General features: G+C 41.0%; 7 protein-coding genes and 2 pseudogenes across 14 annotated transcripts; 4 read left to right on the top strand and 5 right to left on the bottom strand.

Annotated features, from left to right (window-relative positions):
- Nucleotides 1-1,900: 1,900 nt before the first annotated feature.
- On the bottom strand, nt 1,901-35,805 carry PHTF1 (putative homeodomain transcription factor 1). 4 transcript variants are annotated; one of them, XM_080915752.1, is made up of 19 exons: nt 35,450-35,805; nt 35,085-35,159; nt 34,442-34,498; nt 25,181-25,250; nt 23,998-24,156; nt 21,187-21,343; nt 19,564-19,698; nt 18,371-18,530; nt 15,914-16,087; nt 15,716-15,805; nt 13,097-13,318; nt 10,812-10,940; nt 9,801-10,073; nt 8,912-9,043; nt 8,359-8,445; nt 5,783-5,938; nt 4,922-5,017; nt 3,595-3,720; nt 1,901-2,332 (listed from the first exon to the last, which is right to left on the bottom strand). In XM_080915752.1, the coding sequence occupies exons 2-19, from the start codon at nt 35,127-35,129 to the stop codon at nt 2,312-2,314; spliced, it is 2,289 nt and encodes a 762-aa protein (XP_080771878.1). In that variant the 5' UTR covers nt 35,130-35,159; nt 35,450-35,805; the 3' UTR covers nt 1,901-2,311. The 4 variants fall into 4 exon arrangements, with proteins under 4 accessions (XP_080771878.1, XP_080771880.1, XP_080771881.1 ...); XM_080915754.1 differs by lacking the exon at nt 8,912-9,043; XM_080915755.1 differs by lacking the exon at nt 19,564-19,698.
- Nucleotides 35,806-41,178: 5,373 nt separating this feature from the next.
- Nucleotides 41,179-82,474, bottom strand: RSBN1 (round spermatid basic protein 1; the record flags this gene model as incomplete). The annotated part of the gene is made up of 7 exons (XM_080916500.1): nt 41,179-41,905; nt 42,469-42,577; nt 44,209-44,376; nt 48,362-48,504; nt 49,441-49,578; nt 68,566-69,239; nt 81,772-82,474. The coding sequence occupies 7 exons, from the start codon at nt 82,472-82,474 to the stop codon at nt 41,453-41,455; spliced, it is 2,388 nt and encodes a 795-aa protein (XP_080772626.1). The 3' UTR covers nt 41,179-41,452.
- Nucleotides 82,475-84,901: 2,427 nt separating this feature from the next.
- Nucleotides 84,902-136,971, bottom strand: PTPN22 (protein tyrosine phosphatase non-receptor type 22; the record flags this gene model as incomplete). 2 transcript variants are annotated; one of them, XM_080916502.1, is made up of 21 exons in its annotated part: nt 136,870-136,971; nt 122,994-123,102; nt 122,657-122,733; nt 122,442-122,537; nt 122,006-122,044; nt 120,817-120,888; nt 120,656-120,715; nt 119,754-119,896; nt 119,136-119,202; nt 117,844-117,921; nt 115,138-115,224; nt 111,983-112,059; nt 111,047-111,861; nt 106,217-106,300; nt 105,959-106,080; nt 104,042-104,069; nt 99,423-99,500; nt 98,797-98,903; nt 97,304-97,334; nt 87,483-87,560; nt 84,902-84,966 (listed from the first exon to the last, which is right to left on the bottom strand). In XM_080916502.1, the coding sequence occupies exons 1-21, from the start codon at nt 136,954-136,956 to the stop codon at nt 84,902-84,904; spliced, it is 2,400 nt and encodes a 799-aa protein (XP_080772628.1). In that variant the 5' UTR covers nt 136,957-136,971. The 2 variants fall into 2 exon arrangements, with proteins under 2 accessions (XP_080772628.1, XP_080772629.1); XM_080916503.1 differs by having other exon boundaries at nt 105,959-106,077.
- Nucleotides 136,972-156,747: 19,776 nt separating this feature from the next.
- On the bottom strand, nt 156,748-161,825 carry BCL2L15 (BCL2 like 15; the record flags this gene model as incomplete). The annotated part of the gene is made up of 4 exons (XM_080916510.1): nt 156,748-156,765; nt 158,490-158,714; nt 161,203-161,324; nt 161,690-161,825. 4 exons carry the CDS (start codon nt 161,823-161,825, stop codon nt 156,748-156,750), a joined length of 501 nt encoding a protein of 166 aa, XP_080772636.1.
- A 1,468-nt stretch (nt 161,826-163,293) lies between these two features.
- LOC308420478 (large ribosomal subunit protein eL36-like) lies at nt 163,294-163,603 on the top strand (annotated as a pseudogene). The gene has a single exon. The product of its transcript is annotated as a large ribosomal subunit protein eL36-like (transcript).
- Nucleotides 163,604-164,488: 885 nt separating this feature from the next.
- LOC308420477 (histone H3.3A-like) lies at nt 164,489-164,995 on the top strand (annotated as a pseudogene). The gene has a single exon. The product of its transcript is annotated as a histone H3.3A-like (transcript).
- An 8,174-nt stretch (nt 164,996-173,169) lies between these two features.
- AP4B1 (adaptor related protein complex 4 subunit beta 1) lies at nt 173,170-185,260 on the bottom strand. Its single transcript, XM_080916501.1, has 11 exons — nt 185,073-185,260; nt 184,802-184,991; nt 182,606-182,830; nt 182,027-182,157; nt 181,525-181,672; nt 179,641-180,137; nt 178,088-178,171; nt 177,334-177,437; nt 175,411-175,618; nt 174,878-175,159; nt 173,170-174,519 (listed from the first exon to the last, which is right to left on the bottom strand). The coding sequence occupies exons 2-11, from the start codon at nt 184,912-184,914 to the stop codon at nt 174,092-174,094; spliced, it is 2,220 nt and encodes a 739-aa protein (XP_080772627.1). The 5' UTR covers nt 184,915-184,991; nt 185,073-185,260; the 3' UTR covers nt 173,170-174,091.
- Nucleotides 185,261-185,543: 283 nt separating this feature from the next.
- On the top strand, nt 185,544-254,142 carry HIPK1 (homeodomain interacting protein kinase 1). Of its 2 annotated transcripts, XM_080916505.1 has the most exons (18): nt 185,544-185,956; nt 186,661-186,826; nt 187,463-187,645; nt 217,254-218,331; nt 224,364-224,487; nt 228,729-228,848; nt 229,377-229,463; nt 231,569-231,753; nt 232,015-232,177; nt 233,899-234,124; nt 238,594-238,715; nt 240,359-240,493; nt 243,098-243,240; nt 243,585-243,767; nt 244,455-244,658; nt 246,596-246,834; nt 248,530-248,660; nt 249,546-254,142. In XM_080916505.1, exons 1-18 carry the CDS (start codon nt 185,768-185,770, stop codon nt 250,032-250,034), a joined length of 4,167 nt encoding a protein of 1,388 aa, XP_080772631.1. In that variant the 5' UTR covers nt 185,544-185,767; the 3' UTR covers nt 250,035-254,142. The 2 variants fall into 2 exon arrangements, with proteins under 2 accessions (XP_080772631.1, XP_080772630.1); XM_080916504.1 differs by lacking the exons at nt 217,254-218,331; nt 224,364-224,487; nt 228,729-228,848; ... (10 more) ...; nt 248,530-248,660; nt 249,546-254,142 and adding an exon at nt 191,566-193,403.
- A 1,867-nt stretch (nt 254,143-256,009) lies between these two features.
- OLFML3 (olfactomedin like 3) lies at nt 256,010-258,524 on the top strand. The gene is made up of 3 exons (XM_080916509.1): nt 256,010-256,134; nt 256,722-257,007; nt 257,304-258,524. The coding sequence occupies exons 1-3, from the start codon at nt 256,021-256,023 to the stop codon at nt 258,122-258,124; spliced, it is 1,221 nt and encodes a 406-aa protein (XP_080772635.1). The 5' UTR covers nt 256,010-256,020; the 3' UTR covers nt 258,125-258,524.
- Nucleotides 258,525-282,103: the final 23,579 nt, after the last annotated feature.

The following is a 282,103-nucleotide window of genomic DNA, read 5'->3' as shown; positions in this document are numbered from 1 at the left end:
TTTATTTTATTTATGAGTACACTGTAGCTGTCTTCAGACACACCAGAAGAGGGCATCAGATCCCATTACAGATGGCTGTGAGCCACCATGTGGTTGCTGGGAATTGAACTCAGAACCTCTGGAAGAGCAGTCAGTGCTCTTAATCACTGAGCCATCTCTCCAGCCCAGCCTAAAATTTTATATTCAACAAAACTATCTTTTGTATGTAGTATAGGCTTAGAAATATTTCAGCAGAATAAGTTTAAATGCCTATTCTGTTACTCAGTTTTTAAACAAATATTAAAACGGCAAATGCATGACAAGTGATTGCGAAGTTGACAAATAATAGTTGTCTTTTATGTAAGTTTGCCTACCTAAAACGTAAGCCTTTCACACACTACCAAAACCATAGTCCAAACTAACCCTCAGGGGAAAGCACTAGAGTTCACTATAAAGTTTCCAAGTAAAACCAGCACCAGCGTTTCACAGTTCAACTCTGCAAAACTTAATCTTAAATTTGAGACAATTGTTCCTTTAGGAACATGGCAGCTAGGGTTTCTGTGAGCCATCTGTTGAAGCTGAAGTTGTCTATAGAACATCTCCCTGAGGAATCACAGCTCCTAAGCTGGAAAGATGGCTCAGCAGGTGAGAGCACTTTCTACGCAATAATGAACAGTTTACATCCCAGTTGCCACACAACCAGTCAGCTCTGGGGTGAGGTTGGGGTTGTGATGGAGGATCATTGGCTTCCAGCCTGGTCAAAAGAACATGAGCCCTAGAAACAGGGGACCCTGCCTCAAATAAATCAGCAGAGAACACCAAACTTGCTTTGCTGACCTCTATGCATGCACAACCCCCTATACAAACATGTGAACACACACACCAATGCAACTTTTTGTTTAAAAAAAAAAATGCACTTGGGATGGGTGAGAATGTTTGCTGATCCACAACCTGTACTTGTCTGTGTCTTCACAGCTATGAATCTTAACAGATTTTTTAGAGGATATTAGATAATGATATTTACAGAGGAATTAACTATTAAGTAATGCTTTACTCTCAGTAAAGCATTACAACCCTGTTAGGTAGTAGTTATACTTACTTAACAAATGAGAAATTCAAGACACTTGAACAGAGAAAGATCTACACAATCTGTAGACTTGGGAAGTTCATCTAAGTTCCTCAGTTTTCCTGCATAGAGAATATGTAACCCAGGCTGGAGGGGTGGCTCAGAGGTTCACAGTACATGCAGAAGGCCTGAGTTCAGTTCCTAGACAACATGGCAGTCTGTAACTTCCGTGTCAGGAGATCAATGCCCTTTTCTGGCCTCAGGCACCAGACATACACATGGTACACAAGTATATACACAGGCAAAACAATCATACATATAAAAAAAAGTAAAACCAATTCCATGATAACTGTAGTACATGAGATAACCAAGTTCTACAAATCTTACCATTACGGTGTTCATGCTTCCAGTCTTCCTCAAGAAGTTCTTCAAAGCAGGGACTTCAAATTCTTGGTGAGCAAGAATGCCAATGTCTCCTTTAACCGAGGCATGCATGCTGGGTCACTAGCAAGTAAAGCTACATCCATGGTACACTGAGGACCTGAAGTTATACTAGAGGCTGGATCGATGTCACTGCACAGCAGGCAAACCATTAGAGAGCCCGTGCCATCTGCTGGGAATGCTGGAAACTCATGAACATGCGTGACTCACAACAACTGTATTTACAGGCTTAACTCAAAATCATAAATTTTCTCCAAAAATGAACAGAAATTTGTTTCAAAAGTTATTGCATTCCTCCACCCTCACTGCAAAAAAAAAAAAAAAAAAAACCCTACAAACTGAAATTCTCTAGTAAAGTTCTTTTATTTGGATTCAACCTAAAATAGTTTCTCTCTTTAATAGAGAAATCCCCAATCCATAGACTATAATAGAAAAGTACTGCATTTGCATATTTCCAATAAAAGATAGTTGCTTCATGCTTTGGACATCTACCATGTTACCCAAAAGACTATTTACAGTAAATATAACTAGCACAGTACTGGAGGCTCCAAGGTAAATGTCCTGACTCAGTAAACAGTCCGAGTCTCGGCGAGGGAGGCTTTAGTTTGTTGACTATTCACATTGCTTGAGAACCATGAAAGTGCAGGTTTTTAACACATGCCCAGGGAAAGGATGTGCCGAAACTCCATTCGCTAGACTGGGCTGAGTAGAGAGGCTTATGCATGTAAGCCTGCAGGTGGGGTCACTGGTTTCTGTGAGCCATCTTTGTCCTCAGTGGGTAAGCAGTGACACCAGCCAGAAAAGAATCCAGGCACACATCTCAGCTCAGGACTTAATTTTCCACAGCTAAGAAAAGAAAATCGCCCAAAACAAACCAGTTAGCTTAGGACAAATAGGTGGGGTTTAAGTGTATATCCATATGACTATCAACTAAAAAAAACACTGTTTTATTAAAATTTATTATAAAAATGTGCAAATAAAATACATCACACAGCAAGGTTAGCAGATGCAGAGTCTACATCTCAGTGACTTTCTGTATCCTGAACTGTGGTGTGTCACACTGAACTGCACACTTTCACTAGCAGATTTATTTTTATTTTATGTAAATGTTTTGCCTGCATGTGTGTGTACTACATGCATGCCTGACCAGAGACAGATCCCTTGGGATAGAAGTCATGGATGGTATTGAACCAACAAGTGGATACCAAAAACTGAACCCAGGTCCCCTGCAAAAGCAACAAGTGCTCTTAACTGCTGAGCCGTCACTCTAGTTCCCTAAATTGCACTTTTATGCAATTATCTACCACACATACACAAGATCATTACAGAGTTAACACTAGAAGACCCTGATGTCCTTTCACGTTCTTCTCCTCCATCGCTTGTATCTACCTTCTGTTTTCCTTCCTGTGCATTACACTGTGTCCACACATCTGCCTGTTTACACATGTCCGTGTATATATTTTAGGCTAGTAACCACATGGGATAGAAAACATGCAGGGTTTTTTCTTTCTGAGATTGTGTAACCTCACTTAATATCACACAATCTATGTCCACCCATTTTCCTCCAGATTTTGCAATTTCACTTTTCTGAAGCTCAATAGTATTTCATTTTATATGTGGACCAGATCTCCATTATCCATCCATCTGTTCCACTTCTTTGCCATAGTGACTAAAGCAGCAACAAACCTGAGGTCTAAGTATCTCTGGTAGTGAAGGGGTTCTCTGGGTATGTGCCCAGGACTAAAATAGCTGGGCCAGATGACAGTTCTGTTTTTAATTTTTTGAGGAACTTTCAAACCTATTTCTATAAGAACACTTTATATAGGAAGAAATAATTCTGACAATTAAAGGAGAAAAAATTAAATACTTCCAGATCAAAAGTGGTACCTACTGTTAATGTTTTGCAGGTTTTCAGTCATTCCTGTATTTTCCCAGGTCACAGTAACATGTTCACCCATACCATGCAACTGACATGAAATTCAAAATTGAACTTTCAGTTTGATCAAAAGTTAGGTCCTTTAGTTTTATAAAATGAGGACAGCTAAGCTGAGAAGCCGGTGCCCACACAGCATCAAAGACTAACACCACACAGCAGTGCTGATACTTACTCTTATGTTGAATCCTAGAAGATCGCTTATAACTCCAGAGACAGCAGAAAGGATGACTACTCTTGTGATGTTGTAGATTAAGGGGTTCATGGTCAGTCCATAGAGTCTAAATGGTGTGTCCAGCTCCTACAAGGATGAAAAACTGAAGTGAACTATGGCTTCCCAACAGTCAGCATGACTTCATGCTGGTTTCTGAGGATGCTAATTTATGGCCCTTCCTTAATATCCCAGAACTACTTAAAAAAAAAAAAAAAATCTGTGAGGGACTCACCAGCCATTCCACCGCCTAACCTTCTTAAAGTGAAAGGGAGCAATAAGTCTTTCATACTTTTTGTAAAACGTGGCGCCTTTAATCCTAGCAGTTGGGGATCAGAGACAGGCAGTTTTGTGAGTTCAAGGCTACCCTGGACTACACAGTGAATGTATATGTAGTTATACCCTCAAAAAAAAAAAAAAAGAGTAACCATCAGACCCGAGATTATAAAACTGAAAATTCTTTCCCATTAATCCAAAACCATCATGCCAGTGTTCAGAACCTATATATATAGAGAGAGCCTAGCACTGATTGGATATCTTTTCTAAGTAGTAAAACATGAATTTAATGACTTAATTCAAAACAAGCTTAATTTACTTCATCTATCTTGCATAAAAACATTGACCTGTCAGCAGCCAAAGCCTGGGCCCTGTAGAGAGAGACAGATTGGCCTTTTGTCTCTGTAGATGAATATCTGGTACAAAGACCTAGCAGCCTTACAGAGGTCAGAGATAAGAGGCTGAAGGCCTTGGGCTCAGCATAAAAGGCAGCCTGCTGAAGACTCCAGAGCCTCAGGACCCCCAGCCTAAGCAACTTCCTGAGAGAGACAGCAGCAGCTTCTGAGCCCAGTGGCACTAGTGATGAGGACACCAATGACAGGAGACAGTCATGGGTCCAGGGAGCATAAGGCTTGAATATCTGTACCTCCAGCATCATTTCAGCCCTGGGATGTATAGGGATGACACAACTGTCAGGAAGCTTGGCTGTGCTGATGATTCCTTAGCAGGTCTAAGCACTAGCACCCAGACAAAACCCTGTCCGTGGGCCAACACAGGTCTTCTTTTCCATAGTCAGGAATATCCTCAAGAATGAGCCAGTGATCTTCCAGAAGAAACAAGTTCTCTTTCTAACTAGGCAGCCTACCATGGTAGAGGAAGCCACTGTCCCAACCTTGCTTCTGGAAGCTTCTGGAAGCTTCTGACAGCTCTGGCCTGCCCAGCCATGACTTCACCTGCCCTGTGTTTTTCTAAGAACCAACTCACACTGCAGAGTGTGCAGGTGAGACCCGCTTACCTTTAATAACTTTGTGGACAGCTTCAATACATTGTTTACTAGAGTGAGCTGTTCTTTCTTATTTGGCTTTTTTTCCATTTTAAGATATAAATTAATCTAAGAGAAAGAAAGAAGAGGATGGTATATTTTACAGAAAAAAAAAAATACACATTGCATAGAACCTGGCAGATTTTGAGGGTCGTCTTTTCCAGTAAAATATGTCTAGGATTTACAGCCTCAACAGCTATGGGCACACCCTATTCCCCCATCACTTACCCCTTTGGTTAAGAAAAGCTACTTTCAAAAAATGAGAAAAGAAAACAATCACAGATAAAAAAATTTATCAAAATAATAAATAATTCTAGTTGTAACATAACCAGCATACAAATTCCTTGAATTCAAACACTATGTCTCACTCTTACCACTCTCCCCCAAGGAATGTAGTATCTTCAAGATGCATTTATGAATAGAGAAACATTAATTCCTTATTTTCCCCCATAGGAACAATTATCCACTATGACTCTAAGGGCAAAATATAATAAAAAACAAATGATCTCAAGTGTGTTTACTTAATGTTTATGGAAAACTTGAACTTAAAATCAAAACTGACATAGAAAATGCATTATTATCATTCCATATTCACAAGAAACATCTGTCAATCTTGGTGTGTGTTTAGATGTTCCCTTAGTAACAAAAACAACAAAAACCACCTTTTAGTATAACAAAGTGCTTTCAGCCCATTAGTAATTCACTCTCCCAGTCCTAGGCAGAAGACAGAGGTGTTATACTCATCTTAGAGTAAAAGGATGTGAGGTCACAGTAAGTGACTCAGCCCCAGTCCGCAGCATCAACCCCACAGCAGCTGATGAGACCCATCAATACCTGTTCGGTGAGCAGGATAGAAACATTGCTGTATTTCTTGTTGGTTTCTGACCCCAGTGAGGCCAGGCGAAGCAAGAAAAGCAGCAAGGCGGTTTCCCAGATCAAGAACTCCCAGTTGTAAGCATCATTCAGGAATGTCTTGTGACCTTGAAGAACCTATCAAAGGACCACAAAAAGTTCAATAGCTGTCTATTTTTAATTAATCATTTTATTCCTTTACATTTCAAATGATATTCCCCCTTCCCAGTTACCCCTCCACAGTCCCCCCATTCCCCCATGAGGGTGCTCCTCCACCTACTCTCAATACATTCTCAATAGTTGTCTTAATATCACCAAATTATTCCTGTGTCAATTTTAAAACATTGCCAGCAATCTACAGTTTCCTAAAGGACAAGAGCTGAACGTTCATAAGGTATTGTTTACTTACTTAGCTATTATGTATTTCTCCAAGTTCCCTGTATTTTCCCTGTTCATGGAAGACTGCGGGGCTCTCCAAGGAGCAAGGTAAGCAACAAGGAATTCTGGCTCCCAGTTACCAGTGTTCCCAGGCACAAGGAGACCACTGCTGCTCTAACTCCGCCTGTATAGGGCCCTGAAGGCCTGGCTGAACGCCATGTTAGGATTCAGCTAAGAGCTAAGCAGTCCTACTGCAGACCTACTGTGTGTCTTAAGGTTTTACTTTAAAACTTACTGACTTAAAAGAACTTCACTCAAGAAAGTCTAAGACAGGCTATTTTTTGAGAAACTAAAGAACCCTTGAGGAATCCAAATGCAGACCTTATAATATGCAGGAAGTCACCAAGCAGCTGCCCCCTTTTTCCCTTCCCTCCTGACTAACTCTTTGGCCTCATAGGACCCTGTGAGTTTCCACTAACACCAGCCTTGGTTTGAAATGATCCCCTGGGCTGCAATGACCCTTCTTCTCCAAAACCTGTCACCAGTATCTCAGCTTCTTAACCCTGATTTCTGAAAGTGCAAATCTTTAGCTTAGACTGGGTAGGGGTCACAGTGGTCAAGTAGCTATAACCAGGATGAGGAAAATCCCTACAGATAGCAGCTACTGAGCCCTTCAGAAAGACAATCCTTACACAGTTCCACAAATCACAGCATTATCACAGCCTACACAATAAAATCACTCTGACTTTCAAGACATAGAAAAAGGGTTTTTTTTGTTTTGTTTTGTTTTTTAAGCATCAGTGAGACCAACAGCAACTTCACAAGATAAAATATGGAAATCCAAAAACAACAGAGCTCAGTGTGGTGGTACAGGCCTATAATCAAAGGCAGGTGGATCTCTGTGAGATCAAGACCAGCCTAAGCTGCTGAGGGAGTTTCAGACCAGCAAGGCCTAAATAATGAGATCTTTCTCAAAGAAGAGAAAGAAGTGGGTAACAGACCCCAGCAGTACTGAAAAGAAAACACAACAGCCGGCAGCCTAGGGTTCTATTCCCACAGAACAATATTCTTCAAAACATACATAAAGTAACAATTTCATCTTGGGTCTTAAATATGTTTAAATGTGAAATAAAAGATGACACAAGGAACAGGTAAGTGACATAAAGTGTACTAAGATCTTGCAGTGGTTGAGAGCGCTGAGTGCTCTTTTAGAGGACAGGGTTTCATTCACAGCACCACAGAGCAGCTCACCACTGTCTGTAATTCCAGTTTCAAGGGTTCTAATGCCCTCTCTGAGACTCCAGAGCTGATATACAAATACTCATATACATAAAATAAATCTTTTTTTTAATCCTGTCATTACCAAGGAAGCTATAAATTAGACTTAACTAAACCAACCATTTCATTAGACTTCACACTTAGCTCATTTCTGAGGTCACCCACTCAGACAATATTAACAAATGTATAAGTAAACAGAAAACTAAATGGAATATTAATAAAAAGATAATGGCAGAAAAGAAAAATGGGTGAGCCAAATAGGAAGCTGCAGTATTTGTAGTTATAGTAATTATTATACATCTAAATAAGTAAAGCACTCCAAAACTAAGACTATGAAGTTAGATAAGAAACAGGTAACCATGGGCTGGCAAGATGGCTTACTTGCTACTAAGCCTGGGGACCCACACAACCCAGGCTATATATCTATGTATAAAACTATATGTAGTTAAGGATGGCCTTCTTGATCCTCCTGCCTTCCTCTTTCAACTGCTGGGATTACAGCCATTTACCACCATTGAGGCTATCCTGGGTTACATCATGAGATTTTATCTCAAGCAAACAAAATTTAAAGCAAAACTTGGCAACAAACAACTTCATAACTGTGATGGGCTTAAGTGTGCTGGCATCAAGAGAAAAAGCAACCCAAACTGATCATGTGACTTGTGCAATTCAATTACAACCCCAGAGAACACTGGTCTCAGCAACAGCAAACACAATCCAAAGTGCTAACGGCAAATTTAATAAAACTGGGCAATGCCAGGGAATAAAGGAAGCCTCTGCCCATTTCAAAAGACTGAGAACTGTCAGGTCTGTTCTCTGATCACTCTGAACACAGTTGAGCACACAGCCACCAGCTATGAAACAGGGTGGACACTTCCATTACAACAGGTAGGAAACTTTACCTGTGCACAACAAATGAAAGCAATTGAAAGTGTCAGCAAGAAGACGGAGGACACAACCACGTCCACGGAGCGCTGTGGACCCCGCCTCTGTGGAGGAAGACATACGTTAACAGTTTAGGATATGGTCAGTCAGCAGCTTCATACCCTTAGCTTTGAGCTGTAGTACATGTGTGTGAAAAGAAGCCTGTGTGAGAAATCTCTGATGTGGCATTTTAAAATACTTTAGGTATCAATCTGAAACACTAACAGCCTTATTTTTCAAATTAAGAGTTTGATTCATTAACGTATTTTCAGCTAGGATCTTTCCCAGTCAGAAAAGCATGTGATCCATAGCTCTCTGTCCTGGACAACAGATCTTCCTTCCTCTCCCTTTGTACATTTACAGCTGTCTTTCCAGAACACCGTCTCATATGGCATCCAACAAGTCTGCTCAGCTACTGAATCATTTCCAGTGACCAGGAATCCTTGCCTACTTAGCAACTGTGGCCAGAATCATCAACGTATATGTCTTCCATAGCCCTACAATATACCATAGTTATTGAAAATGGCTCACCTTTAGATAGGAGCGCAGCGATAACCATATTTTAATGTTCTCCACCTTTTTAAGTCTGAAATGAGGTATTTCATATTTCCTGGCTTTCCTGGCAGAAGTAATATGGCTGAAGAGTTTTGCAAATAAAAATCTCTAAAGGAAATTAAAAACATCACAAATGTGCATGTGTCTAGGTACACATTCAGTAACGATCAGTAGTATTCCTGGGATATTTAAAGTGTTAAACAAAATCAAAATCTTATCCACTGGTTCCTCAGAACAGCCATGATCACTTCAAAGCCCAAAGACAGTGAAGCAGGTCTTCTCAATATGGCACATTCACAATGCATGCAAGGAACATCCTTGGGAACTTTTAATGCATCCTCAACATCCACACCTCTAATGCTTACATTCCATAATGTGTAATTCCACTCAAAATTATATTCCTTCTTGCATATCCCCAAGATAGTAAATCCATAACTCAACAGACTTTAGTCCATTTCTTTACTTGGCCTATGTTTTTTTTTTTTAACAAAAACATGACTTTGCCCCTGTATATGCTACAGATAAAATACAAAGTCCTGATGGTGAGCAGTCAGCAACCCACACCCAAACTCATGCGAGCAACTCCCTGGGGGTCTTTAAAAAAATTTAAAAAACAGAAAGACTTGAGGAGAAGACAGGGTTCTACAGACGTGGAAGGACAGACAGGAGGGGGTAATGGGTGAATCGATCAAAATAATACATATATGAAATGCCAAAGAACAGGAAAATATTTAAATATGTTAAAGATTTCAGATTATAATGTGTTTTTTCAAATAGCCAGCCACATGAACATTAAATGCACAAGTCTCAAAGTCCAAGAAAGAAAACAATTCAGTGGAGCGGCAAACGGACGCTGTGCACTCACCTGCTTGTATGTTCTCTCTGCCACACACATCATGAAAAAAAACATCCACGTAAGACACAATCTTTCAAAAAAATTAATTATAGACAAAATGACAACAGGTGTGACAGGCGGCGCACCACAGAAGAGGGTCAGGACCTCCTCTGCTGAAATGGACTTAAGTTGGTCAAAGCTCTTCTCTCGGAAAAGGCGATATAAAAACGGGAAAAGTGCTAAGCCAATGGTGACTGCATTTCCCAGCATCTGATAGCCGACGCCTTGCTCATACGCATTCACCTGCAACCCAATTTAACATCTGCATCAGTACTGCACAGGAGAAGGGAGCTACCAAAAGTATCTACAAAATTCTATTTAGAACATTAAAGATTAATCTTAAAACAAATACACATAAAACAGAGACTAGGCTTGGCATTAGGGCTGAGCATGTGGGAGCTGTGACTTCAATTTCTAGAGTCAAAGCAGGGGACCATGTGAACAGACTCATGACTTGCTACAAACTAGGATTCTGTCTAAGAAATGGCTTCAGGGCAAACCTGAAATCTGATGGTACAAAGTGTCAAGTAGAAGTTACAAGTTGTTTTAGTTAGGGTTACTAGTACTGTGATGAAACTGCCAAGACCCTAAGCAACTTGGGGAGGAGGTTTATTGCAGCTTACACTTAGAGGTAACAGTTTATCACTGAGGGAAGTCAGGTCAGGAACTCAAACAAGACAGGAAGCTGATGCAGAGGCCATGGAGGAGTGCTGCTTACTAGCTTGTTCCTTAAGGCTTACTCAGCCTGTGTTGTTACAGAACCCAGGACTACCACCACATGGCCTCACCCACAATGGGCTGGACTCTCCCCCCATCAGTCACTAATTAAGAAAATACCCTCCAGGCTTGCCTGAAGCCTGACTTCATTTTCTCAATTGCAGTCCCTCCTCTCAAATGTCTTTAGTCTGTGTCAAGTTGGTGTAAAACTGGCCATTGCACAAGTGTCAGACAGCTGTCTGTGAGGGCAGAAGCACACCTTACCCTGCTCATGATGATGCCGCTTATCTCTAACACTGACATATCCATCTTTTTACACTCGTTTCCTTCCCAGATTATTGCACTAACTCGCTCAGAGGCAGGACTTGAATTCTGGAGCCAGAATAAATGGTTCTAGGGAGAAAGAAAAATATAAAACTGTTGCCATCCACTCCATCTTTCCTCAGTTTTTCTCTCCTTCTGTCCCGGTCCCTGACTCAGTGTTCAGTTTCATCATACGTTCATTCTCTATCTCAAAGCCCAACACTCTAAGAGGCACTTGTGTAGTGGTCTCATCAGGACAGCTAGGGCCTAGAATATACAAGGTCACTGCCTTTATGAAATTATGAAGGGTACACGGTGTGCTGGCATGGTATTAAGGAAAGGACCTCTAGAACCACAGACCCCAGTGGGAGTAGCAGGAAGAGGGGAAAGGGGGCCTAAAGTCTTAGAAGCAACACAAATATGGGGGCCTTAAGGTTGCTGAAGTGCACAGATGATCCAAAGCCAGAATTGACAGTCACCATGACAACAACCCCAAACTCCTCTGCTGACCCTGTCTTACTGATAAGTATCACCTGGGGTGCTTTTTCTCCAAGTGGTCCTCACCACACCCTTGAGCCAATTTTGCTCTGAAATCAGAGATTGTATCATCAATATCATTGTATCCACAAACTAAAGTGATGGTTCTAGAACAGGAACATAAGGTATGTAGCTTCTAGAAAGGGAGTTACTTCTTTTTCTGCCATGTGAAGATGCCAAGCATATTTATGAAGAGCCTGCTGCAGAACAGGCTTGAAGGACATGGCTCATCACAGCAGCACATGCCTGTTGTCTTAGTATTCTGGAGGCTGAGGCAAGAGGCTAGCAAAGTTTCAGATCAAACTGGGGTATATAGCAGATGTCAGGCTAGCCTGAGCTATAGGGCAAAAAGGATACATTGCCTTGCTATCTATGAGCTTAGAGACTACTGAAGGGAACATAATTAAAGTCACTGGACAGCAAGCTGAGAAAAGAGGAGTACTTGAGGAGTCAAGGATTCCAAATGAACCCAGCACTCCAGCCAAGACCTGCTGAGGATGATGAAAAAGACTGAGCCCAAAGCAACAGTCCAGAGGTACACACAGGCTGTGCTTCAAACAGCAGGAGGGCGGCAGCTGCACACATGCAGCAAGCAAACAGCAGCAAATAACTGCTCCTCAGCAGCACAAACATTAACCCCAAACCATGTCTTCATGTGCAGTCAATCAAAGACCCTACCCACTGCTGTCCGAAAGGTGATTTGGAAACAGACAAAAAATAAAAACTAAAGAATTACTAGCCACCCAAACAACTGCCATGAAAACCAACTGCCAAGCTCTCTACCCACCATCACTGGGGACACACAGGTGCCAGCTTCAGCAGAGATGTGCTGGCACCTGAGGATGTTTACTCTTGTCATGCATTGCACTAGCTCCTCCACAGGATTCCTAAAACTGTCTTAGCATGTAACTAATGATTTTTAAGAACTCTACAGATATAGAATAAGTCAAATATCTTCTAAGGAATCTATGATTCTAGGCTAAAACAAACCTGAGATCAGTGTCACTTGATTTATGCTCACCAGAGGCACAAGCAATACCATTTCTGCATAATTTTTATGAAATAAAGTTCAAGAAATCATAAAAGAAAAGAAAGAGCAAAGATTATTTTAAGGAAAATGAGCCAAGTATCAGGGAGAGAAATTCAGGTCAAGGCAACTGCAGAGTGTTGACAAGTTCTCCTGTCTTACAAGCTATGCTCAATTCCCCCCCCCCCTAAACTGGGGTAACAACAGTGCCTTTATACGATTGCTGCAAAGCTAGATAACATGATACTTGGCTGACAAACGACAAATTGATAAGGATCAACTATCTGTTTTAGTTCTGTTTCTGTTGCCATGGTAAAACACTGATGAAAACCAACTCAGGAAGTAAAAGGTTTATCTCATGTTAAAACTCCCACGTCACAGACTATCACTGAGGAAAGCTAGGACAGGAACTCACATCACAGAACCACAGAGAAATGCTATTTGCTGGCTTGCTCAGATACCTTTCTTATATAGCCCAAACCTACCTGCCTAGGGATGGCACAGCTCACAGTACCCTTCCACATCAAGGATAAATCAACATAAAAATCCCACAGACATGTCCACACGCCAATCTGGTCAAGGCGATTCCTCAATTAGAAGTTCCCTCTTCTGGGGGACTGTAATTTTTGTTAAATTGGAAAACACTAACTAGCACACCATTTTAATCACTGTTCTCATGTACCTGCTGAAAAACATCTTCTTTGGGGTCCCGTTTGGTCCCTGAATGAAGGGTATTTACATGAGCCCCTTCACTGTCACTGGTGACAGATGACCGGCACTCTGGGCCATGGAGAAGGTCATCCCATAACATATCCTCGGTCTCTGAGTCATGTCGGGTGCTTTCTGAGTCTCTTCTTGACAAGTTAATGCTCCGAGAGCCACCGCTCATACCAGACCTAGAACCCTTTTAAGTAAAACAAAAAGGACAAAATACATAACAATTATACATAAAACACAGAACAAAGTATCCATGGTAATTGCTGGCAAGCTTTCATAAGTTGATCATCATGTATTTAATTCCCAAGGTTTCATATAATAAACACAATAATGCATGTTTAAATGTTTAAATGCATTTTAATGTTTAGATGTCAAACTCCAATGACCCTAATATTATGACTAATTTTTGGCTGTCAGCTTGATTTACATGTAGAATCAACTAAAACCTATGCTTCTGGGCACTCCAGTATTTAAAGCAGGAAGACCCAACCTAAATCTGGGCCACGCAATCTGATGGTAGCTTTTTGCCTGTTTGCCTTAATTCTCACTATCCAATCAATCCATCTATCCTGTTGCTACAGCTGGTCTTAAATCTAACTTCAGGATTCCAGCACAAACTGAAGACCAGAAGCCCTCCAACAATCCTTCAGATCCAGCACCAAAATGGAACTGCTGAGACATCCAGACATGTAGATGGAACGAACACCAGATCCTCAGCCTTTCTGTCAAGAACAGACATTGACAGACTATTCAAACCACAGCATGTGAGCTATGCTAATAAACCCCCTATATAATGCACACATACAAACATATATCTACATATACATGCATGTATGTGTGCATGCTATCAGTTCTGTTCCTTTGTAGAAATCTAATATGCCTGGCAAAGCAGGACTTTTAACTTCCCTCTAAGTAGCTACTACAAAACATTCAACTATTCAACTTAGGTGTGCTATGTGCTGAGCACACCTGACACACCTGAGGATCTGCCCAAATGGCCTGGCTAAACGTTTTGAGACACTGTGAGCTTGACTAGAGAGCTAGTTTTGGCCAGGTCCCAGCCTGGACATGTGCAAACAAAGATAACCAGTCACAGGAAAGATGTGCAATACCTCAGCAGTACAAACAGAAATATGAAACTTGCCCCAGAACCCCAACTGCCTGGGGGTGAAACAAAGGAAAACCACACCATTATGCTCACCTAATTCAAATGTGTTCAATATGCCCTGCACCCTTACAATCAGATTCTACTGTTCTGTCTTTCAGAAGTCCTTCTACTAAAGTCTGTCTTCAGAAGTATCAAGTCCACATAAGGTAAAACTTTATATGCCAAATAAGTTTTGCTTTTGTTGTTGTTTGTGTTTTGGTTTGTTTTTGGAGACAGGGTTTCTCTTTGAAACCCTGTCTGTCTGGAAACTCACTGTGTAGACCAAGCTGGCCTGGAACTCATAGAAATTCAACTGCCTCTGCTGGGGTTAAAGGCGTGCACCACCACACCCAGCTCTCAGTGAGTAATAAGTAACCATACCACTTAAGAACCTGGATGATTAAGTGATTAAGTCACTTGTTCTTGCAGAGATGATAGAGGCTGGATTCCCAGGACCCACGTGGCAGCTCCTAACACTAGCTCCAAGAGATCTGATGCTTTCTAAAGACATCTGCAGGCATATGGTATAAAGTCATACATATGAACAAAATGCTCATACATATAAATAGATCTTTTAAAAATCTTTATTATTTATTATATATAAGTACACTGTAGCTGTCTTCAGACACACCAGAAGAGGGCATCAGATTTTATTATTGATGGTTGTGAGTCGCCGTGTAGTTGCTGGGAATTGAACTCAGGACTCTGGAAGAGCAGTCAGTGCTCTTAACCACTGAGTCATCTCTTCAGCCCAAATAATTCTTTTTTAAAAATTAAAACCTCATTCTGTCTCCTCTCCTCTCCCTCTGTGTGTGTGTATGACACATGCATGAGTGACCAAATCACTGTTGCTGACATTACAAGTATGTGCCACCATGACCAGACTTTTCTTTTTAACATAGATTCTGGGGATTAAAAATTCAGATCCCATGCTTTTGAGGCAAGAATCTTACCAACTGAGCCATTCCATGCCCAAAGCAATCACCTTCTGAGCATCATCTGTGATACTTTTTTACCCTAAAGATTTATTTATATGTATACGTGTTTTGCCTACATATATGTATATGCAACATATGCATGCCTGGTGCCCTAATGCCTACAGAGATCAAATGAGGGCAACAGATCCCTGGAATTGGAGTTTTGAGTGATTGTGAGCTACCATGTGGGTGCTAAGAATCAAACCCAGGTCCCCTGAAGGAGGAGTAAGTGCTCTTAACCACTGAGATATCTATCCAGCCCATCTTGGTACTTTGAAGGTTAAAGAAAAAAAAAAAAAAGAACCCACTTCCTGTCTAGAAGTGAGCAATCATCTCAAATTGAGCCAACAGAACTAAAAGCAAACTATACAAATGTCAGAGAAGCACAAGAAAGGAATAGATGAAGCCATTTTACACAAGAAGACACCTCAAATTCTGCTCTTGCCAGAGGGTGCTTTACCTGGCTGAAGGCTGCAGATTCAAATTCTGATTCAGCCAGACTATCTGAATCCCGAACTATATGACACCACCTTGTCGTGGTTTTCTTTACCTGCCAAAATCAAACCAACAAACAACAGGAAAGCATGTAAATATCTTGCTACTACTCAGTATTTTTGGAGTTACCTTCCACACTTTTGTAGACAAAAATGAAAATTACCTGAGAATTTAGGTGCCTTGAAAGTATTGATTTTCTATTCTTAACTTCACAACCATTGTCACTTGATGCCCCTTCCACACTCCTACGCAATAATATCATCTGGGTCCGTGCTTCACCATCCTCCTCACTTGACAGATCGTCTGAAATCCCATTACCCAAACGCCTATAAGCCTCCTACAAAGAAAACAACAGTATCTCACAAGGGACAGCACAAAATACTCCAGCAAGTTGCCCATTTAAAAGTAAAATTCACAGAAAAGTTACCAAGAGATGAAAAGAAATGAAACTCAAACTACCCAGTCTATATATTACTTGATCTCAACATTTTTTAAATATTTCAAAATTAAGAAAACTGTGCACTTAAAACTCAAACTCAGCAGTCCAAACACTGAGGCAGTGTGAGGACAGTTACAATGCAGGCTCAGGTCAGCTCTGCGCCTGAATCACATCTGCTTACTAGCTATGCAGCCTTGGGCCAATTTATTACCTCTCTTGAGGCTCAGTTTCCTCATCTGAAAAGTCATGACAACAGAAGTACCTACCTCACAGAGCTGGGTAGACAAGGCAGGCAGTTTGTACTTGTAAGGCGCTGAAAGCAATGTACACTGTCTGAATGTAGTAAGGGTTAACGAACCATAGGATGCTAGGAGAGGAAGGCGGACGAGTGGAGGGACAGGATAAATATCTCAAAGGATGTGTGGGGAAAGTATATGGGAACGTTTTATAAGCACCTTAAAATAATAACCAAATTTATTGATATGACTGAAATTTAAAGGAGTTGCCTTCATGAGGATGTTCATACACCACCCAGAAGCCATAGACTCTCATTAAAGAGCTCAATGTTGGGTTTGATATACCTCCCTTCAAGTTGTTCGAAGTTGTGGGGAGCTCCCCCAGAGATCCCCACAATAATGCATGCTATTGCTACTACTCTTAGTTGCACACTGGAACTTGATGACTAGACCCTACTACTAAAGAAAACACACACTTCGTTCACAGGACTTGGAGAAATCAAGCTGGTACTCCTGGAAGCTTTTCCTTGCTGGCTAGCTCATAGAAGCAGATGTTGGGTAAGATTCCATGAAAGAAAAGTCATCAACAGACTTGCCCAGCTGTGAACCCTGTGACAATAACAATTGGTCTTACAAGGTTTGCTATTGATGCAATATGGGCATGTTATGGGAGTAACCTACTACTTTCTGATTAAATTTAAAGCCCATTCCATGGAAGAGAACTCTTTCCTGGTACTATACATGTATGGCCAAAATTCCATAGTTGGGGAGCTCCTAGGCCCTAGAGGTACACATACAATTATTGTTTTGCTAAGTGGAAACAGTATCAAACTGCCTTCTAGGTATTTATCTTTGCACCCTCGATGAGTACAGCTGCCAGGCTCATCAGAGAAGCTTCTTCCGATGGACATGTTAGTACAGATTCACTGCTGGTCAGAGTACAGAGTAAGTATCTATGGAACATACAGTCATAAATGGAGCATCTATATCACACAACCCTCTCAAGAATCAAGGAACAGTACTCAAGAGAGGGCAGAAGAGTCTTAAGAGCCAGAGGTCAGAGAGAACTGCTATAAAACAATGTCTTCTGGCATGACATGACTGATAACTCACAAACAGCTGTGGCACCAGCATAAGCTCAAAACAGCCAACTCTCTAGCACGTGTGAACGAGGGATTCCCAAGGCCCTGCTCCTAGCTGAAGCCCTTCTGGAAAATGATGGCTGCTGGGGAAAAAAGAGACTGTCTCCTTTAGGTTTTGGTCCCTAGTATGTTACCAACACGCCAGTGAACAGCCTTTCACCCATGTTCATACTGGCAGCACTAAACAGATTCAGTGGGTTACAAAAGAAAAAGGGGGAGGGAGACAATGAAGATGTTATGAAGCTAGAAGGGTAATGGGGTGAAGGGGTCCAGTGGAGGGGAAGGAGTTCAATATACTCAATATACACTGTATATTCACATCAAATCTTCAAAGAATAAATACTGTATTTTAAAAAGTTTTAAAAATCTAGAAATAAATCTTAATAAGTATTAGATTAAATATGTCAGCTCAAGAAAAAAATGTTTCAAAACTACAAAAAAAAAAGTGTAGTTTTAGACATAGAACAAACCATCTCCACTGGACCTAGAAGTTTCCCAAACTCTTACTAAACTGATCACTGTCTCTGGAAAAAGCAAGGTTCCTCCACACTGTCTGTGTCCTTTCAACCTGCCCACCCATCATGAAGGCTGCTGAGTAGCAGAATTAGTGTGTGCTCATCTTAGAGCATGAGCTCCAATCTGCTTGTAGTATTTCCTTGTTCATAACCAGTGGCTTTACTTACTTACGGTTTGTTGACAAACTTACACCTACAGGTATTTAGTTTATGTCTCTACACAGTCTCAGAACAGAAAAATTTTACCTAGGACAAAAAAAGACCCTGTTAGGCCCATCTAGATCTTACCCTACGGCACTTTTCTCCATCCGAAACCTTCGCTTTCTCTCTTGCTTGCCACATTCTGATCTCTGGTCGACCCTGTCTCTTCTTAATGATAGGATGGAAACAGCCTGAGTCATTGTCAGTTTCAGTCCCTTTGTTAGATACTAATTTCACCCTTTTAATCCTATTTTTTAAAAAAGAAAAAAAGTTACTAATTACTTTTATTAGAACAATATCTTTCATGAAATCACTTTTTTCTATTGAGTACAGCCTATTACTCTGAATGTCTAGAAAACAAAGAAATCCTATTGTTCAGGTCTCTAACTTAGGAACAGGATATTCACTCACTCACGGGATGACTCTGCAGTGTAATGCCCACTCCTATCTCAGACTGCCCATCACCACACTCCACAGTGCTGCCCTCCTCTCCCCACTGTCTATGCTTCAACTATGTCAGACTTTCACCCAGAATGCACTCCATCTGCTAAACTATGTAAACATCTGCCAAGCTACATTCCAGAATGCAATAATCCAGAACCAGTTTTTTTTTTCCCTGAGACTCACATTCCTACAACTCCCTGTGTGACTACGATAATCACCTAGGACATGGACCACACAATATCCAGCATAACTCAAACACTTCACCAAGAGGAGTAAATGCATCTTTAGAACAATGTGTGAACATACTTCACCTTCAAATAAGAGCTTTATTTTTTAATTCACCATCCTTAATATAGGGGGAAAGTGCCTGAGTCATCACACTGGTACTCTCACGACCTGCATAACTACAAGTGAGTTATAGTTTGTCTTTAATCTATCTGCTTGTGTCTATCCTATGGCCCATCAACACCAGGCTCCTTGCCACATCTCATTCCTCATGGGCATCAGCTCTACAAGCCTCCATCTTTTAAAATTCTCCTTTCTGTCAAAATGTAAGCTTAGGCCTGTAACCTTTCAGAGGGCTTTTTGTAACTGTGGCCTTAAAAGCCATTAAAATCAAATGCAATAAGTGTTGAGAATAGATAACAAGGTTTTATAGATAACATGAAAGATTTAGAGATAATAGTTTCAGTACACAAGTCTTCCTAGAACCCTTAAAAATCAAGCTATAATACTAAGCTCACACTATTTACATCTATGGCCCAATTATGTTACAGACCCCACAAATCCTAAGGTGAATACAAAATAAAGTAAAAAGTCCAATATAAGACTCCCACCTGTTGCCAAAGAGAGTCCCCCAAAAACCACCGACACTGGGTGCAGACTCAAGAGTCTCTACTGCTCTGACTTGATCAGGGGAGTTATTTCCATTATCTCGGTTCCCATCACCATTTACAGTTTTTCGTAATTTTCTACAAAAAATATTTCAATAATCATAGATTATTTGGAATAGTATCTCTTCAGAACATTATGCTAACACACTATTCCCTGGAATCAAACATAGTTAGCTTCATACACCAAGGACAAATAACTATAGGACATTTCTGATTAAACACAGATTCAAAAGCAAAGTCCTGTGTTACTATTTTGTTCAGCCATTAAAAAAAAAAAAAAATGGAACTGCTGTCCAGAACAGGACCAGAAAAGAGTTAACGTGGGGACACCTTCTGCACCAGACAGACAGATCACACTTCTCCGTCCACCCTGTAGCACGTTGAATCAGGAAACAACCAATGACAGCACCCATCGTCTCTCACTGACACTACCTGGTTAAATGACTGGCCTGAGTTACAGACACCGCCTCTAATCCCAACGAGACACAGTGCAATGACCAGTTTCCTTAGAAAATACTAAGTTTATAAGGAATCTCAATTTAAAAGCCATGTTTTGAAAATAACACTGAAAAATAAATGTGTTAAACTTCACTGACCCAAATGCCACTGTCTCATTTATTACTTGCCTATGTAAACAAATCTAGAAATAGTCTGAGGAAAGAGAAAACCACTTTTGGAAAATAAACACTGAATCTACTAAGAAAACATCAACACTCCAAACACCACATATACCACACAATCAACAGAAACTTAACAGAATTAAGATCTAAGCAAATCAAAGAAATCAATTATGTACTTTTTACTTGAGTTTGGCTAGGGGTTGTTGTCTTTGAGACAGGATCTTACTATGTAAGCATGTTGGCCTGGAACTCATTACACAGACCAGACTGGTCTAAAAGCTGAAGCAATGGGCTAGCTTTCCATGGGCTAGGTAGGATACAGCATGTCCTATGGGGCCAGTTCTCAATTACACACTTATGAGAAAGAGGTCAAAATGTTGGTAGCTCTAACCCGGTGTACAGAAATCCTTTATTCATAGTGAATTTTCATAAGTATTACAGAGTTTGGTTGTTGCTATTGTTGTTGTTGGTGGTGGTGATGGTGGTAGTGGTTTGGGGTTTTCTTGTTCTTTTGGTTTATTGGATTTTGATGAGACAAGAAAGGTCTCTTAATGTATAGTCTGGCTGTCCTGGAATTCTGTATAGACCAGGTTGGCCTTGAACACACTGTCTCCCAAATGTTGGGATTAAAGGTACCTATCACCACACTGTTTTTCTTTCCCTTCCACTCTGCCCTGCTCTATTCTCTCTTTTAGGGGATGGTTCAGATTGAACCTAGCTCATAAGAGGCAAGTGCCCTACACTGACCTATATACCCCAGCCAGAGAATGCTTTTTAAAACCATTATTGAAAAGTAGTAATTTTCCTTTTGAACCCTACTGTGCCAAGGGCCACATAAAACTAAGCCAAGTTCTTAGCAACAGGAGACAGTGAGACAACTGTCATTTCTAAGTCAAACACACAACAAAGAAGAACGCACTCCACTCCACTCCAGCGCTCACCTTACCTCCTTCTCCGACTCCCATTGCTTCCTGATGGCCTTGTCATCTGAGTTGACACAATCTGACAGTGGACAGTTCCCATGAGCAGCATAAGGCACAAGGGTCCAAGCACCTCACTCACACTCACAATAGGCATCATGAGATATAAGACGATCGCTGTGACTGCAGAGGATGGAAAGGAAAGCAGTTGTGCACTCCAGAAAAGCACACTCTAGGAACTGTGCGTGCTTCCACAAGTTGTCCTTTCTCAAAGAACTCATAAAAGTAAAGAATTTCCTACATTAGACTTCAAGGTAAGTAAGAAATAACCTACTGGAAATATTTTGCAAACTAGAAGCATGAAAATCCAGACATCCCTAGAGGGTTTCCACCACAGAACAACCAGATGTCATGTACAGCAGACAGTTTGGGGTGTTTTAAGACTCATTTTAATTTATGTGTAAAAGAGTCTGTGTGCTCCATGAACAGTGTCAGATCCTTTGCAGCCAGAGTTATAGGTAGTCATGAGCTGCCCAACACTGAGTGCTGGGAAACAAACTAGGTCCTATGCAAGACCAGCAAATGCTCTTAACTTCTGAGTCATCTGTCCAGCCTTCAAAAAAGACAGTTGTGAACTATTGTTCACTCAAATGAAAATTATTCCCAAGGCCAGAGAGTATATCTGGAAAGCAACTACTGAAGCTTTGACTCAACTACCATACAGCATTGCTTCTTTTCATTATATATTATACACAATATAAGATTTCAAAACTAAAAATAAAAAATAAAAATGAAATGATACCCATAAACTATTTTATAGTTCTTCTTAATTTTAATGTATGATAACTCTCATCTTATATAAACAGTCACTGGTAGAGAAAAGTTAGTACTAACCCAATGAACCAAGATCCTTGTTGGATAAATCTTCAACAAATGCTGACAAAGGCTGAATTTCAAAGGGAACGAAAACCCCAACATAATAACAAGAGTATTCATGAACTACATCCCTGCTGATTTCTGAATATGAAATATTCTGTATAGACTTTAGAAAGCAAGCACGTTCCTATACAAAATGAAATTGTATTCAGGCATTCTTTTAATCTGTTATCCTGTGATTTAACCTCTATTCTGACAGATATGTCTCATGCTGGTTTTGCTTTGGTTTGATTATTGCTTAATTAGGTTTTAGGCCTGCTGTTTGGGTTTCTCCACTCAGTTTACTGTGACTTTCTTCAGCATGCTCTTCAGCCAAACCTCATACTTTCCCTCCTATTCCTGCATCATCTTTCTCTCATCCCTAACACCACCCTCTTTTTACTTCTTAATCATAACCATCCACAGATTTAACAATTCCTCCCTGTGCCTGGAGGGGAGAGAAAAGAAGTCTTAATGGGAGAAGGTGATAGAATACATGTGATATCAAAGTGGGGGAGATAAGCTTTTGTGCAGTAGGGGAGATGGGAGCTGAGGGAAGAGATAGGAGAGGGGATGTGGTGATGGTGGTTAAACCAAAACTAAGTCTGCCTGTGCACCAGTGTCTGGCCCCAGACCCAGCCAATAAAGGCAGCAATGGCTGCACTCAGTGGGTTTTAAGAACAAAAAGAAGAAGAAATTAAATTAGATGAGGTAAGCATTGGAAAGGATCCATGGGGAGTTGGAAGGAGGGAGAGATATGATCAAACTTACAAAATTCTCAAATAAATAAATTTATATAAATAATTTAAATAATTTATATGTGTGTATGCTCAAGATTTAAAGGCATAAAACTAAACATGCTCAACTATTTCATTAGTATTCAGTTGGCTTTCATTTATAATACATTGTAAAATTATATGCATGTATACACACCCACCAAAGAATTATTTTAAAACAAATTTATTTCTGACTTTATTTTCTTTACCTTGGTTTTGTTTGTTTAGTGTTTTTGTTTTGTTTTGAAGACAGGTTTCACCATGTAACTATAACTGGCTTAGAACTTGCTATACAGACCAGTCTGTCCATAAACTCAGAGACCCACCTGCTCTTCCTCCTATATGATGAGATTAAAGGTGGGGGCCACTGTGCCCAGCTAAACAACCTTAATTAATTTGTTTATTTTGTATGAGTGTTTTGGCTGCATGTATTTGGCACACGTATGCCTGCTGCCCGCAGACATGGAAACAGTTGTGAGCTGCCAATTGGGTGCTGGGAATTGAACTGTACCCTTAACCATTGAGCCAACTCCCCATCCCTTCTTTCTGAGTTATTACCAGTAAATGTTTGATTTCTATACTTATTTTATATACCTATATATCTAGTGTGGTGGCTAGTTGTATATCAACTTGACACAAGCTGGAGTTATCTGAAAGAAGGGAACCTCAATTAATTAAGAAAATGTCCCCATACGATCCTGCTGTAAGGCATAATCTTAATTACTGATAGGGGAGAGTCCAGTCCATTGTGGGTGGTACCATCATTGGACTGATGGTCCTGGGTTCTATAATAAAGCAGGCCATGCGGAGCAAGCCAGTAAGCAGTACCCCTCCACAGCTTCTGCATCAGCTCCTGCCTGTTTGAGTTTCTGTCCTAATTTCCTTCAATAATGGACTACACTGTGGAAGTGTAAACCAAACCCTTTCCTCTCCGACTTGCTTTTGGTCAGGTTATTTCATCATAGCAATAGCAACTCTAAGATATCTAGGGTAGCATAAAAAAAAAATGTCTTAAGGAAGAAAGCATTGCAAGTAGGAAGGTTTAAAGCTCTGCTTTAAAGACCCAAATGAGATGGGATGGTATGGTAAGCCCCTATTGTGTTCAGAGAAAAGTAATCATCATAATTTATTCCATGCTCAAGTTACCTTGCATGAGGTAAAGTAGCAGCAACCAAACAAAGATTCTGAGAGAGGTAACCTGAATCCACCAACTGCTGAACAACGGGAAAAACACCACTCGAACAAGCCCCTTCCGAGTGAGCGATGTCCATGGAATCTCAGGCTTGGCTTTGGCAAATGTTGAGCCTTTAAGCAGTCAATAAACAAAAAGTAAACATTTATTTAAAATGCATAAGAAACATGTCCATGTGCTGTACAGATGGCCACTTGTCATTACATTAGAAATGGGAGTGGGGTAAAAATCAACACATGACCAGGTCAGCTAAGATGCTGGCAAGACTTCTGAGATGGTCTCACCTCAGGCACAAGGACAGATCCTCAAAGCCAGTCAGGCTCACCTGAATGGCAAACAATACATTCCTCTTAAAGATACATCAGTAGTCTCCAAGTTCAGCTTCATTTTATCTCGAAGACCATGCTATCTACATGACCACAATGCATTAAAGCAAAAGAAGAGCAAAAACTTTAGTGATGATGGAAAATGTTACTTTTGGAAACAACTATGCCAACAATATGAAATACACTTAACACTATTCTACAGTACTAGAATGAAATAACATGGTAACAAACTAGGTAAAGTGAACTAGCCTGAAATCCCAGTACTTGGGAAACTGAGGTTTGATAATTGAGCTTGAAGCTTAAAAAAAAAAGAGGGAGAAAGAAAGAACAATCAAGAAGGGAGTTGAAGGAGGAAAGAAAAACAGAAGGAAGGAAAGGTGTGGGGAGAATATCAGTTTAGTTTCTGTTGCTGTGATGGAGCACTAACCAACAGCAACTTGGGAGTAGAAGAGTTCAATTCTCCTTATACTGAGGAAAGCTAAAAAGGAATTCAGGGAAGGAACCTGGAGGCAGGAATAGAAGGTGAGACCATGGAGAAGTAAATGTACTGCTTACTGTCTTGCTCCATGGCTTCCTCAGCCTGCTTATACAACCTGCCCAGGGGTGGCATCTCTCAAGTGAATTGGGCATTCCCACATCAATCATTAATCAGAAAATACCCCAAGGGCATGCCCACAAGCCAATTTGATTAAGATGAAGTTCCTCAATTGAGGTTTCCTTTTCTCAGGTAACTCTAGTTTGTTAAGTTGGGAGAGGAAAAAGAGAATACATGATATGTATATTAAAAAACAAAATAAATCTCCCCACTCACCTCTGATTAAGTCAACATCAATCAAGTCTGGTTTTATATGGCCCATTTTTTTTGGTTTGTTTTTGAAACCCTATAATAAAACAAAACAAAAACAGAAATAAGCCAAGAAAACATAGTTCTTTTAAGAGTAAAAGATAAAACTTCTTTCTTTTGATGTGGTGACAGCCAAGCCTGTGAGGTGCATGAGAGGTACTGCTTCTGTCTGTCTCCTAACCTGAGCACTCTTTACAGAGTCCTATTCCTTGGGGAAACTCAAACCATGCACTATAATTACCTTCTCTGTGTGCACAGTGTGGTCTGTTTTTAATTTATCAAAGTATAGCTTAAAAATGTAGGGCTTCATAACAGGATAGTTAAAGCTTGGCTACAAAAATCACTAAGTGTCAATACCCAAAGTGTTTTTTTCTGGAGTCTCAAGGACTCCTCCAAAATTCTCCTTGCTTGAGAGTCACAGGCAGGACAAATCTGGGTGGGAGTTTGCAGATTAAGCTAAAGAACTTTATCATCTTGCTTTGTAGTGAACATTCACTCCCCCTGGAGCCTCTTCAATACATTTTATCCAAGGTAATATCCCAAGTTTCCATCTTGAGGGCACTGTTGTCTTTTAAGATACTAGGGGATTGAGGTCTAACCTTTCTGCATACAAACTCCACCCAATTTCTATTTTCAGGCCCAGAGTTCATCTTTGTCTCAGACAAAACCAGATGCCTCCACAGTCTCAGACTCTCAGGAAACCTATGGGTAAGCTAACTGCCCACTCAGCATTCTTCTGAGACCCAAATACTCCTGAAATTTATATCTAAGAGGGTCCTCTTACATCCTATTTCTTAATATTGTGATGTATCCATTTAATAAAATCCCTTTATGCATACACTTTATATAATTTAGCCATGAACATCTTTTCAGAGAACAAAAAACAAAACTTTTCTAGGACTTGGTCTTCTATTATTTCATATTAAAGTAGCTTAATCAACAATGTCATTCAATGTAAGAATTCTATAGTAGTTGTAACCTCAAGTTTTCCATGGTTCACTGTTACTTCAAAGACGTGACATTTCCTGGTTTTCTAGGTTTTTAGAAGAACAACTGAGAATCTGAAAGTTACAATAACCTTGCCATATAGTAAGTATATATCTATGAAATTTTCTTCTGATATCATTCCAAACGTTTGGTTTCTCAAACACTTGTTGCTATTAATTTTTTAGGAGATAAGTTTTAGGTAAAATGATGGTTCAGTAGGTAAAGCATTTGCCACTATAGTGGGAGGACCTGATGATTCTCATCCCTAGAACCCATGAAAAGCCAGACCCATACAGCACCATTATAACTCCAGCACTCCTGTGGTGAGGTAGGAGGCAGAAACTAGAGAATCCTCAACTTACAGACCAGGTGCAGGGCATACAAATGCCTAACAAGAAACCGTGTCTCAAACAAACTGAAAAGCAAGGGCTGATAAAGTTGTCCACAAACATGCTGTGGCACAGAGTCCACACTCACACAAATACCTGTGTACCATGTGTGTCATATATACATTAGAATGACAGGGGAAGTGGGAAGATGGCAGGTCTTGCAGAAATGGCTCAGAGGTCAAGAGTACTTGCTGCTCTTTCAGGCAATCAGGCTTTAGCTCCCAGCACATACATGGCAGCTCACAACCATCCACTACTCCAATTCCAAATCCAGCATTCTCTTGTAGTCTCCTGGGACAGGCACTGCATGCGTGTCATTTATAGACATATTCAGGCATGACACTTGTCTTAGTTAAAGTTCTACTGCTGTGAATAGACTCCATGACCATAACAACGCTTAAAAAGAAAACCATTTAACTGGGGCTGGCTTAGAGTTTCAGAGGTTTAGTCTGTTATTGTCATGGTGGTGTGCAGACAGATATGGTACTGGAGAAAGAGCTGAGAGTTCTACATCTTTATCTGAAGGCAGCAGAAAATGAATGAGACACACTTCCTCCAACAAAGCCACACCTACTCCAACAAGACCACACCTCCTAAGAGTTGCATTCTCTATAAGCCTGTTGGGGCCATTTTTATTCAAACCACAATACTCATATACAAAATAAAACTTTAAAAGTGAGAGAAAGTTGAATTTTAATTTCATGCTCAACCATCAAAGTTAGTATAAAAGGTTTAAAAAGTTAGTATAAAAGCATGTTTGCTCTGCAAGCAAGATGACCTGAGTTTGAATCTTCAGGTCCTACATAAAAAGCTAGGCATTGGCTACAGGTGCCTGTAACCCCAGCATTAGGAGAGAGGCAGATTTACATAGCTCAATAGCCAAGGTCTATATAACAAGGTTCCAATGCAATGAGAGATCTTCTCTCAAGATTATAAGCCAGAAAATGAGAGCAAGACACCTAAATTCCTGCTAGGAACTCCTAATGCACACACAGGGACACAAAATACCCACACAGCTAAAGAAACCAAAACCCAGAGATGAAACCAAGTTAGCCTCAGTCTTAATCATTACATATCCTGTGTCTCGATACATGGAACCAAATGCATTCCACAGCAAAGAGGAGGAGGTATTGTTAAAGATGAAACAATATGGCTTGACCTTGAAAGCTTTAAGAATAAACCCTGGGAACTGTATGTGATTTCCTCATTTCCACACAGTCTCTATGTAGGTAAGACTGCAGGAAAGGAGACATTCCTACACTCTGCCTGTGTAGAAGCCTGCACCTCTGCAGTCTCCTTCCACAGAAAGCCCTAACAAAACTGTAGTACCATGTCACTAGTTTGAAAGCACCTTACAAAAGCCCTGGGCATGTTACTGCAATCGAGACCAAACCCCTTATATACCACCTAAAGGACAGAACAAAACACTGACAAACTACCACCTCATGGATGGACTGTATATGTAAACGTGAATAAAAGAAACAAGTGAAGCTCTGTAATCCCTCCTATCTAGTTCCCAATGTGCTGAATTTTCATTTTATTGTCACTGAAAGAATAAACCTACAATAAAGTCCAGGACAAAAGAGGAAGCAACCTTTGACTTCTGAAATGCTTCCCCATGAACTTAACAATTTTTCACCTGCTAGTGGTGATATTTCGGGGTAGGGGTTAGGAGGTGGAAACTTTAGGAGGTAGGGCCTTAATGTAGTAAGTCAGTCTCTGGTGATGTGCCACTGAAGGTTATACCTGCTCCCAAGTTCCTTCCTCACTCACTGCTTCCTGTCCACAAGGTGAGCCCTCTCCTACTCATGTTCCTGTTTCCATGATGTTGGATCTTACAAGGAGCCCAGAAAATGGAGCCAAGAGCCCATGAACAAAATAAGTCATTCCTCTTTTTGTTGCTTTATCAGAAATGGTGTTAGAGAAATGAGAAAATAAGAGGGAACACTGTCATGACAAAAGCAATGGCATGTGAAATATAGCACAATGAGGATTTTAGAACCCACATCTAACTCAACTCACATTTACTACAACACAATGAGAACTTGTATAACACCTAGAAACACATAAATCATACATTTAACTTTTAAGAGACCATAAAACAACTTTCAGTTTTCCATGCCAACCAACAGTTTCTGCATTCTCAGTTCTTTATATCTTTGCTTACCAGAGTTGGTCTTTTTAATTTAGCTATTTGTCTTAGTCAGGGTTTCTATTCCTGCACAAAACATGATGACCAAGAAGCAAGTTGGGGAGAAAAGGGTTTATTTAACTTACACTTCCACATTGCTGTTTACCACCAATGTGGTAAACATTCTGCAGGACTGGAACTCAAGCAGGTCAGGAAGCAGAAGCTGACACAGAGTCCATGGAGGGATGTCACTTACTGGCTTGCTTCCCCTGGCTTGCTCAGCCTGCTTTCTTACAGAACCCAGGTCTACCAGCCCAGGGATGGCACTACCTACAAAGGGCTGGGCCCTCCCCCCCTTAATCACTAGTTGAGAAAATGCCTTACAGCTGGATTTCATGGAGGCATTTCCTCAAAGGAGGCTCTTTTCTCTGTGGTAACTCCAGTTTGTGTCAAGTTGACACAAAACCAGCCAGTACACTATTCTATCAGGGGAAATGGTGGATCTTACTGTGATTTTAATATGTACTTCCCTGATGACTAATGAAAAGCACCTTGTGCCCAACAAATTTATTTAGTCTTTGCTAAAATGTCTGTTAAGAGACCTTAACCATTATCTCAGTTAGGCTTTTTCTTAGTTCTTTGTATAAATGATTTGAAAATATGTTTATATTTTCCAAAAATGTAGCTTTGCCTCCTCCCTCATATCCGTTGAGATGGGGTCTTATTGTGTTGTCCACAATAGCCTCTAACTCCTAGACATAAGCCATTCTCTTGCCTTACTAAGCCTCCCAAGTAATTGCAACTGAAACAACAGGTGTATGTGACTGTGCCCTTTCTTTCATTAAATGATATGTTTAGGTAAAAGCTTTTAATTTTTCTAAAATCCAATGGATCATTTTTCTTTATTACTATGCCTGTGTATACTGAGGTGCCCCAGCCAGAGTTGGGAATAAGGAGGATACTCTGCAAAAGCTCTTTTATTCCTTCCCACCTTGTGTGTCCCAGGGATTGAACTCAGATTGTCAGTCTTGTCAGCAAAGCACCTTGACTATCTGAGTCAGCTCCTTGACTCTATTTAAGGACTGTTGACACTATGCAAGTCCTCTCCATGAAGCCCAGCTGGTCTTGAACTTACAATCCTCCTGCCTTAAGTGCTTAAATTTCAGGCATGCATCACTATATTTTTTTCCATATGTGTTTATAAAAAGCCTCTACCCATTTAAAGGTGACAAGATTTCCTACCATTCCTCCTAAAAAATTGCAGTTTAATTTCTTATACTTAAATCTATAATCCATTTTTGTATTGTATAAAGAATAAAAGATCATTTTTATATTTTATACCCAACTGTTTTGGCACCATATACTAAAAAGGCTAACTCTGTCCTAGTTACTTTCTGTTGTCAACTTGACACTACAGGTGCCTAGAGTCATCTGAGGAAGTCTCACCCGAAGGACTGGCCAGTGAGCCAATGATCTGTGGCCCTGTCTTACCTTATATGGGAGGGTCCAGTCAACTGTAGGTTGTGCCATTCCTAGGCAAGTGGGCCTGAAGCTTTATAAGAGAGCTAGCTGTACACAATGGGCCTGTGAGCCAGCCAGTGAGCAAGGAGCAGTGTTCCTCACAGCTCCTGCTTTATGTTCCTGTGCTGACTTCCCTCAGTGATGATCTCAAAGTGTAAACCAAATAAACCTTCTCTTCTTCATATTGCTTTTGTTCAATGTTTTTATCACAAGAGAAAAAAACTACGATGATGAACATCTTTGTTAAAAATAAATTTATGACAGACCATAGTTTACACCTCTTCCTATCATCACTGTCAAGGCTCAGTGAGGCAGGAGGATTATGAATTCAAAGGCAGCTGAAACTACCTAAAGAGGCCTGCCTGGATTACATAATAAGACTCTTGTCTCAAAAGATGAAAATCACATAGTGGTTCACAACCATCTGTAACCCCAGCTCCAAGGGAGCCAATGCTTTCTCCTGGCCTTCCTGGGCATCAGGCACACAGACATTCAAGTGGGCAAAACAGCCGCACATATAAATAAGTAAATAAATAAGCAAGCAAACAAATAAATAAATAAGTTCTAAGAATTTTTTAATTAAACAAAGAGGTAGGAATTTATTTCTACATTTTTCTTTTCTGTTCCATCGATTTATCAATCATGCTGATACAACATCATTTCCCTATTTTGTTTACTATAAATTCATACTAAATTTTAACATCAAACTATATAAGCCTTCCAATTTTTACTTTTTAAAAAAAGATTTATTTATTTATTACATGTAAGTACACTGTAGCTGTCTTCAGATAAACCAAAAGAGGGCATCAGATCTCATTACAGATGATTGTGAGCCACCATGTGGTTGCTGGTATTTGAACTCAAGACCTCTGGAAGAGCAGTTAGTAATCTTAACCACTGAGCCATCTCTCCAGCCCCCAAATTTGACTTTTTGAAGTTTATTTTTAATATTCCACATTCTTTACAATCCATAAAAATTTCAGAGCCAGCTTATTAGTTCCTACCAAAAAGGGGTGGATAGAATCCCAAAGGCATATTATTAAAATATACAAGAAGAAAACTAATGTTTTAACAATAAAGAATAATCTTCTAGATCATGAATGGGCTCTGCTGCTCAATTTATCTGAACCCTTTCTAACATTTCAGAGAAACAATGTATAGATTCAGCATGTAAGCATTACATTTTCCATACAAAACTCATGCCTAAAATTTTTTATTTTTTATATTGATTAGAATTTGTTTTAAGATTTTAAGATTCATTTATCTGTATGTGTGTGTAAGGGTATGTGCAGGCCTCAAGAGAGCATGAGATCTCTGGGGCTAGAGTTACAGGCATTGTTTACTGGACTTCTCATGGGAGTAATAAGAACCCTAACTCCAGGTCTCCCCAGAGCAAACTTAACTGCTGAGTTATCTCTCCAGCCCACTTCTTTGGTTTTTCTGATATAGGATCTTACTGTCTACAGCACAAGCTGGCCTCCTCCTGCCTTTGCCTCTCAAATGCTGGAATATTTTCTTAATTTTGCTTGCAGATTGTCATAGCTAATACTTAGAAACTCAAGTGATTCTTGTGTACTGATCTTATATCCAAAGACCTTGCCAAACTTACCTGTTAGTAATTTGTATAGGTTTCCTAGAATTTTCTAAGTGTGGTTAGGTCAATAATAAAGACAACTTCCATTTCTCTCCTGTCTTGGTGTCTTTTCATTCTTTTGCTTGCCTTATAGCACAGGCTAGGATCCATGATTACATAAAAGTATGGAAATCAGTATTCTTGCTTTTTTCCTGACTATGGGGAGAGTAATTTTTACCCATTAAGGGTGACATTTGCTGTAGGCTTTTTTCTAGCGTTTAATAAGTTGAGGAACCTACTTTCAACTCTTATTTCATCGTTATAAATTTTACAAATGCACAGAATTTTGTCAAGTGTTTTTACTGCATCTATTAAAATCATATGGTTTGATTCTTTATTCCATTAGACACATTAATTTACTTCAAATTAATTTATTTCAAATGTTAAAATTAATCTTGTACGGGAGTGTAGTATTGTACACTTTTAATCCAGAACCTAGGAGTCAAAGACAGGATTACTGCAAATGTGAGGCCAGGCTGGTCAAATTATTGAGTTCCAAGCTAGCCAGGACTACAGTGAGACCTGTCTAAAATCCCACATAAAAGAAAAAGGTACATTCTTATGTAAACTGTATTCAACCACAGTAGATAAATCATTCTGTTTGTTGCTAAAATGCTGGTGTTAATATTTTGGTAAGAATTTTCACTTAGCTATGTTCACAGTTTGCTTTCTCACATCTAAGGAGTTTAGATGTCTTGGTAATCCTAGCACAGGAGGCTGGGAGGAGTGTCATACAGTGGACAGCAGCCCACACCACTCCGGCTGCATAGAAGCACCTCAGCTCACATCCTTACTCACACACAGCTTTCTCTCAATTCTCTTCAGAACATAAGTTCTGAGTAAAACTCATTTTCGGGTTTCCACTCTGTCCACACGCTTCCACTGCAGTCACACTGGGATGCTTGTTGTCTTTAAACAAGTCCTATACTTCTGTTAATACTTTTCCCTTGTGTTCAACATCTTCCAAAACCCAGAAATTTAGTAAGAGTTTACCAAAGAGTTCTTGCCATTTTTCCCATCTGAGATTAATGTATCTTGTTTTTAAAGTTGTTTTAATTTTTAGATTATTTTATGTATCAAAAGAGGGTGTTAGATTAGATTGTCTTATGTGTCATGGGTGTTTTGTCTGCATGTATGTACGTGTACCATTCAAATACTTCCATGCCCACAGAGGTCAAAAGGGGTTGTCAGGTCCCCTAGAACTGGAGTTATAAATGGTTGTGGGCCACCACATGGTGCTAGGGACAGAACCCAGTCCTCTGGAAGAGTAGCTAAGTGCTCTTAACCACTTCTCCAGTACCTTTTAAACATCTTAAACTATACTTTCATAAATGCACTTTAAACATTTTTTAACATTTATTTTTTTGTTTGGTTTTTTAATCAAAAAAGTATATTTAGAAAAAAAATCTTAGTTTTCTCCCTCTATTCTCAACATGAAGGCAGGAACTGCTTTTTTTTTTTTTTAGGACACTCTAAAAAAAAATTTAAGGTCTGTTTTTTCATACAATATATTTTTACCATATTCTTTCTTCTCCTCCAACTCTTCCCAGATCCTACCCCACCTACCCAACTTCCTGTGCTTCCTCTAAAAAAGAACTGCAAACCACACACATGTAAAAGCTCAAAGAGTCTGTCTTATGTTGGCCTCACTATTCCTGTGCTTAAGACCTGCCCTGCAGTTTGCCAACATTCTTACTACTTACTCCTGCAACACATTAGCTGTGACATTGCCACTAAAGAAATAGGTAACCACCCGAACAGAAAACAATGGAGGGGCAGATTCTGCAGAGCAACAACAGGGGAACAAGATTCTCCCAGAGCAGACACAGATAAACACCCCTGCCCTTGAGCTCTAGGCATACACACTGGCTAACAAGGAACTCAACTCGGATAGGGTGCACTAAAAGGCATATGTTAAGAGGCTTGGAAATAAGAGGTGAGAAAATCTAAAGGACAACAGGAGGTTTCTTATTCTTATTCTGCAGCAGGAAGTAAAATCCTTTTAAAGACTAGGAAACAAAAACTCAGACAAAACACATGGATCTTTAGGGATCACAAGGCAATATCTAATTTCCCAGTCCAGCCATTCCTATTACACTATTGCTATGGCTTAGCAGATCACAGAAGGATACATGCATATTTGGCCCAATATAATTTTATTTGGCTTGCATAGTGGCTATGATTATGAGAAGGAGAAGGACAAAGAAGACAGAGAAGAGAAAGAAGAGAGAAAGAAGATAACTACCCCTTAAAAATTTAACATTTCTTTGTTAAATGTGCTTATTTTCAGCCTCTTTCCAATAAAGGCCTGGCAATACTGGATCTGAACTGTCACATGGTAAAAAATTGACCAGAAATAAGAAGCCACGTTCCCATTTCCCTGGGACATTTGCTGCTGAGGCCACATAACAACTGTCCTCTATCATTACCCATGCACTGCTTTTTTCTTATAAAATTCAAAGGGTACAAGAATGCATACCTGGTGGGTAAATGCATATTTTAAAGAAGTATGATCCTCTCTTCTCTTTAAAGCAGTAACAAAGCTAGAATCAAAGAAATCAATTTACCTTAATCTGAGTCTGTTCGATTGACTTTTCCCATATCTGCTGATCATATGCTCCAATCTGAAATAAGGAGCAGGCTATTTAAATGATGCAAAGGCAACCCTCACAAAGTCATGAATCTATTAAACATGGTGTCTGGAAAGTGGGTTTCTTACATAGTAAGTTCATACTCCCCAGGGATATTTCCAAAAAAAAAAAAAAAAAAGACTGAATAAAAAAAAAGTAAAAAGAGCAACACCCCAAATATTTTACACTAAAGATCACCTAAAATTCCCCTCCCTAAAGAAAACATCAATAGGAATATCAGAGAGAAAGAAGTAAGGAACAGCTCAATCAGATGATAGTAGCAATCTGAGCCATGCAGATAAGGATTTCGTTCTTGTCTTTATAAAAAAAATAAATAAAAGACTGATAATTTGCAAAGCATTGTAGTAGTTCATGCATGCTGCAGAGAGAAAGGTACATACAGCTCACTTCCTGGAACCTAAAACTGGATTTATAATGACTTTGCATATCATTTTTTACAGTTATGTTGAGATATTATATAAGAACATGTGATATTACCAAACTTAAGGACAGTTAACAATATTCTTTAATGGAGTTTTTGCAGGAAGTATGGTTTACAAATAAAAACTACTGTTGTTACCTTCTTCTGATACCATGATATAGCATCTCTCTCATTTGAGGCCATCTGTGTCTCCAGCCAGAGAGTGAGATCTCACTGAAAACGAAGGAAATGTGTCGATAAGTCCAGTTGTTTTAGGTCACTGTCCCGTTTGGGGTACGGCTTAAAATCTGCCTCTCCCGGTCTCTCCATGAGCTGCTCTTTCTTGAGGTGTTCGCCAGGAAGGGGAGCGGGAGCGGGGGGGTGGGGGGGGGTTGAAGGGAGAAATGGACGCAGCAACTGAGAAAACTGAGAAGCCTCTGCACCATTCAGTACAAGTGTGGATGCAGGGACAGCAAGTACCCGAGCTGGCCTCCCGCGCCCTCCGCCTCCCGCGGCCGGTTCACCTGGTGCCCGCTGCCAGGCAGGCTGCGGGCCGGGCCCCCGCTCCTCAGTGACCCCCGCCGGACCGAGAGGCCGGGGGCGAGGCGGCCGGACAAGCAGGCCGCATCTTCCCCTAGAGGCCCGGCCGTTACCATGGAGACCACGGCGGCCAGCCCAGCCCCGGAGGCAGCCCGCCGCCTGGCGCCCCAAGGAGCGCAGCCTGCAGCGACAGACGCCCGACCTAGACGGCCACAGAACTGGCCATGAGAGAAGCCAGGAGCCAACTGGGAAATGAGCAGAAGGAGGCGGGAAGGGTGCCTTCGCCTGCCACCTCGGCACCCGCAAGGGCTGGGTGCCCGGCTGGAAGGCAGCAGGCCGCCCCGGGCCGGAGCGGCGGCGCGCGTCGTCCGTGAGGGACCGGCCGCGGCTCCACAGGCTCAGGATGCGATCAGCCGCTTCCGCCTTCCGGCTCCGCCCCCGGCCGCCTTCCCGCCGCTCTGGCTGCTCCGAGGCAGAAGCGACAGCCGCCTCGCGTGTGACCCTGGACGCTCAACGGAAAGTCACCTCAGAAACGACCCTCCCAGTACCCGTCAATCCCCAGGAGGCTGGCCCCGATGTTCCAGAGGTTCCTGTGCGGGTCTGTAGCATTTGGCGTCGTGTTTACTTCATATTCTTGTCTCCTTTGGGTGGACGAACTCACAAACTAGTGCGGGACACGAGCCTTCCGCACGAGTTCTCCGTTCTTGTTGGATGGACAGATGTTGGTGAATTTGCACGGCCTGGAACGTGGACAGGCGGCTGTGCCCTAGCGGTTCCTCCCTCGGCTCTCAGCAGCTCTGGGACAAAGGCTTTCTGCTGCCCACACAAGACTAAGGGGATGCACAGGGCTCGGACCGCACTGGGACTTTCCCCAAATCGAAGAAAATGCCTGGTTTTAGTGATTCAAAAAGAGGTCCGGAGAAAGGGCAACTGCTTTCTAACGTAAATATATAAATGTATACCCACGGGGTTTCTAAACCGTTCTTTTCTCATACATTGTGTGCGCCCTTAGTGGCTTGTTTCCAGGGGCCACTGTCTTCAACTTAAAGCTTAGTCCTTTCTTGCCCTAGGCATTTAGTTGATGCAGTCCCCAGCGTATAGGCATTTTATAAGCCATAAAAAGACCGCGTCAAATGAAAGTTATCCATACTTTAATACGAATTAAATGTAACACCCATAGGAATAATTTTCAAAAAATTACTTCACCCATATATTGGCAATGGTCCCCACTGCTTTTACCTCTTAACCGTTAAGGCTTAACAGTCTCCTCAGTACTGCTGAACAGTGTAACTCAAGGCAACGACTAATTTTGGCAAATGACAAAAAAAATTACTTTACGACCTAAATTTAACACTAATAATGAAAGCATTTGACTTCGTTGCCGAACACAAAGGTCTTTTTCTGGGCTGTGGATAGTGCTTTCAGGAATAAAACAGTCACAAATTGTTTTCCAGGAACCCTGTTAAAATTTTTCAGTGTTTTATTAGGATGCTACTCTGTAAGACATTCAGGCCCCAGCTCCCAGAAATGACCTGCCTTTTTAGGAAACTGATTTAAACAAGTCCATTTCCTCAGCTGTTTTCTGGAGATAATTACTTCCCTCCTATCTATGAGAACTAATGGACTACACTGAGACACCTTGGAAGACCTAAATGCTGTCAGAACAGGCACTTAAACTACAGAGTTGACGCAAAACTTAATGCATCGCATACTCAATCCACATCTGAAAAGTAAGCACCATCTTCATTATTACGCCGTGAGTTTCCACAAGGCTAAGGCTGCTCTGAGGACACATAACCAATCTAAGCAGCTGTATGGACAACTATCACTAACTGGGTATCTCTGACCCTTTCTTTGGGAAAGAAAAGGCCAAGGTTTTCTTCAAAGGCTTAAAAATAAACTAGTACAAAGAAGAAGGTGGGCAGATGTGGAGGGCAGGGAAGGGAGAGGACTACTACTCAACAAACGGGGTGCAGGCAATGAGAACTCCCATGTGCAATTCATTTTGAAACATCAGTAAAGGACAAATCAGACTTTGTTTATTAAAAAAATACTTTACAGGAAAAAAAAAAAACCCTATGCATTCCATTGTCCTACTTTACAAGGAAATAGCTTAACAATTTAACACACTCAGACAGCTACAAAAAAGCACTGTGTTAAAAGAATTATTATTCACACAAATTTAGATTTAAGACTATTCATTAAAAACCTTTTTAAACACTTGTTAATGTCAATAAACAAACTAAGGCCACACAAACGCAAATAGTCCGCCAGGCAAATTAAACATTTCATCTATATGCAAAGACCTCTTAGATAAATTAAAGCCACAGGAAAAAAGTCTTAGCTGCCAATCAAAATGAAGTTTAGTCACAGAAAACACTATTACATGAAAATTTACAGCGTGTGATAGCAGTACATAAGTATTTCTTCAGAGAGAATTGAAAAGTGCTATATTTTAAGAGACAATGGTCTCAACTACATGCACAAGTGGATCCTAAAAAATTTATGAAGATTTTTTAAAATGGAAGGCCATAATATTTATGGATACTTGCTTTTAAAGCAACAGACTTCCAGGATGAGGGTAAGTCCTTTATGCACTTAAGAAAAACACTGGTGCTGTGTATCTCCTCTACTTGCATGACCAGTAAATAACAGCTACAAACTGTCTTGAAAACACAAAACTTAGCACAAATGTGAACCTCTGGCATGTGCTACTGAAAGGATGAAACAGATTTACTAGAAAAACACAAATCAGTAATCCTAATTATTCTTAATAGATGCAAATAAATTTAAAAGGCAAATATGGATGAAAATATAATGGGCTAATGTAAATGACAAAGGATATATTCACTAGGAACATATTTTTGTGGATTTTGGAGTCTTGTTCTATATTAAATTTCCTTCTAGACAATATTTATACAGGGAAAAAAAGCAATAAGCAAAGGTTTCTCAAGTCATTAGGCGAGATCTTTTTATGCCTGTTAAGACTGATACGAGCTTGTAATATTTGTGAGCTAACAGTCCAACTGTTCTGAGGGTGCAGGGCACTTTCCAAAGCCTTACAGTAAAAACAACATACCAGCAAAACTTGTAAGTACTAAATAAGCAAAGCACAATTAAGCCTAAGAGTTCATTTCTCAAGAGTTAAACTTTGGAAGAGGGAACCAATATACAGGTTATTATTGCTTTATGAATTTGGGACATCTCAGAATTGTAACTCTTAACTCCTATCCTATCCTGATTATTATACAATGACCTCTGGGATAGGGGAAGACGTTTATCCTTCTTAATGGTTACCATAAAATCATTCTTTTGCTGCTAGGAATATTAATTTATTAGGTCCTTTCGATTAGCATATTTTTAAAATATCCCTCTGATCAACAAAGTACTAAAACTTATAGCCACATTCTGCAAGTAATTTCAAGGGTTGGCACAACAGATAACATACCAGAAAGGAAGATCAGCCTCAATTTCAGTTACAACTTCACTGCCATCGCTACTTGACAAATCAGAGGATACCAGACTGTTCCATGCCTCACTCCACCAACCAAATAGTTTAATGATTTAGAAAAGTTGCGATCATTTGTATCACTCAACTAGGACACAGTTTTGAAAGCAGCAAGAAACTCAAAGCTTCTGCTTTTATATTCGTCAGTCTTTAAAGCATGCTATCAAAATCTAATACTCACATAGGACATTCAGGGTTTCCAGATACATTACTAGCTAAATGTTTCTTTCCATTCTATTGCAATCTAATATACAATGACTTCATTAGTACATGATTTTCAACATTTTCATATTCTTTTAATATGTTTATACTGGAGGTGAGGGTAGAATGTTTTGTAAAAGGAGAATGGAGCTTTGCGTTTGATTGTAGGTCTTTGCAGATCCGCTGGTTCCTGAGTGATTACACAGTGCTGGCTGTCAGGAGACAGTCTCCTTGTTTATTAGTAATGACCAGCTTAGATGACAGGATGGCATCTGCTGGATGGCAAGTGGGAGATGGGGAAATCGGATCTTGGAAGACAAGAAAAACAAAATAAAACCTTTTGCGTTAACAACTTTTTCTCTTCGTGATTATTTTTAAAAGCAAATGTTGCCTGAGAAGAATTTTTCTTTGCACAGCCTGGTAAAGCTCTATGAAATTCTTCTGGACAGAAAAAATAAAAATAAGAAATAACCCAAACCCATTTATTTTGTGATATACCCCTTTTCTCCACAAAATAACAACAACAACAAAAAAAATACCCTCAAAAGTCCCTTAAAAACTAGTTTGATAAACTAGAATTTACCCTAGAATTTATACACAGGATTTAAAAACACCCCTGTAATAATCACATTACCTTTCATACCATTCTAATTACCTTATTTACAAATATAACTAAAAGCAACATCACTTCCAATTCATAAATGGTTTACATTGAAGTGTTTCCCTATTTTATTTGTCTTCATCCTTTGTAACAGAGAATACATACATATACATATATATAAGGAATAATACAGATTCTAACTAATCACTGTAGTATTTGCTGATGGTTACTTTTCTATCGGTTTACACAGTGACCTCTATACTTTGCTATTATGCATTTAACTACACAACAATATTGCACAAAGTAATATTTATATAAGATTTAACCTATTTCAGATTATTTTAGAGAAAATTCATATTTGATATTTCCAAAGATGCAGCTAAGTTTCCATGATGACAGACATAATAAAGCAGCATCTCTTTCTTTTGCCTATGTTAATGCAAATATTTCAAATCTCACCATCCAGAAAAAAAAAAAAATCAAATTGCACTGTAACCAGGTAGATACAAGAATCTGGTCTTAGGTGTGGAGAGTACTCTTCCTTTAGTAAACAAAAGGCCTACTGAGTTGTTAACTAAGAGAAAGTACAATGCATAGCACATGAACATTCCAAAATAAGAAAGACCACACTACTTGGATGAAGGAGGCCTGTTTGAAAAGGGGAAAACAAATATCCAGACACTAAGTTTCAGCCTACCTAAAACTCTAGGATGGAAGTCTAATGCCTGTTATTAGAAAATAGCAACATGGAATAACAGTGAACAAAACCCAGGTATTAGCCAGATAAAACTATAAAGTGTTTCAAAAGTAGATGCCAAGTCACAAGAACAGTTTCTCCTAAGTTTGATGCTCAACAATGGCAGCCCTCATCAGTAAGACTGGTGCAATTCTCTAACTTTGATATGAGGATACTAGGAAGCAGAACAGGTCAACATTATCTCTTTTGCTCAAAATAGCCATATAGTTACCATATATCCTATAAAAGATTAATGAACCATGGATAATGAATAACCAATCTTTAGATTTTTGTTATCTTTAGAGTTTTGTTTAATTGAAATATTCACTGGGTTTTAAATAACAGACACAAGGACAGCCTGGATCAGAAAGTGCTGTGCTTCCTCTTTTGCTAAAAACCAGAAAGCCACTCAGTTTTCTTTAGATAGCATGTCTTCTTTGTAGTTAGAACTAAACAACTCACTTGTCCATGTACCAGATTCGGGAGCCTTTCCTGAAACCAATACCATTCTACTGTGGAAAATAATGAGGTGCCATGAAGACACAAGTACTAAACCATAAATCTGCTTTCTGCCACATAAAGCAAATATGGCAAGAGACAAGAAAAGATAAAACCAAGGGAAGTAAATACCAAGTAAGAACCTGCTATTCCAGAGAATTCTTGTTTTGATTTGAAGAAGAGATTGAATTGTAACCTCACACCTTAAAACAGAAAATAGCAGCAGACCCACTATTACATACTGTACTAACGGGATAAGATACAACTCTTAGCTTTGCATAATCTGTGTAAAAAAGATATGCTTGACATTTGTGGAATGTCATTTCTCTTTATAGAATTATAGGCAAGATTTCTCCAATAAAACTTAACTTAAGCCCGTTATAAAACTATAACTTCACATCAAAATTTAAAAAAGTTAAAAACTGTGTTTGAATATATACATATCACACAGGAGTGCTTGGATGTGCCTGCAGACTGTGTTGCTGGTCAGAGTCCAGTCTGCTCTCCACCTTGAAAACTGGAATAGGCTGAGTCTTCAGATCCTGTAGATGAAGTTCTGATGGAGGTGGGAAAGATGATGAAGCAGTTGTCAAAAGCTGCATCTCTGTGCATCTCTCCTCAGATTCAGTTTTTATTCTCACACACTGGGAGTCAACTTCTAAACCACAGTCCATGTTGGAATTGCTCTCTGTGTTTTGAGAGGTTTCCACAACAGGGTGATATTGTTTAAGCCTTATATGCCAGGCTAAGCTGCATACTGCTGACACTGTTTTGAACTGATGGATGACATTTCTAGGGATGAAGTAGATATCATTGTCGCAAAGCTGAATTCTAGCATAGCGAATGCCTTCTCGCCTCATTTGGTTTAGTTTTGCTTCATCCACCCACTGTACACACTAAAAAGAAAGGCAAAAAATTACATAAAGCCTTAAAACATAACAATTCAAATAAAATATTCCAATACAGAAATGGAAAAAGAATGGTAAACTATGTTTAAACAACTCAAAGTTAAACAGTTTGAGAGAACACAATAATTGCTGGAAAACCTTTTTCACATATTTTACCCTTCTTAGTCATAAAAGATTGTCAATGGCCTATGGAATCAGTACATCCTTGAAAATGCAGCTAAATATCAGTATCTTTACCACACATAAAGGCAGCATTTAATCTTTTCCCTCATATCTGACATTTTGCAGTTGAAGCCACAGTACAGTGAGGTTACCAAGTAAAATTGCATAATGCCAGAAGTAAACAGCTGTGTCCTTCTTAACCATCTTAGGCACACCCTCCATCTTAAAGACTTTGAACTCTAGCACCATCCTCTAACACACAGAGAATTTAATACAAATAAAGTTCAATTTACTGTCCATGAAACCAATTATAAAATACCTAATAAAATGAATCTAGATGCAGCTCCCAATATCTCACTCAAAGAGTAATGAGAACCTGAGACTATTACCTGAGAAACTGGAGGTTCGTGAAGGTCTAACTGAAGTCTCTGTACAACATCAGTAAAATCCTCAGCATGAAAACAAATCACATCTTTGGTTATGCGAGGCTGATCACTCCTAATATTAATAAAACAAATTTAGGGACTAGCATCACAATGGAAGATGACAATTTCAGTTTTCCTGTTTCTAGAATGTTATCATTAGCAAATAAGTAAATAAAATGCCTATCTCCTAAGGAATAAGATTGTACTTCCGTCATATTCAGTTTTCAAAAAGTAAAAGCAAATCAATTAAATGTTTTTTAAACAAAAATCAAACTGGAGAGATGGCTCAGCAATTACAAACACCAGCTGCTCTTCCAGAGGACCTGGGTTCAATTTCTAGCACTCATATGGCAGCTCCCAACTGTAACTCCAGTTCCAGGGGTTCTGGCACCCTCACAGAGATATATGCAGGAAAAATACCAATGCACATAAAGATAAATCTTTTTTACTAAAAATCAGTTAAGTTGTTAGAAACTGAAACAATAATGGCTAATATGCGTAGTTTTTGCTAGCCTTGCAGCAACCTTCCATCCTAGTGCACACCCACAATCCCAGCAACTTGGGAGGCTGAGGCCAAGAAGAGCATCTTTACTTTGAGAGACCAGCCTGACCTTGACCAACTAGTTCAAGGCTAAGTATATAGGGAGACCCTGAATTAGAAGATTTTTTTTTTTTTTTTTTTTTTAGTTTTATTCTAAATGAGATGCATTTGCTGTAATTTTATGGGGCTTTGAGCTTTGTTATTATAAAACCAGGCTCCAAGGGAGTGTAAAATGGCCACTACAGAAAAGAGTACAGCAGCCACTCAAAATAATACAATAGAAGTGCCATAGAATCCAGCAACTATAATGGGCATTGAACCTAAGGATGCAAAGAGATATCTACATATCTATGTTAACAAAAAGCCAAACACAGAAGTAACCCAAACACTTATTTAGTGAACTAATCTATGTATATGTCTGTGTGCATATGCAAAATGAACAACTCTTGGCTTAAAAGGAAATAAAGTCTGAGACTTGCTGTAACACAGGGAGACTCTGAGGGATATTATAATAATAGAAACGGCTTAGTCAGAAAAAGAAACTGGAACTGCCAAGATGCTTCAGTGAGTAATAGTGCTTGCTACCAAGCCAGAGTTCAATCCCCAAGACCCAGGTTAAGAGAGGCAACTCCTGGAAGTTGTCTAATCTCTACACAATTGCTATGGCACATACTTCACACTCACAAAAGAATAAGTGTAATAAAAATAATTCCCTTTTGCCAACCATGATTAATTTTTATTACATTTATACATTTATATTTGTGTATGTACATGTACATATATGTACATATACCAGTGTGTGGTCAGGTCTAGCAGCAAGCACCTTTAATCCACTAGGATTACTTTTTTTAAAAGGGGAAGAGTGGAGAGAGTATGTTTCCATTTCTATGAGACAGAAATGGCAAGAGAATGCAGAGTGATGGTTCCCAGGACCTAGGGATGAGAGGAAAGTGAACTGTGGGACAGCAAGTTTCAGTTTGGCAAGAAAAACATTCTAGAGCACCGTTTCATCACAGTGCAGTTACACTTACACCATTAAAATGTTTAGATGATAAACCATGTCATATGTATTTCACAATTTTAAAATTGGTCCCTGATCTTTTAAACAAAATCCACATTTTCTTACACATTACATAACCCTATATTTGGTTCCTTGAACTTACCATTCACCGAACTGTACAGCCTTCAAAACCCCAACAGCAGCCGTGCTCTGCCAGTCAAACCCCTGACCTACATGATCAGCATGTGCTCTTGTCCTGTCTTCAAAGAGAACTTCTCGGGGTTCACTTGTCCGAGGTAGGTACTGGAGATTTTTTATTTCATTCATTGATCTATAGTTGATTTGGTTGTAAAACAAATGAAAGTATGAGGAAATGAACAAGTAAAGTAAAAGGGCAGATCTGCTACAACATCAGCTTATTAAATGAGTGCAATGACTTTGGTCATTAGCACTGAACATACTATTAGACTAGACTATTCAATAAGGAGTCAACAGGGAAAGGGCAATGGACCTTGGAGAAGATTAGGTCAAAGGAGGGCAGAGGCACCCGAATAGTATGGACAAAACCTAACTGAAACTGAGAAATAATGACTGGTTGTTGGAGGAGAATGGCCCCTACAGCCTCATATATTTGAATGTCTGGTCCTTAGTTGGTGAAACTGATTTGGGAAGGACTAGAAGGGGTAGCCTTGTTGGAGAAGGTGTCACAGGAGGGTTCAAAAGTCTACCCCTTGGCCAGTTTCTCTAGCTCTCTGCCTCTAACCTGCAAATCAGGAATGTACATAAAGATGTAATGCATTCCTCTCTCGATTTTCCTCACAGTTCCTGAGTTTTCATCAGGCATCAGATCATTCTCTATGTGATCTGAACTAGAGATAAGAGCTGGATGAGTCTGGAAATTATAGTAGGCTCATTCCAACTCTTAAAACATTCAAAACTAGTTCAAAAAGAGGTATAAACCAATGCCTGCTAAAACATGGATTCTAATTAACGGTATGAAAAGAAACCTGCTTAGGAATCCTTTGGAAAATTTCCTAGCTCATAAAAATGTTTCTTCTATTAAATATATCAAGTATGATGCCTAGAACTTCTAGAACATCTAACAAACATAAGCTAACATGAGCATAAAAGCCCAGGCAAAAAGAATGATTAGCAGAGAATGGAAATGATCTGGCTCTCTGAAGCTAGTATTTAGCTACTGACCATATGGTACCGAGAGATAAACCTTCCTTCCCAGACTTCTTGAAATATGGAGTAATACTTTTTTTAATCTCATTAATCACACTTGAGTCAAAATTCTTTATACCCATAACCATTCTCTTAAAATTTCAGCTGAAAGGAAGGAAGAAGGGAAGGAGGGAGGGAAGGAAGGCAAAGGGAGGAACAAACCTTTTCACATTGACTTTGCCATCAGAATAGCATAACTCTGGATAACTGGGAATCCCACTTAATGCCTGATTTTGTACCTACTCACTCTAATGTGAAGCCTGTCTACTGCCAGGCTGAATAAGATATATAGAGAGAGAATCTCCAATAAGTGCAAAGATGTACTCAAAGTATGAAGAAGTCGCCAAAGAATAACAAATTCCTACAGATAGCATACCGACAACCAAAATTCATGATGACATTTAAAAATTCAAAGGTTAGAAGATAGAATGTAAGGTGTGTATTTCCAAATAAAACCACAGAGGTCTGTACTGTTATTGACTAAAGGCACTTAGAAACTGAAGAGACTATCAGCGGTTAAGAGCAGTGCCTGCTCTTCCAGAGGACCTGAGTTCAATTTCTAACAACTGTCTGTAACTCCAATTCCAGGGGACCTGACACCCCCACACATGTGAATCCAAGCAAAACACTAATGCACATAAAATTTTTAAATTAAATAAATATATATTTAAAAGCTATTAATATATAAACATTTATATAAAATATATAAATATATATAAATAAAAGTTGGACGGTGGTGGCACACTCCTTTAATCCTAGCAATTGAAAGGCAGAGGATCTCTGAGTTCAAGCCCAGCATGGTTGGTCTATAGTTCCAGGAAAGACGAGGCTACATAAAGAAACTGTCTCAAAAACAAAAAAGGAAAAAAACAAACAAAAAGAAAAGAAAGAAAGAAATGGCACTTAAAACAGGAACGTTCTTCTGTGAATAGAGACAAGACAATGAGGGGGAGGGAAAGAAAAGATGGGAGGAGGCAGGGAACAGCACTGACCAGGAGAGATAAAGCATGTGAAAACTTCCAGAAATAAAAACAAACAAGAATCAATAAAGGGGCCCATCCAATGACAATAGTTGGAAAGTGCATCTCCATACTCCAACTAAATTATCAATTAAATTTAATAACAGGAAAAAGAAATATTCAGAATATGCTGACTCAGTAACATCCTCCTTTCTTAGAATAATTCTTGAAAATGTGTTTGAGAAAGTAAAGGAAATAAACCTAGGAAAATAGCCACTAGTTGATGGAATACAGCATTAGCTGGTAAGTCTTAGATTTATAGAGCTTTCCATGCTAAGCTGAACACTAATCTCCAAAGGTGCTCATGATATAAATAGTATATACAAGAAAGCTTAAAGTTCATCCTATAGTCCAGAGAAACAGTAGTCACTAGAGGTTAGCAGAAGGGGATAAAGAGACAGGAAAATGGAAACTACAGAATTAGAGAAGAATAATTTTACAGGGAGATTACAAGAGTAAATTCAGCTAGATAAAATATTCTAGAAGACTATTCTATAGTATAGTAAAGCAAGTTACAAAATTTACATATGCTTCAAAGTAACTAGAAGATTTTCATCATTAAGAAATATGAAATGTTTGAGGGAATGGAAATGCTAATTCCTCTAATTTGACCACTGTACATACATTTTAGACATGTATCAAATCACATTGAACCTCATAATACTTACAATTATTATCAGTTTATTAAAAATAAAACCAATTGATAGTGTTATAGAGATCTCATGATGGAGGAAAGATGGCTGAAGAGAAGAATGCTTGCTATGTAAGCATGAAGACTGAGTTCATGTAACCCAGTGCTATGAGGGTGAAGAAAGGAGGATCACTGGAGTTTGCGGGCCACTATCCACTTTGTTCACTGAGACCCTGCCTCAAAAAATAAGATCTCGGAAAGTAATCAATAAAACAGGGCATTAAATATCCTCCTGTCACCAATGCTCATGGCACACATGCATGCACCCACAAATACAGGTACAAATACCATACACATACAACACACATATAAAGAGAGAGAGAAAAAAAGGAAATACATGCTGAGCAAGTATTCTATCAACTGACTCACATCCCCAAATCTCACATAGTTTTTAATCAAGGTTTTCATGGATCATCTTAAGTTCCTAAAGCTATTTTATGCTTAGGAAGCACTGTCCTATGAGTTTTAAGTTAAAGTTGAAACTAATCCATTAAAACTCAACTGCTTCTTTTTTAAATTATTTATTTTGAGACAAGATCTCAATATATAGACTCAATAGCATGAAACTTACTATGTAGACCAGGGTGGTCTGCCTCTGGAGTTCTTGGATTACAGGTATACAACACCATGCTCAGCTTAATTTTAAACTGCTATTCCCATTTTCAGTCTCATTGAACAGCATTTTCAAAAATGAAATCTACATTCGCTTTGTGTATGTGAAAGAGAAAGAAGCATATGACTTACCACAGCTTTATGCAATAGCAAAATAGTACATGCTTCCCTCAGCAAACCATGTTTCCTACTGTGTCATAAGTACAATCCCCAATCTCAAGGAGTTCAAAATTTATTAGGAAACTAAAATAGTAAAAAGATCATCAAGGAACCATGTTGTAAGAAACAGAACTAATTAGCATGTTCTAGGCTCCACAAAGATGATTCTAAGTAAGTTTGGAAGCTTTACTAAAAACCTCTAAGGCAAAGAGGAAGGTGGGAAAAAGGGTATTCCAAAGAAAAAGAACAGTTCAAGAGCAAAAAGCAATGGAAAAAAAATAGTTTGGAAATTCAATTTAGTAGCTAGGAGAGACTGAAAGCTGACTCAGTTTTATTGTAAGTTCTGTATAGACCACAGTAAGAAGAATTTGATAGTTTATCCTGCAGAAAGTTATAAGATACAAGTTTTAAGAAAAATCAATTTTTCAGGATACTACTGACCATGTAATAGGTTATCTGAACTAGGCAACTGACAACTTAAAATTTTACCTAAAGGAACGCTTCAAAAATCTAGACAAGTTTCAAAACCATGCTCAGGTATCAATCATTTTTATAAAGCATCTATTAAAGAAAGCAGTTTTGCTTATTTGAGGAAAATAAATGTTTACCGTCGTCTTTTGAAGGGTGACTTTGGCATATCTGCTGTAGGGATCATCTGCTCTCCTGGTCTCACCCACATTATAGGCCCATCATCGCTCTGAGACCTACATTGTAGTTGGAGGCTGGAAAGTGTACCCCAGGGCAAAGTCATCTAGAAACCAAAGAAATTAAGTTACATTTCAAAGATTTTAGACTGTTTACAGATTACCTCCCATCCAAAAAAACTACTAAAAGCCATTTCACATGTTGTATGTGAAGAAATAAAAGCCATATTACAGAGTAACATATTTTTTAAAAAACTAAAATATTCAATAATAATACTTTGCTAAACATTTCTACACAAACTACTGTATAAAATTTAGTTTTTTTAATTTTTATTTTTATAAAACAACCTTATTTTACAAAACAAGGAAAAATGTACAGATTTTAAACATTTTTTGCTTAAAATTATACATTTTTGTCAGTACTTTTTTTTCAGATTTTAACATAATTTTTACATAAAACTATATGAATATATTTTTTAGTCAGTACTTGATTTTTTTCAAGGTTTGATTGTATGCCTTGAAAACTTAATAGTTACAATGAGCTAAAGTACATGTAAAACAAAATGTAACATGGAAATAGTTAAAGTTTTCTTGTTTTGTAAATATTTTGTTTTGTTTTGTTTTGTTTTCTTTATTTCTTGGACTTCATACAGTCTGTGAGTTGTTTCTGGGGGAGTGCAAGCCTCTGGGGTTAGCATCCCACTATCAGTGACTGCATATTATGTCTGTTCTTTTGTGACTGGGTTATCTCACTCAGGATGATATTCTCTAGATGCAGCCATTTTCTTAAGAATTTGGTTAAGTCATTGTTTCTGGTGGCTGAGTAGTATTCCACTGTGTATATGTACCACAATTTTTGTATCCATTCATCTTCTGAGGGACATCTGGGTTCCTTCCAGCTTCTGGCTATTATAAATAGAGCCGCTATGAACATTGTGGTGATAAAATTTAATTTTAGTAAGCAAAATTAATTTAATACTCTAACTGAAAGTATCTACTGAAATAATACAGAAAAAAGGTTAATAGTCTAAAGAAATACTCACTTTCAGAAATGGTGATTCTTCTAACATATCTAGGAACTCTGGGAAATAATCACCAACTTCTTCATCTACTGCTCCAACAAGACTTATCTGCCGCATAGGACCTGCTCGGTAGGTACCACAGCAATATGTCCTGTTGACCTGAGATACAATGAAAGAGAGGGAAAAAGGTTAAAGTTCACTATAAAGAAGGAGAACTAAAAATTGTTTTTAGTAAACACTATTTCGAAAAGACAGAATAAGCAATAAAACTGGCAAGGCACAGGGGAGAAACTGCCATAGCCACAGCAATCCTGCATGTCCATTATATATTCCTTAACTTAACTTTCACTTTAAGGCGGATACCAAGCTAGCGTACTACCTTAAATTTACTTAATTCAACAGCACCCAATTGACAAACAGCTCAAAAAAAACATAGATATCTAGGCTAATTGATGTGACATGAATAAAAATAAAGTACCTCTTCCTGTTTGAAAAGAGAAAGAAAACCTGAAGGGAAGATAAGATGGAGGGAGGAAAGAAAGGCAGAGGGAACATGAGTATAACAAAGTTCATTTTCATTCACACTTAAAGACTTTTTGCCTTATCAGGACCTTCACAACTTAAAAGGTTCACACTTCTGTTGAGTACTAATACTGTCTCCAAAAAAAAAAAAAAAAAAAGCCAAAAAGTAATATTGTTCAATTTTTACTGAGTTAAACGGTTACTGGCATAACCGTAATCAAGTAAATAAACATGCTATAAAAATTCTAGTTCTAGATTTTGAGGCTATAATGTTTAGTCTATTTGGAAAACTATAAGAATACCCATTTTCATCTCTTTACTTAAACTAAAGTAGGCCTCTGGCTTTCCCTTAACTATACTTATTTCTGAGTCTCAGCCCCTTCTTGTTTTCAGTTTCTTCCAGATCTAGCTTAGACATCAAGGTTTACCCCTCACTGGTATTCTATCCTACCTTGCACCTGCTGCCTGCAAGCCCCAACCATGAAGCATTCAAACCATCAGTTCACCTCACAACATTCCCAATCAGGAGCCAACAAACGCCTCATCCCTTAAGTCCAACTATACTTGAGAATCTTACCAACTTGCCACCCGATGTATCCAGACATACAAACCTCTTCCACATAAGAAAACTATTTCAATAATATCTGTCTCTAGTTCCTGTGTTTATCAATTCACCTCACTTTTTGTTGACTTTTCATGTCACTGCAACCCCCAAACAAACCAGTAATGACCTCCTACAGACAAATCAGAAATGTTTTCTAGTCATCTGTTGTCTTAGCTTCCTTCCAGGCACCTTCCTCTAGTTTCAGAGTTGGCCTATTTCTCATTCAACATATTATCTATGGCTGTTTTAAATTATAATGCAACGTTATTACACCTGCCCTGCTACGTTCTGTATCTAACTCTCTAAATGAAGATAGTTCCTCTGAGTCAAATCTCTAAGTACACTGTCTTTCAGTCAGGCTGCAGACATTCAAACACAGTGCCTAAAACACATTCTCTTCTAAGCTTTCTTTCCACTCCTAAACCTGTATGTTTATTGTTGTGATACTTATGTATTTGCTCACAAGACAATGCTAATAATCATTTTCTCAATTCCCTTACTAGAAATTTATAAGCCTTTTCCTCAACCTTTAAATAACAAATTTTATTGCTCTAAGTAGTGCCTTAATGCAAGAAATAATTTCTTTTCTAATTGCAAAAGATCTCAAAAATCACTGTCCTTACATGAGAGTTCCCCATGAACCATCTTACATAGTGCCTAACTAAGGATCTCCTAAAGAAAAAATACTTTTACCATTCAGCTTCCCCTTTCTAAATGTTTCAAGTAGTTCCATTAAGCTTAAAATCTTCATGGCTGACCAAGTTCCTTCTGATCTATTATTCCAAAAGAATTATATGATTTGCCACATTTTAACACACATACTTTAATCTTTGTTCACTTCCAATTTTTACATGTTGTTATTGTTGACCATTATAATTTTAACTTAACCATCTAGGTAACTAAATAGGTCAATGAGAAGACATAGCTAAACATGTTTCCATGTAAAGAAATCAAGTCTATGGAAAATACAGGTCTTAGGCAAGTTGGATTTGAAGTTATAACTAGATTAAAATAATAGTAACAATAAGGGTTTGGGAATATAGTTCAGACAGAGCATTTGACTAGCATATGTGAGATCCTTTGTTCAATCCCAGCATTTAACAACAAAAAATTAAAGACATTCCATCCTCCTTGCCCAGACAGATCTTATACATCCTCCATCAGGGTCTTTCTATACAGATGAGTCTGCCTGGTCTTCCCCTCAATGCACCCTCTGCAAACCCCAATATCTAGACCTGGCTGCATATCAAACACTGCAGCCTAGTCTGGCCCCCAGGTTCTCATCAGGATATAAATATTCCACTCACACACACACCCGCTAGGGCCCTTCATAAGGCATGTTCAAACCTGTCTGCCAAGCCAGAGCCTGTACATCTTGCACCAAGGTGTTGCCAGGTAAATCCACCTGATCCTCCCCCACTATACATACTTTTCCCAAACCCCAGATTTACCCCAAATCCAGACTTGGACCAGGACATACATCCTGGATACCCCCCCAAACCCCTTTGTGCACTTGACTTCATCCTACCTAATCCATAACCAACCTTTAGAACCAACCTGACCTACGATACAAACCTCGTGTGCTGCTCCAACCTGCTCTGTCCTTACCACAGAACAAAGACGTCCACATGCCCAGATCTCACAGCAAAAATACAAACAATTTGAAAGATCAAGACAGTATTCCTTTCCTCCCACTAAAATCCACCTGTCCTATAGAAATGTTTACCAATGAAAATTTCTTAGATAAACACCAGGACTCAGAATTTAAAAGACCAATTTTAAATTTCAAAATATTCAAGGATTTAAAGAAGAGAAAAAGAAACAACTCAGTGAACTTAAAAAGAAAATAAATGCCTGAGTGATACCCAAGAAAACACAATATTGTGCTCAAAGCACTAGCTGGAACAATGAGCCAAGAAAATGAAATTAAAGAAAGGCAAACAGAAAAAAAGGAATCTACTCCATTTGCTGATGACATGACAGGAGACATAAGAGAACCTAAAATTTCTACCAGAAAACTTCTAGAAATAACTGTCATTTCAGCAATGTGGCAGGATGAATAATCAACCTTCAAAAATTAATAGCTCTTCATAATAAACATACAGAAAAAAAGATCATGGACACACTCCCATTCACAACAAAGAAATGAAAATATCTAGGAATAAACCTAACAAGGAAGTACAGAACCTATACAATGTAAACTTTAAACCTGTGAAGGAAAAGTAGAGAAAAATACAAAAAAACAGAAAGATACTCCATGCTCATAGGTTGGTAAAATTAATACTATGGAAATAAACATCCTATCAAAAGCCATTTACAAATTTAATATAATCCCATCAAAATCCCTGTCTCATTCTTCATAAAAACTTGGAAAACTGCTAAAATTAAATGAGATCGCAAAGGACTCTAGATCGCCAAGACAATCCTAAGCAAAAAGAACAATGCTAGAGGGCTTACCATTCTAAGACCTCAAGATATATTACAAAGCTATAGTAATAAAAACAGCATGGTATTGGCACACAAACAGATATGAAAATGAATGGAACAAAACCAAAGATCCAAACATGAGGATATATATCTACAATCATCTGATATTCAACAACACTGTCAAAAACTTATATTGGAGAAAATACAGTATCTTCAATGAATGGTGCTGGGAATACTAGATGTCTACATGTTTTCAATTAAGTTAGATCTGTAGCTATCAACTTGCACAAAACTAGCTCCAAATGAATTAAAGAAGTAATGTGAAACCTGAAGTACTAACACTGCTACAAGAAAATACAGGCAGCACCGGATAAGACATAGGTATAAGGAAGAACTCTCTAAAATGATCTGCCCAGAAACTGAGACCAACAATTGACATATAGGACCTCTTAAAATTAAAAATCTGCATAACTAAAGAAACAATCGAATGAAGAGAAACCTTACAAAATGAAAAAGTATGTTGCCAGCTGAACTAAAAAATAAAACAGAATAAAAAGAAAAGACCCATTTAAAAAGGTGTCTTGGGATCTCTGAACAGAGTTCTTAAAAGAATTTTAAAAAATGACTTAAAAAAAATCTCAAAAAATGTTCATTGTCCCTAACAGTTAAGAAAATACAAATCAAAACTTTATAGACTTTTTCTTACCCTAGTCAGCATGGCAAATGTCAACACAACAACCAGCAACAAATGCTAGAGAGAGACTATGAGAAAGAGGGAACCCTCATTCATAGTTGGTGGGATTGCAAACTAGCAGCCACTCTAGTAATCAGTTTGTAGAATCTGCAAATACTAAAACTGAGTTTATCATATGACCTGGCTGTAACACTCTTTATTATATATCTCAAAGACTAGACACCCTAGACCACAGATACATGCTTAGACACACTCATTGTCACTCTGTTCACAATAGTTAAGAATGGAAACTACTTAAACATCCCTCCACTAATGAATGGATAATGCAAATGTGGTACATATACACTATGGAATACTCTTCAGCTGTAAAGAAAAGTGCAATATGATTCATGTTATGTGTGTGTAAATGGATAGAAATAGAAAAGGTATATGAGTGAGGACACCCAGACCCAGTAAGATAGTGTCTCTCTTCTGTGGTTCCTAATTCAAATGTTCAGATATATGTACTATGGTAGTCTGAATAAGAATGGCCCCTATATGTAAATTGTCCTGAAGCTGTTTGTATTTTAATGTTAATCCCACCTCCCCAAGAAGGGCTGCCTAGTCACATGACTCCAACTGAATCTTCCCATTTTAATTAGTAAAATAAAGGAAAGCCAGTGACTGGATGGGGCCAGGGAGGTAGAGAGGGCTGAGAGGTAAGAGGAGGTCAGAGGATGGAGGGGTAAGGTCGTGGTGACAAGGAGTTTCCTAAGTACCAACTAGACCCAGGTGATAATGATTGGTGTTAAAAAGCTATGAACATTAAGGATTTTACAGGTCTAATATCTCATATAGAAGGGCAGTTTGTATCTTTGTCTATCTGATGCAATCTTGTTGTGTAGAGGGTTTGTGGGTTGAGAGTTGAATATATAAACCTGTATGAAAAGCTGTAGAGTTGTGATTGTGTTGAATTTTGGAGTAAACGAACATCTGGGTCGGAGGCGAAAGGCAGGCAGAGTAAGACCGCCAAGGGAAGGGATGCGTGGTCAGAGTTGGGCCTCGGAGGCTTGGACCAAGTGGGGCCTGAGGAGTTAGACCTCAGGGCCAATAAAGAGGTAAAGTTATTTTATTTTTTAATATTTACTGCAACACCTATAGGCTCATATACTTGAACGCTCAGCCATCAGAGAGTGGCCCTACTTGGAAGTAATTAGGAGGAATGGCCTTGTTGGAGGAAGTGTGTCCCTGGGGATAGGCTCTGAGTTTTCAAAAGTCCATTCTAAGCCCAGAGGTTCTCTTCCTGCTGCCTGACGATCGAGACTAAAAACTCCCAACAACTTCTCAAGTACCATGAATGCCTGCATGCTTTCATGCTCCCCACTATGGTAAGAATAAAATTCTGAAACTATAAGAAAGCCATGCTTTCTTTTAGAAGAGTTGCTGTGGCCATGGTGGCCATGGTGTCTCTTTACAACAATAGAACACAGACTAAGACACATACATAACCTCAAGTAACTACAGAAGCCAGGAAAATAAAACTTGGAGAAAAGACAATAGAGCTCTGAATACCAGGATAAAAATGATTTGAAGGGGGAAATGGGAAAAAGTGCTTTAATTAGGGACAGGAAGAAAGATAAATACAGGAGGGAGAAGGGTGTGATGGTTTGCATATGCTTGGCCCAGGAAGTGGCACTAGTAGAAGGTGTGGCCTTGTTGGAGGAAGTGTGTCACTCTGGGGATGGGCTTGGAGACACTCCTCCTAGCTGCCTGAGAATGCTCAGTCTGTTTCTGGCTTCCTTTGGATGAAGATGTATAACTCTCAGCTCCTCCTGCACCATGCCTGCCTGGATGCTGCCATGTTTCTGCCTTAATACTGGACTGAACCTCTGAACCTATAAGCCAGTCTCAATTAAATATTTTTATTTAAAAGACTTGCCTTGGTCATGGTGTCTTTTCACAGCAATAAAACCCTAACTAAGACAAAGGGTAAAATAGCAGAAAGGATGTCTAGAAAACTCATAAACCATTATCTATGTGCCTAAAATTACAAATAATATATATGTGCTAATATATATGTATAATAATATACAATTCTATTAATATATATTATACTAATATATGGATGATAATATACAATACTATTAATAGATATTATACTAATATACACATTTATATATGTTTACATATATAGTTTAAATTAAAATTACCATGTGGGTTGACAATGCTGCTTCCAAGAGCCATAAACTAGTAATAAAACCCCAAATATCAGGCAAGACCCCTTCTGAATTGCTGGTCAGCGCTGTCTAAAAGATTCCTAAAACATTATAGGCTATTGTTGCTGCCCTTAGTTGCCTTCTAGAGGTAGAAGATAAATTCTTATGGCTAAGCATCATGTACTTTAGGCATAGGTCCTAGAGAATCAGAGATCCACCTTACCTGAAAGCCTTCTTCATGTGACTAGAAGGCTCCATAGAAAACTGATTCCAAAGGAGGGAAGCAACAAACAGTCCTACCCAATTATGACCCTATGAACTACAATAACCAGTATGGCCCAATATCCATAAGTGTGCAAAAGTGGCACACATATCTTATCAGTAACCATCAACTGTAGACTTAGATTTCCTAAAACTTATTTTAAATAAGAATTTTTAAATATTTTAACCCCCTTTTAGCCCATCATCCAAAGATAGGGGAGAAAATGTGGTAAATTGGACTAGGGAATGTAGACCTATTTAGAAGTAAAGTTGTCCCTTGGGTGATTTCATTCTCCATTTGTCAGGATTCCAGTAGTTCAGTTCAGTAGTGTCCGTATAACAAACACAAATCAGCAGCAGTGGCACAATACAGCAGAAACTGCCAGGCTGCCACTTAATGGCATGATACAGCAGCGCAACCAGGACCAGCCAGGCCACCAGATGTTCTCTGCTATGCCTCTCTCAATGAAGTGAAGATCAGCAAAGATGAAGATAGATGGGAGACCAATAAAGCGTTACAAAGCTAGCTGTGTAAGTGCCCCATCATTGTCCACTGGGTCCTACTTACACTTTCTCCAAACACTACATGTCCTCCCATAGATCTTGCCTCAGCAAAATACCGTGTGAGTCAGCCTCACCACGTAAGTCTGTATCAGCAAAAGACCATGTGAGTCTATATCACCTCACATACCCAGAAACTTCCACAGCAATCCTCTCTAGTTCGAATTAAGGCCTGTTCAAAAAGAGGAAAATTATGCCTCGTAATAGACACCTAGCCAACTTTATGGGGCTAATGAAAGCATGGATCATGGAAAATCTACAATAGCCATTTTACTAAACCAGCATAAACCCTAAATGCATCCTAAATATCTTTATTCTTATTCTTACAGATAAAAATAAGTCTTGTTCCTTGTCAACAAAATGTCTCCTTGCAACAGATGGAGAACATTATAGAAAACCATAACCAATTAAAATGCAGAGAATAAGTGTCAATGTGGTGCTCAGCTCCAACTGCTACATCAACAGCACAACACCAGGGAAGAAAAGAACAGGAAGTTTGCTGTGATAATGTACCTCCTAGAAATGTCAAAGACAATACACCTATGAAATATTACTAACATGGCTACCTAAGACCTGAACAAGAACAACACTAATAGCTAGGCTAACATGGAAGGAGCAAATCTAATCCCTACACCAGAGGAGTAAAAGGCAACAAAGAATACTGACAGCAGGAGAAAACTACTTTCCCTTCACACACACAAGAAAAGGAAAAGGAAAAGGGAAAGGAAAAGGAAAGAAAAGAAAAGGAAAAGGAAAAAGGAAAGGAAAAGGAAAAGGAAAGGAAAGAAAAGGAAAAGGAAAAAGAAAAGGAAAAGGAAAGGAAAAAGGAAAGGAAAAGGAAAGGAAAGGAAAGGAAAGGAAAGGAAAGGAAAGGAAAGGAAAGGAAAAAAGAAAATGACTTTCCAAGGTAAAGTCTTCTCTGTAATGGGGATGTGACACCCATTTCAGACACCTATGCAGGCATCAGGCACACACAATGGCACATATACATACAGGTAAAGCCACTGGCATTATCTAGACAGTCTAATTTTACAGTTACTAAGACTTAAAAAAAAACTATAGAGAAACAAAGGTACAAAAATTAAAGAGTTACAAATATCTGAAAAAGTAAGTAAATGAACTATCAAACTAAAAGACAGCTGAGATGGGAGGATCACACAGAAAAAGGGGAAAAACAGAGCAAATAAACCACATGGAGAAGACAACTACAATAACTTAAGAATAGCACTTTAAACAATGGCCAAGAATATTAGGTTTGAGAAAAGAAGAAATATTACCCAGAATGCATCTTTACTAAAACACTAGTTTAAGAAGTTAACCAATGATTGATAAAGAAAAAATTAGAAGCTGATAATTTAGACCAGACATTGACAAACTCTAACAGACCAAACCCAGGACTGCCAAACTGGACAGGAAAACATCCTACCCATTCATTTCTACTTACACACAATGGCAGAATTAAAGCAGCAAGTACTTGAGAGAGAGGCAGATACTATGCAGTCTTTTGTATTAAAAGTTTATACACCCAATTTATTTTTTTAAGTTTATTTATATGAGTACACTATAGTTGCCTCCAGACACACCAAAAGAAGAATCAGATCCAATTACAGATGGTTGTGAACCACCATGTGGTTGCTGGGAATTAAACTCAGACCTCTGGAAGAACAGTCAGTGCTCTTAAACATCTGAGCCATCTCTCCAGCCCCTATACACCCCAATTTAAATAAAGGCAGTATGCTCCTAAAATACTATGCAGTTCTCAATTAAAAAAAAAAAAAATTACCAGCTGGGCATGGTGGTGTATGCTTTTAGTTCCAAACACTGAAGACAGAGGCAGATAGATCTCTGAGGGCAAAGCCAGCCTATTCTACAGTGAGTTCTAGAATAGCCTGGGCTACATAGAAAAACCCTCTCAAAAACCAAAAAACAAAGTTTACCTACCCCACATTAAAGCACTCACAGGAGAAAACAAGTAACATGTCTAAATATAAAGTCTATTATTCACTGCAGTGTATCTGAAATATAACATGCCTCACGTAAATATTTGTTGAATTTATGTATATTAAGGGTAGAAACACAGTAATCAAACATTATACTCTGGGTAAGAGAAAGAAAAAAGAAGAGCTATTGATCAACACTGTCACTTACATTAAAAAGTCTAATAAATGCAAATTTTTGTCAGTTATTTAAATAATTAGTAACACAAGCCAGACTGTGAACAGCATTTATAAGCACAGTAACATGTACGAACTGAGGGAATCTGATGCCAAAAAGCAAACCACTAATTATTCCTAAGTATTCTGTCTTTCTTGTTTTTAGTGAGAATTTCCTGGGCATATGGCCAGTGAGCTAGGATCCCTGGTAACTAAGTATACCCTGTGGTTAAATTATAGCCAATAGGATGGCAAGCTAAAAATGCAGTTTTCATAAGGAACCATCTTGCCTTTCATTTCCTCGTTCTTTGCTAGCAGAACCCTGTGTGCTACAGAGCCAGGCCCATCCAAGCATAAATGAAACTTAAAGACAGAGAACCAGGATCCTGAATAACGTAAAGCAATGTTGCTAAACTTCAGACTATCACAGAGGAAAAACATTCTTTCCTAGCCACCATATTTGGATTCTTTGTTATGGTCATTTTGGTAGCTCAGATGACACTGGCATATTATAGCCTGACCTGAACATAAGGGGAAAAAAAGAAAAAAAAAATCTACCACTACACTACACCCAAAAGAGAGTAATTATGATTAGATACTTGCAAACCAAACAAATGAGAAGTACAAGTTAAAAGTACATTTTAATTATTGATAAAAGATTAAAAGAGAACACAACAGTCTCCAAATACTTTGATGACTGTTTGTCCCCCACAGGGTGCTGAAAAGCTCAGTCTTAGTGTGGTGCTGCTGACACATGGTAGAGCACAGTGGGAGATAATTAGGACACTGGGCATCACCTCAGAAGGTTGACACACAGAACACAGAACATTCCTAAGAGTCTGTTAAAAATGAGCTGGTACCTAGCTCTTCTGAACCCCTCTGCTACATGGTCACTGATCACACTCACCCAGAACAGAACCAAATGTATGTCAGTGACATGCCCTTGAATGCCCAGAACACTGAACTAAAATCTTTGTCTTTACAATGTACCTGACTTTTGCTCGTTTGTGATAGCAACAGAAAACAGACTAAGAATTTTAAGGAAGTAGACTTATATAATCTTAAACAAGAATAAGAATTATAAAAAAAAAAAAAACCCAAACCATTCATTCACTATAAATTTCTATTATATGCCAGGACTGTCCTCAATAGATTCAGCAAGCCAAATCTATTCCTGACTCTTTAAAGCTTAGTCTAGTGGGGAAAGACATAAACAAAACATTGAATTGTAAACTGTGAGGTCTTCAAAATAGAAAATGGAACACTATGATACAGAGTATAAAATGTCTTTTAAAGTAACCTTAAGCTAAAATCTGAGAACAAGCTTACAGAGGGAGAAAAATCTAAGAACTACTAACACTAGCTCTGAGTTTGTGGCCAGCCTGATCTACAGAGTAAGTTCAAGGACAGTCGGGGATACACAGAGAAATCCTGTCTCGAATGAATGAATGAATGAATGAATGAGAGAGAGAGAGAGAGAGGAAGGAGGGAGGAAGGGAGACAGACAGACAGACAGACCAACCAACCGACCAACCGATCCATTAGGTTTAAAGGAAAAGAAAGACTCCCAATCTGCCTCTGTCTTTGTTTTAGAGTTACTAAACAAACTCTAGGTAGTCTTACTGTATTTTCATGCTGGCCTCAAACTCTAGAGCTCAAGAGACCTTACCTCAACGTTCCACATAGCTAGAAGGATAATGTGTGTGTCTTCACAGCAAGCCATACTTGCCTCTGTCAAGTTTTTAAGGCAGAGTCTCATGTAACCCAAGATGTCCTAGAACTCACACTATGTAGTTGAAAATGACCTTGAGTTTGTGGTCCTCCTGCCTCTACCTCCCTATACTGAGATTCTAGGAATATACCACCATATCTGGTTTACAATGCTGGCATCCAATCCAGGGTATTTTTATTTGTTTATAAAGTTCAGAGAAACAAGGGAAAGAGAGCAGTTAGAAGATTTCTATAATATTCCAAGTAAGAAATTGCTCAAAGGCAGTGAACTAATTTTAAAAGAAGGAAAATATAATATACATACATATATACATATACATAATATACATATATATATACATATGCTTATGTATGTGTATATGTATGTATATGGGTGTGTGTGGGTGTGTGTGTGTGTAAGGTATCTAGACGATTAAACTAGCAGGACTTAGAGAAAGACTGCATCTGACAGGAAACAGGAAAATGTATCACGGATTACTACTAACTAGATAAAAAATATTACTCATTCTCTTTTCTGGAAGGAGTTTGGATAGGAAGGTGGTACCTGTTTTGGACACCACGAATTTAAAGCATGGGACAGGTAGAACAAATAACCCAAAGACGTACAGCTCTAAATTCCCAGAATCTATAAATATTATCTTATCAAAAAAGGGAGCTTTGCAAGTATGAATAAATAAGGCTATTGAGATGGATTATACAAATAGACACCAAAGATAATTCCACACTTCTTCATCTCTCTTCCACAGCTATGTCTGAAGAGAAAGATATATCATATTCTAACTCCCTGGCAAAATGTAATGGTTCTTTGCTAGAAATTAAAAGCCCCAGAGTAAAAACACTGATATTTAGAGCTCTACTCACAATGCTGTGGAGTCCCTACTGAGTCACAAACTGGTAAATCCCACATATGTGACTGCAGGACTTCTGACCAGTTTTATGGTAACTCTTGTTTAAATATGAACAGAACACCAATCACTTTTGAAGAAACCTATAATATAAATAAAACACTAAGACAAACAGAATATGTAGTGACAAAACATAAAAGAAAATCTGATTAACTTAATAATTAAGATAATTTCACCCATGACAAAGTAACAAAATGATTTTAAAAGCAACAGCAAACAAGAATGAAACTTTTCCAATTCAACCCATTTATCTAAAATTCATCTACAATAGAAAAAGGAAACAGCAGAACAAAAAGAAAATATACATAATTTTAAAAAGGGGAGGGGTGAGTAGAGGACCAACCTTAGCCCAAGGGATGAAAATCAGCCACAGCAATATAACAAAATATAACAATATAACAAAAAAGCACCCACTCAAAAATGAAAATTAAGGCCAAAATGTTGTTCCAAGGGTAAAGGCATTTGCCACCAGGCCTAATGGGTTGATGAGTTCAATGCCCAGGACCCACTCAGTAGTAGGAAAAAATCTCTAAGTTGTCCTTTAACCTACACATGTGCCTGCTATGTATGTGTATATGCAAGTAATCGTGGTAATAAAAGTGAGATTACAAAATTAAGTAAAGTAGACCATCAGTTGGGAAAACTACATACAAAAAAAATTTCTGAAGAACAGGAGGTGGTGGAGGAGGAAGAGGACTGATTATCAACCTCAAAGGAGTTTTTAAATAATTTTGTACTACATAGATGTTAGACAAGATCATGTCTCAGTTTACAATGTTATGAAAATCTAAGACTGCGGGGGCTGGAGAGATGGCTCAGTGGTTAAGAGCACTGACTGCTCTTCCAGAGGTTCTGAGTTCAATTCCCAGCAACCACATGGTGGCTCACAACCATCTGTAATGGGATCTGATGCCCTCTTCTGGTATGTCTGAAGAAAGGTGTATTCATATATGTAAATAAATATTTTTAAAAAAAAAGTAAAAAAAAAAAAGAAAATCTAAGACTGTACCTACTTGTCAAATGAAAAGAATTACAGTAATAATATAGAACATGTGATGCAAAACAATGCCTCTTAAAATTTCCCCGATTACAGGGATTGAGTCATCTGGGGCATGTATCTCAGACTTACTCCAGAGTTAATGAACAGGAAGCTACAAAGGAATCTGAGATCATGACATGTATTTCCAATGAAAGCAATAAGCTGAGTTCTATCATGTCCTAAAGCATATTACAGCACAGTGGGTGGAGGAAGAAACAGGTCAGCTGTAGTACAAGGAGGTAAGGAAGAGAGCAGAGGAGAACAAAGTAAAGCTGCCAGGAAAGCAGAAGACAATGGCGACAGGGAAAACCACCTTAGTGTCAGGAGAGAACAGTGTGGAAATTAATCACACTTAGCATGCACTCATGTTTGTTATAGCCACCAAATATTAACCAACAGCCTCTCTATGCACACATGGCTCTTGTCTACATACACATGGTTCTTTACGTTACACACGCAACATTGCGGTTAACCTATAACATTTCTGAGAGCTAAGTCCCACTGTGTATCCAATACACACAACTTCTAAAACTACCCACCCATTTATACTCAGAACAACACCAAGCTTGAAATGTATCATCATACTAAAAACCCTGCATATGAGGGATGAATTGTTCCATAAAACTTGTACTTCAGGGAAAAGCCTATTTAAGCTGATTGTTTAAAAAACACAAGGGAAGGGCTGGAGAGATGGCTCAGTGGTTAAGAACACTGACTGCTCTTCCAGAGGTCCTGAGTTCAATTCCCAGCAACCACACGGTGGCTCAAAACCATCTGTAATGGAATCTGATGTCTTCTACTAGTGTTTCTTAAAAAAAGAAAAAACAGCTACAGTGTACTCATATGAATAAAATTTTTTAAATCTTAAAAAAAAAAAAAACTTAAAAGAAAACAGCCTATAAGTGGGTCCTAGCTTGACCCAATATACTAACTAAAAAATATAAAAGTAATCGAAACTCTTAACTATTCCTGTATGAAACAAGCCTACAGTTTACTTCATGAGTTAAAGTTCCCAGGGGAGAAAAGATGAGGTGCCTGAGGTTAGGTTAAAGATTCTAAAAGGCTTATTAACTGGTAATTCTGTTGATTGTGACAATCTGGAATGCTGGAGTTCCCAAACCACCTAGGGATAGCTTCAACCTACTTAATAACCACTTATGCCCACCTGTTTAGCCTACTATCCTCATCATTCACCAGATACACCCCACCTGGAATGTGCTTTTCATATTGACAGACTTCTGCTAGAGGACACAATTCTAAAGCAGTGCTTAGTGAATCAGCATATGCATAATAATCATCTCAGGAACCTTCAGACATCCAGATTCTAATTTGGAAGATCTCAGTAAAAGCAAGAGCATGCATTTGTAGCATACACTATGGTGTTGCCAAAAATACTCAAGCATATTTTGATAGCAAAGTTCTAAGGAAACACTACAATTTACAATACTTAAGATCCACTACCATTATCCCAGCATTTGCAAAGCACTAGTCTTTATGATGTTTCCAATTAAATTTCTGACTTGTAAGCCTAACACTTTTCCATCTTCATCTTACTTGATCCATCACATGCTATGTAATTTTTTTATTTATTCACTTTACATCCCCATCGCTGTACCCCCACACACAGTCCTGCCCCCAACCCCTCCTCTTCTCCTCTGAGAGGGTGGAGGACCCCCTTGGTATCCCCCAACCCTGGCACATCAAGTTCATGCAGGGCTAGGACTTCTCCCAAGGCCAGACAAGACAGCCGAGTTAGGGAGAATGGATTCCACAGACAGGCTACAGCTTTAGGAAGAGTCCCCACTCCAGTTGTTCAGGACCCACATCCGCTACATAGTGTTGGGGGCCTAGGTCCAGCCCATGTACGCTCTTTGGTTGGTTGTTCAGTCTCTCAGAGTCCCCAAGGGTCCAGGTTAGTTCTCTGAAGTTCCCACCCCCTTTGGGGCCTTCAATCCTTCCCCCAACTCTTCCATAAGTCCCAAAGCTCCATCCTATGTTTGGCTCTGAGTCTCTGCATCTGTCTGAGTCAGCTGCTGAGTAGAACCTCTCAGAGGACAGACAGCCAAGCTGGGCTTCTGTCTACAAGCATAATGTGTAATTCTTTTATGTGTGTATGAGTGTATCTGCAAGTGTGATATGCATGCCTGTGTGTGCGCAAAGGCTGTAGAAGGACATCAGATCAACGAGCTGGAGTTACAGTGTTTGCAAGACCCCCAGCTAGTTAAACGGGTGATAGGATCCAAACCGCAGGCCTCATGAGTACAAAGCACCTGTTTCTAACCACTGTGCCATCCCATCTGCTGGCTATATTGTATTTTTATCATCCCATTGCTGTTAAAATCTAGGAAACATATCCTTGTCTGCCTTCATTTTGGGGTCTCTTCCCAAATTCTCACACTTCCACACAGGTATACTACACCTCTCTATTCACCTCTTCTCCATTCCACCATCATCTCTAGTTTGCCTATGTGTTAAATTAACCCAAACCCTGCTTTTTCCAACCTTAGATCCACATATTCAGCTACTAAGAAATCTTTCTATAAATAAGCTCAAATACACACCTCCAATTCAAAATATCTCCAACAGCCAGGACTTGCTAGCTCCACAGAAAAACACCTGTGCAGTACACACACAGTCTTGGTTTCTATCTCTAGCACTAAAGATAGGGTGAGTGTTAGAAGTACACCAAACAATCTCTTAAGTACCACAGCACCCACCTTCCCACCTCCTCAGCTTTTGTAAACCCTATAATGGCCTTCCTTATCTCCGACTCCTATTTTAAGCCACATCTTAAAACTGGTTCTCTTTCACTAACCCCAGCTAGCCTCCACTTAATAATTCTTCAAATCTCATTCTTTTCTCCAAAACTGTTATCAGTTTGGATATGGAACTTTTCTGATCTAGTTACTATAGTAACCTAATCAGTTTTCTTATTTCCAAATTCACTTTCTCCCACATTTTCATTCTCTACCTTACCATTTAATCTTTACAAGTATAATTTGTTGGTACTCCCCCTATGAAAAGTGACTAATAATGCCCCATTACCTTTAGAAAAAGTGTTTTAGTATATCATATAGCACTTTTCACACCCTTGACTACCTCTCAGTCTTATTCTCTCTCCCTCTCCTCTCACTCTAACCACTCTTTAACAACCAGAGGGTCTCTTTGCTTCACCATGCTATTTGCAGCTCTCCAAATGTGGCACATTCTCAAGACTGTATATTTTCACAGGCTAAAACTCCTTCTGTTTAACAATGACCATACTAAGTGTGATCATTTGCTTATGTTCGGCCCAGGGAGTGGCACTATTAGAAGGTGTGGCCCTGTTGGAGCAGGTGTGTCACTGTGGACATGGGCTATAAGACCTCATCCTAGCTGTCTGGATGTCAGTATTCTGCTAGAAGCCTTCAGCACCATGCTTGCCTGGATGCTGCCATGTTGATAATGAACTGAACCTGTAAGCCAGCCCCAATTAGATGTTGTTCTTTATAAGACTTGCCTTGGTCATGGTGTCTGTTCACAGCAGTAAAACCCTAGCTAAGACACCAAGTTAAGTACTGATCTGCTCTTAAGAGCCTCCTTAAGCATAGCATGCTTTTAAAATATTCCTTCTCAACACCAAACCTACTCCTTCAACAACAGGGTTTTTCCCTGTGCACACCTCTGTTCTTAAACTGTTTTATAATTGCCACTTTACTCACCTCTCTACTGGGCTAAATCCACCAGTTAGTCCTTTTAAAAGCTGAGTGCCCAGTACCTGGTAGGTGTTCAACAAAAGCTGAAACCTATCTTGAAATACAGTCATGAACAACTATTATGGCTACATGTTTAAACTGTGAACAAAACAATTTTTTTTTAAAAAACCCACCAATTTTACTTGACTTTATAGCTTGACAGAAGTTCCTAAGACAACAGAACACAGATTTCCAAAATACCCCATGTGCTCACTTAATTCCAGGTATCTATGCATATTTGTTTTTAAAAATATTAAAAACAAAGTTCCTCTGACTTTATACTGAAATACAATTTTAGCTTCATAACCACAATGTTAAGACAAACAGAAGCAGCAATCTCTTTCCCAGCGGTCACATTAAGCAGTCAGATGGCCTCAGCTTTTATCCTGCCTCTTCTACTTGCTGACTGTTTGACTGGATAACAGATGAACAGTATCTTCAATGGCAGCAGAAACAAACTGCTTACCTACCTCCTGGTTGTTTCAAATACTCTTGATATGAACATTTCCACAAGCCATGAACAAATGTAAACTGATGTGTTCACATCCATCAAAGATTTTACAAATGCAAATCTCAAGGTTCTTGGACTAATCAAAACTTAAGTTACTGGAGCATAACCACAAGATCCAGTCTTCAATCTCTTACATGACTAAAGCAGTAAGATCCAATTCTATAATAATCTAACATAGTCCTTAAGGGTACTTACTTTATAAACCACAAAGTAAAACTCAAGGTAAGTTGTTGGTACAGTCATTTAAATATCAGCTCCATCTTAAAAATTAATTGGAAGACAAAAATCAGCAGGGAATACCATTTTGAGATGTCTTATTTAGTCAGAGTATTGTCTGTTGACATACAAACTCAATCTATAGACTAAAGTGAAAGTTTAAAGTCACCTTTACAAAACCTTATCTCTCCCCAAATTTCTGGCTTATTTTTTTTAGACACACTTCCTGGTCTGTCAGAATAGAAAATTTATTTCATTTCTCTAATCTAAAAAAGTGATGGAACATGTAAATCCCACTCTCAGCACTACCTTCGCCAACTACAGACTAGCGTTGTTTTCTTGTCTCTTTTTCAGTATTTATCAAAGTAGGATTCTTTAACTTTCAAAGGGAAAAACTCCTTTAAAAAAGAAAAAGAAAGGAAAATCTACTACAAAAGTCAGTACTTTGGTACCTGATTGCAGTAACAAGGCCAAAATCCAAGACGAAGCCCTTTATTGCACATGGAGTTCCAACATCTTGGGCAGACTCATCTTGCGACCTCTCCAGATTAGCTGCTCCTGCTCTCTCTACTGCAGAGAGAACTTCAATTAGAGAAATTCTTAAGTCCATAAATCTAAATTGGATACTCCCCTCATTGGAGGCAAGAATGGTAAGATTAACTAAAAAAATCCAAGTTAGAAGAGGGTTCAGGTGTCTAAGCAGCTTGAACCCACTATAATGGAAGCAGCTGAGAGTCGGATTGTGTAACTTCATTTACCTCAAAAAAATGTAAGGGAAAGAATGGCAGTAAATCACTATAAAACCTGAAAAGCAGATTATATAAATCTTTAAAATGTGAAATAGTCTCCACTAAACTTCCGCGATACCTATAGTATAAACCTAGCACTGTCCATTCGTATTTACAATCTGAGAAAAGCAAACAAAGAAACAAAAACAAAAACGTTTAAAAACCTTCAGATTCGTTAATGTTCTTTTTAATGCTCTACAACAATTCCATTGAAAGGAACACTTGGCTAAAAATGGCTAGACAGGAACGTTTCCCTGCTGACTTAAGCCTAACTGCCCAAGCAAGGCTTCAATCAGAAAATGTCTTGACCTACAACAGTGCACAGGCAAAAGGAGCAGAGGCAATGGCGGTCTCTCCAGTCACAAGTCACACAAATGGGGTGGATCTCTGGGGTAAGACTGCCAACAAGTTACTGAAAGAACTAACGCAAAACCTGGTAAATAAATAAGCCAACACCCTTCCACTTTCTACCCTAGTGTCAGAGTCTTCACTGATGCTATCCCGAGGCCACTGTGTCTCCATCATGCACTCTACTCTTTAGTTCTACCCAGATGTAAAGCCTGGATGCATGTTCAATCTTACCTCCATAAACTCATAATCATGTATAAAGCACTTCTTCAAGCAAGTACAAGTCCCACACCAAAGTCTCACCAGTTAGGGATTACAATGTAAAGAAAAGACAGTTTAAAGTACTTTTATTATAAGGACTTTTTATAATGTATGCAGGTGTGTTATACAACACAATGAAGTCAATACTGTTGAGATACTGTATTTACTATCCAATTGAACAATAATTTTACCTTACCTGAGTATGAAAATTTGAAATGGTGGTTGTTTCAATATCTTTCTTGCCCAAAATTTCCATTTTCACTGGAGTGTTGGGAAAATTAAAAGCAAAGTAGTCCAGGAAGTCTGGGAGATAAGCAGCCGCTCCATGCACTATTGCTAAAGCATAGTAGGCAGCGTTTTTCTCATTTTCACTGAATGTCAAAGCAAGAAACTCCTCAGAAAATCTCTCCATCTCCATTGGAGACAAAAATGAGAGTTCGTCCATGTATGCATGAAGGACAAGAGCACCTCCATTGGACTGGTGTTCTTCGTGAATAAAGTTGCTAAATTTAGTACCTGTTTTTAAGAAATTTCTGCGAATAGAATGTTCTTGGTGCGTTGTAAAAGGTGTCTGTACTCCCTGGGGCACCCGATATTCTTGCATGCCCAAATTTAATCTGCACAGTTGTTCATCCTTCAAATACCTGAAGGACTCCTTATTAACTCCTGAAGTGCTATTTAGCTGTCCTTGGGTGAGAATTTCTTTGCTGATGCGGGTCAGGCCAGCACACACGGTTTGTACTTCCTTATTGTACATTTTAAGGCGTCTTCCTCTCATGTCTTCTCGGTGTTTCTTTTTCTTTTTCTTCTTTATTTTCTTCAAGACAAAATCATCAGCTCTCTGGGTTTTACCATTTTCATCTGCTGTTTCTGGCCACAATAATTAAAAATAAGTTAGTTGCTAGGACCAGTGTCAATATACACGTGTCTTAAGGTATCTATCTGATCTAAAATTAAAAACCCTCTCCTTAATTTCTGAGAATATTATTACAACTTTTATCATTAGAAATAAAAAATGATACAAAATCTTAAAATATTGTAATATTCTAAGTCAAAGATTATACTAAAAACAAAAACAAAAAACCTGGTAACAAGATACTGGTAGAACTAAAGCTGAATGGTATGTAACATTTACTTCATATATGCAAGGCCATGGACAACACACACCCCAGCAACATATACAATACACACATACACACACACACAGAGAGAGAGAGAGAGAGAGAGAGAGAGAGAGAGAGAGAGAGAGAGAGAAGAAGATACCTTTCATAGGACTTGTAATAAAGATAAAAGATGGAACTAGTGTATGCTATGCCATATGAAGTATCTGTTTAGTTACTCACATAAATTTTGAATTAAAGTTTGGTGTTTCACATTTTCCTGTCAGTCTATTTATTTGTATAGTACACACAGTTGAGCCAAAAAAAATTAAGCCATAAAACAATATTTTACCTATAAATGGGTTTTAAAAGCAGTGTTGTCTTGCAGTGGTAGGGTAGAGGAAGAAGCCACTCAACTATAGGACACAGAGACTGATGACCCAGATGGCCACTCCCACTCCCACATCCCTTTCACCTTGCTTTCTACTCTGCACAAGTATTCTTGTTCCTCCCTTTCTGCCTTGCTACATTTTTGTCACCCCTTTCTCCTACTGTGTCTCTTAAAAGTGGTCATTACTTTTCTTCAGGAAAGTCTGAGACTTTACAATATCCTCTGGGCCTGGGTGGTAGCACACAGCTGTTCTTCAAGTGTCTGTGGGACTGACAAAAGAGGAAGAACTGCAAGTTAGTCTGGCTCTAAGGCAAGGCTGTCTCAACAAGGACCTGGAATAGAAGCCCTTTTCTTCTTCTCATGGGAAAAAGTAAAAGAAAGGTAACACACACACACAGCAAGACATCAAAAAGAAATCCCAGAGGCAAACCCCAGCAAATGGGGACAAATTACTTGACCAAGTTTACTCTGCACACAGCATTTCACTGACACCCGATCTGAGGAAGTCACTCTCTACAGTGTTTTATGGAGGAGCAAAGCAAATATAGAGTGCTCACTAAAGCACTCACCAAAGGTCACAGATAGAAAATCTTTAGACCCCAAAATCTTATTTAAAAAAAAAAACTGATATTCACAAATGACCATTTGGTGATTGTACTGCAAACCTTGAATATATGTATAAACTCCAGATCCAGAAAAAACAATTCTAAGTCAAAGTTATCTGAGATATGATTGGAACATCTACAAAGATAGCCATAACAGGATCTTTTAAAGAACAAAAGAAAAATCCTCTACGCTGCCTAATATGGAGATTAAATTCTGATAGCTACATACTACATGCATACATTATTAAGCCGTTATAAAAAGTAGAGTAGAGAAACTGACATAGCTTCCCCATCTAACAGAGAATACGAATTAATGCTGCACTTCCCAACACAGCACTTCCCATTCCAGAGTCTACATACTACATACTTAACTTTCCACCTTCCTTCTAAACTGGAAGTAATCTGAGGTCAAGAGTATACACTACCTTTTATTCCAGAGCACTTACCATTTTTTATTTAACACTCGCCCACTTGAATTTATTACAAACATACATACCATGTGCTAGGTGCACTCCAACATTAGCTACAGTGTTGACTACAGCACAGACACAGTCTTCTCTACTCTTCTGGATCAGATAAACTAGCTGGAGGAGACCAAGCAGCTAAGTACTAACAAGCAGTAGATGGTGAACAAAGGCCAGTCTGGATTTTAGGGCATCTCTTTTCAGAGGTGAAATTTAGAATGAGTTTTAAATAATAAGAGATCTGGGTATTTGAAGAGCTAGGAGTGAGTGAATTTCTAAAGAGAAGCAAAAGATCTAGAGTTGGGGAAACTGCTTTATCTATGTATGCACTATATACATAATACAGAAAAATATCTGGAGGCATGTGTGCTAAGGTATCACTGGTAGTTAGCAATGGTAGCAGATTAAAAATGTCTCTCTTCTGCCTGGCTATAGTTTCCAATTTCTATAGTAAGCAAATTAAAGTTATAATTTCAAAACTGACTCAAGTTTTAAATAGTTGGCATGAATTGACAATGGCAGTATAGAAAGATATCTTTTGTTTAGTAGTGAGAAAATAGACTTGTCAAAAAAATCTTTGAAATTAAATAACAATTATAGCCCTAACCTTTAAACTTAGCCTAGCATTTACTATAGAGAATTTATCTACCAAGCAATAATATTTCCAACAAAAGTAATTCCGTTAACATAGATACCTACTTATAAAGAACTTATTTGGCATAAAACATAATAAAGATTTTATATAAAACCATTCTGAATGACCATATTCTACAACAATTACAAAATCTAAATAAAGTATTTTAAAATGCAAGTATGTGAACAACATATGAGGTGTTTAAAACTTGTGTTAAAACAACAACAAACCAGGCATGGAAATCACCCTTGTGATCTCTGCATTCAAGAGGCACAAGCAGAGAAAGTCAAAATGAGAAGTGGCCTCAAAAAAAAAAAAAAAAAAAGATGGGAGAAGGACAAACAATAAAAACACAATAAAAAGACTTCATTTATAATGTAACTATAATAACATATAAAATCAGATTGCTTATACTGGCAACTAAAAATAAACCAATTTCACTCTACATAGAACTATATCATAGTTAATTAGAACACCCAAATCATTTATATCTTTTACCAACATAAATACTTTTCCTAATAGCAAATCAGTAATTTAGGCAGTTTTTCTAAGGAATAAATGTCATTCAACATAAAGGTTAAACCAACTCAAAAATATTCATCTAATTGCCCCTCCTACTAAATCCTATAGTAATTCCAAGGGGAAGGGGAGAACATCTCTGAAAATATCAGGTTTTAAGTTTCAGAAGGAATCTTCAAAGGAGGTATAGGAAAAATGAATTATAACCTAGACCTGCCACTGAAATTAAGACTGAGAAGAAAGTGCCCCAACTGTTATTTTCTACATTACTATTTGCCTATCGTGATATTTCTGCATGGCCAAGTCTCTGACGGTTTTAACCCAGAACACTTACAGGAAAACTAAAAAAATATAACAGCCTCAAAAAAAAAAAGAAGAAGAAAATAAAATGGACTTTAAATTAATTATAATCTCACAAATTTCAATCTATCTACTAGCTAATCCTGTTTTTCAAATGTAAACTCTTTTTCTCAGGCTAGGATACAGAAAGCTTGCCTTTCTTTGTGTACAAATTTGAGACCATTCATCTACGTGCTAATGAGTTTATATGAACAAACAAAATCTTAAATCGCACGGTGGCAGCTAGCTAGTGGCCTAGGCATTCATCCATCCACTGTTGGTTATCACACAAGTTGGCCACTGTTGCTGTATGAAAAAATGCCAACTGCCTTGCTTTGAGTAAAAAAACATTATTTAAAAGTTAATGTCTACAAAAGAAGGGGGGGTAATGAAATGCCTAAAGGCTTCATGATCTTTCTGGTACATTGGTTTACTTTTCCCACAGAAAATGTATTCAGGAAGTCTCTTTCTGAGTTAGTTCTCCATAATGTAAGAGTAAAAACTTACTGTCATCAGTTTCGTTGTTGGCTTTTATTATTATTGTTACTGTGCATATGTGCATGGGTGCCTCTGTGGAGGGCAGAGGACAACTCTGTGGAAGTTGTCTCCTTCCACCTTTCTCTGTGTTCTAGGGATCTAACTCAAGTCACCGTATCCTTTCCCCAATGAGGGATCTTGCTTGCCTGTCAACATTGGTCTCTTTCCCTGTCTTCTTGTATTGTTTTAGTTTTGCAGTGACAACAAATAAACCTGCCCTGTCTTGTACATGCTAGGCAGGTGTTCCAGCCTTCACATCATTGGTTCTTAACAACAAAGAACCAACGTACACTCACCTATATTAAGGAAAGCTTTTACATATCAGACTGAAAGTTGACATATAGAAAACTTGTGGTACTACAGAGAAAGACAGGGACACTGACCTTAGAAACAAATTGCTGGCTCTTTTTTAAGGTCATCACAACTACACTTAGAATACATGAAAAAGTCCTCAAATTAGCTAACATCATCTATTATCAAATAGCCTAGTTTCCTTAATATCATACCAGTCTAGTTTTCATTAGTGCAAAAAATTAGCATAAGGGGTAGGATGTACCGCATTGGTAGAGTGCTTGTCTAGTATTCATAAAGTTCTGGGTTTAGTTCCCAGTACTGTCGTGGGCACATGTTCATGTGTGCAAGCACACAATATACATGCATACACTTGAACTATTCCTTAGGAAATATGGAACCTTCGGTTCCTAAATATCATGGTAGATAAGCAAAAGCAAACAATAGTTTATAACATATTAATCATTAAAAAAAAAAGAACTAAAACATTCTAAAACTTATGGGTTTTTTTTTTTCTTTTTCCTTTGGAGGTAGGGCTTTGCTAGTTTTTAAATTCAAGATCCTCTTACCTCAGTCTCTCAGAAGTAATGGAGGAATAAATTATTTTTGCTTCTCTTGTGGGCAGTTAATAGTTTTATATAAAACCTGATATAAATAGAAAACCAAAAAGGTGCTCCTTTTGAAGCCAAGTTTTTGGAAATTACTGGTTTTAACATTATACACACATACTCTTTATATTTTTTTAAAAAAATAGCTAGTTAAGTAGAAACCCTTTTCTACAATTTCCTAAAACTACACTTTTTTTTTTCATTAGGAGCTTTCTTGAAAAAGGTTCTATTTACCCTGAACTGCCTTCAACCTATCAGGTGGTTCAGAATGGCCTTGAATTTATGATCCTCTTACCTTTGCCTGCTGGATGCTACCACTGCAGAGTTACACGAACACACTCAACCTGAAACATGTTGGGTTGTTTTGTTTGGTTTGGTTTGCTATACAAACTTCCCATATACCCCATTAACAGTTCCCATGCCAAAGTCGCAACGCACAGTTGCTGCCACGAACACTGACATGTCATCACCCAGTAGTCACAGTCTGACTGTGCTTCACTCTTGGTACTGTACATTCTTGTTTGGACAAACATAAGTGATATGGGCTCACCATTACAATATTATACAGGGCAGCTTAATGGCCCTAAAATTCCTGTAATCTGACTATTCTAAAGTGCTCCCCATCCTAATTACTACCAACCACTGATTTTTCTCACTGTCTTCATTGGTTTGTCTTTTTCAGTGTTACATAACTGGAATCATATTCTTAGACTAGGGTTTTTTTATTGCAATATTGATGCACTTATGGTTACTCCATTACTTTTCAGAACTCAGTAGTTTATTTTTTAGAGCTGTGTAATATTCCATGTGGATGTAGCATAGTTTGTCCATTTATCTACTGAAAAACAACTAAGTTGTTTCTAACTTTTGGCAATTATAAAGTTGCTACAAATTTCTATGCAGATATAAGTTTGCAAATCCTTTGGGTAAATAACAAATCATATGTAAGCTGCCATCACAGAGCATGTTCCGCTTCTTAAACACTGCCAAACTGTCTTCTGAAGAAGTCTACTATTTTGCACTGCCACAATAAATAAGGTAACCTGGCTTTTTGCAAAATAGTATTTCTGTACTTCAGTGCTTCTGAGTGATAAAATAGGGGAATGGAGACAATAGTATTTCCCTATAAAAATGTACAGAATAAATGAAAAGCAAATGTAAAATGTTTGGCATAACCCTAAAATATAACAAATAATAAATGTTAATTTTCACTCCCAAATGGTGGAAATCTAAGTGCAGAATGTGCTATTTAGGAACAGGCAATAGTTCTATTGGTGAAGTACTCTTTATACAAATCCCCAACCTTAAAAAAAATAAAAATAAAAAATAAAAAACCAAGCCAACCATAGTGGCAAGTGCTTGAAATCCCAACAATGAGGAGGATCCCTGAAGCTCTCTGGCCATAAGGTTAAATAGATAAGCCCCAAGTCCTAGTAAGACTGTCTCAAAAACAAAGCAGAAGGTTCATGAAGAATGAATGACTCCTAAGACAGACGTCTGGCCTCCACAGAATACCAGCAGTACATACACATTGCAAGCAAAACCTGGGCATTTATGTTCTGCCTTAATCCAGAACTCCAGAAGGAATGGAGAGAATATGTGGGGTCAAAGCTAGCCTGGGGTCAATAACCTGCCACAAAGCAAAAACAAAGTGGCCCCCCCAACCCGCTCAGGTTAGACTGAAATGACTATCTCATTGTGACTGCTCATTAGTCTCTGGACAAACTCAGAAATTCCCTTAAGCCTTTATTTTCTTACCTTAAAATATTATTAACAGTGTTTACTGTTAAGAGTTATTGCTAAGATTAAGCAAAAGAATAAATCTTTCAACACAGGTCTGACATACAAGTCTTTATCTTATTGTAATCATAATTAATAAAAGGGTTAGATAATGTGCCTTGAAATACTTGTCAAAAACTCTGGAATGTCAGATTAAAACTAGAAATTACTGTCCCAGAGTATGATATAGTATATCATAGTAAAACATGAAAGGGGAGAAAATTGACTCACAAGATGTCTATTAGAATCTTACTATCTCATTTTAATCCAACAATTCAGTTCAGTAGACAAAGAAACTCTTTTTCACATTAGGTTACAAAGCTAGCAGCTAACAGTCAAACTTCAGATTCATCTAACTCTAAAACTCAGATTCTTCCACTACAATACCGTACACACTTTCTTCCTTTCTGTCTCTTCTATAAGCTTCTCTCTCCCTAAACATTCTGGCAGATTATTAACTAAGTTACACTTAATGGACTTCAGATGCTAGCCTATATGAATTTCCAGTAAAGAAAGTATTATTGTATTCACAAACATAGTGCCCTTTACAAACTGGGTGATCACAAAGTCAGCATTATGTTATATGAACGTTTTCTTGCCTTACGGACAAGAATTTTTTCCTTTCTGGTGGTTAGGGAATAACAGTTTCTGAAATTTCTGATAAATTTTATTCTCAATATAATCACAATAATTCTCCATCCCTATCACAAAATCAATCAAGTATTTCTATCAATATCTCTTTCTACTTTCTGAGATAGGGCCCTACTACAGCTAGCGATCCTCAGCCTCCCAAATGCTGTGATCTCACAAATCTGCCATCACACCCAGTATCTTATCACAAAACACTTCCACATGATAACGGTTAGGAAGGGGTCAAAAGTGATAAACAGAAAAGCTGACTTTAAAGACTCTCAAAAGAGCAACCCTCTAAGTTTAATGACAATGGAGTTAAGAGCTAGGCAAGCATCTTCTGATTCTTTCTTTAATATATTAAGATCATAGTTACCAACCAAGAACAATTAAAAAGAAACTATTACTTTTGATGAACTATCTTTGATCTACGCCTTATGAAGGATAACAAAGGAGAGAAAGAAATTATGATCAAAGGATACAAGTAGTTACTTAGGTAGATTGAAGCATACTGCTTATAAGATACAGCAAACATTTCATATTTCTTCACAAACATCAGTCTCAGTGTGCACAGCAGAGAGAGCAAACTGTACCCTGAGGTGTTTGATTTTTCTTCAGAGTCTAATATTCAGTTATACCCATTAGAATATTTCAAACATGTTACCTCAACTCTGAAAATCATTTTACTTTCAATTTTGGAGCAAGTATTTACATAGCAAACTTTTCTTTTAACTATTTATGAGCAATGCCAGGTGTCTGAAGTAGTAATATCTGAAACTATCCCATACTTGAATTTGGATGGAGTACCGTTGGGGTGATATGCAGGAACATGTCTCTTAGTCATGGTCCAGGTCTCAAGTCAGAGGTTGCCAACTTTCTCTGTAAAGCACACAGCAGGCTTTGTAGAGCACATGGTCTCTGCCTCAACTACTCCTAATCTGATACTATAATGCAAAATACTATACAGACAATATATAAATGAACAGTTGTGTTCCAATTGGACACAGAATTTACATATCACACCGTTTTTGTATATTATGAGGATTTTTCCACAATCTAATAAAACGTGAAAACCAATCTTACCAACTTTTAAAATAAGAGGCAGGAGAAGTGATTTTTGTTTTATTTTGAGACAATGTCTCAAGGTCCCAAGCTGGCTTCAAGTGAGCATGTGGGAAAGGATGACCCTAAAACCTGACCCTTCTTACCTCCACCTTCCAGGTGCTGAGATTACAGCCAGTACTACCACAGCCAGTTTGGGGCTATGCTGGGGACTGGACTTGCATTGGGAGGCAGACTCTCTACCAACATTTCTGGCTGGGAACTTGCTATGTAACCCATGCTAGCTGGAAAGCTCCAGTCTCCCTGCCTCCTCACCAGTTATACTGGTTAGCTCTGTCAACTTGAAATGTCTGGGGAAAAGGAACCTCAATTGAGAAAAAGCCTCCATCAGATTGAAAGTCTGTGGGATATCTTTTTGATTAATGATGATGTGAGTGGGCCCAGGCAATGGCAAATCTGGGCAGGTGCTCCTGTGTGGATTAAGAGGACAAAGAGAATGATCTATGAGAAGCTAGCTAGCAGTGCTCTTTCGACATCTTTGATTCAGTCCCTGCCTTCAGGTTCCTGACTACCTGTCATGATGGACTGAAACCTGTGAAATCACTCTTCCCTTCTTATGTTGCTTTTGGTCATGATGTTTATCACAGTAATAGAAAGCAACCCAGGACATCAGCTGCAGGAGGGATTTTTATAAAGCTGCAAGGGCAATTCAATGCAAGGAGAGTAAGTTTCCAATTAAAGATGTCATAGTGACTATTTTCCTAAAGAACACATCCCATTCAAAAAAAAACCAACCACAACATAATCTCGCACCTCTATGAAATTAGCTCAAATGGACCACAGATTTAAACAAACAAAAACTGAAATTATAAATCAAAAAAATTGAAATTATAAAGGGAGAATGAAACTCAAAGATGATTCATTAAAGAAAGAATCAAAAAAATTGCTGGTTGTATTATATAAGACATCTTATTAAAATGAGGAAAAAGCAAGCAACAGACTATATTAAAGTATTTACAAACCAAACAATGGATAAAGAAATTGTACCTGTAATATAAAAATAATTCTCAACTTAAAAAAATTATTAAAGTATTTTTTAAAAACAATATGATTAGAAAATTAGCACCAAAAAAACAAGAACAAACAAAAACCACAAGGAACAAATTTTACCCATGAGACTCTATAAATGACAAGAAAAGTTGGTTAATATTACTAGCCATGAGACCATAAAATAATCAATCACCTCACAGCTACTGAAACTGCTAAAATAAAAAGTTACAACACCAGATACTGACAAGAAAGTAAAAAAAATTAAAAAACGAAAGAATTATTGAGTCATTGATGGGAAAGCAAAGCGCACACTTAGAAAAGCAGCATGGTAACATGGTAAAAATAAATAAATAGACAAGTTGTAAACATATGCTTAACTAATAAAAACATTTCCCAAAGAAGTAAAAATTTGCTTCCAAACAAAATGGAACAGGAACTTTATTTCTAATAGCCCCAAACCAGACACCAAAATTCCTTAAATGCAAGAATCACTGTATACACCCTTGCTGAGAATACTATCCAGCAATGGAAAAGTGAGAGCCATTGACATATATACCACATGGACTATCTCGGAGACACCAGGCTAAAAGACCTGAACACATAATATTCTCAAATGACAAAATTATAAAGCTAGAGACAGACTCGCGGTTGTTGTTGGTTAGAAACAGAAGAGAGGGTAGGGAAACAGTGCCTAAGGCTATGAAGGGAAAGTCCATGAGATGTTTCTAGAGAGTCTTGTGCCTTGTTTACAATGGTGGTTACACAAATCTACGTATGATAAAATGGCACAGAAACACACACATGTACGTCAGTTTCCTGGTGTTAGTATTATACAATAGTTATGTAAGATATAACCACTGAAGTAAACTGGAAAAGGAAAGGGGCTTCTCTGTGGTATTTTCTATGAATCTATAATTATTTCAAAGTAAATTAGACGTTCCTAAAAAAATCTTAGAATAAGCAAAAGGACAAGATTCATTTGTAAACAGCAATCTACTTTATTAGAGGTGTTTACGGGAACAAGCACAGTAATAAATAAATAAATAAAGCTAGTTTTAACTACCTACCATGAGCCAAGCATTATTTTAAATGATTTCCATACAGTGCCCCCATAATCCCTATAAACAACCATATGAATGAAAAACCACAACCTCATTGTACAAACAGGAAAACTGGGGCTAAAAAGGGCCAAATTTTTGATCCTGATCACACAGTAAGTACTAGAACCAAAATTCACTTCTAGAGCCATGTCTTCTGAACCTGAAAATAAAAATAAAAGTGTTTTTTTTTAACAAGTGTTGGCCCAACTATGCAAAAAGCTTAAACTAAACAATATAACACAGCTTGTTTTATGCAGAAGCTTCAGTGTGGTTCAGATATCCAGACCACTATAGTACAGGTTTCCTCAAATACACCTGACCAGAGGGCCCAATTTCCCCCAGAATATGTATACCCTGGGTATACAATCCAATTATCTCTAAATCAGAAGTGAAATTGTTCAAATAGCCTGGTTTTAACCTATTTCTCTTCTTCCTGTACTGGCAAAAAGCTGTACAGTCCAATGTAGTAGCCGTGAGCTGTGTGTAACATGTTACACATTACAATAAAATAAAATTTCAGTCTCTCAGTCACAAAGCCACATTATAAATCTGTTTAAGTGCCACATATGGCTACCATATTAAACAACACAGATATAGAACATTTACATCATCTGAGAAAATTCTATTCATCAGCATTAGAGAATTGGTTTGGTTTGATTTTAAAAGAACATGGGGCCTGTCTACTCTTCCCAGGCGAACACTGAATTACTACACGTGTCAGCACCACCCTCCCCCATAAAGGGGAACTGAGAAATCTCGGATGATTTCTAGTTAGCTTACTGCCTGCTGCTAGAATGAGAATTATCAAGGCACAGGGAGAAGGCAAGCAAAGGAGTGGAGAAAAGGAAGCATGGGAAAGCAAAGCCAGGCAGACCAGGAGTAAAGCCTGAACTAGCATTTAGGAGTCTGGGTTCTATGCCATGGACACCAGTATTCTCTCCTATGGCACAAATTTAAAAGAAATGATTATTCAAATTCCCCTGTAGCTGTGTATGGACACACACCAGGGAGTGTGGGAATAAGGATAAAAATATGAGCTACTACAATATGCAATTATTTTGGATATTGGCAAACCGGTCAGTTTGCTAGTTATACTCCTGAAGATGGTATCTGGATACCACCAAAGAAAAATATAGATGCAGTTCTGTCCAGTGGAAAAATAAAAACCTATTATTTGCACCTAAACACATAATACACACACACACACACACACACACACACACACACACACACAAACTGGTTAGTACTATGACTAAATATATGAGAAGAATCCAAGACACTCAAAATTTTAGATTCAAAGACTAGTTCACTAACATGTTAATAACTGGAATAACCCAATATTAAAAACCATATTAGTGTTGTTAGTCTATTACTAAGATTATGAATATTACATGTTATAAATATATACAAAGTATAAAAACTGCATAAACAAAAGCATACTTCATTTTTTCCATAAAGAATATAAATACATGCTACAAGTATCTGGCAATAGAAGGCACCAATTTTACAACCTAATTCCTTTCAAACGCACACTTAATTAATGCTACCTTTTCTGTGTGAAATACCTTTAAAGACTGCTGGAACTGCAGAGATTCTCAAACAGTGCTCTGGAATTATAACATGTTACTAGAACCTGCATTTGCATCCTATTGTACGCTTCCTTCCCTTCGGAGATATGGTTGGTCTACTTCCTAGCATTCAAAGGGTGATAAAACCTTCCTCGAATCAACTCTATACTATACTAACAATTACAAGGGCTAATATTGTAAATATATATATGATTTTTACCACGTCTGGCTGGAAAAGAAACACCGTAAATGATTTTTTTAACCTCGCCGAGGCTAAGGCAACCAGTGAGTTGTGTAACCTCTTTGAGAATTCAAACTCAGAGCTCAGAGTCAAACCTGTAAATATGCTGGTACAGGGAATGAGAAAACTAAAGACTTCCAAGAAAGAGAACAAGAAGGGACTTTCAGTGACAAGTCTCTACTTCAGAAAGGCAGGTTTTAGTACCCCACCTACTAATCCGATGCCAAGCACCGCGCGGCGCGGAAACCCTACAGAATTTGAAAATAAATGTAGCAAAGGCTCCGGGGGACTGCAAACAGGGATGGAAACTGACAGCTCGGCCTCAGAGAGAAGCCTCAAGTAGGTCAAACTGTGGCAACCGCCTGCAATCCCGAGTCCACTTCAGTGGGCTCAGGGGAGTAGAGCGGCGTCTTTCAGTCCTAAAGGGGCGGGATATGGGCACTGAGACCTACAGCTCGAGCCCCAGCGGTTCGCTTGCTCTCACCTCTCTTGGGGGCCTTGATCAGAGGTACCCCTCCACTCCTCTCGCCGTTTTCCTGCTTGTCCTTGTGCTTGAGATCGCCCGGAACGCAGGCGCCGGGGTCACCATCGGAGCCGCGGTGGTGATGGTGCTTGTGCCGCTCCTTGTGGCCCTTAAGCTTGGGCCCGGCCGCACTCACCGTCAGGGGCGAGAAGGTGAAGAGGGCCGAGGTGCCTGGGGCCGGGAGCGGGGCAGCGACAGCGGGCCCAGCGGGTGCCAAAGACGGTGGCGGCGGAGGCGGCAGGAGCAGAGGTTCAACAGGGCCCGGGACGGTTGGGGCGGCATTCGTTGAAGGCAGCGGCCCGGGATGTTGGCGGCTACGACGCCGCCGATGAGGGGGAGCGAGAGGGGGGTCCTGGCTCGGCCGCCCCCGCTTCTCCTGAGAACCCCCGCTGCTCACCCGGCGCTGCCGCTTCACTCCCCGCGGCGAAACCCCAACATGGGGCTTCTCCTTCCCCTCTTTGTCCGGCTCCTCCTGCGCCGCCACCGCCCGTACTACGCGAACCGCTCCGACCTGCGCAGCCATTTCACCCACAAACACACATTTAAATGGCCCGACCGCCCCCCCGTCCGCGGTTCGCGCAAGCGCCACTCGCGCTTGGCCCGCTGGGCATTGGAGTCTCTCCCCCGCCCTCCACTGATCGGTCGTTCTCGTGGACCTGAACATGCCGGAAACGGCAGTTCCGGCACCTCTCTGCAGACCTCGCCAACCGAGCTTCTATTGTAAAGCACCCTGGACGCGCAAAGCCTTACGGGAGTTGTAGTTCCACCGCCCCCCGTGTTTGCTTTCTCCCCCCCCCCCACCCCGCCACCCCTCCCCCCTCCTTGCTCTCTGAGTGGAGGAGCGGAGGCGAGCGTGCGCCTAGACACGCTTCGGGGTGCGACGCAACTGCCGCCCGCCGGCGAGTTGCCGCCAACCGCCCTAACGGCCCAAACAATGTTAATAGCTTTCGGAGTCTGGCGGTGAGTTCAGACGCTCCATTTCCAGTGTTCCTCCTTTATCTTACCCGGAGGTGGTTTCCATAGTGACTTTTCAATTTCGTATTTCTCCCATTGCCTTTGTGAGGTAAAAGAATCTCCAGCCTTTACTCTTGACAAACGAGGAGAAAAAGAATTTCGGAATATGTAAAACGATTATTTCGCTGTAGAGTATTGTAAAGCTGCTATTCAGAAAATTTAGAAAGCATTTTCTACAGCATTGCCGTGGTAACAGCTACAGGCTAAAGGCAGGTGCAAATATTGCCTTAGGACTTCCCTGAGCGCAGCTCCGCCTTGCCAGAGTCACTCTTCCCTCCAGTTCTTGGAAAGGTAGAATCCAGCATTTTTGTTGAACATAGGGCCATAGGTTTTTTGTTTTTTTTTTTTAATGTCACGATAGAAATTTTTGCTTTTCAAACCATAAATATAAATTTGCAAATGTGAAAAGCGCTGTCAACATGACACTGATAGCTAGGAGATGGTGTTAACTCAGAAATCCATTTTGAGTTTCATTACTTTAGCTTTTTACCTCGAATTGCATTTAAGTCCTTGAGAAAGGTATTTGGAAATAACTGTCTACAATGATGTACTCTGCATATAAAAAGCACTGTGGTTTAACACCACTAGGTCCCAGAGAAGTAACTTAGGCTGAGGGAACTGCAATAAAAGTTATCGTTTAAAATCAACACCTACTGGGTATACATTGTACTACAATAAACAAGTAACAACACCGGTCTATTTGCCCTAGCATTGGGTTTCCTAAAGAAAAATATTAAAGAACAAGTAACACTGTTATTAGGTCATATTTTCATAAGTAAAGGCATTAATTAAACTGATAGGGAAAGTAAAGAGAACCCTTTAAAGTAATAAAGATCCATTAACTTACTTACTAGGTAAAACTAGATTTAAAATATAATTTATTTAGGAAAATCCATAGTCATACAGAAATACATTTTCAAATCACCAGTACCTTTACATGGTTGTGAAATAAATTGCACATGTTTATATATAGGGCCTTTTCTATGAAGCACTATCAAAAAAAAGAAAAGAAAGAAAGAGAGAAAAATAATTTTAAAGTGCCAAACAAAAAGTAACTGCTGTTGATTTTTTTTTCTAGAATTGGTAAGTGAAATAGCGAGTTGAACACCTCATTATAGCACACAAAAGTGATCTCTGCCACTATTTGTACAACGTCTTAAAATCATCTTTTCTTTTACACATTTGGGAAGATAAAGGAGATACACTCCGTTTAGACAAAACTAACATCCAGGAATGGTCATCTTCACCAGCAATGCTGTAAGCACAAAGTAAGTATTTTGTTTTTAAGTAAAACCTTTAGTCAGTCATGACGGAGCACTCCTGTGAAATGCCAGCGATCTGCAGCTTCAAGTAGGAGGATCATTAGTTTGAGGCCAGCTTGGGGCTGCACAGCAAGACCTGTCTATTTTTTAAGTTACTTTTAATATTAAGGCAGTACATAAATTTGGTTGAAGGGATGGAGAGATGGCTCTGGTGGTCAATTAAGTGCACTTAACTACTTTTGCAGAAGACCCTGGTTCAGTTCCCAGAACCCACATAGCAACTCACAACCTAAAATTCCAATTCAAGGGATTTAACTCCCTCTTCTGGCCTCGATGGGCACTACACATAGGTGTAGGTCCATACATATACATGTCAAAACATTTGTATACATAAAAATATTAAAGAGAATGTTAGTTAAGATCAAATTCTTACAAGCCTATTGACATTAATGTTTATGCTGGGCTTATGTGCCTGTTATCCCAGCCCTCCAAAGGCTGTGACAGGAGAAAACTCCATTTCAAAATAAAAATTGATATTTATAGAAAATGTATATATAGAAGGTAAAATATAACTTTCAAAAATGAAAAATATATACACTTTGAAACATAAACTGAAGTACAAACTTTATCGGAAGTTCCCAATAAAATAGAAGGAATATGAAAATACATGGTTGTTGGAAGTTTTCCACACATGCTTTTCTTCTAAAGACTATTGACACAATATATCATTATTGATATTTTTATTAAAGCAGGATTCTAGTAGATTTATTTGTGGGTACAATTTCAACAAATATTCTTATAAATCCAGAGGTATGTTAAACATTCCAAGTTGATGGTGGGTTCCTTGGTCCTTTCGGTTTTGAAAAACGATTTCCAAAACCTGGAGACAAAAATAAAACTGAATGAAAATAGGTACTTTTACACAAAAATGAATACTTGAATTTTAGAATATAGCATTTAAAAAGTTAAGCACCATCTTTGATTAATTTAGTAATATACGGTTAGGGCATTATAGTAATTCAAGTTTAAATGAAAATAAAACATTGTTTTTGTTGTACTGGGAATGGAAGTACTGGCCTTGCATATGCTAGGAGAGTATCCTGCCACTGGGCCACACCTCCAACCCAAATACTACTAATATTTAAACTTAGAGCACTTACAGATTAACCATTCGTAATACCTGTATGGAGAACGCTAGTTATAGGGGCCTGTAATAATTGAGCACCGTTCATCTGTTTCATTCACCCACTGGTCACAAAACAAATTTCCCTTGTATAAAGTTAAGCAATAGTATGTATGTGGTATGGTTAAATCTAGTTCTGTGTCTATGTAGCCACAGAAATTGCTGAGTTTACTAAAACATTATGTTTTCAAACTTAGAAGTATAAAATAATCCTGAAAAGAAATGGTTCTATATTAGTTATAATTACTTTTCTTCCTGAAATGTAACTTCCCCTGCCTCCACAAAGAAGAATAAGAAAATCTTTCATATAAAATAAAAGCTATTACTGGGTGTTTCCAAAAGAATTTCAGGACGAGGACATTTATTCTTTGTCACCAGCCATATAGGTCTTGATTGTGGTAGATTCTCAAAGCATCTTACACTGAGCAATTTTGGTGCCTTAGATTTTTTTAATGAAGGGTTTGAAAGAGGGAGAACAGAAAATTAAAAACTCAAAGATCTTTCTAATAATTTTATCACCTTCCCTCGTAACTGCTGATATTTATGACTAAATTTACATCTAAAAACAAAACTACAGTAAGCCAGGAATGGTGGCAACTACCTATAATCCAAACACACAGGAGGTTAAACCAGGAGGACTACAAGTTCAAGGCCAGCAGGGCAAGCACTGCAAGATTCTCATATATACATGTATATACATACACATACAAATACACACATACACATACAAATACACACAGACACACACAAATACACACATAAACATACAGACACACACCTATATGCCAGAACTGGAAGAAACCTCTGATATTTAACTAGTAATTTTAAATGTACAGAGTCTAGTTTGTATAAATTTTATTCCTTTGATAATAAAGAGAAGGAAAATATTTAAATGAAGTAATTACACACTGAAATCATCTCGGTACAGGTACCTTAACTATAGCCAATATAGTGTGCAGAGGTGTGTAGACCTGCTATATTCTCACTTAGAACAGCTACAGTTTCAGATACCTATAGCTGGTCTTATTCACTAACTAGTTTGTAGTACTTTAGAACAGTTGACCACTACTGTTTTCTGCATATGGGTTAGTTCAGGAAAAAAAAAAAAAAAAAAACCTGAACCACATGCTTTTTTATTTTTCCAACTTGGGGGTTGCTGTTTTGAAACAGAAGCCCAGCCTGACCCTGAACTAATGATCCTCCTGCCTCAGCCTTCCATGTGCTGGGATTACAGGTGTGCTCCATCTAAGGCAACTTAAATATTTTAAGTAACATATTCTTACAATTTTTAAAAAATTAAAATATGTTTAAAGTTCTTTGAAGTATACAAACCTTTGAAATCTAGACATGTTTGAGAAGAAACAACATGGCTACAGCTAAGATTTTATTCCAGGCCATACAATATGAAGGCAGAGAGGATCCAGACACCACTCAAGTGATTTAAAGAAGGGAGCAGAACACTTTTGTAGCCAAGGCAAAGTTGTATGTGTGTGTTTCATGGTTTACACAATGTTCTGTCTGAATGCTTTAAACTAATTTCATACAAATTCTAACCTTTTTCTGGTTTTGTAAAGGAGGGTTTCTTCTGTGTAGCCATGGCTGTCCTAGAACTCGCTCTATAGTCCACCATGGCCTCAAATTCAGAGATCTGCCTGCCTCTGCCTCCCAAGTGCTGGGATTAAAGGCCTGCACCGCCATCCAAGCAAAGCTTAATGTTTTCAAAGTGACCACTGAAGCATGGAGTAAGTGAAATGCAAACCAAGTTTGGTAGATGAAGAAATAGAGCATTTATAGTAAACATGTTCTCAAAATGAGATAAGGACTATAATAACAAAGGCTGATCTCTCAGTTTCTGCTTCTTCCTTTGAAATAAAATTATATTCGGGCAATCTGCCTAGCAGCATTACATTTTTCTAATCTCTCCTACAATTTTAAATTTTATTTAAATAAAAATTAAATGTATTTAAATTTTTTATAAAAACAATTCCTTCTGTGTGTTTTGATGTTTTGCCATCATGTATGTTTGGCCTTGCAATCCCTGTGGAGGCCAGAAAAGGCATCAGCTTCTCTGAAACTGGAGTTACAGATGCTGTGAATGCTCAGAATTGAACCTGGGTCCTCTGGAAGAATACCCAGTGCTCTTAACCACTGAGTCATCTCTCCAGACCCAGATCATATATATTTTTAGCTCTGCTATAAAATAATAAACATACCAAAATTCAGAAAGGAGCTGGAATTTTTTGGCTGAACACACTCTGTAGGCTTGCTTGGTGAGGAAGAAGTACAAACACCTGTAATCAGAGGACAGCATATGTAGGGTAAACACTGACAAGAGATTTAGGTGACCATTTATTTGCTTGAATGATTATTGAAATTAAGCATTTCCTCCAGAACAACACTCCAAAATAAATACATCAGTATCATAATAAAAGTATTCAAATGGTTGAAATGATATTTTTATACTATAATTATGATATGGGAGGGGGAAAGGTCTCAGTCTGCAGGCATAAACTCACTAGATATCCCATACTGGCCTTAAACTGGTGGTTCTCTTCCTACCTCAGCATCCCAACTCCTGGGACTACAGACCTGAACAATGGACCAAGCAAGATTCATTTTCTTTGCAAACAGATTATATAGCAATACTCAAAACCCAGAAAATAATATATCACAAATCCACTACGTTAGGACTCACATTTGGCTTTGGAGTTTATCTTCATCCTCTGATAAGTCATACTATGCTTCCCATGTCTCACATTAATTCCTCTATGGCAAACTGAGGTTTTTCTTATATATCCCTCAACTCCTAAATCTCCTTTACTTTCCGGCCATTTTTCCTCCTACATGATTCTAAGTTAGGGCCATCGTCTCTCAAAGGCATTGTTATATTTCCTGGTTCACTATAGTATTTACTATGTGTAGGCCTAAAAAACATACATATATTCCTACCACCTTAATATGTGCATATATCAGTTCTTGCCCATTCTTAAAAGAAATTATGTACACAATTTTGTCTATAATTAATATGTGCATGGTCTTACAGGAATAAAGAATTCTCAAGTTTATATAAACTTTCTCAGAAACAGCTTATAAGAGAAATTACTGCCTACTTTTTTTTTGTTCTTAACATTTCAAAACATGATTCGAGAACTGCATATATGTGTTTACACATATGTACTATTAAGCTTCTAAAAACATCTAAAACATTTCCTTTCTGGAAGATACCTGAGTATGAATCTCTAGAATACATAGCAGATTTTAGTCAGTTCCAATTAAATGCACACTTACTAAATACTGTGTGTCAAGAACCAGGCAAGGAACTGAGAACAGACATAACCCCAGCTAGATGAAGGTAGGGTTGTACAAGGATGTCAGTAATCTCTACATGAGCTGAGAGAAAGTATCTGTCCCAAAGAGGAACACTCATTCATTCATTCTCCCCCTCCCCCTTTTCTTTCCTTCAACGAAGGCAGAAAAGATCAGAAAATACATATGAGAGAGAACTAATAACTTACCTGTGGCTTGTTATTCATGCTGCCTGCTCAACATGTATTTGCCGTATAAAACAACTTAAATGTGTCCTTTACATCCTCCCCAATTTTCAGTTTCCACACATCAAGTGCAACTATTTTTATACTTGTGGGACAATGAAATGACTAATAACTTGGGCTGAGTTCCATTATTAGTATGTTGGCATGGGTCACACCAGATGTGTGTAAGTCTGATCTCACTACTAGGTAATCAGTGGCCACATGTAACTATGTGGCTAAATATAAGGCACATGTCATGCCTAATTGGAATGTTAAATATCTTAAGAATTTTTTTCAGGCAGGGGCAAATGAACCAGCCAACATCTGGCCAATTTACACTAGTCATCAGGCTGTTGCTTCAGCAACCAGGAAAGGGCTCATTTTTCCCATCATATGCTTGAAACCACAAGGTAAAATATCTGCCTATGAGTAAGTTTATAAAGTAAAACAAAACTGGGGCTAGAGAGATGGCTCAGTGGCAAAAAGCTTGTGGAGCAAGCATGAGAAACTGAGTTCAGACTGCACCCAGCTAAAAAGCCAGGAATGGCAGTCATGTGGCAGTCATCCCAGCATGTGGGAAATGAAGATAGTAGGCTCCCTGGTGCTTGCTGGTCTAGCCCCTTAATAAGCTCTCAACTCAGTGAGAGACCCTGTCTGAAAAAACAAGATACATGGTTAAGGAAGGTGCCTGACATCAACCTCTGGCCACATTTGTGCATACGTGTGTGCACACAGGCATGCACACATACATAAGGATGAAGCAAAGCTCTGTGAAATGAGGGGTAGCTACTTTATGAGTTACTTGACTTCTTAATTGTGAGACAATAATAAATGCTTCTGTTGTGATCCAGTTACCCTAAATGGGATTTCTCTCACTTGTAACTGTAGTATTTCTGAACAACTGAAATTACCCACTAGGGCTCAACTGGTTAAAGAGTGTTCTGTGTAAGTCTGAGAACCTGAGTTTGTTCCTTGGAACTCATGTAGAGGTAGAAGGAGACACCAACTCTACAACACTGTCCTCTGAACTCCATATGCAAGTTGAGACTCACGCCCCAATCATACACACACACACACAAACACACAAAATAACAAAATTTGTTTGAAATTTTTCCCACTAAAAGTAGGCATCACTGGTCAACATGGTTGACAACTTCCACTCTTGTCACTTATAATCTACCCTCCACATAAAGCCACCAGGATAAAATAGTGTATAACGTCTCTGTGCTCAACCCTCTTCTGGTTGCACTTAACTCTCTTTAACAAGACCAGTAAGGGCGTCACTACTACTCTTCCATCCTTCCAGCCTCACCTTCCCTCGTTTCATTCTTTCCCAATGAGTCTTGTTTTCTTTAATAAACCTATCGAAATGTTATTGTTTATGTGCTTCATTTCTGAATTCCTCATTAGACTTGAGTTGCACATAATCCTAGAAGCTATATTATCTCTGTTGACCGCAGTAAATGAGGCGCTTCCCACCATGTCTAAATAACAGGCATTTGACAAATATTCATAGAAAGAAAGCAGAGCAAAACACTAGCTCAAAAATAGCAGATAAAAATGCCATTTTCATTAAGAACTTAACTGCAGACTACTAAGATATTCAGACTGGGAATGAACATAGGTCACCGGAAGGGGTTGGGACATGTATACAAGTCTACGCTAATGACTGCGTAAGGGGCAGTTTGAAAGCTCAATGCTGGAGTAGGAGATCTGGGCAGCCAGGGAGCAGAGAGATCTCTGCGGAGTTCGCACGGAAAGCACACCCCCGCCCTGCCTGATCCAGGGACCAAGGACACAGCATTGGAACCTCTGCTTCCACCTGGCTGCGGCGACCTCAGGGCACAGAACAGGGCTCGGCCCATCTGCCACATGGACCAGCAGTTCCTAAAGTGTTAAAGACTGGTGAGTAGGAGATCTAGGCAGCCAGGGAACAGAGAGATCTCTGCGGAGTGTGCACAGAAAGCACACCCCCCACCCTGCCTGATCCACGGACCAGGAACACAGCTTTGGAACTTCTGTTTCCACCCGGCAATGCTCGGTTGCAGAACAGGGCTCGGCCCATCTGCCACCTGGACCAGTGGAGATCCAGGGACACAGACCAGATACAAGGGAAAGGCAAGAACATATCACTGACAACAAAATGGCAAGAGGAAAGCGAAAGAGTATATCCCAAGGAAACCAAGACAACCTGGCAACACCAGAACCCAGCTCTACCATAACAGCAAACATTGGAATGCCAAACACTCCAGAAAAAGAAGACACAGACCTGAAATCATACCTCAAGACGCTGATAGAGATACTTAAACAAGAAAGGGAGGAAAAGCAAAAAGAATCAGAAGCTTTTAAAGAGGAAACAAGAAAAACACTCAAAGAACTCAAAGAACTAGAGGAAAACAGAACCAAAGAGACAAAGGAATGGTAAAAAGAATTTAAAACGGAAATTGACACAATAAAGAAAACACTAAAAGAGATAACCTTAGAGGTAGAACACCTAAAAAAGAAATCAGGAGTCACAGAAGCAAGCATTTCCTATAGACTACAAGAGATGGAAGAGAGAATCTCAGGGGCAGAAGACAACATTGTAAACATAGACAAAACAGCCAGAGAAGATGCAAAAAACAAAAAGCTCCTAACCCAAAATGTCCAGGAAATCCAGGATGCAATGAGAAGACCGAACCTAAGAATAATAGGAATAGAAGAGGGAGAAGAATATCAACTAAGAGGTACAGTAAATATCTTCAACAAAATCGTAGAAGAAAACTTCCCTACCCTTAAGAATAAGATGACCACGAGCATAAAAGAAGCCTACAGAACTCCAAATAGGTTGGACCAGAAAAGAAATACCTCCCAACACATAATAGTCAAAACACCAAGTGCCCAAAGCAAAGAAAGAATACTAAAAGCAATAAGGGAAAAAGGTCAAGTAACATATAAAGGCAGACCAATCAGAATCACACCTGATTTCTCAACAGAATCTATGAAAGCTAGAAGAGCCTGGACAGACACCATGCACACCCTAAGAGAGCACAAGTGCCAGCCCAAGCTGCTATACCCAGCAAAACTATCAATCACCATAGATGGAGAGATGAAGATATTTCAAGACAAATCTAAATTTACACAATATCTGACCACAAACCCAGCACTACAACGAATTATAGGCGGAAAACCCAATACAATGAGGGAAAATACATCCTAGTAAAAACAAGAAATCTCCTAAACAAGAAAACCAAAAGAAGAAAAAGACACAGACACAACTCAACCCACAAAAGCAATAATAGCAGGAAACAGAAACAACTATTCCTTGATATCTATTAACATAAATGGACTCAACTCCCCAATAAAGAGACATAGGCTATCAGACTTGATACATAAACAAAATCCAGCCTTTTGCTGCATACAGGAAACTCATCTCAGAGAAAGAGACAGACACTATCTCAGAATAAAAGGGTGGGAAAAAAACTTCCAAGCAAGTGGCCCCAAGAAGCAAGCTGCAGTGGCCATTCTAATATCAAATAAAGTAAATTTCCAACCAAAAGTTATCAAAAAAGATAAGGAAGGACACTTTTTACTCATTACCGGGGAAATCTGTCAGGAGGAACTCTCAATCCTTAACATATATGCCCCAAATAAAAAAGCACCCACATTCATAAAAGAAACCCTACTAAAGCTCAAAAAATACATTTCACCCCACATAATAATAGTGGGAGACTTTAACACCCCACTCTCACCAATGGACAGATCAGGGAAACAGAAACTGAACAAGGACACTGCAAAACTAGCAGAGACTTTGAACCAACTGGAATAAATAGATATCTACAGAACATATCATCCTAAAGTAAAAGCACACACCTTCTTCTCATCACCCCATGGCACCTTCTCAAAAATTGACCACATAATTGGACACAGAACAATCCTCAATCGATATAAGGAGATTGAAAAACTCCCATGCATCCTCTCAGATCACCATGGTCTACGGCTGGTCTTTAACAACAACAAAGACAACAAAAAGCCCACATACACATGGAAACTAAACAACGCTCTGTTAAATGATAGCAGGGTCAAAGAAGAAATAAATAAAGAAATTAAGGATTTTCTAGAATTCAACGAAAATGAAAACACAACATACCCAAACCTATGGGATGCGATGAAAGCAGTACTGAGAGGAAAACTCATAGCCCTAAGTGCTTCCAAAAAGAAACTGGAGAGAACATACATCAGCAACTTGACAGCACAGCTAAAAGCCCTAGAACAAAAGGAAGCAGATACATCCAAGAAGAGTAGACGGCAAGAAATAATCAAAATTAGGGCAGAAATAGACCAAATAGAAACAAAAAGAACCATTGAAAAAATCAACAAAACAAAGAGTTGGTTCTTTGAGAAAATCAACAAGATCGATAAACCCCTAGCCAGACTAACTAGATGGCAAAGAGAGAGTATACAAATTAACAAAATCAGAAAGGAAAGTGAAGACATAACAACTGAAACTGAGGAAATTCAAGAAATCATCAGATCCTACTACAAAAACTTATACTACACAAAATTGGAAAATCTGGTGGAAATGAACGAATTCCTAGAAAGATACAAGATCCTAAAGTTAAACCGGGACCAAGTAAACCATCTAAATAATCCCATAACACCTAAAGAAATAGAAGAAGTCATCAAAAGCCTCCCAACCAAAAAAAGCCCAGGTCCAGACGGGTTCAATGCAGAATTTTATCAGACATTTATTGCGTATATAACACCAATACTCTCCAAACTATTCGACAAGATAGAATTAGATGGAATACTACCTAACTCATTTTTTGAGGCTACAATAACCCTCGTACCTAAACCACACAAAGATCCTACAAGGAAAGAGAACTTCAGACCAATCTCACTTATGAACATTGATGCAAAAATACTCAACAAAATTCTTGCAAACCGAATCCAAGAACACATCAAAACAATCATTCACCATGACTAAGTAGGCTTCTTCTCTGGGATGCAGGGATGGTTTAATATAAGGAAATCCATCAATGTAATCCATCATATAAACAAACTCAAAGACCAAAATCACATGGTCATCTCACTAGATGCTGAGAAAGCATTTGACAAAATTCAACACCCCTTCATGTTAAAAGTCCTGGAAAGAACAGGAATCCAAGGTCCATACCTAAACATAATAAAAGCAATATACAGCAAACCAACAGCCAATATCAAACTTAACGGTGGGAAACTTGAAGCAATCCCACTAAAATCAGGGACTCGACAAGGCTGCCCACTCTCCCCCTACCTATTCAACATAGTACTGGAAGTCCTGGCTGAAGCAATTAGACAGCAAAAGGAGATTAAGGGGATACAAATCAGAAAGGAAGAGATAAAAACATCACTCTTTGCAGATGACATGATAGTGTACTTAAGTGACTCCAAAAATTCCACCAGAGAACTCCTACAGCTGATAAGTTCAGCAAAGTGGCTGGATACAAAATTAACTCAAACAAATCAGTAGCCTTCCTATACTCAAAGGACAAACATGTGGAGAAAGAAATTAGGGAAAAGGTACCCTTCACAATCGTCCCAAAAACTATGAAATACCTTGGTGTGACTCTAACTAAGCAAGTGAAGGACCTGTATGACAAGAACTTCAAACCTCTAAAAAAGGAAATTGTGGATGATCTCAGAAAATGGAAAGATCTCCCATGCTCATGGATTGGAAAGATCAACATTTTAAAAATGGCCATCCTACCAAAAGCAATCTACAGATTCAATGCAATCCCCATCAAAATTCCAACCCAGTTCTTCATTGAGTTGGAAAGATCAATGTGTAATTTCATATGGAACAACAAAAGACCTAGAATAGCGAAATCCATCCTCAACAACAAGAAAACATCTGCGGGAATAATCAAGCTATATTACAAGGCAATTGTGCTGAAAACTGCATGATACTGGTACAGAAATAGGCATATGGATCAATGGAATAGAATAGAAGATCCAGAAATGAGGCCTCACGTATATGGTCACCTGATTTTTGACAAAGGAGCCATAAACATTCAGTGGAAAAAGGACAGCCTATTCAACAAATGGTGCTGGCCCAACTGGCACTCAGCATGCAGAAGAATGAAAATAGACCCTTTCTTATCCTCTTGTACAAAGCTCAAGTGTAAGTGGATCAAAGATGTCCACATTAAACCAGATACACTGAAACTATTAGATGAGAAAGTAAGGAAAACCTTAGAACACATAGGCACAGGAGAAAATTTTCTGAACAAAACACCAATGGCTCAAGCTCTAAGGTCAAAAATTAACAAATGGGACTTAATGAGATTGCAATGTTTCTGTAAGGCTAAGGACATTGTCAAGAAAACAAAACGGCAGCCAACAGAATGGGAAAAGATCTTTACCAACTCCACATCAGATAGAGGTCTAATATCCAAGGTATACAAAGAACTCAAAAAGCTAGACACCAGAGAATCAAATAACCCTATTAAAAAATGGGGTACAGAGCTAAACAAAACGTTCTCAGTTGAGGAATATCAAATGGCTGAGAAACATCTGAGGAAGTGCTCGAGATCCTTAGCCATCAGGGAAATGCAAATCAAAACAACCCTGAGATTCCACCTCACACCAGTCAGATTGGCCAAGATCCAAAACTCAGATGACAACAGATGCTGGCGAGGCTGCAGAGAAAGAGGAACACTTCTCCACTGTTGGTGGGGTTGTAAACTAATACAACCACTCTGGAAATCAGTCTGGCGATTCGTCAGAAAATTGGACATAGTACCACCTGAAGACCCAGCTATTCCACTTCTGGGCATATACCCCAGAGACACTTTAATACACAACAAAGATATATGCACCACAATCTTCATAGCAGCTCTATTTATAATAGCCAGAAGCTGGAAAGAACCCAGATGTCCTTCAGTAGATGAATGGATACAAAAATTGTGGTACATTTACACAATGGAATACTACTCAGCCACCAGAAACAGTGACTTAACCAAATTCTTAAGAAAATGGCTGCATCTAGAGAATATCATCCTGAGTGAGATAACCCAGTCACAAAAGAACAGACATAATATGCAGTCACTGATAGTGGGATGCTAACCCCAGAGGCTCGCACTGCCCCAGAAACAACTCACAGACTGTATCAAGTCCAAGAAAAAAAGAAAACAAAACAAAACAAACAAAAAAAAGTCATGCTCAATCCTTACCAACCAAGAACACATTGACAAATTCCGGGTTGCACCCTGTATGACATGTACTGTTTGCTCATTGTAAAAAAAAAAAAAAAAAAAAAAAAAAAATCTTTACACACCAAGAAAACTTTGACTATTTCCAGGTTGCATCTTGTTTTACATGTACTTTATGCTCATTGTAACTAGTGGGATCTTGATCACACTATCAAACCTTTAAAAAAAAAAAAAAGTACTGACAAAAATGTATTGTATACTTTTATGCAAAAAATGCTTAAAGTCTGTACATTTATCGTTGTTTTTTAAAATAAAGTTGTCAAAAAAAAAAGGCCCAGTTTCCCACCATATCCCAAAGATCTGCCAATATAAATCTACCTGAAGTTACTGCTTCTTTAATATCCCCCAAATCTTACTAGATCTAGAGAAAAAAAGGAGTGATTCTTAAGCTAATCAAATGAACCTTTGGCTGACTACCCAGGTCAGTCACTCATTTGTTTTTTATCTACATAATTGTTCCTGTTACTGTAATTTCCTTTTGAAATGTTAAAATTCTTCTTGACTATATCTTGGGAGAGAATGTTTGTCTCCTAACCATCCTTCAGCTACCAAGGTGAGGGATCCTTTCAGAGGTCAGGTGTGATGCTAATACAGCCAGATAGATTGGGTACCTGGAGTTTGGGGAATTAGAGGAGAGTAGGAGGGTAAAGTTATGGTCCACCTGCGGTTTTGCTTTCAGAAAGTTTCCATAGGGTTCTTTGTCCCTCCCCATTGTACTAATATCTTCCTGATTAACCAAGTGGATAGAATTTCTAAGAGTCACATCCTGTTTTATAGAGCTTGTAATTGTAAATAGGATGTCTAAGAGAATTTCCAAAAGTTTAAAGAAGCTGTGGGTTTTTATTTTTATTACAGTACAGCACAATAGTACACAACAGACTTTTAACTCCTGGTAATACTTGTGAAAATGAAAATGTTTCATTAAATCCACACATTTGGTTCACAATATGCTTTGCTGTTACTGTTTTCAAAGAAAACACATCTAAGGTTATTCTGTTAGGAGTTTTAAATAGCATCTTTATATCTAAGCACCTTGGAATGGGTAGGAAATACCAAACATTGCGTTAGTTACTCCTCTGCTGTAAACAGCACCCGTACCTAACGTTAGGCGGTGGAGCCCAGCACGCCGAGGCCTGGGTGACCCACAGGCCCTTTCTGAAGCTCTGTTTGGGAATGCTATTGTTAACCTTTTTCTTAGGCTGATACTTAAAATTGTGTAACTTTACATTTTTTAGATACAGTCTCAAAAAAATTAAGTACAAATGAGCTTACTTTTTTTCATATTTCGGAAGATCTTCAAACTCTGTGAAAGCAGAGAGAGGAGAAAGTTAATGTTTTTCCTGTAAGTTTCAAAATGCCTTAGTCAACTAGAAATACAGACTTAACAGGATTGGTTTCCTTGATAATTGCCATGAAACTGCAATTATTTTTCCATCTTGCACCCTAATTCAATACAAAGCCACCATTTGATCCTGTCTTGCTATTTTACCATGTGTATTCTAGTATGTACCTAGAGAGTGCTGTCAAAATGCCAGGGGTAAGGATGACAAGCCTTCACTCCCTCTACTGGGAGCATTCAAAACTGGCAACAACCTCTGAAGGTTGCTTCGCTTTTCAGTCACGGACTTTCCGCCCAGTTTTATTTTACAGTTATGAATTTCTAGAATTCGTCATATGTTAGACGCACTCTGACTGTGGTACTGGCTGTGGGCATCCTCCTCTCCAGTCTGGTCTTTCTCTTTGACTCTCCTCCACTAGGCAGACATTTTGTTTTGTTCAGTGGGCTGCTGTATCTTCTTCCTCACTGCCTCTGGACTGTTATGGTTACAAAGGCCCTTCGTGCTCCAGTTACAATACTAGCTTAACAAAAAGTTCCCTTGTAACTTAGGGTTTTTAAAAATAGTTATTGTTGAGTCATTTGGGGAGCTGTTTTTTTTATTTTTATGTTTTAAAAGTTTTTAGATTAATTTATTATTTTATGTGTATAGATGTTTTACCTGAATGTATATCTGTGTACCATGTATATGCCCAGTGCCAAGGAGACAAGAGCACATCAGATCGTCTGGAATCAGGGCTAAAGACAGTTAAGATCCGCCATGTAGATGCTGGGACTTGAAATCAGGCTCTCTGAAAGGTCGGTTGGTGCTCTTAATCTCTGAACCATCTCTGCAGTTCCTTTTTAGTGGTTTCATGTGTATGTACACATTTTAGCATTTAAATCTTTTAACTATCTACACATTATCCCAATGTAGATATGATCTGTAGATCCTAAACTTTTTCTACCAACATTTTTTTGGGGGGGGGGAGACACGGTCTCATGTATCCCAGCCTAATTTTAAACTTCTGATACTCCTGCCTCCACCTCTCACATATTGTGATATGGGTATTACAGGCATGCACCACCATACCTAGGTCAGACTCCAGGCTTCAGGCATGCTTCAGGCAGTCTGCTAACTGAGCTACATTCTTAACCCACTAACAATTATGAAATAATCCAAGCATATCCCTTGATTTGAGAAACTTCATAATGTAATATATATATACATATATACCTTAACCTTCTCTGCATGTAATACATTTATTTTCATATACTCACACGTAACTATAATTACTCTCGTTCAGTACGTATATTTGCTTTTTACTAATTTTGACTGTGTGAGAGCAAAACTCAGTTTGGTAAATATGCTTAACCTAATTTTCTGTTTCAATGCTGTGGAGAGAAAACCAGGACAACTCTGGGATGTTTTCTCAATCTCTTGTCTTACCTTGCTCCTTGTGAAATTTTTTCCTGGGGTCTTCAAGGTTTGTTTAGAAGATGTGGAGTTCTCTGTGGTTTCAGAATAGGAAGTTCTCGTGGGTTGAGCCTGTATACCTTAACAAAAAAGAAAAGGAAAGAAAAAGGTTTTGTTATGTAGTTTCTTAAGCCAGTGATTTAAATATAGGTGTAGATTCAGATATGGCCTATATGTTTGGACTCTTTTTATTATATATTATAGGCTTTAGAATTCATTCTTTTATTTAATCATTCTTTACACCTTTGCGTGTAGAACTTTCTGTATTTAACGTTGTTGGGGTTTTTGTTTGTTTCTTTTGTTTTAGTTTGCTTTGGTTTGTTTTTTAGACTGGGCCTCATTGTGTAGCCCTGGCTTGCCTGCCACTCACAGACATCTGACTCTGCCTCCCAGCAAACCACCATACTCAGCCTCGGCTTTGCTCTTATGAGACAGGGTCTCACAAAGCTTAGGCTGTCCTTAAACTATGTGGCTATCAATGGCCTTGGATCCCCAACCCTCTTGTATCTGCCTCTCAAGTGCTGAGATCACGTGCATGAACTAACATACTTATCTTATTTTAAGCCTTCTGACACTTCATTTTATAAATGCCAACTTACAGTCCTCATCAGCAAGGAAGAAGGACTCCAGAGTCCTTTCTGGGAGTGGAGGCGGAGGAGAACCATCCTGGTGTCGATCTGTAAAAACAAAAGTTAAGTATAGAACAAAGCAAGGAAATACACCAATAAAAGTCAGGATAGGATCTCTTTTGTGTCTCTGTAATTTTTGCTGTTTGTTCATTTTGTCCCGCCACCTCTGTCTTGGTTACTTTTCCTGAAAAGAGCACATACCAGTGTCTAAGAGGCAGAAGGATGGAAAGTTTAAGGCCAGCCTGGCTGCTTCCTGGCTCAACTTGTCTCAAAAAAAAAGAAAGAAAGGAAGAAAGAAAGAAAGAAAGAAAGAAAGAAAGAAAGAAAGAAAGAAAGAAAGAAAGAAAGAAAGAAAGAAAAAGTACTATTTGTTTTTATATATCCTGCCTTTCCTAATATCTGGAAGACATTTAATGACAGTTATTTGGTGACACTGTATTAAATGTATTATCTCAATTTTCACACACACACACACACACACACACACACATCAACAAAGAGGTTATATGAACCACATTTTATAAATGAGAAAATCAACAATTTAAACAATTTAAAGAATATGCATTTTTACAGGTTTGTTTATTTAGTGGATATGAGTGCCTTGCCTGTGTTTGAATGGTATGGAACATCATAGGTTCATAAACTTGCACTCTTAGTCCCCAGTTAATGAACTGTTTGGGATGGATTAGGAGCAATTAGTATTGTTGGAGAAGATATGACTTTGTTGGAGGTGATGTGTCACTAGGGCTAGGATTCAAGGTTTCAAAAGCCCAAGCCAGGGCCAATAAGTCAGTCTCTCTCCTTCCTTCCTTCCCTCCCTCCCTCTCTCCCTCCCTCCCTCTCTCCTTTCCTCCCTCCCTCCCTCCCTCCCTCCTTCCCTCCCTCCCTCTCTCTCTCTCTCTCTCTCTCTCTCTCTCTCTCTCTCTCCCTCTCTCCCTCTCTCTCTCTCTTTCTTCTTTTCCTCCCCTTCCCCTCCCTCCCTCTGTCTCTCTGTCTCCTTTTCCTTCCCCCCACTCCCGTCTGCTGCCTGTGGATCAGGATGTATATCTCATCTACTGCTCTAGTCCCTTGTGTGTGGCCATGCTCCCAGCATGCTTCCACCGTGATAATGAGACTAACCTTCTACACTGATAAGTAAGCCCCCAGTCAAATGCTCTCTTGTATAAGAGTTGCCTTGGTTATGATGGCTCTTCACAACAATAGAACAGTAACTAAGACAACCTGATGTTTGCAAAAGTCAGAAGAGGATACCAGACCCCCTGGACATGGAGTTATGGTTTGTTATGAACCACCATGTGGGTACTGAGAACCACATCTGGGACCTCTGGAAGAACAGTGCTCTCACCCACTAAGCCATCCATCTCCACAGCCCCAAACACATGCATTTTTGTTGTTTTATTGAAGCAGAGTCTTACTCTATAATAAAGGGTAACCTTGAATTTCCAGCAGTTCTGCCTCAGCTTCCTAAGTGCTGGGGTTATAGATGTGAGCCACCATGCCTCTCTCAGAAAATTAGTTTGCTTTTTGAGACTGAGATTCAGAATATAGCCCCTTATGGCTAGGAATTTGCTATATAGGCTAGGTTAGCCTTGAGCTCACAGAGATCTACCTGACTTTGCCTCCTAAGTGCTGAGATTAAAGGCATATACCATCATGCCCAGCCCTCAGAAAGTACATTCTTTAATTAAGGTTCTATATTGTGGTAATTCTTAGCAGATTGGTGGTTTCAAATCATATGCTCCAAAAGCTCATGCTTTTTAATATCACATATACATATATTTTGAGTAATTATGATAATATGAATAAATATGCTAATGAAACTGCAGACTATGCTAATGAATGCAAAGTACCTATGTATTCCCAGTAGCTGTTACCCAGTTTTGTTCAGCGTATAATATAAGCAAACTCAGGAAAAGGAAGAGCAATAACAAGTTTTTTAAGAGTGGATACAGTTAAGAGCACTGGTTGCTCTTCCAGAGGAAGTAGGTTCAGTTCCCAGCACCCACATGGCATCTTACAATCATCTGTAACTACAGACCAGGGGCTTTGACACCGACTTCTGGCTTTCTTGAGCACCATACATGTGATGCACAGCCATAAATGCGGGCAAACACTCGCGATACAAAATAAAGCAAAGAGAATTTATTAAGTGCTAGACATAATTATTTAGAATTACTCTGTTAACAATAGTAAAAGAATCTATAAACTGAAAATGTTATTAGTTTCTAAATTACATTTCTTTTTTAAAGACTACTTCATGTATTTTATGTGTGAGTGTTCTGTCTGCATGTATGCCTGCACGCCAGAAGAGGGCATCAGATCCCATTATAGAAGGTTATGAAAGGCCTTTCTCTTTCATAACAGTACTGTCTTGGAACTAACTTTGTAGACCAGGCTGGCCTTGAATTTGCAGAGATCCTCCTGCCTCAGACTCCCAAATGCTGGGATTAAAGATGTGTGCCACCATGACTGGCTTATTAAAATTCTTTTAAGACAAATTATATAAAACATCAAAATTATAATATGATGAGATATCATAATATATTTCAACAGATGTATGTATCCTATAATAAATCAAGTTAAACATGTTTACTCACACACTTACCATTTAAAGTGAAATATTAGAAGTGTTTTTTTACAACCTTTAGAAATAAATTGTAAGCTTCGACTAGTCTCTGAGCTATGCAGCAGTGTGCTAGGTCTGCTTACTCCAGTGGTAACTCTGCCAGTGGTCAACTTTACCAGTCTCTCTTCTCCATCTGGCAACCACTATACTTTCTTCTTCTGTGAGTTCAACTTTGTTATAGACAACCTATGACCAAAATCATGAAATACTTGCCACCTATGACCAAGATCATGAAGTACTTGCCTCTCTGTGCCTTTCTTATTTCATTTAACGCAGCCATCTCCATTTCTACCCATGTTGCCAGCCACAACAGAACTGCAACCTTTCTTGCTGAATGACATCACATCTTCTAAGCCGTGAATAAGTTGATGGCATATAGACCGTGATTCTTAATTATTACAGATAGTGTTCTGTGAGTATGTAAGTACAAGTGTCTGTCTGTCTATATGTTCTTTGCAGATATACTCAATAGTAGGACTTCGGGTTCATGTGGTAATTTTTTGAAAAGCTTCCATAATGTTTTTCTTTTCCTCCTTTCTTTTCTTCACCTTTTCTTCCTTTCTATCCCTCAAATATTTTTGAGATAAGGTCTTAAAGTATATACCAGGTTAGCCTCAAAGTAATAATTCTCCCCATCCATTGATGAGATTTAGAATCAACACGGAAATGAACTTTTTGGCATGTCTCTGAGGAAGTTTCTTGATTGTTAGTTGGAAGGAAAGACTATACCATGGGCTGGGATCCAAAACTGAACAAAAAGGGGAAAGGGAACTGAGCACCAGCCACTCCCCACCCCCCACCCCTGGTTGGGCATGTGAACTTCTTCATGCCTGTTACCATGCCTAGCTAGACTGCACAATCGATAGTCTACACCATCATGAGAGACTGTACGTGACTATGGTAACTTAAATGAAATGGACCTTAGAGTCCCAGAGACAGTGGCACTATGTGGAGCTATGGCCTTGTTGGAATAGGTGTGGCTTTAGGGGAAGAAGTGGTCTCATATCCTATTTTAAAAAATGGGGTACAGAGCTAAATGAAGAATTCTCAACTGAGGAATATCGAATGGCTGAGAAACACCTAAAGAAATGCTCAACATCCCTATTCCTCAGGGAGATGCCCTAACTGTGGTGTGCTTGTCAGATGCATAATATACAAAGTTCTGTAAATTAAAGGCAAAAGTTGTTGCCTTTGCTGTGTGCAGCCATCCATTTAGAATAATTTCACTTGACTGTTCTTACTTTTGTTTCCATGTGGTTTTTGGGTGTTGGGGTGGGAAGGTATTTGTTTTGGTTTAATGTCTTGTTCAAAAAAGTTCTCACCAATTCCAAAGTCCTTAAGTTTTTCTTCTGGTCATTTTATAGTGTCAGGTCTTATGACAAAATTTTTAGAAAATGCTGAGTAGTTTTTGCAACTGGTGAGCAGTAGGACCCATGGTACCCACCTTTGCTATAAATGTGGGTACCATATTTTTACAGAGTCGTTTGTTGAAAATACTGTCCTTTCCCCATGTATATTCATTTCACTTTTGTCCAAAGTCAGTTGGCTATAGAAGCACATGTGGGTTTCCTTCTGAGATATTTATTCTGGTCTCTGTTTTCTATATATCTTTTTATGTTGTTATCTCGACATTCTGGTTTCTCTGGATTGTGTAGTTGGAAGTCAGGTAGTGTAGTAGTTTTCTGCTTTTTTGTTTGTTTGTTTTGTTTTACACAAGATTGTTTTGACTATTTGAATTTTAAAATATTCCATCTGAAATAATGTATTCTTTTAAAAAGAATCTTGTCTTTACTTTGCCCACAACAAAATGAACATTGTTAGTTTAGGAAAGCCAAAAATAAATCAAGATAGCAGAAGCTATTACAGGAACCATGAATCCTCCTAACATGAATTATTAACGAGCAGTTCTTACAACACAAGTCCTGAGGACTACATGTCATCTAAAGTCAAGAGAAATCTTTACCTGATTTGGGACTTCGGAGTTTCACATCCTAAATGGGAAAAAAGTGAAAGAATAATATGTACAAACATAATACAAGCTCAAAGCAATAAATAACACTTTTTAAAATTATAGTTCATATAACTATCATGACAGCAGGATTTCTCAACCCGTGTCTGTGTTGAATTATAAAAAGGAATCCTTAACTCTTACAGTGACTTTCATAGTTTTTTATCATATGGAAATTTGTTCTAAACTTATCTCCTTCTGAATTATTTTTCATAATTTAGAACATTGCCCTAAAATTTATTTGGAGATAAGTTGTTGAAATTATAATTACTTTATAATACTGAAAAGGGCTAATTGTTCTTTGCTATGTGAGTTAATCAAAAGACCATTATGTGTGTGCATACTATTAATAGTAATTGTAACAACATTATGTTAACATTGTAATTTTCCAGCATTACAATTATAGGAGCTAGTTTTTAATTCAGTACTGGGATTAAACCAAGAGTCTTACAGTGCTAGACAAATGCTTAACACTAAGCCACACCCATAGCCTTGTAGGAACTTCTAAATGACTGATTCATTTTCTGATCTCTGAAACCAATGTATATACTTATATAGTTGGTTCAAAGAATATATAAATTATCAGGAACACAGATTTTTCTTCTAGAATGAGAAAACATTATTCTAAGTGGCTCATCTTAAGTAATATGTGTATATCATTAAAAGTTGCTGTTTGTGAGTTTGACAAATACAGAGATGGATATTCACAGTTAACCATTGGACTGAGCACGGGGCGCCAAATGGAGAAGTTAGAGAAAGGACTGAAGGAGCTGTAGAGGTTTTTGACCCCATAGGAAGAACAACAATATCAACCAACCAGAGCCCCCAGGGCTCCTAGGGACTAAAACAGCAACCAAAGAGTATACATGGAGGGACCCATGGTTCCAGCTGCATACGTAGCAGAGGATGGCCTTGTCAGTCACCAATGAGAAGAGAGACCCTTGGTCCTGTGAAGGCTCAATACCCTAGCATAGGGGAATGCCAGGGCGGGGAGGTGGAAGAGAGTGGATGGATGGTTGGGGAGCACCCTCATAGAGGCCGGGGGGGGGGGGTGAGATAGGGGATTTGTGGAGGAAAAACCGGGAAAGGGGATAACATTTGAAATGTAAATAAAAAATGTCCAATAAAAGGGAAAAAGTTGTGGTTTGTGATTTTACTGCTAAGATTGATCAGTCCATGAAGTGGCTGCAGTGAATAATCCATCTGGTTATGAAGCACTTGATTACTTTTGCCTTGAATAATCCATCTGGTTATGAAGCACTTGATTACTTTTGCCTTAACTATCTTTTAGGAATCATCTTGAATGTTTTCTCTCTCACTGGACTATTCTGACTACTTTGAACCTGAAAAGGCTTCCATGTCCTTTGAATTTCTGTATGTTTCACATATCATGGGTATATAATCTTGATGTAATAAACATAAAGATTCATATACACATCCTGAACTTCCAACGTAAGTTTCTAAAGAGTAAAAAATGAGCCTCATACATCTTTCCTATCTCCTGTATCCTCTAGCATGTTGTTTTATTTTAGGGTCTATTTAATAATTATTGAATGGCAGCTGTCAAAATGAAGAGAAGGGTCTGGAGAGTTAGCACAGCAGTTAGAGCACTTGCTGCTCTGGCAGGGGACCTGGGCTCAGTTCCCAGCACTCACATGGTGGCTCACAACCATCCCCAACTCCAGTTCCAGAAGATCCCATCCCCTCTTTTGACTTCTGCAGACACAAGATACACATGCCGTACACAGGCATACATACAGGCAAAATGATCTTACACCTAAAATAAAATAAATATGTCTAAAAATTTAAATGTATAGAATAAAACTATAGCCTGTTGAATACAAATGAGTTGAGTCAGGAAAAGCTACAAACCTGGCTTGGTGTAAAGCCCACAGAGTCGTGGCTCTTAGATTCAGATGTTCCGCTGCTTTCCAGCAACGTTTCAAGTTTTACCACCAGAGGTAAGGGTTCGGTAACACATGCTGAGGGCTCTCCTGCCAGAAAGGAAATACGGCCAGTTCTTAGGAAGGTTATTTTTAAGGAAGACAGACAGATGCTCAGCGGCAGCACACAGAGCGCTGAGGGGCCGGAGAAGGGACATACACTTCATACTTACTGAACTGTACTCACCAGCTTCCTCGGCCACAATAAAAGACTCCGGTGTCCGTTCGGGGAGTGGCGGGGGGATTTCATCATCTGTCCTGGGAGAAGTAGCTATCCAAGTAACAGAAATGTAATCGCAATTTTTGATGAGAATAAAGGAGATCCTTACATTCTGACCTAATCTTGAATGTAAATCTAACAGATTTGTATTTGCTTGCTCTAGGAAAAAGAATTAGTCTATGGGAAAATTTTTTATTCTTTGAAATTCTTTACTGGATTTAAAGGTTTAAGTGTACCCACACATTTTGAGTTGCTGTTGGCATGGCTTGGATTATCTTCTACATTACTCTTTTCTTTTGTTTTTCATTGAATTCACAATAGGACATTTTCATCAGCTAAACATTCATTTTAATGCAGGAGATATTTTTAAAAATCCTTCTTTGCTGGTTAGTGGTGGCACGTGCCTTTAATCCCAGTACTTGAAAAGCATAGACGGGTTGATTGGTTCTCTGAGTTTCTGGCCATCCTGATCTACAAAGTGAGTTCTAGGGCTACACAGAGAAGCCCTGTCTTAAAAAACAAAATATCTTTAAAAAGAAGAAAAAATATAGATGTTTGTTACAGAAGTAGACATAGTTTATCAAGAAAGAGGGAGAAACTTCTGGGAATGGAAGTGAATTAGAGATCTGGGGCAGGGTTTTACATCTAATAATACTCACTTTGTGAACATCTAACATGCCATTATAAGAAACTGCCACCAGATGGCAGACATGTCAATTTTGTTACAATATGAAAATAATGTGTTATTTTTGATACTCTAAGAAGTTTAAAGGAATATGGCTATTTACAAAAAGGAAATATCAGATGCTGACGGGGCTCAGTGGATAAAGATACTTGCTGCTACCAAGCCTGAAAACCTGAGCTAAATCCCAAGAATCTCATGATAGGATGAGAAACCTCACCCTTGCAAGTCACCTCAGACCTACACACACACACACACACACACACACACACACACACTTACATTTTAATGATTAAATTGCAAAAGAATTGAGACAAAGAAGAACCTTTTTAGAGCTATATAAAAAATTTTGGGAATAGAGGCTGAGCAACTGGTGGGTGGGAGACCTGGGCTGCCAGGGAGCAGAGAGATCTCTGCGGAGTGCACACGGAAAGTGCACACCCTAACTTGCCCTGCCCTGCCCTGCCTGATCCAGCGATTGGGAACAGAAAATTAGAACTTCTGTTTCCACCTGGAGGCGACTTCAGGACGCAGAGCCGAGCCTGGCCCATCTGCCACCCGGAATGGCGGCTCATAGAGGCTGAGCAACTGGTGGGTGGGAGACCTGGGCTGCCGGGGAGCAGAGAGAAATCTGCGGAGTGCACACGGAAAGTGCACACCCTACCTTGCCCTGCCCTGCCTTGCCCGATCCGGCAACCAGAAACAGAACGTTGGAACTTCTGCTCACACCCGACGACTCTGAGGCATAAAACAGGGCTCGGCCCATCTGACACCTGGACCAGTGGAGAACCAGGGACACAAACCAGATACAAGGGAAAGGCAAGAACATATCACTGACAACAAAATGGCAAGAGGAAAGAGAAAGAGTATATCCCAAGGAAACCAAGACAATCTAGCAACACCAGAACCCAGCTCTCCCATAACAGCAAACATCGGAATTCCAAACACTCCAGAAAAAGAAGGCACAGACCTGAAATCATACCTCAAGATGCTGATAGAGATAGTTAAACAAGAAAGGGAGAAAAAGCAAAAAGATTCAGAAGCTTTTAAAGAAGAAACAAGAAAAACACTCAAAGAACTCAAAGAACTAGAGGAAAACAGAACCAAAGAAATAAAGGAATGGAAGAGGGAAATTAAAACAGAAATTGACACAATAAAGAAAACGCTAAAAGAGATAACCCTAGAGTCAGAACACCAAAAAAAGAAATCAGGAGTCACAGAAGCAAGCATTTCCAATAGATTACAAGAGATCGAAGAGAGAATCTCAGGGGCAGAAGACAACATTGCAAACATAGACAAAACGGCCAGAGAAGATGCAAAAAACAAAAAGCTCCTAACCCAAAATGTCCAGGAAATCCAAGACACAATGAGAAGACCGAACCTAAGGATAATAGGAATAGAAGAGGGAGAAGAATATCAACTAAGAGGCACAGTAAATATCTTCAACAAAATCATAGAAGAAAACTTCCCTACCCTCAAGAATGAGATGACCACGAGCATAAAAGAAGCCTTCAGAACTCCAAATAGGTTGGACCAGAAAAGAAATACCTCCCAACACATAATAGTAAAAACATCAAGCACCCAAAGTAAAGAAAGAATACTAAAAGCAGTAAGGGAAAAAGGTCAGGTAACATATAAAGGCAGACCAATCAGACTCACACCCGATTTCTCAACAGAGACTATGAAAGCTAGAAGAGCCTGGACAGACATCATGCACTCCTTAAGAGAGCACAAGTGCCAGCCCAAGCTGCTATACCCAGCAAAACTATCAATCACCATAGATGGAGAGACAAAGATATTTCAAGACAAATCAAAATTCACACAATATCTGACCACAAACCCAGCACTACAACAAATTATAGGTGGAAAACCCAATACAATGAGGGAAAATACAGCCTAGTAAAAACAAGAAAACTCCTAAACAAGAAAACTAAAAGAAGAAAAAAACACAGACACAACTCAACCCAAAAAAGCAATAATGGCAGGAAACAGAAACAACTATTCCTTGATATCTATTAACATAAATGGTCTCAACTCCCCAATAAAGAGACATAGACTATCAGATTGGATACATAAACAAAATCCAGCCTTTTGCTGCACACAGGAAACTCATCACAGAGACAGAGACAGACACTATCTCAGAGTAAAAGGGTGGGATAGTTGGATGCTAACCCCAGAGGCTTGCACTCCCCCAGAAACAACTCACAGACTGTATGAAGTCCAAAAAATAAAGAAAACAAAACAAAACAAAAAAAAATATTTACAAAACAAGAAAACTTTAACTATTTCCATGTTACATTTTGTTTTACATGTACTTTAGCTCATTGTAACTATTAAGTTTTCAAGGCATACAATCAAACCTTGAAAAAAATCAAGTACTGACTAAAAAATATATTCATATAGTTTTTGTAAAAATTATGTTAAAATCTGAAAAAAAGTACTGACAAAAAATGTATAATTTTAAGCAAAAAATGTTTAAAATCTGTACATTTATCTTTGTTTTGTAAAATAAAGTTGTTTAAAAAAAAAGAAAAAAGGAAAATAAACAGAGGTAGAGGAAGAAAAAAAATTTTGGGGGAGCTGGAGAGATGGCTCAGTGGTTAAGAGCACTGACTGCTCTTCCAGAGGTCCTGAGTTCAATTCCCAGCAACCACATGGTGACTCACAACCATCTGTAATGGGATCTGATGCCCTCTTATAGTGTGTCTGAAGACAGCAACAGTGTACTCACATACATAAATATAGGAGGATCTGATGCCCTTTCTGGTGTGTCTGAAGACAGTGACAGTGTTGTCACATATTTAAAACAAATAATTGTTTTAAAAATCTTTTTTGCAGCAAATACCTTTTATCTATCAAACTTGCTGGATTTTAATAGCACATATTTATCATCAAGAGTTTAAAGTCATCGTTGTTAATGTAGAGAATCTGAGGGCCATTTTGGGGTACATGAGACACTGTCAGAGAAAGAAAAAAAAAAAAACTAAAACTAAACTAGGAAAAAATAAAAGCACTTAGGGCTGAGGAGAAAGCTTAGTGGGTAAGAATGTTTGTTGCATAAGGATGAACACCTGACTCAGACCTCAGCATCCACATACAAAGCCTGAGTACAGCCCAGCACTGAAGGAGAAGGGGTAGAGACAAGGGCTTGCTAGTCGTCAGCCTAGGGTAAGACAGTGAGACGCATGCTCTGAGTTCATTGAGATTACATCATACAGTCAAAAGGTAGAGAGTGATAGAGAAATTCATGTGAGATTGTAATTTGGCCTACACATGTATACCTACACGTGTAGGTATCTCGAGATATGCCTAAGAGAATTAAACTTGCTCTTTGCTTCCTTCATCTTCAACATCAAATTATTAGGGCTGCAGATTCAACTTAAATACCTCCCTGCCTGCCAAGCATGAGGCACTAAGGTCAATCAATCCACTTTACTAAAAAAAAAAAAAAAAAAGGCAAAGAGAAATTCTATAATAATCTCTAATAGTACGTTCACTATTACTTTCTGACTACTCAGTTAAAACAGTATATTTGATATGTAAAAAAATCTAGCATTATAAGAGATAAATCTAAAAGTTGTGTTAAAACAGTTTTAAAAAGTCACACAATACTACACACATTCTCATCTACTTAGACAATGGAAACATGCAAGAAGTCAGGCCCTTTCCTTCCCACTCCTACAGGAAAATAGTTCAGTGCTGAGCAGTGTGTTCAGCTCGTTACAGGTACGTTAAGTGTGTAACAGATGCGTCTGTGACTGCCGAGTGCTGCTGATGCGTTTACCCTCTGTACTTGGGAAGCTCCTTCTGCATGTTAAAGGTAGATTATGGGCTTTTGACAAACAAGTCTGGAATGAGGATTGGCCATGTTTGAAGCCTTCCTGTTGGCACAGATGGGTCCCCAGACCTGACTGCCTCTACTGCTGTCAATTTATTTAGTACATCACCAAAACTCTTCCAGAACTTATTTCTTTGAGAAGGAGGGGGAGAGGAGGAAGAGGACGACGAGGGTGAGGACGAGGAGGAAGAACAGAAGAGCTAGGTTGAGAAGAAACCAAAATACTTAATGGAACCCAGGCAACGTCCAAAATAAACAAATTAAAAAAAAAAATTACCTTCTGATGTCTCATGGTTTAATGGGGAAAAGCTGGTCAGAGTGCGCGTGCACGCCATTAAGGAATCTTGTGGGTTGCTATAAGAAAAAGAGGTTGTAGACGAGTCTGGCAACAGAGCGCCAGGAGAAGTGGCTCCATCTTGTTTTTCAGGCAGATCAAAAGACATCTTCGAATCAGCACTATTTGGAGGAGACGATGAAAAATAAGGATCTTCCGCTAAAGACATGCACAAGTGCATTCTCAAAGCACCGGGGCTGTGCTGCGGTGCGCAAGATGCATCACACGCCGGGCGTTCACAGGCACGCGGCAGTGGATAATCCAGTTCTTCTGAAGAAGCGTGGGCCACTCTTGGCCCCTGCAGCTCCCTGAGACAACGCATATGCAGCTGAGATCCCAAGCATAAAGAACCATCTTCCACAGCCAGCTCAATTGTTTCTCTCTGCTGAATCAGTTCAAAGGGAGTTGATTTGGTCCGTGTTACTGGCTCCTTTGAATTGTGACACCTGCCAGCTGTGCTTATGGGCAGAGCACTGGAACAGGACCCAAACAACATGGAACCGAAATCCAGACTTTGATACTTCTGAAGGGGCTCTCCCACGACCAGAGGAGCCCTTGCCTGCCCGTTCCTGGTTATGACAGCCTTGTTGTTACACTCGCAGTTTAGCTCTAAACGGTCGAAAGAAGGGCTTGATTTAGCTGAGTGCAAAACCAACTCTTCCTTGGCACTTATCTTAGGAGTCCTAAGGCCAAAAGAAGCCGCCTCAGCCCCTTGTTTATTCTGCTGGTTTGTCATTTTTGCATCTCTCACCAAGGCGCTGAAACAAAAGGAGAGGATGATGATGCCATACAGAAAAAAGGGGTCTCTTCCAGTAGCACAGCAACCGGAACATGAGATTACAGCCTTTAGGCACAATTAGATAAGAGAAATTTACTCACTTTTCTGGAAAACCCAGAGGACAAGAGTCAGCTTCTATCGTGAGGTTTTGTTCAGGAATTGAACATTCTGCTTGAATCTTCAAAAGAAACGTCGGAGTTACTTTCTTTGTTCCTTTGGTTTGTTTTGTCTTGTTTTTCATGAAGCAATGTCAATGAAATGTCTTAGCATTTGGAAGACTGCGAAGTAATACCCACCCTCCCCCTCTCGCCCCCCATCCCCCACAAGGCACAGGGAGCATCACTGGAAAGGGAACAGAAAGAACCAGGAAAAGTGGATTGAAACTGTATTCTGGACATGACAAGACGAATTCATTCATAGAGTCAAGCAGCGCTCTCGCCTGTACAAGACCTCCACAAAACCAAGCCAGTCGACACTCAAACATGGAAGGGGGGTGGGCTCCATATGCCCACTCTTGACTGAGTTGTTACGTCAGTTGATGGCTTCTGGGGAAGGGAGAATCAGGCTTTGTTAAGGGTGTAGCCCCTGGTAGGTCAACCTCACTCCAGCGGTTGGCCCGACACCCATGAGTGAGAACAGCACAAATTAGAGTTGGTGGGTAATTTTTTTAAGAAGAGGGCATGAAGTTAGGAAGAGGTAGTGAGATGGGTGGTAGTTCTGGGAAAAATTAGGGGAGAAGCCAGGGTAAAATGATCAAAATACACTGTAATAAATTCTTAAAGAATTAATAAAAATATTGTGTTAAATATAAATCAATGTTGACTTAGCTTGAGTTGATATAAAATAAATGACATACTTGTTTTATAAAGAAAGATCCCAAATGAATAATGTAACTTTACACTTTAAGGAACTAAGTGGTAGGGGAGACTAAAATCAACCTCAAACTTAACAACAACAAGGAAATATGAAAGATTAAAGCAGAGATAAAAGACAGACATAGAGAATAAGAAAAATGAATAAAGTGTTCAAATTCAAAAGATCAACAAAATTGATTAGGCTTTAGCCACACTAAGAAAAAAAATCAAATTTTTAATCAAATGTAAAAATGTAGGAACTGGATTAATAGTATATTTGGTAAAATACTTAAGCTCAATTCTCAGAATAGGCCCCTCAATAAACAAACAAACACGGCAGAGTATAACACACCTGAAATCCCAGTGCTAGAGAGGTGGAGACAGAGGACCCTTGATGCCTGCTGGTAGCTGGCCTCGCCCACTCAGTGACCTGAAGCCCGGTAAGAGACTATCTCAAAACAAGGTTTGTGGGTCCTGAGGGATGACACCTGAAGTTGACCTCCGACCTTCACATGCATACATGTGCTTATGTACATTAACATGCTCACATATCTACGCATGCGCACTCATAACAAGATGAAAATGGAGATATTACTAACAATCTATGGAAGCAAAATAATTAAAGTACTATAAAAAACTGCATAGAAGTACCACATGTATTGCATACTAACGACCTGAACAACCTAGATAGATATCTTGGAGATATCTTGGAGATACTCACCATACAAAAACTGGTTAAGGACCAAATAGTAACTCTAAATAGAAATTTAACTAGTAAGGCAATTGAATCAATAATGGAAACTAAAGAGTCCCTCCCTGAGCTCAGTCCCCAAGAGCAAGGTGGAGGGCAGATAGGTAATTGTTGGCAAGCAACAGCTCGATGTCAGTAAGAGCATAGGAGAACAGCATTTACATACTGTTGGTGGAAGTGTGAACTAGTGTAGGTGTTATGAAAAATCAGTATGGTGGTTCCTCAAAGAGTTAAAGACAGAACTACCATACAATGTATCAGGTCAACTCCCGGCATTTATAGGGGAAATGAAATAAATGTAGTGTACTTATGTTTAGTGTGGCATTATTCACAATGAACAAATGATGGTGTCCACCTAGGTGTCCATCCATAGATGACTGGATAGAGGAAATGTGGCATGTGTTCTCAGTGGAATATTATTTCCCCCTTGAAAAAGAAGGAAATAATGGCCTGGGAGAGGGCCTGTGATGAAACATCAAGAAAGCTCATAAGAGCTAAGTATGATGGGTCTATAATCCCAGTACTAAAGGTGGGAACAGGTAGGTTTATCCAGGGGAGGGAGGGCTTGCTGGCTAGTCAAAATAAAGAGCTCTTATTTCAGTGAGACACAAATCTCAGAAACAGAGGAAAACATCCTGATGTTGACCTCTGTTTCCTATGGGCATCTTCAGTAGTAAGTGCACACACACGTGTGAATATCTATTACACATATACACAGACACAGTGACAGGTATGGTCACATTTGCACATACACACCTATATACACACATACACAGTGCCAGGTGTGCTCTCTCTCTCTCTCTTTCTCTCTCTCTCTCTCTCTCCCTCTCTCTCTCTCTCTCACACACACACACACACACACACACACACACACACACAGTGCCAGGCATGGGGATACAGGCCTGTAATTTTAGCTTAGGAGGCTCAGTTCAAGGTCAGTCTGAACAACTTAACAAAACCCTGTCTCAAAATGTAGAAGCTGAGAAATAGATCTGGTGGTGCATCTCAGTGCTAAAGCAATTGTCTGGTATTCACTAGGATCTATGTTCAATACAGAGTATCGTTTTAAAATGATATTTTGTTATTTTTGACAACTGCGATGAACCTGGAGGACATTGTGCTAAGCTAAATAAACTAAACACATAGAAGCATAGAGTAGAATGGTAGGATCAGGGAGTAAGAGGAGGGAAATTTTAAAACACTGTTGATCAACAGACACAAAATAGATAAAAATAGTAATTCAGGAGATTTACTATAAAATACAATGACCATAGTTAATAATGATGTGTTGTGCATTAGACAACTGTATAGAATATAGGTCTTAAATTATAAGTAAATAAAATAATGAATGTTAGTTATCTTGACTTAGTTCGCACATATAGTTACCTTAAAACATCATAATTCGCTATATATATTGGTTTTTGAGACAGTGTTTCTCTGTGTAGCCTTGGCTATCCTGGCTCTCTTTGTAGACCAGGCTGGCTTTGAACTCACAATATATTTAATTTTGTTTTGTTTTGTTTTGTTTTTGTTCTTTGAGACAAGGACTGAAATTCCAATTCAGCTGTGACTATACATAAATCTGACAAATAATCTGAGAGCCTTTGGACACAAAAATGTGGGTAAAAATAGTATGTAATTTCAACGTTACCTCTCTTCCAAGGTGGTTATCAGAGATAATATCCATGTGCCTCTTAAACAGCTCTAACACAGCATTGTAGACCAGCTCATATTGTTCCTGAAGAGCATCACAAGCCCGGCAAATGAAGAAAATCAAAACATCAGGTGAATTACAGAAGCATATTTCAAAATGGAATCTATCAACATTCATCACTAAACAGGAACAGTGCCTTCTGCTGTGTGCCCTATGGCAGATGCGTACAGACTTTTAGGCTACGAGATGTACTTACTTTACATTAACTCTAGCTAACACAGGATTTTATGGCACGCTTCTTTCTTATGCTACCTCTGCTTTTTAAACTTATCTTTCACCTCTCTGTTTTCTTTCCTAGCATTTTTAATGTGTATGTTATCCTAGGTGTATTCTTAATAAATCACCTGTATTTATGGAAGAATTATTAAGTAGTGGTCAGTGTATGAAATGATAGCTTCATTATGTTTTCTCTCACTTGCCCTTCACAATGGCTCCATGAAATAGAAAGGTTATTACATCCCTTTCCATTCAGCTGGTCCAAGGCCGTTCAAGTACTTCCTGGCACATGGCTTAAAAACTGAATTGCCTGACTTAGTTTAGTGTATTCAGATCAAGTTGCTGACATTTTGTAGTAGCAAAGATACAAAAGAAAAGTAAACCTCCGTGGCTACAAACAGATTCAATGCAGAGAAATGAGACATCTACTCTTGCCGTGTGTCACAAAGATTATGGTTTTTTGTACTTCATTTTGGCCCTCTTTTTTTTTTTTTCCTGAAGCACTTTCTCTGAGACTTTACAACCCTATTTAAATAAAGTACATTTTAAAGATATTTTTAGTAAGGGAATAATGCAGTATCTATATCACCCGGCATAGTCTTGGAATGCTATTTTTTTTTTTTTTAAGACAGAAAAAAGTAGCCAGCCATTGTGATTTACTTCTATAACCCCAGCACTCAGGAAGCTGAGGCAGGGGATTGCTGCCACTTCAAGGCCAGCCTAGTCCTCAGTGGTGAATTCTAAGCTAGATGGGGGTATGAAAGTCAGACCTTGTCAGAGAGAGGGAGAGGGGGAGAAAGAGAGATGGGGGGGGGGGGAGACAAAGGCAGAGACATAGAAACAGAGAGACAGAGACACAGAGACAGATAGAGTCAGATACTATGAATGAAAATGGGACTCAAACAGAAAACACCATTTGGCTACACTGCCGTTTTGCAGTGATGGAAGAATCAGCTACAACTATTAGATTCATTTAGCTAGTCATTAACAACACTAGATATGAGGATTTCTCCAGTTACTTTCAAATTCCTAAAACTAGGCCATAGAGAGATGGGATTTTCTAAAATAGGGTGTTGTCTATGAATTTAACATTGAATTCATATAACAAGGCTGTGTGCTCTCTGCTGTGCCTGTGTATTTATAAACACTGCCTTTCTTCCAAACCAGCTAAGGCTTCCACTTCACATAAACTTTCCCCTCATAGGTTGAATATAGAAAACACCTACAGACAACATATGAAAAATTATTTTTTTCCACGACCTATTCATGGAAAACCTGTGTGGGCCAAACAGATGCTTTTGTATTAATAGCTTTTCAGTTTTTCCCTTTACTCACAACTTGAACATTAAAATATCAAAACTGCCACTGGGAACTGCTTTATCTCTAAACTTATGTGCAAGTTCATTTATAAGGGACTTAAAGCACTTCAGGATCTTTCTACTTAAGCATTCCTTAAAAAAAAAAATACACAAAATGCCTTGCACATAATTAGTATCAATAAAAAGCTGGATGAATGAGTGGATAAATTAAGTTCCATCTTAAAGATATATAAATGTATGTGTACATTTGAGGGAAATTACTGTATAAATATTCGTGAAACTAATATGATAGGCAATGAGAGATTTGGGTTTGGAAGAAAAAGGAAGAATATTCTTAGTAAAATGAACAAGTGTGGTCAATCCAGGGTGGGTTCAAAGGGGGTAGGACATACTAATGGTTAGTTGTAGTTGTGTTTTTAAAGTGTGTCTGTAGACAAGGGACTGTAGAGAAATGGTAACAGTAGCCACCCCCATATGAGGCATGTGTTTGTTCCGACTTCAGTTTTTATTGCTTCCTAACGGGAATTAAATCACCTCTTGAAGTAGAGATAATGGATCACTAATTTTTTTTTCTGGCTTCAGAGAAGGATTCATAACTACAAAATTTGAAGTTAACTTATGACATTAGCTAGTTCTGTCTTTTTTTTTTAAGAATTTTTGTTCTGGGGATTTTTCTACTTAGAATGCTTTCTTGTGTGACAACTGCATGTACACACACACACACACACACACACACACACTTGTGCACACACGGGTGCCAGAAGTTGATGTTGAGTGTCTCTCAATTACTTTCCATCATTTTTATTTTTTATTGCCTATTTTATGTATTTACATTTCAAATGTAGCTAGTTCTTTCTAATGAGTCAAATTCATTGGGTTGTTTTTTCAGTTTCCTTTGTAAGCAAGAAATAGTATTAGAGACAGTGAAGTGTGAGGGGAGAGAAATCGGACCCAGGACAGGGGCTACAGGAAAAACACTGAGATATTCAGAGTTAGGGCAAAACACATAGTAAGTTAGTCTTACTCATGTACACTCAACAGCTTTCAGATGTCTCCCCACAAACTCAGACATGCAGCAAGACTCAGACACGTTCACCACAGTTTGTACCTGAGTTTGAACTAGTGAAGGCCTCTGTGTTCGCATTTCCTGGATCAAATTAAAAACACTGAAGTTCCTAGGAATTATCTGCCAAACCAAAGAGAAAACATATATTATTTTTATTTTTTGCTAACAAATCATGCCACTTTCTCATAGTCTTTTGCTCCTAGGATACCTATTCTTCTAAGATAGGATAACACCAAGAAAAGAATGTTTTGCCTTCTCTTATTCCCTCCCTCTCTGGATTTTTCTTTCTGACAGCGCTTCTCATAGATCAAGCTAGCCTTAAACTTGCTATGTAGCCAAGGATGACTTTCAACTTCCTCCACCTTCCAAGTGCAAGGATTGCAGGCATCTGCCAGCATAACCATTTTCCAGATGTACATAGACAGATCAAACATAAAGCTTGGTGCATTGTTATCCAACCATTCCACCAACTAAACTATATTCCTAGCCCCAAGAATGCACTACAAAGTATGTGTTTTATTTTATGTGTATGAATGTTTGCATATATATGCACCACTTTAGTGTCTGGTGCCCACAAGGGGTAGAAGAGGGCATTGGACCCCTGTACCCAGAGTCATTGATGACTGAAAACTGATATGTGGGTGCTGGGAACCAAATGTCTGCAAGGGCAGCAAGTGCTCTTAGCCTCTGAGCCGTATCTCCAGCCCCAAGAATGCATTTTGAAAACCAATGCAGTTACTTATCATTTTCACCATGATTTAGAGCAGTGGCTCTCAACCTTCCTACTGCTATGACCCTTAAATGCAGTTCCTCATGTTGTGGTGACCTCAACCACAAAATAAATTTCATTACTACTTCATAACTGTAACTTTGCTATTATCAATTGTAATATCTGGGTTTTTCTTATGGATTTAGGTGATCCTTGTGAAAGGGTCATTAGACCCCCACCCAGAGAGGTCCTGACCCACAGGTTGAAAACCACTGATTTAGATGCTTGTGTTGTCTCTAGAAAAGACTGATTGGTGTAATTCAGAACAATTTTTCACAGCAATGGTTCTCGAACTTTAGCATTTCCCAGAATCACCCAGAGCTTGCTGGCTCACTCCCCCAAATATTCTAGATTCATCAGTAAGGTAGAAGTCCATCGTTTATCTTTCTAACACATTCTCAGATAATGTTGGCCCCAGAACTACCAACTGAGGAACTAAGTCAATTATATGACAGAGTAGATTTACAAGTGACCCACTTCATAACATAAGATGAGTTGTGAAGATGTTCTGAAAAGTGGGAACTTCTGCAACCCAGATGCATGCAGCAAGAAAATAGAAACTCACCCCATCTTTCAGCAACATCCATGTATAATCAACAGCACAAATGACACCTGTCCTTCCGCATCCAGCACTGAAACGGAAGATCAGAGCTTGTGTGTGACAGGGATAACAAACAAGGGTTGGAAATCCCAGAGCAGATTTGAGGAGAGAGAAAATGAAACTTCAAATCCTACCATGTCCTAGAACCTGTTTTGTCGTGCCACCGTGGACCTAAGACAGCTACTGGAAGCTTCTCACAAGAGTTCCCAGAACCAATTCTCCTAAGTAACTTAAGGGAAAGTTTAGGTCCAGCAAATGTCTCAGTGAGTAAAAACTCTTGATGCTTTACCTGAAGATCTGAGTTCAAGCCCCAGAACCCACTTGGTGGAAAGAGACAACCTCCCCAAAGTTTGCTTGCATCTCCACATGTAAGCTGTGACCCATGCACATGGGTACACAGTATGTGCATACAAACACACAATAAAAATGTAAAGGCACCAGTTGGATTTATCATAGATTGTTTCAACTACTGACTTTCTCTTTGAATTGCATCTTAGCCAGATCCTCAACTTTTTTTTTCTGTTTCTGTTGTTGCTGTGTTTGTTTTTGTTCACAGTAGAGGTTTCATTCACAGCATCTTACCTGCAATGAATGCATATAGGAACACAGTCATCTTCCTGGTAACAATGCATATCCCAGATGAGATGAAGAATAGGGTCTATAGATGAAGGCACATCATGGTCTGGCCAATTCTTATAATGAAACTGGTAAATAATTCGAGTTTCCTATTTTTTTAAAAAAATAATAATTAACCAGAGTAAGAAAAGAACTCGGGGTTAGGATCCCACCTCATTCTCCCAAAAGAGTAATCTGATTAAGCACTACCTATAACCTTTTCATTTTTTTCCACTTTCCTCTTTATAGCTCTCAAGCCTTATGAAATATGAGGATGTTTTCCATTGTCTTATCCCTAACACCCCACTCACACAAGAGGAAGTAGATATGATAATAGTCCAAACCAAATCTTTCTCAAATTAGATTATCCCAAATAGAACACAGACATGTTGATATATTGAATCCCCTCGCCTTTTAGCAAGGCAAAGTAGAGTCTAAAACATCAAGTTGGTCCCTAGAGTCTAACCACTGTTCATATAACCTCTATTCATATTACAAATATCAATTTTTATGTACGCCACAGTGCGAAACAGATTAGGGGGAGAGTCTCTTATGAATATGAAGACTTACTCAAGACATCAAAGGCCCTGACTCTGCCCATGGATCCATGTCCAGCCTGAGTCACACACTCACGCGCACACACGCGCACACACACACACACACACACACACACACACACCTGTGTTCTGACTCTCCCCACCGCTCTATTCTCAACCTGAGTCTCTCTCTCTCTCTCTCTCTCTCTCTCTCTCTCTCTCTCTCTCTCTCTCTCTCTCTCACATACACACACACACACACACACACACACACACACACAATTACCTGTCTCATCACATCTCTTCAGTTTATTATCCCTGCTCTATACTTACACTACTGAACTTGGCTTTCAGAGTCCTGATTTTATAATCAGATTTCTTTTGTTCAGTTTCCTAAAGAGAAGATAAGATTGTTAGCAATTTAAAAGGCATGCTTTCTAAAAAGTAGATCCTGGAGGCCTTGCTTAGCCATAATAGAAACACATTATACTCACACAGGATATAGAGAAGGGGCCAAATTGCAGCTGTGTTTCTCCTGGCTCAGCCCAATAACGTTCACACTTTTTCTGTTGCATAAAAGAGAAGGTAATGGTTTCCCACTGTATAGCCTAATCCCTCCTACAAAATGAAGCCCACTCCCTCATTCAGAAGCAGCTCTGTGTTCTTCATCTTAGGTTAGGCACAGCTAACTGCCTTGGACTTCAGCTCCAGCAGCATAATAGGGAATCTCCAAAGGATAAAAGACAGACATTAAAGGATTAAAGACTTCCTAGAGCCTGAAAAAGTAGATAGTCATTGTTGACCTATTTTCAGCATCCAACCCAAAAAGAAAGAAAGAAGAAGAAGAAGAAGAAGAAGAGAAAAGAAAAGAAGGAAATAAATCTGAAATTGTTACTAAAACTGCTGCACCAGTCCAGTTAAGTGCCAGATTCCCTCGACTGGGATGAGAATTCCCAACTCAAAGTGGCAGCGGTAGATGAGAACATCAATGAATTCACATGTTTAGGTTTAAATTTTCTAATACCACATTTAAAAATGAATATTGGTGAAATATATTTTAGCCCAATATGCCAAAATATTTAACATCTAACCCAGTGTACTATGATAGTACATATTTGCTTACCCTGTTATTTTAATAAAGATTAAAATCCTATGTATATTTTATACATATCACACACCTTAACTAGAATACTAAATTTTCACTGGAAATATTCTGATTTATAATAAATCAAGTTAACATTTGAAAAAATTTCACATACCCCCCCCAAAAAATAAAGTTTTCAATAGTGTAAGTAAGGGTTCATTTTTAGTTTTAAACCAATTAAAATAAAACTATCGACTCCTTCTACCGTGTAGGGGCTTGATGGCTACATGTGGCAGTGCAGCCCAGGGTGAGTCTCTGATGGGCAGCTAAAGCATCTGATTATCAGAAAGGAATGGGATTCTTTTCTCCCTTCCTTTCTTTAACTGTATAGCACAGGAGCCATGAGGAGAAATGAATAAAAGAGATTCTCAGAGGTGAAACCTTGTGGATCATGTGGTATGGTATGGTATGTTTTTCTCAAATACACAGAAGCCACGCTCTGTCACAAAATGCCCTCTGCCCCCTGCCCTCCCACCCCCACCATCACCTTTCCCCCCCCCCTTTATATTTAGGACAACCAGTACTAGGAAGCAACTCACCTTTCCCATTTCAAACTCCATACATGCCATGACGATGACCTAGGGGCAGGAAACAGAAATATAAGCGTGTGGACAGAGCTAGAGAGGACAGTCCTGCATGAATCCCAGAGCCAGAAAGTACTAAGTCTTGTTTCTCTGCTGGCTTTGCCTTTTAACCCATAAAGAAATCCCGAGGACTTAAGAACCGCTCTTACTCTTCCTGCTTTTGCCCCTGCTTCCCTGTTCCCTAGTCAGCTCAGTTCTTGCAACCAAGAGAGCCTGTGGGGCCAGCTTTCGTTCACATGAACAAGAGTTCACCGTAAAATTGATAAAAGATACCTGTGCTCTGAAATTTCATCAAAGAACAGAGCTGCTTTTAACAGCAGGTAAACCTGCTCAGCTTCTCCCTGGCATCCTGCCTTCTCTACTGAAGTACCACAAGCAATTATGCACTCACCAGGACACGGTATTCCCAGATCATCCTCCAGAAGTCCAGGAGAGTTGTAGGTAAAGGACCCTGGGTGGCAATATAAGCCCTGGGTCCATAGACACCCTAAAGGGGAAGAGAAATCACCTGAGGTGACTGCAGACAGCACTCTTCTCCCTAGCCTCCTCCCCATCCCGTTTCAAGTGCTCAGAAAAACACAGGATGTTTTTACTTCCTCAGTCTACCTTAATAAAGCTGGCGTTAATGTAACCGGAATCCTCATCTGAAGTTAACAGAGACAGCTCTACCAGGCTGTGATCATCTAAGAACACGAGAGAAAGAGATGGTGTAACTGAGAAGTCTTACATAAAAGGGTAAGTCAGGTCTCAAGAAAAGTGGCCGTTACAAGTATTTGATACGTGAACAAGTCATCGAATGAATGAATGTTCTTTTACAGTCATGAATAGTATGATTACTTTGTCAGTGCCATATTCCAAGATTAAGAACAAATACTTGGTTAAAAAGTGGAGAAGAGTTAAAATTAGGAGGAAGTACAAGTGTCCAGGAAGAAATGGAACTTACAGGGCAAAATGTCCTTGTATCTGTTTTTCTTGATATTCTTGGGCCTCTGAGCCACAGTTGAAGGATATATTTTATCTGCCTTGTACTTGGTAGATTGCCTTTTCAGCTTCTGTAATACAATTTTCCCAAATATTATTTCCCAAGAATAATGTTCCCAAAGACACAGGTAAGGCATTTAGGAAAATAGCTCACTTGAAAGCAGGAGTACCTGAGTTTGACTCCCAGAACCCACATAAAAGCCATGTGTGGGCTAGGAATGGTGGCACATGCATTTGGCAGGCATAGGCAGACAGATCTTTGCAAGCCTGAGCCTATCTGGTCTACATAGTGAGTTCTGTGCCAGTCCAAAAAAAAAAAAAGAAAGTCCCTCAAAAATATAAATAAGTAAATAAATAAATAATTTAAAAGCCAGGTGTAGTGACTCAAACTTGCAATGCCGGTGCTGGGGAGCTTAGAGGCAGGTGGATTCCTAGGGCTGGTAGGCCAGCCAGCTTAGCTTAATTGGGAAGCCCCAGATCACAAGACAAGGTAGATGACTCTTGAGGAAAGACATCTGATGTTGCCCGATGGCTCCCATAAATTTGCATGCACAACCAAATACACATGTGCACCCCATTCAGGGAGATACACACGTGCACATATGTAAGGAGCTAAGAAGCCATCCATTTTTCACACATTCCACCTCAACCCTTGTAGCATTCTCTGGGTCTCTCAGTTCTTCCAGGATAGGAAATAATGACACAGTTTAGTGACTTTGGAGAAGTGAAGCTCACACTGCAGCTGAGTCACAGTGAAAACCTACATCTGAAACTGCTAAATATTCAAGAAACCAAATAATGTCTAAAAGTGAGCTATGTGCTCCACCCAAGGAATAGACACCAAAGTATGACTTACTTCCTTTGTAGGGTCTATTCAATGTCAACAAGAAAATTATTAAGTTCCATTCACTTTTTTAAATTTCGAATCATTTGTTTTCTAAGTAGAAATGCAACTTAAGTTAGATAGACTGTTTATAACTGTCAAAAATTTCAGAGATTTCAGTTCCAATGCATTTTTATGTGACTCAAACCTTAAGCCTACCCTTCCTGCAAGTTATAATCTAACTAGAATCATATTCTTTAGGTAAAATATGATCTGAAACAGGCAGGGCTGTCTTAATATTATTGGACAAGAATCCTCAGTTGTTCCTTAAAATTATTCCCATTTATAGACGTAAATTCGAGGTCAGAAATTATATAGTAATTTCTCTTTGGCTACTTGTCTGGAACTGATGTAATCCAAAATTTCATCTCCTTTGCAAGTAAAAGAAGATAAACAAATATGTGTACAAGGTCTGAATTTTGTGAGACCTAACCAGTACCTCTGACAGTGAATGAAATGTTTACTGAATTAAGATGATCTGCATTATTTCCCCACTATTTAACCATCATCCCAGGCGGAGTATTAGTTGCTTTCTGGGGCTAGATCCCTCATCATCAGCAGGTTTTCATTCTCTTTAACTTCTGTTTTGAAATCTCTTCTTCCGTTGGCCCTCATTTATGCACATCTTCTAGTTCCTACACTTTCTTTGACTCATTATGCTGGCTGGTTTTATGGCAACTTGACACACAAGCTAGAGTAACTGAAGGGAGGGAGGCCTGGTTAAGAACGTGCCTCCATAAGGTCCAGCTGTAGGGCATTTTATTAATTAGTGATTGATGGGCGAGAGCCCAGCCTTCAGTAGGTGGTGCCATCTCTCGGCTGGCAAGTCCTGGGTTCTATTTAAAAAAACAAAACAGGCTGAGCAAGACATGAGGAGCAAGCCAGTCAACAGCACCCCTCCATGACCTCTGCATCAGCTTCTGCCTCCAGATTCTGGCCCTGTTTGAGCTCCTGTCCTGACTTTCTTCAGTGATGGACTATGATGTGGAAGTGTAAACTGAGTAAACCCTTTTCTCCCCACTTGTTTTTGGTCATGGTGTTTCAGCACAGCCATAATAACCCTAGATAGGACACACATCATTCTCACGTACCCTTATTTTTTATTGGTTCTTTGTTCTCTAGCAAAGAACTACCCAACACTCAAATCTTTGGCACTCTTCTCTTGATATATCCCTACCCCCCGCCCCGCTAGCCATAAACCCTTATAGAGGGTGTATAAGTATTTACTGATCTGCCAAAATTTTTATTATATTTTCAGCATCAGTTGGATACATTGCAAATTTCTGTATTTCAATTCCAAATTACCAAGCAGAACCTAGATATTTTCATTTCAATATCTTATTGCAGCCTCACACTTGGGACATCCGAAACTAAAAGCATCATTATCCCGCTTGTAATGCCAATGGAACTATCTTTATTCCCAGCCATCCCTCACTGGCAAACAGACACTTTAGGTTCCTCCCTTCCCACAATTCCCAGCTCAAATACATTTAGCAAGTTCAGTTGAGTTTCTTCCCATGCAAGCTCTGCATCCGCTTTCCTTCCTGCTATGGTTGGGATATGTTGTTTAAGTTAAGGCTCCAGTGTTTAAGTCTTGCTTGCCAGCTGATCAGCTTTGATGAGATAGATTCTGAAGGCTCTGATCTAACTGATGGATTAAACCCTTGATGGGTTCAGAATACGATTGCATTATTGGGAGGAGGGTCCTAACTTAATGAAATAAGTCACAATGTCATATCCTGGAAAGATTTATCTTGTTCCTATCCCCTTCTGATGGTCTATGTCTCTTTGTCTTTGGGGATCCATGAGGTAAGCAGCTATGTGCCACTACACCCCCACTGTTATGATGATCTGCCTCTTCACAGGCCTACAGCAATGGGGCCAAGCAACTATGGAGTGAAACGGTGAGTCAAAACAACTCTTTCCTCCTTCAAATCTATGATGTGTCATCACAGTGGGAGAAAGCCCTCTAGACACACTGAGCTCAGTTCAGACTCTTTCCCTTCAAGCTTCACCCCCTATGATTTCTCCTCATCTTCACATCATTCTTCCTTTATTCTAATTTATTACGTATAATTATGTCAATTAATTCAATTTATGCTTTGTTAACCTTTTCAATGCTGCTTAAAGTGACTTCAATAAATCATTTTTACCACTGGGAAAGTAAGTTCCAAACTCTGCAGGTAAGGGTCTCCTGAGCTAGAATCACGTTCACTTTCCCGAATTTCCCACTGATTCCCAGTTAAGTCTCTAAAGATGGCTTCTGGATTCTTTCAAGTTCTCACAAGCCGGTGTCATCATGTGCTATATGACGTCTCGAAACTAGGATGTTCGTTGGGCTACTCATAAGTGTTATGCATCCTTGGCACTGCTTTTTCATCTCACACCCATAGCTATGATCTACTTTTAACCCACAGAGTGAATAATAAGTTTCTTATCTCAAATGAGAGCAGTAACAACCAAAACTCAAGAGGGCTGTTATTACTGTTACTTAATTTATACAACTTATACATCAGTAATAAGGACATACAGTTTTGTGCAGGGGTTTTCTTGAGGAGACTTATTAAGTGGTTTTTAAAAAGAATGAGGAAAGAGGAACTCAATAATGATTATGATAGGCATATCCCGGCCCTCAGGAGGAGGCAGAAGCAGGAGATTGATCTCTGAGTTCAGGGCCAGACTAATCTACATAGAAAGTTTCAGGTCAGCCACTGCTACACAGACTCTACATACAGCAATGGAATCAATGGCACAGAGAGGAGAGAGGCAGAAAAGAGGTGCTGGTGATAGAAAATTTTGATCCACAATTATCCGAATTCATCATGAGGATTCAAAATTGGCTCAGAGGGTCAGGTATAGTGACTCACACCTTTAACTGAAGCACTCAGGAGGCAAGACAGGTGGGTCTCTCTAATTTGGAGGCCAACTTGGTCTACATGCTCAGTTCTGAACCAGCCAGGGCTACATAAAGACCCTGGTTTAAAAAAAAGATGGCTCAGGGAATTTGATGACTAAGTCAGTCTTCAATGAGATGGGGAGAAAGTGGAGAGCACAGGTAAAAATTCAGAACACTACTATTAAATATATAGACTTTAATTAAAGTAATATTCTCCAAATAAAGTAACATTAAGTTACTATAACAACCAGTATATCAGAATATAGTCGGGGATTTGGAATAGAGCAGCTGCTCTGTGCTTGTTTCTTATGGACATGAGCTATGAGTATCTGTTGCTGTCTTCAGACACACCGGAAGAGGGCATGGATTCCATTATAGGTGGTTGTGAGCCACCAGTGGTTTCTGGGAATTGAACTCAGAACCTCTGGACGAGCAGTCAGTGCTCTTAACCGAACTCTCCATCCCCCAACTATTCTTTTGTTTCTAGGTTTGAGAAGACACAAGAAACCTGCTGGATCCTGACCAGGAACACAGGAAGTTCTTGAATCCTGGTTGTGCATCATGGTTTGAATTCCTTTGATTTCAGAGATTGACTTTTCGGGAGATGGAGATGCTAAATGGTACATTTTTACACTCAGGTGGCTATGCTAATGGACTAGCTTGGGAATTTAGTTAAGAACATAACACAGACACCTGGAACACCATGAAATACCATGGTGGGTTGTTGTATTAAATATCAAATTGATTTGGCTTTTCCTCTTATTGGCCCCCTGCGGTCACACTCCAAGCCACTCCAGTGCTGAGCCGAGCACACACACATTCAGTCCCCACACCACTAGGCGCTACTGCAGTCTCTAAGAACTCAGGCACGGTTTACTCCACAGCCCCTTGTTGTTTCTAACCCCTTCAAGCAGGCTTACAAATTAAATTCTCAATCCACAAACCCTCTATACAATAAGATTACATCCAATGGACAAAGATACAAACTGTCCTTCCATATGAAATAAAAGACCTATAGAAACCTTTAAAATATTCATATCTACCTATCACCAGTTAAGTCCACCTGGATCTAGATCCTCTTTCTCCAGCTTCACCTTGATTCCTCCCCCAATATCTATTTCCCTCCTCTATTGGTTTCCTAACCATTTCACCGCCTACCTCTCCACTGTGCAGTCATGTGTCACCTTAACATCAACCCACAGTGGGTTAATGAGATGGATAAACATGGTAAAGAGGGCTGATAGCTGAATTTAGTCTCTGGGATCTACGTGATGGAAGGAGGGAAGTGACCCGAACATTATCCCCTCACCTCCACACGCCAGCCTGTTCCTGCCCCAATAAATATAATTTAAAACTTTCAAAAGTGTTTCCCTGGTGTTTCACCTATTTCTCATTTCTCTCTGCTCTTATCCTCCTTCAGAATAGTTGGCTTTTCTATTCCTGCAGTTTTATAGTTGCTGAAAAGTGTCCCCAAACAATTCTTTCTAGAAGTTTCCAGAGTCAGTGCCTCCTCTTGGTTATACTAACTTTGCTCTCCTTCACTCTGCTCTGCTGTGGAATGCTCTGGAGGAGAATGTTGTAGGCAAAGCCTTGGGGTTTATTGGTTTTGGTTTTTGAAAGTCATTCTTGGGGCAAGATGCCACAGATAAAGATTAAGTATGCTAGTAATGGATGCTTGTTTGGTTTTCCCTGTGACCTTCAGAATGGCTTTTTCTTTTGGTACTCCTGGAGTCATCTGACTGATGACGGAGGAGGAGGGTACCCGGCTCCGTGTGACACAGGAAATACCTACAGAACTGTTAACTTAGGAAGTGTGAAAGACTTTAAGTTTTTTTTCCCTTGACGTCTACCTGTGGTCAGACCACCTTTGAATCCTCCTTTTAAGTCTTCTTCTCTTCCTGCTAACGACGAAGCACCCAGGCCCTCTCAGAGAACACAACAGGGCAAAAACCCTGATAAACTCCAACAGAAACAAAGGAACTCTGGAGAAAGAAGCAAAGGGTATGGGTGTATGCAGGACTGTTAAGGGCTGGGCTGAAGTTTAGGATGAAGGAATAGGTCAGAGGTCAACGTGTTTCTCTGCCAGCCACTAGGCAAGGGCTGTCAGTCCCTTGATGAGGCATCAAGAGAAACTGATAAAAGAGCATCTGGGAGAATAAGGTGAGGCCATCAGCCTATGGCCCTGACACAGGGTTGGACACACTAGGCTATGTGTGATCGACTAACAGTGAGCTCCTATTGTCTTTAGACTCAGTCCATTTCCTTTCAGGAAACGAGAACGGTATGGAGACCTCGCTCACAGAGTCCATGAGCGAAGATTGAGTCCTATGCATGTTTTTCTCAAATACTGGTAAATAAATTAGGTCCCTTCCTAAAGGAAACAAAGAACATAAGTCACAAGACGGTAGTATCTGTGGCGTCAAACAGGATGCTACAGCAGCAAACAGAGCATTCTGAGCAGCTCTTTCCACCACAACGCCTGTTCGATTGAGAGATTTTAATGTGACTCGAGATATACAGGCATAAAGAAAAGACATGATGAAACACTGATAACCAACTGCAAACTTAGTTTTTAAATTCATTGATGTATACCAGTAGTTCTCAACCTCCCTAATGCTATGACCCATAAATACAGTTTAATACCTCATGCCATGGGCCCCTAACAATAAAATTATTTTCATTGCTACTTTATAATTATAATATTGCTACTGTTATGAATCATGACATAAATACCTGTGTTTTCCGATAGTCTTAGGTAACCCTGTGAAAAGGCCCTTTTCTTTATGACTATTAAAAATCTGAATCTTACAGTTAGGCATTTTTTAGATAAGTCTTCATAAGTGGTAAAACTATAAGGAAATTTAAGACGTGACAACCATAAAATTTAGGATATAGATCACCTCTAGTTTAAAGGAAAAGGATATTTTCTGGTAGGATCTAAGGGCTGAATTATGTAGCATTTTTTTAACCAAGTATTGCTTATATGAGTATATAAAAATAGTTCCTTTAAATTATTTATACATTTTTTAGTTTTTTTCTTTAATAGTTGAAAAGTATGAGAATAATAAAACATATAATAGCGTTTTTTATAAAGAAAACATCTGAAGTTTGAACAGATTCCTGAACTGGTGGCTCATATCCATAAGCTTGTTCAGCTTTTAGATTCTTGTTCCAGGAGCCTTTGTAACTACTATAGGCTCAAAGCCCCGAGACTGTTCAGACTCAGGCTCCTGTAATTCACTTTCCTAGCAAGAACATCATGAGAAAGACATACACATACACAGTCACATACACACACACACACACATACACACACACACAGTCACACACATACACAGTCACATATACACACATACACAGTCACAAACAGTCATACACACACATACACAGTCACACACACACATACACACAGTCACACACACACATCACATAGTCACACATACACATATAAAGGTTGGCTGAATATTTGATACTGAAGGATATAAAGCATCTTTAGTGTTTTCAGAATTGAGCAATATTTTGATTTTATAATTAGCAGTGCTCTAAAAGCCACTTCTCATAAATAGGTAGTATAAAATGGAAGAAGTGTGTTCAAGGTTATATCAAAAATTTTGGAAATTCTATCCTAATGTCAAGTCAAAATTAATTTTATGAATAGTTTCAATGAATCTCAATCAGCAACTCCAGCCTCAATTTTTAAAATCAAACATTCTAGCATGACATACAACTCAAAGGTATACTAGTCTGATACTTACACTGAGGAACAACGGTAGAAAATACTAAGTCATTGTTTTCCATAATTAAACCATCAAGTTTCTATGAACACTAAAAACTAAGAGTGGCAGCCTGGGGTGGTGGGACATACCTTTAGTTCAAGCACTCCAGAGGCAGAAGCAGGTGGATCTCTGAGATTAAGGCCAACCCGGTCTATATATTTATATATACACATACACACACACACACACACACACACACACACACACACCCAAATGAAATATACATACAAATGTGATGCGATTCATTTGTTAATAGTTAAATGCAAGCAGAGGAGCTTCAGGCAGTGTTTGTTGGTGTTTATGGCTCACTGGCAGGCAGAGTGCAAACTGGACGTGTGTATGTTCTGAATCGAGGCTGCAGGAAAAGTGGCACCAGGCAACACTGGTATGGGCTTAATTTGAATCAAGTCCTGGCTGTTTGGCATCTAGAATCCTACTCTTGCCAAAGTCTTCATGACTCAGTTCAGTTACATGAGCCCGAATTTGAGAAGCTAATGTATAGAAGCTGCATACACTACTGAGGGGAGAATGAACCACAGTTAGGCTTTCTCTGGAGCTCTACAAGGTTGCTTCTTGTTGCCTTGTGAATGCAGATGGTTTACCAAGCTTCCGGCCAGACCAGGAAGCATGGGTGCAAAGGAATTGAATCAGGAGTTTAGACTTCTACAGCTAGTGCACAGGACTATGAACAGTGGGGATGGACAGAGACTGGCCCTGAGTAGACACACAGTCATCTTTAACAAGACAGGCAAGGGCGTTCCATAATACTGGTTAAGGGAGAAACTGGGTAGGCAACAGCCAAATTGCAGTAATTAAATCAAAGAATTTAAATCAGGTCTGAAAAGGTGAGGAAACGGTAAGAATGTGTCAAAAACTATCCTGAGAGTAACTGGGGATATGAGACTAGATAGATGGTCCTGAGCAAAAGGCTGGGGTGGAGTCAGGAGGTCAGGAGGAATCGGCTTCAGAAGTAAATATGTTTCTTCTGGTGGTGTCAGTAATACAAACCTGCACCTTAATAAATACAGCATTTACTTCACTGTGCTCAAGTGACAGGCTCATTCCCATGAGCTTCTCAATTCAACAAGTAAGTCTGAGTTCTTGCTATGCAGGGACTACTGTGCTCATAACCGTTGCTTAGTATCACTATTGTAAATACATACAGAACCAATATGGTTCCCGGCGTCCATGATAGATGAAATCTATAAAGGCTATGATGTCAACACGCTTCTAGTTACATTAGCATTTGAATCCAGCCTTTAGAAATGGGTTTCTACCAGTCACTATTGCTAAGCCAAGAAGTGCTTACTGGCAGGAGCCTAATATGAATGTCTCCTCAGAGGCTCTGCTAGAGCCATACTGATACAGATGAGGATGCTTGCAGCTGACCTTCGGACTGAGCACAGGGACCCCAATGGAGAAGCTAGAGAAAGGCCTGAAGGAGCTGAAAGGTTTTGCAACCCCATGGGAAGAATAACATTATCAACCCACCAAACCCCCCAGAGCTCACAGGGACTAAAACACCAACCAACGAGCACACATGGAGAGACCCATGGCTCCAGCTGCATATGCAGCAGAAGATGGCATTCATTGTCTGGCATCAATGGGAGGAGAGGCTTTTTTTCCAGTGAAGGCTCATTTTTCCAGTGTAGGGGAATGCCACGGCACTGAGGTGGAGAGGGTAGTTTGGAGTGGAAGCATCTTCATGGAAGCAAGGGGAGGAGAAAAGGGTGAAGGGGAGGAAGCAAACAACATTTGAAGTGTAAATACATAGAATATCCAATAAAAATGATTTTTAAAAAGAAATGGGTTTTTACTATTAGAGCTCAATGATTCCTTCATATTTATAAAATATGTCTTCATATTTAGTAACTGAATATTCATATTTTCCATAAAAATATCTCCAAGAAACAAAATCTACTTTCTCTTTTTTTAAATGATATATTCAACAGTTTTAAAAATTGTTTTTTTTAACTAAAATAAAACCCCACTTTAAATGTATAGACTTTAAGATAAAAGCTAATCCATTTGACAAAAGCTTGGAGTGCATAAAGATTGACTAACTAGGCTGTGGGCGCAGCTGACTGCTTGAGTAGTAGAACCTTTGCCTATCGAAGGCAAAGCCCTGGGTTTGACAATCTGTGTAATAGAGATAGATTCACAGCCAGACCAGGATGCACAAACCTGATATCCAGCTACTTGGTGAGCTGAGACAGGAGGATTGCTAGGTCTCCCTGGGCAACTTAATAATACCATGTCTCAAAATTTAAAAAAGAAATGAAGAAGGAAGGAAGGAAGGAAGGAAGGAAGGAAGGAAGGAGAATGGAAGGGAAGGGAAGGATGGCAAGCTAGGCTAAATGCCATAATGAAACTACATTTTGAGACCAGCAAGGCTATAAAAACTGCTGTGGTGATTCAGAATGGGTGTTACCAACTGGGATGGTTAGTTTTTGTCAACTCAATATAGCTAAAGTCATCTGGGAAGAGGAGATCTTAACTGAGAAAACACCTCATCAGATTGGCCCATAGGCATATCTGAAAGGCATTTTCTTGATTAATGACTGATGTGAAAGGTCCCAGTGCATTATGGGCAATGCCATTCCTGGGCAGGTGGTTCTGAGTATTCCATGAGAGCAAGAGAGTAAGCAGTGTTTTCCCTGGCCTCCATTTCAGTTCCTGCCTTGAATTCCTGGTCTGCCTTCCCTGAATGATGTTGTGACAAGGAGGTTTAATCTGGATAAACTCTTTCCTCCCCAAGTTGGTTTGGTCAGTATTTCATTACAGAGGCAGGAAAGCTAGAACAGCCATGCTGCTTGACATCTTTCAATACTTTATGGTCACAACAAGAATCACATCTATGGAACTTTGACAGAATTCACAACAATAACTAGAAAAAAAAATGAGATCCAGCTGCACGCAATGGAATTGACTGGCTTTTCAAATAAGACACAAGACACTTGACACAATTTCATCAGCGTATAGTTCAAAAACAGATTTCAGAACTATTGTTTAGTATAAGTAAAGCAATGCAGAAAAACCAGAATGTATTCAGATAGTGTTGGCTTCTATCTTTTCTTTGGGGTGGGGGATCTGGACATTATTATTAGGAGAAACACCCAGAGGTTTGTTGTGCAGTGTGTGTGTGTGTGTGTGTGTGTGTGTGTGTATGTGTGTGCGTGTGTATCCAGGCATCTCATGCACACCAGGCTGAGAATAAGCATGAACCCCTGATCCTGCTGAGTGCTGGGAATACGGGTATATGCCACCAATCCTGTTTTGTGGGGTCCTGGGGATTCCTGCATGATGTGCAGTCAATGGACCATCTGAGCCCCATCTACAGCCCAACAATCCTATTTCTTGAGTTGGGAGGGAGTTACATATCAGTGCCTGTCTTATTACTATTTATGAAGTTAATGCTGACGTTTAAAGCATGTATTGTATATATGCTATATTTTCAATTTTTCCAAAAGTTTAAAGCATTAATGCCGGTTGGTCAAATGGAGGCGGAGCTGGCAAGTAACAGGGCAGAGGTTGTGATATTAGCCAGTGTATTGTTTGAACTTCTAGTTCTACAACTGTGAGCTGTGTGGCTTTCTTTTCTGTGTGTGGTGCTGGAGAGTTGAATTCAGGGTCTCGGGTGTGCTAGGAAAGCACTGATGTATGACCTCTGACCTCCATGCATGTGCCATGGCATATATACCATACCCCCTACTGACTAAACAAATGCACAAATGTAATTTAGAACATTCTAAAGAGAACTCAGTCTCCCAAGTTGTTCTCTGACTTTCACGCTCTCACTGTGGTACATACATATGTGCGAACATATGCACACACATGTTTTTAAAAAATATTTTAAAAAAGAAGAAGAAGGGTCTGGATAGGTGGCTCAGTAGATGGCTCACTTGCTGCTTTTGCTGAGATTCCAGATTCAGTTCTCAGCATCCACCCAGTAGCTCACAACCCCTATAACACCAGTTCTAAGGGATCCAAGTCCATCTCTGTCCTTCACAGGCACTAAATACATACGCTATACATGTGCAGGCAAAACAATACATATACACACACAAAATGCAAATCTTTCTTTAAAGAAGCAGGGTGAGCTTGGTGGGACACGCCTTTAATTCTGTCACATAGGAGGCAGAGGCAGGCAGATTTCTGGGAGTTTGTGGGCACTCTGGTCTACATAGTGAATTCCAGGGCAGCCAGAGCTACAGAGTCAAACAATGAAAACTCAACAACAAAAAAGAAGTCAGGACTGAAATCTGAGATGAGGAACCTTTTTGTCCCCCCCCCCCATTTGTTGTTTGTTTGTTTTGTGGGGGTGTCGCACAGGAAATCTACATTTAAACGTAAATGCTGTATGAGAAAGTTAGCCCTGCCTTTACGTCATAGAATACATTCTGAAATCTCATAAACATCAAGAACTTCAGGTAGACTGTGGGCAGAAGTCAAGTGGAAACCTTTCAGTTGGATGGCAGTATTTCCCTGACCAAGAGCTCCTCTCTCCCAAAACTATTTTTCTGGTGTCTCAGTTGAACCTTTAGGTGGGGCTGAGGGTGAAACTCTTGGTTTTCCACTGGAGGACGTGAGTCAGTGAACAGTGAGGTTCCACTTAATCACCACCCCAAAAGAAGGTTATTAAACATAAGGAGCTAGAAAAGCAAGGAAATGATTAATATAAAACCAGGACAGTGATTTACCCTTGAGTGGTGAACTGTGTGGAAAAGCCAGCTGTGCAAGAGACGGTCGGGAATCTCTCAGAGTTAGACAGTACTGCCGCTTTTTAAAAATCTGGGTGGTGACTATGCTGACAATGGTTCCTTTATAACTATATTCACACATTTTGTGTAGTTTTCTAAATATATATTACAGTTCATAAGTACAAGCAGCTAAAAAAATGCAAGCTATATAAAGTTCTTAAGCTGAGAAAAAATATAACCAGATCTATGTTATCAAAAGACCACATTGGAGCCTGGCATGGTGCTGTACACTTTTAATCTCAGCACTCAGGAGGCAACCGTAGGTGGATCTCTAAGTTCAACACCAGTCTGGTCTACATAGTGAGTTCCAGCGCAGCTTTGGCTACATAGTGAGACCTTGTTTAAGAACATTAACCAAGGTGGGACAAGGCTAGAAACACAGAAAGCAGTCAGGAAGTGGCTGCCAGTTTGTTAAGTGTCTATAATGACCTCTACAAGTGGTTAAAATATAGAGATATCATCTGCTCTATTTTGAAAATTAGACAAATCAAAATAAGACAAAGTTGCCACTGCCTCTCAGTTCCCCCTCTGTATCTTAATAAATTGTCTCAAGAATGTCTCAATAATACAGTCAAAAGGTATGTTTTTATCTAAGCAGGCAGTGGGCAACTCTACTCTGTGGCTAATCTACCCTGAAGCAGAAAGAAAACATTTTAATGACACCGTGGCCTTAGGCAAGTTGAGCTGCTATAACATCTTAGCATTGAAGTTGGACCACTATGTGATATCTAGTAATGATATCTGTTCAGTGAAAACATCTCTAATTTATCTGGTCCTAGACTGCTAGCTCTGGAAGGCCAATACATTTTGTTTACTATTGTATCTTAGCGTGAAGAAACAAAGAAACAAACCTGATCAACTCTGGCTCCAAAGTGGATTCATTGTTCCGGATAATCCTGTCCACCTGCTCCCAGGCTACCTAGCTCTCCATGTCCCTCACTCCATGTCCCCACTCCACCTAGTCCACTTCTCCAGACAATATAAGTTCAAAGAAACCCAGTTATTGTAAAAAGGGAAAATGCCTGTTCTAATAATCAACTTGTTACAAAAGAGAAAGGAGAAAAAGTGGCAAATGATAGTTTTGTTTAGTTTTTTCCCAAAGGCCTGTTTTCCAAACGATATCCTATAGGGAATGGAAAAATAACACTTAACATGAAAAGTTACTCTTTCTTCTTGGTATCAATTAAAATTAGTCATGTGACACATAAATCACAATGCAAATGCTTTCTCCAGATGCTCAGAAAGCATTAATACTCATATATCTGTCTATACCTTCTAGAGGATTGTTAAGCTCCAAAGAGCAAGAAAACCCAACAATAAAACCAGCATACCTGGAGAAAACCCTTGAACACACAGATACAACAAAACCCAGAGAGGCTATGTTTTTAGTTCGCCTTCCTCCCTTCCTTCCACTCCAAGCTCTGTGTTCACATAGTCCCTACAGCAACTGAGTCTAGGCAAGCTGGACCACAACACAGCCTTACACAGTTTATCTAACTACTTAAGAGCATTGCTGAACTCACCAGAAATTCATTGGCAAACTCCTCCCTGTTAATTTTCTTTTTCTGGGCCTCTTTCAGTAGCTGCTGCAGAATTTCTCTTTGGTCCATGCCGCAGAGCAAGAGTCTGTGAGTGTGTTAAGGGAGGGCATGTCAAATATGTGTCATGGCCAAGACACCACCAAGAAGCCACTGCTGTTGCCTGAGCACAGCGTGCTGGAGGCTGTGGTTAACTGACTTCATCACAAGCCCTAGAGGAAATTAGTACAAAACTAGCTTCTGTGGTCACACAACAAAGCCACCATCTCCCTGCAGGGCCCTAGCGCCTTCCTTTCTCAACAAAGAAACTTGGCTACTGTTCAAATGTAGCAAACAAGAGGCTAACCAGAACAAACTGTGGTCTGCTTAGCTCAGAGGCTGTTCTACTCTGACACTCAACCAGCACAAAGTGCAGCTCTGACCTGGGGGTTCAAGCTTCCACATTCCCCCAGTGAGCAGAAGGGCCTGGGGGACACCTGTGCCTTGCTGGAGTGACCTATCTTCTACCTGGACTGTTAGCCCCAAAGTCTCCTGTCATGGCAGACCTCTGCTCATCAAGTGGGTATTTTATTTCAGAACTTGTCAAGCCTCCATTATGAACCTCATATTTTCTTTTAGAGGAAGCAAAGTCCACTGCTTCTGACAAGACTGGGGAAGTCCTGTCCCCCATTAAGGGAAGTGTTGGTCTCTGTACCGCTTCAGACCTCCAGTAGTTTTGCAAACACGGTAAGCACTGCTCTCCTTAGGATGGGTAGGTAGTTAGCCCAGTAGCCCCAGAACACAATGTGAGTAAACAGTGAAGGAACAAAAAGGAAGTAAAGCTAAAATCTACCTTGCTGAGAATCATACAGACAGCCTGTCTCGAGCAAATGGTGCAGTCTGAAGTCCCAGCACACAGGACTGTCACCCAGCTGCAGGATCACTTGAGTCTAGGAGTTTGGGCCACCTGAGAACCAAAGTGAGATCTCTCTGTCTCTCTCTCCCTCTCTCTCCCTCTCTCCCCCTCTCTCTCCCTTTCTCTCTCTCTCTCTCTCTCTCTCTCTCTCTCTCTCTCTCTCTCTCTCTCTCTCTCTCTCTCTCTAACTGAAAAGGGGAGGGGAGGAAAAATGAAAGAAAGAGAGAAAGCCTGAAGAACTCATGAAGATGTCTTGACATTTTGATCCTACAGCCCCTGTCTCAGAAAAGATCCCGAGTCAGGGGATCTTGACAAGGCAGGTTGTCCCAGAGAATGCTTCCACAGTTTGGTTGGCATAAATCCTCTCTCTTCAATGGGTACAAATCCACCCAAGATCTAATTCAGTGTGAAAACCCACAAATGAGGAAGTTCAACAGACAATATGTTACAAAATTAGTTTCAAGTTAAAATTAAAAAAAAAAAAAAACGGGAAAGGTGTAGTTTGGACTTCCTCTATTTAAGATACTAGCAATCCTTTCTGGTTTTGCACTATTTAAACTCCCTTCAGAAAATCATGATTTTGAACACAGAACATGCTTCATCCTCTTCATTGAACCCTTCGTAGACAACTTGAAGTTAATATTTCACATAAAGAATTTCTATTGTAGTTCACATAAATTTAAATTAACCATAATTCTACAGCAGTATTTCCTGAGAATAAAACAGTATCTCTGCGATTATCCTCATCTAGCATTAAAAGGAAATTTCTTGTTACTGTAAGTAGTGCAATATTTGACTATTTTAAAACATACAAAATATGGGGAAACTTTGTTTTTAAAAAGAATACAACATTCTTCAGAGCATAATGGTATATACTTGTAACACTAGCACTCAGGAGGCTAAGACAGGAGAATTGCTACAAATTCCAGGCCTGTCTGGACTACATACCAAAACACTGTCTCAAAAGTACAATCAAATACTTTAAAAATCCCCAGCTAACTTTAAACAAAATTATATAAAAGTATGAAATTTAAGCCAGACTCAGAAAGTTAAGTATTACATTTTTTTCACTCAAACAGGGAATCTAAGTTTAAATGTGTGTGTGTACATGTGTGTACGTGTGTGTCTGTGTGTAGATCATGAAAATAGGAAGAGGAACATTATCATGTACTAGTCACACATAATGGATTACATGACATTTTTATATTGTAGTTAATGTATTCTGATCACACTCTCTCCACATTCAGCCTGTCCTCTCTTGTTCCTCCTCACACCTAACCACTCTCCTCTTCCCAACTATCCCCTACCCACCCACCATTTTCATGTCTTTTTTAGTTTTCAATCCCAGCGAGCTTCATTAGGGTTCTTCACAGGAGCATGCAGAGTCTGTATACTGAAGACAATGTCTTTCTCCAACCAACCACTAACTGCATAGAAATCTTCAGATTGAAGTAGGGCCACATGAATCCCTTACCCTCGGAGACAGAGTGTTGGCATAAAGTTTCTGTGGATCCTGTGCAAGGAACACAGCTCCCGTGAGGTCAAGAATGCAATGCCCAAGTCCACTCAGAGATCAGCATTCCCCACCTCTTCAACCGCCTTTGCCTGGCTTTATAATCTCTTTGTCCCTTCTCTGGAGGTGCTCCCCGTGTTTTGGGGTGTGGAGAGGTGGTGTAGATGTCCCATTAATTCCTGAGCACTCACAGTCCTTTATTCTCAGAACTCTGTCCATCTCTACAGTCACTGCCTAGCACTGCAGAAAACGTTCTCTGACAAAACTGAAAGTGCCACTACTCTGTAGCAAAAAGTTATCTAGAAGGCAATCAGACAGGAGCAACACATCCATTTAGCAAAACCACAGCACTGGGTACCCTACAAGGGCCTATGGCCACCCAGCCAGAGGTTTTGGTTGTTCTTGTTTTATTTTTCCTTTCCCGAAGCCAGAGCATTTAACCAGATTCATAGTACTGTTTATATGGCAAGAGCATCAAGTAAAATCACCTGCTGCTTAAGAGACCTGCTGCTATTGCAACAATATCAACCAACCAGACCCTCCCCCAGAGCTCCCAGGGACTAAACCACCAACCAAAAAGTACACATGGGGGGACCCATTACTCCAGCTGCATATGTAGCAGAGGATGGCATTGGCTGGCATCAATAGGAGGAGAAGTTCTTGGTTCTTTGGAGGCTCTTTCCTTAGTGTAAGGGAATGTCAGGGTGGTGAGGTGAAGTGGGTGGGTGGGAGGGGGAGCATCCTATGCAAGCAGGGCGAAGAGAGATGGGAGAGGGGGGAACCAGGAAAGGAAATAAAATTTGAAATGTAAATACATAAAATATTCAATAAAAATGCAAAAATGATTTTGTTAATGTTTAAGGTATTTTATTTTATGTAAATGGATGTTTTGCCTACATGTATGTCTGTATGTAAACCATGTGGATATCTGGTACCCAGAAAAGCCAGAAATGGCTTTGGATCTCCTAGAGCAGGAATTACAAATGGGCTGGGTAGTGGTGATACATGCCTTTAACCCCAGCACTCAAGAGGTAGAGGCAGACAGATCTCTGTGAGTTCAAGGCCAGCCTGGTCTACATAGTGAGTTCTAGGACGTCAAGGGCTACATAGAGAAATCCTGTCCTAAAACAAACATCAAAAATCACAGATAGGTGGAGGGAATTCAACCCGAGTCTCTTTCTCCTGAGCCACCGCCCTAGCACACTCGCTGTCACTTTCTGTTGGTTCTTTTCTTCCCTCCCTTTCCCTACATCCCTGTCCTTCCCAACTCCTGCTTGAGTGGTCCCACGCCCACCTCATGCATTCTTCCTCCTATACGTCTCAGAGACTCTTTCCACCTTCTCCTGGACTCTAAACACTCACTCCCACCCAAGTAATTAAAAGCTGGCAGCTGCATATGAGAGAGGATATTCGATGTTTTTGTCTTTCTGAGTCTGAATTACCACACTTAATACTCCCCAGTTCCGTTTTCCTGCAAATTACACTATTTCATTTTTCTTTGCAGCTGAATGAAACTCCATGTGTACTACATTTTCATTACTCATCCATCAGCTGACAGCATCTAGGGTGGTCTTGTTCTCTTGCTATTGTGGATACGGTGGCATTGAACATAGATGTGCAAATGTCTGTGTGGCAGGATATCCAGTCTTCTAGGCATACGACCATGAGCGGTACAGCAGGGTCACCAACCAGTTCTATTTTTTAATAGTTTGAAAAGACTTTACACTGATTCCCACAGTGGCTACACCAGTTTACGCTCCAACCAGCAGTGGGTACCTTTTTCTTCCCCACATCTTGCCAGCACTCTGGACGACAGACATTCCAACTGAGGTGAGCCAGAACTGCAAAACAGTCTTACTTTACATTTTCCTGATGCCTAGGAATTTTGACCATGTTTTAAAATATTTATTGTCCACTTGTGTGCCTTTTGAGAACACTGCTCCTTAGTCCATCTTTGACTGAGTTATTTTTTCATTGGCATTTAGTGTTTCAAGTTTTTTTTTTTACATCTTCTGCCGATATGTGGCTAATATAAAAGTTCCTCCCATTCTACAGGCTGTCTCTTCACTCAATTAACTGTTTCCTTTGCTAAACGGTTTTTAGTCTCATTACGTCTCATTTATTGATTGTTGGCTTTATTTTCTGGAAAACTAGAGTCTTATTCTGAAATACTTTACCTATGCATATATCTTTCTAAAAACTTTGTATTTATTATTATTATTATTATTATTATTATTATTATTATTATTTTATGTTTCATGATGTGTGTGTATAAGTGTGTGTGTGTGTGTGTGTGTGTGCCCTTGCACATGGGTATGAATGCCACATTAGGTATGTGAAGGTCAGAGAACATCTTTTATGAACTTGGTCTTCTCTTGGGATCAAACTCAGGCCACCAGGCTCATGTGAGCAAACACCTTTACCACTAAACTGTCTCACCAGCCTCCAATGCCTATATCTTGAAGTCTTTTTCCTATTTTTTAATCTGATAATTTCAGAGATTCAGGTCTTATGTATTCTACTGCTTTCTAACCAACAAGGAATTTTTTTCTCCCTTCTCACTGTCCCTGTCTAGGTACCTGGGCTCTATACACACATAAATGTACATATTAGAGTTAGAAGCTGGAACCCACATATGAGAGAGAACACATGGTATTTGTCTTTCTAAGTTTGAAATATCTCACATAATATAAGGTCTTTGAGTCATTTGAAGCTGATTTTTGTGTTGGGTGAGAAATAAGATCTGGTTTCATTTTTTGACAAGTAGGCATTCAATTTCCCCAGCACTCATTGTGAATGTACATGTGTTGGTATCTTTGTGAACACTCAGGTGGCTATTGCTGTCTGGGATTATGCCCAGAGCCTCTATTGGACTCCATTGGTCTGTGTGTCTGTCTGTGTGCCAGTACCACACTGTTTTTGCTTTGTTTAGTTTAGTATGGCTCTGCTGCTGTTCCCTCCAGCACGACTCTTTCTAATCAGGACTGCTTGGGATATCAAGATCTGTCGGCATGCATGAAAATAGAGTAGAAGGTTATTTGGGGAGAGGGAGGAGACAGACAAAAGGGAAAAGGATGGATGAGAACAAAGTCAAGTTACATGGGCATAAAAATACCACAGTGAAACCCATCACTGTGCTTGCTAACAAAGTATCCATTTCAAAATGGGGTAGAAAAGAAGCAATTGTGTGTGACAGGATTAAGGAGCTATAACTTGTATTACTTTAATGAGAAAAACCAGTAAAATCCAATAAATTGTTCAACAGAGTTACCTACAAAGTACAAAGCAGTAGGCTAGGGATTGGACTTACCACAAAAGGAGCCAGAATATGATGCAAACCCTGCAGAAGCTACAAAAGCATCTCAGAACAAAGCAGGTAGACATGAATGTTGTTTTTTTTTAAAAAAAAAAAACATTTTAAACTAACTTGCTTAGTGCAGAATAACAAAACAAAGTTCTAAAAGGAGATTATTTTCTATGCTTGGATCGGAGAGAGATGCCTCTGTTCCTTCAGAATGGCCTCACACCGTCTACAGAAGACCTTTCTTTGTTAGTTTATCTATCAACTAATAAAAAAAAAAAATTCCACTACACCCTACTTCTATCTTACCACTATTTTTTTTCTCTTATTCTAAATCTCTAAAATATAGATTTTTAGCCTGGAAAAATACTTAATAATGCTTAAATCTATTTTCCTCAAACACAGAGTATATCTTAGTGAGTTTTTCAACTCTTCCCAGGGAAAGAGCTATAAATACGTAAGATAAAACTGGATTAGAGAGATGGCTTAGCAGTTAGTACAGTTCAATTCCCAGCACTCACATCAATTGGCTCACAACTGCCTTTAACTGAAGCTCTAAGGTATCTGAAGCCTCTGGCCTCTGTGGGGCACCTGCACTCACTTGCACAGATACAGACACAATTAAAATATATATATTAAGAAACTGAAACTTTCTTAGATGGTGTTATATCTTAGCTTAAAAACCTAAATATTTGTAAGTAATGTCTCATTAGAACTTGGTAATTTTTAAATTGAAATATAATTATATCACTCCCTCTTTCCTTCCTCTAACTCTACCACTCACTCTCAAATTCCTGTCCTCTTTGTTATTGTTGCACACGCACAAACACACACATACATACACACAAGTATATAAATACAACCGACTGAGTGTTGCTTGTATGCACATGATTTCGGGGCTGACCACGTGGTACAGAATAACCAATTAGGATGCTTGTCCTCAGGGTTAAGACTACTTCCTCAGGTCTCTTGCTCCTCAGCTGCTTGAAGTTCCTGTCTAGGGATAGGGCCCGTGAGCTTTCCGCTTTTCCGGTTAGCGTGCCTGTTGATGCTGTCATTGTTCAGGTCTTATTTGGGCAGCCATATTGTTCAAGAACCATGGATACAGCTTCCCTGTCACTTCTAGGAGAAACTCTCTCACGGTAGATGTCCTGGTCCTCTGGCTCTTACGGTCTTTCTGCCCCCTCTTCCATACTGTTTCCTGAACCTTAGGCACAGAGTTGTATTGTAGATGTATCCACTGTGGCTGGACATCCTATGATCAGCTGTAGAGGTACAATTTTTTAAAAAAATAAGCATCACTCTCAAAAGTTTGCTCTTCTGTAAAATCTAAAGATGTAGAAATATTGTAAGAAAGCGAAACCTCGTTTAGCTATAAACTGTTTCCTGAGAAGACCACTTGAGCAAGCAGAAATCAAGCGGAAGGAGAAAACAAACAAAAACTTGTTTAATTTTAACAAATTGACTTAATTTCCACTACTTAATTTCCACAGGGCACAATGCTACTTAGTGAAAGCAATGCTGATTCACATCTGTTGTGTAGGAAAATTATGAACTGGAGAAGGGAGCAAAGGATACGCAGAAGAGAAAAGGTCAGCAAGTATTTAAAACAGTTTATGAACTTGCCACGAAAAACTTAAACCAGTGTGGCATAAACCCTAAGTGATTACAGCAACTCCAAGTAAGAAAAGACTCACAAACACCATGAAAAAAGACCGTCAGGAGTGAGCACTTAGAGAGGAAAAAGTCACAGCTCACCACTGTCCCTGTCTCTCATAGTCAAAGGAAGAAGACAATGCAGTTACTGTAAGAGAGGAATCTGCCTGTTTAAAGAAAAATGTCAGTGTTATGGAGATTAGGGGGACCACACACACACACACACACCCCTTTTGGGGTGATGATTAGGACAGAATGAAACAATGTGAGGAAAGCAGGTACTCCAGCTGTCAGAGCCACCTTCTCTCTCTCTCTCTCTCTCTCTCTCTCTCTCTCTCTCTCTCTCTCTCTCTGAGGGGGTGTGAGTTTACCTTGGAAAATTCATTCACTCAGTTTTAGCTTTTGTTTCTCTCTTCCTGTCTTCTCCTGGGCCAGTGACTCCACATGAACTTTTTTGCTGTACACAGTTCCTAGTAAACATTCTTTTGGTTGTGGGGGTTGGCTTGCTCCTTTCTCCTTAGTGTCTTTGTTGTTGCCAGGTTACCCGCCATTCCCAGTTTCACATCTGTTTTCTCGAGCTGATGAGTTAAGTTCTTAAGTGTGTCTCCCATTCTAGTATCTAGCAGCAAATGCTGAAGTGATTTTAGTGTTGCTTTAATGCTACAGAACCAAAATACAGAGCAAGGGAGATGATTTACGTGAAGGACTTGCTGCACAAGCGTGAGGACCTGTGTCTGGATCCCCAGCACCTGATTAAAAGCTGGATATTGTGGCCTGTATTCGTAGCACAGGGGAGGTGGAACAGATGCACGGTTTCCTGGCTCTAGCTGAGTTGGTAAACTCTAGGATTAGTGAGAAACTCTGTCCCAAAGATTGAGGCAGAAGGTGATAGAGGGCAATGCCTGATGCCAACTTCTGTAGTCATATACACAAGCACAGTTACATACATGTGTGTGCACCACACACCACACACACTCATACACTCACACACATACACACTCACACACACTCATACACATACACACTTTCACACAAACACACTCACACACACACATTCATTCACACACACTCACATACTCACACAGTCACACAGTCACACAAACATCCACAATCACACACACACTCACACACACTCATCTTTTTTTAAAGAATGAAAATAATAAGCCATGGGAACTAATGAAAATGAATCTGCTTAGCTTGTCAGTATCAGCTGCCGTCCTCATCAGCCAGCTTCACCCAAACTGCCCAACCACATCCCCCCAAACTACCCAACCACATCCCCACTGTTCCATTCCACTGCCACTTCTGCTGCTGTTTGTACCCACACCCCCAATTTTCACCAATAAAAATATAAAGCCATTACGCCTACTTACTTTTTTCTTCAAAACCCTTTCCTGCACCGTCTTGCCACCATCTTCTGAGTCTGAAGCCCTGTAATATAATTACATTCCACCTACGTACATTTTCTGAGTTCCTTCATCTTTCCGATTCCTCCTAAGTTTGAGAGTTTATTCCAAAGAGAACATATAAAACATACCCTGCACTTCTAGCTTATCAAAGGCAAAAGTAAATGTGTCTTCTGCGCATTTATGAAACATTATATTTAACATGGTTTTCAGTGTACCTACAAGTCTGAGTAGCAAAGTGTGTTCTATTGTGTGGAGAGAAACCCACTCTGATATGAGTGTCCACTGCACCGGTGTCTGTGCTCTGTGGCCTGGCATGGTCTATACTTGAACCTTCTGGGTAGGCATTTTCACTGTGCCAGGAGCAGATGGACCTTCCCCGTTGAGAGGCCCTGGGAACCAGGCAAACAGTCCCTTCCTCCCTGAGAGCCCCAAGCAGCAGGAGTACTGTCATGGAGGGAACTATGTCCAGCTCAAAAAGGCCACGGTAGACACAAAGTCCTCATGCCTCCAGAACAGACTACTGTCTCCTCTTACAAACAGATGCAGAAGAGGCTTCTGAAATCCCTTGGATGAAGCTTGTGTGACGTGTCATGCTTTCACATCATCCACGGTGGGAAAATCCCTTCTACAACATTCTGAGAGCTCATTAAGCTCCTCAGCTACTACTGCAGACTTTCAGCCGGTTACCCTCCCCCACTTACTCCGCACACAGTCACACTTTGCCTTTGGTTTCAGAATTCTAATAGGCAAAGTTCAGCCAGCTGATAAGTTCTGTAGTTAAAGCGATTTACCCTTTTCTTACGAGAAAGTGTTCTTTCTGAGGCTTGGGTCAATTGGAACAAGAAGTATCATCTTGATCACTTCACTCAACAAATATTCACACTTTCCTTAGACATGCAAGTGAATTCAGAGGGAGGCCAGGGACATGAACATCAACTACAGGTGTTAAGAATTCTTTCAGCTGGCTGGAGAGATGGCTCAGTGGTTAAGAGCACTGACTGCTCTTCCAGAGGTCCTGAGTTCAATTCCCAGCAACCACATGGTGGCTCAGGACCATCTGTGATGGTATCCGATACCCTCTTCTGGTGTGTCTGAATTGAGTGACATTGTACTCATATACATAAAATAAATAATAAATAATTGTTTAAAAAAGAATTCTTTCAGCTCGGGAGAATAAACACACTGATATCTATGACTCAAGAGAACTTGTGGTAAGAACCACAAAAGAAATGAAAAAAAGAAAATTCTAGGAAAAAAAAGCTTAGAATAGCTAGAATGGCTCCAAAGTCTCATTTAGAGACATTAAAACCATGGCAACTGAAACAATGATTTTAGGAAGTGTTTTCTGATATCTTTTAAAAAGAGTAAATGTTGGCTTGAGGGTGGAGGCTCAGTGGGGAAAGGCGTTTGCAGCCAAGTCTGATGACCTGCATTTAATTTCTGGGAACCACAGGGTGGCAGGAGAGAACTGGTTCCTGCAAGTTGCTCTCTGACTTCTGCAGGTGGGTCGTGGTACACTTGTGGACACACACACACACACACACCAGATATCTTTTTAAAGGAGTAAATGTCCCTTTTGATAACTTTTCTCAAACGTGTGCTCATCATCAGTGCTGAACTTCAAAGTGAACTGGTGATATTATGATGGAGAGATGACTGAGCAGTTAAAAGTACGCGCTGCTCTCTTCCAGGGGAGAGCCAGAGTTCAGTTCCCAGCATCCTGTTCGGTGGCTCACAAGCACCTGTAACACCAGCTCCAGTAATTCCAATGCTCTCTTCTGGCTCCTGTGGACAACTCACATTACACATGGCAGATAGACTGGATACACAGAAACACAAGTGATCCTTTTTAATAAATTATCATCCTAACACTTAGAAGACTGAGGCAGAAGGGTTTTGTTTGAAGCTAGCCTTGTCCACAGAGATCCTCTATCAAGAAAAAGAGAGAGAAATGTGTGCATAGAAAGGAAATAACAGAGAAAGAAACTTTTTTTGGTTATTTGGTTTTTTGTTTTCAAACTGGTGGCAACAGATAGGACAAGCTGGAATAGATGGGAGAGAGCTGGAGAGAAATCAGCCAGGGCTGAGGAGACTTTGCTAGGAGTGCAGACAGGTGTGGTGGTGTTGGTGCACACTTTTAATCCCAGCACTCCTGAGGCAGAGGCAGGCAGATCTCTGTGAGTTCAAAGCCAGCCTGGTCCACAGCGTGAGTTCCAGGACATCCAGGGCTACACAGAGGAATCCTGTCTGAAAACAAACAACAACTGAAATGTCTCACAAGCATTGAGACAAAAAGGAAATAAATGGCAGTTATTAATTAAATGATTGTGATTACAGGAAAAGGATAAAACTAAACAATCTAAACAGCTGTGGTTTCACAACAGTATCAACCAACCAGAACCCCCAGAACTCCCAGGGACTAAACCACCAACCAAAGAGTACACATGAATGGACCCATGGCTCCAGCTGCATATGTAGCAGAGGATGGCCTTGTCGGGCATCAATAGGAGGAGAGGCCTTTGGTCCTGTGAAGGCTTGATGTCCCAGTGTAGGGGAATGCCAGGGCAGGGAGGTGGGAGGGAGTGAGTGGGTGGGAGAGCATCCTCATAGAGACAGGGGAGGGGAGATGAGATAGGGGGTTTCCAGAGGGACAACCAGAAAAGGGGATAACATTTGAAATGTAAATAAAGGAAATATCTAATAAGAAATAAAAATTTAAAAAACAAGGCTGTGTGTTTTGCTGTCTGGATGGCAATCTGGGAGACTGGGAGATAAACAGTGCACAGACATGAGCAGGGGTGGAGGAGGCAGGAGGTGTCTGCCATGTCTAACAACCCAAGCTCCACCAAAAGTATAATCTTTCATTTATTTTTCTCAACAGCCCCGTGGCTAATAAATAATCTCTTTTAAAGAGGTAGAAACTAGAAACCAGAGAAATAAGGTCATTTGTCCAATATCTCATCCTTAATCTACAGGAAAACCACATTGTTAAAATCAGGCAGTCTGAATGATTTCTGCCTAAGTGGTTAAAATACCATAAAGCTCACCATCTTGAATTTGTAGTAATGCAAGGGACAAAGGAGCATGTCAACCAGCTTACATATTAGCCACAGTGCTGACTTCCACTACAGAGTAACAAGACTCTCATTTCTGGATTACAGCCTCAGCCTAAAGTCACGGGTACTTCACCCCTTAGTACTCAAGGGAGTGTGCTTTTTGGAATCTTGATTACTTCCGCCTGATCAGTGAGAACACGGTGAGGTACACAGATCACAATAACCTTAAGCCTTGCTTCCTGTCACTCTTGCTCGCAAGACTGGTAAAATACATACTGAGATTTCTGACTGGCAACAGACTCCTGAGAAAGTATGGACTGTATACGAAACAGCTCTCTGAAACTAAGATAAAAGGAGTTAAATGTGAGTTGGCTCAGTGAATACAGGTCTGGCCTCACCTCCAAGCATGACCACCTGAGTTCAATCCCTGGAGGGTCCTCTGACTTCCACCTGTGTACCATGGCATGTGCCCACTCCCCAGAAATAAATGTGATTTTTAAAAGGCTTTAGTATCTAAACCTAAACCTTATCTATTACTATTTTACAGAAATTATAATAGAATTTTAAATGTTAAATGCTGCTTTATATCAGGGATCAGCAAACTGTGTCCATAGAAGGCCAGCAGGCAAATACTTTAGACCTGATGGGTCATACGTTGTGTACTATGATGATACTCAACTCTGCTGTTGCAGTAAGAAGTCAGCTAGGAATAACTATTGTATTGCTGCGTTCCAGTGCATTTTTATTTATAAAACCCGCTCTAAAGAGATGTTCTCACATTGTATGTATCAGGCTTACCTGTGCAGTTGAAAATGTAGGTTCCTAGGCTCTAGCTAGCCTTAGAAAACCAGTCTCCAAGGACAGGTTCTGGCAATGAGCAGTTGAGTATGCTCATGCTGAGGTCCATGAGCAGTGTGCAAACCATACTTCAGAAAGTTTTATAGTATTATTGTGGGGAATCCACCAAAGAAGAATGCTTTGCTATGGATTGACACTTCATAGAAAGTCTTAGTCAGCTGGCCAGTGACTACACTGAGTATTCAGGTACAAGAATCCTTGCTCTAGCTGCCTTGAGAGGCATGTGTCCTAGATTTTTTAGATTAGAGTCCATGGCTCCTGGAGCACTGTGAGCCTTTTAGTTCCTAAGAAACTAAGACACTCCCTTAGGCATTGAAATATCCAGGCCACCCACGTTTTTCTGTGTTCCCTAGACGTCAGCAAAGCATGTGGAAGCTTGACAGGACAATAAGTCTTAGACATTAACCTTGTATGCCCAGTATAGCTTGTAAACGTCACAGTATCTTGGCAACTACAGTTGTATTGGTCCTGGCAATTTCCATTGTAATCTGCTACTGATAAGGTATGAAACATCTGATTGCTTGCAATAAAATTGTTTCAGCCTCAGTCTTGCTAAGACCCCTCGATCCCAAAATGGTTTTCATTTCTCATCCACCATATCAGGAGACTCTGTCTTGGTAAGTAAGCACTGGTATTTACATTCAGGATTCCAGTATAACACCAAGCCTTTCTCAGGATAAGCTTTTAAGCACAAAACATATTCTGAGCTGACATATGCACTGGCTAGTTTTACAACAACTTGACACAAGCTAAAGTCATCAGAGAGGAGAGAGCCTCAATGAAAACATGCCTCCATAAGATCTGTCTATAAGGCATTTTCTTAATTAGTGATCAATGGAAAAGGTCCCAGCCCATTGTAGGTAGTGTAAGGAAAAGATGACGGGGCACCAAAGAAAGGAAAAGTCGCTGAAAGGAAGAGTCACAAGGCACCAATGTTGTGAGAGGATAATGATCCGAGTCACGGCACCAATGTTAGGGGAAGGATGAAGAGAGTGGGGGGCATATGGCCCATGGAGGTGCGGCGAGGCCTGAGGGCAAGGGAAATGCCTCTGAGGGGTCCATGTTGGGAATCCCTTCCCTGAGGGACCAGCCACACACAACAGTATAGTACGGAATAGAGTTTATTCAGGTCATGGAGAGTTAAGAGGGTGGTAGAGGCAGAGAGAGAGAAGTAGAGGAGTAGAGGCCGGCCATGAGCACGTGGGAGAGAGGGGGGAAGGGAAATGGGAGAGCAAGGCTGCAAGAGCACAAGGGCAGGAGAGGCCAAGAGAGAGAGAGAGGAGGGGTCAAGCAGCTCCTTTTATAGTGTCAGGTCACTGGGGCGGAGCATACCTGGCCACTGCTGGATAATTGAGGGGTGGGGTATACCTGGCTGTTGCTAGGTAACTGAGGGGTGGAGTTCACAGAATCCCAACAGGTAGTACCATCCCTGAGCTGATGGTCCTGGGTTCTATAAGAAAACAGACTGAGCAAGCCATAGATAGAAAGTCAGTAAACAGCACCCCTCCATGGCCTCTACATCAGCTCCCACCTCCAGATTCCTGCCCTCACTGCTTTTGATAATGAACTGTTGTATGGAATTGTGAACAAAGAAAAAACTTTCCTCTCAAAGTTGTTTTAGTAATAGTGTGTCATGACAGAAATTGTGACCCTAAAACAACATTTGGGTAGCAAGAACAGTTATCCAGAAGTGGAACTACCAAAGCCAAAAAGCAACGTCAGTACATTTAGAGACTATCCCAGAACTGTGGACTTTAATGGGCTAGATGTTTGTTTTCATTTTGACAGATGATATTGTCTACAAGCTGAGTTTTATGGATGAATGGTACTTCCACCATGTAACCAGTTCTACTAAGATCACCATATGGTCTCCTTTCCAAGTTGGTTCCAGCTCCCCTTTGGCTACCCACAAACTCAGATGGTACACTGGACTTGAACAAGGGGACTTGGTGGGTACACTGGTGGTGGACTTGGATGTTGGCTGAGTCTCTCAGAGAGTTTAGTGAATAGCCTGTATGGAGAACTGAAGAACCGGTTGTGACTTGAGAAAGGAATGTTTTGAGAAGTCTACTAATTGCTGGTCTGAGCCTGGGAAGCCGTCCAGACATGATCTCACGGTGGGCAAATCCCTTCCTATATGGGGTACAGCAGGTCAGAAACATAACAAAGGGAAGAGATCTATCACCCTTCCCTGGCTATAATGAGAATTGTGTCAGGGTTTTTTAATGTCCTATTTTGTTGTTGTGTTGGTTTTAAGCTGTTGTTGTTGTGTTGGAATTCCAAGGTCTGTATGCACAATGACATTTTCAATCTATGACTAAAGCTATTTATTGAGAGGTTCTGGCTGTGAAAGTTGGACCCCATTGCCAGGGGAAGGCCAAATTAGGGGCCAGCTCCTGGAGGAGCTATTTAGCTACAATTTGAGCAGTTCCAGTTCAGGCAGGAAAAGGCATCTATAAAAACTAGCAAGTACCTTTATCCTCCCCTTGCAGGCCAGATGTCAGTGAAGTCAGCTTTCCCAAAGTGTGCTCAAGTGTTGGTCTTTCATTTGAACCCCTTCTAGGGTAAAGGCTCTCTGCTTTGGATTTGAGCACCAACCTGGCACCTGGCTGAGACATTCCATTCTAGGCTATATAAAATAGGTATAGATAGTATATATTTTTAGGCTAGGCATAAAATACCTGGGTCTGAGCAACCAAGTTTTTTGGATCCCAGATGAGTAGACTGGTGAAGGTCAGTTACCATGAAACCAGAGTTTTGCTCACTGTTTCTAGGGTGATGATCTTTCCCTCTGCATCCTCCACAAACCTGTGGGCTTGAGCTGTTCATTCCTACCTTTTGGTTATGCAATTGAGTCTCAGGCAGTACCAAGTTGGGATATGTCATCTGTCAGGAGCCAATAAGCTAATAACTCCAGTGATCTTCCTGAGATGAGTCTACCTTGGATTATTTGTGATAGATTTGCTCCAATAGACAAGGCCCAGGATAAATTTATTTTAAGGATTCCTGCTATTAATATGCTTTTCCTGTTATTCTTAAATATATATTACAGTCACTTGCCCTTTTGAGTAGAGCTCTGCAGAACAATGATGATGTACTGTCCTGTAGTGATGCTATATAGACAAGTAAATGACTTCTTAATTTTTAATGATGGTCCTATAAGGATTCCTAAAACTTTGTCAGTATTTATTAATCTCTTTTATAGTGGGGCTGCTATTAGGTCCTTTTCTGACAGTCAAAACTGCAACGAGAACTCTGTCAGTCTCCCAAGTGTCACCAGTTAATTGCTTATAGATAGTAACCAGACCTTTACTACTCAGAGCACATTCCAAGAGGTTGTGAAACATCTAACCAAAGATCAGAAAAGGGGGACTAATGATTTATTATAGGTGCCAGGGCACAAGATAAAATATTGACTGGATTTATCTATCCGAAACTTCACTAATAACTTAGTTATGATTTTTAACTCTACATGAACCTGTTAAGCTTGGGACAGATAATTATAGCCAGATAATTACTCCTAATGGATACATACACATGTAAACGTTCTCTGTTGTAAACTTCTTATTCAATTTATGGTTTGAATTTATGTGTAAAATTGTGATAAACTTTTTACCATGTTTTCAAAAAGATGTATAAGAACACAATCTCTCCTCTTGGCCCCCTTTTCTTAGAGAGCTTTCATAGGAGGAACTTTTTACAACTTAGAAATAGACGCTAAAATCACTTTTAGAAGTGTCCCTTTTTCTTCTGGTCACTTTAAACTAGCAGGCTGAAAGTTAGAGCTGCACAGTGCCTGTGGAGACAGAACAAAGGCTGCTTTGTTTAATCCCCTGCTGTTAGGCTACCGGTGTTAATCACCTAAGTCAGCAGCTTTTAGCCCTCAGAAAGAGCAAGGAAATTTTTAGGACCTTTTAGAAGTTATCATAAGCATTCAATATAGACAAATTCAATATAGACCTGGTCTTAGGGCCTTTTGTCAGACAACCAAGCCAGTGAGGGGCCCTGTTACCTCTCCTCTCAAAGCTTTTGTTGTTGTTGTTTTGTTTGTTTATTTGTTTTGTTTGTTTATGTCCTTGAAGTAGACCAGTAGAGGATAGGGGAAGATTTTTAGGAGAAGTCAAATAGCCTCTGGATGAGTGGAGGCAACCAGAAGGCAGTTTTTCTATTTTTTTCAGAATTAAAAATGAAATTCCTAGGCAAATGGATAGAACTAGAAGCTATCTTCCTGAGTGAGGTAATATAGTCACAAAAGAACACACATGGTACGTACTCACTGATAAGCGGATACTAGCCCCAAAAGCTCTGAATACCCAAGAAACAACTCACAGACCTTATGAAGCTCAAAAAGAAGGAAGGCCAGAATGTGGATGTCTCAGCTCTTCTTAGAAGGGAGAACAAAAGACTCACAGAAGGACATAATCTAGTTCCATCCATTTGCCTAGGAATTTTATGAAGTCAATGTTTTTAATAGCTGAGTAGTACTCCATTGTGTAAATGTATCACATTTTCTGTATCCATTCCTCTGTTGAAAGACATATGGGTTCTTTCCAGCATCTGGCTATTATAAATAAGGCTGTTTAGCAGCCAGCCATCTTTAATTCTTCTAAAAGGGCTTAGTGAAAATTGTTTAATGTCTCCTTGGTCACTGTTAGACAGAAGGGAAAATCTGTTCCGCCCAGGCTGTGCTGTTCAGTGATTACCACTACCCCAGCCAGAAGGCAGTTTTTCTATTTTTTTTCAGAAAATGATAGGTTTTGAGTTTTTCAATTATATATATAGCTGGTTGAAAAAGAGACAAAAAATATGGAAGAAGCTGAACTTCCTCTTTTTCCCTTCTGTGGGGCTGCTTGGAGCAGACAGAGGAGCAGAAGGAACGCACACTGCAGGGAACTGCTTAGATGGCAGAGGCCTAGCTCCCTGACTCTACAGAGTCCAGCCTGGTCCCTGTGATTGGGAGTCAAGCAACAAAACAAATGAGAGTTCAGAGTGAGACAGGGTGGGGAGGGGGGATCCCCTGCGACCTGGCAGAGGCAAACAGAATCAGCTCCTCAACAAGACAGGACACGGGTCTTAGTCCGAGCGGTTTCTCACCTGGGAGAAAGTCACTGGTTAATAAAGGAAAACAGAAACACAGGAAAACCTGAGGTGGCCTCCATACATTCATGGATCCGCCATGGAACCTCTCCAATGTGTCTGAATAGAGGATGCCTTAACCAGACTTACTCCAGAAGTAACAGACCAGCAGACTTGGTGATTTGTTTCCTTTTGAGGTAGAGATATAAGGCAATGATGGCTCAGAGTCCTGGAACTCTGGAACTCAAGTTTCACACCTCCTAGTGTTGGGATTCTGTAAACCCCACCCCTCAGTTACCTGGCAAGAGCCAGGTTTGCTCTGCTCCAGTTACCTGACACTATAAAAGGGGCTGCTTGCCCCCTCCTCTCTCTCTTGTTCTCTTGCTCTCTTGCCCTTGCTCCCCCCACTTCCTCTTCCTCTTCCCCTTCCCTTCCCCCCCCCATGTGCTCATGGCCAGCCTCTACTCCTCTATTCCTCTCTTCTCTCTCTCTCTCTCTCTCTCTCTCTCTCTCTCTCTCTCTCTCTCTCCCTCCCTCCCTCCCTCCCTCCCTCTTAACTCACCCATGACTTGAATAAACTCTATTCTGTACTATACCGTCGTGTGGCTGGTCCCTTAGGGGGAAGGGATTTCCAACATGGGTCCCCCAGAGGCATCTCCCTTGCCCCCAGGCTTCACTGCACCTCCATGGGCCGTACCCCCCCAACACTCTCTTCATTGTTTTCATAACACCTAGGAGCCCCTCAACTACTCTGTTCTTCCTGCCACTCCAAGGGGATCTGAGACTCCTGGTGTCTCAAGGACTTGTCTCTGGGAATCTCAACTGGACCTCCAGAAATGTGGGGTATCCACCGAAGAGGACTGCTCAAACATGGGTTCAAGCCAATAGAAAGTCTTTATTAGGGCTGGAGAGATGGCTCAGTGGTTAAGAACTCTGCTCTTCCAGAGGTCCTGAGTTCAAATCCCAGCAACCACATGGTGGTTCACAACCATCTGTGATGGAATCTGATGCCCTCTTCTGGTGTGTCTGAAGACAGCTACAGTGTACTAATATATAATAAATAAATCTTTAAAAAAAAAAAAAAAAGAAAGTCTTTATTAGTAGGCTAGTGACTACACTGGGTGTTTGGGAACTCAGTGTAGCACCGAGCCTTTCTCAAGGTAAGATTTTAAGCACAAAAACCATATTCTGGGTTGACATACTTCTGTAAACAATAGTCAGCTAGAAGTGGAACTTCAATCATGGAGTCAGTTGTATTAATATTTGGGGGTCTACGGTCTGGGGCCTTATAATAGCATCGGCCAAGCTGGGACGAGCCAATGATCCTGCATGTGGACCGGGACTTCCAAGTCTTGATGACAGAGCACAGCAGCTGGTTCAGCTCTGAGATTTCCAGGAGGAGGGAGAACAAGGAAGCTGATGATTTCGCCTTCACCTTCCTAGAATGGATGAGTAAATTCTGCTCAGGAGAAGGAAATGAGAAACCTAGGTACAACTGAAAGAAAATCCTTCACTTGAAGGAACAAGATTTAAACTAAAAACTCCTGACATCCTTTTGATTCCAAAGTTACTAGCAGATAAAATTCTCACCAAAATAAAAAGTGCCTCATGTGATGTTTCCTTCCAAATATTTCCAGCAAAGATCTGATCTGGTGCTTGAAATTTTACTAGTAAGAAATTACTGCGTCCGGAGGTCTTTGTTTCAACAAACTCTTTCTTATTAAAACTCACATAAGAAAGTATAATATCACTGTAGGCTTCTAGAAGCTGCTTCCAAAGTCAATGATCAGTAAAAACAGCACTGGCTGAATTGAGAAAAGCATGTTTTAATTGTCAGAAAACAGCAACTTAAACTGTTGGAAGAAGTGATATTCAGTCTGGGAATAGCCCTTCTTCTTCAGAAGAGGTGATGTTCAGTCTGGGGATAGCCCTTCTTCAGAAGAGGTGATGTTCAGTCTGGGGATAGCCCTTCTTCTTCAGAAGAGGTGATGTTCAGTCTGGGGATAGCCCTTCTTCTTCAGAAGAGGTGATGTTCAGTCTGGGGATAGCCCTTCTTCTTCAGAAGAGGTGATGTTCAGTTCAGGGATAGCCCTTCTTCATCAGCTCTCCAGGTTTTCCTAGAGGAACAGTGAGAATCCTAACCAAATCCTAATCAAAAGGATAATCCTTAGGAACTGTATGAGAATCTGGAGAATTGTCTCAAGTTACCATCAGGGACTACCATATCTTTTCCTACAATTTTTATTGATCCCAGAAATGAAAAGGAGTACCCTGAGAAAGTGGAAACATTACAAATTATTAAGATACAGGCTTAGTGTTTACTTTCTAATGAGAGAGAACAAAAGAGGATGTGAATTTTGGTGGGTGGGAAGGTGAAGAGATCTTAGAGGAATTGGGGAAAGAAAAACCAGAATCCAAAATCAGAATTTAATATATGAAAAAAATTATTTTCAATAAAAATAAATATTTATAAAAGATAAAGGGCTGTAAAATAATGGCACATGCTTTTAATCTCAGCGCTCACTTGGGAAGCAGAGGCAGGCAGATCTCTGTGAGTTCGAGGCTAGCCTGGTCTACAGAATAAGTTGTAGGGATACACAGAGAAACCCTGTTGAGAGAGAGAGAGAGAGAGAGAAAAGGCTTAATATGCCGCCTAAACAAACTCTACAATAGATGGAACTAGTTTTTTTTTTCTGTTGAAAAACAATTTTTTTCATACAATGTATTTTGAACATGTTTTCTCCTTCCCCAGTTCCTCCTAGATTCTTCCCATCCCTACCTACTCAACTTCTCTCTCTCTCTTTAAAAAAACAAACAAAAATCAAGATGCATACACATGCACAAGCATACATACACTCACACACACACACAGTAGAAACCAAATATAAAAGTAAAAGACCAATCAGAGAAAAAAAAATGCTTAAACCAAACAAAATGAGACTTAAAGTCTATAAAAAATACTATTGAGTTTGTTTTGTATTGTCCATAATCCTGGGCACGAGGACTACCCTCAAGTGTGTTACTCAGTTAGACTCCATTGGGAAAAAATAATGTTTACTTTGCCAGAAGCTACCAATTCCAATTAGCTTCTTGGATAGGGGTCAGAACCTGTGTCCATGTTTCTGTCTCAGTGCTGGGATTACACTCGCCTTGAATCCATGCGTGCTCTCACAGTCTGAATTCAAGTGTGCATCAGTCCTGTTGCATCTGAAAGACTGTTTCACAAACTGTTTTTCAGTTAGGTAATAATAAGATTATTCTGGGGGCTAGGAAATGCCTCAGTAAGTAAAGTGCTTACCACAACCACAGGCATGAAGATATGAGTTCAAATCCCCAGAGCACACAGAAAGATGAATGTGGTAGTGCACATCTGTAATCCCAGTGCCCCTACATCAGGATGGGAGGCAGAGACATTATTCCCAGGAGCTCATGGGCCCACTAGCCTCAGATATGTAGGGGAACTACAAAGAGACTTCGTATCAAACATAGTGAGAAGCTAGGACTAACAACCAAGGTTGTTCTCTCGCTTCCATATGTGAGATATATATATATCAGACACACACACAATTATTCTAAATTCCTTCAACACATATTAAAGATGTCAAGGAATGAAGATTCAGAAGTTCACCAGGGAGCAGATAAAGCCAGGCTGAGGTTAGAACTGTGCAACAGCACACTTTGTCGCTGATTATGTAGACGCGGTGGAGCTTACCTTTGTGGGCAGTCAGCACCTCAGGCAGCATCGTCTAACCCTCAAAGGCTGAAATTCTGCTTTCTTTTTCCATGGCAACTTATGAAAACATAAATGCCCAGCAAAGCATGGGACTTACCAGACACTTACCCATCCTCCCTGGACCTGGATAAACTCTCGGATGGCTGAGTTCCCATTGATCATGCTTGTCATGCAGGAAGCCACCAGTTCCGCCATTTTAGGAGCCTTACGGGCCACATTTTCGAGAAGTTTTATTGACACTGCCAGAAAAGCTCTTTCAAAAGCTAAGGTGGGGTCCTGAGCACACCAGGTTTTGCTGAGAGACTGTACTGTGTCCTTCAGTATAGTCCCTGCCTGGGGAGGGAGACAGGCTCTGTCAGTTATGACTCAAATGGAATGGGAGGCTGCAAGTCTCAGAAACGCTCAGAGGTGGCAAATGTATTTATCACTGGCAGCATAGGGTGAAATTAGAGGACAGATGGACAAATCTCATCCTAATATTTTGTTATTAGGAACATTAAGTAGCCTAACAAGCTCATACCTTGAGATATTATTAGGTCCGATGAACAACTTGTTTTGAGAGAAAGCTATTAAGCACATGACAGTGGGCAAGGCAGAGTGTGAAGGGATTGTTTCCATGATTAGGAAATGCGTAGCAAAATCTAATGTTAAAATAAATCGAAACAAAAACGTCTTCTTTTTCCCCTCTCAATTAAATTGGTACAAAAGCTGTTAGATGGAGTCAAGGTTGATCTTTGAGACATAAAGGGGCCAGTACTGTCAGAGCAGAATGTTAAGTTCAAAACAAAAACTGTTAAGAAAAAAAAAAAGCTTTGGAATATACCTATTTCTGAGGGGTTTTTGTTTTTACATTTATGTATTTGCCTACATAGTGTGTGTATGTGTGCATGCACACACATGCTATAGTGCATATGTGTTAGTCAGAGGACAACTTACAGGAGGTAATTCTTTCTTTCCACATGTGTATCCTGGGGACTGAACTCAAGTAGTCATAGCAGTTAGCAATTTTACCCCTGGAGTCTACTCACTGGCCCTATAGCTCAGTTTTTAAGTGTTAGTTTTCACTGAAAGAAATCTGAGTTTCCTGGAAAATAACTGACTCCCTGTGTAGGACCTTCACTAGGAAGTAAGCAAGTGTGAAACGTGACAAAGAGACAGAGTTCTCTCAACAAGACAGGACAAACTCAAGTTTGCTTGGGGATACTCAACAGTTCCCATAATCTTCAGATGTCAAGGATATAAAATATAAGAAAAGACTAAGGGCCCAATACAGACTGAAGGAGACAAAAAAAAAAAAAAAAAAAAAAAATACCACCCATGAGTCTGGCTTGGGTACTTTTTGGCTTTGGGTACAATATAAACTATATTGTTGGGATAAGTAACAAAAAATGAATGAACAATACAGATTTAATACTACTGTGTCACTGTTTCCCGGGTTTGACAGTTACATTGTGATTTTATAAAAATATAATTTTCCTTGAAGGAAGTAAAAAAGTATTAAAGAGTAAGGAGTTGTCCTATTAACTATTTTCAAATGTCTGGAGAAATTCTCTATACTGTATTTCCAACTTGAGTTTGAAATTGTTTCAAATGTCTCCCCTCCCCAGGGTTGTTAGTTCACTGTGTTGTTTTGTTTGTTACTGCCTAGAATATAGAAGAAAAAAGTAGACCCAGCTATCAACCATCTATGACAGCCTCAGAACCAGTAGCTGGAAGTGAGATTATGTTTGACTGTAACACAGATACTCACCCCTAAGCTGCTCGTTAGGAAGAATACAGTGTGCTTATGAAATAAGTCCGGGTTCAAAACCTATCTTCAACATTTAGAGTAAAACTTCTACTTGTTTCCTTATGCCTCCATTTATTTTATGTGTTTAAATGATGTGGAGTCAGGAAGTGCAAACTGCAGGCCTACTGTGTATAAGGCACAATTCTAAATTATATGAATACAGCAGGGAAGAAGGCAGGGTTGATATGTGTTCATGGTGTTAGACGCTGATTCAGAGGTTCTAAGAGAAGCAGTTTCTATAATAATTTGCACACAGGTATAATGATTAAACAATAAAAGGTGATCGTGCGAAGTAATAAGTACTTGCTCTCGTTGATATAATCAGCAACATCTACTGGAACTCGGGCTTATGATCTTCATAACTAATACAAAGTCCAAGTGCTACTTCCGGGAATCAGAGTTCTGATGAGAAACCAGTAGGCACCTTTAAGAGGTTAATTCTAATTGCATCCGATTTCTAAACTATCCAATATTTCTGAGTCTTACTGCTGGATACAGGAATAAGGGGAAAAGTCCACTCCCAACAAAATTAAGCACTAAAAATATGAATAATGGAGTTTTAGAGATAGCTCAACAATTAAGGGTACTTGCCGCACTAGCCTGGTGACTGGAGTTCAATTCCTGAAACCTACACAAAGGTAGAAGGGGAGAACTCCTTTCTCTGGCCTCCACAGACATGCAGTGGCACATATGTTTCCCTCCCCACATCATGTGAAGATAGTATTAATTAATAATAATAAATATACATAAAAGATTATTTTCAAAGAATAATGAACTATGAGTGTGATCTATGCACACAGAGGGCAGCCCTGATAAAGCCCAGGAGTTTCTTCTATAGTACCTGGTTTTTATTAATGTTTGAAGAATTAGCAATCACATTTCCTCCTATAGCTTCTTGAACAAACATATACCTCCAAATCCTCACAGAATATTTCTATTCCCAGTACACAGAAATGAAAAAGGAAGGAAGGTGAAAATTAAGGTTTGAAATGGAACAGAACAGCAAACAACATTAAAAAGCAAAAATCTGACCTGTCCTCGAATGGTTTCCGCAATGATTTTATTGGCAGAAGCTTCCAGCTCTCCATTAAACTGGTCACCCAACATCCGAAGGCGGCCAGCAATGATAGCGACATCAAAAGAGCCATCCTCTCCTACGACAGAAAAGCACTTTCACCAAGCTTGAAGAAATGGAAGGTCTCCCGAATCTGGGCAAAAGAGAACTGCTCTCTAGTCTCCTCCAACCCCTAGAGGGTTTCTTCAGGAAGCCCTGGCTGTCCTGGAACTCACTCTGTAGACCAGGATAGCCTTGGCTACATTCCCAATTTTTTTAAAAACAGTTTTGGCATTGTTTATTCTCAGTATAAGCAGTCAGACAATCTCCTCTATTGAAAAGATATTTATTTCACGTGTTGCTGAAAGTTTAGCACTTGCTTTTTAAAACTGGAGAGGAAATGGAGGAATCAGAGTCTGATTCCATCACTCACCTGTAATCACCGCCTCAGATCAGGAGCCTTACCTGAGCACGGCTCGTCCGCATCCGGCAGGTTCCTGTTAGCAGCCTGGAATTTTGGGATCAAGAAGTCTTGGAGTAGAGTATCTATGATGCATTCTGTTTGCTCCTCAAAAGTCTGAGGGTTTTTCATTTTAGGCATTTTAGATATTCTCCACAAAGCAAGTGGTTTTCAGCTCAGCAGAAGCTGGTGTGCCTGCCTAACCCCTTATTGCTTCCTAACTGGGTATTTCCAAGATTCGTTCCCACTGTCCAAATGTAACTGCCCAAAGGGGTGTGACTCCTCTCAGGACAAAGACTTTTCAGTTCCTTATCTCAGACCCACACCCTTGCCAGCACGTAAGAATAATGACTAGCTCTTACAGATAAACAACCTATAGCTGAAATCGAATTGAGGAAGATTCTCTTGAGTAATTTAATTAAGAAATACTTCCTTATAGGTTCTGTATCTGATGTAATTTAAAGGGAGGTGAGAGACCAGCATTCAACTTATGACTTGGACATTCCTTTGGCACAATTAGACAAGGATTATTTACTGAGCATTTGTGTGTAGAGGACTATAGTTGGCATTATAGACAACACAGAAAATGACATGGGCATGATTTCCAGTGAAGCGTACAGTTCAGCAGAATGACAGCTACTGACAAATCACACAGCTTTTTGTGCTCTTGAGATCCAGAGGATTAGGAGAGTATAAAACTTGTAGGCTTGGAAGGATTCCTTAGTAACATCCAAGGTTAGTTCTGAAAGATAAATAAGGATTTATTAGGCAAAAATAAAATAAAATACAGGAATAAGACTGTTGCGGAAGGACAGCAAAGATAGAAGAACAGTGAAGGAGAGCTGGAGGGATGGCTCAGTGGTTAAGAGCACTGACTGCTCTTCCAGAGGTCCTGAGTTCAAATCCCAGCAACCACATGGTGGCTCACAACCATCTGTAATGAGATCTGATGCCCTCTTCTGGTGTGTCTGAAGGCAGCTACAGTGTACTTATATAAATAAAAATAAATAAATATTGAAAAAATAACATTGCAGGAAAAACCTGCTAGGACAATTTGAATAACAAGATATTTCAAAGGAAGTTATACAGATTAAGGTAACACTATCAGAAATGATCTTACACTGTCTGGTATGTGGTAAGTGGTAAAATATCCTTTGTTTAGCCTAAGGCTTACTGATCAGGAGACAGAGATTCATTCTTTAACAAGAAGTCTATCCTAAAGTATTAAACTTCATTATTGTTTTAGGAGATTAACACTTGCCTGCTCAGGCTTCATGGTCTACAAAGTGAGTTCAGGGACAGCCAGGGCTGCACAGAGAGACCCTGCCTCAAAAAAACCAGAAAATAAGATTTGGAAATATTTCTTTTTGCCCAGAGTCCCATTTCTTCAAGCACGGTTGTGCCTTATCCTCAAATCTGGGTTTAGCTTCATTAAGAAGTCAGCCTACAGCTGGAGAGAAGGCTTTGCGGTCTGGGTCTCAGATGCATCATTCTAACCCACCTGCAAACCTAACACCCAAATTTCTCTTTTCCAGTAAAATAAACAGTTTCAACTGTAATAATAAGAAATTCAGCGTCCTGTGCCAGCCGCTATCGGAGAGCAGCAGCCATGGCCCTGCGCTACCCTATGACCGTGGGCCTCAACAAGTGCCACAAGGTGACAAGGAACGTCAGAAAGCTGAGACATAGCGGTGCCACGGGCGCCTCACCAAGCACACCAAGTTCGTGCATGATCCAGGAGATGCGCGAATTCTCACCCTACAAGCGGCTCGCGATGGAATTGCTCAGTGTCTGAGGACAAGCGCGCACTCAGGTTCATCAAGAAGAGGGTGGACACACATGTCCGTGCCAAGAGAAAGTGGGAGGAGCTGAGCAACCGGCTGGCAGCCATGGGGAAGGCGGCGGCCAAGAAGGACTGATGAACCCTCGGCCTCAATAAAAGATTGTTGTTACAGTAAATATTAAAAAATGTTAAAAATTGTTTATCTCTCTATCAGTCCTGAGGTCTCACTCCTCCCTCAAGCCGGACCCTGATATGGCTCCCCGCGAACCTCTGGCGCCCGATCCGAACCGCCACTATGGCCCAACTTGTCAGTGAAACTCCCTTCCCTGGTGGTTTTCTACTGCCTGTTCTCTGCCTCTGTTCCGGGGTGTCTCTCTATCCCCAAATCCCACAAACACAACTCTAAAGCCCGATAGCTTTTCATACAGGTTTATATATTCAATTCTCAATCCACAAACGTTCTACACAACAAGATTGCATCAAATAGACAAAGATACAAACTGCCTTTCCATATGAAATAGTAGACCTATAAAATCCTTAATGTTCATAGCTTTTTAACACGAATCAATCCCACCTGGGTCTAGCTGGTCCTTGGGAAACTCCATGTTGCCATGACATCCACCCTCCGACCTCTGACCTCTCTCCACCTCCCTGACCCCACCCAGTCACTGGCTTTCCTTTATTTTACTAATTAAAATGGGAGGGTTCAGATGAAGTCACCTCTTGAGTACCTGACTGGGCAGCCCTTCTTGGGGAAGTGGAATTAACGTTAAAATACAAACAGCTTCAGGACAATCTACAGATTGTTCCTACAAAAAAAAAAAAAAAAAAAGAAAGAAAAAAAGAAAAAGAAAGAAAGAAAGAAAGAAAGAAAGAAAGAAAGAATTCAAGCATAAACAGTAGGTCAGTTATTCAAGATAGGATTTCTATCCTACAACATAATCATCAGAGGCGATATTCTATTTTCTGCCCATTGTAAAATGAATTAATGAATAAACAAAAGAATGGGTGTTCGCAGCCTTCGCCGCGCCGCCGTCGCTCACTAACGCCAGCGCCGCCTCTCCCTTGCTGAGCTCCAGTCGAAGGAGAAGGGGGGTAAGTAAGGAGGTGCCCATACCATGGCTCGTACAAAGCAGACTGCCCGCAAATCCACCGGTGGTAAAGCACCCAGGAAACAACTGGCTACAAAAGCCGCTCACAAGAGTGCGCCCTCTACTGGAGGGGTGAAGAAACCTCATCGTTACAGGCCTGGCACTGTGGCACTCCGTGAAATCAGACGCTATCAGAAGTCCACTGAACTTCTGTTTTGCAAGCTCCCCTTTCAGCGTCTGGTGCGAGAAATTGCTCAGGACTTCAAAACAGATCTGCGCTTCCAAAGTGCAGCTATTGGTGCTTTGCAGGAGGCAAGTGAGGCCTATCTGGTTGGCTTTTTGAAGATACCAACCTGTGTGTTATCCGTGCCAAACGTGTAACAATTATGCCAGAAGATATCCAGCTAGCACGCCGCATACGCGGGGAACATGCTTAAGAGTCCACTATGAGGGGAAACATTTCATTCTCAAAAAAATTTTTTCCTCTTCCTGTTATCAGTAGTTCTGAATGTTAGATATTTTTTCCATGGGGTAAAAGGTACCTAAGTATATGATTGCGAGTGGAAACATAGGGGACAGAATCAGGTATTGGCAGTTTCTCCACGTTCATTTGTGTGTGAATTTTTAATATAAATGCAAGATGTAAAGCATTAATGCAAGCAAAATGTTTCAGTGAACACATTTCAACAGTTCAACTTTATAACAATTATAAATAAACCTGTTAAATTTTCTGGAAAAAAAAAACAAAAGAATGAATGAATAACTAAGTAAGTAAATAAATAAATAAATAAATCACCCATTAGAATGGCCAAAATTAGAATGGCACCCAAATGTTGGAGAGGATATAAAGTGATAGGAACTCTCATTTACTCCTTATGGGAATGTGAAATAGTACAGACACTTTGGAAGAGTTTGGCAGTGTCTTTAAGAAAAGAAAGAAAGCTATATCATTTATATTATCATATAATACAGAAATTGAACTCCTTGGCTTTAATCTAAAGAAATGAAAATTTATGTACAAACAAAAACCTGCTTGTGGATGTTTATGAAAGCTTTGCTTATTTTTGAGGTAGGTTCTCATGTCGCCTGGGCTGGCCTAAATCTAATTACCTTACTCTTTTATCCTACCGTCTCCAATGCCAGAATTGTGTCTATCAATTTATCAATGGGAAGCCACCCAGAATTTCATGCAGACTACACAACTGTGTTACCCCCAGCCTTGTTTCTGGATGTTTCAGTGGAAAAATGGATAAATCAATACATTTAGGCAATGATATTGTTCAGCTTTAAAATGATGAGCAAATTAGTCACGAAGGGAGGAATCTAAGTAACTGGTCTTTTGTTGCATAATTGATGAGGTAAATTTCGCAATTGTAACAAATGTTCCACTCTGGACTGGGGATGTTAAAATGCACCTGGTATTAACAACATCCCACACTGGATTCGGCCCTCCCACACCAATCATTAATCAAAAAAAAAAACAACCCACAGACACGCCCACAGGCCAATCTGATGGAGGTAATTCCTCTGTTGAAGTTTCCTCATCCCAGATGACTAATTGTGTCAGGCTGAGGACCGTCAGTTACCATTAAGTTGTTTCCATACCGTTAACATCCGACAACCCTTCACAGTTTCAGTATCTGAATCAGTGAGTCATGTTTGCTTTGATACGCAGAGCATGGATATGAAATGAAAGTTACAAGTACATTGTGGGTCTAATGTATTTCCAACTAAGAAAAACTAACTCACTTTGAATTTTTTTCTTGTGTTGAGTGTATTAATACATTAGAATACAAAGTTGACTATACTAAAAGAACTTTGTTCTGACTCCTTTATTTAACAAAGAGAGGTGGAGGAAGTGGGAAGAGGGAGAGAAAGAACAATAGCGTGGGCACACATGCCCTCCGGGGAAATTCAAGGACATAATTGTCTTTGAAGTAGAGCCAGCCTTTAAAACTTTGAGAATTCTATTGAATACATTTGACATACTTCCAAAAAAGTACCAGGTACAAAAATGGGGGGCTGGAGAGGTAGCTCAGCAATGAAAAGCACTTGCTGCTCTTGAGCAGAACACACATTCAGGTTCCATCACCCACTTGGTGGCTTACAATCCAGTTCTAGGTGATCTGACACCCTCTTCTGGTTTCCACAGGCACCAAGCACACATGTATTGCACACATAAAATCCAAGTAAAACATTCATAGTTATTAAATAAAAATAAATCTGTTTTTAAGAGGAAAAATGTGCATTAACACCCAGCTAGTGTTAAAAAATAAGTTCACACATTAGAAATGGCAGAATCATTTTGTTTTGTTTTGTTGGTTTTTTGAGATGGAATTTTTCTGTGTAGTCCTTGCTGTCCTGGAACTCCTTCTGCAGATGAGGTTGGCCTTGAATTCTTTAGTGCTGGGATAAAGGCATACACTACCACTGCTAGACCAGAATAGAAATTTGAAATCATATCTGTGTTTGGACAGATTGTTGGGATTCTGTAAACCCCACCCCTCAGTTACCCAGCAACAGCCAGGTACGATCCACCCCAGTTACCTGACACTATAAAAGGAGCTGCTTGCCTCCCCACACCTTGTTCTTGCTTATGCTCCCTTGCTCTTCTCCCTTAACCCTCCTCTTCCCCTTCCTTCCCCCCCTTCACTCTCCATGTGCAAATGGCCAACCTCTACTCCTCTCCTCTCTCTTTCTGCCTCTACTACACTCTTAACTCCCCCATAACCTGAATAAACTCTATAACTCTATTCTGTACTACACCTTCGTGTGGCTGGTTCCTTAGGGGGAAGGGATTCCCAACATGGGCCTCCCAGAGGAATCACTCTTGCCCCCAGGCCTCGCTGCACCTCTATGGGCCATATCCCCCCCACCGTCCCTTTATCCTTTTTCTAACATTGATGCTGAAACCCAGAACATCATCTTCTAACAACATTGGTCCCCTTGTGAGATTAGATTTTCTCATGACTGGATATCTCTTTTTCCTTTTATTGGTGCCTTGACTCAATTGAGAAACTTCAGGTTTGAATCCCAAAGCTTACTAGCCTAAACTTCAGAGAACTGGTAAGTTCCTTCCCCACACTAGTCAGAGTAAGCATTTACAGGGCACCAGGGAAGAGTTCCTGAGCTTGGAGCTATCCCTGAGGACAGATGTTTTTACTGGTCCTCCTAGGACTTTTGCCCTTGGGTAAGATTTTTCTCTTCTTTTACTGATGCCAGGCCAGGCCTAGATAAGCCGCTCTCATTCTGGAGCACCACCACCTCCAAGTGTAGCCCCATTGCCATAGTTATCCCGACATCCTGGGTTTCAGCACCAATGTTAGAAAAAGGATAAAAGGAGTGGGGAGATATGGCCCATTGAGGTGCAGCGAGGCCTGGGTGCAATGTTCGGAATCCCTTCCCCCTAAGGGACCAGCCACACGACTGTATAGTTTATTCAGGTCATGGGGGAGTTAAGAGAGTAGTAGAAACAGAAAGAGAGAGGAGTAGAGGAGTAGAGGCTGGCCATAAGCATGTGGAGAGAGAGGGGGAAGGGGGGGGTCAAGTGGGAAGAGCAAGGGAGCAAAAGCAAGAGAGAGAGGGGGTCCAAGAAGCCCCTTTTATAGTGTCAGGTAACTGGGGAGGAGCATACCTAGCTGTTGCCAGGTAACTGAGGGGTGAGGTTTACAGAATCCCAACACAGATGGCTTAGCAGTTAAGAGTTTTGCTCTTGTAGAGGACTCAGGTCAGTTCCCAGCACTCACAGAGCAGCTAACAATCACCTATAACTCCAGCTCCAGAGGATTAGACACTCTCTTTGACCTCCATGGGTTCAGTATAAACATGATTCACAGACATACATAAAAGTCCATTTTTTTATTACTTGTATGCATTTAAGTATTTTGCTGGCATGTATGTCTGCACCATGTACATGTGCAGAGCCTGAGGGGGCCAGAGGATGAGGATGCCAGGTCTTCTGGAACTGCAGTTAATAAATTAATAAATCTTCCAAAATAAAAGCAGAATAGAAATGTGAGGGGCCAGAGAGATGGTTCAGCGGTTAAGAGCGCTGGGTGCTCTGCCAGAGGTCCTGGGTTCAATTCCCAGCACCATGTGGCAGATAGATTATAACTGTCTGTAACTTGTATTTTAGGGGATCCAACACCCTCACTCAGACATATATATATACAGGAAAAACACCAATGTATATAAAATAAAAATAAAACCCTAAGTTAAAAAAATAGAAATCATGTCTGAGTCTGGAGAGATGACCCAGACTAGAAAGGACCTGCTGCACAGCCATGAGAATCTGAGTCTGATCCTAGCACAAGAATGCTGGGCATGACAGGCACCTGTCATTCTGGCACTGCAGAGGCAGAGACAAAGATGATCACTATGGCTTGCTGGCCAGCCAGTTTAGATGAATCAGTAAGCTCTAGGTTCTGTGAGAGACTGTTTTAAAAACTAAGGTGGAGAACAGTTGAGATAGACATCTAATATCGACTACTGACCTACACAGGTATGCACAAATATGCACTTGCACTCGCATGCACACACATGTGCACTCGTGCAGAGTCTGTCTTACCTCAGACTCCAGCTGTTCTCACAATAGTAAACCAACCTCCTTCCCATCTTACTGTTGATATACTTATGGGCAAATGCTATTTTTGGAATGTAATCTCACCCCCTTTGCATTATCTTGTATAATCAATATTGTAATAGAGTATAAGGTCTCAGGGATTTGTCGAATACATCGTCATGCCTCATTTACTTTGTTGCCCCTTCTGTGCAAATCATTCCTTCCCTGAAGCCTGATTCCCTTCATCTTTGCAGTCCTAATTTCATTCTCCCATTTCTCACTGGAAAACCAGGAGGCCATAATGCTTTCACTGACATTTGGTCTTTTTTCATTTTATTTTGCCACTCTCTAACTATAACAACTGAAGTCACTCTCCTCAAAGCCTGTCTCCTTACAGTAGTGGTTCTTAACCTTCTTAATATTGCAAATCTTTAATACAGTTCATGCTGCGGTGACTTCCAGTCATAAAATTATTTTACTGATCCTTCAAAACTCTAATTTTGCTATTCTTTTGAGTCATAATGTAAATATCAGTGTTTTCCAATGATCTTAGGTGAACCCTGTGAAAAGGTCTCTTGACTACCAAAGGGGTTGTGATCCACAGGTTGAGAACCACTGCATTATAGCATCCTGGCCGAAAGCCTATGTTCTCTCATCTCCAACACAAAGAATATATGGGTGAATCCTCAGGTATAGGTTCTTTCAGTATGGAAACTTCTAACTAAGAAAATAAGTTGTATTTCCTCTCTCCCACATACCCATCAGAGAAAAAAGTAGAACCCCCATCTAGACAGAGGAACAGAGATATATAACTGTCACTGGTCCATAGCAACAAAATTATGGTCAATTAACATTCAAATGATTACCTCTGTTTTTCAGGAGTTACATAATGCTTGCCCATCACCTAAGGCTGACATTGGGCCATTGTTCTTAAAAGATAGTATCAGGTGCCCTCGGATTTTAAAAGATAAGCAAGCAACTATTTGTATTGCATGACTAAAGCCACTCATTCACAGATGCTAAACAGAGCTCCTAAGTTGAAGAATATTAGGAATAAGTTCATGCTACACGTGAACATTGGTCATGATGCTATACAGCAAGACCTTGTTTTCAAAAACAAAATAAATAATCAAAGTACATCTTCCGGATGCAAAAGGAAGATGGCTCAGGTTAAGAGTACTTTGTTCTTTGCAGAGGACCCGGGTTTGATACCTAGCACGCATGTGGTGGTTAAAAAACATCCCTAAGTGCAGTCTTAGGTCATTTGACACCCTCTTCAGACCTCCAAAAGCACCAAGCACACATGTGATATACTGACATATACACAGACAAAACACAAAATAAGATGAATAAATATTATTTTAAAAGATTTTTAAAAACAACTCAACTCTCATGCAAAAAAGTAGAACTTAATCTTAAAGCTCCAAGTTGGGATCAGCTTAGTAACATTATGGGTGAGCTATGCTTATTTCCTTAGGTTGGTATTTCGGTTTTAGTCTTTAATTTTTTAAAGTCAACCAATTTGCGGAATCTTCATACCTGCATCCTATATGCTCGTGATGCCTTAAACTGACAGAACTGTACTTTTAGAATTTTCTTCAGTACCTGCGTGTACAATTCATGCTTTAACTGAATAAAAATATAGAGAAAAGTCATTCACTTTTTTTTTTTTTTTAAAAAAGCTCTTCTACTTCCTTTGACAGTTCCTGGAAATACATAATCTAAATGAGTGGTCTCTCAAATAGGAGTACTGTTGCCTATCATGTGGTCCTTTGAAAAATGTTTTGATATTTTTAGTTGTTATAAGTGATGTGTATATCGGCATCTATCAGATAGAGACCAGATATGCTGCTAATAACCTTCTTATACTCTACAGGAAAAGCTTCCTATAACGAAGACTTAACTTTTCCTGTCCCAGGTGCCTTCTGTTACTATGATAAACCATGACCAAGAGCAACCTGAGAAGGCAAGGGTTTATTTTAACTTACAGGTTTCTGTCTTTGAGGAAGGCCAAGATAGAAACTCATTTCAGGAGCCTGAAGCAGAAACTCCAGAGGAATGCTGCTTACTGATTTGTTTTCTCTGGTTTATTCAGTTACTTTATGCAACTTAGGCCCATTTGCCTAGGGATGGTACTGCCCATAGTAGGCTGAGCCCTCCTACATCAACTAGCAATCATAAAAAAGGCTCATGGTCATGCCCACAGGCTAATCTGATAGAGGCAATTCTTCAGCTGTCATTTTTCTTTCCAAGTGCATCAAGTTGACAACCAAGATTAGCTATCATTTCTGCCAAAAGTTTATATTGTTACTTTTAAGAAATCCTGGCCCACCAGGCATGATGGCATATGCCTTTCTTTAATCCCGGTACTCTGAAGGCAGAGGCAGATTGTGGATCTCTGAGTTCAAGGCCAGCCTGGTCTACATAGTGACTTTCAGGGCAGCCAGAACTACATAGTAGACTGTCTTGAAAAAAAAAAAGGAAGGAAGGAAGAAAGGAAGAAAGGAAGGAAGGAAGGAAGAAAGGAAGAAAGGAAAGAAGGAAGGAAGAAAATAAACCTGGCCTAGATGGAATCCCATTACTTTCTGAATAGTACATAATAAAACATACTTCAAACATCAATCACAGAATATGATTAGTCTAGAAACCAGCAAAATGGTCCAGTGAGTAAAGCTGTGTACTGCCAAGCCTGATGTCCTGACTTCAGTTCTTGTTACCCACATAACAGAAAGCAGCAACTGACTCCCGTAAGTTGTCTTAACTTTTAAACACAAACCCTGGCACACATACATATAGACCTAATTTTTCTAATAACTTTTTAATTAATAATTAATTACTAATACTAATCACTACTAATTCTAACTCAGTCTAGTTACTCGTAGCTATTCATTCAATAATATTCACTAAGAAATGTTATGGTGAATGTATTGTAGAAACACAAGGAAAACAAGACCTTCACACCTTCACTGCCCTTACAATTCAGCTGGGAAGACTCCTTAATAAACAGTTCCCAAAACATAGGTTCTTTCTTATTAAATAGCTCAGTGTTAGTTACTGTTCACTGTATGAAGAAGCTGAGAGAAGGCTTCATGAAAAATTATCTGGGACAATAATTTAACCAGACATGATGGATGGTATGATCTTTTCAGCATGTATGAAGCAGAGGCAGGAGGAGAGTTTGAGGCCAGAATGGTCTAAATAACAAGTTCCATGATAGCCAGGGCTGAATGCCAAACGGTCAACACTACCAACACTGAAGATGCCCAGAACCCACGGGCAAATTGTCCTCTGACCTCCACCCATGCAGCCACCCACACACCTAATGTAGTAAATTAAAAACAACTCTGAGGACAAAGCAATGCTGTCCTTCATCCTGAGCCAGTGGGGTTAAGCTCTAGCGTGTTGTCTTTGTTGTATCTATAGCAGTAGTGATCTCACTGTATAAAATACAGAGCACACGCAGTAAGAAGCCATGGCCATAGAACTGCTGGAAGTTGCCCGGCAACTTTCTTCTCTTACACTTAGTATTTATATGGGGGAGAGGTGTGCACACACACTTGACATGGTATGTGAGTGGAGGTCAGACAACAACCTTTGGGAGCCAGTTCGCTCCTGGGAATTGATTTCAGGTCATCGGGCTTGGTTATAGCTGTTGTACCCACTAAGCCATTATGCCAGACCATTTAAAAACATTTTTAAGAATATTTTATTGCTGGGGCTGGAGAAATGGCTCAGCGGTTAAGAGCACTGACAGCTCTTCCAGAGGTCCTGAGTTCAACTCCCAGCAACCACATGGTGGCTCACAACCATCTGTAATGGGATCTGATGCCCGTTTCTGGTGTACATGAAGACAGCTACTGTGTACTTATATACATAAAATAAATAAAAGTTTAAAAATAAAAATAAATGAAAAAAGTTTTAAAAAAAGAATATTTTATTGCATGCAGTGGAATATACTTTGAACATTCATGGCATACATGTGGATGGATATCAGAGAATAACATGTGGAAGTTGGTTCTCTGCATCCATGTGGGTCAGTGGTATCCAACTCAGGTTTGCAGGTTTGGCAGCAAGCACCTTACCTGTTAAGTCATTTTGTCAGGACCCCTTTTTTTCTTGACAGTGTCCTATGTATCCCAAACTGGCCACAAACAGCTTACTGTAGCTCATACTGACCTTGAACTTGTAATCCCACTCCATACCCTATTGTAATGCTGTGGTGTAGATGAACCTGGGGCGTGTGGGTACTGATCAAGTACACTACCGAGTTACATCCTCAGCCTCTACACGGCAGCTTTGACAGCTTGAATAAAGACCCTGAATGAAGGCAGTGAGTGTCACAGGAAAACATCCTAAAAGAGCTCACAACTAAGAAAAATACACTGTGCTGAGGCATGAGAGGGAGGAACTGTTCTAGTCAAGAGACAGATGTTAGGGCCTGGGTATGTAAGGCACTAAGAGAACTGCAACAAGGCAGCTATCTGTTGTCTTCTGTGGAACACCACTTCGTCAGAATTCAGAGCTTCAGGACTGGTGAGCCACAGCACTGAAAAGGTACTTTAGATGCCACACGAGGAACTTTTGGATCTTAACCTAAAAAGCATGTCCGGAAATGCAACAGTTTGCTGAAGAAAAAGACTCAAAAATAATGACAGCTACCAATTTCCACAAATGCCAGGCATATTTAATAAATATTACAGTCGCTAAAATGATCCGAGAACTCTCCTCAGCCTATCTTCACCCCCATCTTAACCCGTACCAATACTAGGGTATACATTCTCCTTTTGAAATGGGATCAATTCCTGACAGGCTTGAAAGGAGCAAGGTAGGAAACTTGGGTAACCGTAAGAGCTGGGACTCCCAGACTTGCCATTCTCTTTTGCAGCTGATCCATAGACTCACAGGCGGCTTTTAAAACAATGAAAGACTCTGACAGCTGTTCATCTCACCCAGGGCAAGTAGCAAAACTCTGCTAAGACTTTATGTCTCCAACTGTTCCAATCACAGTCTCCAGGACAGAAACAAAACCATGCAGGGTGTCAGTCCTCGCCTCACTCTGTTTCACAGAGATTTGCATTTCTGAGTTTTCAGGCTTCAGTAGCAACTCAGTTAGGAAGAGAGCACCAGTATCATCCTGAGCACTGAGGTAGGCTTTCCAGGGCTGCACCCCAGCCCTGCTCATTGCGATGGTCTGAATGTTCACTACTTTCAGAGCCATTTGTAGAGTGTCGGGCTGGACTTCTCCCTGCCATGGGAACACTTGCTGGCGAGTAACTTTGAGGCTAAGCCATGTTTTCTCAAAATACTCTGCAGTAAGCTGGAGATTGGGGACCAGCATGAAAGCTTCAGAATCAGGAGGTTCTTGTGCTCCTTCTTCATTCTCTTCAGAAATCATGTGTCCTAAAAGAATGAGAAAGATTTTATAACAAATGCTCTTAATCAGCATTTTAACTGATTTAATTTTATATTCCTAAATACTCCCAGTACTCAGGGTGGAGGGAATTGAAAGCAAGAGAATCAAGCAAGAGAAGCCTTGGGTAGCTCAAGGCCATATTGGCTGCCTCATAAACATCACAAATGAAACACATTTATACTGTGACTTCTGTCTTCAGATAAATGGCTTATATAAGCAATGATAAATTCCCTCATGCCCACAAAGGATTCAAATTCAGGCAATAGTTTGAATACTTTCCACCAGTCACCACAAGGGGAAGTGGAAAGCTCTATAATGAAGATGTAAGGTAAACACCATTTTTACCTGATGTGGCAAAGGATGTATTGTGGGGAAGCTCAAGGCGATAACGTTCTACCTTCTGGCATTTAGAGATAGTTGCCCAGTGGGCTTTGCCATACACTGGCGCCAGTGTATTGAAGTCTGAAGCCCAGCTATTTACTGGTCGTTCTGGCTGGTCCTCCAAAAGTCCAAGAGAAGGGTCAGACTTAGGACTACACAGGATCTGCTTAACTTTATCAATGCCAGTTAAGAGGAGGCGATAATAGAAAAGACTCCGGTCTCGTACAGCCATATCCTTTTCTTCCTCTGAGAGAAAACAGTGGAGTGAGTTAAACCTCATTGAGTTTTTGTGAGTAGAACACCTACTCTCTTCCAACCTCTGTGCCAACCATAAGAGGACAAAAAAAAAAAAAAAAAAAGGAGTGGGGGGGACAGTGAGAGATAATTCAGATTCAGAAAGTTATCATTTTAAGTCCCAAACAGGACTTACCAAACAATGAAAGCTGTGAGAACTCTCATCATGAGTCTCAGCAAGCATTATCCTCTGAAAAACCTACCTATGCAATAATGCAACAGCCGTCCCAGAGTGTCCTGGCACTCAGCAGGACTCGAGAGGAAAAGGCGCATCAGTGCAGTCAGTAGCTCCATCTTCACAGCAGGAAATGTCTCTGACTTCACATTTTCTACAAAGTCCTCCAACACATAAGGAGCATTGGGGATTTTTTCCCCATGGACCCCAAGTAACCAAATAAGTGCCTGTTTCCCCTAGGAATAAAAAAAAAAAAAAAAAAAAAAAAAAAGATGATTAATATGTGGCTGCCCAAAAAGAGGACATGGCAGAAAGTCACCAGTCCTGCTCTTCCCTACAGCCAGCAGAGAAGCTATGCTCTTTCACTGGTGTCAGCTTGTACTGTGTGCCATACTTTAATACTCTAAAACAAGAACGAAATTCTAATGCACACAGACGGGCTTAGGGTGGTTGGCATAATGTTGACTTAGCCAGCATGAGGCCCTGAGTTCAATGTCCAGTGTCACACACAAAACACCTGGGGGTGATGAGTCACATCTATAACACCCTCAAAGTCAGCTACATAGTGACTTCGAGGACAGCCCTGAACTATGTGACATTGTCTTTAAAAACAAAGCAAACAAACAAACAACAACAAAAGCAACACAACAAAACACATAAATACATAAAGGAAACATAATACATAAAGGAACCTCAAAACTTTTGTTAGCCAATGTTGATTAGGCTTTCTCAATTTGGAGGTCTTTTGTCCAATTTAAGGTTTACTGTTTCTTTTCTTGTTAGCTTTGCTCTGTTCTTTTTTGACTCTGTAGTCCTGGTTGCCCTCCAACTCACAGAGCTCCACCAGTCCTTTGCCTCGGAGTGTTGGGATCAAAGGTGTGTGCCAGAGTTAATATCTTTTACAATCTACTTTTCATCTCTGTAACCCCAGACCCAACCGGGGAATTAGCTACTAGAGTCATTTACCTGAATTCTTACATGGCTGGTGTGTCCTATGCCCCTCTCTCATGGTGATTCTGCTTTTTCCTCTCCTCTCTCTCCCAAGCCCAGGAATCCTAAAAGGTCCACCGCCTCTGTCTGTCCTGCCCAGCCATTGTCTGCAGGCATGTTTATTTACCAATCAGAACCAACTGGGGGCAGGGTCCCTCAGTGTCTTCTGTGCAGACATTTTGTAGGCAGTTTTGGAGACCAAAATTAACCCCCAAGGTACACTGAGGACCACGTTGTCTCCTGTGACTTCAACAGCAACTCCCACTCTTCCACCTTTGATGCTGGGATTGGCATTGCTCACAATGACAACTTTGTAAAGTTTATCAATGAATATGTCTACAGCAATAAGGTGGTGGACCTTATGGCCTACATGGCCTCCAAGGAGTAAGAAACCGTGGACCACCCACCTCAACAAGGGCACTGAGAGCAAGAGAGAGTCCCTCAGTTGCTAAGGAGTCCTTGTCCCAATTCAGCCCCCAAAACTGAGCATCTCCCTCACAAATTTCCATCCCAGACCTAGAAGGGGCCTAGGGAGCCGTACCTACTCTCTTAAATACCATCAATAAAGTTTGCTGCACCCCACCCCCACAATATTCTAACACAAGCAGCATTAGGCCAAATCTACTTCACCTATCTCGAAAATTAACAAACAGAACAATCACCAACAAAAAAAAAAAAATCCCTGGTGTAAATCTGACTCATAATTATTCAAAAGGATAGGAGTGTCAAAGAATCTGTAACTGAAACTACAGGTAAGTCTTCTTTCTACAACTTATGTGCTATTTATGTCCCAGAGAACCATTAGGATTTTAAAAAGAGTAATTAGGTTCCATTTCAGGGCTAGAGAATAAATACAGGTGTTTACCCTAGCAAAAGTTAGATCCTCAGCACCACAAAACCAAACCAAATACAGATTCCATTTCAAAATCTATGATTAGAAATAGAAAGAGTTTGAGTCTACCTCACTGTCTTGAATGTATTCCTCACAGCCAGGCAGGGCTTGACACACGGCTTCAGTACACTGAGGGCATAACCAGACCAGGTCTCGGAAAGTCTGCACCACCACTGTAACACAGCCCAGAACACAAGAAAACAAGATTAGAGCCTCCATGCAGAAAAAAATCTCAGGGAGAGTCGTGTATTCAGATTAGATTCTGACTAAATTTCTGTAAAACAGGTTTTGGAGGGGGTTATTAATTAATTAAAAAATGGGCAATATGCTGAGTTTTACACACATCAAGCAGACATGAAGGTAAGTAATTAAATACAGAAACATTTTATAAATATAATGCTGTGAACAAACGTGGGGTAGGGTTGCCGACAGACACTGAACACAGTGCTGGCATCTACACAAGCCTGAGTGTAAGGCGGTCCTACATTTCGAACTCTACTAACCTACCTTGCTTCACCTTAGCCCAACCTTGGAGGCTGGATGAACCAGAGGGGGAAAGTTAAGTGAGCTGAGCTTCTAATATCTCCATCACCTACAGCACAGCTCTCATCACTCCCAACAGCCAGAAGTCTTCCCTTTAAATCTATAGAGCCCACGCTTCTCTGAGAGCAACAGATGATAATGCAAGGACATGTTTAAGCCTATATATATGAAATTCATTAACAGAAATATTTCTTTAAACAGCTACTATTAGCTAGATACTTACAAAAAAAGGAAAGAAAGAAAGGAAGAAAAGGAAGAACTCTAGGAAGACAGGCATTACCCGTAGTGATATGTTCTTGTCGAAGTCCCAGCAACTCTGTTAGGATCTGCACACATTGGTCTGTGTAAGTCTTGGCAATGTTACCTACAGAGGAAGGAAAGTTAAAATTCTAGCATGTCATTCTACAATCTTTCCCCATTAGCCAAAGACGAAGTTACACAGCTGTAATCTTAGCACTGAGAGAATGCAGCAGGAAGATCACAAGTTAGAAATAAGTCTGGACTAAATAGCAAGACTATGTTTTAAAAATGAGTAATGGGCTGGAGAGATAGCTCAGAGGTTAAGAGCACTGACTGCTCTTCCAGAGGTCCTGAGTTCAATTCCCAGCAACCACATGGTGGCTCACAACCATCTATAGTGGGATCTGATGCCCTCTTCTGGTATCTGAAGACTGCTATGGTGTACTCTTACATATAAAATAAATGAGTAAAGCTAGCACTTGTGATGCAGAGGCAGGCAGATCTCTGTAAATTTGAGGCTAGCCTGGTCTACAGAGCTAGTTCCAGGACAGTCAAGACTACACAGAAAAATCCTATTTGGGGGCCAGGTTGCGGGGTGGGGTGGGGATAACAAATTAAAAAGACAAAGATGGTTGATCTTCATTCTTGTCTTGACTGGATTTACCACCATCATGGAAATGCACTTCTAGATATGTCTGTAAGAGGGTTTTCACAAAAGTTTATCCGAAAAGAGGAGACCCTTCCTGAATGTGGAAGGCACCATCATGTGGTTCTGGGATCCAGGATGAATAAAAAGGAAAAAAGGAACTTATCATCACTGGCATTCATCTTTCTCTGCCTCCTGAAAGAAGACTCAATGTGACCAGCTGCCTCACACTCCTTCATGACAGACTGTATCCCCTCCCACTGTAAGCCTGCTTCTAATCAGATATTTTGGTCACAGGAACAAGAAAAATAACTAATACATTGACCAAAGATATCTTTAAAAGAAAAAAAAAATCACAAATTACAATTAAGAAACAATCTAAGTCTGCTGCACTGGGAATAGTGTTTAAAATAAATTCACATTTTTTAATTTTTTCACCCGATCAAAAGAAAATTTCCTGGGTGGAGGGAAACAATTCCCATAGCAAAAGGCTGAAAGCAGAGTAACAAAGTATTTCTGAGTTTTGAGAAAAATACGGGAGGCAGGTTTTTGATCTGTTTATTTAGGAGTGTTGCTGTACCACCTAAGGTGGCTTTGAACTTGGGATTTTCCTGCCTCTGTCTCTTGAATGCTGGAATCACAGGCTCATACCACATTTGACTGAGGCACCCTTCTGGATGCACTGAAACACCCTCCTGTAGGCAACACACTGGAATAGGAATCTCCTGCTGCAGAAACCTGATGGCAATCTTTTAAGTTTAAGAACTTTTACTGTCTTCTTTGTCCCTGGTAATTTGTGAGGGTTCCTCATCCTCGTCAGTTAGTCTGGCAAAGGACTTTTAGCTAAGACAGTTTGAAAACCATGTCATCCCTTGTCCTCTCAGTAAGATGGCTATAGCGCTGTAGCTGGCTGACCTGATGTCCTAAGAAAGAAAAGTATCAGGTACCTATGGCAAAGATGGCAGCCTGTGCAAAGTCAGCAGACACATCCGTGCAGTATCCTCGCAGCTCTTCAAGCACCTGCTGCACGTTCTCATCGTTTACCAGCTCACACAGCACCTCCACCTTCTGTAGCTTGATATAGTGGGGCTCCGAGTAAGAGCAAAAGAACTTTTTGTAGTGACTGCTGAAGTGACCTGGCAAACTATGCAAGACCTGGCGGACATGGCAAAGAGCAGCAAAGCAGAGCTCACGGCTCTCTGAACAACAGGCAGCCAGCAAGGGTCCCTTGACTCGTACAAGCACATCAGTTTGTACGTGGGGAAACGTTTTTGCCAAAATCAGAAAGAGTTTTGTGGCTCCCATCACCACACTAGTGCTGCTGCTCTTGAGATAGCTGTCCAACAAATTGAGAATATCAAACAGTTCCTCCTCACTGCGAGGTTGGTAGCGGAGCAGAAAGTTCAATACTTCAGCCTGGCCCCACTGGTCCAGTTTTGACATTCTGTCCAAAATCAAGACAAAAGCACTATTTTAATACCAAATGAAACATTTTACATACAACTGCCACAAAATAAATCATAACATAAGAGAGAGGGAATTCTTAAAAATAGATATGCCACTATCAAATTCTTTTTACATTAAAAAATCTGGGCTTTACATTCCACAACAAGGACTGTAGAGATGAGTTGGTGAGAAAAGCATTTGCTATCAAGTCTGTTGACCTGAGTTCAGTCTCCACATGGTAGAAGAATTGATTACCAAAAGCTGTTCTCTGACTTCCACATATATGCCATGGCCCATGCTTGCATGGAACAAATACACACACACATGTGGCTCATGCACACAAAATAATTTAATTCTACGAAGCTAGAAAGAGCACATACTACTCTTCCACAGGACCTGAGGTTGATCCCCAGCAACCAACCATATGAGGTGGCTGGCAACCACCTATAACTTGCACTCCAGGAGGATCCAAGTCCTCTGGCCTTTGGAGGTTCCTGCTATGTGCACATAGCTACACACACACACACAATTAAAAATTAAAAATTAGTATTAAAAACTAAAGATATGATCAATATAAATCAGATAAAAAGTTTCTACATTAATTATTTTCTAGCAATGGAGACTGAACAAGGTCTCAGCTATCAAGTATTCATTGCTAAACTCTATTATTCCTCTAGTTGCAGGTTTTCTATATTTTTCCCAAGATTTACCTATTTTTATTTTATGTGTTTGAGTACTTTACCTACATTTAAATGTACTATATGCATGCCTGGTACCCTAGGAGGCCAGAAGACGGTACTGGACCCCCTGAAACTAGAGTCACAAGCAGCTGTGAGTCACCACCTGGATGGTGAGAACTGAAACTGGGTCCTCCTCTGAAGAACAGCAAGTACTTTTAACCTCTGAGCCACCTTCCCATGACCCCAGATTTTCTAAATTTTAAGATAAATAACTGACTTAGCTTGGGGGGACATAACAGGTACTGCAGAACAAATGTATCTCAACAGCACATTTCCACTGTCTTTACATATCAAGAAAAAGTAAGTCAGTTGAAATCAATTCTCTCAGTGAAGAATAAGGCAATTGGTAACTGTGGTGAACTTGAAGTTACTTCTAGGTTGGCAGGGGATTCAGTGGGAAAAACTGTTTGCTGTGTAAGCTTAACAATCTGAGTTCCATTTCTGGAACCCACTTAAAAGTGGAAGGAAAGAACCAACTCCTCTAAGTTGTCTCCTGATCTTCATACTTATGCTGGGCCACATGGATACCTAAGTCCACATCACCACCACTCCATCATACACAACAGTAAAGGAAGGCTTGGTTTCATACATCAACAAAATCCTACCATGATTCATATCTCATTAAAAAAAAAAGAGCATCCAAACCTATTTAAGAGATGGTGGGCAATGGGCTTATTAATGACAACACCTCCTTCCTGTTTTAAAATTTCCTCTAGAGACCTCAGACAGTTCACAACCACAATTGGATCCTGGTCACGCAGAAGACTGTATAACTCATTGACTAGAGCACCATCTAAAACAAAGATCAAAGATTACAGATAAAGAAAACCTTGAGTCATAGTGATAGAACCAGAGTAACAGCTCTGGCCAGACAAAGCTACATCTCTGCTGAAAGAAACAACAAAGGCAATACCAACCAACATCATTCTGGATATGAGAGGAAATATATAAATCAAAAAACAAACTTCTTTCAAAGACTAAAAATAGGAGCCCAAAATAAAACAAATATGCATGCATCCTATTTGGAGACATGCAAAACAGTGCAGATACATTCTTATTCTTTTCTACCAAGCAACATAGTTTGTATTCCAAAATTACATTCCTATTAGAGACACAAATAAATATTGAGCACGGTGGATGACCTTACCAACTTCAGAGTCTCCGTGAAGATTATGCATCTTAGCACAGCCAAGGACTGCCACTCTTCTGACATATGAAGCTTTATCCCGCAGACCGTTAACAACAGGCTGCTGGATATATTCCTGCACACCAGGCATCCTAAGAAACACATACTGGAGTCAGCCAGATCTTGAAATACTAGTTTTGACAAAATTAAGTTCTTCTTCGATCTTCAGAGGTTTAGTTTAAATATGACTTAATAGTTCATGTTTGAATGTGTATCTACCTGATCACAAGAAGGAGAAAGCCTCTATCAAATAACGCATAATCTGACTTTCCATTTGTAATGAAGCAGCACACCTAGGTGGTTACAGTAATGACTCATTAATCATCTTTAATCAAAACTCACAACTATTTTACAAGATAAAGGAACGTCACCTTTAAGAAAACCATGAGATGCCAGTTGGAAAGTCAAAGTAATGGCTAAAAATCTGAGTTCAAAGTAGAACAGTACTTCCTTTAGTATTCAGAAACTTAAGCTGTCCTCACAACAGATCTGCTATACAGCCTCTTATATTCATCAGCCACTGAGCCAGAGAAGCCTCACCTGAGGCTGCACATGCTCCGTAGTGCCAGTCCTCGAACCATCGGGTTGGGGTCTGAACAGTCTTTGCAGAGTGTATTGATGGCCAAGAGTGCTAGGTCTGGTTTTAAAGGTGCATATGTGCCCATATACAGATAAACCAACTTCTTCTGGACAATATCTACAGTGGCACTGGCCTTCACCATTTCCATAAAAACACCAGACATGTCCAAGCCCTGAGTCATGTGCCTGTAACAAATACACAAAGCAGAAAAAAGTAAAACACACAATTCCCAATCTGTAAGAAGAGTTTTATTTACATATGTTCTGGCCATCTAACTAAATTATGAGCTTTTAGAGAAATACAATTGGGTCTACTTTATATTACACAAAACTTCCTATTATGGGCCCTGCAACTGTTGCTCTATATTTTCAACACTGTTGAATCCTTGGTACAGTCCAATGAGATGATATGGCAATGGGACAATCAACTTTAACATTCCAGATATATGATATGGGGACATCGTCTATAAGAACGGACATGCTAGAGAGAGAGAGACCAATGGTTAAGAAGCATTTTGTTGTTCTTGCAAAAGAGCTGGGCTCAATTCCCAACACCCACATGATAGTTCACAACCATTGGTAACTATAGCTCCAGGAGATCTGATGAGTTCTTCTGACATACACAGACACCAGGTATGAGGCGTACTTGTGGTACACCTATATATGCAGGCAAAATGCTCACAAACACTGAAAAAAAAAAAAAAAAAAAGCTGGGCCTAGTGACCCACACCATTAATCTCAGCACTTAGGAGACATAGGCAGGTGGATCTCTGTGAGTTTAAAGCCATCCTGGGTCTACATAGTAAGTTCCCAGGATAGCTAGGGCTGTCTCAAAAGAAAATAAAACCATAAAAACAGAGTCTGTATAGCTTCAGGTGTTTAGAAACTCAAGATAAACTAAGAAGCCAGCTAAGAACATCACTGATTTTAAGAAAAAAAAAAATCCAGTGTAAGTACTTAAAGTAATGCACAAAACAGACCAAGAAGTCCACATCCACATGCCACTCTCGAAGTCAGACAATGCTTCTTCACAGAATACTTTAGCTATATGATCAGCTCACCAGGCAAATGTGACACAGTTGATGATACATGCTATGAGGCAAGAGCAAGAACTGAACATTCTTTTCTTTCCTTGTGTGACCTGATAAAGAGTTTAGATTTCATTCCACTGATCTGCTGTGAAACTAAACTACTACAATCAGCTGAGATGTTTGTTTAAAATACAGTGCCTGGATTCTATCCCATCCTAATAAAATCTGAATCGATCCTTTTTTAAAAAGCACCCCAAGGGACTTTTGTCTTCTATCTACAGTTTTTGAGCTACAAGTATAGATTAGTTATATGTTCAAACATATATACTAGAAAAAAATCCTAACTGAAGTGAGAAGATGAAGCTACTTATTAATAAATACCACAACAGGCTTTGGTACTGACAGCCTGAGCCACACTACAGCTTTACTAACAAAGAATAGAGTATGTATACCACCTGTCAGTAGACAATGTCTTCAAGGTTGACTATCATGCTCGGTGGGGTGCCTGGTGACATTCATAATGCAAATACAAGCAGAATAGTAGGTTTAAGGAGAAAAATGAGGGACTGGAGAGATGGCTCAGTGGTTAAGAGCACTGGCTGCTCTTCCAGAGGTCCTGAGTTCAATTCCCAGCAACCACATGGTGACTCAGAACCATGTGGGATGGGATCTAATGCCTTCTTCTGGTGTGTATCTGAAGACAGCTACAGTGTACTCATATACATAAGAAATAAACAAATCTTAAAAAAAATAAAAGAGGAGAAAAATGATGGTATTTTGGTCCTGTCTTTGATGACTATCCAAGTAGAAATGCCAAGCAAGCAGAGAGAGACACAGGTCTGAATCTAGAGAAAAAAAAAAGGAGACCTGCACAAGGTTAAGTCATTGAACTAGAAGTCAGCAGCAATTGCCTGTGGCATGAAGGGAACCTTTCAACTGACTCTCTGGAGACTGAGATGGCAATCCAGAAATGCAGCCTCAAAGTCAAAAACCAAAACTGCCATGTATGAAGCTTCATTAACTTTACATAGTGACTACGGGTAGAGAGCCCTGAGGGGATTAAAAGTGTGGCAGGGCGGGGGAAGGTGAGGGTGGGAGTTAGAATTCTATGGTAGGTTGGTGATACCTAATAACTCGCTGGATGACATTCCGGTAGCGCAGCCTATCAGCCTGAATATGAGGGTTACACAGAGCCTTCTTCAGTTCCTTCACCACGTCCTCAGAGCCAAGGTATGGCATCTTCGCCAACAGTCAAAGGCCAGTTTCCACAAACCCGTAGGGAACTCGTGGGTTCCTTCTAATTTCGATGTGGGAGCCTGAATAAAGGAAATGTAGTCAGTGAAAACACTAAAGGAGAGATGTCACTTTGCCGTGCCTGCCCCCAGGGCGGAACATACTTCACCCCTCGGCCCTCGAGCGAGCCCCGACTCTTCAGGAGCCGACCCGAGACCCGCAGGCCGTTCGCTCTGCCCAGAAGATCTCTTCAACTATTTCTGGGCCCAGTTACGTATTTACTCTCGACCAGCGAAAGGCCAGAGACCTAGCACAGACTCCTCCCTGGGATCTAGTTGTAGTGGCCGAGGCCATCGCATAAAAATCTCTAGCCGGCTTCCGGCGGAAATCCCGCCCCTTCGCCCAGAAACAGACTGAACTGCTTTCCCAGTCGCGCCGAGCGCCGAGCGCAGGAGGGACCGACCCGAGGACGCCCTTCCTCCACCCACTCTCCTCTCGGCGCAAGCGCGCTGCTCTCTGTGTCGGAGCCGCGGCCGGCCATCGGAAATCAGCTACTAGAGTCTGTTTCCCCGCCGCCGCGCGCGCTTTGACAAAGTACGGACTGGGCCTGGGCTCCCGCGCGCGGGTGTGAGCGATGCTCTCCGGGCTTCTTCCGCGTTGGGCGCTTTCGCCCTGGCCGTCCCGAACGCGGCCACTTCTCCCCCTCACTCTGGCTTCTTCCATTTCTGGGATGATTTTCCTTTAGTGCTTCTGGTCTTGTCCTTGAGTCCACATGTCATTGGGAGGCTGTAGTGGAAGCCTCACTCAGGAGTACGGTTTCCGCGAAGACCCCACTGGGTGACTCCTAGACTTTGCCACCATGAACGGGGTCGTAATCCCCCAAACGCCCATTGCTGTGGACTTTTGGAGCCTGCGCCGAGCTGGTACCGCGCGGCTCTTCTTCTTATCCCACATGCACTGTGACCACACGGTGGGCCTGTCTAGCACTTGGGCACGGCCCCTCTACTGCTCTCCCATCACTGCCCACCTCTTGCATCGTCGCCTGCAGGTATTGGGGCTAGATTTGGTCCCTGAAACCTAGTCCAGGAATCTGGGTGGGAACTTCTGATCTGTCACAGCTTGGGGATCACCGAGTGACCCATAAGGTCTGAATTTTTACAAATGTGGGGATTGATCTCAGAATAAGACTGGCTTCTAATCAACTGACTGGAGGTTTTTATCTGTAAGTTTAGACGCGGAAATTATTCCTATCTTAAACACTAGACCAGTATTTTCCTAATTTGTTTTTAAAAATCTACCAGACTGAGGATAAAGTTCAGTGATAGAACACTTGTCTAATGTATGCAAAAACCCAAAGTTAGATCCCCAACACTTATCGCCCACCCCCAATAATTCATCTAATGTGCTAGATAAAAATACATATTATCTAACATCTCTTCATCTTGTCTGAGTCAGTAGATGTGGCTGATAGGACTAGAATTTTTTTTTTCTGACAGTTGTTTCCCACCCATGGCGCTGGGATTATTTTGATAGGAGAAGGTTTGAGAATCTTTATTTAGACTGTTTTCAGATTCTGAGTTTAAATCTGTACAAAGGGTGGGAGACAGAAGAGGAAGGATAGATCCCTTAGGAATTCTTGTAACAGCTTATATGAGAGTGATTCAAAACTTGGTCAGCTTTCCTTGATGAATGTTAGTCTCTGATGCAGGAGATGAGTCCATGATTACTAGGGTAACCAATTGTTTTCCTCAGGTGTCTAAGCAGTGGATCCGAGCTCTAGAGATTGGCGAGAACTATGTACTACCTCTAGATGAAACTGGGCAAGAAACCATGACTGTAACCCTCATAGATGCCAATCACTGTCCTGGTTCTGTAATGTTTCTCTTTGAAGGATACTTTGGAACAATTCTCTACACAGGTGAGCCTCCCAAGATATCCCTCACACTTTCTAGCTACCTTCACCCAGAAAAATAGCTTTATCCCACACAGGCACAGTGACCCTTTCCAACTGATTTCTTACTTCTTGACCATCCAACCTTTGTTAAGTAAAATCACAAGAGCAAGAGAGCCATGGTGATGCATGCCTTTAATCCTAGCACTTGGAAGGCACAGACAGGCTGATCTCTGTGCATTCAAGGCCAGCCTGGTCTACTTAGTAAGTTCTAGGACACCCAGCCTATGTAGAAAAACCCTGTCACTCAAGAAAAAGAGCAAACCAACAAAAGACCCCCCCCAAGAGTAGGCTAGAGGCATTTTCATAAGGAAGCCAAACTGTACAGTTCACTACCAGGACACAGTTTTGCATAAACTAGTAACCAATCGCCATCTGTTACTCAAGGTAGGAGGGGCTTGTCTTTTAGAGTAACCAATCGCCATCTGTTACTCAAGGTAGGAGGGGCTTGTCTTTTAGAGTAACCAATCCCCATCTGTTACTCAAGGTAGGAGGGGCTTGTCTTTTAGAGTAACCAATCCCCATCTGTTACTCAAGGTAGGAGGGGCTTGTCTTCTAGCCTTAGCTTTTTGCCCACTTCTCATACCCCATATATTCTTGCAGGCGATTTTCGATATACACCATCCATGTTGAAGGAGCCTGCTCTGATCCTGGGGAAACAGATTCATACTTTATATCTAGACAACACTAATTGCAATCCAGCCCTGGTTCTTCCTTCTCGACAAGAAGCTACTCAGCAGATTGTCCAGCTAATCCGACAGTTCCCCCAACACAAAGTAAAGATTGGTGAGCCATCCCTTTTTCTTCCATTCATGCTTAGTGAATCTAAATTCTTTGAAGGTCCTCATTGTTTTCAAGTCTTTGTGCTGGTCTCACCTTTCTTGTAAAACCTATTATGATTATCTTATTTAAAATTGAACCTCCCATCTGGGTTGGTGGACCACACTATTTATCCCAGCATGCAGGAGACAGCAGCAGCCTGGTCTACATAGTGAGTTCCAAAAAGGAAAAAAAAAAAAAAAAATTGAACTTGCCCGCCATCCTCAGTTTTCAACACGCCCCCCAGCTTTATCATTAATTAAATCTATCACCTCCCAGTGTATTCTGTACATTTTAAAATATGCCATTGCTATGTCCCTTGTAATGTACACATACACACACATGTGAACTCCCAAACAAAATCCTAAAGAAACCCTTAAGGGCTGGGCAGTAGTGTCTCATCCCTTTAATCTCAGCACTAAGGAGGCAGAAGCAGGCAGAGAAAGTTCCAGGACAGCCAAGGCTACACAGAAACCTTGTCTTGAAAAACACAAAACAAGGGTGGAGAGATGGCTCAGAGGTTAAGAGCACTGACTGCTCTTCCAGAGGTCCTGAGTTCAATTCCCAGCAATCACATGATGGCTCACAACCATCTGTAATGAGATCTGATGCCCTCTTCTGGTGTGTCTGAAGACAGCTACAGTGTACTTATATATAATAAATAAATCTTTAAAAAAAAAAAGAAAGAAAAACACAAAACAGACAACAAAAAGAAACTAAGAGGGCTGGAGGGGACTGCTCAGTGGTTAAGAACATAGACTTCTCTTCAACGACCTGGATTCAGTTCCCAGCACCTACCTGGTGGTTCACAACCATCTGTAACTCTAGTTCCAGGGGATTCAGTGCCTCTTCTCACCTCTGAGGGTCCCTACACACATGTGGTACACATATACACACTCAGGCTCACACACATGCGTATTAAATAAATAAATAAATATTTTTAAGAAGAAAAGTAGGAGGAAACTTAGAGAAGTAGCAAATAGTGTGACAGATGTGTAGCATGCAAGGAGGCTGGAAAGGCAATGGGGTTGGAGTGGTGTTGAACTATTTTGAACCTGATTCTAATCTCTATAAAGAGCTGTTGAATGGTTTTAAGTTGAAGAGGAACAGTATTCCACTTAATTGTCTCCTAATATAGATTTCAGAGTTTCCATGTTTATTCCTTTTTATTTTTACTGTTTTTCTGCTAGAATGTAGGTTCTACCATAACAAGGCTCTTTCTTTCTTTTTTGTTTTTTGTTTTTTTTTTTTTTATGATTTTTGTTATTGGATATTCTCAGTATTTACATTTCAAATGTTATCCCTTTCGCTCTTTATTTCTTAGGGCTCTATCTCAAGTGCATACATAATGCCTGGAAAAGAGATAGTTAAATATTTGCAAAGTGAATTTATGATTGCTATGCTTTAAATAGATGCATTAAAAAAAAAAAAAAAAAAAAAAACAAAAACAGCTGCTGGGACTGGAGAGATGGCTTAGTGGTTAAGAACACTGACTGCTCTTCCAAAGGTCCTAAGTTCAATTCCCAGTAACCACATGGTGGCTCACAACTATCTGTAATAAGATCGGATGCCCTCTTCTTTCTGTCTGAAAAATAGCTACAGTGTACTCAAAATAAATAAATCTTTAAATAAAAAAACAAAACAAGAAACAGCCCAGCTGTTTGCTTGTCCTAGTGACTCCGCTGTAGTATACAGTATTTTTGGGACTCTTTTGAAGTTGCTTTTAAGAGATAGTTTATGAAAATCAGCTTTTCTTATTTAAAAAATAACAGATTTTGTTCTAAATAATTTCTTTGCGTGTCCTTAAAATTAATGGTTCTTAAAAGAGGAAAAATGAATATCTTAAAGCATATGTCCCAACTCTGAAAGGTCAAATTTGACCTTAAATAAAAATAATGAAAAAACTACCTTCCAGGGTAACTACCAAACTGATTGAGAAATACTCCCTACCGTCAGGATTACTCAACTACTCATGAAGAAATACTGTTATTGACTATTCTTGAAGTTTACCATGCAGAATTTTCTCAAGAGCAGCACAGCTGGTTAGGAGACTGCCTGTGGTAGGGCTTGATTAATTTTGCAAATATATAATAAGCCCTGTAATGTACCATGTATTTTGTAGGTGATGGGGATATAAATCTGAATAAAAGGTGGTGTCTGACTTTTAGGGCCTCTTGTAAGGAAGGACCCAGAGAAGAAAAAAGATGTATAGAAAGCAGAAAAACAACTATTTTGCCTCATAAGTGAAATTTTAATCATAATCAAAGGGAGTAGATATAAAACAAACATTTTTGTAAGGAGTTAACAATTTAGTTGTGAAACAGTAAAGTTTTAAGAGAACAAGTGTTAAGTAGCAACTCCCATATCTGTCACCACAGCCATTGCTAAAGTTCAGGTCTGCATTTCTTTCTATGTGAGTACCTTTTGATGGAACTTCTTCTTCTGACTAATCATCCAGGTTTTTGATGAGATTACTGTTATTTTTTTATGAAGTCATAGTATTATGGTGATAAAAATTTGTCACTTTCCTACGTCACACTGTTCATCAACCTCCACTTCATCTACAGAAATTTTAGTACTTTGAAGGTCCACTAACAAAAGACCTTGGCTTGCCTTTCTAGTGATATGTCTCACTAACCACCTCCACTTTAGTAACATTCAGGTGGGTCCTTATGATGCTTTCCACTCTACCCTGCCTTTGCTGGCTAGCCCTGATCCATCCTGTAAGATATCGCTCAGCTTCCTTTCCGCCAGAATCATCGTCTTCCATTAATTTGCATAGATGACAAGCATAGAGGGAAGGAGAAAACATACCTGATATATAGTCTCTGAGCCTTTTGGAAAACATGGAGTTTTTCCTTTGGCATGTCTATGCAGATGTTCAGGCAGGGAGAAGTGTTACAGTGGCAGAGCTCATGAGTCTGTGGTGTTACACAGCATGCTATTGGCATTGCTGTAAACACCAAGGTAAAGATAAGACTCCTGCTAAGAGAACTGATGCACATTGAGCACATAAAGCACTGTGTAGAGTGAGACAACATACAGAACAGGTGAAGGAAAATGATCAGAAAAATAAAAGCCAGAGAGGAAGAGAGCTGGGTTCAGTGAGCTGCCTACCTGTGCTGGACAGAGGAACACACTTTGTAGAAGCTGATGGAAAGCCTGGGCTGATCTATGACTTCATGGCTTTATAGATATAGATAAATAAATAGCCTCTAGATTGTACAGTGAGTTTCTTTAATTAAATGAAAACGTGTTGTTCTTTTCCCCACCCATCCCCAAAATCAGACCTGACTCAGTTGTCATCTGTCATTTTACAGAAGCTTTTCCTAATTTCATCACCTGGCAGCTGTTCTTCTCTGCCTTTTATTTTTATTTTTTTTTAAAGATTTATTTATTTTATTTATATGAGTACACTGTAGCTGTCTTCAGACACACCAGAAGAGGGCACCAGATCCCATTACAGATGGTTGTGAGCCACCATGTGGTTGCTGGGAATTGAACTCAGGACCTCTGGAAGAGCAGTCAGTGCTCTTCACCGCTGAGCCATCTCTCCGGCCCCTCTTTGTCTTTCATGACACTGTGTGCCTGTGTGTGAAATTACCCTTCATTGCATTGTTTCTAAGTCTTCAGTTGGATGACACCCTGGAGAACTGAAACCTTAATCTGTTTCCACAGTGCCTGAAGCTTGGTAGATGTCTTCTCTTTTTGAACTGAAAAACATTAAATAGATTTATTTGTGTGTGTGTCACACAGGCATCTGCTGTATATCTTAAATGCATCTCCTTGATAAACTTCCATAAATTGTATGTGGTTTTGCTAAACATTTGGTTGATCAAGAGTCTTTAATACCTTCATTCTTTTCTTTCTCTTCTCTCAAAATTTAGGACTCTATAGTCTAGGAAAAGAATCACTGCTGGAGCAGCTAGCCCTTGAGTTTCGGACCTGGGTGGTATTGAGTCCTCAACGCCTGGAGTTGGTACAGTTGCTGGGCCTGGCAGACGTGTTCACAGTTGAGGAACAAGCTGGGCGCATCCATGCTGTAGACCATATGGAGATTTGCCATTCTGCAATGCTTCAGTGGAACCAGATTCACCCTACCATTGCTATTCTTCCCACAAGCCGGAAAATACGAAGCCCTCACCCCAGTATCTACACCATCCCTTACTCTGACCATTCATCCTACTCTGAGCTTCGTGCTTTTGTTGCAGCTCTGAGACCTTGCCAGGTAGTGCCCATAGTCCATCAGCAGCCTTGTGGAGAGTTCTTTCAGGACAGCTTGAGTCCTAGGCTTCCTATGCCTCTGATTCCACACTCTGTACAGAAATACATGAGTTCCTCCTCTAGGAAAACAAATGTGCTTTGCCAGTTAGAGAGGAGGCTAAAGAGGCCAAGAATCCGGGGTGTTGTGTTTGAATCCCCTGAAGAGACAGTTAATCAGGTTAAAGTTAACAAAGACTCAAAGAAGCACAAAAAAGAGAATCTCTCTCCCTGGGCTAGGCACCTTGGAAGGCTTTGCCCCCATCCTATGCAGGCCAGGAAGCAGTTGTTCCCAGACTTCTGCAGGAAAGAATGTGATGAGCCAGTTCTTTCTTGTGACTCCAACAAGATGGCAACTATGTTGACTGCCCCATTGGAATTTTCAGTGCAATTCCAGTCTGTAGATAAATTTCTCTTTCCAGAAACCAAGGAGGAAATTGGTTTATGGTCCCCATTGCTGTCAAGAGGAGGCAGTGGCTGTACAGGCTATGGTTCTCCCCCAGCTCACCTTAGCAGAGCCACTTGTCTAGCTCCCCAGGCCAAGGACCTGGCGCTAAAATACCTTCTTACTCCAGTGGATTTCCCAAAAGCGAGGTTTCCTTTCAGGGGTCTGGCACTAAAATACCTTCTTACTCCTGTGGATTTCCTCCAAGCAGGGTTTTCTTCCAGGAACATTGACCAGCAAGTGGAAAAACACCGAAGAGTCCAGTGTACCAACCCTGCAGTTAAGAACACAGTAGATGATGACTAGCAAAAGTCGGCTTGGTGTCTTCCTTACAATCCTGTGTCTCACCCTGAGTAGCTCTTGAAGCTTTTTATGACACCCTAGTGCCTATGAAACTCTTAGTTTTATATAGCACACTATTGTTTAATTTTATTATATGTAAGAAACAGTTTTCATTATATAAATTATTCAGTGTTCATAAGCACATTAAAAGTTCTTAGAAGTTCTCTAGCAATTTAATTTGTTCTACTTGGCTTAACCCAGTTTTTCTCAAGCCTTTATCAACATGTGTTTTGTTTGTTTGAGTGGAAAAAACAGTCTGAAAAAGGGCCAGGCTTGTCCCATTGTTTTTTCATTTGTCAGGTCCCAGTCTCTTTCCAGATAAAAATCTGTAGGTATTTGTTTTTAGATTGGAATTCCTGGTGCTGGAGGATAGAATGGGAGTGTGGAGCTGCATGTTCTAACCCTGACTGTCATTGGCTTGCTGTGACATGACCCTAACCAAGTAACTTCCTGTCTCTGCCTCTCGGAGTGAACAGGAAACCATGAAGAGGCACTGAAACAGTGTTATGAAAATAACACCTTCCTCCTTCGTGATGGAGTTTAGTAACTGTCATGAGACATCCATCTGGAACATAGCCATTTGGAGGTGGTGCATGGAATAAGCTGAGCTTTAAGGTTTAGAATAGGTCAGAGCTACTGGATGCTTGGAGACACTACTTTGTTAAAGCTACAGATCAACTGTCCTGCCAAATATTCTCTGATTGTTCACATAGCTGGGATTTTACTCCCACCCCCACAAGTTTGAATTAGGAAGCCGGAGCACAGAGCTTGTTTGTCTTAGTATCCTGGGGAGAGACCAAGGAGCCAGCTGGCTGGAACTGGTCAGAGTGCAGCTCTGCCCTGCTCTTGACCTGACAACAGGCCAAGCCAATAAACCAGGCAGCTGATAGCACAGCCATAGGAGATATGCTCTGGGGGGAGGGGGGTGCAGGCGAGAAGCAGTTTAGGGTGGAACCATGAGCCTTAACAAAGAAAACCATCTCTTACCCTTAGGAAAGATGGAGGAGCTTTGCTGCTTTGGGAGGGAGAAGTGAAGTTTAGTGAGCAAAATAAGACTTTGTTCTTGGACACACTGTACTTGGTTCTGTTTTTGTCAGTGACCTTCCTATATAAACCTCTAAGGGCTTCACAGGAACTGAAGCAGGTGAGGCATGTGGTTGAACAGGAAACCTGGACATTGGCTGGCTGGGATCCAGGGCACATGGCAAATTGTTCAAATAAAGGAGCCTTACTCAGCTGTAACGTGGGGGCTGAGATGCCTACCTCCCATGATTGCTATGCAGATTATTGGTAAAATTCCCTAGCTCATTGCCTGGCACATGACAGTATTTCAAATATTGGTTTTCATAACTAGAGGTTATAGGTATTTAACAAGCTAAAATCCTAGATTCTATCCTATCCTGAATGCCCAAAAAAAAAAAGGGGGGGGGGGCTGTGGTCATCAAAACAATTCTCTGTGAAAATACAAAGTAAAATGTCTTCTATGTTGACTAGTTGATGGGGATTTTTCTAGTCTTTCTGAGGATATAAATGTGTTAAACCTGAACATTTTCAGAATTAGGATACTTCACATGTGTGTGCACATACAAAGGGTGCTGAACAGATGTCTTTCTTAAGCTCTTAAGTGGTTAAGAGCTGTAGTTTGTTCTTGAAAACCTGGGTTTGGTTCCCAGCACCTACATCGGGTTTCTCATAACTCAAGTTCCAGGGGTCTGATGCCTTCTGACCTCTGAACAACTGCACACAAATTTGTACAGTCTCACACAATACCCATAAATTAAAAATAATTCTTAAATAATGTTTTAAAGAGGCCAGTGAGATGGCTCAGTGGGTAAAAGCACTTGCCACATAAATTGGTGAACTGGATTCAATTCCCAGAACCCACCACATAAAAATGAAAAAGGAGAACTGAGTTCATAAAGTTGTCCTTTGACTGGCTGCCATGCTTGCCTATAAACAGTACTAAAAAGGGGAGAGGGTTAGAATAATATTGTATATGATTTTAAATTCTGCATATCACTTAATTCCTTAATTGGAATTCAAAATGCCATTATCAAAAAATGCTTTCTTAATAGGATCTAACTTAATAAATCATTCTCATAGTATTCAACATTTGTGTACTGATTTTTAAAAAATCTTTAGATTTACTTATGAGTAAAAGTGTTTTCCCCCTATATATGTTATGTGCAGTGACTGGTGCCCATGAAAGTCAGCATAGAGTATTGAATCCCCTGGAACTGGCGTTATGGATGGTTATGAGCCACCATGTGTGTACTGGAAACTGAACATGGGGTTCCTCTCCAAGAGCAACAAATGTTTAACTGCTGAGCCATCTCCAGCCTCTTTACACTGTCCTTGATTATGCATATTACAATGATCTTTTGGCAATATTGGGGCTCAAACTCTGGGCATTGAGCATGACAGGCGACTACCCTGCCAGTGAGCTACATTTCCAGCCCTACTATGAACATTTATGCATCTATCTTGCATCTTAATTTATATCCTTGGAGTAAATTATTAGAATTAAGGAATTACTGTTTTCCATTCTTGATGCAGAGTGTGACAAAATGCCATCCAGAAAAGTTTTCATTATTTTTTCAGAAGATGATAGCAAGTTCGGATGAATCACGAGAATGACAGACAGGTTAACACATTAATGTGAGTCAGTTCATCTTGTATTGTCCATTGATGTTTAGGAATAATGGTTTGATAATGTTTCATGCTCACACTTCTCTAAAATGTGTTTAGCTCTCTCACTTCTGGTTGACCGACAGGTGGTTGGAAGAGATAAAGTAGGTTCTACCTAGCATCGGGGCCACCATACCGTTATCTTCTAGCAGCCAGGGCCCTACCCATTTTTAGTACATGCTGTGTCACGCATGTTCCTTGAGAAGGCATCCACATGAATGCAGATGAGAGCAGAAGGAAAGGCTTTGAGGAATTTAGTTTGGGGTATTTTTATGCTTTAATAATGAGAATATGCCATACCATTTTACTAAAATAAAAATGTCTGACAGAATCGTGCAGTTGCTTTGATTTCTGAGCTCTCACATATAACAGCACTGTGTCCCGTCTGTCTGTAAGTCACCAATTAAAATTTTCTTATTTTTAGAATGTAAGAAAGAACTGTCCTCCTCACCCCCAGATACACTACAATCTTACAATTAGATTGGAAGATGCCTGGGGCAGTGGGGAGGGTGTGTGTGTGTGTACCATAAAACAATTCCCTACAGATTCATTAGTGTCTTGTTTCATCATCAGTGGGAGAACTTGTATTTTTCCACAGGCTCAAGTCCCTTTACAGGGAAAAAAAGAAATATCCCTGGTAGGCTTTGAAGGACCATTTCTCACCACTGACCTAGATTGCCCTTCATGGTAGAAAATAGGAGACATAGCAGTTAGCTGGTTGCTCTCTTCTTTTTTAGTTAAGTGGTTCTGACTTAGGTTCTCCAAGGTAAGCCCTGGGAAAATAGTTCTTTCTGCATTCTTTTTTAAAGTTTATCTTAATTATTCTGTGTATGAGTGTTTTTTGCCTGAATGTATGTCCGTTCACCACATGTTTACTTGGTACCTGAGTATCTTTGTTAGGGTTTTACTGCTGTGAACAGACACTATGACCAAAGCAAGTCTTATAAAGAACAACATTTAATTGGGCTGACTCATAGGTACAGAGATTTAGTCCAGTCTCAAGGCAGGAACATGGCAACATCCAGGCAGGCTTGATACAGGCAGAGCTGAGAGTTCTACATGAGGTTGCTAGTGGAAGACTGACTTCCAGGCAGCTAGGGTGAGAGTCTTAAGCCCATGCCCACAGTGACAAACCTACTCCAACAAGGCCATATCACCTAATAGTGCCACTCCATGGGTTGAGCATAAACAAGCCATCACACTTCACTCCCTGGCCTCCATAGGCTTGTTCAAACACATGAATCTATGGGGGCCATACCTAATCATACCATAATGAAAAATACATTTAGTTCAACTTCAAAAGTCCCCATAGTCTGTAGCAGTCTCAACATTAACAGTCCAAAATTCAAGGTCTCTTTTGAGATTCATCCAATCACTTAACTGTAATCCCCAAAGCAAGACAGGAGACCAGCTAGACAAAGTCCTAACTGAATCTCCATGTCTGATGTCAAAGTGTTCTTCAGATCTCCAACTCCTTTTCATCTTTATTGACTGCAACAAACTTCTTTCTCCTGGGGTGCATCAACTTCCTGTTAGCAGTTTTCCTCAGCAGATAGCCCATGGCTCTGGCATCTCGAACATCTTGCAGTCTTCAAGGCAACTTCAATGTTACAGCTTCTTGTTCCAATGTGTGGGATCCACGAATGACTTTCTGGGCTCCTCCAAAGGGCTGGCATCACTTCTCCAGCTCTGCCCTCTGTAGCACTCTAAGGTCAGGTTGATCCACTTCACTGCTGCTGCTGTTCTTGGTGGTCATCCATGGTACTGGCATCTCCAATACACTGAGGTCTTCTGCTGCAAATAGGCTTCACCAATAGCCTCTCATAGGCTCTCTTCATGGTGCCAAGCCTCAAATCCTTTGCACAACCCCTTCAATCCTGGGCAGTCAACTGTTAACTGAGGCTGTACCTTCACGAATGGCCTTCCATGGCCTCTCACAGTGCCAAGCCTCAGCTGCTCTTCATGACCTCTTCATGCCTTCAAAGTCAGTACTACCTGGGTGACATTTACATATTACCAAGTACAGCTGCAGCATGAGGTATAACCTTGGCTATCTCTGGAACACAGCCTCTTTGTGCTCTCAAAAAACACTTCCCAAAAGATTTCACCTCAGTGATGCTAATCTCTTCTTAATCACCACTAATTTCTTAGTTCCAGCTGACAAGCATCAATGGTCCCAGTAGTCACTTCTATTCTTGACTCTAAAGCCAGAGTCATGTGGCAGAAGCTATGGAGTTCTGCTGCTTTCTGTGACTGGAACATAGACCCCTTGTCCTATTACATTATCACTAGCTTCTTCTCTTCCAACTCCTTCACTGTCTAAGCTCAGCTGTCCTGGATCTTGCTCTATAGATTGACCTTGTACTCAGAGATCTGCATGGCTCTCTCGCCTATAATGCTGGGATTAAAGGTGTGTATCACCATGCCTGGATCTAAATTTAGCTGGAGAGGATCTTGCCCCAAATCCTTTAATCTGCTATCTCCTAGAGCATAGGATTCATTTCCGCCTCACTTCCTGGTACTTCTTTAATACTCAAACCATATATTTTATATTTTTTTCTTTCTCAGCTTGCTATGCTTGTTTAAAATGCTCTTCATGAGACTTAAGGAGAGAACAAAGTCTATGATGGGCATTTCTGAGACTTCCTTAATGTAATTAATCTGAGTCTCTTCACCTTAGCCTCAGGCAGGCTCTTCAAACAAGGGCAAAAAGCAGCCACATTATTTACCAAAATACCACAAAAAACAAGTCTCCAGGCCACATACTGAAGTTTTTCTCCACTGAAACCTCTTGGGACAGATCTGCACAGTTCAAATTACTCACAGCAACAAAGTCTTCCATATTCCTGCTAGGATAGTCCATTAAGCCCCATTTAAAACATTCCATGGCTTTCCAAATCTAAAGTCTTCTAAACAAAAGCATGGTCTTAGCTAGGGTTTTACTGCTGTGAACAGAAACCATGACCAAGGCAAATCTTATAAAGGACAACATTTAATTGGGGCTGGCTTACAGGTTCAGAGGTTCAGTCCATTATCAAGGCAGGAGCATGGCAGCATCCAGGCAGGCATGGTACAGGAGGAGCTGAGAATTCTACATCTTCATCTGAAGGTTGCTAGTGGAAGACTGACTTCCAGGCAGGTAGGATGAAGGTCTTAAGCTCATGCTCACAGTGACAAACCTACTCTAACAACGCCACACCTCCTAATAGTGTCACTTCCTGGGCCAAGCATATACAAACAATCACATTGAGGAAGTGGTGAACCTCCATGTGGGTTCTGGGAGTTGAACCTGGGTCCTTTGTGAGAAATGCAAGTGCTCTTAACCATTGAGTCAACTCCCAAGCCCCACTTTTTGCACTCTTGATGAGGTTTGTGGGTTAGTTGTTTTTTTGGGTGTTTGTTTATTTGTTTGGTTGGTTGGTTGGTTGATTTTTTCAAGTCAGGATTTCTCAGTGTAGCCCTCACTGTCCTGGGACACCAGGGTGGCCTCAGAGATCCACCTGTCTCCATAGTGCTGGGATTAAAGGTGTACACTACCACACCTGGCTCTTGTAATTCTATGAGAGAATCCACATGCATGTTTTTGCTGCTACCATTAATGAGGAGTTGCCTGTTCATTGCTTGAATCTCCAAGAACCCAAAGAAACTCCTTTATTAGGAGTTCCTGGTGCTCTTCTTCTCTCTTCCCTAGGACATCCCACCTATACCTGCATTGATTATGCTTCTCTTTTTTATCATCATCACCAGAGTCTACACTGCCTATGAGGGGTTCTCAGAATGGTTTAGTTGTCTCTTAGTATTAGTACTAAGTATTAATCCCCCCTTGCCTTCACTATCTCATTTGTGTTTAACCATGTTTTCTTTATTACTTTAAGTTATGTTTATTTCTCAGTATGTGGGCACATGAGTACCCACAGAGGCCAAAGGCATTGACCTCTCTAGAACTTGGAGTTTTAGAAAGTTGTGAGCTGCAGAACAAAGGATCTAGAAATGAACTGGAGTGTCCTGAAAGAGAAGCGAATGCTTGTAACAGCTGAGCCATGTTGCCAGTTCCTGCTTTCTTGTCTTTAAACATATCCATGGTCCACTAGATCACAAGAGTTCCCCCAAATCTTGGCCTTGTTTCTTTTTCTAGACAGTTTATTGAATCTCTCTCAATAATAGAACATTTCTGACTGGATTTAGGTTTGTCATAATCAGTGGGGCTGTTACCTGAAGCACTCAGGGATTCTTTTGTCCAGGTGGAAAAGGATTAGAAGGAACTGATGATAAATTTCAGTTTAACTGGAAAATCCTCAGACAAAGGCACGAGCAGACAGAATAGTGGTAGATCAGAGACCCCAAGTCTAGAGTAACACAGTGCAGAGCGGGCTGGGATGAGCATTAGAATGGGAATGTTTAGTCTGGCTCTAGGGTCTTTATAATTTTATTACAAGGTCTTTTATCATCTTTGTAAATCATTAGCTTTCGATCAGTTCTGGTTTTCTTTCTTTAGCTCCTACATGAGGGTGGTAGAGCCACTCACTGGGAGAGGACACACACTAGTATCACCACAAATTGTAGCTGTGGCACCATCAAAGCTGCTTTTCATCTTTATATGTCCTTGATCCCTCTTCTGTGTACCTCAGTGGCTATTCCAAACCTTTATGACTCAAACTGTTGCAACATATGAAGCTTTAGGAAGAAATCAAGAGTACCAAGCCATGACACTCGGAAGCAATATCCTTGAAATATAGAAACAAGTCTGGCTGCCCACCCTCACCCCAAGGATGGCAGAATTAAATACTCCTGCACTTTGTAGCTCAACGTATAATCAGTCACCCAGAGACCCAAGTCTTAAAGTCTTATCCTCACCTACCCCTTCCTTCACCAGGCTGTCAGGTCTAACTCTGATGAGCAGATTTCTCTGTCTTCAGTTTGTTATAATCTCCTTTACCTCCTATGCCTAAATTGAAGGACTATTTTCTGAGCACACTGCTTTCAGTCCAGCCTTTTAAAGACAAGCCATTTTGCCAGATGTGATAGAACACGCCTGTAATTCCAGCACGTGGGAGGCAGAAGCAATAGGATCAAGAGTTCAAGGTCATCCTCAGCTACATACTAGGTTTGAGGCCAGTCTGACCTACATGAAGCCCAATCCTACCCTTACCTGTATCCCACAAAATGTAGGAACCACTTTTCTCCCCAGAGCTCCCCTTGCAGCTTCCTGACTTCTACCCTTATGTCTCTTCTTCCTCTTCTTTGAGTGGCTGCTATCTGGCTAGACTATCTTTGCCTCTCCTAGTTTAAGACCAGAGTCACTGACTCAGACCTTTCTTCTTCATAACTCCCATCATTCTAGATGACGTCAGTGCTGTGGCTACTCAGGTCCTGACTCCTCTAAAGCTTTAATCTCTCTCTTCACCACCCTGTCATTAACAGAAATTGTTCTATACCTGGAGCTGGAACTTGAAGCCTTTTTTGCTCCTAGTTGATTTGCTCAAGTACCTGCGTGGTCAATGTTTTACTCTCATAACTCTTCTGTAAGCTTCAATTCCTGTCTTTACTTGACCGTATCCCATGATGTATCAGGATTGTGCCATTCCCTTGTTCCTCTTGTAAAAATAGCCTTCCCCTGAAAAAGACCCTACATCTGGATAAATCATAATAACCCATCCAAGTTATTTTTATTTTAAAACAAGGTCTTAGAAAATGGCTCAGTCAGTGACATCCCAGACGTGAAATCTGAATTTAGGACTTCAGTACCCAAGCAAGACAGAATGTGGTAGCATGTGCTTGTAATCCCAGTACTGGGAAGATGGAGACAGGCAGATCCCAAGGCTTGCTGGCCATCCAGTCTAGTTCCAGGTTCAGTGGAAAACCCTGTCTCAAAAATAAGATGGCAAGAGATTGAGGAAAACACTCAATATTAAACAAAAACGTGTATGTGCAGGGACACACCACATCTTGCCATGTAGCCCAGGCTGGCTCTGAACTTGCAGTCTTTTTGCCTCAGACAACTGAGTACTTAGGTTACAGGAGGGTGCCACCATAGCTATCCTCAAAAGTTTCATCCTTCCTTTCTTTCTTCCTTCCTTTCTTCTTTCCTTCCTTCTTTTCCCTCCTATCTTTTTTATTTTGTTCTTTTTCTTCCTCTCTCCTTTCTCTCACTTTCCTTCTTTTCTTTAGTTCTTTCTTAATTAAAAAAAATGTTATATTTATATGTGAGAGTATTTTGTCTTAACATATGCCTGTGCCTCCAGCATATGTGCCTGGTGCTTTCAGAGGCCAGAAGGTAGCTTTGGATCTTCCGGAACTGGAGTCTCATGTGGTTGTGAGCCACCATGTGAATTCCTGAAATCAAACCCAGTCCTCTGCTGAGCTGACTCTCCAGCCCTCTGTATCTGCCTTGATACAGGATCTCACCATGCTTGTCTCAAACTCATGATCCTCCTCATTTAGCCCCTGAGTGCCAGGATCACAGGCCTGCACTATCAAAGCCAGTTAATGTCATAATCTCACACAATTAATGGCCTTCCACACTGCCAACAAATCCCATTCTGTTTCTCTAACAGGGTCCATTTCTTATTCTTTCACTTTGTTTATCTATTTGTTTGTTTGTTTAGTCCAGGCAAGGTGTTGTATGACTTTATTCCTTGTATTCAGGAAGCAGAGACACGAGGATCTCTGTGAATTCTAAGCCAGTCTGGAGTACTTATCTAGTGAGATCTTCTTTCAAAAAAGTAAATACATACATAGAATAGGATAAATAAAAATATGTACCGTGTGTTTTTTTTCTTTTTCTTTTCTTCCTTTCTTTCTTTCTTTCTTTCTTTCTTTTTTTTTTTTTTTTTTTTTTTTTTCTTTTTTTTTTTTTTTTGCAGCATGTGTTTATATGTATCACATGGGAAGCAGTAGAGGGTATTTGAGCCCCTGAAACTGGAGATCCAGATAATTGTGAGTTCCCATGTGGTTCTGGGAATTGAATCTGTGTCCTCAGCAAAAGCAGCAAGTGCTCTTAACCATGGAGCCATCTCTCCAGTCCAGCTTCCACTGAACTGCTGCTGTGTTGTTTTCATTCTATTTTTCAGCAGGTCTCTGTTAGCCTCAAACGTGTTATGTACATCAGGCTTGCCTCCAGCTCAACAGAGATCACCTACCTCTGCATCCTGAGGGCCAGCAGAAAGGTATGTGCCAGCCATCCTTTCTCTTTGATTTCCCTTCCCGCCCATGCAGCCAGCCAATTCTGTGAACTCTACTTGGAGACAATCTTAAATCTTCCCTGCTCTCATCATTTCACCTCCTCCACCCTTGCCCAAAGAACCTTTGTCTTCTCTGAGCTACCGGGGTCATCTCCTAAGTACTCTCCCTGCTTCCACCTTTGCTCTTGTCTGCTCCCCAAACACACAGTCCAGTCTGCAGCAGGCGCACCCTATTTCAGGTTACACTAATTCCCTGATGAAATCCTCTAAAGGCATTTGCTCACAATAGAAGTCAAAGTTCTTTGAGTGCTCTTTTGAGACTGGATCTCACTTTGAGCTCTAGCTGCCTTGGGACTTTCTATGTAGACCAGGTTTGGCTCAAATCCACAGAGATTATCTTGTCTCTGTTTCCTGGGAAGTGACTTTATAAAAGCAAAACAAAAAACTTGTTAGTTTTTGAGACTAGCTCTCAAATAGCGCAAGCTGGCCTTGAGCTCCAGGTCTTCCTAGCTTTACTTCCCAAGTGCTTGACTACAGGCCTGTGTTACCAGGTCTGACTGAAAGTAACTTCAAACTTGCAGCACAGACTACAGGCATTGCCTTTCCAATGTCTAATAGCCCCACTCCTTCCTGTCTGGGAGGAGCCCCTTGTTCGGCCCTTCTCCAGTCTTTCTTCACTCCAGCTGGCCTCCTCACTACCACCTACAGCTCCTCTGACCAAGTCTTTGCTTTCCAAAATTCCAGTCCACCTGCTTTACCAATCCTGTATCTAGTTAGTTCCTTTAGCGCACAGGCTGTGCTGTTTTCTCTTAATTCCTGCAGTATTTTGCACAAGATGTTCTGTAGATTAGTTGAATGGAGAGCAGGCTGTAGGAAATATTCTGTACATTTGTTGAGTGGAAAGCAGGCTGTAGGAGATATTCTATACATTTGTTGAGTGGAGAGCAGGCTGTAGGAGATATTCTGTAGATAAGTTGAGTGGAAAGCAGGCTGTAGGAGATATTCTATAGATTTGTTGAGTGGAAAGCAGACTGTGGCTGCACTAAAAGTTGAAGCTTTGCTGACTGAAACATGCTTAGATATTTTCTTCTCTGATGATCTTCTCTGACCCCATTATTCAAGTAATGTCTATTTGTATGGCATTTTTTCTTTTTTACTAGATTTAAAACTCTGGGAGCGAAAAGACTGTATCTTACTTTTATCTTTCATTTTAGCTGGTATCCAGGGAGAGTCTGGCATCCTTTGTTGGATGAATGAGTGAACCACATTAGTGAGGAAAAAAAATACCAAAGTTTTAAAAGTTTCCTGAAGACCGAGACAGATGGAAAAAAAAATGAGTTAAGAACAATGAAAACAGAGAGTAATTATGTGAAGAAAAGAAAGGTGCAAATAGACAGGCAGGTGACAGTACTAACGAGAATGCAGGTGACAGTCAGGGAAGGCTCAACGTGTAAAATCTGAGATGTTTTTAAACACAAAAGGGACAGAACTTGAGAGTAAATTAAAGGCCAGTTCTAGAGTTCTGGTGAGGTAGGGCAAAATAACTCAGCCTTCTTGTTAAGCAGGATCTGTTCAACACCAGGCTAGGGCTTCTGCCTTTCCCTTGGCTAACTAAGCAGGCTCATTCACTCTGTGTCTTGATATTTCCAGGGCCAGCCCAACATGGGGACTTGATGTTCTCTAAACAGCCAAGAAGGAAGTTTCTGTGAAGATATGCACATGAGTCTGTCCTGTGGGATTGAACGTTTTGCTAACCCTGGCTCTCCAGGGAAATAAACTTCCCCATTCTCAATGTTAGGAGAAACTCAAAACTCAAACAACTTTCCTTAAAAGGCATTATAGGATAGTCTAGAAAACATTTTGTTATCTGAAGATCCAAAGAAATCAAGGATGTATGAATGAGGTCTGAAAAATATAAGATAGAAAGGCCTCTCCCAGATCTGATCCCTGTTCACAGGGCACAGGTAAAAATCCATGGTGGTGGATAGTCATTTTTGGGGTTCAGACTGTTCCTGACTTTAGTACCTGTATGATGGAACACATGAATTCTTTTATTCTCCATATCCTTTTCTTCTTAGACAGGCCCTCGCTATGTAGACCAAAACTTAAACTCACAGAGCTCCACCTTCTTCTGCCTCCTGAATCCTGATAAAAGGATTCATGCACCACCGGATTAAAGGCACGTACCACCACACCTTACTCTTATATCTTACTCGGCTCTAAAGATGGCCCTCATTCTGAGAATCAACATTTTACAAAGCAGAAGGGATATCAAGTCCCACAGACTCTCTGGAGGCTGAATTGGCAACTGTCTACCAAGATAACCTAGTTTTCAGGGTCGGTTTTCTTAGAAAATTATGCCCAGAAAGCTTTCTGGAATCCACCGCCTTTCTACCTTCTGGGGAGGTAAGAACATTTTTGTTTACTGCATGCATAGAGGAGCTGAGTTCAGAGAAGTTACTTTATTTCCTAACTGATTCCACGACCGGAGCGCTTCAGCATTGGGGGTGGGGGGCATCTAAATTCCGTATGCTGCCATGAAATCGACAGGGCAGCAAACGAAGTATAAACTGAGATAATTCTTCCCCCTCAGGGTCATCCCCAAGTAGACAATGTCTCCCTGCGCTGCCCAACCGCTGGGATGTGATTGGGGTGCTGGAGGGGGGAAATCACACTGGTTTGGGGTGATGTCACACTAGCTGAGATGACATCTAACTGCGAGAAACCGGACCGCCACCAAACGCCGGTTAGACCACCTCGGAGGCTGCTGTGCGGAGAGGACTGGGAGACCGGTCCCCACACACTGTCCACGCTGGCTCCCCACGGAGGCCCACCCACACCCGCGGCCCGCCGCAAGATGCAGTGATCTCTCGCTCCTCCGCACTTCCGCCTCAGTAGGTGTCATGGCGCTAGGTGGCTGAATGGTTCCGGCGAGGCGGGGCCGGCGGGATGAAGGCGGTTGCTCGGGGCTCCACTTGTCGGGTCTGGTGACAACGGCGGCGGCGGAGCGAAGGGCCGGGCCGTGGCCCCGGACGGCAGGGGAGGCCGAGGCGGGAGCGCTCGGCGCTGAGGCGGCGGCGGGAAGGGGCCGGGTGGCAGGGCAGGCGGGAGGCTGGCGAGGCTCCGGCCGCAGGACGGGCGCGGGGACGGCTCCGGGGGGCGGGGGCCGGGGCCCCGGCCGGCTCGTGCGGGGGGTATGATGACCCGGCGGCGGGGCCCCGGATCGCGTCTCCTCCGCCGCCTCCTCGCGGCGGCCCCGACTCGAGGCTGAGAACTACACACACCGGCGGTGAGTCAGGCTCGGCGAGGGGCTGGGGCCAGGGGCTGCGGGGGTCGGCGGCCGGAGGTGGGACGGAGTGAGCCGCGGACTCCCATTGGGGAGCCGGCTCGCGCGGGGCGCCTCTCTAGCCAGGCCCCGCGGGGCCCTGAGCGCCCCGTTCTGCTGCCTGGCCGCGAGCGGCCAGACACGACTGCGTGCCGGGGCCAAATGGGCAACTCCCCCTGCGTCCTAGCCTTTCCCTCCAGGTCGGGCTGTTGTCCTCAGGTGACAGGGGTCCGTCTGGCATCTCCCCACCCCAACCGTGGGCTGCGGTGGCAGGTCCCCTGTGCGTGTGCATGTCACCCCACTGCCTGTAGCTGTAGTTCGGGCGTATTTGTGCCTTTGGGGACTGGGAAACCGCATCTAGAGAAAATCGTGGTGGTCGGGTTGGTATGGATGGAAGCTCTTCTGTTCTCTTGGTTCATGTTCTGTAATCTTTTGAGCATGTAATTTGTGATGGTGGTAAAGCTATGTGGGGACCAGCCCACCTATATGTTTATCTCTGCAAGGCAAAGCTAGAGGTCTTTTTTCAAAGAGAAACTTTTGCAGCCCGTCGTTACTTTTAAAGCCAAGAACAACAAAATCCAAAACAGCAAAGGAAAAGATGGAAACAACCAAAAGCCTTTGGGTAGGACCCACACTATAAACAGCTCTGTAGAGCAGAGTCCCCCTTTGCGCTTGGCAACCGAGACCTAAAACTTGGTCTCCTGGAGCGTTGGTCTAACCTCCAGTTTGTTGTGACGAACCGTGAGCAATGGCCTGTGTGTTTATGCTGGGCGCGTTTTCTTTCCTGTTTGGGGATGGGTGCTGGGACGGGAAGCGGGAAAGGGGGGTGGGGGCAATCTCCAGTAAGTACGTCTTTTCTCTACTTAATCAGTGACTCAGTTGTAGATACTCATAAGATGCGCATTCTTTTCTCTTTAGTGACACTTTGAGAATTCTCAGTAGTGTAGTGCAGCCACATACTAGTTTCAAGTGTAGACTCCGTTGTCCAAGTCCGCCCTTTATCTTGTTTCCTAGTAACTGATGAAAACAGCAGCATGGCTTCCTGCTGTAGATGGAGTGGGGTTAAATTAAGTGGCGGATGGCCTCAGCAAAACCTACAATTTTGCTCTTGCTTGTGTAAAGCTATTTTGATTCATGGTCAGTAGGATTTTTTTTTTTTTTTTTTTTTTTTTTTTTTGAGATTATAGAGAATGCAAGCCATTGCTTTTTTTCTTTTCTTTTTTCTTTTTCTTTTTTTCTTTCTTTTGGTCATGTAAAAGCATAAAGCTTCCTGTAAAACATTTAAAAACCTAACGACTCATTTTACCTAATCATTGTTATTCAGCTGGTTATTTTGAGTCTTTTTGCATGTAATTTTCTCAGGATTCGGTGTTGCAGTGTGCGGTAAAGGCTTTTGGATACTTTTGGCCACACAAGCCTTTAACCCCAGCACTCTGGAGGCAGAGGCAGGAGGAGCTGAGTTCAAGGCCAGTCTGGGTCTAAGAGCAAGTTTCAGAACAGCTAGGGGCTATACAGAGAAACTTTTCCTCAAAAAAAAAACCAACCAACCACCGCCCCCCGCCCTCCAATACTCTTGGTTTGAAGGATATTTTGGTAAAGTTTTCAAGATTGAAGCTAGAGGCTGCTAAACTGGTAAAGCAACTGACAAAAAAATGTTGGCTTTGGTTGGCAGGTTGTTTGTGATAGCCTCCTGATCAGTTGATCTCTGGACATTGTGTTTTACAGATTTCAGAGCAAGTTAATGAGATTTAAAATCAAACCAGATCTTCCTCCTGAAAAAAAAGAGTTCACATTTCTCTGGAAAACAATTCTTTCCTTTGTTTTTGTTTTTATAAGCACAGAACTATCGGTTTGTTGGTAGAGATCAGTGAGCCAAACCTGTCCGTGAACTTCTTACTCCTGGAACTTGTGCAGCTTGTTAGTTTTGTATTTTAATTGGTTCTTTTGTAATTGGAATAATTTTGCAAGCTTGAGCAGCCTGTCCTTTTTTTGACTGTGTGACAACAATCTTTTTGTTACAGGCCTTCCCCCTACTACTTCCTAGCCAGTTTCTTCTCTTGCAGTTCATGCCGTTTTGGACACAAGTTATTAAAATCATTTCCCTGAACTAACACTTAATTTGATTTTCTTTTTGTTGTTTGTTGTAAAGAACACAGGCTAATGTTCTGTTGACTAGGCTTGACCTCATACTCCTGACCCAAAGGGGGTGGTCCTGCTTTACTGAAACTTCATGGTGCATGGAATGGGTCTATTTTTGGTTTTGATTTTGTCTTTTTTTTTTTAGTTGTAGAAATTCAGGTAGTGTGTGCAGCATAATGTAGTATAATATATTTCTCAGTAGTGTATATTTGTTACATTTAACATGTGTGCACATTCAGGAAAAAACAAATTGCAGGAATTGGTTTTCTCTAATGTGGGTCCAGGAGATAAACATTTTTTTAGGCTTAGCAACAAGTGCCTTTACCCAGTGAGCCCTTCTGCCGGTCCCCTAGCACCTTTTATAGTTTGGCTTTATTTTATTTTTTCCTTTTTTGGGTGCTGTATCACTTTAGCCTTTAAGGGTATTGAATCCCCTTTGGATTCTTCAAAGGCACCTGGTACCATATTTTCTTTGTTACTTAATGAAAGGAACCAGCATTTTGCTCATTAGCTCTGGGTAACACTCATTTGGCCTTTGTGAGTTTTCTTTTTTTCTATTTTAGAATTAGAGATTTAAGAAAGACTCTTTTAAAGTAGCTGTAAAAGTCAGTACTCTTTGTTTTGTTTTGTTTTTTTCTTCTACTTTTTCTCCATTCAAATACATTTCCTTCCTCTACATCTCCTTACTCATTTTCCACATCCCTTGCAGCTTGGCAAAAGTCACCTCATTCTTTTTGAAAGACTCTGGGTGTACCTCCCATCTGCCAAACCATTGTTACCTTATTTAAGCCTTGCTTCCTTTAGATCTTTGCTGGCTGATCTGAACAGGGCCTCACTCACTCGCTAGTCTTTGTGTTTTCTAGCAACCTCTACTTGTTAATTTGATTTTACTCTTATGATGGAAACTCTTAGTGCTTTCATTTTATTTCAAACTTTATAAACCTCATTGATTGCATCTTGTATACATAGTAAGATAATACCTTTTTCTAATACTCTTCTTGTTTTATTGCTATAGATTTGTTATGCAGAACCAGTCTAAGCAGGTATTGAAACTTGGGAAATACCTTACCTAGAAGGAAGCATCCCTTAGTCAGTTTACCAAAACATTAGAGCATTTTTTAAATGGCTGAAGGTACACAGAGCTGGAGATGCTCTCCTGGCAGCTAACGCCACCTTTCCACGCCCTGTTTTGCAATACTAGTTGGGAAACTTTGCTTGTAATACTCAGGCCATGTGAAGGAGGAAGTACTGCAAAGAGGTGGCAGACTTGTTAGACTAATGCTGTTCTTCATGGTTTTAAGCTTCATGGTTTAAACTTTTGCTTCTGTGTTACAATGTTAAGAACAGTAATATTTTGCTATAGACAAAAGACTAATTTGTCACATCATGTGTCTCTCATTTGGATCATTTGGATCATTGCTGAGATTCCCTTACTATGAAGCAGTAGAGTGATCTCTTCATAGTCAGTCATGTTAGGAAGTAGTTGGCACATTCTGTATGGCAGCCATTATGATGGATGCCAGTGATGCGGAGAAGAGAAAGAGAGAAATAACTAATGTCTCACTACCCTGCTATTGAGGATCGTCCTCACAGAATTGAAACTTGAGAAAAGAAGTTGGTTTTTATTTTTTTAATTATTTTATACACACACATATGCACACATTAGGGGACTGCTCTTTCCTATTGTGGTTCTGGGGATTAATCTGCTCAGCCATCTCACTGGACCAGAAGTCACTTTTAAAATGTTTTCTTTTGGGCTGGAGAGATGGCTCAGAGGTTAAGAGCACTGACTGCTCTTCCAGAGGTCCTGAGTTCAATTCCCAGCAACCACATGGTGGCTCACAACCATCTGTAATAAGATCTGGTGCCCTCTTCTGATGTGTCTGAAGACAGTGACTGTACTTATATATAATAAATAAATCTTTTAAAAAATGTTTTCTTAGTTTTATTTATGTGTCTTAGTGTTTTGCTTGCATGTGAATATGCACCTGCTGCCTGAGGAGATCAGAAAAGAGTGACAGATTCTCCATAACTGGAGTTCATATGGTTGTGAGCCACCATGTAAGACCTGGGAATCTAATCTGGGTCATTTGCGAAAGGAACAAGTGAGCCATGGAGCTGACTCTAACTTCCGAATCTATCTCCAAAAGTCAACTTTTAAATAATTAAGTCTAAATGGTGATGCTTCAGAGTGGCCCACAAGTTACAGGAACTGCCCCTATTTGCCTCTTTGGGTTCTGTATCTGCTTTTTCCATTGTTCTGTTCTATATACACAGAATATCCCATCTGTGTACTACCTGTTCTTGGCAATCATTTAGGTCTCGGTTTAAATGCCAACACCATATGAGGATCTCCTTGACCATCATCTCTATTGTATCTTATATTGTGTTGTTTTCTTCTAGCTTATCACTAGTTGCATATCTCTCTCTCTCTCTCTCTCTCTCTCTCTCTCTCTCTCTCTCTCTCTGTGTGTGTGTGTGTGTGTGTGTGTGTGTGTGTGTGTGTGTGCAAATCATCCCCAGTTGAATGTAGACTCTAAGAGATAGGTCATATCTATCTCAAATAGCACTGTGTCTCTTGGGCTAGAACAGTTCCTAGTAGACAGGAAGCCAGCTCCTCAATGTATGCTAGCTAAGGGACTAAGTTAAGTACGTGTAACTGTAAAGAAAGTAGTCTGTGCAATGGGAGCCCTTCAGGAGCCTGACCTACTATAATATGGCTCTGGGGAAGACTTCTGAGTATTTTTGTCTGACTAAATAATCTAGAAGAAAAAAAATTGTTTCTGATTTATGTAACAGCCTAATTGTAAATGTTCTATGTCAGAGTGATGTCCCAGCTTACTAATCTGCTCTCTCCTGCACGGCCACTCAGACCCGAGCTTCTTGCAGCTTGTTACCCTACCATTACTTGGGGGTCACTGGCTCTCTGAAAACCAATTTTTGCATTGTTCTCAACTGGTGAGGAAGGCTGATCAACACAGTCTAGCCTTGTGTCCAATAAAGGAGAAAGTAGAGTTTTATACAGATCAACAAGCCCTAACACACTCAAGTGAGATTTACTTGGGGCTTAGGAGAGGTAGATATTAGGAAAAGCAAAGGCCAAGAAGGGAAGTTCAGTTCAGTTCAGGAAGAACAAGCACATTATATATGAAGGGACTTGACCTGGAAAAGTCAAGGCCTATACATTCTCTAAGCACTGAGACTCAAGAGAGGGTGCCCTGGGAAAAGAGGATAAAACAAATCCATGAAAGTAGCCATAGGTCAGACCTTAAGGTCTGCTAATAAAAGAAAAGAGCTTTTGGACTTTTTCAGGAAGGCTTAAATGGTGGAACAGATGTTTATTGTTTTTCCAGATGTGCATTTTGAAATCAGGCTAGGAAGTGGATAATGAATTGGAACAGTGAGCACTGACGAGATGATTAAGAGCATGATGTAAAATACCATTTAGGCTGTTTACATAGTTCAGAATTTAGGTTTTCAGTGGTGCAGGTGAGTTGGAGGAACCGAGTGGAGTGAAAGGTAGGTGTCTGGCAAAAGAATTTTTTTCTTAAAATGAAGAATTTTCTTCTTAAATTTTTTATGTATGTAGGTGAATGTACCCATGTATGCCCTTGTGAAGACCAGGTTGATGTTCTGAGACAGGGTCTTTCACTGAATTTAGAGCTTGCCAATTGGCAGAGAGCTCCAGGGACCCATCTCTTTCTGCCTCCAGCACCAGCATGCACCTCAACACCTAACTTTATGGGTGCTAGGGATTGAGTTCAGGTCCTTGTGTGCACCTCATTTACTGAACCACCTCCCTACCACCTTCTTGTCTGTTCTTTCTCTTTCCTTTCTTTTCTTTATTTATTTCTGTTTTTTGAGACAGTGTTTCTCTATGTAGTTTTAGCGGCCCTGGAACTCCCTCTGTAGACCAGGCTGGCCTCAAACTGCCTGCCTCTGCCTCCTGAATGCTAGTATTAAAGGCTGCACCACCATTGCCCGCTCTTATTTTATTTACATTTACAAAAAGTGTATTCTTGAGCTGGAAAAAAATGGCTTAGTGAGCACAGGTGCTTGTCAAGCATGCCTGGCCTGGTATCCGCCTGAGGTTGATCCTTGTAACCTCTGTGAAGGTATAAGGGGAAAATAATGCCACAGAGTTGTTTTCTGGCCTCTAGATGCAGTGTGTCATGTACCGCCACCACCATGGCATGCACGTACATGTAAATGTAACTTTCATTCTCCTGAAGTAATTGCCTCTAAGGCTCACTGCCTCGTCTGCTAACCTAGGCCTAGCCCTAGAAGCTTCTAGCTTCTGAACAATCTTTTATAGGCCTAGAATGTTTTCAGCTTCTGAGACTTATTGCTGAATTAGCAAACCCTTTTTTGTTCTTTCTGATCTCTGGCTGGCTGGTTCAGTCATTCTTTCTCCAACTCCTCTCCAGGCTGACTGATTCAATCTGGCCTCCCTCCCTCTCTCTTGACCTCTGCTTGACCTCAGACTAACTCTAGCAATCCATTCTATCTTCTGGCTCCTTCTCATTCTCTGGCTTTACCTCATATTTTGTCTTCACCTGTGTCTAGCTTGTTCTCTCTTCAGCCTCTCTTTGTAAAACTCTCCTAGTAAAACAGCTTGCCTATCTCTCTGCACTGCATTTTAAAATGGCCTCCCTTTCCTTTCTTGTAAGATTTGGATATATCCTATTCTGACAAGTCTTTCTCTGATCTGCAACTCAATTAGACATAATTTTAAAACATGGCTGCTTCCTTCTACAAACTAATTTGAGGAGGCAGAGGCAGGGGGATCTTTGAGTTTGAGGCTAGTTTGGTCTCAGAGTGAGTCTTGGGACAACCAGGGCTAACACAGAAACCCTGTCTTGATTGATAAAAGAGGACAAAGGCTTTGTTTATTGCTAGACCCAAGAGGTGAAACATTTTGAGAAGTCAGAAATAGCATTTGATTTATTGGGAGCTATCTTCATGTGCATTGAAAAGTTTGTGGTTTGTTTATCAGCATTCTGTACAGAAAAATATCCACAGTCTTTAATTCTGCCCCATATTTTTTTGGAAAATTTTGCCTAGGAAGAGAATTGATCCTCATTTGCAAAGGCAGATTTGTGGGACAGTATCTTTGCCTAGAAATGGTTTTTAAAGCCTCACTTCAGAGTGGAGTATAAATAACAGTGTTGGTTTTTCTGGGCTATTTTGAGTCTGTGTTTTCTTCTCACCTTGTTACTGAGGTCTGAGTGAGTTGTCAGCTACTGAAGAGTCCTGGTGATAAAATATGCACCTGTGAGAAGAGCTAGTGAAATTGGGTTTTTGTTTGTTTGGTTTTTTTTTTTTTTTTTTTTGGCCTGGATTACGTTTGTTTTTTTGAGTAAATTATATTCAAAATGTCCAAGAACAATGCTCTCTCCCATCCCCCCCCCCCCCCCCCCCCCCCGTCAAAAGGTGGTGTTAACATCATTCTAAAGATGTAATTTTTTAAATTAGATGCTCTGTACTTACATTTGAGATGTTATTCCTCCCCCCTCCCCCTCTACTTCATGAGGTGGACTCTCTTCTAATCACCTTCTCCACCCTATTGCCTTGGGATTCCTCTCATGGCCTGAAGATGTAATATTTTTAAAGACTGTCTAGATATGAACATTACAAAAATAATTGGCCAAAAGTTATGGTGCATGCCTGTGAATCCTTCATTCAGAAGGTAGAGGAACAGGAGTTCGAGGTCATCCTCAGGTACATTGTGAGTTTGAGGCTCACCTGCACTCTGTGAGAAACTTCTTCAAAAACCGGAAACTGAGTAAAAGGCTATCTTGTGAGCTCTTTCCAGTATAACTTTATGACCTTGTCATTTTGTTTTGAGGTAGGATCATAAAGCCTTTGCTGGCCTCACAATGGCCAAGGCTAGCCTTGAATTCCTGATTCTCCTGTCCTGCTTCTCAAGTTCAAGGATTACAAGCATGTGCTATCGTGAACCTCTGTCCTTTTGTAGTTGCTGCAAACTGCAAATTTTATATTGCATAAATACTGTGCTTCATGTTTTTGGTTGAATTGCTAAATTTCTATTTCAGTAGGGAAAACAAATGGGATGATTTACCTACTTTTTTTAGTTTGGCTCAATTTTATGATGGCAATACTTTGCATATATTTTAATAGGTAAATTTAGTAAAGGAACGACTCGGTTTCAGTTTTCTTTTTATATTTGGTTTTACATAGGTGATGTAAGTAGGTCAAGATGATTTGCATATTCATGACCTTGTAAGTTAAAGTGCACTGGCCTTAGCTTTTAATTTGTGCTTTGTTTCTCTTTGAGGTTCATATAAATTATGAAAACTCTTGTTTAGAGTAAATCCAAGCACAGTTTTAGAAATTAAAGGTTAAAGACATATTTTTTCTTTGCTGCTGATTGCATTGCAGATAGCTTTAAGTTGTAATCAGGTATAAAGAAGTGCACACATTTGTCCCCTCCCCCCTTTCCTTTATATGCAGTACCAGAGATCAAATCCAAGGCCCTGTGCATTTTGGGCAAACACTATTTCAGACCTCAGCTTTAGCCCTATACAGTGCTTTTTGATGTTCTGTAGCATTCTTTGTCATGTTTATGAGTGGCAGTGACTTGTAGATAAAGACATTGGTAGGCAGGAGTCTAGTCTTTCTTCCAGCAAATATTGCATTTATTTTATACTAATAGGATCTGAAAGGGTCTGGGTGATAGCAGTGAAGAAAACAGAAGGAATCTGTCCTCATGGAATTTATATTGTGGCTAGGGATGTGGTACTAGATTTATAATTATAAGAGAACAGTAAATTTATAGTGGGAGGGATGGCTGATGGCTGTGGTCGCTGTGGGTGAGTGAGATGGTGAGAGAGAGAGAGAGAGAGAGAGAGAGAGAGAGAGAGAGAGAGAGAGAGGGAGGGAGGGAGGGAGAGAAGAGTTTTGTTAGGAGCCTGATGTAGAGAAAGAGTTGCTTTGCAGGAACTGCAGAGCTGGGGACAGTTGCATCTCAGCTCCTAAGAGGCCAAGGCAGTAGACAAGTCAAAGTGGGGGTGCTGGTCAGCAAGAACATTTTGTGAGGTTTTTTGAGGCTTTAAGTCTGTGTACATGTTTGTGTTTGCAGGTACAGGTATACGTATGTAGGCTAGAGGTGACTGCTTTGCTCAGTTGCTCTCTATCTATTTTTTGAGACAGGGTCTCACTGAGTTTACTGGTTCAGCTAGACTAGATGGCCACCAAGCCTCAGGAATCCTGTCTCCATCTCCCTTATGTTAGGATTATAGGTTCATATTGCTGTGCCTGGCTTGATGTGTGTACAAGGGATCTTAACTCAGGTCTTCAGTTATAGGATCACCTCACTGATCAAGCCATCTTCCTAGCCTCTTGGTATCTCCACCCCATGTACTGAGGGTTGAATCAGTGCTTATACAAGCTAAGCTAACATTCTACCACTGAGCTATATTCCCAGGTACTGTCACACCCACTCTTGTTATTATTGGTTTTCAACTTTATTTTGGAATAAGGTTTCTCACTAAGTTACCCAGACTGGCCTTAAATTCAGTCTGTAGCTTACCTTCACCTTGTGATTCTCCTGTCTTTCACCTTTTTGAGTAGTTGGGATTAAAGGCCTACACCATAAGATCTGTTTTTAAGATTTTTAGCTTTAATGCCCAAGTATTGGAAAACTTCTGTGGGAAATGGGAAGAGATTAAGAAAAGACAGTTATTTAGCCTGCTGTTTAAAAGCAAAGATGTCAAAGTTCAACACCCTCCTCAGCTACACAGCAAACTTAAGGGCAGTGTGGACAATAATGGTCCTGTTTTAAAAAACAAAACAACAGAAAAACAACCCCAGCAACAAGTACAAGCAAAGAATCCCTTGAATGTTTAAGGCACTTCTTAAGAGGTTGCTTGCATTGTGAACTAGCATGGTGGAGAAAAAATGGCTGACTTGAGCTACACTTAGGCTATAGTTCAGTCAATAGTAGTGTGAAGAAAGGGAGACATGAGTCCACATAAGAGTATGTGCCAGGAGCTACCACGTTCCTGCTTCAACAACTTTCCTGTGTTAAATAGCTGCATTCTCGGCGAGCTCCGAGACAGGGGCTATTGCTGCTGTGGAAGCTCAGGTTCATTGCTCCCTGCCTTTTGGCTTGCGTGAGTGGGCGTTTGGTGTGTTCTGTAAGTGAGAGAAGACAGAGTGAAGTGGCTTGTAAATTTAATTTTGGACATACTGAATTTAAGGTGTCTGTCTTATAATCAAATGGGCATAAGATAATAAGAGTTGGATAAGATTTGTAGATTTGGTGGGAAGAGAAGAAAGAGGGGATAAGGAGTCTGGATTTGAGATAAAATTGTTTTTCTTTTTCTTTTTCAAATAACATACTAGGTTATAATTACTGAAAGAGGGAAAGTCTGGGGCTAGGAAAGGGGTTTACGGTCGAGCCTCAAGGCCTCTGAAGGTCCTAATTGCAAGAAGAGATCAGATTAAGTGTGTGTTCTGTGCTGGATGCTTGGGCTTTACTCATTTCAAAAATAAATAAATAAATAAATAAATAAATAAAAACAAAAACAAATAAAACCCAGCTTCAAGTGTACTCTTTTGGCTAACTGAACTTGAGGGATCTGTGGGGTATTCAGGTAGTTGGACTGTTCTCACTTCCTCTCCCCACATTTTCTTTACAATTCCCCTCCCAATCTCTGTCTCTCTGTCTCACTGTGTAGTCCAGCATGATTTCACATAAGTTATGGGTATGTCATGGTAAGCATGGGCAACTTGTGAGAGTCACCTCTCTTCTTCCACCAAGAGTGTCTGGGAAGAAAACTCAGGTTGTCATCAAAGCACTGACTATCCTACCACCTGATCTCCTCTTGTTCTAAGAGGAACTTTCTGTAGAAAGTTTTCTTCTTCAGAAGATACTCTCTACCCTTGTATTCAACCTGGTTGATTTCTTTTGGCCAGTGTCAGTCTTTTCCAGTGCTGGAGAACAGAACACTAAGTAGTTCTGTTTGACTCGTACAGAGGAGCTAGCCTCCTCGTCGGCACAGTATGGACAATATATGTGTGAATGTCAGTTGAGACTGAAATTGCTTTTGAGAGGAGGGAAACAGTGCAGTATGAGCCTTATCAGCTATACGCACGTGTCCTCATATATGCTGTTGGTAAGCTTTGCATCTTGAGCCCTTGTGGTCTCATTCTTCCTTTCTTTCCATGTAGGTATGGCATCACAGCTGCAGGTGTTTTCCCCCCCATCAGTGTCGTCGAGTGCCTTCTGCAGTGCGAAGAAACTGAAAATAGAGCCCTCTGGCTGGGATGTTTCAGGACAGAGCAGCAACGACAAATATTATACCCACAGCAAAACCCTCCCAGCTACACAAGGGCAAGCCAGCTCCTCTCACCAGGTAGCAAATTTCAATATTCCCACATACGACCAGGGCCTCCTGCTCCCAGCTCCTGCAGTGGAGCATATTGTGGTAACAGCTGCGGATAGCTCAGGCAGTGCCGCTCCGGCAACCTTCCAAAGCAGCCAGACCCTGACTCATAGGAGCAACGTTTCTTTGCTTGAGCCATATCAAAAATGTGGATTGAAAAGAAAAAGTGAGGAAGTCGACAGCAACGGTAGCGTGCAGATCATAGAAGAACATCCCCCTCTCATGCTGCAAAACAGAACTGTGGTGGGTGCCGCTGCCACGACCACCACTGTGACCACGAAGAGTAGCAGTTCTAGTGGGGAAGGGGATTACCAGCTGGTCCAGCATGAGATCCTTTGCTCTATGACCAACAGCTATGAAGTCTTGGAGTTCCTAGGCCGAGGGACATTTGGACAGGTGGCAAAGTGCTGGAAGCGGAGCACCAAGGAAATTGTGGCCATTAAGATCTTGAAGAACCACCCCTCCTATGCCAGACAAGGACAGATCGAAGTGAGCATCCTTTCTCGCCTAAGCAGTGAAAATGCTGATGAGTATAATTTTGTCCGTTCTTATGAGTGTTTTCAGCACAAGAATCATACCTGCCTTGTGTTTGAGATGTTGGAGCAGAACTTGTATGATTTTCTAAAGCAGAACAAGTTTAGCCCACTGCCACTCAAGTACATAAGACCAATCTTGCAGCAGGTGGCCACAGCACTGATGAAGCTGAAGAGTCTCGGTCTGATTCATGCTGACCTTAAACCTGAAAACATAATGCTGGTTGATCCAGTTCGCCAACCCTACCGAGTGAAGGTCATTGACTTTGGTTCTGCTAGTCATGTGTCCAAAGCTGTGTGTTCAACCTACCTGCAATCACGCTACTACAGGCAAGTGCAAAATACTGGAGATCTGTTCTTGTGTTTAACGTGCATAGCATAGAACTGTAACTGTTGTACCCAGATGTCCACTTATTTCAAGATTCCAAGATAGCAGCAGGGTTTGTTTCAGCTCATGTGTATGTGGGGTTCCTATGAGTAACATACTTCTCTTGCTGGGATCCTATTTAGGACTAGCAAGTAACACACATGAATTCTGAAGGTTGCTGGCTGAATTGCACTAGTATCTGGTTCATTCTTAACTACCATTACAACTAACTTTATCCACCTGAAGGACTGTAGGAGAGGTTCAAACTCCACAGACCCTGTTTTTCCTCAGCTCATACCTTTGCATGTAAAATGTTTTGGGAGTATCTTTAAGGTTTAACCTTAATAGAAGCAGTTTTTTTCTTTTTCTGACAGCAAAAATTGTATTGGGTGATTGATGTGGTCTTTCATTCTCTACAAGATTTTGAATTTATTCAATTATCCTAGAATAGTTTGACCTAAGTACATTAGTGATTTTTATTTCTAGATTAGTACTTCTGGTACAAGGTCCTTTTATTATATTGAAATTCTTATAACAGTACTTAAAAGTTGTATACACAATTTTGTATGTACTATAGCCAAGGCATTAAAATATACTCTTATTTTTCAGATCTTTATTTTATCTAGTTATTAATCTTAAAAAATCTGGTATCTAATTTGTGTAGTTTAATTCCTGTTTGCTTTTACAAGTCTTGGACTTTTAGCTACTGCATTTGGCTATTTAAGTTTGGAACAAGGTTTTGCTATATAACTCTGGTTGGCCTGGCACTCAGTAACTCAGGCTGTCTTTGAACTCAGCACTTCTCCTTGTCCCAGCCTTCTGAGTGCTACTTACTGCACCTCGTTCAATTCCTATTGTTTAAGGTAGTGGTCAAATTTAATTCTTTTTCATGTGATTGTTTACTTTACACAATGACCTTTGCTCTAAATTGTTTCCTCATTGCCTGGCCATGGTGTCTTGGACCATATATTTAAGAGTTTATCTTTTAGTCTTTTATTTTGTCGTTAGTCTTTGTATGTCTTCAGAAACATCATAGGATGTAAGAAAAATAATATTGACACTGCAATTTTCCTTGGGTCGTGCCTAATACCTAGCATTTTAATGATACTTAATACATTCTCACTTTAAAAAATCTTTCTAGTTTTATAAACTATAACCTGTTTTACTTGAAAGGAACTTGGAGGGCCTGTGGTTTCTGGTTTCATGCTGCTCTTGGCAACCTAGGCTAATTTTGAAAATTTCACTTCAGTTTATTTATGACTTGGGATATTTAGGCTCCAACTACATTTGCTTTTGATCCTCTCTGAGCATCCCCACCCCCAGCACCCCTCCTCCCCCTACAGTACAAATGCACTAATGTGCTTGCTTACTGGTGTGTTGCCTGACTCCACAGACGGGGGAGGTGAGAGGGATCAGCTCTGGCAGGAACTTACCAGCTCTGAGTCTTCTTTGTGAGTGCAGGTGTTCAGTGACTGTGTGTGTCCTCTCAGAGATAACTGAGCAGCTTTAAAACTGAAAAAGGCAGAGCAAAAGGACATGCAAGTTATTTTAAGTAATCATTTTGGCGGGACTTTTACATAGACTCAAATGAGTTGTGGAACAGATTATCCTGCATAGCCTTCTCTAATTGGCAATCCATGGGACTAATTTTCAGTATTAGGTTGCTAGTCTTTGGGCCTTTTTCGTATTCCTTTAATTTTGGTTTTGATTTTACAAAAAACAAATAAGGTTTTAAAGTGTTCTCCAAAGCCTCTTACAAATTTGGCTGTTGGCTTTAAGAATACTTTCAAGAGGAAGTAAGTTTACTTCTTAAAAGTTCATTGTGTTCCCATACCAGCTCTGTGCATGCAGCTCAGCTCCAGGGTTTGTGACTGGGGCTAGGTTTGCCTGCGTGCTCTGTTGTCACAGTGGTACTTGATGCTGAGGCTGAGGCAGGTGGAAGAACTCGCTGTGCAGGCTGCCCTCCCTCGAGTTCTTGTCCGAGTTCGCCAACACCTTATATTCTTGTCTTTTGCAAATATCTCTGAAATCCTTTGGGATGGTGAAGCTGCCTTCAAATCTAGCCTTTTTACCCTTCCTTTAATTTAAGTTTATGTTGCTTTGTCCTGATAAGTATGCTCAGCTACTGCATATTTATTAAAAATTTGCCACACTATTAGCCAGAGGCATGGCAAAATGACCCAGGCCCTAGACATGTTTCTCTAGCTTGCTAAATGTACACTGACTTCTCCAAGCAAAACTGCTGTCTTTGGGGCTTGAGTTTTAGGGACAGAAGTTTGCCACACTTACAGTCCCAATGCTTTACTCTTTTAAACAAACTAGCTAGCATTTATTTCAAACTCAGATCACTTTGTTATTTATGGGCGGACACTGCCTAGAAAAGAAAAGTATAGCTTAATTTATCCTATACAAACAATCTAATTTCCTGTAACAGTGAAACTACAGTTTCAATTTAAGCCACAGATGCAGGAAGTCAGACTTTATGTAACATCTCTAATCTGGTAAATAAGTAGGTTTGGTGCCTCAGAAGGGGGGAAAAACCCAAAAAACAAAAAAACTGAGTGTTCTTAAAAACAACCAGAGAATAAGTGCTCAGCTTGCTGTGGATGCCAGTGAACTAGGGCTTTCTGACCTTGGAGGAGCTTTTCGGTATAAAGAAGCTGAAAGTGAGATGAGCCCTTTCTGCCACTTGGCTCTTGTAATTATGCCCCAGGGGTTGTACCCTCTAAGTTCTCACCCTTTGATACATTTACTCACATTGTGGTGACCAACAACCATGAGTATTTTCGCTGCTACTTCATTCATAACTATAATTTTCTACTATTCTGAACTATAATGAAAACATATATAAGATATTGGATTAGACTCTAAGGAGGTCACGACCCACAGGTTGAGGACCATTGCTTTATGGGGTGGGGTCCACTACTTCCAAAGCACAATTGACAGCATTTCCTATTGAAATAAACACCATCATGTTTGTCACACCTCTAGCTTTCTCCTACCCTTGAATAGTCTTTTATTAGCCTTATGTTTATTACAATTTTAGAGCTGAAACAGATGAGTAATTACCTAACTCTTCCTTTTTTTTTTTTTACTTTATTTTATTTTCGAGACAGAGTCTCCGTTGTAGGTAGGCTGGCCTTAAACACTCCTGTTTCTGTTTCCTAAGAGCTGGGACCACAGGTGTGTGTTTGGCTCTCCCTTCTTAAACAGAGTAGAACCAGTGTCTTCATGTACATAGACTTTTTTTTCTTCCAGTACTAAGGATCAAATTCAGGGCCTTATGCTTGTTAAAAATGCTCCCTACCATTGAGCTACCCCTCCACAGACTTATATTGAGAGTGGAAAAATTAAAGGAAGCCAAGAGGAAAATGCAATGAAACAAACTAATTTTAACAATTGTAATCTATCTCAATTCAGAGGTTAATGGTGCTGTCATTTTTCAGTAAAGGGGAAAAACATTCTATTCTCACTTACTAGAAGATAAGGTGAACAGTTTTATTTTTAGGTCCAAGTGATGTAAAACACCCACTGAAGCTTTCTTTTCTTTCTTTCTTTTTTCCTCTTATTCTTTTGCTTGCCTGCCTGCTTGCTTTCCTGCCTTCCTGCCTTCCCCCACCTCAGTCCACTTCTATCTGTATAGCTTTTCGTTGTCTTAAATCCCGAGGTTTTCTTTAGTACTTGCCTTTATGTAAGGGAAGTGTTACTGCTTGTGTTTGGTCTTAGCTGCTTTTGTCATTCCAGAACCAGCCAGAACCCGGAAACTGGATGATTCCAGATTCCAGCTAATCTTGCTTTGTTTGGTTTTGTTGTTTGGAAAGCAGGAATTACCGTTAGGCTGTGTGTTTTGGCCATTCCCTCCTGAGCCAACTTTTCCAAACTGTCTTCTAAGACTGACTGCAAAAACCTCTTGCACGCTCAGTAGATGCTTTGGAATGTTCTCAGCCCAGTTTTTATTTTGGCACCAGGCCATTTGCCCTGCCAGCTGTTTCTGGTGCTGTCATGAACTTGGAAATTAATGTTGCTGCACACTGACATTTTCTTTTCAGTTATAGAAAAGCTTTTATATTTTTTTTCTGGGTACTCTCCTCAGCTTTATTAATGCCCCTTTCAGGCTTGTGTGATCATAAAAACATACTATAACAGTTGGAATTTAATTGGATTGGGAAATTTTATCAGTCATAAATGGCTGCAGTTACTTGCAACATAACACACCACTTTTCTCCTTTCTTTTTGTTTGTTTGTTTGTTTTTTATAGACAGGTCTTAGAGCTACGAGGTAGACCACACGGGCCTCCAATTTGCAGTGATCCTCTTGCTGGAATGACAGGAATGTGCAAGCATACTCTGTAGGGTGTAACTATTGAGGGTTTGTTTGTTTGTTTGGACTTTATAGCCAACAAAACTGAAGTTCATATCAGATGCTACAAAAACTGGTCTTAGCTGTTCTGCTCTAGCTATCTGGCAGAATGAGTTGAAAGGCTTAGATTCTCTATTTCAAAGTATGAATCAGAAAATGGCTTACAATCTCTGAAGTCTTCCAATCTATCCATTTCCTAACGATATTGATGTTTAATTGCTTGTAGAAGCTACCTTTTGGGAGACTATCCTAGGCAAGTCATGACCGTACTTGCTTGTAGTCTTAGCACTGGGAACACCAAAGAGAATCCCAAGTTCAAGGTCAGCCTGGGTCACAAAACAAGTGTGGCTATGTAGCAAAACCCTGTTTCAAAATACCAAAACTGTATTCAACCAAAACCCAACTATATAGTAATCAGTGGATATTTTGTTGTTGTTTGTTTTTCTGAGACAGGGCTTCCTTATATAGCTCTGGCTGTTTTTGGAACCTGTACACCAGGCTAGCCTTGAACTCACAGGGTTCACATGCCACTGCCTTCCAAGTGTTGGGTTTAAAGGTGTGTGGTGTATGCCACCACTGCCTAGTGGGAGTTGAGATTTCAGTGGTTTGTTTGTTTAACTTGTACTTGGGGGGAAACATGTATATGGAGGTTGTTTCTCTCCTACCGTGTAGACTCTTGGGATAGAACTCAGGTCTACAGGCCTGTGTGCACCGTCATCTTGGTCATCATTTGAGAAAGCCCATTTATGCATGTCACCATTCCAGATACATTTATAAAGATATGAATGCAGGTAACTTTACTTATTGAAAACCAGCATGGTATATTTAATTCTGGAGTCAGGTTTCTGAGTCAACTTTATCAGTTACTAACTAGTTTTAGGTAAGTCTGTCCTTGTTCAGTCTCCTAATCAATCAATGGGAGTAATAATTTCATTTCAAATATGTTTACCTATAGAGAGTTCTTAGTTTATGGGCTACTGTACTTGAAGCATTAATGAAATTTCTAAAAGTAGTTTCAAGACTCAAAATAATGGTACTTTAGTAACATTTATTTTTATACCTAACATTTACATATGCTTATTATGAGCCAAGACTTTATTAATTTACTTAAACTTTGTAGTGACCTTGTGTGCTACTGTCTATCAGGAACCCAAGGCACAGAGTGGCAGTTAAATAGTGACAGCTTATAAAAGATGAGCTTAGGTTTGAACTCTTTCAGGAGTTTCTTAGGCTTCTGAGTTTGCTGCAAGTATCATCTTTTCAGAGATCATTTTATTATGAAGATAGCAAAACAACTAAGGTGCCCAGAAGACAAATCATGATCTTCTATTTATAATTCTAATGTTTAAAAAAAAAAAACAGATGCTAATGTGTTCGATTATGTGGCACTTTCATGAACTCCAGTGGGATTATGGGATACGTAGATTATGTTCTCTCTTATCTTTCTGCTCAAAACTTGTGAATTCTGAAACACATCAATCCCCAGAGTTTTGACTGCATAGTTGTGTACTGATGGTTGGTTTCAGTTCCCTTAAACAGTGTGCCTGTTGCTGACACTGCAGCAGAATTTAGTCACCATAGTTAATTTCCCCAAGTAATGTTTGTTATTTTATCCATTATCTTTGTGTTTTGCTAGAGCTCCTGAAATTATCCTTGGATTACCGTTCTGTGAAGCTATTGACATGTGGTCACTCGGCTGTGTGATAGCTGAGCTGTTCCTGGGATGGCCTCTTTATCCTGGTGCTTCCGAATACGACCAGGTAAGAGTGCCTATTTGTATGGACAGGGGAGGCAGCACACACTCCGACTGCACAGGTCCACACAACAGAGTGCTTTCACAACAGTTTGAAAAAGCAGACCACCTAGCACAGGAATATTAAAAAAATTAAGGGTGTCCTAAGTGTATAAAATAGGTGTTGACAAACTGTGTATTATGTTATTACCTACCAAAAATATCTACAAACATACTCTTTTTTTAAAAAAAAATACTTCTTTTATTTTTGAGATTATAATTTAATCATTCCCCTTTACAAATCTAGTCGTAAAGGTTAAAGCTTTCCAAAGATGTACACATATGACCACTTGGGATGCCATACCTGGCCTCTGCATAGCCCTAAGACTCACTGACTCTGTAGACGGGCTGATGACAGGATTAAAGGTCTGTGCCATTCTTAAACAGAAACTCAAGCATTACAGTGCACTGCTAAACCATACCGCGGCGTGCGCTGCGATTGTAGCCATTTTGCAGCCACTGCTTGGTGTTGATAGGCTGAACTGAAAGGGTGGGGAGCATCCACTGAAAATGCTGCATGCCAGTAACTTCTGTTTAAGTACTCTGTCTTGTTGCTAGCTAGAAAAACGTGATTTTCTGTGCTTCTTGTGCATTTTTCACAAATATGTGTTAATTACCTGTTTATAGCGTTGGTAAGGTTTCTTGCCTAACACTAGGCTATTAGTTAAGTTGGGCGGGATAAAGCTTCAGTTGCAGTGCACTCGTCTTTCACCTGTGAGAGCTGTTTGGTGCCCACCGTTGGTTTGCAGGAGATGTAGGCACGAGTTTGACTCTCACACAGGATGGAGCATTGGTGCCTTGTGTTGTTCAAGGGTTGGTCAACTGTAGTTACTAGTGCAGTAGATTCTGGAGAAAAGAATGTGTTAGCAAAGATTTTAGATAGAAGAAAAGGAGTCTAATTGTTACTAACAAAACCTTTTTTTAAGGACAGGTGGTGGTGCCTCACACCTTTATTCCCAGCACTTGGAAGGCAGAGGCAGGTGGATCTCTGAGTTTTAGGTTAGTCTGGTCTACAGAGTGAGTTCCAGAATATCCAGTTCTAGACAGAGAAACCCTGTTCTTGAAAACAAAACAAAAACATTTTTTCCTTCTGCCACCCATTTGGTCTAGAGTTAGGTTTTCATCTCTATGATAAGCAAAGCATTTAAATTTCTATTTTGTATGATTGGCAGTCCTCTAGTTCTGTACTGATTAACTCTGATTTAGTCAACTGTGTCTTAGGAGTTCAGAGATGGAAGGAAAGTAAGGCTTACCTGGATTGTGGGGTAAACCTCTGCTCACTCAGAGCTCGTTACTTTACACGTTAGGTCCCCGAAGGCTGTGCTGCAGATTAGCTCTCCAGACACAGGTTTTATGTGAGCCATTATCTGAGTTAGAAAATAGCATTTGAATTTACGTCGTTGTGGAGACTGGCCCTGAACTCCTTATCTCCTTATCTTATGGCCTCTCCCAAGTACTGTGTGGGATTTCGGGTGTGTGCCACTGACTGGTGTACTGGAAAATAATGCTGCTGTGTAAGACGGGCTGCTGCTTCTAAGGAAATTGGTTCACTCAAGAAAGTTTGGCTGTGGAAATAATTTGAATTCTCCTTTCCTGTTTTTAAAAGGTTACACAATATCATCGGCTCTTTAATAGTAAAGACTTCCATTTCACTAGTCTATCCTCAGTTGCCATCACCTTTGACACATAACAGATACATACATTTTGTTTTGTTTGAGAAATAGTTATTTGTAATTAGAAGGTAAAAAAAGGCAAGACTTTGTTCTCTCAACATAGAATTCTGTCTCCTTTTTGAACCAACTTGGAATAAGTTATGAAATAGATTGTTCCTAAGTAACCAGTTATGTTGTGCTTTGTTCTTTGTACCTTGCAAGAAACAAACTGGCTTTCTACTGTACAAGAAAAGAGTACAAGGCATAGGAAATGATGCACATTCACAGTCTCGAGTCTTTGTCCTTTTTAAACCTCTTTGAGAATCTAATGGAAGCTGTAGATTCTGCCCACCAAATATACACATTTTGGTTTTGCACATCTTGAATGATTCATGGATCCTGCTCCAAGCACTTAGAGCCTCCAGGAATGTAGTTCCTAGTCTAACTGTTCTGTGGCACCAGTTCAAGTGGTGTAGCGTCCCTAGGAAGTGGAAACAAGTACAATTGGATTTAGAAGCAGAGATGGTAATCAGAGCTTTCCTTGTAAAGTGGAAGGGTATGGTCCGTGTGTAAATTTCTATGTAATATGTTAATGGGAGGTAGGAGGAGGCAGTTTGCCTGGGCCAAATAAATGGGATGCTGCTGTCAAGCAGGATTAGGAATACATTAATTTGGTCCATCTAGGCAATATAAAAGAATTCATATAGCAGGGTCCAGTTAAGATTTTTTTGTTTGCTTTTATAAAAATAATGTCATAGAGTTAGAACTTACATACTACCAACCATTTGAATGTACAGATTGATTTTTTTAGTGTGTTTATAGGAATGCACAACCATTATCAGCTTTAGAACATTCTGTCATTCTATGACATCTAGAATCCATTAGCTGTTAATTTTATCCCAACTTTTCAGTTCCTCTTAGCTCTATACAAGTACTAATCTATTCTTTATATAAATTCGCCTACTCTGACATATAAATATTCATCACATAGAAAGTGTGCTATTTTGTGACAAACTTACTTTACTTGTATTTGAACATCACTTTTTATGGCTAAATGATGTTCCATTGTGTGTACATACCACATTTTTTCATCCATCTGTTAGTAGCAATACACATGATTACCACTACATTTTGCCTGTCGTGAATAATGCTTCTCTGAACACTGAACAATATTCAATATTCATCTTTCCTTATTTTCTCTTTTTCCTTTGGTTTAATAGTGCTACATACAGCATTATACATGCTAGGTAAACATTCTGCCAAAATGAACAAAATCCCTACATTTGGATAAATCTTGGAGTGGGATTGCTAGGTCATATAGTAACAGTATTTACCTTTCTGAAGGCCCACTAAATATTTTGTTTTAATTCTTCTCAGGTAGACATTATTTATTTTTGCTTTTTTCTGAAATTAGCTATTGTGAGTGTTTTGTTGTAATTTAGATTTACATTTAGATAGTTTGTTTAGGTTTATTGCCTTTTTTTTCTTTTTTTCTTTTTTTTTCTTTTTTACTGTAGTTGGTTTTTCATTGCCAAATGGGGTTTTCCCTTGCCTTCTTCCCCTCTGTCGGCTCCTTTTCAGTTTGATAATGGGTGTTTGGTACACAAATATTTTTTTACTTTGAAGCATATTTTTTTCTTCCCTTGTTTGTACTTTTTGGTATTGTATCCAAGAAATAATTGAAAAATCTAGTATCATACAGCTTCCCCATTAGTTTTCTTGTGATAGCATTCTAAGTTCTTGCATTTAGGGTCTCTGATCCATCCTTAGGAGACGGCCATTCTGTCTGGGTTAGTGTTGGAATTCATGGATGAGTAAAAAAATGCTGTTTGTCCTCTCAAAGGCTGTGGATTAAGAAAGACATTTAAAAAATTACATGCTGATAACTACATAATAGAGTTGATAAAATCTTAATTTATGTAGTTTGAGTGTTTTGCCTACATGTATGTCTGTAAAGCCACATGTGCCAGTGGAGACATTGGGTCTCTTAGGACTGGAGTTAACAGTTGTAACATGCCATGTGAGTGCGAGAACAGCAAGTGCTCATAACGGGACGTTGCTCTAGTTGTCCCCACAGTTGACATGTAGTGTGCATGTGTGTGTGTGTGTGACATGCACACATCAGGCTGCACCTACAGCCTGTCTGTGCTCAGCACCTGTATCTCAGCTGCATTACGGCTTTCCTCTGCTCTTGGACTGCTCTAGGCTCCTCATTACTTATTTTGAATTGGAAACTGTTCTGCTCTGCCCTAGAAATCTAGTTTTGTTTTATTTTTTAACAACTTTTTATTAAAAGTTTGACATAAAGAGAAAGAAGATTGTACTAAAAATATTTCAGAACTGAGTTCTGTTTAGAATAGTCCTTCACAGTATAAGTAAATATTGGGTATTCCCGTGGCTGTTCGTTCTGTGTGTAGATTGTTCGCAGTTCAGTTGTGTTGAAGTTAATTTCTTCATGACACACCCCTTTTCTGGCCAGAGTTAATATTTCAGTGTAAAAGTTTGATAATTTTTTTCCACTTGAAACTGATGATGTTTGATGGCTTTAATGTTTCAGATTCGTTATATTTCACAAACACAAGGCCTGCCAGCTGAATATCTTCTCAGTGCTGGAACAAAAACAACCAGGTTTTTCAACAGAGATCCTAATTTGGGGTACCCACTGTGGAGGCTTAAGGTATGTCTTCCCATTGTACAGATTGTTTCTGTATTCCCTTTGAACTTAGATTTTAGTGAATAATTTCTTTAGAGGAGAGGAAGTGGGAGAGGAGGTGTTTGTAGGAGACTACCCCTTGAAAAATTATTTCATTGTATCCGTTTAGCCTTATGCATGGAGAAAAGTCAAGATAATGAAGCTAGTTCAGCTGGCTGAGGGAAACTGGAGAGCACTGCTCAGTGAGAGGTGTAGTAGCGGCCGTCAGAGAAATCTCACCTCTAACTTCACATGCAGGCCTTAGAGCTTTCCTGAAATAAGAGTCTAATTCTGAGCCTACTCCTTCAGTGTGAGAAATCAAGTAACCTCTTGATACTCTGCCTCTGAGCCTAGCGAACAGTTAGTATTGGAGTAGGGTGTTCATGTCTAAGAAGCTTTAAGATAAAACTGGTAACAGCCTGACCTTGACATTGTACAATACAATTTCGGTATTCTGGCTTCAGATTAAATTAAAAACACGAAAATAATATTTTAAAAATGCATGTTTTATAGACACCCGAAGAACATGAATTAGAGACTGGAATAAAGTCAAAAGAAGCTCGGAAGTACATTTTTAACTGTTTAGATGACATGGCTCAGGTAAGTGTGACATGCTTCAGAGAGGCAGGAATTTATATGATGCCAAAACACACACACACACACACACACAAAACAGCCTGTTTTGATAATTATAATTGCTAATATTTTGCCATGTGCTAAAAGTGTAAGGGTCTATTGTTCTGTAAAGAATGACACCCCAGACTTAAATAGTATGCAAAAGGGGAAGACCAGCACGCAGGGTCCCTCATTCCAAAATGGAGAGACAACTAAACGAGCTCCCAGACTAGATTTGAAGCACTAGGGGATTGGGGGTAGGTGACCTTTACTCCATCTCTAAGGGCATTCCGTTACCGAGTGGAGGGGGGTGGGGGGTAGGGGAGTGTGTGGGCAGGAAATTGTTAATGAGGAAGTCTGGGGTAGGTGGCCTTTATCTTTGAGAACATTTCATGACCAAGGTGTGGGAACTAGAACCTGTTACCCAGGATGTCTAGAAGCTTGCTGACCCATTGTCCTAGGTGGTTGGGCACTTTCTAGATTATTACTAGCTTCCGGAAGCCTGGGGCTTTTTAACTGACTTGCCTGGACTTGCCCAGTTCTTTAGTCCTAGCCTCCTAGACTGCCATTTTGAAGCCTGTAATGGAGTCAGCCTGTCTCAAAAGAACATAGTGGATATTATTAAACATAACAATCTAAGTTTATTCCTGACTAACTGACGAATAAATGACTCAGACCATGGCAATTTTTTTTGGCTTTGACAGTTACTGGGGGTCACCCCTAATCTACTCTAACTGCTGGCCTGGCAGCCTCCCCAGCAGTGTGCCCCAGGTACTTGCTGTTTCTCCTGGTCATGTGCTCATGGTTCCTCTCTCCTCACATTGGCTTCCTTCTCCTTTCTCATCCCTCTCTCCTCCTTCAACCAGGTCACTCCAAACCTATCTACCTCTAATCCCTCCAGTAATTGGCTATAGCCAGTTTTTTAACATAGTTTTAGCTCTATGAACAATGCACCACAAAAAGCTCGTAAACAAAGACTTGTTGGCCTAGACTTTGGGGGGGGGGGATAGAATTTAGCATTACAATGCTAAATTATGCATTACAATGCATAGCAATAGTCCAAACCTCTATAGGATACTTTGAAGATATTTGATTTGAGTTTTCCTAACCCAAATACCATTAAACTGAGGATGTTCTCAAGTCTGTAGCTCTTTAAGCACCAAGAGGTACTAAAATACTTTCAGATTTTGAAGGTTTCAGATTTGGGATTTTGAGGTTAGGGCTGTTCAATTGGTGAAGACTGTGAAAATATTCCAATTTTAAAATTGTTGTTGCTTTTGTTTTGCTCTGTTTTATTTCAAGAAAGGTTTCTCTGTGTAGCTCTGGCTGTCCTCGAACTCACTCTGTAGATTAGGCTGACCTCAAATTCATATAGATCCACCTGCCTCTGCCTTTGAGTGCTGAAATTAAAGCCACTATGCCTGGCTAGAAATATTCCAAAACTTCAGGCTCTAAAATCTGAAACACTTCTGATCCCAGGCATTTAAACAATAGTCAACTTGTGTCTGTTTCTCTTTTGCTTATTGATCTTGTTATTTTAGAGTATTATTTATAAAGGTTTCTCTCTTGTCTCACTATCTCTACTAAATAAGTAATCATATAAGAGCTCACATTTACTGCTTATTGTGTTAGCTAATAAAGATAACTAACATTACATTTTACAGTTTTTGTTCTGGGCTGACAAGATGGCTCCATCTTGATTAAGTGCCGTTGCCATGCCTGGGTTTAACTCCACACAGGAATGCTTACTGTATTCTAAATTTAAATACTTTGTACTATACCATTTAAGTTTTTCAATGATAGAAACTTGTATATTTCAATAATAACAAACATCTTCTTGCTGAACTTCTTTCAAAATTTTAATGCCAAGAATCAATTTGGCTCTGTTGTACCACACAGAAAGTTTCCTCCTGTGGAAATTATTATTCTGGAATTAAACTTAATTTCCACAGTTTTCTCTTTTCTAAAGTGCTAGTATTAAATATCTGCTTGCTCTCGTTAGGAGAGAAAAGCAGACACAATAAGCTCTTGCTCTACTGTTTAACTTAAGTCAAGAAATACACTATTTCTAATTCTCTTTGCCTCCAAAGGTAAATATGTCTACAGACTTAGAGGGAACAGACATGTTGGCTGAGAAAGCAGATCGGAGAGAATACATTGATCTCCTAAAGAAAATGCTGACTATTGATGCAGATAAGAGAATCACGCCTCTGAAAACTCTTAACCACCAGTTTGTAACAATGACTCACCTTCTGGACTTTCCACACAGTAACCAGTGAGTATGGGGTTATCAGGGCTTGTGCCATGGTGGGGCTCTTATTTAAAAAGGGAGCTATCAGGTTAGCAAGAATTTTGATGCCTGTGTATTGACTCACTGATGGTTTTCTTTCTGAAAAGTTGTGGTATGTGTCTATTTTTCTTCTGGATATTACAAACACCCTTGATTCTTCTGAAAATATTTGGAAACAAATACTTTTCTATGTTTTTTGTTGTTTAAACTTTAGCATTTATTTGGTGACTTTCTAATCTTTTTCAGTGTTAAGTCTTGTTTCCAGAACATGGAGATCTGCAAGCGGAGGGTTCACATGTATGACACAGTGAGTCAGATCAAGAGTCCCTTCACTACACATGTCGCTCCAAATACAAGCACAAATCTAACCATGAGCTTCAGCAACCAGCTCAACACAGTGCACAACCAGGTACTCAGTGAGTGAGTGTGGGAACTGGAGCCTAAGTAGGGCAGAGGCAGTAAGACAGACCAGTCCTGTTGGTATTTCTGTCGCTTCTTAAGCAGTCTCTGTGTGAGGGTCTGGGAAAGACGGCTCATTAGGTAAAAAGTATTATGCCATGCAAGCCTGGTGACCTCAGTTTGATCATGAAAAGTTATGGTAGAAAATTAATTTCCAAAAGTTGTCCTCAGACTGTGGAACATACATGCCCACACTTACAAATATTATACACATACATGTGTGATAATAATGAATGCCGATTTCGGATTCAGTCTTCTGTCAGGAAAAGAAGAATTTTCTACTTGGCCAACTAGACATACCTGCCAGCCATATGCTGATGGCATCTAAATACAGGGCCCACTCCATGTTCACATAAGACTTAGCATGTGTGCGCTCCGAATATTGAATTACTTGTTGCTGCTAGTTTTACTAAGCTTAATCAAATAATTCACTCTTATGGAATAGGATTTTATTTCTTTCAAGGGTTCTTTGACTAATGATTTTAAAAAGGGTGGTGTTGGGGCTGGAGAGATGGCTCAGCAGTTAAGAGCACTGGCACCTCTTCCGGTCCTGAGTTCAGTTCCCAGCAACCACATGGTGGATCACAACCATCTGTCTGAGAACAGCTACAGTATACTCACATACACAAAATAAATCTTTAAAAGAAAAAAAAAGATGGTATTATATTTGCTTGCTAATAAGAGATCTTATTTTGTTGTTTCTAAAAATGTAAGCTCGGTTTCTTAGTTTGGGCTACATTTTTTAAAAACTGTAAGTGCTCATGAGTTTCACTGGAATCTTCTATGAAGCATGCTGTTGAAGTAGCTGGGTTTTGTGTAGTCACACCCCAGACAGCACAGTAACTCATTTGTCAGTCTTCATGTGCTTGCTTTTCTTCACAGTACTGCTTTTATAAAGTTTGGTTCTGGGCTGACAGGATGCCCCACACCCTGAGTTTGACTGCGAAACCCACATGGTAGGAGGGGAGCTCTGACCCTCCCTCAAATAGACCCTTGACATCACTTGCACATGGGCAATAAAAAAATGCACTTAAAAATGCCCTTTAAAAAAGCTGGATGTAGTGCTATATACCTTTAATTCCAGGCAGAGGTAGACAGTCTCTGAGTTCTAGGCCAGCCTGGTCTACATAATGAACTCTAGGCCTTTCAGAACTACACAGGAAGACCTTGTTTCAAAAAGCAAACAAACCTTTTGCTCTGTTTTACTTTTTACCTTTTAAGGCTAGGGATATAGCTCAGTTGGCAGAGTGCTTGCTAGCATGCATAATGGCTACATTATATCCTCAGCATTGCAAGTATGGTGGTTCACCCGGAAGGTGAAGATGAGGGTCGACAGTTCAAATGTCACCCTTGGATATATAAGGTGTTTGGTGCCAGCCTGAACTACATGAGACTCAGTCTCAAAGCTTTTCTTTAAAAAAATTTTTTGAGAGCCAGGAGGGTGGAGTATGCGAGTAGTGGTGCAGGCTTTTAGCCCCAGCACTTGGAAAGGAAAAGATGGGTGGGTCTCTGTGAGTTCAAGGCCAGCCTGGTCTACAAAGTGAGTTCTATAACAGCCTTGGGTACATAGACAAACCCTGTCTGAAAAACAAAAGAAAACATTTAAGAATATGTGTATATTGTTCGTTTCCATCTGATAATATTGTATGTATGTAATCTTTCTGTTTTTAGGCCAGCGTTTTAGCTTCTAGTTCTACTGCAGCAGCTGCTACTCTTTCTCTGGCTAATTCAGATGTCTCGCTGCTCAACTACCAATCAGCTCTGTACCCATCGTCTGCAGCGCCAGTTCCTGGAGTTGCCCAGCAGGGTGTTTCCTTACAACCTGGAACCACTCAGATCTGCACGCAGACAGATCCGTTCCAACAAACATTTATAGTGTGTCCACCTGCTTTTCAGAGTAAGTCAGAGCGCCTGTCTGTGGTAGTCATTGTCCTTGCCTGTCTAGATCTAGTGCAGTTCTGGTCTTGACAAGTTTAAATTCTGATGAGGATGACTGAAGTTGGGAGATGTCACAAAGTAGATTTTTACCTTCTCATTGATTTTTTTTTAAACTGAGTTGCTTACTAATGTGTTTGTTTCCATGGAAGGAAAATATTAATCTAATATAAGCATATAACATCAAAGTATATAGAAAATATACATCTTTAAATTGCTATAATCAGAATTGTTACATATTGATTCTAATCTCATTTCATTTTGTAATAAAGTGAAATGTTATTTTATTATAGGATATAGTTACGGATATAGAAACTAGAAATTTCAGTCATACAGATTGTTGTTTTTTGAACTGAAAAATACTACAAGCTGAAGCACTTGCAGGGAGGCATTAGGACATCTGCTGAAGCCTGTGTTTCATAGTCTTCAAACGCCATCCTCCAATAAGATTAATTTTCATATTTCCATGATTCCTAATTTTTCATTACTGTTTTGCAATCTAGTCTGTTCCATTCTTTTTTGTTTTCCCTAAAACTTGGAAAATGTGTGTTAGTTAGGTCTTTTGGTAAGTCTTCTCTGACAACATACTTAGCTTTCTCTTTCAGGTCAGTGTTAAGCTGGTTGTAGTGGCTCATACCTGTAATCCCAGCAGGATGATTGTGGAGCTAGTCGGGTGTTATAGTAAGACACTACCTCCAAAAATAAGTAAAAGTAAAAACAATAAATAAGCCAGACTCAGATAACAAATACCACATTTTCTCTTATATGTAATTTTTCTTATATTTGATATGTAGTTGTATCTTATAAATGTGCATTCTATGATAGTGCATCCCTGAGTGTGTGTGTGTGTGTGCGTGTGTGTTTGTTTGTAGATCATAAAATCAGAAAGGGGGCTGTGGCAGGGGAGGAAGAGATCTTGAGGTGGAAATGGGCTAATGGAGAACATAAAATCGGAAAGTAAAGGAGGGACTTAGTTAGGGTTTTACTGCTGTGAACAGACGCCATGACCAAGACAGTTCTTACAAGGACATTTAATTGGGGCTGGTTTACAGGTTCAGAGGTTCAGTCTATTATCAAGGTGGGAATATGGCAGCATCAAGGCAGACATGGTACAGGCAGAGCTGAGAGTTCTATATCTTCATCTGTTGGAGAAGACTGACTTCCAGGCAGCTAGGTGGGTCTTATAGCCAACACCCACAGTGACACACCCACTCCAACAGGGCCACACTTTCTAATAGCACCACTCCCTGGGTGGAGCATAAATAAACCTTCACAGGGATTAACTGGGAGAGGGAAGAGAACCACCTGCGAGTGGGGAGGAGCTGGACACTAGGAAATGAACGAGACCAAGTGTTGTGGCGAGACTGAGGGTGCTGTGATGAGAAAACCCACTGCCCTGTAGACAAACTTAGAAAGAGAAGCTTGGTATCAGTGTGGGAATAAACCAGGCTCCATAGCGTTTTATATAAAAGCATCTCATAGCGTTTTATATAGAAGCAGGTAGCTTTTTTATCTTTACTTAAGTTACTTATTGATTGTGACTTTTGTTTGTTTGGTTTCTGACAGAGCCGAAGCAAGCGGAAGGAAATGAGGGGCTGGGGGAAACTGAGAGCTTACCGGGAGGCCAGGAGAGCGATAGCGATGTAAACCAGGGAGAGACCACAGGGAGAGCGGAGGAGCAGATTCACAATCCGTAAATGCAAATTTAGCCTAAGTTACCAAATTATTTTCTATATATGCCTCATAGGAGTAGATTCTATACTTTGGGCTATCACAAACTTATTCGTTTATAGACTGTAGCAAATTAGCTATCCCTCTTCCCACCCTTTCTAACGTAAGTTCTGTGGGAACAATTTTCAAATGTAAGATTCTGAGATTCTCTGCCGCTTCTCAGATGATACTGAGATAAAATAATTAAAGAATTTTGGAGTTCTTTAACATAACAAAATGTAAACTGAGGCAGTATGGGGAGTGTGGGAGAACTTGTGTTGGTATAATCTGATAAATATAAGCTTGGGGGGCGGATCTTTGAACTCAAGAAGTCTTGAGAGGGCTGGAGAGATGGCTCAGTGGTTAAGAGCACTGACTATACACTTCCAGAGGTCCTGAGTTCAAATCCCAGCAACCACAGGTTGCTGGTGGCTTACAGCCATCTGTAATGAGATCTGATGCCCTCTTCTGGTGTGTCTGAAGACAGCTACAGTGTACTTATGTATAATAAATAAATAAATCTTTTTAAAAAAAGTTCAGATAACCTGAGGGGCTAATAGAACAGATTTTAAAATGTTGGGATGAGAGGGGGTTTATAATAAGGTAATGATAGTGATACCTGAAGTCCATTATCATATGCCAGACAGACCTTTTACAGGTATCAGTTTATCCTATGTGTGGCTCTAGGAGGTGGGTCATGTTACTGCATTTTATAAATGGTAAAGCCTGCTTATTAGAATTAGTATAGTAATTTATGGTAGAACAGTTAGAACCTAGGCATCAGGGTTATCATCACATCTGTATTGAAATATACTGCCTTCCAGAACGAGTTGTATAAAGTTGTTGGTTAACTTACCAACCTCAGCCATGTGCTGATTTTATTCAATAGTTCTCTACTTCAGGTTGCCCACTTTTCTATCTTCTTTTACAAAATGACAATACTAATGTTAGCCTTCTTTCCACATTTCTCTAGTTATCTATATTTAAAGTACTAAATTCAGGAAAATAAAGATAACAAAAGTCTCTCTCATTCCCTTAGCTCAGGATTCCAGGACAGGCGGGCGCCCTTTGGCAGCCTTTGTTTTTATTTGTGGTAGAAAGCAGCAGTGTGCTGTAACTTAGCCTCACTGCTGTGCTTCAGCCTCAGTAGATGCAGTGGTCAGGCATTTGTAGGTCAGTGCTGTGAATTCCTCCCAGTTGACTAGTGTAGTCATGTGCCCAGTGGTAGCTAGTCTGTGATTTTGTCCCCTTTTATTTCTCACTCTGGGAGTCATAGATGAACTGCAGCGAACATTCCACCCAGAGTGTGCTTCCTAAGTCCATACATGTTTTGGGAAGCTAATATTCAACACTGTCCTGGACTTAGTCATTGTACAGAGACTGTAGACAAGAGTTTTGCGTGGCTTAGCTTTCCTATTGGATAATAGTGCCAAAGGCCGCATGGCTGACAACTTTTAAATTTTAATATCTTCAAAAGTTTTAAATCTGATTTTACTATTCCCTCTTAGAACTTTTCTAGAATACATTTTTCTTAATCACAGCTTGTTCCTAAATTTCTCATAAACTACTAACAGAACATTGGAAGATGACTGAGAACAGCAGTACTGTGCTCACGTGGCACTCTAATGTTCAGGGGGATTAAGGGTGGCACACAGATGTGGTCTCAGCATTTGGAAGACTGAAGCAGTAAGACCACAGTGCAGTACGTCTGAGCTCCACGTGAAGACACGGCTGGGCTGCTGTCAGGGAAGAGGCAGAGACGGAGTAGGATTGGCCACAGCTGAGGAGTCTTCTAATTAAAATGTGGCGTCTTCACTTAGCAGAATTGCAGGCATTAACAAACAGGAGGGAGGCAGGACAAATGTAAACTCTGGTGCTAGTGGGGACAGGAGGGTGGGCTCATAGCAGCCTTCCTGGGCTCTGTAGGCTTGACAGGAAGAACTGTGGGGCCCTTTCCCCCCAGAACAAGACAGTGCTGTTTATAGGAAACATTGTTTATGCCAAAAGCATAACCAATTGAGATAAGTAAGACACAGGCACTGTTTACAAGCAGCAATTCATTTCCCCATTTTCCTAACTCTCTTTAACTAGAGTTAGGTGAGAAGCTACCAAAAGAGCCACTTTCTAGAATAAGAAGTAGCTCTCTATAAGCCACTATGCCTCTTTTTATTTGAGGTATCATTTCTTCTTTGCTGTTCACTTTTTTTTTTTAACTTTTACCTTTTGCTATGACATGTAACTAATTTTTGAGCTAGGTTATATTTTTTTGAGGAGAAAAATGCCCTTTAAGTCATTTTACACAAGAGGACAACAGTACAAAGTACTGAGTGATGTTTAGTTCTGTTTCTGATGGATTACAGTCTGAGAGCACTTTCTCCCTCACCCATTTCCCTAGTGAGCTGCAAGGTAAATGTGACTTAAGAGTAAAGGTTGTCTGGCTTTTGCCTGTTGATAATGGGGGTGGAATAAATATTGTATAACAGTAAGTTTATATTCCCTTAAGCCAGCCTTCCCTGTATTAAATGCCTTCCACTAATTTAACTTAAAGGGAATAGCCTCCTTTTCTTAATTCTGGTATCTTTTGTGAGTGAAAGGGTTAAGTGTCTAGAATTAAAACTTGAGCAGTTAAAAAAAAAGCTAACAGACCCCCTCCCACACAGTAACAATCCACAGTATATTTAGACCCCGAAAAGTGGTTAACGGTGATGTTTTCTCTACTAGCTGGGCTACAAGCAACAACAAAGCATTCTGGATTCCCTGTGAGGATGGATAATGCCGTGCCAATTGTACCCCAGGCGCCCGCTGCTCAGCCACTGCAGATACAGTCAGGAGTGCTCACACAGGTAAAGCTCAGCCACTGCACGTACAGTCAGAATGCTCACTGCATACAGTCAGGATGCTCACTGCACATACAGCCAGGATGCTCACTGCATACAGCCAGGATGCTCACTGCATACAGTCAGGAGTGTTCACTGCACATACAGTCAGGAGTGTTCACTGCTCATACAGTCAGGATGCTCACTGCACATACAGCCAGGATGCTCACTGCATACAGTCAGGACTGTTCACTGCTCATACAGTCAGGAGTGTTCACTGCACATACAGTCAGGACTGTTCACTGCTCATACAGTCAGGACTGTTCACTGCTCATACAGTCAGGAGTGTTCACTGCACATACAGTCAGGAGTGTTCACTGCTCATACAGTCAGGATGCTCACTGCACATACAGCCAGGATGCTCACTGCATACAGTCAGGACTGTTCACTGCTCATACAGTCAGGACTGTTCACTGCTCATACAGTCAGGAGTGTTCACTGCACATACAGTCAGGAGTGTTCACTGCACATACAGCCAGGATGCTCACTGCTCATACAGTCAGGATGCTCACTGCACATACAGCCAGGATGCTCACTGCATACAGTCAGGATGCTCACTGCACACAGTCAGGACTGTTCACTGCTCATATAGCCAGGATGCTCACTGCATACAGTCAGGATGCTCACTGCATACAGCCAGGATGCTCACTGCATACAGTCAGGAGTGTTCACTGCACATACAGTCAGGAGTGTTCACTGCATACAGTCAGGATGCTCACTGCATACAGTCAGGATGCTCACTGTATACAGTCAGGATGCTCACTGCATACAGTCAGGAGTGCTCACACAGGTAAAGCTCAGCTACTGCACATGCAGTTAGGATGCTCACACAGGTAAATCTGGAACAGTGTATGCAGCATTGCTGAAGCACTATTGAGAATCAGATATTCTGTCCAGAAAGAAAAAAGTGGTATTTGCTTTTACTGTAAGATCTTTCTTGTTCATGATTCAGACATCTTATAATGAAATATCTCTAATAAAACAGAATACTTACTCCTGTCTTTTACAACTCTCCCATTATCTTCTTAGACTTGTAGAGATGACATTTTGTACATTGAGAAATGGTCATGATAATACGGAGAATTTTTATTGTAAATTGTAAGGTTTCATTCACATCAGTCTACCTTTTCAAATATTATAATCCTTCTGTGTGTTTAGTAGAAAACTTTAAAATGTTATGTTTTCCAGATGATTGAGAAACCAAGGTCATGGACAAAATTATGAAGGATCTGTATAGTATACATTATGCTTGGAATTCCATATGTAAATGTTTATGGTCCACAACTTACAAGAAATTCTGAAATCCAAAACTTATTTTGTGAATAGAAGGAAGATTTCTTCACAAATGAAATGCCCATGTTTTACAGGATGCTCTGAATCTGGTCCAAGAAATATTCCTAGACCTCTTTTTACCTGATATCACTGACTTTTGGCTCAGTGGGCTAAAGCCACTCACAGCTGAAAAAGGAAGAGTTGTGTTTGGCATGTGCATTTAGGTGATAGGAAATTAGTTCGTTGTCGGTAATATCTTGGGGGGAATGCGAACCCTTCTGACCCCAGATAACCTGCCTCGGTGTTTGTTTCACTCACCTGCCTAATCTACATTTCAGGGAAGCTGTACACCACTAATGGTAGCAACTCTCCACCCTCAAGTAGCCACCATCACACCGCAGTATGCGGTACCCTTTACCCTGAGCTGCGCAGCAGGCCGGCCGGCGCTGGTTGAACAGACTGCTGCTGTACTGGTAATTCCCTCACTTGATTGTGTTACTAACGGAGTTTCTTTGGTTTCTTTCTTTTTTATTTTTTCCTGTTTGTTTTTGTTCTGTTCTTCTGGTTTTCTCATTAAAAAGCAAACCCAAAAAACTAGCTTAGTTTTGCAGAGGGCATGGAAGCATGTGCCATCTTGTGGCTGTGTCCTTGCTACATCTTTAATGTCTCATTGTTTCCTTCCCAACATTTGCCGAAGCATTTGACTCTGAGGGTCAGTGTGGTTCTTTGCAGACTAGTGTGGTTAAAGCTCTCTGTGTAGCCGCAGGCGAGCTTCACCACTCTCAGCTGTTTTCTTCCCTCTCCTACTCTTGGCCCTGCCACTGAGATCCAGATTCCAAAATTTGAACCCCCTGTCAAGCTAGTTGCTCCCTTTTGTTATTTTAATCACCTAAAACTTTTGTGTGTATAGAAATGTTTAAGATGGTCTTTCTCATCATGAGAACTCCCTCTGACTGAGGATAGTGCTTTTGCCATTCGTGATCAGCGGAACCCTCTGTCTTGTAAAAAAAAAAAGTTTCCTTTAAAATACACGTAGGTCATTCTGCTCATCAGAATTAAAGGTGAACCTGTAATTTGTTGGGATTCTTTTGAGAAATTATTTTACAAATACATTGCAATACAAAGATGGAAATATGGCTGACAAACTCACAGATACAGTATCTTTGTTATTAGAAGTCCTGAGGGGGAGTCAGTGCAGATTGCTGCAGTGGTGGGTGTGTCCAGCCTAGAGAGGGAAACAAAGCTGCCGGCTTTGAACGCTATTGTAGTATTTGTAACCTTCAGAGTGATTTAGGATATTTATTGTTTTGGTTTATTTTGGTGAGTTAGAATTCTTCATTTCAAATCCAGCATTTCATTATTTGAAATGTAAAATTAGGTAAGCCTCTGCAAACCTAAATGATATGAGTTTCCTGGTATTTTACCTGTCCTAATGAATTTACATTTCTGTTATCTCTCAAGTATTCATGAATGAAAATGCTTTCAGAAACATACTTGCATGGAACTTGTTTGGTTTTCAGTTTAAAAGTCTTTGCCACCTGTGGATTGTTTCTCATAAGCATAAAAACTGAGTGCTAGGGAGTCAGATATAATTCCAACTTGGTTGGCCCACCTTTTAATTTGCTCACTTATAATTTTGAGATTGGAAATGTCAGTTGACCTTTCACCTTTGCTGCTCTTAAGTTTGCTCTAGCCATTTGTTAAGCTTTGCATATTTTTGTTCTTCCTCTGTCAAAACAGTTCGTCGCTTGGAACGCCAGATTTCTGCCTCACATTGGAATGTTATTTCTTGCTCTGTATTAAACTACATGCTTTGTCTTGCGCAGGTGTTGGCTTATGGAAAGACGCATGGTGTGACTTAACATCTTCTCTTATTTTCTGTTCTGTTCTGTTTTGTTTTAAATTCTGCCTGTGGTAGCAGACGTGTTTGCAGTTTCTCTGCTCAGAAGGCTTCTTGTTTGGAACCAGTATTTGTAACAAGTGGATCTGTTACTTGCAGAAATATTTTTGAAACTGTTTTGATGGGCTTGCAATTTGAAATTTATGAAACAGAACCATATGTACCCTAGTAGGTTAATTGTACTACCGAACTCATGTTTAAAAAGGAAACTTGCTCTTACATATATTTTCAGAAAGTGCCAGTTTCTATAAGAAGTACAGAAAACATATTTTGCTACTTAGTCTATCACAAGCACCATCATTGTTTCTTAAAAACTAGGAGTGCTCTTTTCCTGTAGTGATTAGTTTTGTGCTAAATGAATTTCTACAAATGATACTTAAACATATGTTTTTGGCAACAATGTGGGGGCTGTAGAGATGGCTCAGTGGTTAAGAGCACTGATTGCTTTTCCCAAGGTCCTGAGTTCAAATCTCAGCAACCACACAGTGGCTCACAACCATCTGCAATGAGATCTGATGCCTTCTTCTGGTGTGTCTGAAGACAGCCATAGCATGTTTATGTATAATAAATAAATAAATCTTAAAAAAACAAAACAAAACCCAGTGTGGAGCTTTTAAGAATTACTTAGGAAAAATTCTATCATATAGCTAAAAAGTAATGTTTTTAGCTCTCTTTTGCTGGTATCTATCAGCTTATTTACCAAAGCATTTGGCATTTGGTCACCTTTGTCTGCTATATTTTCTTCCCTTGTAATAAAGAGAGCAATTCTGCTATGTATTGTATGAGTTGAATTGATCTGTTGTCTTATCTGATTGGCATTCGAATTTTAGAATTTCAATTTTTCTAAGCGACTTGTTTTTATAGGCTTTTATGAAAAGAATACTATTTCACTAGTGTTTACCTAAACCTCCAGGTTCCCTTTCTTGACAGCACAGAAACTCACACCTGCAGGGACCTTTGTTTCTTAGTGCCTTGTTGGTCAGGTCATGCTGATGGCCAGAGGAACATCAGCATGCCTCTTCCCCGAGTAAGCCCTCTACACTCTCAATCTCTGCAAGTTAACAATCTACAAACATTTTTTTTTTTAATTTAAGATACAACTTTTTCTTTCATCTGACAAACAAAATAAAAAGCTAAGAATGAGTCAAGTCTGGATCTTTTATGTGTTTCCTTGCAGCAAGCCTGGCCTGGAGGAACCCAACAAATTCTCCTGCCCTCAGCTTGGCAGCAGCTGCCTGGGGTAGCTTTACACAACTCTGTCCAGCCTACTGCAGTGATTCCAGAGGCGATGGGGAGCGGCCAGCAGCTAGCTGACTGGAGGCAAGCCAAGAACCCTCCCCACCCCCCGGGGAAATTTGTACGGGTAGGAGGAGCCCATAGAATAGGAATACTTTATATAAAGACACTAGAAAGAAGGAAATTTGAAATCTTTTGAGAAAAGGAATCATCAGTCTAGAAAAAGAGTCATAAAAATAGGAAATATCTTTGAAATGTAGGAAAAGGCAGGTTCTATGGTCAGGAAAGAACACAGTGAGCTTAAAGCCTTATAATCCCAGCGACCGACTGTAAAAAGTGAAACACAGCCATGCTTGATTGCTCTAATACCCATTCGGTCCAGAATTCTAGTGGTTTGGGGAGTCACTCTTCTGTTTATGTTGGCACAGGAATGCCCACTCTCATGGCAGCCAGTACAGCACTATCATGCAGCAGCCATCTTTGCTGACTAACCATGTGACGTTGGCCACTGCTCAGCCTCTGAATGTTGGTGTTGCCCATGTTGTCAGACAACAACAATCTAGTTCCCTCCCTTCAAAGAAGAATAAGCAGTCTGCTCCAGTCTCATCCAAGTAAGTCTGCGTTAGGCCCTGCGCTTAAAACTTGGAGAGTTACGCTGTCCAGCGTCCATTGTCATAGTTTAGGTTTGAAGGAGCAAGTACCTGCCAAATTGAGGGTGAGCTGATCTTTTCCTCTGGGCGGTGTGTCCTCGGTATGGTCAGCCTTATGTCTGCTGTCACTTCGATCCAGGCCCCTTTAAAATGTTTTGTTTATTTTTTGTTGTATTTACTATTTGTGTGATGTGAGGTTGTTTGTGTGTGTGTGTGTGTGTGTGTGTGTGTGTGTGTGTGTGTGTTAAACATGCCTTGGCAGATGTGTAGGTCAGAAGACAGTGTCCAAAAGTCAGTTCTCTCCTACCATATTAGTCCCTGGGGTTGAACTCAGGTTATCAGGTTAGGGTGGCAAGCACTGAGCCATCTGACTAGACATGTTTTCATTTTTATTTTTCTTACTTTTTATAGCGTAAAACTTAACCTGGGGACAGAGGTGAATAAAAAGATAAATTTTTACGTTTGAAAATATGTTCTTATCCTTGGAAACAGTATCCAGAATCATTAGTTTTTTTCTTAGAACTTCTATAGTTATTAGTGATTAGGTAAAGAAGAATCAAAAAGCAATTAGAAAACCAGAGAAAAGGATGTGCAGTTGTAAGGGTGGGGCAATGGCCAGCTAGTCTTAACTTGTGAACTTTCCCACAGATCCTCTCTAGAAGTTCTGCCTTCCCAAGTTTATTCTCTGGTTGGGAGCAGTCCTCTTCGCACTACATCGTATAACTCTCTAGTCCCTGTCCAAGACCAGCATCAGCCAATCATCATTCCAGATACTCCCAGCCCTCCTGTGAGTGTCATCACTATCCGTAGTGACACGGATGAAGAAGAGGACAACAAATACAAGCCCAATAGGTAAGCTAGGCAGAAGGCTGCCTGCTAGGCGTGGTCTGCCTCTGTCAATGTCAGCACACCTTTAGTCTTTGGCTGACAGCTGTATTTAAGGGCAGTTTTGACTGAAAACAGCAGCAACAACAACAAAAAACAAAGAACAGACAGAAAAGGTTAGTTTGTATGTATAGCATTGGATAAGTCAGTCAAACACAGAAGTTCTCATAACTGAGCCTTTTCACGCTTTCTTTAATGTTCATCAGTTAAATCAGGTTTGATATGACTACTCTGGCTTGAAATACATGTTAAACTACAGATATGATCCTTACCTTCAAGGAACGTATCCTGAGAACAGCCATAACAGGAGTGTATAAAGAACAGTTCGCTGTAATGAATTAGGTAGATTATTTGAAACATATATCAGCTTATTTCCTTTTATCTAGCATTTTTGCCAAGTATATTAGTTATTTTTCTGTTGATAGAAAGCAACTTAGAAGTGAAACGGTTCATTTTGGCTTAGAGGATCAGAGAACATAAAAATATGGTCAGTCTCATGGTGGGGAAGACATGGAAGCAGGAGTGTGAGTCTGGACTGACAGGAAGTTGGCTGAGTATACTTGATTCAGATTGAGGAAGCAGAGAAAGAACAGGAAGTGAGGCCAGGCTGTAAAATCACAAAACCTGCCCCAGTAGTATGCTTTTTCTAGCAAAGCTCCACCTCCAAGAGGTTCCATAACCGTACAAACATTGATACCAACTGAGAACCAGGTCAGCTTATGGGGGACCCTTGTCATTCAAACCACTGTCCTTACTAACTAGGCAGTTTACTGAGAGGGCACTGGTAAGATTAAGAACTATGAAGCTTGCCTTGATTCATCTGTGTGATGTTCTTTGTTGAGCTTTTGGTCTCATGGGTGACCTTTTGTCTATGAAGGTAGATGCCAAATAGGAAAGGGAATTAAGAGGCTTTACCAAATTATGACTAAGTGCGCTTTAAAGACTTATTAGTTTCCAGGTGTGGTGGCACATGCCTTTAATTCCAGTACTCAGGAGGCAGAGGCAGGCATATCTATAATGCGTTTGAGGCCAGCCAAAGGGGCTATATACACAGTGAGACCCTGTCTTAAAAAAAAGTCTATGAACAAACAAGTAAATAGGATAAAGATTCACTGTTTATGCTCATGTGCCTGTGGAGCTGGGGGAGGACATGGGGTCCTTGGTAGAGCCAGCCGCCTGCCGTGGGTGCTGGGAACTGAGTTGGACCTCTGAGAGCACCAGCACCCGTACTGAGCCGTCTCCAGCTGACTAAGTGAAGTTTGAATGGACTTAGAGAAACAAAGAATTTCAGGCCTTTTAAGTGAACTTGCAACTCAGGTTTTGAAGGTGCTCATTGAGCTGATTTGGGGAAGAGAAAAAAATAAGCCTTTAGGAGAAAGAACGTGACAGACTAATAGCAAAAATTATATGTGAGATATAGCCCTGTGCTCTCTTTGACGGAAGCCAATCCTATTAAAAAATAAGGGAAGTTGAAGATGGTAAAGTAAGTCATGAAGGAATCGTTTGTAAAAATTGTGAAGCTGGGCGTGGCGGTACAGTGCACACCTGGTGTTTCAGTGTTTGGGAAGCAGAGAGAGGCAGGAGGATTTTGAGTTTTATGCCATGCTGGGCTACATAGCAAGGCTGTGTCTCAAACAAATGAAAAACAAAAACAAAAGCTATAGTGAGAAGTTTGATGAAAGACAGGAGCATCTGAGTCTAAGAAAATGATAAAGGAGAAAAGCAGTGCTTGAGGACACTGTCAGAACTACAGTGAGCATAGCTATAAACGGGGTGATAGTGCCTATTGTGCGGGTTGGAAAGATTCCCTGGCTAGTTAGTGTGTGAAAGCAGTGCCGGGGGCAAATAACACTGAGCCTTTAGCTGCTGTGGTCACTGTCACCATTGTCTATTTCTATCCTCAGCTCGAGCCTGAAGGCAAGGTCTAATGTCATCAGTTATGTTACTGTCAATGATTCTCCAGACTCTGACTCCTCCCTGAGCAGCCCATATCCCACAGACACTCTGAGTGCTCTGCGGGGCAATAGTGGGCAGCTTCTGGAGGGGCCTGGCAGAGCAGCAGATGGCATTGGCACCCGTACAATCATCGTGCCTCCTTTGAAAACACAGCTTGGCGACTGCACTGTAGCAACACAGGCCTCAGGTAAGGAGGACTGTCATAGTTAGAATTGAGTTTTTCCTTGGATGTGTATATATTTATATACACATTTATATATATACTATGCCAGTGGTTAAAACTAAGCACAGATATTTTTAAATAGTATACTTAATTTAGAAATCAGTTCCCTGTAATAGGAAATTTTGTTTGATCAATTTATTTTCCTACATTTATTTGCTTGGATTAATATGGGAATGAAGTTGTGTTTGGTATCAGCATATTCGCCTCTGGTGAGGAAAACTTGATGAGACATCCTTCAGTAGCAGGAAGGATCTAGTAAGCAGCTTAGCTTGCTGTTTCTTATTTGGACGTACTGATCTAGAGTAGAGAGACTCGATAGCATTGAAGATGGCTGAGCTGAAGGTGATGAGTCAGTGGTTACCATGCGTGCTGTTCTTCCAGAGCCCACCTCAGGCGGCTGCCACTGCCTGTACAGCTGCAGCTCTGGGGACCGCCACCTGGGCTCTGTGGCCATCCTCAAACATAGACACACACACTTGGATAAACAAATGAATCTTTTAAGAATGACTTTAACATGCCCTTTAGACTTTCGGCCATAGCAGTAATGCTTTTTAGTTTGATTTTTACCTAATTGCTTTCATCCACTTTGCTATTGGATACTGAACTCAGGGTCCTTAGTGTGTGTGTGTGTGTGTGTGTGTGTGTGTGTGTGTGTGTGTGTGTGTGTGTGTGTGTGTGTATGTGTGTAGCAGGACTGGCACAGTAACAAGCCCCAGTTTCATAGCAGAAGTTTACTTTTGCTTGTTTCACCTCCCACTGCAAGCATCTCTGGTTGCTAGGCTTGCATGGAGTTAAGGACCAGCAGAATCTTGGAATTCTTGGCATCCCATCAGAAGTTTGGAGGAGATAAACCTTTCTTAACCTCTAGATGCAGAGAGGCCCAGGAAAGGCAGTCTTGTTAGGCAGCTGCTTTCCACTGGCAACTTTATTGCAAAGGGAGCAAGGGACAGTTTTTGGTGTTAGAATAGCCATCTGTGTCTTACACTTAAAAAGTGTTTTATTGTAGGTCGAGCTACTTACTGCTTATAGGCCACAAAAGGGCTCTAATTTAAGAACCCTTGTGTTAAGTCAGTGTACTTCTCCATTGAGATAGTCTGCTGCCTTGAAGACAAGGTAGAACATCTTGATGCCAGGTTTCTGCATATAATTATTAAGACTTATACCTTAATAATATTTATCCTTAATAATATACTCCACATTTGTTTCCCTATTGGGAACATAGAAGGAAGCAGCTTTTATATTCTACTCTCCTTTAATTTCTTAAATTACCTCAAAGGATAGAAGTTTGCCTTCATTTTAGACACCTTGGACCTCTAAATATTCTGAGACTCACCAATATCTCAGCTTCTTATTGTCACTTAATTTAATCTCATCTGGCATAAAACTACAGGCTCATTGGGGGAATAGAGTGTGTCCTCTGTATCCAGTGTTTATATGTAGTGAGACATTAGGTAGTTTTACTTAGGTCACTACTTAAGGGTCTCTGTGGGGTTTGTGGCAACATGAAAAAAAAGATGCATAAGGCAGCTTTTGTTCTGGTACAAATGTAGTTGAGGACACAGGAATACCAAGACCTAACTCTTGCAAATGACAGACAGATGTGGACTAATGGGATACTCTAAGGTTAGATCAGTGTTTCTAAACCTTGACTCCTTTTAGGTCTCCTTAGCAGTAAGACCAAGCCAGTGGCCTCAGTGAGTGGGCAGTCATCTGGATGCTGTATCACTCCCACAGGGTACCGAGCCCAACGAGGGGGAGCCAGCGCAGTGCAACCACTCAACCTTAGCCAGGTAAGCGCTAGGGGCTGCTACCTTCTGTTTGAGTTCTTCCCTGTTGTTACTCTTTGGAGAACCCTGCTTCTGGCTGGACTGCTGAATAAAGCCAAATGAAGCTCCCTTTGTGTCAAACACCTAGTGTTCCGTGGCCGGCGTCGTACCTGAATGCGCTACATCTCTTCATTTGATCAGTGAGTGTGTTGGGGATGTAGTGCACCATCATACATGCTTTGAGCCAGATTCTCTCCCTTTATCCTCAGGTCATAAGTAACTAGAGCTTTACCCTTTTTACCTGAGTCAAGACAGAGAAAGCCACTTACTTAAATCAGCTGGTTCTAATCCTTACTAGAGTTTGGGACATGCCGTGCCCTGCCATGTGGTCCTCTGATGGGATAGTGAGGGGTACATTTCTGTTCTCCATTTTCTCATCTGATACATCTGTCAGAAGCATCAGAATGAGGGTTTAGCTGTGTACAGGAGAGTGGAGAAGGCCTACAGGTGCAAGTGGAAGTTGAGCTGATGCACGTCCTTGAGGTCCCATCCTTTTGAGAGTTGTGGAGAGCTTAGAGGAGAGCAAAAGAAAACAGTAAGAAAAGTCACTTATGAAAAATCACTGATTTCAGGACAGGATGAGTTAAGTTGCTAACCCATAGGTATGGAAGATTCTCCACTTCCTCTCTAACTTTTATACTCAGGAGCAGACTGTTGCTTTCTTGAGCTGAGTTGGGATATGTTCTTCCAAGAGGCAGAGGCATGGTTGGCTCAGTTAGCTTCTATTGCCTGACTGGGAGATGCCGTGATAAGGCAGTCCAGAAACAGTACATGTCAGAACCTCAAGGCCTTTGGTACCATGAACCAGAGTGACCTCAAGATTCCTCATTCCCTTCTTCCTCCTTCCAGAACCAGCAGTCATCGTCAGCTTCAACCTCGCAGGAAAGAAGCAGCAACCCTGCTCCCCGCAGACAGCAGGCATTTGTGGCCCCGCTCTCCCAAGCCCCCTACGCCTTCCAGCATGGCAGCCCACTGCACTCGACGGGGCACCCACACTTGGCCCCAGCCCCTGCTCACCTGCCAAGCCAGCCTCACCTGTATACGTACGCTGCCCCCACTTCTGCTGCTGCATTGGGTTCCACCAGTTCCATTGCTCATCTTTTCTCCCCCCAGGGTTCCTCAAGGCATGCTGCAGCTTATACCACCCACCCTAGCACTCTGGTGCATCAGGTTCCTGTCAGTGTTGGGCCTAGCCTCCTCACTTCTGCCAGTGTGGCCCCTGCTCAGTACCAACACCAGTTTGCTACTCAGTCCTACATTGGGTCTTCCCGAGGCTCAACAATTTACACTGGATACCCGCTGAGTCCTACCAAGATCAGTCAGTATTCTTATTTGTAGTTGATGAGCACAGGGAGGCTTCATGGCTGCCTGCTACTAGCCCTGAGTTCTTCATGGGCTCTGATGAGCGCCTCCATTATCTCCTCTTGGAAGTTCCTAGCCAGCAGCTCGTTCTGCAGGGGCCCACTGAAGAGAAGGCTTTTCTCTGGGGAACAGCTCTCAGTGTTGACTGCATTGGTGTAGTCTCCCAAGTCTGCCCTATTTTTTTTTAATTCTTTATTCTTGTGACAGCATTTTTGGATGTTGGAAGAGCTCAGAAGCCCATCTTCTGCAGTTACTAAGGAAGAACAATGGTTCTGAAGTTACCCTCTGTCATACATACATTTTGGTCTCTTTGACTTGGTTTCTATGTTTTTTAAAAAGAAGTAAAGTTCTTCTTTACAAGTGAAAATGCTGATAAAGGATTTCAAATCTTGTAACAGATGAGAAAGTCATTACTTCTTGTTTAAGAAACAGGACTCCCTTGCCTTTTATTTTAAAAGCAGCTCACTCAAGGCTGTATTTTGCTGTCAGACCTGTCTCCTCAAGTGTTGATCTTTGCTCATGGCACATCCAAACCCACAGTGATTTAATGTCCATGTCGTGTTGTCCCTGTTGGGCAGCTGTTAGGAGTTCTAGTGAAGCTAGCTGAGCCCTGAAACCTGCGCGGCAGCTGCTGCGCTCGCTACAGAGCAGCGTCGAGCAGCCCAGCGCTGGTTGGTGACCGCTGAGAGGATTGTGCCCACTGGGGCTCATTTCCAATGGAGCACCATGAATTCTTTCTTTCTGTTTTAAAGTCCTCCTCCTCTCTCTGGTTTAACTTAAATCCTACTAGAAATGCCAGTGAGGTGGTAAGTGTATGGTGGAAAATCTCTGTCTAGGACGAGATACTGGCACTGATGAACATTGCCTAAGATTTCTATGAACTTTGAACAACACACTTCTGTGTTTTTTCATCTCTCCCTTCTGTTTCATGTGTCTTATGTGAGGGGAAAGCTAAAGAAACTAAAACCAGATAAGTTGTGTATAGCTTTTCTACTTTAAAGTAGCTTCCTTTGTATGCCAACAGCAAATTGAATGCTCTCTTACTAAGACTTATATAATAAGTGCATGTAGGAACTGCAGAAAATATTTTAAAAGTTTATTACTGAATTTAAAAATATTTTAGAAGTTTTGTAATGGTGGTGTTTTAATATTTTGCATAATTAAATATGTACATATTGATTAGAAGAAATATAACAATTTTTCCTCTAACCCAAAATGTTATTTGTAATCAAATGTGTAGTGATTACACTTGAATTGTGTATTTAGTGTGTATCTGATCCTCCAGTGTTATCCCGGAGATGGAATATGTCTCCATTGTATTTAAACCAAAATGAACTGATACTTGTTGGAATGTATGTGAACTAATTGCAATTCTATTAGAGCATATTACTGTAGTGCTGAGTGAGCAGGGGCGTTGCCTGCAAAGAGAGGAGACCCTTGGGATTGTTTTGCACAGGTGTGTCTGGTGAGGAGTTGTTCAGTGTGTGTCTTTTCCTTCCTCCTCTCCTCTCTTCCCTTATTGTAGTGCCTTATATGATAATGTAGTGGTTAATAGAGTTTACAGTGAGCTTGCCTTAGGATGACCAGCAAGCCCCAGGGGTCCCAAGCTGTCCACTGGGATTTAACAGAACAGGTTTAGTAGCTGTGTTGTGTAAATGCATTGTTCTCAGTCTCCCTAGCGACAGTGAAAAATCAAAGCCGCTTCTTTACTGCCACCTCTGTCCTTATCCATTTGGATCTTCAGCTCGTTCTCACAGAAGCATTCCCCAGTGTGGCTCTCTCACTGTGCCTTGCTACCTGGCTTCTGTGAGAGTTCAGGAAGCAGGTGAGAGCAGTGAAGCCAGTGCTAAATATGCATATTTGAAAGTATGTGCAATCGCTTAGGATGGGATTCCTTTTTCTCTTTTCCATGTGATGGTCCTTCTGTGCGTAGTTGTCATTACTGGTAAACTTTGCTTGTCTTTTTTTTTTTTTAAAGCATGTAACAGATGTGTTTATACCAAAGAGCCTGTTGTATTGCTTAATATGCCCCCACACCACAAGAAGGGTTTTGTAGAATTACTGGTGACAAGAAGCTCACAGAAAGGTTTCTTAATTAGTGAGGAATATGAAAAAGAGAGCAAAGCCTCTTGAATCACCAAGATTCCTGAGGTTTCTTTGTAATAACATGTATGTTCTTGGGGCCCTTTAAGCTGTGAAATTGTCCTAGTATTCAACTCCTCCATGGATTTGGGTCAAGTTGAAGGTACTAGGGATGGGGACACTCTTGCCCATGAAGGATTTGTGGGGAGAAGGTTAACCCTAAGCTACAGATGTGGTCCACCTGAATTGGAAATTATATCTGGGCGATAATTCTAGGACTGGTTGTGTGTAGAGATGGTGTCAGGGAGGTGCAGGACGGAGCTGGGAGATTTCATGGAGCCTGGTCAAGGAAGCTCTGAACCGGGTGAAATACCACGGAGTTGTCAACAAACTTGGAGTTTCTTCATCTCGGGGCAGGTAGTTAGTACAGCCTGCCAGGTGTGCTGTCTCTTCTTTAATCATTGTATTAAGCTGTGCATTCAGCAGTCTGTTGGTTGAGGTAACCACGCATCTGTGTAGTTTGTCACTAGTGTTAAACAGTTTAAGTCAATCTGTGTGTGATCTTTGTGTCTCCTTTCCCCCAAGCATTCTGGTTTTTGTATTTAAATACAGTTCTAGTTTCTAGTCAGATTTTTTTTTTTTTTTTTTTTTTTTTTTTTTTTTACCTTTTTTCTATAAGGGACAAGATTTATTGTTTTTGTAGGAATGAGATGCAGGGGGAAACCAACCAACCCTGACCCTGCCCCCTAATCTCATCCAATAAGCAGTCACTGAAGATGGGAGTTTTAAATTCATGGGAAAAGAGGCTGCCTAGGAGCTTGCTTGCATCGTTACCTGAAACATCTGCCTCGCAGTGCAACTTTACAGACTTTGAGGTTGTCACTCTGCAAATTGACATTTCAGATTTTCCTAGATAATCCACCGTGTCTGCTGACCGTGTGCATGGATTTTACATTCATTCCGTCCTGGGGCTTAATGTTGACGGCTTGCCTGGATGGCATGGAGGGAAGCCCTATGGACATAGTGAGCGGCTGGCCTGGGTGAGCATTGCCCAATCTTGGAACAGCTTACGGCTGTAAACCCTCTCTTGGAACTTGCATTTCCATTTTCTTCCTTCCCAGGTGAGGAAATGGAAAGAGTTGTGTAGGCACACCAGGACACTTGGTCACTCCAGAGTTCCCAGTTGCAACTAGGAGGAGATGGTTTCCCTTGTCATGTCCCGCTGAAAAGCCAACCCCAGGAATAAGAACCCCATTTCCAACAATTCTGGCCATTCAGAGCCTGCTTTTGTGGTTGCTCATCCATCATCCTCCACTAGAGGGGCTTAGCCAGGCCAGCACAGAAATGTGTTTATTCTGCATTCTTATGCAGAAATCTACTAGTTGAGATGGTTTGTTTTAGGATAGGAGATGAAATTGCCTCTTGGTAACAGGAATGGCCAAGCCTGCTTTGTATTTTGACTTTGTTTTAACTGATGGATGGTGCAGCATGTCTCCATGTTTCCATGGTTGTTTGTTGCTAAACTTTATATAATGTGTGCTTTCAATCCAGCTTGAAAAGTAATCTCACTATATGTAGCAGTACATTATATGTACATTATATGTAATGTTAGTATTTCTGCTTTAAATTCTTGATATTGCAATGGAATTCCTACTTTATTAAATGTATTTGATATGCTAGTTACTGTGTGTGGTTTAAACTTTTTTTCTTCTTTTTCTGGTTGTGTGCTTCCTTTTACAACAAGCTTCTAGAAACAGGTAGTTCTGAGAATTACTGATCTATGTTTGTAATGCAGGTGTACTTAGGGAGTATGTAAAATAATCATTTTAACAAAAGAAATAGCTATTTAAAATTTAATACTAACTATGGGAAAAGGGTCCATTGTGTAAAACATAGTTTATCTTTGGATTCGTTGTTGTCTTTGGTTTTACAAAGTAGCTTGTATTTTCAGTATTTTCTACATAACATGGTAAAAAGTAGAGCAATTGCAATGCATCAATAAAATGGGTAAATTTTCTGACTGTGGCTGTTTTTAATTCTGTGTTAGGGCATAAAGGGGACCAATAAAAAGCCTCTTTGAAGTGACTAGACATTCTGTGTGAACATGAGTAGAACACTTATATTAGAACAGCTTTGTATGCATCTCCATAGTGGAAATGAATACCGTTTTGTAGGAAGTGTTTTCCAAGAGTAAAGTGTCTCCACGGGTGCTGGACTCCTGACTCTGGAGACAAACTGATTAACTTCATTTCCTAGCATGTGACACCAAACATTAATAAGATCAGCACAACGGAAGTGAAGCTTACAGAAAGATGTCTTGTTTCTCTCCTTCAGCCCTGTTAGAGCTGTCAAGTCTGAGCCTCGACATGGATCTGTGGTATCATGTTTGCTGCTCTTATGGAGGGCCTGGGTTCCATTCCCAGCACCCAGTTAGACCTACAGGGTTCTGGCCTGTGTGGGCACATGACACATAATGAACTCTTTAAAAGCAAGGGGAACCTCTGATTCAACTTCTCTTGATTCTAAAGCACACAATTTTTCTTCTGAAAAGAAACAGGAATTTGTCTAGATTAATCACTGCAGGTCCCTTGAGTAAATGCAGTTTGACTTCTCTTGATGTTCGGCCCAACTCTCCTGTTGCTTTAGCTGGGTAGGAAGGAGAGACACTGGGGTTGGAGAGAAGGCTTAGTAGTTAAGAGGTGCAAGCTCTGCTCAGCAACCAGTCAGGCAGCTCAGTCTCCTGTAATTTGGCTCTGGAAGATCTGACACACTCTTCGGATTTCCAGGGGTACCTATATCACATGTAGATACCTGCATACATACACATAAAAGTATATGTAACTAAAAACTAGTAAAATTTCAGAGAAATGAGAAGAAATACCCTCCTGAACCAAACCATAACCAAGAAAGATGATTAATAATGTGTTCTCTCCCAGTGATAGGGAAGTCAGAATATATTTGTTTTGGTTTAGACTATGTCGTACATATTTTTTTTCGGGGTTCTTCCCTAAGTCCGTGAATGTAGATTAGCATGTCCTGTTTTTGGGAATACCTGGGAAGTCAAGGAACTAACTCTTAGGTCCTGATTTAAGTCAACTACCTAAAAAAATAAAAAGAAAACCACCTCTACTTCTCAACAACCTCCGGTTTTGTTCAGTTTTTTATATTCCTTTCCTTGGGCCAAATCAGAGATTTGGTACACCATAGGGAACCCAGTATTTTAAAGAAAAGCCTACAAATTCAACACATTTGGGTTGCTTGGGTAGAGATTTTCCACATGGTGAAGTACTAGCCTGATTTCTTTGCCTTGGGAGATGACCCCAGATGCTCAGCACAAGGTGGCGCCAATGAGCTATAGAAATTTGACTTCCTTTTGCCCCCAACCCCCATCTCCTCAAATCTCATCTGTGTTTCTAGCTTCAATGAACAAGGCAGAAAATCCATTCTGTTATTGCTGGAGAAGGGATTGGTTAATGAAGGGTGTTGCTTTCTTACTAACTCAGCACTAGGAAGGAACCCTCTCCTAAAATGAATGGGGTTTGCTGAGTTTTCCTAGGGTCTTAGCTTCCTGCAGCTTGCTCCTTTTCCAGAAGGCCTCTGCCTTCAGATTGCCATCTCTTCCCCTTCCTGAGGAACTCCCAAGTCTAAGCTGCTGGAGGTTCAGGCTTCTGGCGACTGTACAAAGGGGCCATCTGTGTTTGATCAGTTCAGGCGGGAAGGAGGGGGTGGGGGTTGTAAAGAGACTGAAAGCATTCCAGAGTAGTGAGACACCCAGAGATGGGAAAGAGAAGGCCCCGCCCCCTCCCCGCCCCCAAAGCTAACGGGCTGGAGGGAAAGAGGCGGAATGCACACTCCTACTCTGGCCCCACTTAAGGCGGCCATGGGGCCCGGTGCGCCTCTGCTCCTCTTCTTCTTTCTGTCATGGCCGGGACCCCTTCAGGGACAGCAGCACCACCTTGTGGAGTACATGGAACGCCGACTAGCTGCCTTAGAGGTGAGGGGCTTGTTTCTCTTCCTGCCCGCTGGGGATGATTCCACATCTATAGGTGCATCTAGTTGTCAGAGCTCTGGGAGTGACAAGATAGGGCTGTGTAAGAAGTCCTTAATGACGAGTAAGCCTCCTAATTACAGACTCTTATTTCCCCAACATAAAACAGTTGCCCAGCAAATATACGCAACACATTTCCCTCAGGATTAGATGGAATAAGGGGACAGGAGAAATGGGAGTCAGAATCCGGCTGCATCTAAGAACTATCTGGCTATACTGTTCAAGTTTCCCAGGCAGTCTGCTTGCAACTTCCGGTCTGTTTCTTCCCCGCACCCCGTGTCTGCTCCCTTTTGAACAGTTTGAGGTCTGTAGCATCCTAATTTCCCGGAGGCTCAGATCACTTGAGAACACAGGCTTAAAGAACTCTTACTCAGGTGAATTAGTTCTTTGGGAGACTACTACCTAGTCTCCTTTGCTGCGGGAGCATAGCCAAGCTTGTCCTTTCCTGGTCCCGACTCCCCGGTAGGGCCTCTGCTTGCCTGGGAGTTAGAGCCCTGCAGCCCGTCCTCTCCCTGGTTCCCCCATCCCTTCAGGAGCGGCTGGCCCAGTGCCAGGATCAGAGCAGTCGGCATGCGGCTGAGCTTCGGGACTTCAAAAACAAGATGCTGCCTCTCCTGGAGGTGGCAGAGAAGGAGCGGGAAACACTCAGGACGGAGGCAGACACCATCTCAGGGAGAGTGGACCGTCTTGAACGGGAGGTAGACTATCTGGAGACGCAGAACCCAGCTTTGCCCTGTGTAGAGCTGGATGAGAAGATGTCTGGAGGCCCGGGAGCCAAAGGCAAGGGCCGAAGAAATGAGAAATACGATATGGTGACAGGTAAGTGGTCTTACAGAGGTCCAAACAATCTCAGGGCTCCCCTCTCCTGCCTTCTTCTTGTCCCAAGCCACCATAGCTCTATCCTTCAGAATATGTGTTGAGGAAATCCTTAATGACAAATCCATTGAGAGTTTCTAGAGCCCTGTCCCTTATCGTTACCCCATCCCCCAGCCCAACACACGCACAGAAAAATGTCTCTCTATTCTCTAGGTGGCCCGCCCCAGGGGAAGTTCCTGATATACACACCCTAACCCTTGGCCTCTATTTCCTTTCCCTGTCCTCTTCTTCCTCACCAGACTGTAGCTACACAATCTCTCAGGTGAGGTCAATGAAGATCCTGAAGAGGTTTGGTGGCTCAGCTGGCCTATGGACCAAGGACCCACTGGGGCCAGCGGAGAAGATCTACGTGTTAGATGGCACACAGAATGACACGGCTTTCGTCTTCCCAAGGCTGCGTGACTTCACCCTTGCCATGGCTGCCCGCAAAGCTTCCCGAATCCGGGTGCCCTTCCCCTGGGTAGGCACTGGGCAGCTGGTGTACGGTGGTTTCCTCTACTACGCTCGAAGGCCTCCTGGAGGGCCTGGAGGGGGTGGCGAATTGGAGAATACTCTGCAGCTGATCAAGTTTCACTTGGCAAACCGAACCGTGGTGGACAGCTCAGTGTTCCCTGCAGAGAGACTGATACCCCCCTACGGGCTGACAGTAGACACGTACATCGACCTAGCAGCTGATGAGGAGGGCCTCTGGGCTGTCTATGCCACCCGGGAAGATGACAGGCATTTGTGTCTAGCCAAGTTAGACCCACAGACGCTTGACACAGAGCAGCAGTGGGACACACCGTGTCCCAGAGAGAACGCAGAGGCTGCGTTTGTCATCTGTGGGACCTTGTATGTTGTCTATAACACCCGTCCTGCCAGTAGGGCTCGTATTCAGTGTTCCTTTGATGCCAGTGGCACTCTCGCCCCTGAGAGGGCAGCACTCTCCTATTTTCCACGCCGATACGGTGCCCACGCCAGCCTTCGCTATAACCCCCGTGAGCGTCAGCTGTATGCCTGGGATGATGGCTACCAGATTGTCTACAAGCTGGAGATGAAGAAGAAGGAGGAGGAAGTTTAAGCAGCCAGCCTTGTGCTTTCGATTCTTATGCCCGGACATTTATATTCCTATGAGATCTCCTGCAGCTCGTTTCTTCAAAACAAAGGCCAGTGGTGATGGCTCACGTACCCCAATTTTTAAACGACAATCAAATTCTCATAAGCCCCTCTGTTTTATGCAGAACTCCAGACCTTGAGTAGTTTTTTAGAACAAAACGGCAAACACCCTAAATCTTCACTCCGGCTCTTTACTGCCCCATGTCCACAAAGTTCAGTTCCAAACTCAGAGCCCTGTCCTTTGGATAAGGTCAACCCCAGACAGCAGGCGACGGTATTCTTGCCCTCAGGATGACCCATGGGAGAAAGCTCAGACAACGCTGTCCTCCCTCTCACCCCTCCAGTGTAGGGGAGAATGGGGCCTTCCTCACATTACTTTGTACAACAACATTTTGCATTAAAAGGCAAACCCAGCACTCCTCTCTCGTGTGTTTGGGGTAGTCCTGGGATCAGCGTTCTCATGGCTCTGCTGTTCTTCCTCCTGCCTCAACTCTCTACTCCTTAGCCACGTTAGGGCTTGGCTGGCTTCCCTTAGCTCCCTTGGGAACTTCTCTAGTTACACATTTTGCTGTGGGGCACTGTAGGAGGTTGTACTGAAGGCCTCCCTTCCACGCCCACTGTGTGCTCCAGCAGCCACCGAGAACCAGCAATAGCTCATAGCCTCTGACTGCTGGACACTGGCGCCCAGAGCCAGGGCTTCCCATTCCAGCTCTTGGTGGGTTGTGAACCAGAAAGTGTATCTTACTGGCTTTGAAGTCTAGTGTAGAAACTAGTGTGCAGTATACATGTGTCTAGCCTCACCTCGGAGGTGGATTCTGTCTCTGAGCCCAAGTCCTTACTCCCACCTCCAACACTGGCTCTTCCTGGGTCTGGGTTGCACAATCCTTGGTCTGAGCAGCTCCAATTTTCCTGCTGCCACAGCGTCTGCGGTTTGGGCAGAGAGGAGGGGCAGTGACCATCCCAGATGTTGGTCTCACCAGCTCCCCAACACATCCCTACTTTCCTCCTCTCCGTCCTCAGCTGCCCACCCTGCTACCCCCATCCGGAAAAGTTAACCCCTGCTGGTCTAATACCCTAACCTTGTGCACCAGACTGCAGGGGACAATCCAGGAAGGATTGGAGGAGCCACAGGCTGTGGACTCCATCTCTGGGAACCTGCTGGTCTCTGCGTGATGTCCCTTCCCAGGCTTTAGCTCACAGGCATATAAGGCTGACTGATGGATTAAAGCCCTGGGTTCAGTGGGGGAGTTTACCTCAGGCAGCCCTCTGGATTATTACCCAGGGAGGAAGGGGGACAGGAACACAGCCTTCTCTCCCAAGTAGAGCCCTCCCTCCTTCCACCCTAGGATGGGGTGGATCAGTCAGCACTCCTCCTTTTGTCTGTCTTCTCTCCACAGGCAGAGCTGCTCCTGACGTAGGTTGGTGGGGAAGAGGAAAGAAAGGCAATGAAGCACCTCACAAAGGCGCTATTGTAGGGAGCCCTCTCCCATTCAATTCTCTCCTAATGTGGGGCTGGCAACAGTAATCACCGCCTGTCAGCCCATAGAGGGGTCTGCCCACGGAACATCTGGCTGCAATGCAGGGCATATAGGAGGGCTGTGGAGGAGGGAGTTCTCTGTGGAGGCTCTGAGAGCAGGTCCAATGGCGCTGCGGCACGGTGTGCATGTGTGATGTGCGTGTGCACATCTATGCTATGGGTCTGAGCATGTGTGTGAAACTGGGGTGCCCTGTGAGACTGCATACAAGTGTGTGGCTCCATTAGGCTGTGTGCATGCAGCCGCATAGGGTTATATATGTATGAGAAAGACCGAGGTGGACATGGTCCGGAGCTCTGTGTGTGTTGTGTGACTGTGTGCAAGTGCATGTGTATGATCGCTTGGCAGTGACACTTGTCTCCTTCCCAGTGTATCTGTGTGCCTGGATGGTGGGCCTGGGACCGTGGGGTTTTGTTGATAGAGGAGTGGCTTTTCGATGCTCCTAATGAGGCTAGCTCAGGTGGTGTGTAAATAGTATCAGTGTGGGAAGACTGTCTTTAGTATCTCACCCATTTTCTACAGTCTGGGTCCTTCAAACAGGTGTGTGCTTATGACATCTTTGTTTGCCGGAATCCTTAATGGGAAAGAAAAAAGGCAACTGGCTTTTATTGTTAATTTGTTTGAAAATCCTCCTTGGAAAGGCTTGCACAGACTTATGTGAAAGGGCAGAGACTTGGTCCTCCCCGCACCCCCAATTTTGGCTCTTGCACAGTGGCTGAGGGCTATTCTGGAAGTCTTTCAGAAGCTGAGAGGTTCTGTGTGGGTAGATCCCGTGAACCTTCCAAATTCATTAAATGAAACTATCTGCTGCTCAAGAAGACAGTCTTGGCAGCTGAATCCCATCAGAAACAGCCTTTCCTGCCCCAGACCCACCCCCAGACCTCCTAGGCCTCCCCTTAGCTGAAACAGGCTGTGACCTCTAGCTGGCTAAAAGAACATGGGAGACCACGACCCTACTGGAGAAGACTGAGGTTAAAAGCCCACGAAGAAGTATTACATTTTCCCCCAGTCCGAGGCCAGAGGATACCCACCATTAAAAACCAGGAAGGGCCCCAGCTCTGGTGACACTGTCCTTTTGACTGTGGCTGTGCTCTGATATCAGGAGTCAGGGTTGGGAGAACCTTCTCATTCCACTCCAGGCCCCCAAACTTCCTGCCTCACCGTTTAAAGCTCTCCTTCTTATTTTCAGTGTGCTTGCCTCCTTGGTGCCTGCCAGAGAAAATGAAGTACTTGTCTGTTCCAGTTAATGAAGGCCCATGAACCCTGGGTAGTGGGGAGGGTGGGGCAGAGACAGAGTGACATTGAATCAGCTGTCACTGTTTCCTCTGTGATGTGCCTGAGCTAATCAGGAACCAGAGCCCTTTCTCTGAATCCCTCCTTCAGCTTCAAATTTTCCAGGCTACTTTCTTCCTGTCCTGCACAGATGCCTATTCTGAGGTTCCTGGGAGTTTCTCTTTCCTCAGCTCCTTATTTTCTAGCTGGCTTAGGTCAAAATAGATCCTTGGAGAGCCGCTGCAACTACCCTCGTATTCCTCCTGGCCTTTCCACTGGGTCTCCAGGGCTCGCTATCCAACCTGCCTGGCTGCTTTGCAGCATGCTCTTGGTAAGCCTGCCATTTCTGCAGCTGGAGGGCAAGGATGAGTTAGTTATCTTGTAATCTCAGTGCCAGCAGCCTGGGAGAGGATGCCACATCCTCTGCTGCTGCAACCACCAAAGCTGGTAAGCTCTCTCACACACCCCTGCCCTCTTCTCTTCAATTTGTCTTATGTGTGTGGATGGTTTTGCCTGGGTGTATACTGTGCATGCCTGGTGCCCAGAGTCCAGAAGAGGGTGTTGGACTCCTGGAACTGTGGCTACAGATGGTTGTAAGCATCATATGGGTGCTAGGAATTGAATCCAGGTCCTCTCAAAGAGCAGCCGATGTTTTAACTGCTGCAGCTCTCCTCCTCCTCTTCAATGACCAGACTCACAAGGCAGAGCTTCTTTGGAGATTAAGTCTTTATTTATGGATTTAATAACTGCACAGAAGAATGAGACATGGATGCCGGTGTGTATCATCTAAAGGGCAGCAGAGGGAGAAAAAAGGAGGCACCCCCAGCCCCAGCTCAGCAGAACGGTTCACAGGGCCTCTGGGGTCTACCCCTTGAATATTTGCCTCTCTAAGAATAGGCTCCCTGACCACAGCTGTGATGCTCAGGGAGGAACAAGTCAGATCCTCCTTTCTGGGCATTTTAGAAATGACAGATCAGAGAACTTAGATCCATGAAAGTATTTGAGCACTTTCCCTCCCCAATTAAAAAAAAAAAAAAAAAAAAAAAAAAAAAGTCTTGCCTTTGTCTGCTGCAGAGAGCTGGTGAGAGCCAGTCTGCAGGCCAAAGTGGGCGTTTGTAGAGAAGCAGGCAGGAAAGGGGGGCTGGGCCTGGTCAGTGTTCTCTCCTGAGGTCGGGTGCACAGCACACTCTGCCTCACAGGTTCCACACGTGTCTAATCCTTACATACCTCCTTGTTTAGGTTTGCTGGCTTCGTTTAAGCTAGAATGACTGAGTTTCTGTTTCCTACAATCCAGTGACTTATCTTCATCCTATCTCCCAACCAAACAGTTCCACGCCTGAGCTACCAGGAAAAGAGCTACGTCCCTGGAGGATAGTCTTCCTTGAGTGTAACCCAGGAAGCTCCTAGAATAAGGAAAGAGCCTGTGGTAGGCCCGTGACTCTTCCTGCCGAGCCTCACTCAAGCCATGCCTCCTCCATGGTGCCTTCCACAGGGCCAAGACACTTACCCTCCTGTTCTATTCACTCACGGCTGTTACAGTTTGGATCTTTAAATTTTGTTTTGTTGTATGGGTATGGGTGTTTAGGTTGCGTGTTTGTCTGAGCATCATTTGCGTGCCTGCTGACCTTTTGAACCCAGAAGAGGGTGTTGTATCCCCTGGAATTAAAGTTACAGGTTGTGAGCCACTAAGTAGGAGCTGGGAAGTGGGAACTCTAGATCTCTGGAAGAGCAGCCTCTGAGCCATTTTATGGCCCATGTAGTTTGCGTCTGTGAATGGCCCTGAAAAAGACTCAAGGCTTGGTCTCCAGGTGATGTCAGGAGGAAGGCTCTGGGACCTTCCTAGTTCAAGGAGGTGAGTCTGTGGTGTTAGCCTGTGGAGAGAGAATTGGGCTTCTAGTCCCTTCCTCTCTCCTCAGCTGTTGTAGAGGTCACCTTGAGTCCATCACATGAGCCCCGCCCCTCATGATGCCTAGTAAAGCCAGGCTAGCTTACCCTGGACTAAGCCTCAGGTATTTGGTCAAAGTGACAAAACCTAATATAATGACAGCGTCTTTTCATCCCATTGTAGTTGCAGTTTACTGTTTTCAGAGGTGACCCACATATTATAAAGTCTTTGAAGTCAGAGAACCTTGGGGAGATTAGATTCTAACCCGTGAGGTTAGGATCTACCCTCTGATCCAAGTTATTTAAATCAATAAAATAATACCCACTCAGTAGGATTCTAACTGCGGGGTAAAGACAACACACGCAAACACAGTAACTGTGCAGATGGTGTGGTGGTTCTCAGCTATTCCCTCCTTCGGGTGGTGTTTCTGATCATTTACATTCTCAGTCACAGAGGGGCAGGTGCCTCTGCCGTGAGCACCTATTCACTAAGGAGCCTGTTGTCACCATCATCTTTGTGTCCTCGGAGCCTAGGGCAGAACCCAGAGAAAGGGATCAGTAAGTCCTTACAGAATGAGTAAATGTTTGTGCATATGGACTTAGCGGTCATGTTACACTGTGAGCCTTTGAGTTCCCAGAAGAGCACACTGTCCCCGGAACTGGGAACCTGAGTCAGGAATGGCACTCTGTAGGCGAGCAGTAAATGCTCTCAGTGGGCAAAGATGAGCAATAGACACACAGTGATCCTAGCTCAACTGCAGGGCATGCCTGTCTGCCCATGGGGGCGACACCTCAGATGACACTAGCCTGTTTATGCCCTGTGCCTCCAGGGGAGGAAAACGATGACACAGCAGAAGGTAGTGGAAAGCCATGGGGCTCTTAAGCCTGGCTTACGTGGCTGTCCTTCCACTGGCTGGAGTGGTACTTTGGAGCAAGTTATTTCATCTGAGTCTCACTTCTTCCTCTCCGCAAGGAGACATCATTCCAACCTGACAGATTGTCATGAGAATTAAGTGAAGAAATCCGGAGCAGTAGGTCCAGGACCCTGCACACAGACCTCGTTCTAATTGTCAAGTGCAGGGCCGTGAAAAATAGCAAAGTGTTCATGGTTTTCTTCTTTGATCCTCACCGTAATCTCAGGAGACAGGCAGGTCCCAAGAAGCTAGGGACCGGAGGAATTAAAGTCATTTAAGATTATGTGGAAGATAACCACGGGGGCTGGAGTCTGTCTTGAAGGCGGTGTGCTGGAGTGTAAACAGTTGGAGGCATGTGCTTGGGTTGAATTCCCATCCTTGCTCTGCCGAGAACTAGCTGTGTGCTCCTGTACAGATCACTTCTGTGAGCATCACTGGGTACTTCCTGTCTCACAGGTCAGTTGTGAGGAGTGGATGAGCTCGTGCTAATTAGATATCCAGCAGAGCATCCAGTGGGTGCTCAATAAATGCTCGTCCCCAGGCTCATGCCACTTGCTGTCTCTTGATGTTGGGCTGTGGTCTGGTAGCCATATCTGTGGGTGGCTTCCAAGCTGCCTTCCTTCTTCATTTGAGCATTGTTCTGTCCAAAGAACACATTGCATATTGATCTACCCTGTTTCTATTGTAGACCTGTAAGAACAAAAGTGATGGTCTCTGCACCAGCTGTCAGGGAAGAAAGCAAGGGGATCATAGTGTGCCCTCTCTGTGCCTGCACCAAATCTGCTAGAGGTGGTGTGTGTGTGTGTGTGTGTGTGTGTGTGTGTGTGTGTGAGAGAGAGAGAGAGAGAGAGAGAGAGAGAGAGAGAGAGAGAACATGTACGTGTACACAAGTCACAAGTGTGTATGGTGTGGTTTCATAGTTTTCCAAACCTGGATTTTTTCGTCTACATCATTTTCTAAAACGTTTCAGTTGTTCAGCATGTATCCCCATGGTCATCACTATTGATTTTTTAAACTTAATCCTGCTGTTGGTTTTGACAGATCTTTTAATGTTGTTATAGCTGCATTTCATCTTACAGATATTTATTATGAACCCGTTGCACATGAGTTTTGTTTTGTGGCTATTAAATTTTTGTGTTTCAGACCTGCAGTTCTCCATCTCTCCTGACTACCTTTTTAGGAGAGAGGATTAGTAGAGAAAGAACACATGGTGGGAATAAGGTGACCTTTCTTTTTTAAAATAAATCTTAATTTATTATTATTATTATTATTATTATTATCATTATTGTTATTGTTATTGTTGTGCATGTGATGTGTGCATGTTGTGTGTGTGTGTGTGTGTGTGTGTGTGTGTGTGTGTGTGTGTGTATGTGTGTGTGTGCACTTAAGGAGGCCAGAGGGGTTGTTTTTCTCCTTCCTCCTTACAGATATAAGACTTACTTGGTTTGTTTCTGCAAGCTCCCACTGATTCTCCTGTTTTCTCATTTGACCACAGGAGTGTTGGGATTGCAGAGGGCACCACCACATCAGAGATCACACTCGGGTCTCAGGCTTGTGCGTCAGTTTCTATTAACCATCGAGCCATGTCCACAGGCCTTCACATAGTCTTTCTGGGTGACTGGATCACACATCTGAGGGTTCTGGCTCTGCTGCTCATTAACTGTGATCTTGACCAAGATGCCAACTCTTCAGCGTCTTCCTTTGTTCACTTGCAACTCGGGTGTTATCACCAGGACTAGCGTCTCTCAGGATTGTTAGGTTGATAATGCTTTGAAGTGGAGTGCCCCTACAAGCTCACATTCTTCAGCTGGTGATGCTATTTTGAGGGGACGTGTTAAGCCTTTAGGGGAGGGACCTACACGGTGGAAGTACATCACTAGAGGTGGGGGATGGAAGGCTAATAGCCTGTGCCCTAGATTGGATCACTCTCTGTCTCCTATTCTGTAGCCACGTGGACATGAGCTGAGCCCCCCCCCCCCGCCCCCCGAACAATGAGCCCACGTAAGTCTTTCCTCCATTAAGGTGCTTTTGTCAAGTATTTTGGTCACAGTGGATATAAAAGTAACTATTTTATGCTTAAAGTCCTAATGCATGAAACATTCTGAAGTCTTGGGAAGGGCTCTTAGGGACAATCTGCTTTGACTCCCTCATTCTTCTGTTGTTGAAACTCAAGTCCACAGAACCCTTTGAGGGCAGGGACTGCACTTCATCCATCTTTCCTCAGACAGAATCAGGTGCATTCCATGTGTGAATGGTGTTTTGTGAGTTGATGGCCAGATCCCAGTGACATAGCCACAGTTTAACTTCCCTCGATGACTCCGTTACTGCCAGGTTCCATTACAGTGACCATGCCACCACGCCGAAACACCATCAGAACTAATTACACACCACGTACAACGTAGCTCCGTGCGCTTCTGCTTTTCTGCCTAGTGTTTCCTATGGCCTCTCTCACTGTCACCTGTCAGCTGTCACTGTAATCGGGAGCCGGATTTGGAGGACTTCCTCTCTCTCACTGTTTAACACCAGCTGTCCACTCTACTCTGGGGCAACACTGGAGTGAGAAGGATTTGAAAGATTTAAAGTTGACATGCATGCCAGGTATCTTTATTGATCACAAGAAGGATGGTGGAGTTTTCCAGAGACAAAAGTGCCACCTGTTCTAAGTTGGAAGAACCCTCAAAGTCACCTGGAGCACCCTGTCCCTTCAAGTCATGGGAATGTATCCTAGCTCACACACACTGTCTGGTTCCTTCTATGTGAGGTATTCATTTACTCTGACATTCGAGGCAAGCTGTGTGTTTTATTATGACAGTAGTGGCCGAGGACGCAACAGTTTCCAGCCCCTGGCATCGCTACCCGGTGACCTGGATTTGTAAGCATCATTTCTTCCAGGCACAGGGAAAGTAATGCACCCCACTACTTTCGAATTATGTCATAGCATTTCTGCTGCTCTCTCCTGCTCTGTCCTTTCCAGCCCTCTTTAGTCTTAATTGAAGTGAAATGTTTTTACTGTCGCATGTTTGTTAGACATCTATGGCAAGCTTAAAAGACACAAACTGGAAACACTTGGGATAATTAAGTAGTAAGAGGAGACATGGGGGGAATACTAATTGTGTCAGTGGATTTTTAAATTGAGATAGGAATAATCTCATTTAAGCCCAAATTCGCTATTCACTTGAAAGCCTGTAAATTACAGGCAAATTATTGGTCATAAGTTGTGATTTATGTTCTGAGGGTTTTTAACGAGGGCAAGTGAGGCAGAAAAACACTCTTACCAATTTACAATCTGGAAAAGATCAAGCTGAGTTTTCCTCTCTAGAGGACTGCTTGAGTCTGAGTTTGTGGTCAGTCTGGGCAACATAGGAGAGATTCTGTCTCAAAAGAAGAAAATAAAAATCCAAACATTGACTTGTGTTCATACCCCATGTGACCTGCTAGTGGGACAGTACATTACAAAGTATGACAGGTGTTGTGTGAAGGGACAGTGTCTTGCTCCTGCTTTGCCACGGGGGAAGAGATGGATCGCTTCTGGAGGTCCCTTAGCCCGAGCTAAGGAGCCCCATGAAGACTCACACCACTGTTCTGAGCTGGGCTAAGCTCTGGGTTGACCTTGCCAAGGGTATCTTCTGACACATCTCGTGCCTCCTTACGCATCACTATTGTTTACAGATACAACTCTCCAGGCTAGCTGTGACTATCCCTTTCTGCAGGGAAGCATTATTATGCAGTCTGAGATAACAGCATTGTTTTCAGCCTTAGTGTCCAGTGGTCTGGCTCACTAGTGACTGAGTGAAATAGGACAGAAAAAGCCTGGGAGGCACAGAGAAGAGAGAAAGGTCTTTGGCTCTCCCGAGCTGTCTTTTCCTTCGGAGGATGCTCATGAAGTGGGAGGTCAGTGCCTGGTACCATGTCTTTCTCCAGGTTTATGTTCTTCCCGAAGCAGCAGATTCTCCTTGAACTAGAACCGTGGCAGCAGGCAGCAGCCAGGGAGCCAGAAACCAGCAGGAGTAGAGCCCAGTTGCTGTTGCATGGTGTTTTTTATTCTGGTTGTTTATTGTTTGGTTTCTGGTCTTTTTTTCTCATATTTTCATCCCCTGTGAAAGACTCAGAGAGCCTTTGTATCTGGGAGACCCCCCTCTCAAAGAGACACAGAGGCAGTTATCGATGCAAAAGCAAGAGGTTTATTGATCCAGCGTGTCAGGGTCGTCCTACACCCAGAGGAGAGGCAAGCCGGAAAGGCTGTTACAAGCAGTTTTATACTTTTTAGGGTACAGGTTACATCAGCAAGGTTACAGTTTAAATTTATTGGCTAAGCGTATTGGCCTTTGAATCTATTGGCTAGCAAGCATGTGATAGGCATTCAAACTCTATCTGGGACCAGAGGGTCAGATGACTATTAGTCAGTACATTCTGCGATTTTTCTGAGAATTATTTACTCAAGGATGTTCCTTCCTCCGAAGCTGGGTGGGCTGTTGGACTATTGTTCCCTTTATTTCTATTTGTCAGGCATGGGTGGGGAGAAGAATGGGAATATGGGGAATCTGGAGGGCAGGGGACTCAGGGGTAGAGAATTTCCCCCTGTGACTTCTTTACCTGCACATTCTGCATTTACCCATGAATTCATTCATCTTTGCCTTGAGCCACAGCTTCCACAGGACACGCACCTCTGGCCCCAGCCACTCATAGAAACAATGAATAGCACTGTTTGCTTCTCCGAGCCACTGGACAGACTGTGATGCTGGCCTTGTATCGACCTCTAAAGTAGCTTTAACCCACCTGCAAGCATTTGACAAGAGCCAGGCTTTGTGCTGGGGGCTGAGGAAGACTCAGGATAGTTCTTTGCCTTCAGAAGCTTACAGCTCATGGAGAAGGGATGAATACAGGGGCTCAGAGTGGGATGATTAAAAAAAAGTACCTGAGCTATTGGTGTTCTGTTCAGGAAATTGTCTCTTGTACCAATGTGTTCAAGGCTTTTCCCCACGTTCTAAGCTTAGTGTATCTGGTTTTATGTTGAGGTCTGTGATGGTTTGTATATGCTTGGCCCAGGGTGTAGCACCATTAGGAGGTGTGGCCTTGTTGGAGTAGGTGTGTCATCGTGGGCATGGGCTTTAAGACTTTCGTCCTAGCTGCCTGGAAGTCAGTCTTCCCCTAGCAGCCTTCAGATGAAGATGTAAAACTCAGCTTCTCCTTCACCATGCCTGCCTGGATTCTGCCATGCTCTCACCTTGATGATAATGAACTGAACCTCTGAACCTGTAAGCCAGCCCCAACTAAATACTGTCTTTTATAAGTCTTCCTTGGTCATGGTGTGTATTCGCAGCAATAAAACCCTAAGACAAAGTCCTTGATCCACTTGAATTTAGTTTTGTGCAGGGTGATAAATATGGATCAATTTGCATTTTTCTCCATGCAGACATCCAATTAAACCAGCACTATTTGTTAAAGATACTTTCTTTTTTCCATTGTGTGGTTTTGGCTTCTTTATCAAAACTCAAGTGTCCATAAGTGGGTGGCTTTATTTTTGGGTCTTCAGTTTGATTTCATGGATCAACACGTCTGTTTCCGTATCAATATCATACAAGTTTTTCACTATTTCTCTATAGCACAGCTTGAGGTCAGGGATGGTGATTCTTTTATTGTTCAGGATTGTTTTGGCTATTGACTAGAAATCTGCAACTGACAGGGTTGGGGAGGTAGGAAGCATCTCCAGGATGAGACAGAGACCTAGGATAAGGGAAGTACCCAAGAATCAGTGGGGGTTAGCTTAGTAGTGACTCACAGCATTGGGGATATGGGACCAGAAGAGGCCACCTCCTGTAGCCAGGCAGGAACTCCTCTGGAGCGATAGAAACACCAATCCATCCATAAAACTTGCAACCCCAAATTTATCCTGTCTACAAGAATGCAGGGACGGGGGATGGAGCAGAAACTGAGGGAATGGCCAAGTAATAACCTGCCCAACTTGAGACCTATCCCATGGGCAAACACCAATCCCCGATACTATTAATGACTTTCTGTTCTGCTTGCAGACAGGAGTTTAGCATGGCTGTCCTCTGGGAGGCTCCACCCAGCAGCTGACGAAGACAGATGCAGACACCCACAGTCAAATGGTAGATAGAGCTTGGGGACTCTTATGGAAGAATAGGAAGGATCAAGGGCCCTGAAGGGGACAGGAACTCTACAGGAAGACTGACAGAGTCAACTAACCTGCACCCTTGGAGCTCTCAGAGACTGAGCCACCAACCAAAGAACATAAACAAGTTAGACATGTTTCATATGTAGCAGATGTGCAGCTTGGTCTTCATGTGGGTTCCCAACAACTGGAGCTGGTGGTGGGAGGAGGCTATTCCAAAAGCTGTTGCCTGACATGGAGTATGTTCTAGTTGGGTTGCCTTGTCTGGTCTCAGTGGGAAAGGATGAGCCTAGCCTTGAAATGCCGTGGTGGGAGGATACCCAGGGGAGCCCCCACCCACTCAGATGAGAAGGGGAAGGGATCTTAGGGGGAAGGATATTGGAAGAGGGTGGCTGGAAAAGGGGCATTGGGCAGAATGTAAAGTGAATAAAAAAAAGAAAAGAAAAAAATAAAGTGTTTCCCTCAGTGGTTTAAGAGACGTTTCCTGAGGAGATAGCCCATGGTGAGGCTTCTATGGAGGAAGAGGCTGTGCACCAATGAGGGATATTTAAAAGGCTCCACAGGGTCTTAGGGAAGAAGCACGGGGCATCCAGGAAGAAGGGTGAGCGTGCACTGCCAGTGGGCGTGTTAGTACAGCATGGCAAGGAAACAGAGCTGAGTTCATCTTGTGAGACGGCTAAGTGGTCTCCAAGGCTGTAGATGAAATACCACAGCAAACAACAGCGGATGAGCGGATACCCACCGAGGCTGCCACTGTGGGGACTCACTTGCAGCAAGGCAAACACGTTGGAACTGAGTAACTTGCCTTATTTAATTCTTACCACAAGCCTCTAGATGAGGAGACAGGAGTCTGACCTTGCCGTGTATCCCCGGCTGCACTCCACTGTCTCTCACAAGGGCTCCCTCCAGAAGCAGGAGTCTGAGACACTTAGCCAGCACAGACAGACACATTGACAATGGGCAGCTGAAGAGAAGGGAGGGGAGGCAGTGAGACAGGAAGAAAAGGTGACCCTCAGGTGCCCAGAGAGGGAACATGGAAGGAAGGAGAAGCATGGTGGAGGGCACTGTTAATAAGTTATATTCTAATTATGAACTATTTTGCATATATAGAAAAAAATATACCTGCAGACTATGGACCACCACTCAGACTCCATGTGCTAATGCATGGGCTTTGCTGCAAATCTTTCTCTTAAACAGGACATCACTTTCTAGATATAGCTAACCTCTTCCTCACATCCACTCTCTTATCCTCCTCACCAACAGTGGCCACATCCTTAAGTTAGTGTCATCCGAAGACTTTTGCATGGGGTGTGTGGTGTGTGTGTATGTGTGGGCCAAAGGTTGGCATCAAAGCTTGACATAGGTGCCTTCCTCTGCCACCTTTTATTCATTCTTCTCTGATATATTACATCCTGACCACAGTTTTCCCTCCTACCTCTCTTTCCAGTCCCTCCCTCCACCCCTGTCCCCTAGAGCCACCCCTCCTCCACATCCTTTCAGAAAAGAGCAGGGCTCCCAGGATATCAACCAAACACAGTGTAAGGAGTTACAACAAGACTAGGCACAGACTCTCACTGTCACAGCTGGATGAGGCAAGCCAGTAGGAAGAAAAGGGTCCAAAAGCAGACAAAAGTGACAGTCCCTGCTTCCATTGTTAGCAGTTCATAAGAACACCAAGCTACACAACCGTAGTATATATGCAGAGGACGACCCAGGTCAGACCCCTGAAGGCCCCCGATCATGCTAGGTTCTGATACAAGGTCTCTCCTTGAACCTGGAGTTTACCAACAGGTAGCTTGGCTGGCCTGAGAGCTCTAGGAATCTGCCTGCCCACGCCATACCTCAATGCCAGAGTTACAGATTTGCGTGGCAGCACCAGACTTTAATGTGAGTGCTGGGATTGTATTCATGCAAAGACCTTGCATTTGCATAAGTGCTTTACAGGCAGCCATCTTTCCAAGTCCCCCCCATAAAAAAAATGCTTGTTGCATATACCTATACTAATATATTTTATATTAGTGTCTCTCTGTGTGTGTGTGTGTGTGCGTGTGTGTAGAGATAAGTCTTGTGTATCCGAGTCTGGTCTGGTCCTGTACACAGTATGTAGCAGAGGATGATCTTTAACTCTTTGGTGTTTGGAGGCAGAGGGGGCATGAGTTTAACAAAAGCTTAACGTTACATATTAGGAAGAGAACCAGGAAAAGACAGAACAAAGAGCATCTTTAAAAATTTAAATCAAAGTCTATTAAAACCCCTCCATAAGCTCCCAAAAGGATTTTTTGAAAGCTGCTTTAGTAAGGCTCCTTGTCAGGATTGTTTTCTCAGGCCTTCAAAGGCTGGGCTCGAAGTGAGGAAACCAGAGCTCACCATTAGGCACTTTGATAACTGTTGGAGTGGCTGGAGTCAAACTGTGAGCTCCTTTCCTGGTGGGTTCTGTACACTGGCAGGAAAAGTATTATATTTTTGTCAGTTCTTATGCAAACCACAGTACAGTCCAAGTCTTCATGTGTCACGTTTTCTATAGAGAATGATCTATGGTTGACTGTGGTCACCTGTTCTGTTCTCAGAGGAACATCTGTAGGGTCTCTTCGTAGCCATATGTTACTAGAAATGTGGGGAACCCCATATTGGTTACCATATGTTACCAAGGAAACTAGAGTTCTTTCCTCCTCTAAATGAAAGAATTAGAAATGAATTTGGAGGGAAGCTCAACTTTCTCCGTTTTTTAGCCCAGGGGATTCTAGCTATGGAATGGCACCTAGGTATGCCCAGAGGCCCATTTCCCATATGAGTCTAGATTTTTGTTGCTTTGTGTTTTTGAAACACATTAGTCTTGAACAATCTTCCTGTCTCAGCCTCCCAAGGCAAGAGGACAAGCAAGGGATGCAGAAAGCACATGGAACTACAGAGCCTGCCGTGGAAAATCCTGGTCATGCTGGGAAAACAACGGGAGGAGATTTACTGAGTAAAGATGGGGACAACTCACTGAGGAAGTAGAGGGACACAGCTCAAAATGGTCCGAGAAGTGAGAGGCTCTGCATCTGCAATGGATCCTCCTCAAATCTTTTCCTCCTCTTGAACTGCCACCTGGAAATGCTAGTCACATCCTCAGGCAAAGACATCTTTCCAGCTCATGACCCCTTAGATCATTTAAAAGAGGGGTGTGCTAGACAGATGGCTCAGTGATTACGAGCACACACTGGTCCTGCAGAAAACCTGAGGTCAGTCCTCAGCACCCACTTGAGGTAGCTCACAAGCACCTGTTAATCTAGATACAGGGGGATCCAGCTTCCTCTGATTTCCCTGTCCCCCAACACACACATGCAAGGCACAAACACACAACTACACAAAGGCATGCACCATTGAAAGGAAATCTATACAAAAGACTTAAAGCCAGGCATATAACCCTAGCACTTCTGAAGCATGATGTAGGAGGACTGGGAGTTTAAAGTCTGTTCACTGCATAGTAAATCTGAGTTCCCTGGGATCCTGCTTAAGGAAGAAGGAGAAGCAGGAGAGGAGGAGGAAGAAGAAATAAAAGCAAAGGAAAGAAAAATAAGTAGGTTGGGTTTACTTAAGTTGGCCGTGTGCCCAATTGCTTTGTTACTCATTGGGAGGATACCTCCTAATCCTGGGGTGTCTCAGCAAAGGCCTGAAGAATACTGATCAGGGCAGTCTCCAGGAGATACCTACGAGTTGAGAAAGGTGTCTTAATTAGGGTTGTTATTGCTGTGATATAACACCAGGACCAAGAGCAGCTTGGAGAAAAAGGGATTTATTTCATTTTACACTTGCAGAACACTCCCCTCACTGAGGGAAGTCAAGGCAGAAATACAAACAGGGCAGAATCCTAGAGGCAGAAACAGAAGCAGAAGCCCTGGAGGAGTGCTGCTTACTGACTTGCTCCTCATGGATTACCTAACCCATTTTCTTATAGTACCAGGACCATCAGCCCAGGGTTGGTATTACTCAAACCAGCCACCAATCAAAGTGTACTAAGGCCTCACTCACAGATCAGTCTGGTAGGTGCATTTGTTTCCTCTTTTAAAACGACTCCTGCTTGTGTCAAGTTGACATAAAACTAGGCAGCACAGAGAGAAACTAGATGTCCTTTACAATATTTTCCAGAATTTTGATTTCCTCCCATTTTCAGTAAAACAAAACCAGTAAAGGTCACGAATGCAGAGTGGAGCTGGGGAGATGGCTCGGTGGGTAAGAGTGCTTACTTCAAGAACAAGAGGAGTTGAGTGCAAATTCTCGACACTTATGTAAAAAACAAAACAAAACAAACAAACAAACAAACAAACCAGAAAAACCAGAATGCTTTATAGCTCCAGCATTAGAAGAGGGAGAACAGGAAGGTCCCAGGAACTTGCCAGACAACTTCTAGTTTGCTTTTTATTGCTATGGTAAACATCGTGACCAAAAGCACCTTGAGGAGGAGAGGGTTCAGTTCAAGGTACAGTGCATCTTACATGAAAGGAAGTCATGGCAGGAACCTGGAGGCAGGAACGGATGCAGAACCACAAAGGGGTGCTGCTTACTGATTTGCTCCTCATGGATTACTTAACCTGTTTACTTATAGTACCCAAAACCATCAGCCCAGGGGTGGTACAGCTCACACCAGCTTATTGAACCACAAAGGGGTGCTGCTTATTGGCTTGCTTAACTAGCTTCCATATGCTACCCAGGCCACTTTCTCAGGTATGGCACCAGCCCCAGTAGGTCTGGGCCTTCCCACATCAATCTTAAGAAAAATGCTTCCACAGACTTGCCTATAGACAATCTGATGGAGGTAATCTAATGGAGGCAATCTGATAGAGGCAATCTGATGGAGGCAATCTGATAAAGGCAATCTGATGGAGGAAATCTCTCAACTATAGTTTCCTCTTTCCAAAAGACTCTAGGTTTGTGTCAGATTGACAAAAACTAACAAGCCAAGCCAAAGAAAGTAGAGAGCTTCAGGCTCAGGTGTCCTGTCTAAAAAAAAAAAGTCAGAACCAGGTGTGGTGGTGCACACCTTTCATCCAAGCCCCAGGGAAGCAGAGGCAGGTGGATCTCTGTGAGTTTGAGGGCAGTCTGGTCTACATAGAGCTGCATAGTGAGACAGTGAGAACCTGTCTTTAAAAAAAATCAGAAACAATAGAATGGGGCATTTGCTCACACACGTGAACACAAATGAACACACACACACACACACACACACACAGAGGGGGGGTTCATAGGCGTTGGACTGGGTCAACATACAAACCTCTAATGTTGCCTTTAAGAAAGGAGAGAAGATTCGCAATGTTGGGGTCAGGGCCACCAGAGGCCCCAATCTATGCTTGGCCTCAGGGAAATCTTTCTGGAGAAGCCAGGGAGGAAGTTCAGTGTCTGCGTTTCTGCCCCACCATAATGATTTTCTCACCAGCCCTGGCTGGGTTTGAAGCCAATTTGTTTGCATTTTTGTGGCATTCGGCATCTCACCTGGCTGTGGAGGGAGAGATTTGCTTTGTATATAATTTAATCTAGGGGTGAGGTAATGAGTTTTCTCTCTTCAGCTGAGGGGCCTCCTCCAGCCTTGCTGATCAGGGTCAGGAGCAGGGAAGCTGCCCTGTGGACCTCGTTAGATGTCTCTCCTGTTCGCGTAATCACAACTGAGGGGTGATTTATAGTAACTCTTGATATTAAAAACCTCTGAATGAGACAACTACAATGAATAATGCTCTGTGGTGAATTTGTTAATGAATTTCTCTGCTAAAAAATGTGTGGGGGTGGGGACTAGATTTGGGGGGAAACAAAAGAGTGTTGGGCCAGAGAAGGACCATGAAACTCAACAAATCAAGGTTCTTGAAGACTCTGGAGAGAGAAATAATTAAACCACTATTTTTTTTTCTTTTAAAGCCACATCCTGTTCTCTGCTAAGGACAGTCATTAATTTCAAGGTAGAAAGTGGCTTGACATCCTTTTGGTATTCTTCAAATAAATAAGCAACTGCCTTAAAAAAATAGGTTGTGATCCAGGATTTAACTAATCTCGCTGGCTCTGATTTGCATGTATGTGATAAAGTGTGGCCCTTCTGGAGGTTGATTGCAGGAGAGCTGGACTTGTGCAGAATGCAGATGTGCGTAGAGGAACAAGTAAGAAGGCAGCAGGACCTCCTGTCAGTCTCCTGGTGCTGTATCCACCCACAACCCCTCACCTTCTGGGCCAGGGTGTCTGCATGAGGCTTGTGGGCAAGGCTGGTTTCTGAGCGTGTGAGCCATACATTTACATGCTTCCATAGGTTCCCTGCCTACAAGGACTCCAGGTTTACTCTCTTGGAATTCTTACTTTTTGAAGATGGAAGCCCATCTTCTCATTAATAGCTGGCCCTACAAGGAACTCAAGTGTCAATACCTTCACCCGATTTTCATTTGGTATCTTCCAGATCTGGCCTCTCTTCTCAGGAGGTGATGTAATACAAATTTTCTATAAAAGTATGTAAGTGTGTGTGTGTGTGTGTGTGTGTGTGTGTGTGTGAATTGTCTGGTTTTCAGAAAGACAGACAAGTTATTGCTTCTTAAAAAACCCAGCCTAATTAAAAATATAATACATGCTAACTGTGGGGAATGTGAAAGAAAAAAAAAAACTCACCCTCCCCCATGCAACAATAGTCCTTCCTAGTCATTCTATACTTATTTTTGTTTTATTTAAATATATACCATTGGAAGTATTCAGAAACAATGTCTTGGAAGATGATTTTAGATTTCTCTGTATGGTAGGAGAAAATTTCCTACATCAGTAATTTTTCTTCAAGAGAGTTTTATGGCTGCATGGTGTTCTGCTGCATAAGAATCTCATCATTACTCAGCAGCTCATCCCTGACTGTGGGGCATTTATGTTTATTGCAAACAACACTCTGTATTAGTTACTTTTCTCAGAGTTGGGATGAAGTAGCCAACCAACGCAGTCTGGAGAACGAAGGGTTTATCTTGGGTCATATCCCAGAGGGGAAGGCATGGTGGCAGGTGATGCTGTGTCTGTAATCAGGAGACAGACATGAATGCTGGGGTTCAGTTCCCAAGCTCCAGGTCCTTTGTTCTGGTTCCCCAACCAATAGGATGGTGTTACCCTCCTTTAACAGGAACCCTTCTCAGACCTCTCTGGACACACCTCTCTGGACACACCCAGGTTTCTAGGTGATTGTGATCTAGTCAAGTTGACAATGGGAGTTGAGCATCACACACTGAAGAGAACACAAAACCAACCAGACTATTCTCAGGGGCGCTTCCAGGAAGTCTAGTGAGACCTCCGGCATACATTGTCTAGCTGCCCCTTGGAAGCGCTTTTGCTTCACAGTAAGAAGGAAGCTGTGGTTCTCTGAGCCCTGCCTACCAATGCTACAGCTCCTCTCCCTTTCAGTGCTGACAAACTGTGCGGTGTTGTGATTTAGGACACAGCTAATTCGTCCACTAACCTCACACTTTTCTGGGAATGCTTTGGGGCTGGCGCACCTCCACTAGCTCTGTGAACCCACAGCCCACTGGTGAGCTAGCTGCTTAGAGCAGCTGCATTCCCTTGCTGAAGGGAGAGCTGCTCTGTGGCCCTGCAGAGTCACCCCTGGGTACTTTCTAGAATGCTGGGCTTGGTTAACATCATTTCATTTTCTTCTTCCTTTTCAGTCTCCTGGGGTGAGAGAAATAACATTCAAGTTCTACAGCTTCTGTCAGCTGCATCTCCAGTGGAGAAAGAGCTTCAGGGAGGCATCCGGAGGCAAGGCGGCTGCTGTCTCCCCGATTATCCCCACATGTCACTGAGCCCTGCTCATGTTTGCAGAATGAGTCTGTTCATTTCCTCACAATCATGTAGACTTGGTCTGAGGTTTTGAGGTTTTGGGGAAAAGGCATAGTGGGCAGCTAAGTTGTTTACTACCAAGACCTCTCTCTCCTCTTTCCCCTCTTTCTTTCTCTCCCCCCTCTCTCCTCTCCTTCTCTCTCTCTCCCTCTCTTCTGTCTCTCCCTCTCTCTCTATCTGTGTGTGTGTGTGTGTGTGTGTGTGTGTGTGTGTGTGTGTGTGTGTGTAAAGCTGCCAGCATGTTATTGTAGGGAAGGAGCCCTGGGGATCTCTCTGAACCAAACAATGAAATATCTGGATGGTTTCATTCTGGGTCTGTGTCCAGGGTGACTCCCAGAAGCTGGTTCTGCTAGGGAAGAAGGACCAGGCATGTGGTCAGAGGCTGGGCTGAGACCTGGCATTACAGACAGGCTATGTGCAAACCCCAAAGGAGCCTCAGGTTACACAGAACTTCTTTTGCCACTGTGGGCCTGGGGTGGTGTTGGAGGGGGAAAGACTCTGTTTAGCTGCTAGGTCTTGTCTACTGGGACAGGCTCCCCCCTCCCCACCTCCATGGTGATTTCTCCATCTGCTAACATGTAAGATTCCAGAGTTAGATTGTTTTCCTTAGACCAGATTTCTCTCTCTCTGCCCAGGAGGCCTCCCCTTGCCACAGTAGTTCCTCTCCATTTTGTGCAAAGGGCTGCTGGTTTCTGGGTAGGGGTGAAGCATGCACACAGCTGTGGGTTGGCTCCATATCAGGCAGTCACCAGAGACAAAGCAGTGGCCTAAGGCTCCTGCAGCCATCATGGGAGGAACAAAAAGGCTGAGGTCTCTGCCACCCACGAAGGCACATTAGGAATGCCTTCTACAGGGGCACTCAAGGCCAGTGAGGGCAAGGGCCTTCCGCCCTTGTTCACCTTCCAGCCTAGTAAACAAAAGCTTCTCAGACTGGGCCAGACAACATGTCTCTGGGTCTGCAAGTTCTCCAGAATTGCTTCAGTTTTGACTTTTCTATGTTAGATATGCTGGGCATATCCTCTACCATTTGTACCCATGAAACTTACTGCTAGCCAAGGTCTCTGTGTCTGCATTCTCAGGGATCCTACGAAAAACTTCCTCTTTAAAAGGGCTGAATTTTAACAATTGTCCTTACAGAGCTTCTCATCAGTGGCGAATGCTGTGCGGTGGCTCATTTCACTTCCATGTCACCAGAAGCTGGGCATTGCCATTGCCAGGACCATTTGGCAAAGCAGGGAAGAGAAGCTTAGAGGCCAAATGACTATCCAATGCCACATGGGACAGTTAGCCATGACCAAAATGTCAATCCAAACCCAAAGTCCATGCCCTTAGATTTATAAGAATCACCCTTGAGAGGCATCATGCTAGGCAGTGAAAATGAATTTCAATATATTTCTGTATAAATACAGATATGGGGACATATAGATATATATGGATGTGTTAGACTACCGACCAGGAAGGGACTTAGCTTGCACAAACACAATCAGCAAAGACCGGACTGAGTGGGAGCATGGCTGTAACAACAGCACCGCAGGACCTGAAGCAGAAGGACGGGAAGGAGCTCCAGGCCAGCCTAGGCTGTAACAACACCCTGTTTCCAAAAAGACTGGACTGTGAGAGTAGCCAGGGGAGCGTGTAAGCACAGGGACGAGACCATCTCTAATAGTTTAGGTTTTGCAAAGGCAAGAAAAAGAATTCCCTCCTAAAATGACATTTCATTGAGTTTCTAGCATATTCCTTAATTGAGTGCTAGAGATACCAAGAAAAGGGCACAACCTTGTTTTTCAAGAGCTCTTCTGGAGCAGCGTCGATAACTCATCGATAGACCTGCAAAGGACTGGAGCCCCTGCCTGAGGGAGGCTCCTCTCCACCTGCGGCTGCAACGGTTGAACAACTAAACAAAAGGACAAGGGGTGCCGGGTTCAGACGGAGCAAGTGGACTGAGAGAGCTGTGGGCGCCTTAGCCGACCCGGAGGTGAGGTTTGGCCTCACATTTCTCAGGGCAAGGAGTGGTACTCCAGTGGCATGTCTGTAAGAAAAAACCGAACGGTAGGTCTAAACTCACATCACGGATTTTTAAAGTTCTCCCTGAGAAATCTGCACAACTTCTGGGAAGTTAGTAAGAACCAGCATTGTGTCTTTTTAAAAGCTGAGTCTGGCAGCTGGTGGTGGGTCCGAGGCCCCAGGGAGCGGGAGAATGGTTACTGCAGCGACAGGGGTGAGAATGAGAAGGCTCAGCCAAGAGTCTCCCGGCTTGAGCCAGGTCACACCGCTTAGGAAGCAGAAAGCAGTGTGATTCCTGAACCCAAGAGAAATCGCACAACGATAGATCGGTGAGGATAAAGCTTCACTTTCGTTGCTCCATAGTGGTCTTACCTTTGGGGAGAAATGCAGGGCAAGGGACATTGTCTCAGCACTAAATGGAGGTCAGTAGCCTTCGGTTCATTCGCCAATCAGAATGGAGGGACGGGTCTGGAGGGGGCGGGACTTAGAAGGCCCCACCCACTCAGGCTCAGGTTTCTGCAGATGAAAACCACAAGGGTGAAGTTTCCCTCCCATGGCAGACTCCACTACTAGGCCAAAAGCCTTACAAGAAATGCCAAGCCAATAAAGACTAATTACTGGGGAAAAAACATTCACCAGTGTATGAAGATCACAAACAAAAGGCATAAATTGGGGTGGTACAGCCAAGTCATCAAAAAACTAGCTGGCTCAGGGTGGGGACCGTGCAGAGCCATGCCCCGTCTGAAAGGCAGCTGCCACCGGTGGCTTGCCAGTTCTCCCACCAGGGAATGTGGGCTCATGGTTGTCTCATTTTCCCAAATGTTTTAGAGGCCATAAATCTGATTTTGGTGTGTGTGTGTGTGTGTGTGTGTGTGTGTGTGTGTGTGTAAAATCTTCTGACTTCTAAATATTGGCAAAAACGTACGAAATACAGTGAGGTCCAAACAACACCCGTGGAGGACCACATCTGGTTTATGGGCCGTGATTTGGGTCCCTTGACAAAGATTTTTAACCTCCCTGGGTCCTGAGAATCTGATAGAAATGCTCAGGCGTTTTGTCAGGGGAATGGAGAGCAGATAACACATTTTATGCAAAAATCTTTTGTGCAATTTCTGGTTGTTCCTCAGTCCTTCTACAAGAGAACAAGGGCTTCTAGAGAGGAGGGCTGAAGTCCGAAACAGAACAAGCTGATCTGGGGGCAAGTGGATACTGCACGGGCTTGGTTTGGGGTCAATCGATCTACCTCTGGGTCCTCTAATCACCTACTTTACTTTCCTACCTACTCAACTGCTGATTAATTATTTTTGCAACAGGGTCTTGCTATGTAGCCCTGGTTGACTTAAGACGATCCCTCCCCACTCCGCACCTCAGACTTCCGCCCACTGGGATCACAGGTATGCCGTACCACATACAGTTGCATCTCCATGGATTCCCTTGGCCTGGGAAGTTTCCACAAGGAAGCAGGAGAGAGTGAGAGAGGCTCGGACACTGGTTTGCGTGGGGGAAGGAGAGGACGGCAGGGTGCTTGAGCGCTGGGATTTGGATGGGTCCTAGCCATCAACCAGAGGGAATGAATTATTTTTCTGTTCTTGGCTAAAGAAGAGGGGTGTGGATTTAGAGTTGGAACATGGTAAATGCCAAGGCTCTCTGTATCTAGGACAGGTATTCCTTGGAAGAGGTTCTCCTACCAGGCAAACAGATGCCCTAGCCAGGCTCCTGAACTTTCATGGATGGCTGGCAGCCCATCTCCAGCTCAGCCTATTAAAGAATACTGTCTGCCCTTAATTGCTAACAGGGAGGAGCTGAACTCCACGTACTTGTCAGATATCAGAACATTGAGATCCCTGCAGCTCAGCGTTCACCAAATGCTCGGTTGGTGAACAAAAAGGCAGTGATATTGGGGGTAAAAGACACAGTGCCCAGCATTGCTCTACAGTCTACGAACTGGATCCACACACAAGTCAGCCCTTAGGAGAATGGGCCGACAGATACACTTTGGGTCTATGCTTGCTTAGGTCTTTCTATTAATATATCTGTTGTGTAATTGTCCTAACACCTCATGTATTTGTCATTAAGAGTGTCCAGAATGGGGGCTGGAGATGGCCCAGTGGGTAGAACACTTGTTGCTCTTACAGAGGATCGAGGTTCCGTTCCCAGCACCTGTATGATGCTGGTAACTCCTATTACAGGGGATCTGGTGCCTCCTTCTGACCTCCTCAGGCATGAGGCGCTCATGGTGCATAAATATATATATATATATATATATATATATATATATATATATATATATATATATATATATATATATATATACATATATATTTTTTTTTCTGGCAAATTACTCATTTCATCAAATAAGATACATACATCTCTAAGAAAGAAAA

Source organism: Micromys minutus (genome assembly GCF_963924665.1).
Source record: "Micromys minutus genome assembly, chromosome: 4".
NCBI classification, from domain to species: Eukaryota; Metazoa; Chordata; class Mammalia; order Rodentia; family Muridae; genus Micromys; species Micromys minutus.
The sequence above is the reverse complement of the archived record's forward strand: the minus strand, read 5'-3'. Positions and strand labels throughout refer to the sequence as shown.

Coding starts and splice junctions, on each gene's coding strand:
- PHTF1 (XM_080915752.1), bottom strand. CDS start 35,129: ATGGCCTCAAATGAGAGAGATGCTATATCATGGTATCAGAAGAAG. Junction 25,251..34,441: donor TCGAACAGACTCAGATTAAG/GTAAATTGATTT, acceptor GTTTTATTATAG/GGTTTCAAAAACAAACCAAA. Junction 21,344..23,997: donor GCTACTTTACCTCATGCAAG/GTAACTTGAGCA, acceptor CATCCTCTGCAG/TCACAGCGATCGTCTTATAT.
- AP4B1 (XM_080916501.1), bottom strand. CDS start 184,914: ATGCCATACCTTGGCTCTGAGGACGTGGTGAAGGAACTGAAGAAGGCT. Junction 182,831..184,801: donor GTCATCCAGCGAGTTATTAG/GTATCACCAACC, acceptor TATTTGTTACAG/GCACATGACTCAGGGCTTGG. Junction 180,138..181,524: donor GCCCACCATCTCTTAAATAG/GTTTGGATGCTC, acceptor GATTTTGGACAG/AATGTCAAAACTGGACCAGT.
- HIPK1 (XM_080916505.1), top strand. CDS start 185,768: ATGAACGGGGTCGTAATCCCCCAAACGCCCATTGCTGTGGACTTTTGG. Junction 224,488..228,728: donor GTGCTTCCGAATACGACCAG/GTAAGAGTGCCT, acceptor TTAATGTTTCAG/ATTCGTTATATTTCACAAAC. Junction 240,494..243,097: donor AACAGACTGCTGCTGTACTG/GTAATTCCCTCA, acceptor GTTTCCTTGCAG/CAAGCCTGGCCTGGAGGAAC.
- OLFML3 (XM_080916509.1), top strand. CDS start 256,021: ATGGGGCCCGGTGCGCCTCTGCTCCTCTTCTTCTTTCTGTCATGGCCG. Junction 256,135..256,721: donor GCCGACTAGCTGCCTTAGAG/GTGAGGGGCTTG, acceptor CCATCCCTTCAG/GAGCGGCTGGCCCAGTGCCA. Junction 257,008..257,303: donor GAAATACGATATGGTGACAG/GTAAGTGGTCTT, acceptor CTTCCTCACCAG/ACTGTAGCTACACAATCTCT.